This window comes from Giraffa tippelskirchi, chromosome 11, assembly GCF_054371585.1.
Source record: "Giraffa tippelskirchi isolate mGirTip1 chromosome 11, T2T-mGirTip1v1.2.pri, whole genome shotgun sequence".
NCBI classification, from domain to species: domain Eukaryota; kingdom Metazoa; phylum Chordata; class Mammalia; order Artiodactyla; family Giraffidae; genus Giraffa; species Giraffa tippelskirchi.
In genome coordinates, this window is record NC_137285.1 from 150,044,560 (window position 1) to 150,332,917 (window position 288,358).

At 44.8% G+C, this 288,358-nt stretch overlaps 8 protein-coding genes and 1 long non-coding RNA gene across 59 annotated transcripts in view; 7 read left to right on the forward strand and 2 right to left on the reverse strand.

The window, feature by feature from the left end:
* The first annotated feature begins 2,167 nt into the window (after positions 1-2,167).
* On the forward strand, positions 2,168-23,590 carry MS4A14 (membrane spanning 4-domains A14). Of its 4 annotated transcripts, XM_081544603.1 has the most exons (6): positions 2,168-2,401; positions 4,823-4,951; positions 7,613-7,663; positions 10,646-10,795; positions 13,429-13,527; positions 21,394-23,590. In XM_081544603.1, exons 1-6 carry the CDS (start codon positions 2,264-2,266, stop codon positions 23,410-23,412), a joined length of 2,586 nt encoding a protein of 861 aa, XP_081400729.1. In that variant the 5' UTR covers positions 2,168-2,263; the 3' UTR covers positions 23,413-23,590. The 4 variants fall into 4 exon arrangements, with proteins under 4 accessions (XP_081400729.1, XP_081400731.1, XP_081400730.1 ...); XM_081544605.1 differs by lacking the exon at positions 13,429-13,527; XM_081544604.1 differs by lacking the exon at positions 7,613-7,663.
* A 796-nt stretch (positions 23,591-24,386) lies between these two features.
* LOC145527138 (uncharacterized) lies at positions 24,387-111,301 on the reverse strand. Of its 18 annotated transcripts, none has more exons than XR_014069529.1 (8): positions 110,888-111,301; positions 80,054-80,152; positions 71,592-71,729; positions 67,547-67,673; positions 64,404-64,538; positions 45,669-45,868; positions 25,456-25,590; positions 24,387-24,658 (listed from the first exon to the last, which is right to left on the reverse strand). XR_014069529.1 is itself a non-coding variant. In XM_081544620.1 (5 exons), exons 1-5 carry the CDS (start codon positions 110,987-110,989, stop codon positions 64,162-64,164), a joined length of 483 nt encoding a protein of 160 aa, XP_081400746.1. In that variant the 5' UTR covers positions 110,990-111,301; the 3' UTR covers positions 59,918-64,161. The 18 variants fall into 18 exon arrangements, 4 of the variants coding, with proteins under 4 accessions (XP_081400746.1, XP_081400745.1, XP_081400744.1 ...); XR_014069523.1 differs by having other exon boundaries at positions 64,404-64,541; XR_014069520.1 differs by lacking the exon at positions 67,547-67,673 and adding an exon at positions 33,817-33,891 and having other exon boundaries at positions 24,409-24,658; positions 64,404-64,541.
* On the forward strand, positions 35,558-61,211 carry LOC145527137 (membrane-spanning 4-domains subfamily A member 5-like). Its single transcript, XM_081544615.1, has 5 exons — positions 35,558-35,799; positions 43,187-43,315; positions 46,143-46,199; positions 47,090-47,242; positions 61,063-61,211. The coding sequence occupies exons 1-5, from the start codon at positions 35,647-35,649 to the stop codon at positions 61,183-61,185; spliced, it is 615 nt and encodes a 204-aa protein (XP_081400741.1). The 5' UTR covers positions 35,558-35,646; the 3' UTR covers positions 61,186-61,211.
* Positions 65,180-80,709, forward strand: MS4A1 (membrane spanning 4-domains A1). Of its 2 annotated transcripts, XM_081544608.1 has the most exons (7): positions 65,180-65,277; positions 73,638-73,811; positions 74,253-74,372; positions 75,530-75,586; positions 77,097-77,333; positions 78,326-78,427; positions 79,529-80,709. In XM_081544608.1, exons 2-7 carry the CDS (start codon positions 73,653-73,655, stop codon positions 79,763-79,765), a joined length of 912 nt encoding a protein of 303 aa, XP_081400734.1. In that variant the 5' UTR covers positions 65,180-65,277; positions 73,638-73,652; the 3' UTR covers positions 79,766-80,709. The 2 variants fall into 2 exon arrangements, with proteins under 2 accessions (XP_081400734.1, XP_081400733.1); XM_081544607.1 differs by lacking the exon at positions 65,180-65,277 and having other exon boundaries at positions 73,634-73,811.
* Positions 111,302-111,329: 28 nt separating the features above from the next.
* MS4A13 (membrane spanning 4-domains A13) lies at positions 111,330-131,710 on the forward strand. Of its 8 annotated transcripts, none has more exons than XR_014069513.1 (9): positions 111,330-111,611; positions 114,856-114,977; positions 116,114-116,254; positions 118,727-118,847; positions 119,558-119,601; positions 122,210-122,329; positions 127,199-127,294; positions 129,120-129,275; positions 131,119-131,710. XR_014069513.1 is itself a non-coding variant. In XM_081544610.1 (9 exons), the coding sequence occupies exons 2-8, from the start codon at positions 114,921-114,923 to the stop codon at positions 131,176-131,178; spliced, it is 639 nt and encodes a 212-aa protein (XP_081400736.1). In that variant the 5' UTR covers positions 111,330-111,611; positions 114,856-114,920; the 3' UTR covers positions 131,179-131,191; positions 131,419-131,710. The 8 variants fall into 8 exon arrangements, 5 of the variants coding, with proteins under 5 accessions (XP_081400736.1, XP_081400738.1, XP_081400737.1 ...); XR_014069515.1 differs by lacking the exon at positions 118,727-118,847 and having other exon boundaries at positions 119,545-119,601; positions 131,119-131,191; positions 131,419-131,710; XM_081544610.1 differs by lacking the exon at positions 129,120-129,275 and having other exon boundaries at positions 131,119-131,191; positions 131,419-131,710.
* A 14,721-nt stretch (positions 131,711-146,431) lies between these two features.
* LOC145527139 (uncharacterized) lies at positions 146,432-182,346 on the forward strand. The gene is made up of 7 exons (XR_014069530.1): positions 146,432-146,723; positions 147,755-147,808; positions 153,664-153,807; positions 161,701-161,757; positions 171,774-171,890; positions 178,679-178,796; positions 182,164-182,346. It is a non-coding gene; the product is annotated as an uncharacterized LOC145527139 (long non-coding RNA).
* Positions 182,347-186,565: 4,219 nt separating this feature from the next.
* On the forward strand, positions 186,566-227,117 carry LOC145527144 (uncharacterized). 3 transcript variants are annotated; one of them, XM_081544652.1, is made up of 8 exons: positions 186,566-186,827; positions 187,660-187,727; positions 196,448-196,504; positions 217,433-217,741; positions 218,386-218,453; positions 218,626-218,789; positions 220,484-220,648; positions 226,419-227,117. In XM_081544652.1, exons 1-4 carry the CDS (start codon positions 186,745-186,747, stop codon positions 217,591-217,593), a joined length of 369 nt encoding a protein of 122 aa, XP_081400778.1. In that variant the 5' UTR covers positions 186,566-186,744; the 3' UTR covers positions 217,594-217,741; positions 218,386-218,453; positions 218,626-218,789; positions 220,484-220,648; positions 226,419-227,117. The 3 variants fall into 3 exon arrangements, 1 of the variants encoding a protein (XP_081400778.1); XR_014069533.1 differs by lacking the exons at positions 217,433-217,741; positions 218,386-218,453; positions 218,626-218,789; positions 220,484-220,648; positions 226,419-227,117 and adding exons at positions 191,302-191,399; positions 197,317-198,965; XR_014069532.1 differs by lacking the exons at positions 196,448-196,504; positions 217,433-217,741; positions 218,386-218,453; ... (1 more) ...; positions 220,484-220,648; positions 226,419-227,117 and adding exons at positions 191,302-191,399; positions 195,274-195,538.
* NCAPD3 (non-SMC condensin II complex subunit D3) lies at positions 221,008-275,862 on the reverse strand. 20 transcript variants are annotated; one of them, XM_081544625.1, is made up of 34 exons: positions 274,871-274,967; positions 273,784-273,938; positions 271,035-271,197; positions 269,496-269,680; positions 268,759-268,926; positions 268,591-268,652; positions 268,312-268,399; positions 266,119-266,252; positions 264,755-264,827; positions 263,903-264,028; positions 263,522-263,774; positions 263,094-263,150; positions 262,749-262,799; positions 252,645-252,718; positions 251,984-252,118; positions 251,022-251,242; positions 246,274-246,465; positions 245,874-245,971; positions 245,671-245,786; positions 239,087-239,194; positions 236,976-237,090; positions 236,776-236,886; positions 235,846-236,084; positions 235,662-235,741; positions 229,462-229,599; positions 229,172-229,305; positions 228,577-228,776; positions 226,993-227,103; positions 225,456-225,578; positions 224,868-225,004; positions 224,610-224,731; positions 223,741-223,839; positions 221,381-221,549; positions 221,008-221,304 (listed from the first exon to the last, which is right to left on the reverse strand). In XM_081544625.1, the coding sequence occupies exons 1-34, from the start codon at positions 274,932-274,934 to the stop codon at positions 221,190-221,192; spliced, it is 4,416 nt and encodes a 1,471-aa protein (XP_081400751.1). In that variant the 5' UTR covers positions 274,935-274,967; the 3' UTR covers positions 221,008-221,189. The 20 variants fall into 20 exon arrangements, with proteins under 20 accessions (XP_081400751.1, XP_081400750.1, XP_081400749.1 ...); XM_081544624.1 differs by having other exon boundaries at positions 224,610-224,734; XM_081544623.1 differs by having other exon boundaries at positions 262,749-262,838.
* VPS26B (VPS26 retromer complex component B) overlaps positions 275,609-288,358 on the forward strand; it is a 15,637-nt gene continuing 2,887 nt past the window's right edge. Inside the window, exons 1-4 of one of the 2 annotated variants that reach the window (XM_081544648.1) lie at positions 275,609-276,044; positions 283,654-283,810; positions 286,281-286,445; positions 287,913-288,088. In XM_081544648.1, coding sequence (XP_081400774.1) covers positions 275,822-276,044; positions 283,654-283,810; positions 286,281-286,445; positions 287,913-288,088 — 721 coding nt within the window. In that variant the 5' untranslated portion in view covers positions 275,609-275,821. The remainder of the gene's footprint in view (positions 276,045-283,653; positions 283,811-286,280; positions 286,446-287,912; positions 288,089-288,358) is intronic. The other variant, XM_081544647.1, reaches the window with a different exon arrangement.

Below are 288,358 nucleotides of genomic sequence, written 5' to 3' on the forward strand. Positions count from 1 at the left end.
ACATTCAGTTTGGGAAATCAATTAGCAAGAATCACTAACAGGAAAGTCTAATAAACTCATGGCAAGAAAAGGTGTGAAAGGTTTCAACCAAAACCAAGAAGACACTGCAGACATTTATCATACATATTAGAAGTCCAAGTTCTCAGTCATGATTTTTAAAAAATGCAGCTTCCTCAGAAACTTAATCCTGAATTACTGGTTGAGTCACACATACTCAGATCCTTATCACAAACTCTCTGATCCTTCTTCTGATCTTAGCCAACTCCAGTGAGAGTCTCCTTGCTGGTCTGACGAAGTAAGTGAGCAGCCACACTGAGTAGGAAAGGAGCTGAAGGCATCCTCTAATCTCCAGCCCTGGGAGATGCTAGAACGCACAGAACATCTTTTTATAGCAAAGAATCTTCAGGCCCCAAATGCCAGCAATGCCAAGGTTGAGAAACCCTCCTATACCTGGTTGCCAAAAACTAGGAAATACTCAAGATGATCTTTGAACATTATGGGAGGTTTTGTGAAACTATTTGCTCTATGGTTTAATTGTTAAAATCATGACAAATATAAGAATAGCAAGGATTAACGTGGAAAACAGGACTTTCCTGGTGGCTCAGTGGTAAAGAACCCACCTGCTAATGCAGAAGACAAGGGTTCAATCCCTAATCCAGGAAGATCCCACAGGCCACGTGGAACAACTAAGCCCGCGCACCACAGCTACTGAGTCTGTGCTCTAGAGCCCACAGCCGCAACTGCTGAAGCCTGTTCGCCCGGCAGCTGGTGCTCCCTAAGAAGAGAAGCACTGCAGTGAGAAGCCCATTCACCGCAGCTAGAGAGAACTCCCGTTCACCGCAACAGAGAAAAGACGGCGCAGCAGTGAAGACCCAGCACAGCCAAAAGTAAAGTAAATGAATAAACATTCTTAAAAGATTAAAATTAGAAAAAGGCTTCCCTGGTGGCTCAGATGGTAAAGAATCCGCCTGCAATGCGGGAGACCTGGGTTTGATCCCTGGGTTGGGAAGATCTCCTGGAGGAGGGCATCGTAACCCACTCCAGTATTCTTGCTGGGAGAATCCCCATGGACAGAGGAGCCTGGCGGGCTACGGTCCATGGGGTCACAGAGAGTCGGACACGACTGAGCAACTAAGCTCAGCACGAGATTCAGACACCCTTTCTCTCTCACAATCCATCTGCTCTTCACTACAATGGTGGTAATACCAACACTTACAAAAATGCACTATGCAAATTATCTCATTTAATTCTCACAACAGCCCTATGTTGGGCTTCCCTGGTGGCTCAGATGGTAAAGAATCTGCCTGCAATGTGGGAGACCTGGCTTCAATCCCTGGGTTGGGAAGATCTCCTGGAGAAAGGAATGGCTACCCACTCCAGTGTTTTGGCCTGGAGAATTCCATGGACAGAGGCACCTGGAAGGCTACAGTCCATGGGGTTGCAGAGTCAGACACGACTGAACGACTTTCACACACGCGCACACACACACAAACATGGAAAGCAAAATTCCATACAGAATTTTATATTGTTTTAGTTGCATTTGCATAGCTTAAGCCAGGAAGACTCTGACTTGACTTCATCTTACCTGTCTTTTTGAAAGCTAAAATTACACTCTATGAAAGTGGCAACTACATCTGGTCCAATACCTTTATGTACTGATTTTTACGCTGGAAAGAAATATGGTTAAACAGTAGTGAGACAGTTAGTCAACCACAAGTGGGAAACTCTTTTCGAAAGAGGGCAGCAACATGGTTGACACAGATTTTGGAGACAGACAGGCAGAGTCTGACTCCTTCCCCGTCCCTTGGTCTGTGACCCTGAGCAATTTAACCTTTCTGTACCTCATTTTCAGTATGGTAGAAATGTTAAAAAATCAATGTGAATACACGTTAAAGCAAAACACCTTCCACAGTGTCAGGAACACTGAGGATATTTCATCGTTTAGCTCCTTTCTAGCTCATGAACATAAGCACTAGGGTTTGTTGGTACACCATCTATTTATTTTGTGTTGACCATCTGTTTACAAACAAGTGGACAAGAAAGCAAGTCTTTCAGATAACTGGATCCTTCACCAGGAAGACAGAAGAAGATGCTCCAGAATTCTATGACTCTGTGACTCAATGACTGTGATTCTGTGGTTCTAGGGCTGAGGAATCGCTAAGGGCTCATTGCTGAGGGCTCCATGTGAGACTGATGGCAGCCCATGATCTTGGCTGCAATGGTTACTCACCCATTTTTTTTCATAGAGTTTTGCCAGTGAATCATGGAATCATCATCTGAGGTCAAAAGATCAACCCACGTCATCAATGTACAACCAAAGGAAACTGTATTGACTGCACTTCCCTATGGACCTCATAGTTCTCTGCTGGAATTCCTGAAGGGAGAGCCAAAAGTCTTGGGGGTAAGTCCTCTCCCAGTCATGGGTCTTCCTGGAAAGGAGACTTTAAGTTATTTCTCCAAGTATGTGTGCAGAGATGTGTTTCAGAAAAGACATTGATACCCCTCATTTTCCCTCATCTGTCATCTAAAATGCAGCCTTATTTTTTATACTCTTTAAAAAGAGGTATCCTGCCTATTTATTCATTTATTTGTTACTATTTGGCTGCCTTGGGTCTTAGTTTCGGCAGGCAGGATCTTTATTGGGGCACACAGACTCTTTAATTGTGGCTCGTGGGCTCAGTATTTGTGGGCTTAGTTGCTCCTCAGCATGTGGGATCTTAATTCCCTGATCAGGGATTGAACCTGCGTCCCCTGCATTGCGAGGCAGATTCTTAACCACTGAACTACCAGGGAAGTCCCTGCATCCTAAGTCATGAGCGTGTACATATAAGTGTATATTAAGTAGAAGAGCCATTTCCCTACATTTTACAAATTATTTATTTATTTTAAATGAAAGTATAATTGCTTTAAAATACTGTGCCAGCCTCTGCCATATATCCTGCAATGCAGAAGACCTGGGTTTGGTCCCTGGGTTGGGAAGATCCCCTGGAGAAGGAAAAGGCTTCCCCACTCCAGTATTCTGGCCTGGAGAATCCCATGGACTCGTTGGAGTCAGGCACGACTGCTCGACCGCCACTTTCACTGCCATACATCACCGTGAATCAGCATATGTTCACATACGTCCCCGCCCGCCTGAAACTCCCCACACTCCTCTAGGTTGTCACAAAACGTCCGTACATTTTGATCAACAAGGGAAATAAAGTTCTGTTTAGAAACACGCAGGGTTTGCCTATGTCTCAGAAATGCTTCTGAGGGCTTATTTAACTCTGAGAAATAGAATGCTCAACTGTCACGAGTAAGACCAGTAACCCCGAGGAAATTCCTGGCCTGTTTCAGGAGGCGCTAGTGATCATCTTTGAATCCTCCTAAGGGGGATGGAGGAAACCGCTGCAACTTTTCTAAATATCTTATTAAAGAAACGACCTCAGGCTGTGGGAGCACCTCTCTTGGAGCTAAAAGCCATTAGAGGTGAAGTTAAACATCGCCTTTGTTGTTACAGGTGCTGGGAGCTCTCTGAAAACCACCCTCAGAGCTGATAGTGAGCTGCAGTGTTCACACACACACACACACACACACACACACACACACACACACACTCCGTCATAAATACACCAGAGCAAAGCTGTGTGCCCAGCCCCCGTCCTTAGTACAAGAATCAGAGCACTATTGGGGACAGTTGTGACCCAGGGCCATAGAGGTGTGGCCTGGGGGGACCCCAGAAGCCAGAGGGGAAACGGAGATGCTCTGCACTGAGGAAAGCCATGGACCCCGAGGGACCACCATGCTCCCCTCTCCCTGTGACCCCTAACAGGCTGAGGGGCCCACGGGGTCACTCTTGGCTCCAGACTAGCCTTTGTATCAAGAGGTGAGACATAACCTCTCTGCTCCAGCTCAGGGAACTTCATAAACTTTCAGAGTGCTGGACTGAAGCTATCATTTTCAAAAAAGAAAGAAAAGAAAGTGCAAGTGAAAATGAAGTGGCTCAGTCGTGTCCAACTCTTTGCGACCCCATGGACTGTAGCCTAGCAGGCTCCTCCATCCATGGGATTTTCCAGGCAAGAATACTGGAGTGGTTGCCATAATTCTCAAAGGCTATATTTAATGTGGAAAATGTGTGTGTGTGTTGGGGTGAGGATGGTAACAGGAGGCTGGTTCTACAGAAGGGGAAAAAATGTCAAGGTGAGTAGTTTGGAGTCACCGCCGGGAGAAGCTTGCGGTCTAGGGCAGGGGTCGGTAGCAGCCCATGGTCTGCGACGAACGGGCCGCAGAGCAGGCGGTGAGCCCCCGGCGGGCGGGCGAAGCTTCATCTGTATTTCCAGCAGCCCCCGCGGCTCAGGGCATCACCTCCCGCCAGATGGGCAGCAGCACTCGATTCTCATCAGAGCGTGAAGGCGACTGCGAACCGCGCGTGTGACGGATCGCGGTTTCGCGCCTCTTTGGAGAAGCATCCCCAAACGGTACTCCCAGCCCCCCAGTCTGTGGAAGAACGGTCTTCCACGAAACCCTGGTCCCGAAAAGGGCGGGGGGCCGCAGGGCCAGAGGGAGAGTCAGACACGTGCTCAAACCTGTGAGTTGCAAGGTGGACGGATAACCCGCGGAGACACGGTCAGCAGGGAAGGGTGAGCATGAAGGATTCGGACACGGACACAGGTAAGTGAGGAGAGGAAGGCCGCTGGGCCTCCTGGAAACCTGAGTGATGGGTGAACAGAAGGGGAAGGCGCTCAGGCGGGGGAGCGCGACATTCTAGTAGCGATGCCTAAGGGGCTGGGAGGCTCCAGAGAGACAGCTGCATGGCCTCACCGGCCCGCTCTTCTCTTCACAGGCTGTCCAGGTCCTGCTTGCCCTGATCACTGCGGGCATCGGAGCTATATTTGTGTACAATTACTTCAACTTCGCCCAAACATTTCCCCTGGTTTTCTTGACAGGATATCCATTCTGGGGAGCATTTATTGTGAGTACTGTTAGGAGCTTTAGAGGAATTACCATAAAGACTGATTGGTTTGAATTGACTCCAGTCCTGAGATACTGAATCCCATGCAGGTGATCCCCAAGGTGACCAGACAGCCGATCCCCTCCACGGCAAAAGAAGTGATTCCATTTGGGTCACTGTAGTACCACCATCCTCATGGTGATAACCACTCTTAGGGGTACAGTGTTGAAAAGTTTTCCAGCCCTCGTGTGTATAGTAAGTCATTTGCTCCTCACTACCAATCTGGGAGATTAGATGGGCATATATCCTACTTTTCCCTTTGCAAATAAGAAAATGGAATTTGGGAGTAGGTAGTAATTTAAACCTACCTGGCCAGCACTCACAATCACAGCCTCTCAAAGCTTAAGGAGAATTTTAATACATTATTATGGTTCAGCTGCTTCATTATGCCCAGAGACAGTTCTATGAATGTCATTCATCCAATTAATAAAGGAATTGTAAATATAATTCCTAGTACAGTGCTGTATCTGTCCAATCCCCACAGCCTTGGTTCCTAATCCTTTGCCATCATACTTAAGGGTAGACTCATTAGAGCTTCTGCCATTAAAACCTGCGGTCCCAAGAGGGCAAGAATGTTGTCTGTCATAGCTGTTGTTACATTCTCAGACCTCAGAATCATGCTTGGTGCACAGCAGGCGTGAATGAATGAATTGCTCAGTGAACAAACGGATGAAATAAGAAGTGAGACAGCTGTCTCTATTCAAACCCTGTTCTCCTTTGATAAACGTAAACACTCCACACCCGTCCTGAGACACCCAGCAGTACTGCCGGCTTTCATTTCCCAAGCGCCAACAACACAGGACAGAACATGATTTTCAGAGTGCACGGACCACCTCCTCACTTCCCCCCGTCACGAGAGGACGTTCCCAGCACGATACTGTGTGATCGGCATGCACGAATGACAAGGAGGGTCTGGCACGTTACTTTTTAAACCTCCACTCTTCACTGAAAAGATATTTACCGAGTCCCCATACTACGTCTGCAGGAGGGCCCTGGGTGCTCAGAGCGCTGGCGGACAAGGCCCTCTTTGAGAGAAGTGATGGACTTCTCTGAGAAATGGACAAGGTTTGGCATCTAATAGGTGGGCTATAAATGAAAAAGTAAAAGTAACTCCACAGGTATGTTATTACACCTGTGCTACGCACACTGAGGAATTCCAGGAATCAGGTGAAGATTTAATGGCAAACGCACCTGTGCTGGGAGGTCAGGGAAGTGCTTTGCACACAGGCGTTCACTGCGTAAAGTAGAAAGCTCGCTCTTGGCAGCAGTGAAGCATGAGCTGAGGGTTTGATGTGGGGAAGAGCAGCAGAAAGAAGACCAATGAGTCTATTGCAGTGGCATAAAATGAGGCCAAAAAAGTAGAGTGGAACCAAGTTGTGCCAATCCTTGTAGTCGTAAAAAGAATGTGGAACTTTAATACTAGAGCAAGGTTAGTAAGATCTGAAGACTTGTTATCTCTAAAATATTATGTCCCCTGAGTGGGTACTGAGCCCAGGGATAAGAGCAGATTTGTCAGCTGGGGGGAGGCTGCAAGATTCCAGGAATGGAGAGGTGGTACCTTGAACTATCTGGGCAGCAGCAAAGATAAAGGTGGACAGCTTCAAGAATGACCTGGAAATAGAACTAGCCTGATGGTGACCCAAGGTGGGAAGTGAAGCTGAAGGAGGTATCAGAGGTAACGTTCTGATCCCTACATGTCTCCTCAAGGGCCTTGACTCCAAGGCCCAACATGCCTAAAGTGGAAAACCAATTCCCATTGCAGACGTTCTCATCATTGGAACATTAAAACAGATGTGGACTCCATCTTGGGGGACGTGGATCTCGTTTTTCCTCTGTGGTCCTAAGCTCTTCGGGCTTCCCAGGAGCTCAGTGGTAAAGAACCCACCTGAAATGCAGAAGTTGTTGTTGTTCAGCCTCCCAGTCATGTCAGCAACCCCGTGGATTGCAGCACACCAGGCCTCCCTGTCCCTTACTATCTCCTGGAGTTTGCCCAAGTTCACATCCACTGCATTGGTGATGCCATCCAGCCATCTCACCCTCTGATGCCCTCTTCTCCAAGAGACGTGGGTTCAATCCCTGGGTAGGGAAGATCCCCTGGAGAAGAAACGGCAACCCACTCAATATTCTTGCCTGGAGAATCCCATGGAGAGAGGAGCCTGGCTGGCTACAGTCCAAGGGGTTGCAAAGAGTTGGACATGACTGAGCGACTAAACAACAGCTAGGCTCTTTGTGTTTCATATAAATAAGCGGGTGAGATAACACCGGATTCCAGCCCCCGTGTGTACTCAGAGCAGACAGAGCTCTTCACTATTCCAGGCCCAGAGCCCAAGACTGTCTTTCTTTTGGAGCCCAGCTGGGTGATACCTTTTGGACCTTAAAGCAGGGCCTGCCTCGCCCACCTGACGCTGGCAAAGAGCCCTGTTGAGTGCCAGGCACGGCCAGCACAGGATTCCTTCTTACGTCAGTGCCCACTCTCCTCCCCTGGTGGAAGAGACCAGATACGGAAGGGTCTGGGAGGGTCACAGAGAGGTCGGGTACGATATACTCTCCAAAGGAAGTTACCCTGGAGGGCAAGCAAACCCATCATCACCTGTTAACTTTTCTCTCTTTTCTTCTTAACAGTTTACTATCACAGGGTACCTCACAGGAACCAACAGTAATGACAAGTGTATGGTAAGTCACTGTGTGACTTCTGTGCAATTTGAAACTGTCTGCTTCTTTTAGACCATCTTTGGGTAGAAAGCCTTAAGTAATAAAGGCCCTTCCAGGAAAATCTTTGCCCATCAAATGTGCAGTTCAGGACACTGCTATTTGGCAGTGTCAGTATGAGCCCTGCACCCCTCCGCTGGGTGCCATTGCCTTGGTCAAATCAACCAAAGGAGTTGCTTGCTAAAGACCATTTACATTCCCCTAACTCAGCAGTGCTTAACTGGGAGTAACTTTGTGCCTTCCCCAGCTCCGCCCCCAGGAGCATTAAACAAAGCCTGAAGATACTTTTTTTTCCCTCTGCCAAGCACAGCAAGCAGGGTCTGAGGTCCTGACCAGGGACGGAGCCCACGCCCCCTGCAGGGGGAGCACGGAGGCTTAGCCACCGGACCCCCGGGGAAGCCCCTCGCTGAAGACATTTGTGATTGTCCCGACCAGGGGGTGGCAGGGTGGGCAGCACTGCTGTCAGCCAGGGGGTAGAGCCCGGGGATGTTTCTCAACAAGTTAAAATACGAAGGATAGTCAAAGAAAACAACTGTATCTGGCTCCAAATATTTACTCTGTCAAGGTGCATAAACCCCACTGTAACCAAAATCAACCCCAGGATCCCAGTTCTTATGCCCCTACCCCAACAACGGGCTCCCCAGGTGGCGCAGTGGTAAAGATCCGCTGGCCAGCGCAGGGGATGTGGGTTAGAGCCCTGGGTCAGGAAGATCCCCTGGAGGAGGAAATGGCAACCCGCTCCACTATTCCTGCCTGGAGAATCCCATGGGCAGAGGAGCCTCGCAGGCAGTCCATAGGGTCACAAGAGGCAGACACAACTGAGTGACTGAGCACACACACGCGCACACACACACACACACACACACACGACGGCAGAGTCTTCTCTTTGGGGTCTGCCCAAAGTCTGCAGGAAGGAGTCTGGCACTGAGGCTGGATTAGTCTAGGGCTGAATCCAGGCCACTGCTCATCACTGCGTGTCAGATTTGAAGGATTATTCTGAAGATTTAATAAGATACCACATAGAAGACAAAATGATACTTAAATGTTTATAAGCCCTTCTAACCGGTCTGATTTTTTTAAGGCCCTGGAGAAGTAGACTTTCTCTCAAAGCCATTTTAACTCTTTTTTACGGTCCTCTGCCAATATCCTCTAGGGATAGCTGCAAACCACAGGGGGGGTCTAGCGGGGACGAAAGCCTCCGTCTCTCCCCACCTGTGGAAATAGATACAGACGATGCAGATGAAGCCTCAACTGTCACTCTCCTCTCTGCATTGACTTCCTTTTTGAGCTGAGGAATGTATCAAGGATAAGGTAGACCTACCCACGACTCACTGAGAGGGAGGCAGACCGTTAATCACGGAGACAGCAGTGCTAACCTGGGCAGCGTGGGGTCGGCTCCATCAGAGCCGTTCCTCCGAATTCACAATCACGTGATCCCTGAATCCTACTCATCTGTGACCTGGGGATAAAAGGGGGGTTGCCTACATCATAAAACTCTCACGAGGATGAGAGGAGACTAAGGCTGTGCACCCTCTTTGCAAACTGTAAAGCAGAATACACCCGAGGGATTGCTGAGTCAGAGATGTTAGTCCATGAAATGTCCTCTGGGAGCCAAAACAGAGCCTTGAAGGGACCAAAAGGCTGAGGACTGAACGAGGTGGTATATGCCCGTGCCCTTGGATATTTTCTGCCAAAATCCCAGTTGGCAGAAAAAAATCTGTGTTTGGGGCAAACATTAAAATCATAGGTGTACTTCCAAGTTATGCCACAGAGAGTCACAAGGCCTCCCGGATCGGACGGGGCGTGTGAATGTATAAATGTCTCATTGCACCTCCCACCCCAACAGACGTGACACAGTCAAGTATAGTAACCATCCACGGAACCAAGATAGGAGACTTCTCTTCGTTTTTCTTTTGAAAGAGGAATATCCATGCTGGGATTGGTGATGAATGACACCTCCCTTCCTTCAAAGGAACTCAAGAGTTATATAACAAAACAAAATTAAAAAAAATAGGAAGTAAAGGGAATAGGAAATTGGTGGTACCATCTGAACTTTTAATAGCTTGCAGCCTTGAAAAATGAGAGCAAAAAGAAGGAAACCATTCAATCTCAGTCCAAATTCATTGCCATCTGTAAATATGTTATTGATTTGGTTGCTTATAGTTTGAATCCTCTAGGGGGTGATGTAAGCCACATGAAGGCAGGACCTCATCTTTTGTGTTTATTTTTGTGTCTCACGGGCTTAACGCAGCACCTGACACATAGCTGACCTACATGAAATATTTATTAAAATAAACAAGCAGATATGCCCTAAAGTTAGGTGACACCACTCTCACTTGTAAAAGTAGAAATGGAAATTACAAGAGATTTGTTGATGTGTATACAGTCATAGTTTGCTAGGACTGAAAAATCAGTTCTAATTACAAGGCCAAGATACTCTCTAACACGCAATGTTGCTTGTAGATTATGAAACACATTAGGATAAAAAGAACATTTTCTTTAGCATTAACCACAGAGCACTCAGGGGCTTCCCAGATGGCACAGTGGTGAAGCATCCGCCTGCCACGGCAGGAAACACGAGACGCGGGTTCGATCCCTGGGTCGGGAAGATGCCCTGGAGTAGGAAATGGCAACCCACTCCGGTACCCTTGCCTGGAAAAATCCCATGGACAGAGGAGTCTGGTGGGCTACAGTCCATGGGGTTGCAGGGTTGGACCCAGCTGAATATGAGCACAGCTGCAGAGCAAACTACGGAGCTCCCCTGCCGCACCGGCCACTTCCCTAGCTCCCGGGCTCATTCTGAAACCGGGTCTGGCTCATGACTGACGAATTCAGGATACTGATGGAGCAGTTCCTCCCTGAGGGGAATCTGGAAAGATAAAAGCACGAAGAAATTCTTTCAAAGAGTTTATTTATTTTGTTGTTATTCTTTAAACTCTTTTCCAGGGACAAAGTGTCACGGGCCTGAATCTTATCAGTTCCATGGTTGCAGTGGCTGGAATCATTTTCACCATCATCAGCTACAGATACCAACACAAGTACTGCCAGGGGCCTTCCCTTGAAGGAATATGTGTGATCGGCAGAGTCCTTTACAACGTAAGTGGTCTCATTCTGGGCAACGAATCTGTATCATCTTGCATGAGCAATGTTCACGATGCATCGACCCATCAATTTTGACTCCTATAATCGAGGTTGCCTCAGCATTTGAGCTCACTGTTGAGACGAACCAGTGTGTCTCTAGAGCCACAGAGTCTGGATTTGACTCCTGTTTGTGTCACTTAGAGGCTCGCGACCTTAGCCTAGTACTCTGTCTTCTCCGAGCCTCCACTTTCCTCATTTGAAAAATGAAGACAATAAGATTGCCCACCTCATTGGTGTGTTGTGACAGTTACTCACTAGGTACGGTGCAAGGGGCCAATAGGTTTCAGCTCTTCCTATTAGTATTGACGGGGATTGGATTCAGTTTTACCTTATCAGTCTTATTAAGGAATAGAATGATCTAAATAGTTTGCTCAGTTAATGCTAAATATAGTTGGAGAAAGTGTCTGAGGCACTTAAAGTGTTTTATAATAATTTTAGAACATAAATCATTATATATAGAGTTTTACTCATTACAAGAGATGAACCGTATCTTTACCAGAAAATATAGGGGTTATTTTAAGTGTTACTCTAATAAGTACTCAATGACATTATTTTTACGTGTGTCAGCAATTCCAAAAGGCCTTTCTTTCTACTCTCTAAGCAAATCTTGGGCTTTCATTCAATTCCAATCAGTCAAATATTGAAGGCTTTTGTCCTTGAATGTTAATGAGATTTGACTTGGGTGGATGGAAGTGAAGTGGGATCAGGGGAAATTGTCTCCCGCAATAAAGAAGGAAAACAGCTGTCAGTTACTGAATATGAGGTCTTGTTTGATCCTCACGATTACCCATTAGAGTGAGCCTAGTACACTCTGATATGTTCTGAAATAAGTTACAGAATTAGACTCATAGGAAAGGAAAGTCAGAAAACAATGTAAGAGACAAAATCCTAATTGGACCAAGAACGTGATGCTCCATTATTAGTCTTATCCCTTTTCCTAGTAGACAGGAGGCCACCACTACATTACGTTAGTACATACCAGGAAGAAATGGTCTTCTGAGGTTAAACCCCCAGATGAACAAAACTCTGTTCCTGCCCGGCACAGATGTGCATCAGAGGATTAGTTAGCTCCTGCATACAGAATCCAGGCGACTCGGTTCCAAGACCTCCTATGTATATCACTCCACAATTCCTTGTTAAACACAACCCAAATGTCAAATACAAACTAAAAAGATCCAGGAGCGGTGGGCTTTACACATCTCCCGGACTGGCTTCTGCCCCAAACACCAATCCATTGTCTACACTGCGGCTAAAGTCGTCGCTTAAAAATGCACATCTGAACAGAATTACTCAATGGCTTCCTGTTAAACATAGAATTTAGACCCTAATCTTAAAGGTTTATGAGACTCTGACATGTGCCTGGCCTAACTTTCTCACATGATTCCAGGCCTGTGTCCTCACTGCATGCCCCCCACCCCTCACACCTTCTAGAATTCTTTAAGGTGTCTAGACCACTTATTCTTTCTTCAAATGTTCCCCAGCCCAGCACCTATATTTTCCCACCCACCCGCTGAACTCATCCCCATTGTGTAATCTCAAACATCATGTCTTTAAGGGAGTCCTTCCTGATCACACCTCTGCCCATCCCAGGGCAGGTCTCCCGTTATATTACTAGTAGTACCTAGCCCCCAGTGTTTTTTCATAGCATTTATCATAATTTAGTGAAGTAAATAATTGCCTAATTATTTGTCACTGTCTGCCTCCCTTACAAGGACGGAAGTTCCACAAAGACCAAGGTCAGACCATCTTGTTCACCAGGTGAAGCTGGTAAATTCACAGTGAAAGTGAAAGTCACTCAGTTGTATCCAACTCTTTGCGACCCCATGGACTATACAGTCCATGGAATTCTCCAGGCCAGAATACTGGAGTGGGTAGCCTTTCCGCTGCATATATTGTGATTTTCTCAAAAAAAAAAAAAAAAGAAAGAAAGGAAAATATTCAAACTTTTGGCCGTGTTGCAGGGAAATCAAAATTTAGGCAGACTCTTGTCCGAGGTTAAGTGTGACACTGGACCCAGCTGCAGTCAGCTCTTCTTGTTTCCAGAGGCTAAACTTTTTGGACACCGTGCTGTTCCCCGCTACTTCTCCCTGCTTTAAGGTGACTATACATCCCCTTAAAGCAGAGTGTGCAAAATGGCAATCTATAGGCTACGCCAAACCCAAAGTATGTTCCATTTGGTTCACAGAAGTGAACAAATAACTGGAAAGTTTCACATTAACAGTGTGTATATACAGCTGCCTCGGGAAAGAAAAGAACACGAGGCATCAAGCTTCTCATATTCCCACACGGCAACTATTGCCTGGAACTGAGTAACGGACACTAGGGAATGTATCTGTTCTCGCCTTTCTGCCCTCCTGTTTCACCCGTTTGAGATGGCTGTCCGGTGCCTCTACGGGCATTGGAGTTCACCATCCCTGCTTATCAGAAAGGCATACATAGGATGAAAACAGTTCAATCACCGATGGCTCCAGATGCATCTAAAGCATGGGCTTTCCCATGCTTGGTCATACAGTGTAACTGGTCCTCGGTTTATATCTTTAAAATGGCTTTCATTCCAAATGCCATATATTTATCTTCATTATTCACAGGGAATTTTGTCAATCTTACTGATCATCAGCATAGCAGAGCTCAGCATCGCTGTGACTATCGCCTCCTTTAGAAGCAACTGCTGGGCAAATTCAAACGAGGTGCGTTCAATGCTGTTTGTGAGTATGGATTCCTCCTGGGACATGTCAAGGTGACCTTTAGCCTATTAAGTGCGCAGAGCTGTATTCTCAGGTGCTGAATTACAATTTCTAAGTTTAGGAAGATCAAGGAGGGACAAACTTAAAACTGACAGTTCGCTCCACGCTTGGAGACAAACCATGTTGCTTTTTATTCCTGTCTGCTATCCATAGTCACCTCTGTTCAGACATAACTCCTTATCTCTTTGTCAAAACATATGAAAAGCAAGGCTAAATGGGGATCCATATTATTGTAACATGGGGAGCTTATACCTGGGCCATAAAGCTGTGTGAAGCAATCCCCTCAACAGAGAGGAAGAAAACTATTTAAGTGAGACCAATAGTATTTATAAGAATCACTAGAGCTTACATTTATTGAATGTTCACTATGTTAGTTATTGGTATAATCACCTAACACAACTTAATCTTAAATAAATTACTAAAGCATCTCTATTTTACATATGAAAGAAATTAATAATCAACTGAGGATTCCTCACGTGTGATGTGGCACTTTTTCTGTTTAAAAGAGTCTCTGTCTCTGTCTTTCAACAGTTTAATTATGAGTGTTGGTGTGTGTCCCTTTGAATTTATCCTGTTTGAAGCTCATTGAGCTTCTTAGATTTGTAGATGAATATTTTTCACCGGATTTGGTAAGTTTCCGGTCCTTATTTCTCTGAATATTATTTTTGCCTCTTTCTCCTTCTCTTCCGAGATCTCAGCCACGCGTGTGCTGGCTCAGTCTCAGCTCCCAGGTCCTGCAGGCTCTGCTCGCTTCTCTTAACTATTTCCTCTTTATGTTCCTCAGACCCAATAATTTCAACTGTCTTATCTTCAAGTTCATTGATGATTTCTCCTGCCTGCTCAGATCAACTTCTGAACCCCTCTGGTGTGCATTTTTATTAAATTTCTCAGCTCTAGAAATTATCTTGGTTCTGTTTTATAATTTATATCTTATTTATATCTTCATTTTGTTCATATATCATTTTGCTATGTTTGCACATGATTTTCTTTAGCTCTTCTAGGGTCTTTAATAGAGCTGTTTTAAAGGCTTTGTCTAGCGTATCTGAAGCCTGGGCTTCCTCAGGGACAATTTCTGCTCATTTGTTTTGTTGGCTCAGGCAGTAAGGAGTCCGTCCACCTGCAATGCAGGAGACCCAGGTTCGATCCCTGGGTCGGGAAGATCCCCTGCAGAAGGAACTGGCACCCCACTCCAGTATTCTTGCCTGGAGAATCCCGTGGGCAGAGGAGCGTGGCGGGCTACAGTCCACGGGGTTGAGAGAGTCGGACACGACTCAGTGATTAAACAACCACCACCCCCGAATAAACCGCATTTTTCTGTTTCTTTGTAGACCTTGAGATTTATTTTGTTGAAAACCGGACATCTGAATCTTATAACGTACGAACTCTTGAAATCAGACTCTCCCTTTCCCTTTGGGTTTTCTTAGGGAGAGGGCTTGTCTGTTTTTATTGCTGTAGGGCATCTCTGCCAGAGAACAGCTGAGATGAAAGCTTAAGAGCTTCTCAGGACTTTTCTCAGCATGAGTCTTTTCCTGGGCCCGTATGGTGGGCTTCTACATTCTCACATACACATAATTGTTTCTGAACATCAAATCAAAACAAAAATAGTTGAAGGTAGGGGTAGCTCCCCTCAAAGCTGCCTCAGCCAATACGGATTGAAACAATGGCATCCAGCCTGTGCCCTTGCACCTCAGTGATGAGAAGCATCGATCTACAATTACAACACGGAAACCTGATTATTTGGGACACAAGGTCCTTCTTGCCCATCCCAACTCCAGCAGGTCACACCAGGAACATGGACGGTCATCCCCCCGCTTCCTACCAGGGGCTGGGAGTGAGAGACGAGTGGTCCCTGCTGTTCTGAAGGCCGACACTGACTGACATAAATTGTCAGTTTAGCAGCTGAGAGGTCCTTTGGAAGCTTTAAGTGTTCAGACAGACTCCAGAAGTTCAAAACAGTTACTTCAACCAGTTTCTGCCAGTATGATTACTGCACAGATGAGTGGACAGATTCCAGGGCTTTCCTATCCTGTCTTCTTCCCTGTGATTTCCCTAGAGTAATTCTTAAAATCAAGCAATGAACATCTTCTTTGTTCTTTTTCAAAATACTTTTTGGTTGTTCTAAGTGTTCAAGATTTCCATATATGTTTTAGAAACTGTCAGTTCCTACAAAAATCTTACTTGGATTTTGATTGGAGCTCTATTGAACCTATAAATGATCTGGAGAAAGTTGCTTACTAGTAATATTTAGTCTTCTTGTCAATGTCTATGATATGTTCACATTTTCTTATAACTCCTTTCATTTCTCTGAGCAATAGTTTGTACTTTTCAGTGTATAAATCTTCTGCATATTTTGTTAAATTCACCCTTAAGTTCACGTTTTTTCTTGCTATTGTACATGGCATTTAAAAATTTTACTTGCCAGATGTCCGTTCCTAGAAGGAGAAATGGAGTTATTTTTATATATCGGTGTGCTATGACCTTATCAAACTTGTTAACTCTAGTGGCTTGTTTATTGATTTCCTAGATTTTTTTAGATAGACGTCTATTTTCCCAATAAAGACACTTTTATTTACAAATTTTATTCCTTATTTTTCTTGAGTTACTAAACTGTGTAGAGCCTCCTGGACATTTTTCTGTTTTTTGAATGCGGAGCATACCCAACCATTCCCTGTCCCCAGTCCTAGGGTAAAAAAATGTTAGTTTACCCTTAAATATGATGTTACCCTATAGGGTTTTCATGGACTAAATTTATCCCAGTTTTCAGAGAATCTTCTGTTATAAGTGAGTATAAATGTACAGTTTAACTCGCATGTGACATTTTGATTATATTATCTGAGCCCACATACCTGGCGCATTGCTCCTTCCTTGATACAAATACAGAAGATTATAAACTTTGTGGGGCCCTCTAGGGACAATATTAAAACCAGTTGCTCACACTGAATAACTATCCAATTTAATTCTATGAACAGAGCTTTGTAACTGCATAGCAATATGCAAACTACAATAGAGGATTTAAAGATACCATGTGATACGCACCCTGATCCCGGGAAGAGGAAAAGGAATGGACACAATATTTACCATGCCCACCATCGTGCCCACCACGGCACCTAAAAGCGTTATTTCTGAGTCTTCAGTCGTAACCACTCTGAAGTAAGGTGTAACTGAAGTAACTCTTACAAGGAAGCATAGGTTAGAGTGATTAGACAGGAAAGCACAGGACCTGTAATTCTACTTCAGTGTATAAATCCCAGGTTCACAAGTGAACAGCTCTTGACACTGGTTGGATTACTTAAAATCTCTCTGAACCTAGCTCTTTAAGTCATAAAACAAGGATAATAACCTCATATAGATGTCATAACAATTAGCTGACATGGCTTTGGAGCCTTGCTTAGCACCTGGTAATCTCAGTTATCTTTAGGGATGAGTAAATTTATTAAAATCATAGCACTTAAATAAAGCTAGATAAACTATAATTCATGGCTCCAAACTGCTCTTTTAACAAATGAATTACAATTCAAACAAAATGGAAGTTTGGGATTAAGTAAAAATTCAGACATCTCCCTTAAAGTACCATTTATCTTCACATAAATGCCCTCCAAGAAGGATGACATCTAGGTGTGGGAGCAAACTAGGATAGTGGGGAATGGTGATGTGAGCATGTGGAGAGTCACGTTTTCAGCCTGTCATCCACCCATTGGGTAACCACAATTAGGTCATTTAATCACTTAGAAGTCCAATTGCTCCATCAGATAGAAACAGTAGTCTCTTCCAACTCTATAGATGACCTCAGAAAAGGGCACAGGCTGATAAAACCCAGAAGACTGGTCTGTAATGACAACTCTTCTCAAAAAAAAAAGATAAAGTTGTAAGGAATGGGAAGCACTGGCTAGAGTTTGTATCAGATGCTGTCACTTAGCTGTTTAAAGAACTTCAACAGATCTTACTTGTCTGTAATGAAAGTGAAAGCGTTAGTCGTTCAGTCCTGTCTGACTGCGATCACATGTACCGTAGCCCGCCAGGCTCCTCTGTCCATGGGATTCTCCAGGTAAGAATACAGGAATGGGTTGCCATTCCCTTCTCCAGGGGATCTTCCCAACCCAGGGATCAAACATGAGTCCCCTTCATTGCAGGCAGATTCTTTACCATCTGACCCACCAGGGAAGCCTATATGGAAAGTCCAAATTTCCTAGCCTAGTATCTTAATCCATTTAGGCCTCTATTAAAAAAAAAACAGACTGGGTGACTTAAACAGCAGAATTTTATTTCTTGGCGCTCTGCAGGTAAGTCCAAAATCAAGGTTCCAGCAGATCCAGAGTCCAGTAAGAGCCCGCTTCCTGGTTTATGTCTTCTTGCTGTGCCTTTATATGGTGGAAGGAGCCAGGGAGGCCTCTGGAGTCTCTTTTATAAGATCATTAACCCCATTCATGACGGCATGGTTCTCATGATATAATTTATCAACCAAAGGCCACACTTCCAAATACAATCACATTGGAGATTAATTTCCAACATATGAAAATTAATTTCCATCCTTGCCCCCTCCCGAATTCATGTCCTTCTCACATGAAAAATACATCCTTTCTATCCTAGCAGCCCCAAAAGTTCTCTCTTGTTCCAGCATCAACTGTAAAGTCTAAGTCCAAAGTCTCAGCTAAAGCATCATCTAAATTAAAGGGTGACAGTTAAGATATGACTCAGCCTGAGGCAAATTCCTTCCAGCTGTGAACCCGTGAAACCAAGCATGTTATGAAACCAAACTTCCAAACTACAGCGAGGGAGTGGGCATGGGATATACATTCCCATTCCTAAAGGGAGAAATGGGAAAGAAGGATAGGTCTCAAGTACATCTCAAACCTGACAGTTCAATCAAAACAACTTAAAACTTAAGGCGAAAGAATGGTCCTCTTGGGCTTGACGCTCTGTCTTCCAAGCACTCTGGGAGGACCTCAGCCCCACAGCTTAGCAGGAAGACCCCGTGGCAACTCCCCGCCTGGGCGCTGTGGCTCACCTGGGCTGGAGCCCCATGCCTGCGGCTGCCGGCTTGGGGTCCTGCGCCCGTGGCCCTGTGCTTTGAAATCGAGGGGGAGGTCGCCATGTCCCTGTGGATCTGCTGGGCACAGTGCCTGCAGCAGCTCTGTCTTGGCCCCACCTCAAGGCAGGGGGTGAGGGCAACTTGACTCTGCCTGAACCTGCAAGTTGGTCCCATGCTTTGAAACCACTCTTCAGGGGCCCTTGTGCTCAGGGTCTGTAGTGGGAGTAGCAGCCCTGGTGATCTTGGATGACTTTGGGGGTCATTCTTCCATTGTCTTGGAGAATAGCTTCTGGCTACTGGTGAGACGGCTGACCCATACAACCTTCCTCATCAAATCAGTCACTTGGTCTGCTCTCTTTTTTGTGGCTGGGTCTTTGTTGCATCTCACGGGATTCCTTAGCTGCTGCATGCGGCCTTCAGAGCACACCGGCTCAGCTGCTCTTAGTTCCCGACCAGGGCTCAAACCTGTGTCCCCGGCACTGCAGGCTGGATCCCTAACCACTGGGCCACAAGGGAAGTCACTGCTTGATCTACTCTCACATGGTCCCATTTTTTTCAATACAGATGGACTGCGAATTTTCCAAACCATAGAGTCCCACTTCCTTTTGGCTTAATAAGTCCATCTTTAAATCATTTTTCTCTTCTCACATTTTACTATAAGCTGTCAGTAGAAGCCAAGCCTCACCTTCAACACTTCACTTAGAAATAGCTTCAGTTAAACTTCATTGCTTGCAAGTTCTATCTTCCACAAAATACTGGAACATAAACACAGTCCAGCCAAGTTCTTGGCCACTTTATACCAAGATCACCTTCTTGTGGTTTCCAATGACATTTTCCTCATTTCTGTCTGAGACCTCATCAGAATGACCTTTATCATCCATGTTTCTACCAACACCTCATTCAGGATTACTAAGGTGTTCTCTAAGAGTGAAGTTTTCTCCACAGCTCTCCTTTTTTCTTCCTGGGCTCTCACTGGAATTGCCCCAATGGTTCATTCACAATAATATAAGCCCTTTTGAGCATGCACTTCAAAACTTTTCCCACTTCCACGCATTACCCGGTTCCAAATCTGCTTCTGCTTCCGTGGGTATTGGTTGCAGCAGCAATCCCGCTTCTCGGTGACAGAGTTTGCCCTAGTGCAGCTGGGGTGCCGTGTAAAGACGTGCGTGCATCCACGTGTGCTCTGCACCCGTTCCAACTCTGACCCTGGGACTCTCTGCACTGCAGCCCACCAGGCTCCTCTGTCCATGGAACTTTCCAGGCAAGAATTCTGGACCAGGGGATCTTCCTCCTCCAGGGGCTCTTCCCAACCCAGGAATCAAACCTTCATTTTGTGTGGCTCCTGCTTTGGCAGGTGGATTCTTTACCACTGAGCCACTTGGGAAGCCTGTGCTAAATACTGGGTAGCTTAAAAGACAAAAATGTATTTCTCACAGGTCTGGGAGCCGGGAAGACCAAGATCAGGGTGCTAGCAGATTCTGGGTCTAGTGGGGACCCGCTTCTTGGTTCACAGATGGCAGTCTTCTCATGGAAGAAAGGACAAATCACGGGGCTCTTTGGGGTCCCTCTTATAAGGGCACAAATCTCATTTATGAGGGCTTCACAGTCATGATCTAACCACCTGCCACAGATTCTAACTCTCAACACCACACACTGGAAACGAGGTTTCACTGTATGGCTCTGAAAGGACACCTTCTGCTTACAGGACCTACACACCATCTGACAATATCTCACTGCTCACCACCTGCCATCACACTTGCTATACCACCGCCTTATGTTTTTGTATCCACTGTCCCCTCTCCCTGGACTTTGGTTCCTTTCTTCCTTCATCTTACCTTTATACCCAAGGAATTTCTGTTCATCCATCAGGACACAGACCAAATATCTCTTCTTCGGTGAATTGTTTGCCGACTCTCAGAATTAGGTCATCTTCTACGTTCTCATGAAGCACATGGTACCTAGTTCTACAGTAGCATTTGATAAACTGCATTGTTATCCATTTATATCTTGACCTATCTATAATTCTGAGCACAATTATAGAGAAAACCCCACATTTGACTGTGTTTGATCTTGAGTGTCCAGTTCATCTAGTAGGTCATAAGTAAATGTTTATAAACGTGAATATATGAATACTGAGTAGATAATTTAAAATATCTTAGAAAGTGAAAGTGTTAGTCGCTCAGTCGTGTCCCTCTTCTTTGCGACCCCATGGACTGTAACCCACCAGGCTCCTCTGTCCGTGGGATTCTCCAGGCAAGAAAAATGGGAGTGGGTTGCCATTCCCTTCTCCAGGGGATCTTCCCGACCCAGGGATTGAACCCTGGTCTCCTGCACCACAGGCAGATTCTTTACCATCTGAGCCAAATCCTAAGTATGGGAAGACTAATCCAGACAATCTCAATAAACTCCCCTCTTCAATAGATGAGACAACAGAGGCTGAAGACTTGTCCATAAAAACAAACAGCGAGCTGGGACTTCCCTGGTGGTCCAGTGGTTAAGCTTCACTTTAGCAAGCATGAGTTCTCTCCCTGGTCAGGGAACTAAGACCCCATACAAGCCATGTGGCCGAAAAACAAATGCAAAAAAAGTAAATATAAATAAACAAGACTAATGAGTTGATGGCAAAAGCAGTCCTGGGTTTGTTTTCTGATTCCTCCTGTAGATTTTACTTCCTATCTACTATCTTAAGGCAGAGAGGAAAAATAATTTGGGACTACAAGACGAAAATAATGTCAAAGATGATTCTGTTCTATTGTTTCCCTCACCCTTTGGTTTTATAGATTGTGTTTTTCTTGCCTTCGGATGTTACTCGAGAGAGTGAACTATCTGTTCCTGACGAAAATGGTGTCATACAATTTGAGCTACAAGAAGAGACTACAAGTGATGATTCAACGACAAACATAAAACCTGTTTTCTTTGGAGGCTATTCATTCTTCAAGTTAAAAGTCACAAAAAATCAGTTTACCTTCCAACATGCAGGCAGGAGAGGCAGCAATAGTTTCAACACATCTTCTCTGTTTGTGGCAGATGAACGACAGAAATACCTCCCTCAAACTTTAAACCTTTATGGGGAAGAAGTGGAGGTGAAACATTTGCCTCCTGTTCTAGAGAAAAAGCCCTCAGAAATCATGATGGCTACTGAACCACTAAATGACGAAGACCTGCAAGCTGCTATCACACAATCCCAAGAGAAAACCCCATCGTTGCAAGACAAAGCCTCAAAACTCCAACTTTTTCCATCTTATTCTGTAAAAAGTGTCCACAATTTACCACCCCAAGACTTGCCATCCCAAGCTCTGAGAGCCGAAACTTCACCAGAACAAGACTTGCTATCTGAAGCGTCAACATCTCATGTCACAGAGTCTCATGGAATTACATCCCAAGACAAGCAATCCCAGGGCATAGCGCCGCAAAATACACAATCCCATGACACACTATCTGACCACCTACCGTCCCTAGACATGCCTGCTCAAGACCTCTCTTCCCAAAGACAAGTTCTGCCCTTACAAGCCATACCGTTTGGAGCCACATCATTACTTTCTGCGCAGTCCTCTAATATGCAACACCTAGATCGACAGTCTCTGGATTTTCAGCTACAGAATGTCCAATCTCAAGAACAGAGAGCTGTGCATTTATCATATCAAGACATTAAATCGGAAGTCATGTTAATGACCGAGGAATGGAAACCTGAGGAGGAACTTCAGAGCAGGAGACCATCAAAGAAGCATTCCCAACTACAGCAAAGCAAAGGCTGTCCATGTGCAAAGCAGAAACCCCTAGATATGCACATTCAAGACCAACCATCCCCAAGGAGGAAATCCCTAGACAAGCACATCAAAAGCTGGCTGTTTCAAAACAAGCAATACATAGATAAGGAAATCCAAGTTAGTCAAACCATACTGCAACTCCCAGATCAGCAAGCTGAGAACCTGCGAATCCAAGAGGAGAAACCCCCAAGGCAGCTACACCCAGACATGCAAATCCAGGAATACCATGACTGGCAATCTCCAGACAGGAAAGTCCAAACCTGGCAATCTTTAGGCCAACAATCCCAAGAATGGAGAACTCAAGACTGGAAAAGCAAAGAATGGGGAACACGAGAATGGCAACTTGAAATGCAGCATTCCCGAAATTGGGACTCCCAGACCTGGCAAACCCAAGATCTACAAGTGAAAGAATCCCGAAAGCAAAGATCTCTATTCCAAGAAACCCAGACTCTGCATGCCGCTATTCCAGCTGACCTAGATGAACAATCCCAAGATGTTCTACAACAAGACAGTCAGCACCAAGATAAAGACCAACAAAACCTTCAATCTGCAGGAATCCAGAAAGAAGTTATGGAAACAGATGCTGTGCAAACAAGGGACATCAAGTCAGAGGATATGAGCTGCGGGAAAAGCCAGACTCCAAGTGACCTGCAGTCAGAAGACGCGAAGTCAGATTTTAACTGTTCCTCCTACCAAAGCTCAGTACAAGAACTTCAATCCACAGGAAGTCAAAAACAAGATATGGAAGCAGATGCTGTGCAAACAAGGGACATCAAATCAGAGGATATGAGTTGCGGAAAAAGTCAAAGCCCAACTGATCTGCAATCAGAAGACATAAAACCAGATTCTAACTGTTCTTCCTACCAAAGCTCAGTACAAGACACATATCATGCCTACATGTCCAATAAAAATTCAGAACAAGATGTGAAACAAGACACATCAACTTGCTCAGCTGTATGCAAAGAAGATGCGCCTTTAGCTTCTGCCTCCTGTGACCCAAAAGAAAGACAGCAATCTGAAGACTCAGACTAACGTGCGGACTCTACCCACACACGGCCCTACTCCTAATTTTGGAACCAAATTAGGGAAAAACAATCTACTCTTCTTCAACCTATGTTCTCAGGTGTGGGTTACTCACTAGAAAACAAAGTGCATGCAAAACATTCAAAGGGTGTGTCCTTAATTATAATAAAATGACGACAAATATCAATACTATATCAGAACTTTCTGTGGGTGAAGAAATAAGTCACATTTAAAGTCTGTTGTCAAGGTTAGTGTCTCAGTTTATGATCACGAATTCATTTTACAGCTTAATATTTAATGGACTTGCTTTTCCATGGTGCTAACATTTTTTGCCTTCTCCTTTGTGTATTGTAGAAGCTCAGTAAGTCAACCAGGAAGAAGTCTACTCAGCTCTCTAAGGGGTCAGGGCCCCAAAGAGTTGGCAAGGAATAAAAATCAACCCCACCATGACCTGTTTTGCTGTTTCCAATCACCCAACTTACTCCTCCCTCCCCCCTATCTAAATATCTGTTGAAGATATGTGCTTTGTTCAATTAGTGAGGTGGGATGTGGCAGTGAGTACAGAATGAGGTGAAGAGAGAATAAAACCGACCTAGAGAGAGGGCAGTGGGAGGCAGGGAAGGGAAGAGGTGAGAGGTCCCAGTAGAAACTGTGACAGACTCGGGAATCGAGGGACGCTCTACTGCCCTCCACATGCCTCCGCTCACTGCTTCTAACTTCATGAACTCACAACATACAGTCTCACCCTCAGTGGTCAAAGCAAACTGTGTGATCACAAGCCATGAGTTACCCTCCATCCTCCAAGACTGATTACATTTTCAATCTTCTTTCTCCTTGAAGTGTGTTTGATACATTTGGGGTTATTCACCAGCCTTTTTCCCGCTAATATTTACCACCCTTGTTGACTTCTGCATTTTTTTTTTCCTTTTTCTATTTCAAGAAGTTTAAAATAGTATTTCAGGAATATCTCTTCAAGTTCCTTCTTTTTTGAAATCACAGACACTCTCATAGTTCTCATATTCTTATGAATACCCCAAGAGTGCATTATATCTATGTCTTCCCCAGGATTCTGCACAAAGGATCCTTCTAGTAGGGATTCAGTAAATTCTGTTTAAAAACATAAACATGAGCTTGGAGCCTTCACCTAGAGGTGAGTGAAATTACATGCAGTAGGGCAGTGCCACCCAGAGCTGGAGAGACTGGCTGTGTGCTTTTTTTTGGCTGGGAATACTAATCTTTTGGTCCATTAACAGATCTGAAAAAAAAAAAAAAAACCTTTTAAACACAGGATAATAAAAATTGAACATTAACATTCTTCAATTTTGTGTAAGCTCTGCAGTAGAGAAAAATATACGAACTTCAAACAGCTGCAAAAATTGTGTCTTAGGAAGAAAACAGAGTTTCTACATTGATACAAAAAAAAAACAGGCATTTTTCTAATTCAACCCAGTCCTCGGGCAGGTGGAGGCTGCAGAGTTGCCACTGGCCACCCAGAGAAATGCCAGCTCTTCCTCTCCCGCCCACCCACTGGGGGCTGGGCAGGCTGGGCTGCTTCTGAAGACAATCTCAGGGTAAAAGCAAGATGAAAATACCACTCGGGAAAATGCGTGCTTCCCCCTCTGCCAGCTGCTGGATTGGTCAAGGGTTCCCCTTGCTTCCCCTTTCTGAGCTACTGACACCATCCCATCAATGAATCTGGGTGTAGGGTTGACAGAACCAATGTGCACAGGAGCCAATAACAGGGTGTCACTGTGAAGAAGCGATTATAAAGACAAGCTGTGAAAGGAGGAAGGGAACCGGAGCATTCATGATTTACTTAAAGGCAATCCAAGGGTTTTCTTACTACCTTATTTTAAACATAATAGGTTTCTCCTAGAATTGTTATTTTTGGGAGGGGGCGGTAACATTGGGAAGACCCGATTTTTCGATGCTACTACCTTATACCTACAGTTGCCAAGAAACCTTGGGAAAAATGAGCTGGTTGTTCACAAGTGCACTTTAATTTGCTAGACTGAACAGCCCACCGCTAGGACGTGGGAAGGGGACTATCACCAGAGGAACGCTGATGATGTGATGCTCCCAGCTTCCATGCTCGACCCCAAATGGCCTGCGTTATTCTCACAGTCTCTTCTTTTTCTCTTGTCCTGGTCAACTGTAGAGAATCTGGGGCCCGGAAGATGCTGAGATCTGTAGAGAATTGAGCATTGTCCACAAGTAGCTGCACAGATTAAACCCATTGCTAAACATTCAGTTGGACTGTGACCTACGAGGGAAACCTTTTATGGTACTAGGCTGAGGAAAGACGGAATTATTTGTCACAGAAGTTATTCCGAATAAGAGCTGCTAAGGCAAGAAAAAAAATCATACTTCAGATCTTGCTCAAAATGGAAAAAACTCTTACTATCTCCTTGTATTACCTATCGCTAGCCCCTGGGGAAGGGATAGGCTACCCACTCCAGTATTCTTGGGCCTCCCTGGTAGCTCAGATAGTAAAGAATCCACCTGCAATGCAGGAGGCCTGGGTTCAACCCCAGGGTTGGGAAGACCCCCTGGAGGAGGGCATGGCAACCCGCTCCAGTATTCCTACCTGGAGAAACCCATGGACAGAGGAGCCTGGCGGGCTACGGTCCAGGGGGTCACAGAGAGTCGGGCGTGACTGAGACACTAAGCTCAGCACAGCACATGTAACAAATGACCGCAAACACAGTTGTTTGCAACAATACAAATTTATTCTCTCTTAGTTTCCATAGGTCAGAAGTCAGGTTATACTACTTACTCCAATACTTTGGCCATCTGGTGCAAAGAGCCGATTCATTGGAAAAGACGCTGATAATGGGAAAGACGGAAGGCAGGAGGAGAAGGCGGCAGCAGAGGATGAGCTTAGAGAGCATCATCGACTCCATCAACACGAATCTGAGCAAATTCTGGGAGACAGAGTAGGACAGAGGAGCCCGGCGTGCTGCTGTCCACGGGGTGGCAAAGAGTCGGACACGGCCTAGCGACTGGAGAACAGCTCAGGGTCTCCGGCAGCTAAAATCAGAGCACTGGCCAGATCTGTGGTTCTGAGGCTTGGGCTTTTCTTCCAAGCTCATTTATCGTTGGAAGAAACCAGTGACTCGCAGCTGTAGGCATGAGCCCCCGTTTCCTTGCTGTCTGTCCGCCAGGGGCCGCTCTGTTCCTGAAAGGCACTTGCATTTCTTCTCATGTGGCTCCTCCCACCTTCAAGCCAGCAGTGGTTTCTCACATCCTTCTCAAATTTCTACTACTGCTTTTAAGATGTCCTGTGATTACAGTGAACCCATTCAAATAATCCAGGACAATCTCCCTATTGTAAAGTAAGCTCATACTGTCTGCAAAGTTCTTTCTGTCACTTAAGATAATGTATTCATGGATGTGATATTTCATTGTATTCACAGTCCTGGAAATTAGGCCGTGAGATTTTCTTGGGGGCTATAATTCTTTCTATGACACCCTTGATGGGTGATAAGGGGAGAAGGAAAATGATTCAATATATTTTGATGTAAGATTTTTCCTTCTCATACATTAACTTGCCTTGTCACAGTAGAAGTAGTCTTTTTTTTTTTTAATGGTTTCAATAATCACAGTCATTTATTTACATGGTTTAAAAAATCAGCTGCTACTGCTAAGTCGCTTCAGTCATGTCCGACTCTGTGCGACCCCATAGACAGCAGCCCACCAGGCTCCGCCGTCCCTGGGATGCTCCAGGCAAGAACACTGGAGTGGATTGCCATTTCCTTCTCCAATGCATGAAAGGGAAAAGTGAAAGTGAAGTCGCTCAGTCGTGTCCGACTCTTAGCTACCCCATGGACTGCAGCCTACCAGGCTCCTCCGTCCATGGGATTCTCCAGGCAAGAGTACTGGAGTGGGGTGCCATTGCCTTCTCTAGCCACACAAAATTATCTTGAGTCACAAGTAGGCCCACTTGGAACTCGAAATACTTCGAATTGAGCCTGAACCAGACAAATATCATGTTCTATGAATACCTTGATGTGAAAAAGTGGAAAAACACTGGTCTTCTCAAAATGGGAGATCAAGATTCAACTTTCTTTCCAGCCCCAACCAACACATACGCGAACATCTCCCACCCCTAGTGCTCTCTGGGAAGCTCGTAATTTTGGTCAGAGAGACGTACTGTTTACATCTTTATGACAATATATGCCATCAGAGCTCAATTATTTAGTATTTTTTAAATTTCTCTTGAACAGTGATTTTCCCCCTTGAAATTATGGTTTTTCTTCTTCTTCTTCTTTTCAACACAAAACTCTCCACTAGTTTTCTAAGTCCTCTTAACACGGTGATTCATATTACAAACCGCATCAGTTTCATCCTTTTGAAGAAATTTCTACTGGAGACGCTCAGGCTGCTCGCCCTCCATCACTGGCACCCAGGGTTCATCTCAGGATTGCTTTGTCATCATCTGGGGATTTTTTTTCATGACCCTTTTTCACTTCATATCTCATTTATTTCTCTCTCTTGCTGTCCTCCTTTGTTAAGAAAACAAGAAATAAAATCACATATTCCAGTAACGTTTCCCCCTTTCTCCATATATAACACATTTATTGATTTTCCTGTCATGAAGAACTTTTTTCTGGATGACTTTGTAACATGGAAACAAAATGTATATACACATATACTTTATTACATTTCATACTTCAGTATGCATTTTTTACAATTCAAGCTCTATAAAGTTTTTCTTTTATTTGCATTTTAAAGTAATTATAGACTCATTCAAAATTCTTTGAAGCAGCAATGATAAGAGAGTGACATACCCTTCACTTGTGTCATCCAGTTGGTTACATCTTAGGTAGATGGGACACAAGATCAAACCCAGGAAACTGACGCTGGTTCATTGCAGTTACTTGACCTGTTGTTTTTGTCATCTTCTATCCTGCATTCATTTGTGTGTGCGTGAGTGTTTAGTTGTATTTCAGTTCAGTCAGTCATGTCTGACTCTTTGTGACCCCATGGACTGCAGCACGCCAGGCCTCTCTGTCCATCACCAACCCCCAGAGTTTACTCAAACTCATGTCCATCGAGTCGGTGATGCCATCCAACCATCTCATCCTCTGTCGTCCCCTTCTCCTCCTGCCTTCAATCTTTCCCAGGACCAGGGTCTTTTCAAATGAGTCAGCTCTTCGCATCAGGTGGCCAAAGTATTGGAGTTTCAGCTTCAACATCAGTCCTTCCAATGAACACCCAGGACTGTTCTCCTTTAGGATGGACTGGCTGGATCTCCTTGCAGTCCAAGGGACTCTCAAGAGTCTTCTCTAACACCACAGTTCAAAAGCATCAACTCTTCGGTGCTCAGCTTTCTTTATGGTCCAACTCTCAGATCCATACATGACTACTGGAAAAACCATAGCTTTGACTAGATGGACCTTTGTTGGCAAAGTAATGTCTCTGCTTTTTAATATGGTGTCTAGGTTGGTCATAACTTTTCTTCCAAGGAGCAAGCGTCTTTTAATTTCATGGCTGCAGTCACCACCTGCAGTGATTTTGGAGTCCAAGAAAATAAAGTCTCTCATTGTTTCCATTATTTCCCCATTTATTTGCCATGAAGTTATGCGACTGGATGCCATGATCTTAGTTTTTTGAATGCTGTCTTTTAAGCCAGCCTTTTCACTCTTTTCTTTCACTTTCATCAAGAGGCTCTTTAGTTTCTCTTTGCTTTCTGCCATTAGGATGGTGTCATCTACATATCTGAGGTTATTGTATTTCTCCCAGCAATCTTGATTCCAGCTTGTGCTTCATCCAGCCTGGCATTTCCTCTGATGTACTCTGCATATAAGTTAAATAAGCAGGGTGACAATACACAGCCTTGAAGTACTCCTTTCCCAATTTTCAGCCAGTCTGTTGTTCTATGTCTGGTTCTAACTCTTGCTTCTTGACCTGGATACAGTTTTCTCAGGAGGCAGGTAAGGTGGTCTGGTATTCCCATTTCTTGAAGAATTTTCCACAGTTTGTTGTGATCCACACAGTCAAAGGCTTTAGCATAGTCAATGAAGATGAGGTAGATGTTTTTCTGGAATTCTCTTGCTTTTTCTATGATCCAGCATATGTTGGCAATTTGATCTCTGGTTCCCTTGCCCATTCTAAATCCAGCTTGTGCATCTGGAAATTCTTGATTCATGTACTGGTGAAGACTTGCTTGCAGGATTTTGAGCATTACCTTGCTAGTGAGTACAACTGTGTGGGAGTTTGAATATTCTTTGGCATTGCCCTTCTTTGGGATTGGAATGAAAACTGACCTTTTCCAGTCCTGTGACCAATGCTGAGTTTTCCAAATTAGCTGGCATATTGAGTGCAGCAATTACACAGCATCATCTTTTAGGATTTGAAATAGCTCAGCTTGAATTTCTTCACCTCCTCTCAGTTCAGTTCAGTCGCTTAGTCGTGTCCGACTCTTTGCCACCTTGTGAACCGCAGCATGCCAGGCCTCCCTGTTCATCACCAACTCCCTGAGTCCACCCACACCCATGTCCATCGAGTTGATGATGCCATCCAGCCATCTCATCGTCTGTTGTCCCCTTCTCTTCTTGCCCTCAATCTTTCCCAGCATCAGGATCTTTTCCAATGAGTCAGCTCTTTGCATCAGGTGGCCAAAGTATTTGAGTTTCAGCTTCAACATCAATCCTTCCGATGAACACCCAGGACTGAGCTCCTTTAGGATGGACTGGTTGGCTCTCCTTGCAGTCGAAGGGACTCTCAAGAGTCTTCTCCAACACCACAGTTCAAAAGCATCAATTCTTTGGCACTCAGCTTTCTTTATAGTCCAACTTGACATCCATACATGACCATTGGAAAAACTGTAGCCTTGACTAGATGGACCTTTGTTGGCAAAGTAATGTCTCTGCTTTTTAATATGCTATCTAGGTTGGTCATAACTTTCCTTCCAAGGAGTAAGTGTCTTTTAATTTCATGGCTACAGTCACTATCTGTAGTGATTTTGGAGCCCAGAAAAATAAAGTCAGACATTGTTTCCACTGTTTCCCCATCTATTTGCCATGAAGTGATGGGACCAGATGCCATGATGTTAGTTTTCTGAATGTTGAGCTTTAAGCCAACTTTTTCACTCTCTACTTTTCACTTTCATCAAGAGACTCTTTAGTTCTTCTTCACTTTCTGCCATAAGGGTGGTATCATCTTCATATCTGAGGTTATTGATATTTCTCCCAGAAATCTTGATTCCAGCTTGTGCTTCATCCAGCCCAGAGTTTCTCATGATGTACTCTGCATAGAAGTTAAATAAGCAGGGTGACAATATACACCCTTGACATACTCCTTTCCCAATTTGGAACCAGTCTGTTGTTCCATGTTCAGTTCTAACTGTTGCTTCCTGACCTGCATACAGTTTTCTCAAGAGGCAGGTCAAGTGGTCTGGTATTCCCATCTCTTTCATGATTTTCCACAGCTTATTGTGATCCACACAGTCAAAGGCTTTGGCATAGTCAATAAAGCAGAAACAGATGTTTTTCTGGTACTATCTTGCTTTTTCGATCATCCTTCAGATGTTGGCAATTTGATCTCTGGTTCCTCTGCCCTTTCTAAAACCAGCTTGAACATCTGGAAGTTCACGGTTCACGTATTGCTGAAGCCTGGCTTGGAGAATTTTAAGCATTACTTCACCTCTTCTAGCTTTGTTCATAGTTCATTCTCTTTGATTGCTGAGTAGTATTCTATGTATGGTTGTATGGTTGTACCAGATTTTATTTAACCATTCATCTATTGAAGGATATTTGGGTTGTTTAATATAGTTTTCTATTCTGCATAAAGCTGTTAGAAACGTTCATGTATTGATTTCTGTGTGAAAACAAAGTTTCATTTCTCTGGAATAAATGTACAAGAGTACAATTTCTGGGTTGCATGGTAAGTACACGTAAAGTTTTGTAAGACCCTTCCAAACTCTTTTCCAGAGTGGCTTTACAAATTTTTACATTCCCACCAGCATTTTTACATTCCCACCAGCCGTGTATGAGAGATCCTATTTCTCTGCATCGTCACAAGCATTTGGTATTATCACTTTTCTATTTTAACCATTCCGCTAAATTTGTAGTTACATCTCATTGTAGGTTTAATTTACATGTTCCTTAACAACTAATAACTAATGAACATGCTTTCATGTTGCCAGCTGCCTTTTCAGAAACAGCACATGGGTGATAAAATTTGGAGATTGTGCCTGTCTGAAAATGCTGTAATTTATATCCTCTCAATAGTTGGATGGTTTGGTTGGGGTATAAAATTATAGTTTAGAACAATTACTCTTCTGAATTTTTAAAGGCTGATTGTCATTTCCAGTATTGCTACTGAAAAATCCAAATACTAATATTTCTAGTCTTTTGTATGTGACTTGATTTTTTTTTTTCCTCTTGGAATCTTCAAGGGTATTTCATTTGTAGCAGCTGTTCAGAAATTTAGTCATGTGGGTCTATTTTCATCAATTTTTCTGGGTGTTCAAATATAAGTTTTTAAATCATTTTATACCCCTGGTTTTGCTCTTTTCCCCTTTCTGTAACTGCTGTTGAAACTCCTGAATCAGACTTATTACTATATTCTTTCTTCTCTTTTCTGTTTTCTTGCTCTTCTTTTCTGCATTCTGGTTAATTTTCTCTACTTCTTATCAAAACTGTCTACTGAGGTTTTCTTTCTGACTTTCATGTCTATTTTCAAGAGATCTATCCATATTTGTTCTCTACTTCCTTTTTGAACAGCCAGTAACAGCAATTGTGGGAGGCAAATGCTAAGACTAGGTGCAGGGGCAAGAACAGGCCAGCTCAAGGGGAAGAAACTACCTGGTCAAGAAGAGGCCATCCACGCTGTTACCCAGTGCGACGGATTAGAGTGGTCAAGAAGAGGCCATCCACGCTGTTACCCAGTGCGATGGACTAGAGTGGTCAAGAAGAGGCTATCCACGCTGTTATCCAGTGCGATGGATCAGAGTGGTCAAGAAGAGGCTATCCACGCTGTTATCCAGTGCGACGGATTAGAGTGGTCAAGAGGAGGCTATCCACGCTGTTACCAAGTGCGATGGATTAGAGTGGTCAAGAAGAGGCTATCCATGCTGTTATCCAGTGCGACGGATTAGAGTGGTCAAGAAGAGGCTATCCACGCTGTTATCCAGTGCGATGGATTAGAGTGGTCAAGAAGACGCTATCCACGCTGTTATCCAGTGCGATGGACTAGAGTCTGGAACTCTGCAAATTCATCAATAATTTTTGTCTATATTAACTCCTGAATGGTCAGATAATGGTCAGATTAAGATAGCTGCTCCCTTGCTCTCTGTCCAACCTCTGCCTAACCTGGCCCTGCTTCACAGAAGCCAATCTACAAACCAATCTACGAATGACCCAGATATTGAAACCAACAGGAGAGTTATTTTAAAGCACTTTATAGTAGCAATACTGGAAGTGAGAAGAGACTCAAGCTTTAAACATTCAGAAAAGTAACTGTTCTTCTGGACTAATTCCGTGTGACATTTCCAATGTTTTTATAAAAACTTATAAAAACACATAGGACACGTAGTTGATGAATAAACCAAAATCAACTTTGGAAATAAAGCAAACGTAACACAAAGCTGAGCATCTGGCCACCATGATTAAATGGTAATAATAACAGGAATAACACTTACTGCTATTGTTTTTATTACAATTTATATAACACCCACTATGTGCCAGATACTTTACAGTTCATTCTCAATTATCCTGAAAGTGAAAGTCGCTCAGTTGTGTCTGACTTTTTGCAATCCCATGGACTATACAGTCGATGGAATTCTCTGGGCCAGAATACTGGGGTGGGTAGCCGTTCCCTTCTTTAGGGGATCTTCCCAACCCAGGGATCGAACCCAGGTCTCCCACATTGCAGGCAGATTCTTTACCAGCTGAGCCACCAGGGAAGTCTAAGAATACTAGAATGGGTAGCCTATTTCCTTCTCCAGAGGATCTTCCCAACTCAGGAATCGAACCAAGGTCTCCTGCATTGCAGGTGGATACTTTACCAACTGAGCTATCAAGGCAACAATTAATATTCTCATTTTTAACAAGGAATGAAATATTTTAATGAATATGTGAGTTAATATGAATATGTAAGTTAATATATCCCTTGGCCAAGACTCCATAACTAGTACATAAAAGGGCCTGGAATTACTTCTAAATTTCTATGCTCTAAGGATTGAGTTTTCCACTCAATATATCTCCAGAATTAACTTGCATGAATTAAAGCATAATAAAACAGCTCCTGCATTTGTCAGATAGCTGTCACTACAATGTTCCAATCTTCGTGCTTAGAGAAGTGGGTAGGAGGGAAAGAGAAACTGGAAAATCTTCAGAGGAAAGCTAGCCCTCGAGTGATGAGGATGAAATGGCACATTATACAGTATCTGGAATAGAGTTTGCTTACTTTCGAGAACACTAACCCGGCATCGGAGGATGTTCATAGGGATGATCACCGTTAGGATTCCATGTCCATGGAAAACTGAATGAGAGAAGGTAAATCCAGAGAAAGGAACTTGTAAAGTGTTCTAACCGGCAAATGGCTGGGTCCAGCCCTATCAGCTTTTTCAAGGTAGGCAGACCTGATTTTAACAAGAAAAAACAGAGGATGACGAAATAGAAAATAAAACACACAGTTCTTCCCTCCCCTTCACCCAGGCACCGAGAGCAGCCCCTCCTCTGAAGGTACTGGAGTCCATTTTTTTACCCCTTGGACCTGGGTTGTCCATGCCGTTTGATGCCAGTGGTCAATGGGACATTAGCACACATGATTCAGGAGACTTTCGACAAACATCTGAGATGCAGGAGTCCACCAACTGCCAGATGTGTGACTGTGTGCTTGTGTGCTTGTCGCGTTAGTCGTGTCTGACTCTGTGACCCCGTGGACTGTAGTCCGCCAGGCTTCTCTGTCCATGGGATTCTCCAGGCAAGAACACTGGAGTGGACTGTCACGCCCTCCTCCAGGGGACCTTCCCAACCTGGGGATTGAACCAGCGTCTCTTTTGTTTCCTGAATTGTCAGGCGGGTTGCTTACCACGAGAGCTGCCTGGGAAGCCCAGATATGTGACAGAAGTCATACTAAACCATCTGGCTGTGGTCACTCCACTAGCTAACCACAGATGCGTGAGAAGACCTGATAGAGAAGAGCTGGCTGGACCGGACCAGCAGAATCACCCAACAGAACCCAAAGAACTGTGAGCAGTATCAAATGGTGGCTTTTGAAGCCACTGAGTCTTGAAGTGGTTTGTTCACAGCTAAGCTAATAAAGGTCCGTCTAGTCAAAGCTATGGTTTTTCCAGTAGTCATGTACGGATGTGAGAGGACCATAAAGAGAGCTGAGCACCAAAGAATTAATGCTTTTGAACTGTGGTGTTGGAGAAGACTCTTGAGAGTGCCTTCAACTGCAAGGAGATCCAACCAGTCCATCCTAAAGGAAATCAGTCCTGGGTGTTCATTGGAAGGACTGATGCTGAAGCTGAAGCTCCAGTACTTTGGCCACCTGATGTGAAGAACTGACTCATTGGAAAAGACCCTGATGCTGGGAAAGATTGAAGGCAGGAGGAGAAGGGGACGACAGGATGAGATGGTTGGATGGCATTACCAACTTGATGGACGTGAGTTTGAGCAACCTCTGGGAGTTGGTGATGGACAGGGAAGCCTGGCGTGCTACAGTCCATGGGGTCACAAAGAGTCAGACATGACTGAGCGACTGAAATGAACTGAACTGAAGCTAATAAAGTCAGCTGGCACAAAACAAAAGTGACAGTCTAAATAGACATGACGTCTGCTTCAAGATGTAGCTAATTAATTCTGTGGCCTGAGAAGTTTTGTTTTCTGTCTGAAGATACAGAACTAGAATAAATGTCCATAAAACTCGTTTATTTGAGAATTGAAATGTCTTCATAGACCATCTAGTCCATCCTAATCAGTGCACAGATAAGGAGGCTGAAACCAAGAGGGGGATAAGACTTGCCCAAGATCACAGTGAGTTCCTGACTGAATCAGGTCTACTGGTCAGATCCTCTGAGCCCCAGATCTGGGCCTTTTACTCTCTAACCTTCTTGAGACCTTGACCAGTCCTGAGATTCCATGACTATGACTCAGCGGTTCTATAATTCCAAGACAAAGCACAACAATGGAAGTGCTTCAGACAGCCTTGGTACAGAAGAACATGAGCTAGGCTGCAGCATCAACTAAGTCATTTTTTTTTTCACTTCAAAATCTCGACTACACCATCATGGATTCAAGAGCTACGCACAGTCCCGTGTTTCTAGTATTTCCTCCAGACATCACTGTGCCCGAACTTCAGTCAGGGAATGTTACAGGCACAACCTATGACTCTAGCATGCCCTTTCCAAAATTACTTGCTACAAGAATGAAAATCCTAGGGGTGAGTAAGATTTTCCCCCATGTAAATTCTACAGAGGGTGTGTTATAGGCTTAATGTTTGTCAGCCCCCAAATTTGTATTTGAAATCCTAAACTTAATGTATGGTATTCGGAGACAGGGCTTTCGGGAGGTCATTAGTTTACGATGGAGGAGCCGGCGTGAATGGGGGATTAGGGCCCTTGTAAGGAGAGGCCAGGAAGCTAGCCAGCTTTCTTTCAATAGCAGCACTCTGCGACCTGGTAGAGGACCGCCTTCAGAACCCAGCCATGCTGGGAGTCTGACCTCAGACTTTGGGTCTTCAGGACTATGAGAAATAAATTCCTGCTGTTTGTAAGCCACTCAGTCTATGGCGCTTTGTTAAAGAAGCCTGAACTAAGACAGTGGGTAAGAAGAGAAGGGGGGAGGGATATATATATGATAGGATAATGTTTATTAAATTTATTTTATTGAAGTGTAGTTTATTTATAATGTTAATTTTTACTGTGCAGCAAAGTGATTCAGTTATACATACATTCTTTTCCATATTCTTTTCTATTATGATTTATCACAGGGTACTGAATACAGCTTCCTATGCTGCAGAGTAGGACCTGGTTGTTTACTTATACTGTCTATGCTACTTTGCACCTGCGAACCCTAAACTCCCAGTCCACGCTGTCCCCACCTCCCCTCTGGAAGCCTGCTCTCTAGGTCTCTGAGCCTCTTTCTGTTCCACAGATAAATTCGTTTATGTCATATTTTAGGTTCCACGTCTAAATGATTATCATATGGTATTTGTCTTTCTCTCTCTGACTTACTTCTCTTAGTGATAATCTCTAAGTCCATCAATGTTGCTGCAAATGAAATTATTTCACTCCATTTATAGCTAAGTAATATTCCATTGTGTATATAAATCATGGCGGTGGTGGTTTAGTCGTTCAGTCATGTCTGACTCTTGTGATCCCATGGACTGTAGCCTGCCAGGCTCCTCTGTCCATGGGATTTTCCAGGCAAGAGTACTGGAGTGGGTTGCCATTTCCTTCTCCAGGGGATCTTCCTGACCCAGGGATTGGACCCAGGTCTCCTGCATTACAGGCAGATTCTTTACCAACTGAGCTACTAGGGAAGACCTGTATCTTCTCTATTTATCTGTCGATAAGACATTTAGGTTGCTTCTATGTCTTGCCTATTGAAAACAGTGCTGCTACGAACATTGCAAGGGCTTCCCTCATATCTCGCTGGTAAAGAATCTGCCTGCAATGCAGGAGACACTAGTTCGATTCCTGGGTTGAGAAGATCCACTAGAAAAGGGATAGGCTACCCACTCCAGTATTCTTGGGCTTCCCTGGTGGCTCAGCTGGTAAAGAATCCATCTGCAATGTAGAAAACCTGGGTTCGATCCCTGGGTTGGGAAGATCCCCTGGAGAAGGGAAAGGCTCCCTACTCCAGTATTCTGGCCTGGAGCATCCCATGGGCTGTATAGTCCACGGGGTCACAAAAAGTTGGACACGACTGAGTGACTTTCACTTACTGAGTGACTTTGACTTTTCATGAATATTGCAGTGCATGTACCTTTTTGAATTATAGTTTTTATGGATATATGCTCAGGAATGGGATTTCTGGATCATATGACAATATCATTTTTAAAGTTTTTTAAGGAACCTCCAGTTTTCCACTCCCATCAACTGTGTAGGAAGGTTTCCTTTTATCCACAGCCTCGCCAGCATTTATTTTTGTATATATTTTTAATGATGATCATTGTGACCAGTGTGAGGTGGTACCTTCTTGTAGTTTTTCATTTCTTAATAATTAGTAATGTTGAGCATCTTCTCATGTGCCTGTTGACCATTTGTATGTCTTCTTTGGAGACATACCTATTTATATTCTATACATTTTTTGATTGGGCTGTTTGGTTTTTTGTTGTTGAGTTGTATGAGCATTTGTATGTTTTGAATATTAAGCCTTGGTTAGCTGCATCATTTGCAAATATTTTCTCCCATTTTGTAGGTTGTCTTTTTGTTTTCTGTATTGCTGGTGACACTATGTTTTAAGATAGGAGCCAGTTCCTGGAGAAGACAATGGCAACCCACTCCAGTACTCTTGCCTGGAAAATCCCACGGACGGAGGGGCCTGGTAGGCTGCAGTCCATGGGGTCACTAGGAGTCCGACACGACTGAACGACTTCACTTTCACTTTTCACTTTCATGCATTGGAGAAGGCAATGGCAACTCACTCCAGTGTTCTTGCCTGGAGAATCCCAGAGACAGGGGAGCCTAGTGGGCTGCTGTCTATGGGGTCGCACAGAGTCGGACACGACTGAAGCGACTTAGCAGCAGCAGGCAGCAGGAGCCAGTTCCAATGTTTATGTCATTAAATTCAGTAAATGTGTATCACATTTCTATATCAATCATGTGTAAGATTCTATGGAAAGGAAAACATTAAATGAATAAGCCAAGATCCCTAGACTCTTAAAAGTCACATAGTAAAAATCCCCAACTGATTACCTGTACGATTTTTTTCCAGTCAAGTTCAGAAAAAAGAAAGGAAGGAGAAAATTGAATAGAAGTCAACAGACTAAATTCTATATCCCAGGTTGTTGAGTTCCATAGTTTCATATTTTCCCAATGAAAAAATCAAGATTCAGTTTAACAACAATGATATGGTATTTGTGTATGTGGAAAGTTTTTGCAGAAAATCTCCTTAATACCGTAAGTCTTCACCTATCCATCCATCTATCCACTTCATCAACATTAATTATCAATTATTCAGCAATCTTCCTTTCAGACAATGTGGTGATTCAGGTATGTTTGAGGCTATGAAAGTGAAAGGGTCAATAGCTCAGCAGTGTCCGACTCTTTGCAACTCCATGGACTATAGTGCACCAGGCTCCTCTGTCCATGGAATTCTCTGGGAAAGAATACTGGCGTGGTCATTCCCTTCTTCAGGAGACCTTCCCTATCTAGGGATTTAACCCAGGTCTCCTGCATTGCAGGCAGATTCTTTACTGTCTGAACCACTAGGGAAGCCATTTGAGGCTATAATATTGCCCAAATCTTAGAAAATATTCTTTCAATACCCAGACCTCTAAGAATGGAAAATAGAAATCAATATTTTTTCGGGAAAAATAAACAGATTAGTATATAAATATGGTCCACTGACATGAGGAATGGGGCCATCAGTCTAAATTGCATTAGCACCTATTCAAATGTAATGACATCCAAACTTCTGCTGAAGAGTGAAAATTATTTTTAAAATACACGTTATTAAACTACATGCAAGAAACTATGTTTAACATTACAAGGCCTATAAAAATAAACACAATCTAGTTTCTCTCACTGAGGAGAGAAAATATATGATTTAAAAGTAATAGAATGAAATAGCAAGCAGAGAGGAGGGAGGTAGAATCTTCTAGATGAAGAGAGCACGATGGACAAAAGTTCACGGTGGCATAGCTGTCGCGAATGGCAAAGGAGAGCCAGGCTTAGAGGATGTGAGAGGATTAAAAAAGGACAAAGCAAGAAACAACCAGGGTGGGTAAAAGTGAAGCTCGGTACATCCACACAATGGGATATCACGCAGCAGTAAAAAGCAGTGAGCCATCAAGCCCCAAAGGGACAAGCAGGACCTCAAGCACGCCCTGCTGAGCCAAGGCAGCGGCTCCCGGAGGCCACCGACTGTCGCGGGATGCTGACTATACGACATTCTGGAAAAGCAAAACTACAGAGACGACACCATCAGTGGCTGCCAGGAAACGAGGTGGGGAGGGGAGCGTGAAGAGGTGGAGGATGCAGGGCTTTTAGGGCAGGAAACCTGTTTTGTATAAAAGTATAAGGGTGGATACATGACATGATACATTTCCCCAAAGCCCTGGAACACCACACAAGGGAGAAGCCAGGGTAAACTGTGGTCTCTGGTTGACAGTCATGCCTGAGGTTGGTTCATCAGTTTTAACAGAAGCACCGTCTGGTGGGAGATGTTGATACTTGGGCAGGAGGCGGGGGAGGAAGGGGCTGAGGCGATACATGGAAACTCTCTGCATTTTCCACTCAATTTTTCTGTGAGGCTAAAACTACTTTTAAAAATAAAGCTTACCGTTTTAAATAAAATGGTCAGTATGGTAAATTTGATATGTACATTTTACCATGGTGTGAAAAAAATACAAAAAACTAAATACTAAGTGGTGAGGAGAAGTAACCAGGGAGGTAATTGGAGACCTAATTTCCAGGAACCCTATAAATCATCCTTACTCAGACTTTATAACATAGATAAATATTAATATTTTCCAGTCTGTAAAATCAATAAAATAACCTAAGGAGCTTTATAAAATACATACCAAGTCTCTAGACTTTGTTCTAGAACTACTTAATTACAATATTGAGGGGTTGGGGGCTGGAGAACATTTTCATCACTTCTCTGAATGAATTTGATGACCACTGTATTTCAAACAATACTGAGGAAAGTAATGGGATTGGGCTTCTCTTTTACACTGTTAAACAAGGATGTTTAACAGTTTCTGATGCAGAGAGGCCAGTTAGAAAACAATTTAATAGTTTAGACAAATGGAAGCAGCCACTAAGCTGAACCTGCTCCCCAATATCAAGCTCTCCCACGGCAGGAAGCAGTAACTGCCCCAAGACAGCCCCCCATGTAGGCCTTGAGAAGCAGAGAGGATGTGTGCCTGATGGAAGACCTCATGGCAAGGAAGGAAGAGAGAAGGGGATCAACTGCCCAACCGCAGATGGAGAAAGGCTGAGAATATTCGCACATATGCACTGACGTATGGGAGGGACTTAGGGTGCAAGAAATAGGTGCCCCAACATTGGTGACGACAGGAAAAAAGGAAAGAGCAGAAGGCAAATATTTATGATTTTGAAAACAGAGGGAAGAGGAAAGCTTGGTTACTTTCTGATTGCAGGGGGTCAAGGGACATTGGAAGAGCAGAAGATGACCTTAAGACTAAGCCTCAGAAAAAGATGACGGTAAAAACAAAGAAAGAGACGGCAGAAAGAAGACAAGGTTTAAAGGGAGAAAAAGGAACTTGGTTCTGGCGTGTTGGACGCAGAGTGGTGTGGGACACTCGAGTGGTGGTTTCTGACGGAAGCTGACACGAGTCTGGAGGCGAGGAAGACGGCGCCTTTCACAATGTACCTTTGCAAACAGCAGTTGCTATGGAAGCAAGGGGGCTTAGGGTCTGAGACGGTGGACCGGGAATAAATGAAGACAGAGGACACAGACTCATATGCCGTACACCTTCTAATCCCTGTGTCAGTCTCACCGACCAAAACACTACCCGGTGTTGTAGGGCATCACAGACGTGATGCGGAGAGAAAAAAATAGAAAAATGTAGAGAAGATGGGGGTGCTCTGGGCCCAGGGAGATGACGGTACCTCCACAGGCTCAGAGGACTGGCCACCAGCAGCAGGGTTTTCTGACTGTCCACTACTTGAGGCCAGGCTGGTATGGTGATTTATTATTGTTTTATTGGAATATAATTAGCTTCCCAGGTGAGTCAGTGGTAAAGAATCTGCCTCCCAATGCAGGAGACATGGGGCGCGGGGTTGATATCCTGGAGCAGGAAATGGCATTTTACTCCAGTTTTCTTGCCTGGAAAATCCCATGGACCTGGCAGGCTACAGTCCATGGGGTCACAAATAGTCAGACACAACTCAGCGACTGAGCACGCATGCATAACTGCTTTACAATGTTGTGTGAATTTCTGCTGTACAACCTACCATCATGAATCAGCCATATGTATACATTTCTCCCCTCCCTCTTGAGTCTTCCTCCCTTCCATTCACCTAGGTCATCACAGAGCAGCTAAGCTCCCTGCGCTATGGTGATTTAGAATTGAGTGTTTTTCAAACTTTACCATTTAGATGACAAAGACTTTGAGGTTTCTTCCCCAGCTTTACTGAGACATAATTGACATATAACATTGTGTAAATTTAAGGTGTACAATGTGATGATTTGATACCTATTGCAATACATACATATTGCAAAATGTGTATACAGTAAGGTTAGTTGTCGCTCCTTCGCCTCATACAGTTGCTGTTTTTATTGTGGGAGTGGTGCTGAGAGCACTAAAGCTTGGCTCTCATAGCAACTTTTAGGTCCACAATGCTGTATTGTTAACTACAGTCACTGTGCTGGACCCTCGATCCCCAGAACTTAAAACCAAACATTTGTTCCCTTTGACAAACATCTCCCCATTTCTCCTGCCCCCCAGTCCCTGGCAACCACCATCCTACTCTCCGTTCTTGTGAGTTTGATGTTTTTTTTAAATAATTTTATTTATTTCTGGCTGCGCTGGGTCCTCATTGCTGTGCGGGCTTTTCTCTAGCTGCGGTGAGCAGGCGCCGCTCCGCGGCCGCGGCGGGCAGGATTCAGCAGCTGTGGCTCGGTAGTCGTGGTTCCCGGCTCTAGAGCACGGGATCAATAGCTGTGGCACACAGGCTTAGTTCGTCCCCGGCATGCGGGGTCTTCCTGGACCTGGGATCAAACCCGCGTCTCCTTCGTGGGCAGGCGGGTTCTTTACCACTGAGCCACCAGGGAAACCCCGAGTTTGAAGTTTTTAGATTCAGCATATAAAGGACATAATATGGTATTTGCCTTTTCTTTTGACTTATTTCACTTGTTGTAAACAGCAGGATTTCCTTTTTTATAATTGAATAATATTCCTGTGTGTGTGTGTGTGTGTGTGTTTCTTTATCCACACATCTGCCAATGAACCTTTAGGCTGTTTCTCTGTCTTGCCTATTGTGAATAATGTTGCAATTAACTTGAGAGTATAGATAGCTCTTTGAGACAGTGATTGCGTTTCCTCTGGATACATACCCAGAGGTGGAATTCACACAGCAGTACTATTTTTCACTTTTTGAGACATCTCCATACTGTCTGCCGTAGTGATACATTCCCACCAATAGTGCACAAGGGCTCCCTTTTCCCAACATCCTCCCTAGCATTTGTTCCCTTGTCTTTTTTATAACCGCCATCCTAATAGGTGTGAAGTGACAACTATTTGTGGTCTTTATTTGCATTTCCCTGATGCTTGGAGAGTTTAAGACGCAGACTTCTCGTCTCGCCTGGAGAGTCTTTTCAGTAAGTACAGGATATGACCTGAGAGCCTGCATTTCTAATTCCCAGGTGATCCTAATGTTACCAATCCATGGACTACATTTTCAGGAGCAGTGAATTAGATCATTTTACCTCTCATCGATCACTAGACAGAGGGATCAAGAAAATATCTTTAGAAGCTTCTACTGTCATCATAAAGAAGCGTCTACTATACTTCCCTTATTTATAAAAGGGGGTAATTGCCAAATCCTTTTAACCAGAAGGAGATCATCTAAATTTTCAGAAGGAAACCCACCATTCTGATTTTTTCTCACCATGACGTCTCCCTCTATTTACAGGCTCTCCAGATCCTGTTTGGAGTGATGAACTTTTCTTTTGGAATTGTTCTCCTTTTCACCTTGGAATATCCATACCCAAGGTTTCCCTTTATATTTATTTCAGGATATCCATTCTGGAGCTCCGTTTTGGTGAGTATAAGTCAGTCAAATTCAATTTGAAGTCATGCCAACAGGGATATTAAGGAATTCTTAGTAATGAAATGATCTACATTGAGTTGTATGATATGGTTTGAAAAATTAAAATAAAATTCAACTCTGTTGAAATGATTTCCCCGTTAATTCATCAGTTACTTATATTCCATCATTGGGTCTTGAGGTTCCTTCGGGAATATTTGTTTGGGTCTTGACACTATTTGTCCATTCATTCATTCAAAATGAATTACTATAATAAGTCAGATATGGAAGACCCCTGAAGTAGGAAATGGCAACCCATTTCAGTATTCTTGCCCAGGAAATCCCATGGACAGAAGAGCCTGGTGGGCTACAGTCCATGGGGTCGTAGAGCTTTGGACACGGCTGAGCACAGCACGCGTCAGATGCATAGAGGAAGGCCATCAGGGTCCAAAGATCACTAACATATGGGCCCTCACCATGGAACACAGCATTAATTCCCTGGTGGCTCAGATGGTAAAGAGTCTGCCTACAATGTGGGAGACCCAGGTTTGATCCCTGGGTCGGGAAGATCCCCTGGAGAAGGAAATGGCAACCCACTCCAGTATTCTTGCCTGGAAAATCCAATGAATGGAGGAGCCTGGTGGACTACAGTCCATAGGATCACAAAGAGTCGGACACGACTAAGCGACTTCACTTTCACTATGGGAAACAGCATAGAGGTTTCACAAAAAATTATTAAAAATAGATTTATGACCCTGAAATTCCACCTCTAGGAATATACCCAAAGGAAATAAAAGCACTTGGTCATAAAGGTATCTGCACTCCTATGTTCACAGCAGCAATGATTACAACAGGCAAGTCATGGATGCAACCTAAATGCCCATCAGTGGACAAATGAAGAAGGTGTGGTATACCACACACACAAGGAAACATCACTCAGTCTTGTTTACAAGAAAATGACGATATTTTGCCACCTGTGACCACACGCATGAACTCTGAGGGCATTATGTCAATTGAAATGTCAGACAGAGAAAGACAAGTACCAGATGATCTTACTTATACGTGGACTCCAGAAAAGAGATCAGGGGCATGGGCAGAGGTGAGCAGGGAACTGCTCAGAATGAATCTGGTCTAAAGGCACACACTTCCAGTATGAGATATATAAATGCTAGAAGTGCAATGTGCAACATTACGACTATAGTTAACACTGCCATATGATACACAGGAAAAATTTTAAGAGAGTAAATCCTAAGAGCTCTCATCACAAGGAAATTTTTTTTCTTTCTCTTTTCCTTTATTTGATACTTATATGAGACGATGAATCGATGTTAACTAAACTTATTGTGGTAATCTTTTCATGATACATGTAAGTCGCATCATCACGCTGCATACCCTAACTTATACAGTGCTATATTTCAATTATATCTCAATAAAACTGGGTGGGGGAAGGGGCAAAGAAAAAGAATAATGCATGAGCCCTTCCTTCAAAGGGCTCTCACAACTAGCAAGAAAGAAAACATGCAAACAGGTCATTTCAAAGTAGTTGATAAATGATATCACAGAGGCACAGAAAGTGCTTATATAAGCAGAGATGAAAGATCAATTTACTCTTTAGAGAAGTGGAGAAGCAGCTAGGTCTTCTCAGATGTACCTTTGAGCTGCACAGAAGCATTTAATCACATTCAATAAGCATTATTTTAGCACCTACTCTAGTATCAGAAAATTGGCAGCGTGTGGGGATTCTGAAAAACGGCAGTCCCCGGTCTCAAGGTCTCAGCTGAGTAGTGAGTGTTAGTCACTCAGTCGTGTCCCACTCTTTGCGACCCCATGGACTGTAGCCCTCCAGGCTCTTCTGTCCATGGAAGTCTCCAGGCAAGAACACTGGAGTGGGGCTGCCCTTTCCTTCTCCAGGGGATCTTCCCCAGCCAGGGATCGAACCTGGGTCTCCTGCATCTCCTGCCTGGGCAGGCAGCTGAGTAGAGTGTTGGACAATTATCATGTGGCGTGATGAGTGATGATAAAGGACACACAAGCTCACTCTGCAGAACAGAGACAGGTTCTCCAGAGACATCGGCAGCTTGACTGACTGTTCAAGGATGAGTGGTCAATCTGGTGGGAAGGAAAGGAGTGGGGGAGGCTGGGGGTTACGGGGCAGGGCTGTCTTGCTGCACACCCAGGGAGAATCACGGGCAAGGCTTCAGGTGCGGGAGGACAGCTCCTCTGAGCACCAGGTCCAGCACAGACAGCGAGCGTGGAGGGACGGAGCTGAAGAAGCTCCGTCCACGTGACTAGAAATTTTAAAACAGATATGTTGGAATCAGATTGGAAGTTTCCACCAGATGATAACAATACACAACATACGACTCACCTCCATGGAAATTGCCAGGATTTTTCCAGAATTTCCAGCGTATTAGCTGCAACTCCAGTTATGTTCTCATCCAAGAGAACACACTGGACTGCAAACGGTTATGAAGGAGGTTTCCTGTAAGGATGGTGGAATCCAGTCTTAGTGGCTGTAAACTGATTCGACACCAGTCTCTCGTGGCATCAGAGCTGAGTCCACAACAACTATGAAAGGAAGACAGGTGAGAAAACAAAAGCCCAATAAGGTTAAAATTCTCATGTTCACGTAGGTAGGACCAAAGCAAGTTTCTAGGCCAGGATCTCACCCACTGTACACTGGGAACAATCATAGGAGGCACCAGCCCTTCTCACTGCCTTGGGGACTGTGTGCGGTAGGAAGGAGGGATGTGGAAGAAAGAGACAGCGGTCTGTTAACCCCGAGAATTCATTCACATCAGTTAAATGTGTCCGTCACTAAGATACGTATTCTCTTTAACAGTTTGTTAATTCTGGAGCCTTTCTAGTTGCACTGGAAAGAAAAACCACAGAAACTCTGGTGAGTTATATATCCTGTTTTCTAAAGAATTTTAAGTTTGAAATAAATCATTTCAGCCTTGACAATGAATTTGGAAAATCATTAAGCCAGTACAATTCCACAAACTGCCAAGTACTGACACCAATCAATGATGTTTACTTCTTTTTTCACAGAATCATAAAACACTAGTGCATTTCTAGGGCATCTAGTCAAATTCTTAGACACTGAGGCTTAATAAATGACTTGCCCATGTTACTCAATCATATGGGGGGATGGGTCTCAGTGTTCCGGTAACTTCCTCATCCATTTTCTGTAATTCAACCTTGTAAGCAGAATCTCAAAATAAATAATACAGTGTTAATGAAAGCAAACTTTTAATTTACAAGTAAGTTATAGAGTAGAGTATTTTTACTTTTCCCAAAGAAGCAAAGACATGAGATATTAATTCATAGGCCAATAAATTATTTTCAGCAAAGGACATCACCTGTGGGCTTGTAGTTTTAGAAGGAAATAAAAACTGCAAAAAAATACAAGGTTTCATTAATCATAAAATGAAATATCAATAGGCCATGATTTTTACCAGAGCATCAAAAGGCAAAGTAATGTGGCTGCCCCCTAACTGTTAACCCCTCTTTTGTCTCTGCGCTGTTTCCCGCAATTAAATGGGGGGCAACTTAGGTACAGCTTTGGGGGTATGGAAGGGTTATCACAAGTTCAGTGGATCCCCTCATTTCAGTGGACGAGGACCTGAAGCCCACAGAGGTCAAGTGAAGGCGCCTGAGGTCACACGGCCGCTCTGCGGCATCTCGAGGCTGTGATAACACCCTGCTCTCCCAGCTGCGGCTCTGTCCGCGGCTCTGTCCGCGGGCTGCGCTGGGCTGTCACCGCGTCCTGGTCTCTCTCTCTTTCAGGTGACGCTGAGCCGAATAATGAACTCTCTGAGCGCCGTGGCAGCGGCAGCTGGAATCATCCTCCTCATCATCGGCTTCCTTATAGACCGAGACTTCCTGTGCGGCTACGCGCAGGAAGTTAGTGAGTGCCGCGCAGTTACCACCCTATTCATTGTAAGTATGCTGTACTTTCAGGGCGAGGAGAAATGGATTTACTCAGGAAGGTTTATTAGCACCCGATTAGCATCAGCTAAAAAACACTGCAGACACAGGTATTGTCTTTTATTCACAAACATCTTACAGAAATCACAGTATGTGATAGACTGTTATGTCAGGCACTGTGAAATAGAAAAATGAACACATTATAACACCCACCTTTAGGAATTCACAGATAAGGAGACAAAACATGCATACCAGTAAATATAATCCAAAAGATAAAGTGATATATTAAAAGAAAAGGGTACATATAGCAATATGGTAATAGTTCAGTCCTAGATGTACATACAGTCATGTATGGAGTATTTTTATGGTATCAATTTTAATACTTAGACTGGACTTCTGATAAAACATGGTAGATAGAAAACAGGCATTTATTTCTGCTCTTTCCAAAATACCACTAAAGTTAGTGTAAAGGAATGGAAAAAAAAATATATGAATCTACATGGAGAAAAAAATAGTCAGTGAGACACTAAAATTGCTGAGAAAGCTGGAAAAGGGAGGTCCTAATAAAAGTAAAATATTTCATATGGCACATTCTAAGAAATACTGAGTATTTGTATGAATGAGGACCACAGAAAGCAAGGCAAAAGAGAAGAAAATAGACTGGTTCTGGTTATTGTTAATTGAGCTATTTGAATCAAACCTCCTCTGAAAACAAAGAAAAATGCTACATTAAAAAAAAAAAACCCACTTCAAAAACACGGAAGAGCTGAAGAGTCAACCGGAGCTCCGAGACCAATCTTTACACAAGAGCCTAATGTAAACATCTATCAGTGGGATGCCACAGACCAACAGGGCTGCTCTCCTCAAGGCCGTTTGCCAGTGTTGTCCAGGTGGAGTCTGCTTCCCAGCCTAAGTGCAGGGCAGGAGAAAGAGGCCACAGCCCAGAGGCCACTCCAAGTAGGAAGGCTTAGAAAAGATCTCCACTTTGAGATTAAGGATCTGGGTCCTTGAAAGATTACTGTACTCTTCAGGTAAGGGCAAAAAGACATACAAAATCCTCCGCCCCATAACAGCAGAGAGAACTTACTGAACAGAGTGAAAACAGAGAGAAATCTCCTTGAGGAACTGTGGCCCTATACCAGATCCCCTGACAACCTCCTCCCACCCTCCACCCCAACCAGGACGTGAACCTTTGGTTAAAATAAACTGGGTGACTCCTACACTGTTGGTGGGAATGTAAATTGTTGAAACCGCTATGGAAAACCTGGTGGCTCCATGGTAAAGAATCCGCTTCCAACGCAGGAGACGCAAGAGATGCAGGTTTGATCCCTGGGTTGGGAAGATCCCCTGGAGTAGGAAATGGCAACCCACTCCAGTATTCTTGCCTGAGAAATCCCATGGACAGAGGAGCCCGAGGAGCTACAATCCATGGGGTCGCAAAAGAGACACAACTTAGCGACTAAACACCAACAACTATGGAAAACAGTGTGGAAGTTCCTCAAAAACTAAAAGTAGAGTTTCCATATGATGCAGCAATCCCACTGCAGGCATATATCTGGAAAGAACTATGGTTCAGGAAGACACCTGTACCGCAATGTTCACAGCAGCACTGTTTACAACGGTCAAGACACGCTGGTGTTGTTGCTCAGTCTCTCAGTTATGTTCGACTTTTTGCAACCCCATGGACTGCAGCGCGCCAGGCTTCCCTGTCCTTCACTATCTCCTGGAGTTTGCTCAGACTCATGTCCACTGAGTCGATGAAGCCATCAAGACATGGAAACAACTTAAATGTCTGTTGACAGATGAATGGATAAAGAAGTTGAATGGATAAAGAAGATTTTTTATATATATATATATATATATATATATGTATTCACACACACACACACATACACACATAATGGAATATTACTCAGCCATTAAAAAGAATGAAATAATGTCATTTGCAGCAACATGGATGGACCTAGAGATTATCATACTAAGTAAAGTAAGTCAGAAAAAGAAAGACAAACACCATACGGTATCACTTTATATGTGGAATCTAAAATATGACACAAATGAACCTATCTCTGAAACAAAAACAGACTCACAGATATAGAGAACAGACTTGTGGTTGCCAAGGGGAGGGGATGGGGAGAGACGAAGAGGAGGCTGGGTTAGGAGACACGAACTATTATACACGGACAGAGAAACAGCAAGGTCTTCCTGTGTAGCACAGGGAGCTATATTCAATACCCTGTGATGAGCTAACATGGAAAACAACATGAAGAATATACATATATATAAAACAAATCACCTCACACATCAGAAACTAACACAACATTGCAAATCAACCATATTTCAATAAAAAATAAATTTAAAAACTTATAATTAAAAAGAAAACCTTAGTGAACCAAGAAAGCTCAAGCCTGAATTTTGTCTTGATATTTGCACAACTAGCATTTGCCAACAGGACAACTAAAGGTTGTTTCTTTGGGGAAGAATGTCCAACAGTCTCACAAAACTCCCACCGAATTTGGTATATTTGATATCACCCACTAGATAAATCAGAATGAATCAAATTTCATGTCAAAAATGAATACAGACGTGAGGATAAGGCATATAAAACATATAGTGAAAAAAGTCTAACAAACTTGATTAGAATTATTACAGAGGGAAGAGAAAGAGAAAGAAAAGACAGATTTTCAGGCCAATGAAAAGCACCAGCCCACATATGCAACAAGTCCAGTGGATCCCAGACACCTCAGTGCATTACAACCAACATGTAGAAAACAGAAGATAAGGATTAAAGCGACCAGTGAAGAAAGACGGATTATCTTTAAAAAGCAACAGCCGATTAGAATAATGGCCATCTTGGGAGAGATAACTACTGGAATGAATTATGACAGGGGCCTCCAGGGTGTTGGTCTATTTTATGTTCAGTATAAATGATCTAAGATCAAACCATTTTGACATTTTCTAAGTCAGACCTGTATGATTCTTCAGAGACTCATGTTCTTCAAAGATAAGATTGCTGCTTTAGTTTGCAAAATTTCATCCATTCCTACCTGGATCACCCTTTGACTAATTTTACCCCCTTGATGCGCTATAGATGCCCTTCTCTGTATTCACCTTTTTGAGATACAACTGAGACTTAAGCCTTGGAAAAGTTGATCGACTCAGTTTGTATGATCAACGGTCTTTCCTGGGAGCCTTCCTATGAAAAATTCTGCAGAAAAAAAAAGTTCAACATAGTTTTTTAAACATTTAAACGTATGATTTGATGACCTTCCATATGCTGAGTTCACCTGCGTGTCAGTTACCGTTTCCCTCCTTTCTGTACTGCAGTCCTTGGAATGACGTCACTGTATGTAGCCAACAGCAGGGCGTTAGGCTCCAACTCCTTGAGGACAGAAGATCTGTATAAATTCTTCAGAATTCTTCTCAGTGGGAGATTTGCCCTTTCTGCTTGTACTTCATTACTCACCGATGTAGTCAATAACGTATTTATGTCAGTATAAATTTCTGGGTATGTTATACTTCGGGCTGTAATCTAAAACTATTTTGTGCAAACTGTTCAATATTCGCCATGGGAAGCTCTTTCAGCTGGCTCCATGACCTCTGACACACCCCTGTAGGAGGAGCGCGTCTGTGGGTTTCAGCATTTCCATTTTTTCAGGCACTCTGGGACTCGGCAGGCTTTTCTTGCATATCCCCTGCCCCAGGCCTAGAAGAGACCAGTTCTTCAAGGAGCCCTGGTTCTTGCTACTGGAGAATCATGTTAGGAAACAAGATACGGGTTTCGACAAAGCCTAGTTTACCTTTCTTTTCCTGCTTGTACTTTCGCTGATGTATCTAAGAAACCACAGCCTAACCCCAGGTCATGAAGATGTATTTCTATGCTTTCATCTAAGAGTTTTATTGTTTTAGCTATTTAGCTGTGTGATCTATTTTGAGACAATTTTTCTGTATGATATGAGGAACCGGTTCAATTTCAATATCCTACATATTGCCCAAGCACTGCATCTGTGGAAAAGATTTGGGTTTTTAATCTATTTCCATGGTACACTTGAAAATAAATTGAGCATAAATGTAAAGGTTTATCCTGGACTCTCAGTTTTATTCCACTGATCTATATGTCTATCCTTGTGACAGAACTATGCTGTCTTTTTTTATTACGGTATAGTGGATTTACAATTTTGTGTCAGTTTTAGGTGTAGAGCAAAGTGATTCAGTGCTTTTAGGTGCAGAGCAAAGTGATTCAGTGATTATAGGCTTCCCAGGTAGCACTAGTGATGAACAATCTGCCTGCCAATGCAGGAGAACCAAGAGACACAGGTTCAATCCCTGGGTCAGAAAGAGTCCCCTGGAGTAGGAAACAGCAACCTGCTTCAGCATTCTTGTCTGGAAAGTTCCATGGAGAAAGGATCCTGGTGGGCTGCAGTCCACAGGTTCCCCTGCCCTTCACTATCTCCTAGAGTTTGTTCAAACTCATGGCCATTGAGATGGTGATGCCATCCAACCATCTCATCCTCTGTCGTCCCCTTCTCCTCCTGCCTTTAATCCTTCCCAGGATCAGGGTCTTTTCCAAGCAGTTGGCTCTTCACATCAGGTGGTCAAGGTGTAGGAGCTCCAGCTTCAGCATCAGTCCTTCCAATGAACATTCAGGACTGGTTTTCTTTAGGATGGACTGGTTGAATCTCCTTGCAGTCCAAGGGACTCTCAAGAGTCCACCAGCACCACAGTTCAAAAGCATCAATTCTTCTGGCGCTCAGCCTTCTTTATGGTCCAACTCTCACATTCGTACATGACTACTGGGAAAACCAGAGCTTTGAGACTACATGGACCTTGTCTGCAAAGTGATGTCTCTGCTTTTTAAGATGCTGTCCAGGTTTATCATAGCTCTTCTTCCAAGAAGCAAGCATCTTCTAATTTCATGGCTATAGTCACTGTCCACAGTGATTTTGGACCCAAGAAAATAAAATCTGCCACTGTTTCCATTTTTTCCCGATTTATTTGCCATGAAGTGATGGGGCCGGATGCCATGATCTTCATTTTATGAATGTTGAGTTTTAAACCAGCTTTTTCACTTTCTTTTTTCACCTTCACCAAGAGGCTTGTTAGTTCCTCTTTGCTATCTGCCATTAAGGTGATATCATCTGCATATCTGAGGTTATTGATATTTCTCTTGGCAATCTTGATTCCAGCTTATGCTTCATCCAGCCCAGCATTTCGCATGATGTACTCTGCATATGAGTTAAATAAGCAGGGTGACCACATACAGCCTTGATGAACTCCTTTCCCGATTTTGAACCAGTCCATTGTTCTATGTCCGGTTCTAACCATTGTTTCTTGACCGGCATATAGGTTTCTCAGGAGGCAGGTAAGGTGGTCTGATAGTCCCATCTCTTTAAGAATTTTCCAGTTTGTTGTGATCCACACAGTCAAAGGCTATAGTAAAGTTGTATTGCTGATCCTGTTCATGGCACCAACAGCCTTGCTGGTCACGCTGTCTGCACTGTTTGCTGAACCCAGGGTGGGCAAAGCATGAGCTAAGAGGATGGAAGAAGACTCCAGGGGCTGTAGGAACTGCAGACACATTTATTCTCTCCTGGTTGGCATGACAGCCACAACTCAGCCTCTCTCCTGGCTGACACAGCAGCCATAACGACATACACGCTGTCATTCTCCTCTCGGGGCCGACCCGATGGACGCAGCCGTGAGGCAGCCGTGATGCTGCTGCCTTGCAGGTGGAACCCAGGTATCCCTACAGCACAAAGTAGCTCACGGCCAAGCGAGTCCCTCATGGCTCGTGTGGGCAGGACTGTCAGTGATCTCAGCTGTTACATAACTATTATTTACAAAACGTGGGGTGAGAGAGTCTTCTTGGCTAATTTGCTCTCTCCCCACACTCGTCAGAGAAGCAGAAGTAGATGTTTTGCTGTAATTCCCTTGCTTTTTCTATGATTCAACAGATGTTGGCACTTTGACCTCTGGTTCTCTGAATCCAGCTTGTATATATGGAAGTTTTTGGTTCACATACTGTTGTTGAAGCTGAGCATGAAGGATTTTGAACTCTACCTTGCTAGTATGTGAAATGAGCACAATTGTGTGGGAGTTTGAACATTTTTTGGCATTGCCCTTCTTTGGGATTGGAATGAAAACTGAACTTTTCCAGTCCTTTGACAACTGCTGAGTTTTCCAAATTTGCTGGCATATTGACTGCAACACTTTAAGAGCATCATCTTTTAGGATTTTGAAAAAAAAAAAAAATATATATATATATCTCATTGTTTGATCACCAAATCATGTTCAACTCTTTCGTGATCCCATGGGCTGCAGCCTGCAAGGCTCCTCTGTCCATGTGATTTCCCAGGCAAGAATACTGGAGTGGGTTGTTATTTCCTTCTCCTGGGATCTTCCTGACCCAGAGATCAAACCCTCATCTCCTTCATTGGCAGGTGGATGCTTTACCTGAGCCACCAGAGATGCTGGTGGCTCCATATATTATCCCACGTGGCTCGGTGTTAAATCATCCACCTGCCAATGCAAGAGACTTGGGTTTGACTCCTGGGTCAGGAAGATCCCCTGGAGGAGGAACTAGCAACCCACTCCAGTATTCTTGCCTGAAAAGTCCCATGAACAGAGGAGCCTGGAGGGTTACAGTCCATGGGATCCCAAAGAGTCAGGCACAACTGAGCATGCACGCGCCTACATATATATGAAACATCTTCTTTATCCGCTCATCTGTTGATGGACATTTAAAGTGCTTCTATGTCTTGCCTGTTGGAAACAGTGCTGCAGTGAACACTGGGGTGTGTGGATCTTTTTGAACTTCAGTTTTATCTGTTAATATGCACAGGAGTGGGATCCCTGGATCATATGGTAACTCTGGTTTTAGTTTTTTAAGGAACCTTCATACTGTTTTCCATAGTGGATGCACAGTTTACATTCTCACCAACAGAAAACCACTGCGTCTTGATTACGGCAGTTTTGCAATAAGTTCTGAAAAGGGGAAGTGCAAGTTCTCAAATGTGTTTTTCTTTTTCTGAATTGTTCTAGCTGCTATGGGCCTCTGCATTTCCAAATGAATTTAGGCTCACCCAGTCAACTTTGGGGAAAAGAAAAGCCAATTGGAATTTTTATAGGCACTACATTGAATCCATAGACCAGTATCGACATCTTAACATACAAAATTGTTTGATCCACGAACCTCTTCATTTGATTAGTTCTTTAATTTCTTTGTCAGTGTCTTACAGTTTTCAGTATACAAGCTTGCACTTCTTTTGTTAAATTTATTCCTATCTTATTTTTTTCATGCTATTACAAATGGAATTAGGGGTTCCCACGTGGCATAAGTGGAAAAGAACCTACCTGCCAATGCAGGAGACTTTAGAGACATGAGTTCAACTTCTGAGTCAGGAAGGTCCCCTGGAGGAGGGCATGGCAACCACTCTCATATTCTTGCCTGGCGAATTCCATGGACAGAGGAGCCTGGAAGGTTATAGCCCATGGGGTCACAAAAAGTCGGACACAACTGAAGTGATTTAGCACACATACATGCACAAATGGAATTGCTTTCTAAATTCTATTTTTGCAATATTCATTGCAACTGTGTGGAAATACAGTTGATCTTTACATTAATAGACTATATAATCTCACTATAACTTATTATTTGTAATAGTTTTTAGAAGATTCCTTAGGATATTTTATATATAAGAACATATCATATGCAAATTCAGATAGTTTTCCTTCTCTTCCAATATGGATGCTTTTATTTCTTTTTCTGTTCAACTGCCCTGGCTAGAACATCCAGCACAATGTTGAACTGAAGTTGCAAGAGCAGACAGACATCCTTATTTTTCTCCTGTACCTCAGGAGAAAACATCTAGTCTTTCACTCTTAAGTAGAACGTTGACTGAGAACTTTTTTCTGGTTGAGGACATTCTCTTCTCTTTTTACTATGTTGAATATTTTTATAATGGGTGATAAGTTAGTTACATGCTTTTTCTCAATTTACCTATTGAGATGATTATGTGGTTTTTGTCCTTTGTTCCATTGATATGGTATATTGCATTGATTTTTTTTTATCCTAAATAAACCTCAGATTCTTGAGATAAATTCCACTTGGTCATTGTGCATAATCCTTTTTAAATGTTGTTGGATTCAGTTTCCTAGTATCTCGTTAAAGATTTTTGCATCTGTATTTATAAGAGATATTGGTCTATAGTTGTCCTTTTTTGTGATGCCTTTGATTCCGTGTCTGGTTAAAACTGGCCTTACACAATGAGCTGGGAAATATTCTCTGCTCTTATATTTTTTGGGGGAATTTGTGAAGCAATGGTATTGTCAGTAAGCATCTGGAAGAATTCACCAGCAAAGTCTTCTGGCCTTGGGCTTTTCTTTGTGAGAAGTTACACAATTACTTGTTATAGATATATTCAGTTCAGTTCAGTTCAGTTGCTCAGTTGTGTCCGACTCTTTGCGACCCCATGAATTGCAGCACGCCAGGCCTCTCTGTCCATCACCAACTCCCGGAGTCTACCCAAACCCATGTCCATCAAGTCGGTGATGCCATCCAACCATCTCATCCTCTGTCGTCCCCTTCTCCTCCCGCCCCCAATCCTACCCAGCATTAGGGTCTTTTCCAATGAGTCAACCCTTCGCATGAGGTGGCTAAAGTATTGGAGTTTCAGCTTCAACATCAGACCTTCCAATGAACACCCAGGATTGATCTCTTTTAGGATGGATTGATTGGATCTCCTTGCAGTCCAAGGGACTCTCAAGAGTCTTCTCCAACAACACAGTTCAAAAGCATCAATTCTTCGGTGCTCAGCTTTCTTCACCGTCCAACTCTCACATCCATACATGACCACTGGAAAAACCATATCCTTGACTAGACGGACTTTTGTTGGCAAAGTAATGTCTCTGCTTTTAAATATGCTATCTAGATATATTCAGATGTTCTATTTCTTCTGGGGTTAATTTCAGTAGTTTGTGTCTTTTTAGGAGTCTGTCTTTCACGTTGGCATTAGTGAATGAAGAAATATGCCAATAATTTTCAAAGATTGCCTCGGTAGTCCTGTGTGTGTAGGACCATCTACTCTAGAGCTCTGAACCAGCACAGAGGGGAGGAAGGAGGCAAGAAGACAAGCACATCACTGCCAACAGCGTCGGTCACTCCGAGCTGGGCGGGGGTAGTTTTGTCTCAATCGTCTTGAGTGGAAGCAGTTTACTGGGTGTTTCTGAGGCACTTGCATCCCCGTCTCCGAGCTGTCCTGTCTTTTGGACCATTTCCTTCCGGAGAAATGCTGGCGGAGCAGAGCCGAAGGTCAGGAAAGGCGTGGGGGGGGGGGGGGCGGTGTTAGGAAGGTCCTACCGAACAAGGGTCAAGTGTATTCTTTCTCTGGTGAAGTTTCTGAAACAACCAAACTCCTGCCTAAGGTGGCAAAGAATGATAAATAGCTGCCAAGGGAAAGTAGTCTGTATCTATTAGAGGGGAAAACTGACAAATTTATTATATAATCCATGTTCTCAAAATGGGAGTCAAATCCATTGAAATATTGATTGAAATATAACACAGAATTAATTTCTAAGGACTCAGTCAATGATTAACTGGGAAGTAAGAAGGTTTAGGCAACGGCACCCCACTCCAGTACTCTTGCCTGGAAAATCCCATGGACGGCGGAGTCTAGTAGGCTGCAATCCATGGGGTTGCTGAGAGTCAGACATGACTGAGCGACTTCACTTTCACTTTTCACTCTCATGCATTGGAGAAGGAAATGGCAACCCACTCCAGTGTTCTTGCCTGGAGAATCCCAGGGACAGGGGAGCCTGGTGGGCTTCCATCTGTGGGGTCGCACAGAGTCGGCCACGACTGAAGTGACTTAGCAGCAGCAGCAAGAAGGTTGAGGAATAGTGACAGCCTTGGAAAATCCACTCCTCCCTGCTGACATAAGGAATCAGCCGCCTCTGACAGGTGGAATTTGTCAAAAGGAATCTCTCCCACAGCAAATTTCTTATACACATATACAACTTAAAAAAAATCTTCTAATATTTTAAGGAGGAATCCAAGATAGTTGTTTCTAGAAGGGATATTGCTCAAAGAGAGCTTTTACTCATTAGTCTCTGTGGCTGGATAAGAACTATAAACCCTGAAATGACTCCTGCCCTGTGACCTACTCTTAGACACGCAGAGAAACACAGATAGAAGGCAGATGGGCAGACAGGATGGCTAGTGGCAAAGCTTTGGCAGACCTTCACTGAGAAAAAAGAAAACAAGAACAAATCTGGAGAGAGAATGAAAAAGGACTCTGGGAGAGCAGCATCTGGACAAATGAATAAACCCTGCTCAGTGAAAAGCGCTGCACTCACCTCACCAACAAGGACGGTCAAAGCCCGGCCAGGGAAGCCCTCGGGGACCAGGGACCAGAGGAGTCTCAGGACCATAATGGCGCCGGGTCTGGCTAGACCTCTCTGGGGTCTCCATGACTGTCTGGCACCTTCAAAGGTTACTAGCAAAATCTGTGACAATTAAAAGCTTAGCTTGTTAAATTTGTTAAGCAGAGGAGAGCACAGAGTCTCAGACTCAACAGGTGAAAACAGAAAAGGGTGTCAATAGGGTTTCATCCGCTGGAGTCAGTCATGAGGTGGTTTTAGGGACAGGACAGGAAACAGTTAGACTTGCAAAGCAGAAGAGTTGCCGGGACAGACGATAATCTTATTTTTGGAAAACATGAATTAACATAAAATTACCACTAAAACAGTTCTCCATGGGTTTATCTTGAACAAAATAATGAGGCTCTGAAAAGCCTTATGTTACAATCTTGAATTTAGACAGCGGTCTTTCACAGCAGACTGTGCTTCACTTTAACTATTTTCTGAGTTATTTTTCCAAATCAAGTTTTCTTTTCACTTGTCAACTCTTGGCAATCTTAACTAAAACTAAAAAAATAAATAAATAAAGATTCTGAAAATTACAAAAGGAAAAAGTAGAAGCAACTGAATGGGCAGCTAACTTTCCAAAAGCATCAATAAAAGAAGACAACAGAACAGTATCTTCAATATGCTGAATAAAATAACTGCCAACCTATAATCCATCACTATCCATTAAGATATCTTACATGAATGTGAAATAAAGAATTTTTAGAGATACAAAAATTGAGTTTGCTTCCGGTACATCCCCATTAAAGGAATAATAAAGGATGAATTCCAAACAGAAGGAAAATGATAGCACAATAAGATGCAACAAAAATAAAGAACAAAGGATAGAATAAACATGTGAACACACACAGGTGGATACTGCTTGTGTAATGCAGTAATAATAATAGTGATATACACTAGGATTAAAATAAAGCATTTAAAATGCCAGACAACATTAACATACAAGCCAAAATGGGAGCAGTGGTACTTCTGCTGTTCGTGTCTGCTGCCGGCTCTCATTTTACAGGCTTCCCTGGTGACTCAGACTGCAAAGAATCTGCCTGCAATGCAAGAGACCTGGCTTCAGTCCCTGGGTGGGGAAGATCCCCTGGAAAAGGGAATGGCTACCCACTCCAGTATTCTTGCCTGGAGAATTCCATGGACAGAGGGGTCTGGTGGGCTACAGTCCATGGGGTCGCAAACAGTCAGACACGACTGAGCGACTAACACGTTAGCTTTACCAGAGAAGAGGGTAAAGGTTTGAACAACTTTAGACTTTGGTATGTTTTAACGCTTGAAAGTGAAAAGTGAAAGTGTTAGTCCCTCAGTTCAACTGTCCGACTCTTTATAACCCCATGGACTGTAGCCCACCAGGCTCCTCTGTCCATGGAATTCTCCAGGCAAGAATACTGGAGTGGGGGGCCACTCTCTTCTCCAAAGGGATCTTCCTCACCCAGGGATCAAACCAAGTCTCCTGCATTGCAGGTGGATTCTTTACCTTCTGAGCCACCAGGGAAGCCTTGTAGCTACACAGTTGAACCTTAATATTGCAGAGAGGCTCAACAGACTGTGACTATTCAAACAATGGAATACCGATGCATGCAGCAGCATGAGTGAAATGCAATCCAGTATACTGAACAAATTCAGATACAAAATTAACAGGTAAATTTAACCAACTGTGTTAGAAATCAGAAGAGTGGTTTCCTCTGGAGGGGGGAGGGGAATTGACTAGCAAAGGACACTAGAGAACTTACTGCGTGATGAAATGTATGATTCTGATCTAGAAATCAAAACAGGGCAAAGAAAACACATTTACATTAAAACTCTGCAACGGAAAAGAATTGGAAGGATATTTTTAAAGCAGATAACAGTGAAGTTTTAAGGTTTTTATACACAAAGAGAAAATAAAAGTGACCAAAAAGTCAAGAACACAATGGAAAAAATAGACAAAAAGTTTATGAAGAAGGAACAAAACTGCAAATGTAGCAGCCAAAGACACCCAGAGGGATGCTCAAATTCACCAGTAGGGAAATGCCAAGTAAATTAACAATGGACTAGGATTTATATACACTCGATTGGCAAAAATCAGATTATAAAAGTTATCACTGGCAAGGAAATGGTGAAAAGGATGCTTTTGTGTACTTAAGCAGCAGAAATATGAAATGTTCCTAAGATTCTGGAAAGCAAGGAGACATTCACTTATATGAAAGATGTACACACCTTAACCCAGAGAGCAGTCCGCACAGCACTGAGTCCCCTGTACATAAGGATATGTGCACAAGGATGTTTGTTTATTTTTTTTAATTAGTTTATTTATCTATTTTTTAACTTTACAATATTGTATTTGTTTTGCCATACATTGACATGAATCCACCATGGGTGTACATGTGTTCCCCTTCCAGAACCCCCCCCCCACCTCCCTCCCCATCCCATCCTTCCAGGTCATCCCGGTGCTCCAGCCCCGAGCACCCTGTATCAGGCATCGAACCTGGACTGGCACAAGAATGTTTATTGCAGCATATTTCAGAATGGTAAACACAAAGGAAAAGACAGAAAAACAAACAAAAAGCAGAAAAGAACAGAAGAGGAGAAATAAGAAATAAACTATTTCCAGTCACTAGAGAATAAAAGAATTATGGTAACTACACTGAGAGATACTGTGCGCAGTCGTGCCAGACTCTTGGCGACCCCGTGGGCTGTAGCCCGCCAGGCTCCTCTGTGCACGGGACTTTCCAGGCAAGAAGACTGGAGTGGCTTGCTATAGGTGACTTGAGAACAATTTTTCAACTTCTAGTCAAAGCATGCAGGCATACACAGTACTAATCTTTACAGACCTTCGCCGATAAAACAAGCTGTGAGCAGCCCCTGGGCTACTAACAGGCGTGTGCCCCTCTAGGTACTCTTAGTTGCCAGAATACAGAATATTTTAAAGGTCTTCAGTGGTAACGAAAGGACACAAGAAGTCACTATTAGCATTACATTAAAGAGTGTCTTTTTCTGCATGTTCCTCTTTTTCTTAGCCTGTAGGTTTTTTTCCCCTCTTTTTCTTTCCTTTTCTATTTTTGCTCCTTTTTCGTTTCTTAACCTTCTTTCTTTCTCTTTCAGCAGGCCGCTTTTAAAATATTTCTCTGTAGTGCATGTTTATGAAGTGGAGTCATATAATTTAGCATATAATTTAGAAGATAGATGCATAACTATCTCTTGCATAACTTCCTCTAGAAAAACAATGCTGTTCTACCCGGGGCTCTGCAGTGACTGCTGTGTTAAAATACCCACACGTCCTCATAACCCTCCAGCCGTTTGCTTCCACTTGAGACATGGAGGTCTCATTTCTTGCCTCACCGCTGCCCCCATCAGCATCGGAAATTACTATTGCATGAGTATTAGTGTGCTAATACTGTAACCTTTCGTATGTTTTTCTTCTGTTATAGGGAATTTTGGTTATGTTGATGGCCTTCAGCATCATTGAATTCCTCATTTCCCTGTCTTTCTCCATTATGAGGGGATCCACTGACTGTGGTGACTGTGAGGAATGGGACGGAGTAGAACTGTGAGAATAAAGGCGTGATATAAAATGTGACTGAGAGGTGAATTATGCTTGTGAGGAAAAGCCAGCAGGAACACAGATTCTTAAGGCCGGTAATTCCTTGAAGCAAAGGGGAGTGACTCAAAGGAGCTGCTTGGTGGGGTTGTGGGGGGGTGGGGAGGGGAGGGGGTCTGGGAACATCTTGGCTGATAAAACACATCCTGCCTCTTTGCAAGACCATCTCCTCCTCTCCCCAAATCACACAGACGCGGTGGTGTCACCTTCTTTGTTAGTCGTTGGTTCACTGAACAAAAGGATGGCAACGTAGGGCTGGTTGTCACCGGAACAGCAGAGAGATGAACCTGTGCCAGGGTGAACTGGGTCCACCTGGGGCTCCTGCTCCACTGCTGGGTGGAAAGATGAGTTGGCTGCAAGAATGGCTCAGCCCACAGAGTCTACACTGACCCATGTTAGCCACTTATAACAACCGGCAGGTAATGGTGGAGGCCACTACAATGTTCCAGGCACCGCGCCAAGTGTTGTAGGTGTATTGCTTATTTAACCTCACACATACAAAAAAATCTAAAAGGCAGGTTTTATATTATACTCATTTTGCAAACCCAATGAAGGTGAAGCGTACAGAGGGTAAGTCAAGTTCCCAAGGTCACAAAGTTTGCAATGGCAAAGTCATGTATCAACAGATAATCTGGCTCCAGAGCCCAAAGTCTTACTCTCTAGGCGAACACTGACATCTTTTTGATCCTTGGTCTCAGAACCCCTCGACACTCTGAAAAAATATTTGACTGATCATTACAGATTAATACAGGCAATATTTTTACTAAAATAACTCTATTTTAAAAAATAAGAATTAGTGTGGAGAGTAACACTGATATACAGTTTTGTAAACCTCTTTTTAGGGTTATGTGAGATTCTTTTATTTTTAGCTTTATTGAGTTATAGTTTATTCACCAAAAACCTGCACAGATTTAATGTGTGCATACACCCTGTACCATCACCAAGCCACTAAGCCTACCTATCACTTCCAAAGTGTTCCTTCTGTCCTTTTGTGGGTTTTGGTTTTAGCTTTAGGTTTTAGTGAAAATGCTTAATATGAGGTCCACCTTCTTAGCCTGTTTTCAAGTGCACAATACCATATTATTAACTATAAATACTCTCCTGGACAACAGATCTCTAAAACTTACTCATCTTGTATAACTTTATATCCATTGAAAAACAATCCCCATTTAATGTGACTGCACATTCAAGGGGAACTTTCAGAAACCCCAATGCACCGCATACCACCACGCACCAATTAAATCAGAATACGGTTAAGAGTCGGACGTCAATATTTTTGAAGGTTATCGGGTAATTGTAATGCAGTGCAAAACTTGGAAACTACTGCTTTGCTCTTAATGGAAGGCAGTTGGATTCTCTTAGCTGCTTTTGCATTCAAGCTGTTGTAGTATCTCATGTTCTGTAGCCTGTGGAGAATGCTGTTGTAAGTCCATGCAGAGGGGAAATAAGGTCTTAGTATTATGATGAAAATTGTTGAGGTCACAGACCTCTTACAAGGGTCTCAAGAAACTCCCAGAGACTCCCAGACCGCCCTTTGAGGACAGCCGCCCAGGAGGGTCAGGGTCTCCTCTCTGCCAGCACTCGGATGTCACTGCCACCCTGAAAGAGGCGTGACTGCCCACATTGCAGACTGAGGCTCAGAGCGCCTAACTTTCTCAGACCACAAAAGGGAGCATGATTTATTCAGGATTTCAATCAAAATCCCTAACATTAAATCCTGTTCCCTCTGCTTCTTTAGGCATGGGGAAAACAGCATGCCTGAGGAGCAAACTAGCAGGTTTTCATTTCTGCTCTAAGCTGGGAGGAGAAAGGCATAATTCGGGGGAGTGGGGTTCCGATGAAAAGTAGATGGTAGCCAATGGGGAGGGTTCTGATGGGTCGGGTTTAGGATATGTTTGAGGTGGAGAGGCCTGTCATCTAATAATAGGGCTTTTAAGTCAGGCGTTGGTTTTGACCTTTAAAGCAAAGTGACTTGAACAAATTATTTAACCTTTGTGAGCTTTAAACTCCTACATGAAAATGTAATGACACCACCTACCTAATGTGTTTACTGCGAGCCTTAAATGAAATGGGAACGGATGCTATGACTGCTTGGAACATAAGAATCACTGAGAAAATGGCGGGTTTTCTGTGAAATTTATAACTGCAGAGTCTTGCTTCCCAAGCATCACTGTCTCTTAGTCTGTGACTTGGAGTCCGTCTCCCCCGTTCCCTCTGAACTTCGGTCACCACAATTATAAAGCGGAATCAATACTATAGGTGTTACGGGGACAGTGCTTGGCATACAAGCAGATATGCAACTAATGTTATTTTTTTAATATAAAGTAGTCCCTCAAAACAGAAGGAAAGGGCTTTCATGGTAGCTCAGTGGTAAAGAATCCACCTGCCAATGCAAGAGTGAAAAAAGCCAAAGTGTTGGTCACTTAGCTGTGTCTCACTCTGTGCGACGCCGTGGACTGTAGCCCCCCAGGCTCCTCTGTCCATGGGATTTCCCAGGCAAGAGTACTGGAGTGGGCTGCCGTTTCCTCCGGCAGAGGCGGATGGATCTTGGTGGCCCAGAGATCGAATCCTGTCTCCCGCATCTCCCGCACTGAGCCACCAGGGAAACCCTCAGGCCTCATAGTCATCCACGACTCAGACCCTGGGTCGTCGCCCGCTGTTCAAGGACTTCAGCAGATACACGTAGACCCACAACCGGAACCTTAAATGGACAGGGATCTCAGGTTTCCACCCTCTTCACTCTGCAACGTCAATGAGAGGCAACCGCGTGGCTTCTACCTGTGCGAGCTTGACGGCAGCAAGTTCTCTGTTCAAACATGAGCCTGTCCCACTGAGGAGCTGCCCCCACGGTGGGGAGATGGCACTTTTTGTACATTGCCCCCAAATCAGCCTCTCCAGAATGACTTTAATTGGTTTTAATCATCTGATTTCAGATCACCTTAAAGAAAAGAGAGGGAGAAATAAAGAGAGAGAGCAAGAGGGAGGGTATGAACTGACCTGATTCAGCCGCAGGGCTGTCGTGTTTCGGCCCTTTAGACTCGGCAAACGACTACCCAACTACAGCCCTGGGTCCCTAACGAGATAAATCAATAGATGGGAAAATGGAAAAGTAAGGGAAAATCCAAACTATGAACAAAAAGGTTGCATATTGTAGGACAGAGGGTACAGTACCTTCCGACAAAGCTCTCTTTGCTTCGTCTTCCATACCGATCTGACTTGGTTTGATCCATCTTCCATCTTCCATCTCACTCTCCCGGCCTCATGTCCCTCCACCGCCTCACCTGATCTGGCTCTGGGCTCCAGCCCCTGCTGCAGAGAGAGAGGACACACGGGTACTAGACGGAGGGAAAAGGCGAGTATGTAGGTAAAGGTGCTATTTCAATGACATCCCAAAATGTGGAACTCTCACCTAAAGCTGCTGGGGACACCTTCTACAGCACCAAACAATATTTTTAGGCCATTTCTACTAAATTCAACGGGAGACACATAGGGTCCCACTAGAGCTCTGGGTCTGGGAGGCGAGGGTGAAGCGGGCACACACACCCCTTCCACTGTAAGGGCTGAGTGATCCTCGGATCGCTCTGCACGATGCCCCTTTCCCACCTACTCCCTCCTAAAAGCAAACGGAGAAAGGTAAGAGTCCTAACAGCCCATCTTGGGAGAATTTCTCGAGCCCTTCTTGCCCTTGGGGACCTACCATCCACACCTGCTTACAGGGTGGGGTACAAAGTTCTTCTAATTAAGGCAGCGTAAAGTACGCCTGGCAGTCCCCTGGGGTCTTTTTCAGGAAGTGAAACCTCCTGGTACAGCAGGAACTTTTTTGTATATCGTCCGGTTCTCATAATCGTGCATTAAACTAAAGCCATCAGGGCAGAGCCCAAGGCAGCAGAAGCCCCTGACTTCCTGTCACCTGGTGTCTCTCCGCAATCCCAGGCCTGGCCGCTCTCACTCTGCCCCTGTGTCCTGGAGAAACACGCTGGTGAGGTGAACTCGGCAGCCGGCACCCACACATCAGTCCTTGAGCCTTGCGACCTCGGAGACTCAGGTAAGGAATCCGTTTGCTCTGTTTAAGTGATTCTGAGGCAGTGATGGATAAGGCACAGGATGGTTCACGAGACAACAGTCTCAGCTTTGACTCTAGGCCTTCCTTGGTCGGGTTTTCTGGCAGGGTCATCATCTGAGAAGGGGCGATACCAAGACTTGCGGCCCACCTCTATCTTAACTGCTCTCTCTCCCAAGAATGGCCTGGGCCGGTCAACTCTGGGTCATTCTACAAAAGCAGCAGATTGCAATATGCAGATTAAAGCATGCTTGCTACCTGCTGGGTTCCAACCTGAGCTCCACCATCGACAAGTTACTAAACCTCAAAATTCCTCGGTTTCCTTATCTGTAAAATGGGGGCGATCGTAATACCCCCTGCATTATGAAGAAAAAATGAGCTAAAGTCCCATCGCTCTTAGAATGGCCTGTAGCAAGTGAGAAAACATTGTCACGGCTATTATGAAAATAACATGCCTCTCGCTTTAAATGCTTTTGTCTCCAGAGATATTGCACTCAATGTGAATAGCCTTAGGTGTTGGTAAGCCTCTCGGGCTAGAAGTTTCTGGAGGGGCTTGGTGGACAGCAAACTGAGCACAAAACCCTCCCTCAAATCCAGCAGCTGCTGGGGGGCGGGGGATGTGAGGAAGATCCAGTGAAGGCCGATGGGGAGGACTAAACCCTGCATGGTACTTCCTGGGGCAGGGGGGGATGTGAGGAGGATCCAGTGAAGGCTGATAGGGAGGACTTAACCCTGCCATGGTTCTTTCCTGTGGGGAGATAGGGGATGCAAGGAGGATCCAGTGAAGGCCGATGGGGAGGACTTAACCCTGCCATGGTACTTCCTGGGGCGGGGGGGGGATGTGAGGAGGATCCAGTGAAGGCTGATAGGGAGGACTTAACCCTGCCATGGTTCTTTCCTGAAACCACCAAGACTCCCCATAAAACGGTCTCAGCTCACTGATCAACAGGTGGGGGGATGCTTGCCTTTTAGTCTGACACCTGAGTGTGCGTAAAGCTGCTCAGGGAAAAAATTCAGTTTCCTATTTATTAGCTTATAGTGTGTAGAAGAGATCTTCCCTGTAGTTCAGATGGTAAAGAGTCGGCCTGCAATGCAGGAAACCATGCAGAAGATGTGGGTTCGATCCCTGGGTCGGGAAGATCCCCTGGAGAAGGGAATGGCAACCCACTCCAGAATTCTTGCCTGGAGAATTCCATGGACAGAGGAGCCTGGCGGGCCACAGTCCGTGGGGTTGCAAAGAGTCAGACATGACTGTAGCGACTAACACTTCTACTGCTAGTGTGTAGAAAACAGGTTCGTATGTAATCCTAGTAAAGCCCTTCTGAAAAGGAATTTACACTCCATTAGAGGGAGTAACACTATGACAAGAGAAAGATGACTTTTATTGACAAGTAAGGAATGCAGAACTCTGGGGGTTTAAAGAATCCCTGCCCAGGAGAGCCTTCTGTGTGTGTGTGCTCAGTCCTATCCGACTCTTTTGCAGCCCCCTGGGCTGTAGCCCACCAGGCTCCTCTGTCCATGGGATTCTCCAGGCCAAGAATACTGGAGTGGGTTGTCATGGCCTCCTCCAGGGGATCTCCCCAACCCAGAGATTGAACCCAGGTCTCTTGTGTCTCCTGCATTGGCAGGCGTGTTCTTTACGACTAGTGCCACCTGGGAGGCAGGAGATGTGTCCAGACCAGTGGCTTTGTGGGCAGTGGAGGGATGTGAGCTTAGGAAACCATGTTGAGATTACCAGTGTTTCTGAAAACCAAGAGATGAGCTATGCTTCTTAAGCCTAAACTCTTAGAATAAAGCAAAATCTGAAACTGTAAAAAAAAAAGTCAAGTAGAATCTGTGAGCAGCCAGGTGGAAGGTTTCTCCAGCAGGCGATGACGGATCAGAGATGAGTTCGAGTTGAGGAAAAAGCATAACTTCAGCAGGGATATAGGGAGCCTGATCTAGTAGCTTTGCAGAGGATGGATTAGGAAAGAGAGAGATGAAAGTCAGAAAAGTAAGATTTTTGTGCTAGACCAGGAGAGGAAATGAGAATCTCACTCATGGGGTGATACTTGCAGTAACCAAAAAAAAAAAGGTGGACCTGCAAACTAAGATCCCTTACAGAGGTAGAGACGGCAGGACTCGGCCACCGGTTCCACGTGGGAGATGAAAGAGCTGGAGAGGAATGTGGCTCCAGCTTTCCAAGCTGGGGTGACAGGGTTACGGACGTGAAGCTGTCTGAGGGCTGATGCCTGGCTCAACACACAGTCTTTACCTCTTGGAGCTGTCTCGCCCCCAGCTCATGGCATGCAGGACCACAGTGACACGCAGGATCATAGTAGGACCGCAGTGACACTCAGGATCTCAGTTCCCAGACCAGGGATGGAATGAACCTGTGGCCCCTGCAGTGGAAGCGCAGAGTCTTAAACCACTGGGCCACTAGGGAAATCCCTGCAGCACAGTCCTTGAAAAGAGCAGTTTCAACCGAGTGGCTCCGGCAGGACTAGCTGCCGTGTCGAGGAGTAAGTGGGCGGTGAGGAAGTGAAGGGAGACAGGAAGCGTTTAAGATGCTGGGGGCACAGGACCGGGGGCTGGGAAGTGGCTGGGGCAGTCCCGGGGTAGAGGAAGGGGCTTTGGGGTTGGGGGACACCGCAGTACCTGTTAATCGTAACAGAGGTTCTTCGTTCCGTTCTAAATGTGGACACAACAGGGGAAGGAGAGGGTGGGACGAAGGAGGTGGTAGCACTGACATATACACACGACCGCGTGTGAAACGGAGCAGACAGCTAGTGGGAAGCTGCCCTACAGCACAGGGGAGGGAGGCTGGGGGGGGGGGGAGATACGTATACGCGTGTGCACGCGGCTGACTCGTGCTGCTGTGTGGCAGAGACTAATACAACACTGTAAACAGTTATCCTCCAATTCAAAAAATAATTAAAAAAGCCCCACAGGTTCCAGTGACAATTATTCTTTGAGCGTCTTAAGCTGAAATTATCCCATGTTCTCAAAACAAAACTTTGACTGGAGAGATCAGATCACCAAGGTAGCAAGCACCAGAGCTGGGGACTCGAACCAGCAGAGCTCTTTCCACTTTATACTCCACAAACGGGAGAGGAGCCAGAGACGCAAGGACCGATCTCTGAAGAACTATCGCCTCAAGGAGAGAGAGGGGCTGAGGAGCACAGCAGAGGGAAGGGAAGTGAGACGGCGCTTCCGCAGCGGCGAGCGCAGGGCAGGCCGCGAGGGGCGAAAGGCAAAACTATTCTGAGAGGCCGGGGAGGAAGCTGAGGTAACAAGAGCCGTGCAGCTCTGAGCTTCTGAGTAAACGATGGAATCACTGGGCCCAAAAGTCGTTATTCAAACCAAAATCCACAAAGGCTGTGAGATCGTCTTCAGTAGATGGACACGGAGACAGTGTGGGTGCCGCTTACCAACCCACAAAGATCTGCAGAAGTTGCTCTAATAAAACCCAGGGCAGGGTTTGATCAGCGGAGTCCTGCTTTTGGTGTAGCTCAGTGAAAATAAAACCCTCTTATGACCACATTCTGACCAGTGTGATCAGTAACCAATACCGAGTGTACCCACTCGTCTCTGAGCCTGTGTGTCAGAAAACACACCGGTGGGGACAAAAAGTCACTGTGAACAGTTAAAGAAAAAAATACATATAGGGTAGGGCTGCAGGAATCTACAATATTCTGATGAGTGTGTGGTCTAGTTTCATATATTCCCATAGAATAAAATGAATAAAATCTTTCATTATTCAGTCAGTCTGCAATGACCTGCTATATATATATATATATATATACATATATATATATGGGCTTCTCTGGTATATAGTTATTTCCATGAAAAAATGAAGTAGCATAGAGAAACAAGTGTGTCTGTCTGTGTTTATAAATTACCATTTTACAGTAATATATGTGTTGAAGGTTTTGTAGAAATACACTTGCTGAAGTGAGACGTCATTTTAAGAGAAATAAAATCTTCCCTTCCAAAGGTCATTACTGCCATTAGTCACTGCTTACACAGCCCTAGCAGGACTTGTTTACATAAAAGGTTTATGTCACCAATAATATAGGCATAACCTTAAGCAGCTGAGAAATACAGAGAAATTAAAACAACAGTAGTCCAGTCATCTCCTTCTGTCCACATAATTGATGACCTTGGCTCTGGAGAGAAGCAAGGTAACCCTGGCTCATTCCACACTTGTTATTGTTGTTTAGGTGCTAAGTCGTGTCTGATTCTTTTGTGACCCCATGGACCCGCCAGGCTCCTCTGTCTATGGGATTTCCCAGGCAAGAATCCTGGAGTGGGCTGCCATTTCCTTCTCCAGGGGATCTTCCTGACCCAGGGATCGAACTCACACTTCCTGCTTTGGCAGGCAGGTTCTTTACCACTGAGCCACCAGGGAAGGCCCTTCCATGCTTTACCGTGGGAAAATTAACTAAGTTCTCAGAACCCCCATTTCCATGTCCGCAAAAAGACAAAATGCCCACTGAGTAGGAAAGGCGTGGGAGAGCTGGCAGCAGGCACACGATATCCCTGGCACAGGGCGGGTGCTCAGCGAGCAGCTCTTTGTGGTCCAGCCTGCGGTGCAGAGAAAAGGCACCAACCTCAGAGCCCTGGGTTTGGCTGTCACTAAGTGCGAGGTCTTTCTGGTTTTTTTAATATGTACATCATTTATTATTCATGGGAAGAAAGTCCTAGAAATATAATTATGGGAGTATGTCAATATTTTCTTTGGCTGCACCGCACACAGCCTGGGGGATGTTAGTTCCCCCAGGGATCGACCTGCACCGCCTGCAGGGGAAGCGCAGTCGGACCCGCTGGACCAGCAGGCAAATCCCAAGTGCAAGGTCTCCAACAAGGCACGTCCCCTCCCTGCGCCACAGTTTCCTCATTTGTCAAACGAACAGAATGGCTTCTGAGGTTCTGACTGGCGCTAAAAACTCTGCCTGGTGACCAGAAATTACTTTGTAAACTCCCATAGCGGTCTGTGTTGATGTATTGCCTTTTGTTGGCGGTCTTGTGGGGAGGTTTGTGGTGCAAAGCAGGTCCCTGAGACCACCTGACAGCTGGTAATCCAGAGCTGCGGCAAGCATCAGGGTGAAGTGCCCGGAGCCTCCCCTCTTCGCTTCAGCCGTGGCTCAGATATTCTGCTTGCAACTGATTTATAATCATCCAAATCCGACATTTATATGAATAGAAGGAAATGATTCATAAAGAAAAGGCTAAATTCCTGTTCCCCATGGCAGACAAAGCAGCCTGGTATCATAGATACCGTGCTGGCTAGGTCCCAGCCCTCATTTTTTTAAATTTTTATTGGAGGGTAGTTGCTTTAAAATGTTGTGTTAGTCTGTGCTGTACATCCAGGTCAGTCAGCTATCACACATACATATATCCCCCTCGTTTGGGGTTTCCTCCCCATTTACGTCACAGAGCGCTGTGCAGGGGCCCCTGTGCCGTCCAGCAGGCCGTCACAGTCAGCTGCCTCACGCGTGGCAGTGTAGAGGTGTCAGCCCCGATCTTCCAATTCAGCCCACCGCCAGTCCCCACCTTGGTGATTCACACGTTTGCTCTCTGTAACTGTGTCTCTGTTTCTGCCAAGCCCTCATTTTAAATCTCTGATGGTTATGTGACTTTGAACAAGTTACTAACTTCTCTGTGTCCTTGTACTGAAAGGCAATGTTCATCCGTCTACCCTGTGAGGCTCAGATGAGGTGCCAGACCCAGGATGTCCCTGTTAGTGGGACACACCCGACACCTGTCCTCAGCACACCCGCAGGTGCCCAGAGATAAGCACGCTGGATGGAGGGCCTCGGCCTCCAAGGCCGCTTACATGACTCAGTCAATGAGGACAAAACGAAATCTGTGTCCCTAAAGGAAGATTTCCAGGGCCCCGGAAAGGCTCCGTGGAATTCATGCCAGTAACTGACATACAGAAATGAATACTGAGGGGGATCACACGATGAAGAAGGTAGAACAGTCTTAAAATGTCAGAACTGGAAAGGGACATTCTGTTCAGCAATCAGACATCAAACCACATTTACTTTCTCCCTGTGTACGGGACATTTTCACTTATGTTAACTTACTTATTTATCACAATCTGTCTGTGAAAGGTGTATTGGTCTCATTTTTCAGATGGAAAAAAATGGAAATGAATGTTCCTAAAGGAAATCATGTTGAGAACAGGAGCAAGAACACAAGAGGCGAATGCTTCAGAACTGGGTGCTTTACATGCATTTACTTCTTCAGTTACATTCATGAAGAAACTTCTAAATCCAGGCACAATTTCATTACTTTCAAAAGGACTCACTTACTTGTCTGACTGTCCCCGGGTCTTGGGGGTGGCACGCAGGCCCCTCCATCTTCGCTGCGGCGGCGTGCGGGGTCTCTGGTGGCATCGTGCAAACTCTTAGCTGCGGTTTGTGGCTCATCCCGGAGGGGACCTGGGCCCCCTGCAGTGAGAGAGTGGAGTCTTAGCCGCTGGACTTCCGGGGAAGTCCCAGGCGAGCTTTTAAATAGTAAAGAAGAAATGCAAGGGATCGATGTTCTAGTAGGGAAAGACAATAAACAGGCAAGCAGATACAGTAACTGCTCACAGTAAGTGACCACAAAGCAGAGAAAGGGAGGTGCTGCGGGAAAGCCGTTAGGAGCACGCACTGTGGACTGAGGGCTCGGGGAAGGTTTCTTGGAGATGCTGAGGTCTGAGCTGCCCCCGGCGGAGGCACATGCTGTCGCGCCATTTAAGTCTCACTGCGACCGTATGAGGCAGGAATTATCACTGTCCCCGTTTTATGGCTGAAGAACTTGCCCAGAGTTTCACAGCAAACAGGAAAATCATGATCTGAAGCTAGGGAGTCTGATGTGTGATTCAGGAGGCCACCGTCTTACACAGAACCTTCGAGAGCCTCCCTGAGGTGACGGACTCAGGATCGCAGAGTTCGTGGGAGTGGGGGAGGCTGTACTGGCCCCTCCTGGCTGCGAGGACAGTCTTCACCGTCCTCCACCACGGTGACCCTGGCCCATCGCCACGGACAAAAGCAGATGAGCAAAGGGACAAGGACAGGCCCTTGCAAAATACATTTTCTAATATTAAAGCACAAGAAAAGCGCCCAAGGGTGACAGGCACACAGAACATATGGATTAGTGAGCATGACGTTCTCCACAAAGAAAAACCATGACCCTCGTGTGGTTGCCACGAATACTGGCAGGGATCCCTGAGCCAGATACCTGTGCATTTAAAAAACAGTCACAACCTAAAAGTTGAGAGTTTTCTTTTATTTGGCAGAAATTTGTAGGACTTAAGCCCAGGAGGCAGCATCTCAACTAATCCTGAGAGAACTGCCCTGAGGAGCTGAGGGAAGGCGCCAGGTCATTTAGAAGTCTTGAAACAAAGGGCAGGTAGCCTGAACATCAAGATGTTATTGTTAATTAAAGGAAATCAGACATTCTAAGTTAAGGAATTTAGTGCTTTTCTACGTATGGGAAGATGTGAGAGTCTGGGCTCATGGAAATGATTCCTTTCATATTGTCGTTCAGTCCCTCAGTCGTGTCTGAGCCCGTGGACTGCACACACCAGGCCTCCCTGTCCTTCACCACTTCCTGGAGTTTGCTCAAACTCATGTCCATCGAGTCAGTGATGCTATCTAACCATCTCATCCTCTGTCGCCCCCTTCTCCTCTCATCTTCAACCCTCCCAAGCATCAGGGTCTTTTCCAATGAGTCAGCTCTTCGCATCAGGTGGCCAAAGTATCGGAGTTTCAGCTTCAGCATCAGTCCTTCCAATGAACACCCAGGACTGAGCTCCTTTAGGATGGACTGGTTGGATCTCCTTGCAGTCCAAGGGACTCTCAAGAGTCTTCTCCAACACCACAGTTCAAAAGCATCAATTCTTTGGCGCTCAGCCTTCTTTATGGTCCAACTTTCACATCCATACATGACTACTGGAAAAACCATAGCTTTGACTAGATGGACCTTTGTCAGCAAAGTAATGTCTCTGCTTTTTAATATGCTGTCTAGGTTGGTTTTAACTTTTCTTCCAAGGAACAAGTGTCTTTTAATGGGTGCCGTTAGGGCTCAGACATTCACACTGCAGGGCCAGAATCACTGATGACTCTGACATCCTCGATTTACTGATAAGGCAGGAAATACTCCACTTCTCATACCTTGTCTGAGATGCTTCCCCAGATCCTGTCTCAGAACGTGGAGGGAGGCCTTGCCTCGGACCCAAGGCCAGTAGGAAGAGGCCGTGACTGCCCTCAGTGACACCCATGCAGGGAACACAGAGGAAAGGATTCAGATTCATGACAAGATGAAAGTCAGCTAACAATCCTGCTTCCTCTCATTTTATGATTCATCTTCAGGAGTCTGAGGGTGAAATGACGACACCCAGGAATTCAGTGGTTGGAGCTTTCCCAGCAGAGCCTCTGAAAGGTCCTACTGCCATGCATGCTGCTCAGAAAGTGATTCCCAGGAGGGCGCCTGCGGTGGTGGGCCCCACACAAAGCTTCTTCATGAGGGAAGCGAAGGCTCTGGGGGTAAGTCAGTCGCCCTGCATCCCACATCCTAGGGACTCTCTGGCCTCCAGAAGCAGCTGCTACGGGCCACGTACAAGATCCAAACTGACTCGAAGGCATTTGATCCAACATGAGGCGTTCTTTCCGTCTGACACAGGGGGTCAAACCAGGGAAGCACAGAGATTACTGTGGTTTACGCTCCCCCGCCCTGATCCTGGGACTTGCGCGGTTAGGGGCCTCCATCCCAGTTCATCACCTCTATCCCAGTACACCTGCCGTGGAAATGCCGGGGTGGTGGGGAAAATGAATCTGAAGAAGACAAAGGTCTTGGCCCTTTAACACTTGCTCTGGGCATCTCACACTGCCCAGCCGCTCAGGAGCCAGGGCTTCCAGGCCCCCCTCCTGCTTCCTGACTCCACGACGATTTCAGTTCCACCATCAGCGCCCCTCTCCTCCCCGCAGGCTGTCCAGATCATGAACGGGCTGTTCCACATTGCCCTGGGTGGCCTCATGCTGATCCACATGGACGTCTACATGCCCATCTGTGTAACCTTGTGGTACCCTCTCTGGGGAGGCATCATGGTGAGTAAAACCTAGTAACCTTTTTGGGGAGTGATGCAGACAAAAATGTTCAAAGAAGCTCAACGGGAATATACCAGATCACGTATGTGTTGAGGAAAGCATAGGAGTGGGGAACAGGTTGTCTGGTTAGGCTGAGTTGAGCCTGAGTCTCGTGGTTGAGTCAGTGGTCACGCTTCATGGGAATTCAGAGAAAGCGGCCCTATGTGGATGTCCAAAACGAGGGAAGACCGCTCAGAGCAGGACCTCTCCAAACTCAACGGCCGGGGTAGAGCTGGGTGGGTCCTAGACTGTACGGGCTGGTGTTTCAGAAAGCAAGAGTGGGCGGGGGCATCGCAGCTCCTCCCACCTGGCCCTTCTTCCTGACCATTCTCTTTAGTTCCTTTCTCATGTGGTGAAACAGTCCCATACGAAATAAATGCCCCTCGCCTATCAGTGGAGCAGTGACCCTCATGGCTGCTTCACGTGCAGCTTTCCAAGTCTGCAGCCCTGTGTGGGTGAGGTATGAGGCGGTGATCTGCTTATCCCCACTACCCTTTCATAGATGAGCTATGAAGACAGGCTCAGGACTGAAATTTTCAGAGCAAGGAGAGAGCGATTAGAGCCAGAGTTTCCTCCATTCTACAGCTTGAAGAGTAGACCAGGAAGACGAGAAACAACGCCCGCTTCCTGCAGCAGCCCACGGTTTACTGAGGCACCTGCTACCTGCAGGCCAAGTGCTGCTTCTGCGCCAGTTCGCTCATCATCGCCATCAGTCATTTAAAACACCGTGAACCCAAAGAACAATTCCCCAAATTAAAAAAAAAAAAAATGGAAAGCTAAAAATAAAACTTTTAAACTCACAGTGTGAGTACTAATTGACATGGAAATGTGAGTTCTGCCTCTGGTTTTACTAAATTCCTAGTCACAGATCCCCAGCTGGTTGAATGAAAGGCATGGATTGAATGTGGTTGAGCCTGAATAGTGAAGAAATATGTGCTGAAAAATGAATGAATCCATTAAAAAGGGCTGGATAGTGCAGGGAAAGCGGTTGAAAGGGTGGACAGCTTTTCCACAATCGCTTCTCCACATTAAAAGGTGACCTTCCTCTCTCCCCCTCTCCCCGCTGCTTCTCCCGTCCCTCCCCACCCTTCCCCGCCCACCACCTCTCTTGTTTACAGCACATCATTTCTGGATCACTGCTGGCAGCAGCAGAGAAAAACTCCACACAGAGTATGGCAAGTAATCGCATGTCCTCCCTTCCCACACGTCAGAGCAGCGTCTGCTTCCTCAGCTGGAAACAAGGGCCCTGGACGACCCTCGCAGTCACAGGGGCGCTGTTACCCCTCAACCCCCCAAAGTGAAAGATCCTCTATGATGCTACCGTGATTGGTTCATAAAAAACATGAAAACGGGATGTCCATGGGAACAGAATTAGAGGCAGATCGATGAAGAGCAGGCTGATGGTCTCAGGAACGAGAGACGCTGCAAGAGCTGAGATCCCTCTGAAAGTCGTGTCACTTCTCTCAGATCAGCATTGAGAAAAATGGTCTAATCAAGACCGTGATTGGCTCAAGTCTTAGTTAACCTTGAGCTGTAGCCTTGGGCAAGCCAGCTTCCCCCTACGTACCTCTAAATTTTCACCTATAAGATGGAGATAATAGTCCTTGCTACTATCTGAAATTGTCCTGAGGATAAAACACAGTAACATATATGCAGGATAAAATATATGAAGGTGCTTCAGAGTCTATAAGGAGCTAGAGGGGTCCTGTTCATATAACCCCTCAGGACACATTTAGACCCAGGTAGATCCCGATTCTCCACAGGGCACGAGTTTACCAGCAGGCTTCCTTCTTCAGCTTTTCCACACTTACTAAGCTCTTACTAATTTAAGTCACTTCCAAAGTCCATGAGGAGACTGAGATGGCTCCCCTCTAGAGGTGGCCTGACAAACTCACTTTGTGGGGAAAAAAGCAACTGTTTATGACGATGAAGTTGTATTTAAAATACAGCCATTGTACTGACTTGCCATGTAGGTCATACAATCAGGGATGAAATCTGTGTGTTGTAAGATAATCATCAGTAACCCCACATCATTATGGTATTTGTTGCATAAATCTTCCTGTTTTTGACCTTTCATCATCCCTGCAAGGTGGCAGGACACACTGACATCCCCTAACCTGGCGCTACCCAGAGACGTCAGCCCTAAGAGCATTTGCTTTGAGAGATGGCTGACCGGGGCTGACCGCAACCTGGGTCCACAGGGAAGGAGAACGTGTATCACTACTTGTGCGTTTCCCCCGATGGTACAGACCTAGAGGGGCCAAGCCGCTCTCTCCCTGCCTGCACCCACAAAGCACCCTGCTGCACTGTGACATACTCTGAACACTACTTACTTCGCTCACTCAACAGCTGTGCACTGTGCTGCTAGGGTTCCGGGGAAGGGAGGGCGCGGGCAGCTAAAGGAAGGACAGGGATCGCTTCTAGAACATCTTCTTGATGAACTGATCGGATGGTGGTGGCATAAACGAGGTGGGGAGGACAGAGGAAGGGACAAGGTGCAGACAGGAAGGTGTTTATTTTACAGTGAGAATGAGACTAAAAACAGCCAAGAGAAACAGGACTTAGCAGGACTTAGATGGAGCACCTTTATGAGTCAGGAAAATAGGATCTGGAACTCTGTCCTAGCTTATACTGTCCAACTGGGAATTAGACTCAATTAATAAATATCTGTGTCTCTTATTTCAGGTCATGGGGAGAGTAATAATGAACTCTTTGAGCCTCTTTGCTGCTATTTCTGGAATAATTTTTTTGATCATGGACATATTTAATATGACAATTTCCCACTTTTTTAAAATGGAGAATCTGAACCTTATTAAGACTCAGATGCCATATATTAACATAAACAACTGTGAACGAGCTAACCCTAATGAGAATAACTCTCAGTCCATGGAATATTGTGCCAGGATACGGTTTGTGTTCTTGGTAAGTATGAAATTGGATTTATTTTCGGAAAGGAAGTATGGCATTTTTCTTATGATCACCAACTCTGGATCCAGACTGTCTGTGCCTGCTACTGATTGCATATATGGTTTTGAGCCAGAATTCTAACCACACCACACTGTGTCTCATTTTTTTCCTCTGTAAAATGGGAGATGGTAACAGTATTTATAGAACTGTTTTGAGGGATGAGTTAACACATGAAAAGCACTTCGAACAGTGTCTGGAGTGCTCGCTTCGGCAGCACATATACTAAAATTGGAACGAACAGTGTCTGGTACCCAGAAAGTGCTATTTAAGCCTTTTAACATTTATTAGTATTATTAATGGAACTAATATTTATTTTTTTTAATTATTAAGATGAACATTGAAGAACCTAAGTTGTAATGAATGTCATTTGCCTCAAGGGCTTCCCAGGTGGCTCAATAGTAAAGAATCCACCTGCCAATGCAGGAAAGGTGGGTTCGATCCCTGGGTCTGGAAGATCCCCTGGAGAAGGAAATGGCAACCCACTCCAATACTCTTGCCTGGAAAATCCCATGGACAGAGGAGCCTGGTGGGTTATAGTCCATGAGGTCATAAAAGAGTTGGACACGACTTTAGCAACTAAAACTTCACTTCATTTGAAGGGAAAAAAAAATACATCTCCCAGGTGTGGAGAGACTTCCTTGGTGTGATACTATACTACCTAAAGCTGGATACAGTTTAACATGGAACTCATATTAAACCGTTCTTGCCTAAATGGAATTGATTCTTCAATTAATTATTACTGCGTTACTTTCGGCCAACAACATACACTCTCTGTTATGTGCCAGGAGTGGTACTAAGGGTTAGGGTTATGCAGACACTAGCATTTCTCACAGTTAGTCACTATTTCCCTAAAAAGCTGACCTTTTAGTCAATGATCATTTACTGTGCATTAACCATATTCTCGTATCTTCATTAGTCATTTTCACCCTCATTTTTCTGTTCTGCAGAGCAATTTTGCAGTGATGATGATCTTTGCCTTCCTCCAGAAACTTGTGACAGCTGGCACTGTTGAGAATGAATGGAAAAAAATATGCTCCAGACCCAAAGCTGTAAGTAGAAGCTGTGCTATTCACAACCTCCCTTAGGAAAGTCTCACCTGCAAAAAAATCATTTATGGAGAGCATAATCTGATGAGTCTGGAGCATCATGAAAAATGATTCTGGCATATTTCTGGGAAGCAGAAAATACCAGTAATATTCAGTGTATTTGTTTTGTGAAATGGCTGACCGGGGCTGACCGCAACCTGGGTCCACAGGGAAGGAGAATGTGTATCACTACTTGTGTGTTTCCCCCGATGGTACAGACCTAGAGGGGCCAAGCCGCTCTGTCCCTGCCCGCACCCACAAAGCACCCTGCTGCACTGTGACATACTCTGAACACTACTTACTCCATTTACTCAACGGCTGTGCACTGAACGTCTACTAGGACTCCCAGGGTGGGGATGGGGGGCGGGTCGTGGCAGTTAAAGGAAGTACAAGGATCCTATGCCACGTGCATCCTCTTCCTAACCTTGGACTCTGCTGGACTTCAGTCATGCCTCTTGACTTCAGGTTTCCGTACTTAATGTAGAAAAGCAGGATGGATGAAGGCTGATTAAAGCCCCCAGTTCTTCCAAACCCAACTTCTCAATACTCCCTTCTCCCCTCTTCTTTCTATCTAATCTCTCTTCCAAAACAACAGCTTCAAAGAGGCCCTATGGTTGAGAGAGATGAATATCCCAGGGACAGATCAACTATCAACCGCTTCAGAACCATAGGATGTCAGCTTTGCAATCGAGTTTAGAAATAATTGTTAATGCCTTCATTTTGCAAGTTAGGAAAACAGGATTAAAGACAGCAAGTTAATACTTTCCTGAGGTTATCTCCAATAACAGCCAATCAAAACTGAAATATAAATTCCTCTATTATTGCAGTGTTCTTTCCCAAACACTGTGAGTTCATTCCAGGTAAGGTGGCAAGTACTTGCTGGCCTTGAGGATAAGCCTTGATAAGTGGTTTGGTAAGGATCTGAACACCCGGGAAACCAATCCTGGTATGCAGAAGCATTTAGAAAACAGCATAAAAACCAGGAGATATTGATATCTGTGCAGATTGTTGAGAAATGTGCCAATGATAAAAGTCGAGAAAAGTTTGCTCAATTTTGTGTTCCAGAACATCATTCTCCTGTCAGCTGAAGAAAAAAAGGAACAGGCGATCGAAATAAAAGAAGAAGTGGCTGAGCAGACTGAAGTGGCTGAGCAGATTGAAATATCTTCCCTACCAAAGAATGAAGAAGACATTGAGATTATTCCAGTCCAAGAAGAAGAGGAAGAAGAAGCAGAAATGAACTTTCCAGAGCCCCCGCAAGATCAGGAAGACTCACCAATAGAAAACGATACTGTTCCTTAAACTATTTCTTTTCTTTTTCTGTTTTCTTTTTTTCTTTAAGCATAGTGTTCACAGCTTCCCAGAGACTTATTTACCCGCATTTCTGAAGGCACTCTGCACATGGCCTCCACGTCTTTCTCTGGTCTTTGCATGGAGTGACCACAGACAGCTCCCTTCTCCCCATCCTCATTCAGAGCATGAACACAGGCCACTGCAGCAGACTGGATCGTCATGTTTCTCGCTTAGGACAGCCTTCTTATATTGAAAAGAGAGAAGTCTGAATGAGGGCTGCAGAATGTGATTTCTTACCGGCTTGGCCCTTGGATAAGGTGTAGCAATAGTAGTAGTCACAGCAGCAGTAGCAGCAGCAGAAGTTTTTTCATTTCTTCTCTCCGCAATAGGCAGACTCTGTATCAGATGAAAAATGTAAGTGACTGCTCCATGCCATTCTTAAGCTATCTTTGATTTCTTCCACATCTACATTTTTTGTGTGTATGTGGAATCTCTTTTGTACCACTGTTTTCAGGAAAGTAAAAACTAATAATAATGAGGTAGTAAAGAACCTATTCCATCTGTCTTTCTATGGGCTGACACTGTCGCCTCTGCGTCTCACTGGAGGAGCTCTAAGTGGCCAGTCCTCAGCCCTGCCCTTCTACAAACAGCACCGCTTATACCTGGATCTGTCTCCTTCCGTCTTAACTTTTCCTAACTCCTCTTCTAGGCTCTTGGTTGCACTATCTACATACTTTTCGCCTTTAGGCAAGAGAAGAAAGAATGATTGAAAAAAGTGCCATAATGAACCCCCAAATCGCAAAGGATAATCAATGCTTTGTACAGTGTTTTCCAGTTCACAAAATATTTTATCAAATAATTGTAATTGATCTTCCATGATCAAGGGAAAAAATTCTCTGTTTTACAATGTTCACACAGTAAGTAAATAAATCAATGTAACTTGTCAATAGTCACAGCAAGTAATTTTGAGAGTCTTATTTCGTACCCAGATCTTCTTATTCAAATGCTATAATGCTTGGAACAATGAAATTGCCTATCCAGTGTCTATGTAAGAGTCAAGTCAACAGGTTTATCAAGCACCTGCTCTCTGACCAGCAAGAAAGAGGTGTTGAGAAAGACACAAAAGAGTCAGAAATCATGTTTTACCCCTCGGGGACAAAAAACTTAAGCATTCACAATCTTCAGAAACTCATTAACATACAATTAGCTGTCAGATTATAAAATGCAGACACTAAGTGCTAGAGACATTCTGAGGAAGAAGATCATGCTTGAAAATAACACAATTACTGACAATGCCAAGTCTCAGGGACTGTTCACCCTGCCGCTAGATTCTTATTCATATTCTGAGAGGCTACTACCCTACACAGAGAGAGGGTTAACCTAGGAAGATGCCACTAAAAATCTATGAACTGCGTTTGAGCGTTTGCTGCATGGTAAATGCTGCCAGACCCTGACGGGTGTATAGATGATGCAATTTCCACTCTCAGTGACATTTCCACTTTGTTAGGGACCATGAATAAAATATATATCTGGTGATTAGAGAAAAAGAGTAGGTGGGGCATTTCTCTATGTAAAGTTCTTGAAAACAGCTTTAAATGAATAAAAGTCTCTGCGTGTGCTCAGCTGCAGCAGGTGATTCCAACATGGTATCTCCCTAAGCTTCTTCACTCTTGAAACATTCTGGTCACAGCAGCCTCCAAGACTCTCAAGTTCATATTCATGTAACCCAGGATATGTCAAGACATTGACTATTGATGTCAATGTATTCTAACACACACACACACACACACACACACACACACACACACACACACACACATATATTCCCAAGGAAAATTCTCCTGGAGTGGGTCATTAATAACACATTCCTTTCTGTCTTCACTTCAGAATGTGACTGGACTATATAGTGGTGGGCTAGGACTAGTCCTGCCTTGGACTAGAGGAAAGGGAAGAGGGTGCGGCTACGACCAACTCAAGGCAAAAACTGGTGAGGAAACCTTCAAAAAAGTAAAGATCTTGGGACTTCCCTGGCTGTCCAATGGTTAAAACACTGCACTTCCAATGCAGGAGGCATGGGTTTGATCCCTCGTTGGGAAACTAAGATCCTACATGCCATGCTGCATGGCCAAAAAAAAAAAAAAAAAAATTAAAGACACAAGATCTTATTTCTATCTCATTTTCTCCACTTCTGAAATATATATACGAGGATCCTTCTCCAAACACATGGCTTCCTTAAGTATTTTAGTTTCTTTTATTCATTTTTAAAAATAGGGCTTCCCTCATAACTCAGTTGGTAAAGAATGTACCTGTAATGCAGGAGACCTGAGTTCAATTCCTGGGTCAGGAAAATGCCCTGGAGAAGGAAATGGCAACCCTCTCCAGTATTCTTGCCTGGAGAATCCCATGGACAGAAAAGCCTGGCAGGCTATGGTCGATGGGGTCGCAAGAGGTGGACTTGACTTAGTAACTAAATCATTTCATTTTTATATTTTCAAATAGTTTTTACTGAGCCTACATTAACTCCTTATCACAAGACACCACTGATGTCTACTCTTACAAAATGAAAATCCCTGCTATGACTTTCTCTCCTATCTCTTTGGCAATTTGTTCATAGCAGGGTGACTGACCACCCCACTCTGCTCAGGACTGAGAGATTTCTTGGGATACAGGAAGTTTAGTGCTAAAACCCAGATTGTCTGAGGCAAACCAGGATGAATGGTTGATCAGCCTAGTTCAAGACAATACATGATTTTGCCCAGATGCAATCACTTACAATATTGTTACACTTGAATTTATATCATAAATGTGTTTCTTTTGTTGTTGTTGTTTAGTCAGTCGGTCGTGTCTGATTCTCTGTGACCCCATGGACTGCAGCGCGCCAGGCTTCCCTGTCCATCACCAACTCCCAGAGCTTGCTCAAACTCATGTGCATCAAGTCGATGATGCCATCCAGCCATCTCATCCTCTGTCGTCCCCTTCTCCTCTTGTCCTCAATCTTTCCCAGCATCAGGGTCTTTTCCAATGAGTCAGCTCTTCGCATCAGGTGGCCAAAGTATTGGCATTTCAGCTTCAACATCAGTCCTTCCAATGAACACCCAGGACTGATTTCCTTTAGGATTGACTGGTTTGATCTCCTTGCTGTCCAAGGGATTCTCAAGAGTCTTCTCCAACACCATAGTTCAAAAGCAATTTCGGTGCTCAGCTTTCTTTATGGTCCAGCTCTTACATCCATATATGACTACTGGAAAAAAACATAGCTTTGACTATACGGACCTTTTCCAGCAAAGTGATGTCTCTACTTTTTAACATGCTGTCTAAGTTTATCATAGTCTTTCTTCCAAGGAGAAAGCATCTTTTAATTTCATGGCTGTAGTCACTGTCTGCAGTGATTTTGGAGCCCAAGAAAATAAAATCTGTCATTGTTTCCATTGTTTCCCCATCTATTTGCCATGAAGTGATGGGACTAGATGCCATGTCTTCAATTTTTGAATGTTGAATTTTAAGCCAGCTTTTTCACTCTCCTCTTTGACTTTCACCAAGAGGCTCTTTAGTTCCTCTTTTTCTGCCATTAGGGTGGTGTCATCTGCATATCTAAGGTTATTAATATCTCTCCTGGCAATCTTGATTCCAGCTTGGGATTCATCCAGTCCGGCATTTCTCATGATGTACTCTGCATATAAGTTAAATAAGCAGGGTGACAATATACAGCCTGACAGACTCCTTTCCCGATCTAGAACCAGTCCATTGCTCTATTCCATTTGTAACTGTTGCTTCTTCACCAGCACACAGGTTTCTCAGGAGGCAGGTCAGGTGGTCTGGTACTCCTATCTCTTTAAGAACTGCCCACAGTTTGCTGTGATCCACACAGTCAAAGGCTTTAGTTTAGTCAATGAAGCAAAAGTAGATATTTCTTTACTGTTACATACTTTTTTTACTAGTATATAATTTTCTTAAGTATTATTTTTAGTTGCAACTTAGTACTTCACTGAATCAATATAGGATAATTAACCATTCCTCTATAATTGTGTACTTAGGGTATTTCCTTGTTTTTTTTTTTTTTTTTTTTTTTGCAAATCACTTTTATAGCTGCAGAAACCATGAGCAAGAAAAAAACATATTTCCTGTTCTCATTATTCAAAATGTGGTTTCACATGTCAGGCCTTGTCAAAGTCCATCAGCAGGAAGCACTGGCACTTGTTAAAAGCCAGGGAATTAGTTTTAATCACACTTTGAGAAGAGAAAAATCCAATACACAGAAATGGTAGTTTGCATTTGATTTGTTTTTTAAACTCTTGGTATACAACCTAAAACACCAATCAGAAATCTTCATAAGTCTGAGAGGGTTTCCTTTAATTCAGTACCTGGTTATACGTTCTCAGCTAAAGAGAACCAAACAATATAAACTGAATATGGTAGAATCATTTGGTGGCAAAGTCACAGCTAAGCTAGGAGTTTCCCATGGAGGCATGTTTGCCCCCTGCTCACCTCTTCCACTGATGACTTCCTGCAAGAAAGTTACTCTTACCTAGTATGCATTCTGCTGCAAGGGAGAACAAAAATCCTAAAGTAAGACATGAACTAATCATTGGGGAGTCATTAATTTAATTATCCAAAAGTACATACTAATGCCAGCCTATCAGTAAGCAAAAATAAGCATAGTCCCCTCCCTGTAGAGCTTACTATCTGGTTAGACAGAGATTAATAATATACTTATGAGTATAAGGCACTTACTATGGGCATGGCATCCTGTTAAGAACAGAGTGGTATACTTTGAGATAAGAAAAGTCCTCTGCCTTCAAAAATAAGAAAAGCTCCCTGCCCTCAAAAATAAGAAACCCCCGCCTTTTAGTGCCTAACTGGAGATGATGAAAACCATATGCATTAAAAGGTAATCAGTACAGATACACGAAAACTCAGTGGGAGAAGAATAATCCTTCAACCAACTGGTGGATAAACTGGACAGTCACGTACAAAAAAGAATGAAACTGGACACTTAGCTCATATCACTTATAAAAATTAACTCAAAATGGATCGGAGGCCTAAATGTAAGAGCTAAAACTATAGAGCTCTTAGAAGAAAACAGATATAAAATTCATAACCTTGGATTAGGCAATGGTTTATTAGACACTAAAAGCACAAAGAAATAAAAAGAACAGGTCATCAAAATTAAAACATTTGTGCTTCAAAGGACGCTATACAGAAAATGAAAACAACCCACAGGAGGGGAAAAAATATCTGCAAATTATATATCTGATAAGGGTCTAGCCCAGAATGTGAAAAAATAGCTTACAATAAAAAATAAAAAAGACAAGTAGCTCAATTAAAAATCGGGCAAAGGATGTGAATATATATTTGTCCAAAGAAAATATGCAAATTGTCAATAAGCATATGAAAAGATGGTCCTCACCAGTCACTAGGGAAATGCAAATCAAAACCAGGATGAAGGAACATCCCTGGTGATGCAGCGGTTAGCACTTCGCCTTCCTAAGCAGGGGGTGTGGGTTCCATCCCTGGTCAGGGGAGCTGGGATCCCACATGACATGCTGCCAAAAAACCAAAACATAAAACAAACAATGTTGTGACAAACTCAATAAAGTCTTTAAAAACGGCCCACAGCAAAACATCTTTAAAAAACAAAAAACCACAATGAGATATGACTTCACACCCACACAGATGGCTATAATCAAAAAGAAAGTAATGAGTTTAGTGAGGATCTGGAGTAATTAGACCCTCATACACTGCTAGCGGTAATGTAAAAGGGTGTAGCTGCTTTGAAAAACTGGCAGTTCCTCAAAAAGCTAAACATATGAGTTACTATAAGGCCCAACTAAGATCATGGCATCTGGTCCCATCACTTCATGGCAAACAGATGGGGAAACAATGGAAACAGTGACAGACTTTATTTTCTTGGGCTCCAAAATCACTGCAGATTGTGACTACAGCCAAAAGACCCTTGCTCCTTGGAAGAAAAGCTATGACAAACATAGACAGCATATTAAAAAGCAGAGCTATTCCTTTGCTGACAAAGGTCCATAGAGTCAAACTATGGTTTTTCCAGCAGTCATGTATGGATGTGAGAGTTGGACTATAAAGAAAGCTGAGTGCCGAAGAATTGATGCTTTTGAACTGTGGTGTTGGAGAAGACTCTTGAGAGTCCCTTGGACTGCAAGGAGATCCAACCAGTCCATCCTAAAGGAAATCAGTCCTGAATATTCATTGGAAGGACTGATGCTGAAGCTGAAGCTTCAATACTTTGGCCACCTGATGAGAAGAGCTGACTCATTGGAAAAGACCCTGATGCTGGGAAAGATTGAAGGCAGGAGGAGAAGGGGTTGACAGAGGATGAGATGGTTGGATGGCATCACCAACTCGATGGACATGAGTTTGAGTAAACTCTGGGAGTTGGTGACGGACAGGGAAGCCTGGCATGTTGCAATCCATGGGGTTACAAAGTCGGACATGACTGAGCAACTGAACTGAACTGACACAGTCCAGTAGTCTCCTACTATGTATATACTTAAGAGAAATGACAACACAGGCTGAAAGAGAAACTTCCATACAAATGTGCATAGGAGCATAATTCATAATGAGCAAAAAGTGAAAAACAATCCAAACGTCTACCAACTGATAAACAGACAAAGAAAAAGTGGTATATGCATAAAATGAAACATTATTCAGCCATGAAAGGAATGAGCTACTGGTACATGTTATAACATAGATGAGCCTTAAAAATTTCATGTTGAGTAGAAGAAATTAGATACAAGAAACTATACACTATATGATTTCATTTTTATAAAATGTCCATAATAGGCAAATCCATAAACAAACAGTAGATAGAGGCTGGGGGTAGGGGGACAAGAGAAATGGAGTAGATGTTTACTCATCAGTTAGGTTTCCTGTGTGTGTGATCAGTTGGTCGTGTCTGACTCTTTGTGACTCCACGAACTGTATCCTGCCAGGCTCCTCTGTCCATGGGATTTTTCTCAGGGAAGAATACTGGAGTGGGTTGTCATTTCCTCCTCCAGGGGATCTTCCTGACCCAGGGACTGAACTCTCGCCCCCGGTATTGGCTGGCAAATTCTTTAACGTTTGAACTACAGGGAAGTCCTTATACGATGGGGCAAAGATGGTTGTAAAATTTTGTGGATATATTTTTAAAAATCTATAAAAGGTGTATGAATTATATTCCAATAAAAATAACTTAAAAAGAGAGTAAGTGATCTAAGACAGCCAGGAAGGACTAAATAACAGTAAAATGCTATAGTGCCTAGCACAAAATAACTGCTTCATAATATTACAGGAATGAGCCAATGAAGGCTAATATATTACAAGCAAACCTCATGAAATAGGAGAGATTTGAGTTGAGTCCTAGAGAATAAGTAGAAATTATATAATAAAAAAGGAAAAATCATTCCAGGTAGGAGGGAAAATACCTATGCAGGATAAAACAGAAACATTCTAGTTGTGTTCCGAGTCAATAACATAACCCAGATGGGTCACAGTAAATCAGGGTGTGATCAGACTTAAGGTAACAGATGGAGGCTGAAACCACACTTGTGTTCAGAGCCAATAATGGTAACCCAGATGGACCACAGTAAACCAGAGTGTGATAAGGTAACAGAGGCTGAAAGCACACTTGTGTTCAGAGCCAGTATCATAACCCAGATGGTTCACAGTAAATCAGGGTGTGATCAGACTTAAGGTAACAGACAAAGGCTGAAAGCACACTTGTGTTCAGAGCCAGTAACATAACCCAGATGGTTCACAGTAAATCAGGGTGTGATCAGACTTAAGGTAACAGACAAAGGCTGAAACCACACTATGCAGGGTCTCACATGCCCACAGCATCTGGACCTTAATGCGTAAGCATTAGAGAATCACTGGAGGTGAACTCAGTAGGGAAGAAAGAAATTACAATTAATAGTTTAGAAAATAAGTGAGACAGTAGGAGCAAACAGGGAACTAGACTGCATTAAAAACTAGAAATAAGAAGGGGGTATTATACTTTAGAGATATTTGAGGGTAAAAAAGATTTAATAAATGTGAAGGAATTTATTAAATATAAAGAGTGAGAAAGAGGAAGAAATGGAAGACACCACTCAGTTCTGAGTCTGAATGATGGGAAGCGGGAAGGGCCTTAGATGGTGGTGATGCTGAAAGAGAGAGACAGGAAGCTGAGAAAGGAGAGGCACAGGAGTTGGATCAGCAGCTCAAACTGGACCAGTTCTGTAAGCTGACACTATAGACTGAAGATGCATTGCAAGTCGCCGGAAATGCAAGGTGGCAAGTCAGACAAGAGAACAGGATTGAACACACACGGCATCGCGTGGCAGCGTCCCCGAAAGCCAACGCAAGGAACGGGCACATCCGGCTGAGGCTGTGAGATTGATGAAGACGAACTGGAGGATATCGAGGAGAGCAAGAGAGGGACTCAACAGTGTCCTGTTCTGGAAGCTAAGGAAGGAGCAGCATCTCACAGGGCCAGGAGGAAGCAGAGCTGCTGAGAACCCCTGAAGGGCGGGGACTGAATACAGCCCGCTGGATTTAGCCATCGGGTTGTTACTGGCGGTGCCAGGGGAAACAATTTTAGAAAAGTATTAAGGAGGAGGAAAGACTGCAATTCACTAAAAAAAAAAAATGAATGTGACACGAAAACATTTAAACTGTGAGAATAAAACTCTGCTTTGGGAATGTCTGGTTACAGAAGGAAGGAGAGAGATGATTGATGGTTTGACTGAGAAGCAGGGCAAGGAATTACTCAGAACACTTGTTGTTTAGTCGCTAAGTTGTGTCTGGCTCTTTTGCGAACCTATGGAATGTAGCCTGCCAGGCTCCTCTGTCCATGAGATTTTCCAGGCAGGAATACTGAAGTGGGTTGCCATTTCCTCCTCCAGGGGATCTTCCCGACGTAGAGATCCAACCTGAGTCTCCTGCATCTCCTGCTTGGGCAGGCACTTTTTTTTTTTTTAACCAAAGCCACCAGGAAAACCCATTCAGAAGAGTGGGTGATGTAAAACCTGCAGACACAGATAGGTAAGGGCGATCCCTGGGTCGGGAAGATCCTCTGGAGGAGGGCACGGCAACTCAGTCCAGGATTCTTGCCTGGGGAATCCCACAGACAGAGGAGCCTAGCGAGCTACAGTCCATGGGGTCACAACTAGCTGGAGAAGACTGGAGTGACTTAGCACGCACGCACTTTTAACAAATTCAAAGATTTACTGCCCTTGGGACTGTCTCTAAGTGATGACGATATAAGTCGTGAACAACACAGACAAAAATCCCTCCCTCTGTGGGCCTGACATCTTTCAGATGCGTTCATCAGCTGCCACGTTTCTTTTCACTGAAGAGTTAGGTTTTAGGTGCTTCACTTCCAACTTACTGACGTTCTCATAACTTACTGACGATCGGGTGTAGCTTTTACGATGTTTTTTGATTTTCGAAACAGTATTTCCTCAGCTTTGACAGGAACAACCACAACAGCCAATATAGTAAAAACAAATTTGTGGGCTGCAGCATCAGACAGACGCAGTATTACTCCAGGGACCGAGGAGCTCAAGGGTGGGAGAAGTCACTGTCCCCCTAAAACGTCAAGAAGTACGCACAGCGTAATTATTGGGCACCAGTTTCCATCAGCTTCTGCAGGGGAAGAGCCACCCAGAGATCTGTCAACAATGCCCTGTGCTTTTATCTGTATAGGAAAGGAAACTTGTTAAAGTCACACTTTTGCATTTTGCAGGAAACAGCTGCAGTGAATCTATGCTCATGACAGAACAATCCAAGTCATGAGATAGTAGAAAACTTTATTAAAACTGATTCAGAGGAGTCAGACCACACACATTTTTTAAAGAAAACTTGAATTTTGTTAAACTTTCATGTGATTCTAATGTGCAGTAATCTGAGGATCACTATTCTAAATTCTTTCTATGGAACTCAAACAAGATTTTTTTAAAAAAATTAGGTAACGAGTTATCACTTTAAATATTGGGTTGGCCCAAAAGTTTGTTCAGGCTTTTCCCTAAGTTGTTACAGAAAAACCCAAATGAACTTCTGGGCCAACCCAATAGCTTCTGAAATATACTTTATATGGAAAAAACACTTCAGAATTTTGCAGACATGACAGGGAAAAAATAAACAACACGAAACCACCCAATTGCACCTTATTCTCCCGACACTCCCTCCAAGTTCATCCTTATTCTCTGCCTGGCACTCACTTTTCACAATTGGATGCTTCCATCATTTATTTGAGTGCTTGCTTCTCCTGCCTAGAAGACAAGTTCCTGAGACCTAGGACTTGTCTGTTGTGCTTACCACTAAAACTGCAGCATCTGAAAGAGCGTGACACAGACTGGGTCCCCAAACAACACGTGTTCAAGGATGATGGTTAAAAATCAGTTCTGTTTATGGCTACTTGCAATCAAACTGATCAACAGACATATTCTTTTCCCTACATAACCTTTATAATGGGTTTTGTGTATGTAGCTTTAGCTTTCCATGTTCTCATTTTCACGGCTGCATACGAGTCCATCATGAGAAAGCCCCAAATTATCCATTGACCTTGTTTGTGAACGATCTCTACCTAGTCGATTCTAACTGTGTATATGTTCCTGTGAGTGCGCTCAGTTGCTCAGTTGTATCCAACTCTCTGCAACCCCATGGACTGTAGCCCGCCAGGCTCCTCTGTCCACGGGCTTCTCCAGGCAAGAAAACTGGAGTGGGTTGCCATTTCCTCCTCCAGGGGATCTTGCCCACCAAGGGTCGAACCCGGGTCTCCCGCAGTGGCAGGTGGATTCTTAACCACTGAGCCACCTGGGAAGCCCATGTGTATCCACCTACCTATCTCCTTACATTTATCAATTAAAATATGAGCGTTCAGTTTTATTCTTTCATCCCTTTATTAGGTTTACATTAGAAGTCAGTGAAATGTTGAATCAAAGGGATTTCAATAATTTGTTTCCATGTGTGGTGATTTTTTTCTATATGTTAATAGTTTTTAGTTAAGATATGCAGTCCCCTTAAAAGACAGGTGTGCCCTGTTCACTAAATTTAGAACAATTTTAATAAATTACCACTCTCTCTTGCACACTCTCCTCAATTCATTCAACAGAACATTGTACCGTCTTGATAACTTCTTATTGCTAGTGAATAGAACAGCATTGTCATACACTAACTGAATTTCTTTTTACTTTCTGTTCGCATTTTCTGCCCACTAAAATGTGACTCACCTTTGTTGACACTGTTGCTAACTGAATAGTATCAAATATTCAGAACACAGAAGAATGAAAGACACGCCAAGCCACGAAACCCGACCGCTTGGAGCAAAGCCGCCTTCCTCCCTCCTCCTTTCCTTGCTTCTTGTTTTCTGTTTTTCTTTGCTTCCGTTTTCTGGAGGGAGCACCTTTAGAGGGGCGGACGCTATAATTTCTGGAGAAATGAAAAAGTGAATCCCTCTGAAGAGATAATTTCATGAAGACACATAAAGTAGAGTTGGTGGAGACACAGTGAAGTTAGATGAAGTCAGAGAAGCTACAATGAGTGACAGAGAATCTGGCTGGAATATTACTGGGAAAAACTAGAGGGTGAAGAGGGAATATCAACAACAGTCTACGGCGTTATGCAGGAGGAAGACGCCAGACGTGGGGAGTAACCTTGCTGAGCCAAGCTACTTTCCATAATAGGGGAAATGAGAGTTGCTTTTTTGGTGATCACATACAGATATTCAATCGAGCATAAAATTAGAGGTCCACAAAAGATTTCACAGGCAATCTGAAATTAAGATAGAAGCAAAAGGGGGACTTCCGTGGCAGTCCAGTGGTTAAAACTTGATGCTTCCACTGCAAGGGGCAAGGTTCAGTCCCTGCTGGAGGAATCAAGATCCCCCATGCCACGTGGCAGGGCAAAAGCAGGCAAAATCACGCACTAGACGAGGTGTTCAGAGGCAAATGACCCCTATCCTGCATATGTCTGGATAATAAATCACTGAAGACCACACTTCCACCAGCAGGGTGGGAACAAGGACAGAGACCAAAGAGACAGAAATGGTAAGAAAGCAATGCTCTGCTCTAAGACTTCTCAGTACAAGGCATCTCCATGCAGAACCATGCCTACCCATCAGAGGACTGGAACAACAGGAAAGTGATTGAAATTAATACAAGAAATAGATTGGTTTAAGTAAGAGGAAGAGAAACTAATTTCTGTTAAATATACACCATCTGTCAGGCATTAGGGTAAAAGCATTACACCCAATAAGTTTCTTAAAGAGGAACCAAAGTGTTTGCTAGGTTCTCATTAGTTATGTGTTTTATACAGAGGATCAACAGTATACATGCATAAATCTCACTCTCCCAACTCATCCCACCCGTTTCCCCCCATGGAGTCCACACGTTTGTTCTCTAAGTCTGTGTGTCTATTTCTGTTTTGCAAATAAGACCATTTTTCTAGATTTCATATATATGCGTTATGTAAGAAGAAACAAATAACTGTTTCTGCTGACTTCATTCTGTACTACAGTCTCTAGTCCATTCACACCTCTACAAATGATTCAATGTCATTGCTTCTATGGCTGAGCAGTATTCCATTGTATATAGGTACCACATCTTTATCCAGCCCTCTGGTGATGGACATTTAGGTGGCTTCCATATCCTGGCTGTTGTAAACAGTGCTGCTATGAACACTAAGGTGCAGGCGTCGTTTTGCACTATGTCCTTCTCTGGGGATATGGCCAATAGTGGGATTGCTGGGTCATACGGTACTTCTATTTTCAGTTTTTTAAGGAACCTATACTGTTCTCCGTGGGCTTCCCTGGTGCCTCAGATGGTAAAGAATCTGCCTACAATGCAGGAGACTCAGGTTCAATCCCTGGGTTAGGAAGATCCCGGGGTTGGGAAGATCCCCGAGAGAAGGAAATGGCCACCACACCAGTATTTTTGCCTGAAGAATTCCATGGCCAGAGGAACACAGTTCACGGGGTTGCAAAGAGTGGGACACAAATGACCAAGTAACACACACACATCCTGTTCTCCATAGCGGCTGTCTCCATTTGCATTCCCACCACCAGTGCAAGAGGGTACCCTTTTCTCCACAACGTCTCCAACATTTATTGTTTGTAGATTTTTTAATGATGGTAAATTGTTTGTGAGGTACAGGGAAGCAACCTAAATGTCCAGAGGGACAGGCAACCTGCATCAGCGGAAGGACAGGGAAGCGTGGCGTGCTGCAGTTCATGGTGTCGGGAAGAGTCCGGCGCGACTTGGCAACTCAATAACAACAAACTGTTTTCACCTCAAGCCAGTTGAGGTGAGTGTGATTAGATTTTACAGATTAAAAAAAAAATGGAGTTTAAAGGATTGTCCCCTCCAGAATTACACCACTGAGTGAGAGGGTGTGAGGTTAAACCTCAGCCTAACCACAGACCCCTCACCCTTTCTCCTACGGTCTCTCTTAAGACTAAAAAGGAACATCTCTGTCTTCCATCTAAAGATACACCATCTTATATCAATTCTATGATTCACTATTTTTTTACATTATAACATCTCTGAACTCTCTGGGCTTCATAGGTTAAGAGTGCTTGTTTTCTTCTAGGAGTTTCATGGTTGCAAGTCTTACATTTAAGTCTTTAATCTATTCTGAGTTTAGTTTTATATATGATGTGAAAAAATAATCTGATCCTTTTAGTTGCAGTTGTACAGTCTCCCTAATGCTATTTATTGACGAGCCCATCTTTTCCCCCACTGCACAGCCTTACCTCCTTCACTGTACATTAACTGACCGTGTATGTGTGGGTTCTCTATTCTGTCCCACTGATATATGTGTCTGGTTATGGACCATACCAAACTGTTTTGATTACTGTAGCTTTTTAGCATAGTTTGAAGTCAGGGTGCATGATACCTCCTGCTTTGGTCTTCTTTCTCAAGATTCAGGGTATTTTTGTCTTCTGACACAAATTTTAGAATTATTTGTTCTAGTTCTGTGAAAAATGCCATTGGTATTTTTACAGGAACTCAGACTGCTACTTTTAAACTGAACTTGCTCCTTAGCCCCAGAGATCCCACAGGTCCTCTCATCTCAGAGGACGTCCTGCGCAAAGAGAGCTTCGACGACGGCATCTCCTGTGAAGCCTTTCCCCATTCAGCGTTGTAAGTTCGTCTCTCATGAACTATCATAACTTGTATTTCTTTGACTTTTATTCACTGATTCTTTCATCAGTATACGAGCTTTTTGAAGGTTAAAAACCATTGTTTTACTCATCTCAACATCCCCATTTCCTGCTAAATTAATACTTATTTTAATTGGTAAATCCATTATGGAAAACAGTCTGGATGTTTCTGAAACTAAACATACAGCCACTGTATAACCCAACAATTCCATTCCTGGGCATATATACGGACAGAACTGTTGTTCATAAAGATACACGCAGCCCAGTGTTCAAACCAACACTGTTTACCGTAGCCTGGCTATGGAAGCAACACAGACGTCCACTGACAGAGGAACGGATAAAGAAGGTGTGGTACATATACACAACAGAATGTTACTCAGCCGTGAAAAAAAGTGAAACAATGCCATCTGCAGCAACATGGATGGACCTAGAGATTGTCATTTTGAGTGAAGTAAGTCAGAGAGAAAAAGAAAAAATATTATATGATATTGCTTCTGTGTGGACTCTGAAAAAAATGGTACAAATTTACTATTTAGAAAACCGAATGGGGTCCACAGATTAAAAAAAATTTTTTACCAGTGACGGAAAGGGGAGAAAGAGGGATAAATTGGGAGATTGGAATTGACATATACACACTACTACATATAAAACAAGTAACTAATAAGGACCTGGGGCTTCCCAGGTGGCTCAGTGGTAATCTGCCTGCCAGTTCAGGAGAGGCGGGTTTGATCCCTGGGTCGGGAAGATCGCCGGAGAATGAAATGCACCTCACTTCAGTGTTCTTGCCTGGGAAACCCCATGGACAGAGGAGCCTTGCGGGGGTCACAGAAGAGTTGGTCATGACTTAACGACCGAATAACAACAAAATAAGAACCTACTGTATAGCGCAGGGAACTCTACCCAATACTCCGTAATGACCTGTACGGGAAAAGGACCTTAAAAAGAGTGAAAAGATGTATAACTTACTCACTGAGCTGTACAGCAGAAACACAACGTCGTAAATTAACTATATTCCAATAAAAATTTAAGGATGAAAATACAGTTTAAATAATTAAGTCAGACTTTATTCTTTATGAGCTCAGTGCAATCATCTCTGACAGAGTTTCTGTCAGCAGCACTGACTGCTCAAGGCACATGAATTAGAACAAAAGTAAGTATTTCTTTATAGTCTACACTACTTTCTTCCAAATATTCCAGAGATCAGTACCAAGCACTTTGGCTTTGATTCTCTTGGCTCCAAACTTTGTTCCAATCACCACTTTCAGGAAACCGTCTTCTCTGTATCTTCTGGAGTCCTGTCCCCAGGCCAATCTGGAAGGCCCACTGTATCTTCCACGGGTCCCACAACCTCGGCAAGGACAGCGCCCCCGCCCGAGCCTCTCCGTAATGATTCTGCCACCGCGCTGTGTCTGCCCTGTCCCTTCTCCCACGGCCTCGGAAGCCAAGCCTTGATCATTCTTTCCCCACATCTAAGCAAATGAGGGAAGTTTTTTCAGTCTTTCCCATACATCAAACACCATACTAAGTGTTTCACATACATATTTGCATGTGCCCTTCACAATAACCCTTTCTTTCGCCTAGATGCTGCTGTTTCCCTATTTCAAACACCAGCTGACAACACGCTGTTAACCTCATGGGCTTCGCCTCCCCTTCTCTTCTTCAAACACCATCTTCGATTCTTACATTTACAACCTCACATCTGCCCAGGTTTGTTCTGTGGTTGGTTGGTTTTTTTTTTGTTTGTTTGTTTGTTTTTTATTTTGAAATGATTTTACATTCACATAGAAGTTGCTAACATAGTACAAAAGCTCGTGGGCACCCTTCTTCCAGCTTCCCTGATGTCTGTATCTCACATAATCATAATACAGTTACCAAAACCACAATTCTGCTATCCCCAAAATACTCCCTCGATAATACAGAAGGCTTCTATAACTGCAACGAAACCCCCTCGGATTATCCCTTCATAGGTGCAGCCCTGTATCTGCCCTCTGGCAACCACCGTCATGTGTCTCGTCACTTTAAGAATAGCCGAGGGACTTCCCTAGTGGTCCAGTGTTCAAGACTCTGTGACCCTAGTGCAGGGGGTCCCTCATCAGTGAACTAGGTCTCACACGCCACGACCAAAGATCCTGCGTGCCACACCAAGACCCTGCGTGCAGGAAGGAAGGATGGAAGGACGGAAGAAAGGAATGGAAGAGGCAGGGAAGGAGGAAGGAAAAGAAGAGAAAGAAAGAATAACCAACAGATAGAATTGTACAGTGTAACCTTCTGAGGTTGGCTTTTTTCACTCAACCTAATACCTTTGCGACCCATCACTGTATGTATCGATCGTTCGTTACTTTCTATTGCTGTGTAGTATTCCACTGAGTGAGTATATGGTTTGTCTATTTACCACTGTAATTTTTTTCCAGCCTCCTCTGCTTCTACTCAAACAATCTAGTGATTCTCAAGATATGGTGGGAGGCCTTTCTTAAACTGGATATGATTGCTAAAAATGCAGAATCATGGGCCCCATTTAAGACCCATTCTATCTGCATGGCTGTGAGTAAGGCCCAGGGTTACAGTATCTGCAGTTCAAATACTTCAACATAGCATAATTCTGGTTACTTTTTAGTTGCATTAAGTTCAAACCAATGTAGTGACCATTTAAATTAGGAATAGTGATGGTTAACTGGTCTTCTAATTATAAATCATTCTCCAGAGGCAATTAGTATCAGACCCTTGGTTAATTAGGATAATAAAAGTCAGAATTTGTCTTGAAAATGAGTGGCTTATCACATAGCATGGTCATATTAGAAATGGAACCCACTGGTGATACTGAATGTATTAACATTTTAGGAACATCCTCTACCCTTGCATGTATAGAATGTAAGTATCTGACAATGTCTGTAGCCTTTGTCCTTATGTGCTGAACTAACGCCAGGTCTTCCGCCCGTCCATGAACTTGGAAGACCGATGACAAGACTTTATCTTGGAAGACCTGGCTTGCCTGCTCAGTTGAGGCTTCCACACACAACAGCAGGAAGAGGAGCATCCAAAGAACACAGAACCTCGGGCTGCAATGCGCACCTTCTGTCACGACAGCCTAGGGCAGCACTCAACACCAAGCTGGGCCTCCGGAAACACTCAGTGGATTTTAAAATGTGCTCTGTTCTTTTGTACTTTCCTTGTGCTGACTGGGGTCACAAAACCAGTTAGTCCTTAATTCAAGGTCTTCAGTAAACAAACCTTTTTTTTTCTCCTTTTACGAATCGTGCTTTTGGTATCTAATCTGAGAATTCTCTACTAACCCTAGATTCTTAAGGTCTGAGCCTATGTTTTGAAACATAAATTTGCAGTAAATTTATTTTTATAGTAATATGTTGTACACATTTACAGTTTTACATTACAGTCTGTGACTAATTTTCAGTTAAATTTTTATATAAGGTGTGAGACTTAGGTTTGAGTCCTTCCTTTTTTTTTAATTTATGGTGCCACCAGACTTCCCTGGTGGCTCAGACGGTAAAGAATCTGCCTGCAATGTGAGAGGCCTGGGTTCGACCCCTTGGTCGGTAAGATCCCCTGGAGGAGGAAATGGCAACCTACTCTGGTACCCTTGCCTGGAAAATCTCATGGATGGAGGAGCCTGGTAGGCTACAGTCCATGGGGTCGCAAAGAGTCAGACACGACTGAGCGACTTCACTTTCACTTTCCAATACCGCATTGTCTCAATCACAAGGCTATGGTTTTTCCAGTGGTCGTGTGTGGATGTGAGAGCTGGACGGTGAAGAAAGCTGAGTGCCGCAGAATTGATGCTTTTGAACTGTGGTGCTGGAGAAGACTCTTGAGAGTCCCTTGGACTGCAAGGAGATCCAATCAATCCATCCTAAAGGAGATCAGTCCTGGGTGTTCATTGGAAGGACTGATGCTGAAGCTGAAGCTCCAATACTTTGGCCACCTCATGCGAAGGGTTGACTCATTGGAAAAGACCCTAATGCTGGGTAGGATTGGGGGCAGGAGGAGAAGGGGATGACAGAGGATGAGATGGTTGGATGGCATCACTGACTCGATGGACATGGGTTTGAGTAGACTCCAAGAGTTGGTGATGGACAGGGAGGCCTGGCGTGCTACAATTCATGGAGTCGCAAAGAGTCGGACACGACTGAGCAACTGAACTGAACTGAACATGAAAAAACTGAAGTCGCTCTGTCATGTCCAACTCTTTGCCACCCCATGTACTGTGTAGCCTGTCAGGCTCCTCTGTTCATGGAATTCTCCAGGAAAGAACACTGGAGCGGGTGGCCATTCCCTTCTCCAAGGGGATCTTCCCGATCCAGGGATCAAACTGGATCTCCTGCATCCCAGGCAGATTCTTTACCACCTGAGCCACCAGGGAAGTCCCGTAGCTACATCAGTTTAGTTCAGTCGCTCAGTTGTGTCCAACTGTTTGTGACCTCATGAACTGCAGCATACCAGGCCTCCCTGTCCATCACCAACTCCCAGGGCTTGCTCAAACTCATGTCCATTGAGTCAGTGATGCCATCCAACCATCTCGTCCTCTGTCGTCTCCTTCTCCTCCTGTCTTCAATCTTTCCCAGCACCAGGGTCTTTTCTAACGAGTCAGTTCTTTGCATCAGGTGCCCAAATTATTGGAGGTTCAGCATCAGTCCTTCCAATGAACATTAGGGACTGATTTCCTGAAGCTACATAGTGAACATTAATCCTGCAGAGAGAGAGTCCTTCTGCTTTATTCTTTTCTAGGATTGTGTTAGGTGTTCCTTATCCTGTGCCATTCCACAGAAATTTTAGAGTAAGTTTATGCCTGTTTAACAAAAACCTCATTGGGATTTTGGTAGGAATTTTTTATTTTTCTTTTCTTTCTTTTTTTTCTGAATTTTATTAAACCTTTCTGTCAATTTGGGTAGAAGTAACATGCTTACCATATCATGTTTCTTTTTAAAACACTTTCTTCTCAACTTCTGTAACAGTACACCCTTCTTGTCTCTCTTTTGCCGCTAACTTTATCCTGTCTCTCAGCTTCATCTTCCTCTGCCTAGATATTAAATATTCGACATACACTTTCTTTAGATTCAAGTCACTTGACCCAAAGACACATACTGTACAAGCAATATTATAAGATCCCCAACTATCTGTCACTTTCTAGAGCTGCGCAGTGCCAGGGAGGAGAAAAGGCACACACTTTCTCTTGCATCTCCAAGATTCCAAGGTAACTTCTTGGTACCTCATAAAAAGAATTACAAGTGTCATTGCTCAAAACAGGCAACATATTTAACGGCGGGGGTGGGGGGGGGGGAGAGGCAAAGATTAACCATGAGGGACATCTGCTGGTGAAATCTGTCAGCGTCCTGTCAAGGTTGCGTCTCTGGACCACAGGCCACTAGAGGGCACGACTCAGGCGTAGCTGCCACGCAGACTCCCCAGCCTTGGGGAAAGCTCCACCAGGGAAGCCCTGCGCCTTCATTCATTCCGGAGTGCCCTCTGCCTCCATCTGACTCCACTTTTCCCCTTGGCTCATGGGAGCCTGCAGACCCAGTGAGACCCAGCCCCCTGCACGTGCCTTGCTTCAAGACAGAGCATGCAGCTGGGGAGACAGAGCCCGGAGCCCTGACACACAGCTCCTAACTGGGGCCCCGATGAGACAGACCCCGGAGCCCTGACACAGAGCTCCTGACTGGGACCCCGATGAGACAGACCCCGGAGCCCTGACACAGAGCCCCTGACTGGGACCCCGATCGGAAACCCCGGAGCCCTGACACAGAGCCCCTGACTGGGACCCCAATCAGAAACCCCGGAGCCCTGACACACAGCTCCTAACTGGGACCCCGATCGGAAACCCCAAAGCCCTGACACAGAGCTCCTGACTGGGACCCCGATGAGATAGAGCCCGGAGCCCTGACACAGAGCTCCTGACTGGGGCCCCGATGAGACAGAGCCCGGAGCCCTGACACAGAGCTCCTGACTGGGACCCCGATCAGAAACCCCGGAGCCCCGACACACAGCTCCTAACTGGGACCCCGATCGGAAACCCCAGAGCCCTGACACAGAGCTCCTGACTGGGACTCCGATCGGAAACCCCGGAGCCCTGACACAGAGCCCCTGACTGGGACCCCGATCGGAAACCCCGGAGCCCTGACACACAGCTCCTGACTGGGGCCCCGATGAGACAGAGCCCGGAGCCCTGACACACAGCTCCTGACTGGGGCCCCGATGAGACAGAGCCCAGAGCCCTGACACACAGCTCCTGACTGGGGCCCTGATGAGACAGAGCCCGGAGCCCTGACACACAGCTCCTGACTGGGGCCCCGATGAGACAGAGCCTGGAGCCCTGACACAGAGCTCCTGACTGGGACCCCGATCAGAAACCCCGGAGCCCTGACACACAGCTCCTAACTGGGACCCCGATCGGAAACCCCAGAGCCCTGACACATAGCTCCTGACTGGGACCCCGATCGGAAACCCCGGAGCCCTGACACACAGCTCGTAACTGGGACCTCGATCGGACTGCTTACCACGCTACGACACAGTTTCCCCATGCTCAAAGCAGCAGTTACATTTATTACAGGATTTTCATGAGAATAAATAACAGAGGTGAATGTAAGACCAAATAGTATCCAATAAACAGCAAGTGACATTATTTCTAAACTAACTCGTGTGTGTGTGTGTGTGTGTGTGTGTGTGTGTGTGTGTGTGTGTTCAGGGATGTCTGGCTTTTTGTGACCCCATGGACTGTAGGGCTCCTCTGTCCATGGAATTCTCCAGGCAAGAATCCTGGAGATGGTTGTCATTCCCTTCTCTGGTATCAAATATACTACCATCCTTTGACCACTAGAGACTGAGGTTTAGAATCTGCCTTCATTCCACACACTTTCCAGGAGCCCTAGGCATCTCTTGCCTCCTCTTCTCCTTATTCTTAGCCAGTTTATATCACTAGGCCTTGGTTTCTTTACTGAGACCTCCAGCCCCAAGAGACCAATCCCTCACCATATCCCTTCCCAGGAAACTGGATCTGGCTCCCTATACCTCTGGCTACAAGATGGAGTCTGTCTGGCAAATGTGGAGCCATCATGCCTGAATAGGCTGGGGCCCCTCAAACCACAGAACGCAGACCAGAGCTGGAACCCTCTTTAAAAAAACAAACAAACAAAAATCAGTGAGAAGATAAATACAGAAAAGAAAACGGTCAAGCATTTAGTGATTCTTACCTCACTGGATAAGGTACAGACCATTTTAGTTATTTTCACACCTGAGTATGTAGCTGCATGTGGTGTGGTCACGTGGACCGTGCCCTGCAGATTCAACATTACAACACGTGATGTGTAAAGGTTGGTTTATCAGCTGAAACCCCTCCTCCCCCCAAAATATGAAAAACTGAGAAAACGTAAGCATTAAAATGTAAGGTTTCCCTGGTGGCTCAGATGGTAAAGAATATGCCTGCAAAGTAGGAAATCTGGGTTCAATCCCTGGGTCAGGAAGATCCCATGCAGAAGAGAATAGCTACCCACTTTAGTATTCATGCCCAGAAAATTCCATGGGCAGAGGAACCTGGTGGGCTAGGGTCCATGGGTCATAAAGAGCTGGACACGGCTGAGCAAGAAACACTTTCACTTCTTTATCACTTTCAAGCATTATTTATAACTTACTATTCAATGAGAAAATTCTGTGGAGAATATCTGAAACAAGGAGTGAACTGTTCGTGTTTCCCCAAGAACACAAATGTGCACACAGCACTGCCATTGATCCAATTTAAATGAAACAAATTAAGCAAAAGGGGAAAAAAAGGTCACTAAAATGTGAAATTTTATAGAGTGGCATACACGATGTTCATTCCAAGTGTGAGTGTAGACTTTTAACATGGAATCTTCTTCCTTTGTAACTTTACATTATAATAAATATAATCTGAACAAATATAACTTGGGAAAATAGAAAACAATCACAAATTTTAAAATGATGACTAATAGGAAATTAATATAAATATATTACACACAACTTTATGTCCTTTCAAAACTGTACCTAAACAAAAGAATTACAAAGGAAGAACAAACCAAATTTCATGCCTACTGACTCTAACAAAAGAACTGGATTTGAATTGTTGTCTTTTTAATTTAATTGTTGTCTTTTTAACTGTACAAAAAAGATCTTCACGACCCAGATAATCACAATGGTGTGATCACTCACCTAGAGCCAGACATCCTGGAATGTGAAGTCAAGTGGGCCTTAGAAAGCATCACTACGAACAAAGCTAGTGGAAGTGATGGAATTCCAGTTGAGCTATTTCAAATCCTCAAAGGTGATGCTGTGAAAGTGCTGCACTCGATATGCCAGCAAATTTGGAAAACTCAGCAGTGGCCACAGGACTGGAAAAGGTCAGTTTTCGTTCCAATCCCAAAGAAAGACAATGCCAAAGAATGCTCAAACTACCGCACAATTGCACTCATCTCACACGCTAGTAAAGTAATGCTCAAAATTCTCCAAGCCAGGCTTCAGCAATACGTGAACCGTGAACTTCCAGATGTTCAAGCTGGTTTTAGAAAAGGCAGAGGAACCAGAGATCAAATTGCCACCATCCGATGGATCATCGAAAAAGCAAGAGAGTTCCAGAAAAACATCTATTTCTGCTTTATTGACTATGCCAAAGCCTTTGACTGTGTGGATCACAATAAACTGTGGAAAATTCTGAAAGAGATGGGAATACCAGACCATCTGACCTGTCTCTTGAGAAACCTGTATGCAGGTCAGGAAGCAACAGTTAGAACTGGACATGGAACAACAGACTGGTTCCAAATAGGAAAAGGAGTACGTCAAGGCTGTATATTGTCACCCTGCTTATTTAACTTATATGCAGAGTACATCATGAGAAACGCTGGGCTGGAAGAAACACAAGCTGGAATCAAGATTGCCGGGAGAAATATCAATAACCTCAGATATGCTGATGACACCACCCTTATGGCAGAAAGTGAAGAAGAACTGAAGAGCCTCTTGATGAAGGTGAAGGAGGAGAGTAAAAAAGTTGGCTTAAAGCTCAACGTTCAGAAAACTAAGATCATGGCATCTGGTCCCATCACTCCATGGGAAATAGATGGGGAAACAGTGGAAACAGTGTCAGACTTTACTTTTTTGGGCTCCAGAATCACTGCTGATGGTGACTGCAGCCATGAAATTAAAAGACGCTTACTCCTTGGAAGGAAGGTTATGGCCAACCTAGATAGCATGTTTAAAAGCAGAGACATTACTTTGCCAACAAAAGTCCGTCTAGTCAAGGCTATGGTTTTTCCAGTGGTCATGTATGGATGTGAGAGTTGGACAGTGAAGAAAGCTGAACGCTGCAGAATTGATGCTTTTGAACTGTGGTGTTGGAGAAGACTCTTGAGAGTCCCTTGGACTGCAAGGAGATCCAATCAACCCATCCTAAAGGAGATCAGTGCTGGGTGTTCACTGGAAGGACTGATGTTGAAGCTGAAACTCCAATACTTTGGCCACCTGATGTGAAGAACTGACTCATTAGAAAAGACCCTGATGCTGGGAAAGATTGAAAGCTGGAGGAGAAGTGGATGACAGAATGTGAGATGATTGGATTGCATCACCGACTCGATGGACATGAGTTTGTGCAACTCTGGGAGTTGGTGATGGACAGAGGAGCTTGGAATGCTGCAGTCATGGGGTCACAGAGTCGGACAGGACTGAGAGACTGAACTGAATGTGCATGTTTGCTGCTTAGCTGTGTCCAACTTTTTGGAAAACCATGGACTGTAGCCCTTTAGACTCCTCTGTCCACAGGATTCTCCAGGTAAGAATGCTGGAGAGGGTAGCCTTTCCCTTCTCTAGGGGATCTTCCCAACCCAAGGTTCAAACCCGGGTCTCCCACATTGCATGCAGATTCTTTAGTATCTGAGTCACTGGGGAAGCCCTTGCCTGGGCAGGCAGGGGTGCAAGCCAGGTTAGTGTGGCCACATTGCCAGTGTGTTCTAGTTCCCACAGGCTGGAGAGGACTCAGACATCAGTGTTTACCTAAAGCTGCCTGTTAATGCCTTTCTCCCATCATGTTGTAAAGAAAAGAAAGCCTTCCTCTGTGCAGAGTGTTCTCTACGACACAAGTTATCATGTAGAAATAAATTTCCTACATGATGTTCTTCTCCACAAACTCACCTTTTCTCAATGCCTCAGGACCCTGTTGTTTATCGCCATTTAGTTGCTCAAACATGTCTGACTGTTCTGCAACCCCATGGACTGCAGCCTGCCAGACTCCTCTGTCCATGGAATTCTCCAGGCAAGAATACTGGAGTGAGTTGCCACTTTCTTCTCCAGGGGACCTTCTGGACCCAGGGATGGAACCCATGTCTCTGGCTTGGAAGGCAAATTTTCTACCACCGAGCCACCTAGGGAAGTCTCAGGACCCTGACTTAACTCTAAAGATGGACAGCTCTTCACTCAATTCCATCATCGTAGCGGCACTCAGCCAGCTTAACTCAATCTCTCTCTCCACATGTGGCCTCCACCCAGTTTAAGCCTCACTCACAATTTTATTTTTCACATCTCCTTTCACTCCGCCGAATATTTAGCAACACTTGAAAGTATGGCATGCAGATCGCTCAAGATGGTGGAACAGGAGGACATGGAGCTCACCTCTCACCACAAACACATGGAAAATACTTCTACACGTGAAAAGATGACCACAAATCATCAGGGAAATACAAATCAAAACCACAATGAGATATCACCTCACATTTGTCAGAATGGTTATCATCAAAAAGTCTACAAATTATAAGTGTTGGTGAGCATTTGGAGAAAAGGGAACCTTCGACACTGTTGGTAGGAATGTAAATTGGTGCAACCACGGTGGAAAACCATATGGAAGGTTCTCAAAAAAGTAAAATAGAACTACTGCATGCTTCAGCAAGTCCATTCCTGGGTATATAAACAGAAAAAAACAAACACATCAATTCGAAAAGATACATGCATCCAGATGTTCACAGCAAGATTATTTACAACTGCCAACATATGGAAATAACCAAAGTATCCATCAACAGATGAATGAATAAAGATGTTCTATATATACATACAATGGAATACTACTCAGCCATAAAAACAATGAAATTTTGCAAACTTCAGCAACTTGGATAGACTTGGAGGGCATTATGCTATGTGAAATGTCAGAGAAAGATAAATAATGTATAATATCACTTATATGTACAAAAATACATCAAAAAGTGAATATAATAAAAAAGAAGCAGACTCTCAGATATACAGAACAAACTAGTGGTTACCAGGAGCTATGGGAAAGTGAAAGTGTTAGTTGCTCAGTTGTGTCTGACTCTTTGCAACCCCATGGACTATAGCCTGCCAGGCCCCTCTGTCCATGGAATTCTCCAGCAAGAATACTAGAGTGGGTAGCCATTCCCTTCTCCAGGGGATCTTCCTGACCCAGGGATCAAACCCAGGTCTCCCACATTGCAGGGAGATTCTTAACCATTTGAACCACCAGGGAGGTAGGGAGGGGAGTGGGATTATATAGATGTGGGAAAGCAGGAAGTACAAACTACTGGATGTAAGATAGATTCAAGAATGTATTGTACAACATGGGACTATAGTCAATATTTTGTAATAACTCTAAATGGAAAGCAATCTTCAAAAACTGTATAGAATTTTTTAAGAGATTAAAAAAAAAATCTACATGTGGAATGAGCCTCACTGAAAACTAACTGGAAACTGGTACAAGGACCCCTTTACAACCAAAGCTATAAGAAAGATACACATGTAATTGGATAAAAAAGGAAGAGATCAGGTCAGGATCTGTGATGCAGGTGACTCAGAGGCAAAGGGAGATTGCACAGGCAGACTCCCACCCTGAGAAGTGAGGGTGCAGGCCACTTTCTGGACACCCCTCACCAGAGGTCAGGCCCAGGGAAGCTGAGCCTCCTTGGCTGGTTGGAGGGCTGCTGGGACTAACAGGAGGGCTGTGGGAAGTCTGGTCTCTGCCTCTGAGGAGCACCAGAGCACTAGCTTGGCCCTGAGGCAAAGAGGAGAGGCGGGACTGAGGACCGCTCCAGTGGAGGCCCAGTGTCCCGCAACTGCCCAAGCACCAAGTACGCCAGCCTGAGCCAAGGGGACACTCCAGCCCTGTTTACTCCACATCACAGCTCTATGCTAGACCTACGAGGGCTGCCATGACCACGGAGCGTGCTCACCCAGGGACTCAGGCTGGATGGCATCTGAGCAGGGCAAGGCCAACAGCTGCTGGGCAGCAACTGCCTGCACCACCCCTGCTGCTTCAGCACTGCTCGACTGTGGGGCAAGGGCCGCAGCGCTGGGAGAGAGGACACGTGTACTTACAGGGGCCAGAGCCGACCCTGGGCTCAGGGCTTCCGCCCAGCGACTTGGGACCTGAACCCCTCGTCCCCGACGGGGCAGTGTCGGCCACCGAGTAGCAGGGAACCCCACCTCACACTCAGCAGCGGCTCTAGCCCCTCGATCCCAGGCTGCCAAGAATGAATCAGGAAGACAAAGACAGTGTGAACCGTGCAATCACTAGTCAGGAAGCTGCATCCCTAATTTAAAACTCCCAGCAAACAGAAGTCCAGGATGAGATGACTTCAAAGGGAAATTCCACCAACCACATAAAGAAGTGATAGTTATCACTTCTTAAACTGTTTGGAAAACTTGAAGCAGAAACAACACTCTCAAATTTATTTTCCGTGGCCACCATTACCCTGATACCAAAACTAGACAAAGATATCTATTCATACCTATGTTCATACTGAATACCTGTGAATGAATATGTAGTCATACTCACTGAGTTAAGATAAATATATATCTGAAACCCTATCCAAGAAAATCATCAAATCTACAATAATTTCCAGAGACTTCCAGCTAAACTTCACTTCCCTCACAATCACACATGACAGCAAGTTACAACAAGCCACCATCTCATCTGAACTCTTATTCCTACTAAATCCATAATCTTGAGGTTGAAGACACATAGAACGGAGATTCCTCTTTTTTTTAGCACATGCATGCTAAATCGCTTCAGTCATATCTGACTCTTTGCAGCCCTACAGACTGTAGCCCACCAGGCTTCTCTGTCCATGGGATTCTCCAGGCAAGGATACTGGAGTGGAGTGGGTTGCCATGCCCTTCTCCAGGGGATCTTCCAGACCCAGGGATCAAACCCACGTCTCCTGAGGCTTCAATAATCCGGAAAACCCCTTCTTTAGCACGTATTACGCTTAGTATTGTCAGAACCCTCTCTTCTCACAGACACGTTAAGTGCAAAAGAAAATACAAACGTTAGAAACCAAAGTGCTTTATTACATAAGAATAAAATACCATCATCTTCGCATAAAATGTTCCCTCAGTATCTCTAATTTTCTTGAAGAGATCACTAGTCTTTCCCATTCTATTGTTTTCCTCTATTTCTTTGCATTGATCGCTGAGGAAGGCTTTCTTATCTCTCCTTGCTATTCTTTGGAACTCTACTTTCACATGGGCATATCTTTCCTTTTCTCCTTTGCTTTTCACTTGTCTTCTTTTCACAGCTATTTGTAAGGCCTCCTCGGACAGCCATTTGCTTTTTTGCATTTCTTTTTCTTGGAGATGGTCTTGATTCCTGTCTCCTGCACAGTGTCACGAACCTCTGTCCATAGTTCATCAGGCACTCTATCAGATCTAGTCCCTTAAATCTATTTCTCACTTCCACTGTATAGTCATAAAGGATTTGATTTAGGTCATACCTGAATGTTCTAGTGGTTTTCTCCACTTTCTTCAATTTCAGTCTGAATTTGGCAATAAGCAGTTCATGATCTGAGCCACAGTCAGCTCCCAGTGTTGTTTTTGCTGACTGTATAGAGCTTCTCCATCTTTGGCTGCACAGAATATAATCAATCTGATTTCGGTGCTGACCATCTGGTGATGTCCATGTGTAGAGTCTTCTCTTGTGTTGTTGGAAGAGGGTGTTTGCTATGACCAGTGCGTTCTCTTGGCAGTACTCTATTAGCCTTTGCCCTGCTTCATTCTGTACTCCAAGGCCAAATTTGCCTGTTACTCCAGGTGTTTCTTGACTTCCTACTTTTGCATCCCAGTTCCCTATAATGAAACGGACATCTTTTTTGGGTGTTAGTTCTAGAAGGTCTTGTAGGTCTTCATAGAACTGTTCAACTTCAGCTTCTTCAGCGTTACTGGTCGGGGCATAGACTTGGATTACCATGATATTGAATGGTTTGCCTTGGAAACGAAAAAGATCATTCTGTCATTTTTGAGATTGCATCCAAGTACTGCATTTTGGACTCTTTTGTTGACTATGATGGCTATTCCATTTCTTCTACGGGATTCCTGCCCACAGTAGTAGATAGAATGGTCATCTGAGTTAAATTCACCCATTCCAGTCCATTTTAGTTCGCTGATTCCTACAATGTTGATGTTCACTCTTGTCATCTCTTGTTTGACCACCTCCAATTTGCCTTGATTCATGGACCTAACATTCCAGGTTCCTATGCAATATTGCTCTTTACAGCATCGAACCTTGCTTCTATCACCAGTCAGATAATCACGATGGTGTGATTACACACGTAGAGCCAGACATCCTGGAATGTGAAGTCAAGTGGGCCTTAGGAAGTATCACTACGAACAAAGCTAGTGGATGTGATGGAATTCCAAATGAGCTATTTCAAATCCTGAAAGATGATGCTGTGAAAGTGCTGCACTCAATATGTCAGCAAATCTGGAAACCTCAGCAGTGGCCACAGGACTGGAAAAGGTCAGTTTCATTCCAATCCCAAAGAAAGGCAATGCCAAAGAATGCTCAAACTACTGCACAATTGCACTCATCTCACACGCTAGTAAAGTGATGCTTAAAATTCTCCAAGCCAGGCTTCAGCAATACGTGAACAGTGAACTTCCAGATGTTCAAGCTGGTTTTAGAAAAGGCAGAGGAACCAGAGATCAAGTTGCCAACATCTGCTGGATCATTGAAAAAGCAAGAGAGTTCCAGAAAAACATCTATTTCTGCTTTACTGACTATGCCAAAGCCTTTGACTATGTGGATCACAACAAACTGTGGAAAATTCTGAAAGAGATGGGAATATCAGACCACCTGACCTGCCTCCTGAGAAATCTGTATTCAGGTCAGGAAGTTAGAACTGGACATGGAACAACAGGCTGGTTCCAAATAGAAAAAGAAGTACGTCAAGGCTGTATATTGTCACCCTGCTTATTTAACTTATATGCAGAGTACATCATGAGAAACGCTGGGCTGGAGGAAACTCAAGTTGGAATTAAGATTGTCGGGAGAAATATCAATAACCTCAGATAGGCAGATGACACCACCCTTATGGCAGAAAGTAAAGAACTAAAGAGCCTCTTGATGAAAGTGAAAGAAGAGAGTGAAAAAGTTGGCTTAAAGCTCAACATTCCGAAAACTAAGATCATGGCATCTGGTCCCATCACTTCATGGCAAATAGATGGGGAAACAGTGGAAACAGTGGCTGACTTTATTTTTCTCGGCTCCAAAATCACTATAGATGGTGATTGCAGCAATGAAATTAAAAGATGCTTACTCCTTGGAAGGAAAGTTATGACCAACCTAGATAGCATATTAAAAAGCAGAAACATTACTTTGTCAACAAAGGTCCATCTAGTCAAGGCTATGGTTTTTTCAGTGGTCATGTACGGATGTGAGACTTGGACTATAAAGAAAGCTCAGTGCATAAGAATTGATGCTTTTGAACTGTGGTGTTGGAGAAGACTCTTGAGAGTCCCTTGGACTGCAAGGAGATCCAACCAGTCCATCCTAAAGGAGTTCAGTCCTGGGTTCATTGGAAGGACTGATGCTGAAGCTGAAACTCCAATACTTTGGCCACCTGATGTGAAGAGCTGACCCATTGGAAAAGACCCTGATGCTGGGAAGGTTGAGGGCAGGAGGAGAAGGGGATGACAGAGGATGAGATTGTTGGATGGCATCACCAACTCAATGGATGTGGGTTTGGGTGGACTCCAGGAGTTGCTGAAGGACAGCGAGGCCTGGTGTGCTGGGGTTCATGGGGTCGCAAAGAGTTGGACATGACTGAGCTACTGAACTGAACTGAAAATACCCTCAATGACATACCGACCAATACAAAATGTAAAGGTTTTAGGAAAGCGTGCAACATGTTTTTCTTTTAAATGAGGAGACTTTAGAGTCACAATGTAAGAAAGCTGGCCATGGGGCTAAAGGCAAAGTTATTGAGTTTATAATCGATTTTCAGGCTATACAATAATCATAACAGATCTTAGCAGCTTTACGACATACCTTTTGAGGTTTGGCAAAGAGTACTAGTGGCACTTAGGCAATTTCTGTGTAAAAGAAAATCAGTTTCTCTTCCTGAATGTTTTGCTCACTGGCTGTATCTTTCACTAAATATTTACACCCCAAATCTGAATTTTAACTTCCAAAATGCCAAGATAAACTTTCCTGGATTATATCACAGTTCATAACATTCAGGAGTTGCAGGCCATCTGCTCTCCAGGTATTTTAATGCCTCAGTAAGTCCTAATGGTTGCATAACAGGGTTATTTGTACTTGTCAATTAATTCAAGATGACTGCTCTTTTTCTTTCCACTACCTCATCCACCTTTCCATAACTTCTCTATTTTTGAGCTACTACCCCCTACTTCTTTACGTGGTGGTGGTTAGTCGCTCAGTCGTGTCCGACTCTTGCGACCCGATGGACTGTAGTCCGCCAGGCTCCTCTATCCATGCGATTCTCCACACAAGAACACTGGAGTGGGTCGCCATTTCCTTCTCCAACTTCTTTACATGTCTCTTCATAAACACTGTTTTAACTACTGCCCACACGCAATAGAAAGCTGATGCCAGGAATAACCTGAAAGCTAAACTCACCTCAGCCGGTCAATCAAAAAGTCATTCCATTAGTGTCTCGCTAAATATTCTCTCAATTTAATTTCCTTCTTTGGCTACTTACGTTTCATGAGTCAATGACTCAGCTACTCACCTTTTTCAATATGTTTGTGGCCAAAATTATTCTTTGAGAAGAGAGCAAGTGAAAGACGGACTTTTCGTCAGAGATTCTGGTTGCTTTGCAGCAGATGTACATATGAGAAACACCCTAGAAGGGAGAAGATCACAAACGGACGTGTGCAGAAGCCCCTCCCTGGAGGAGACGTCCTCACTAGAGGAGATGCCCTCCCTGGAGGAGACGCCCCTCCCTGGAGGAGACGCGCTCCCTGGAGGAGACGCCCTCCCTGGAGGAGACGCCCTCCCTGGAGGAGACGCCCCTCCCTGGAGGAGACGCGCTCCCTGGAGGAGACGCCCTCACTAGAGGTACCGAGAGGAAGGTCACAGGACAGCACAGGGCTGGCCAGGCGCCAGGGGGTCTGCGCATGCGCTGTCCCCCTCGCCCGCTCTCGCGCAGGCGCAGGAGGGCCCGGGAGCGCGGGATCGGGAGTCTGCCGTTGGAGCCCTGCGCTGCCTGGGGGCAGGCTGGCTCCCGGGCCCCTTGATCTTTCCAGGATGCCAGCTCGGCGGGGTCTGGGGACCTGGCCCTGAGGGCACGGCTAGCAGAGACCCGCCCCCAGAGCCGGGCCTGGGCACTGGCGGGAGGACCCAGCCTGGACCAGCCGCTCCGGAGCAGGGTGACCTGCCGGCGCCGGGACCCCCGCCTTAGCCAGGGCCTGGGCCAGCGAGGGCGAAAGGACCCGGAGCAAGTAAAATGAGGGGTAATGATGTCGCTTTGCTTTTGAGCATTGTTCAGTGTTAAAAGCCCCAAGGAGGCGCGGAGACAGGGTTCAGTGCCTCCCCACGCCCACCCCCTTTTCTTGTCTCCTTCCCGCTGTCTGCAGAGGCTGGGACTCACCCCCCACCCACCCGCAGAACCAGTCTTTTTTTTGCGTTTAACTGTAGTTGGTTTATAATACTGTGTTGAGTTTCACGTGAACAAGATCCTGCACTTCGTTCCCTTTGCTGTAATGTGAATCCTTGTTGATCTGTTGTGTACGGTGGCATCCGCCTGTTAGTCCTGCACCCCCCACTTAACCGGCTTGCCCCCTTTCCCCCTTTGGTAACCATGGGTTTCCCCCCGCCCCCACCCCCATGTCTGTGAGTTTGTTTTGTAAATAAGTTGATTTGTACTATTTTTTTAAGATTCCCTTGCGAAGTGATATATATGTCTTTCAATATCTGACTTGCTTAACTTAGACCGATAACCTCTAGGGCTTCCATGTTGTGAAAGATGCATTTTATTATTATTTTTTATGGCTGAGTAATATTCTCCAGATCTATGCCAAGGAATGGGATTTCGGGATCACATGATATCTCTGCTCTTAGTTTTTTAAGAGAAGTTCAGACTGTTCTCCATAGTGGTGCACCAGTTCACCTTCCCACCAGCAGTGTAACAGGGCTCCCTCTGGAACGGGGTTTCTCCACACCCGCTCCAACATTTATCATTTGTAGATTTTTTGATGATGGTCATTCTGACTGGAAGAAGGTGATTAATATCTCATTGTAGCTTATTTAATAAAGTCTGAGTCTCTTGGTCACAGTGCAGGACTGGCCCTGGACAGACAGAAACGAATTCCTGGACTTCTGGGAGCTCACACTGACCTTGGGAACCAGTCCTGAAAATCAAAAGTTAACACTACACAGTGATAGGAAGTATGCAGAGAATGTTAGGGAATCGAGGAGAGGAATACCTTGACAGACTCATGAAGCAGAGGAGGCTTTCCAGAGAATATTGCTGCCACCACTGTTCGGGCTCAAACTAAGGGAGTGGCCAGGATGCAGCTGAGAAGGTGGGCAGAGAGCAGTTCATGAAGGGCTTTATGAGCCCTGCCAAACAATGTGAACTTTATTCTGAAGACCATTAGGAGTTGCAGCCCTGCTAAAGGCACTGAAGATGGAGAAATGCTTTCTCCACATGAGCTCTCTGTAATTGTTCCAGAATTTCTGTGTAGCACTAATTTAAGGGGTGAGGATAGGGTTGAGAATAATGGTTAGGTGCTTTCCTGTAGCTGCTTTTTGACTTAGTGATGGATCACCAGAAGATAAAAATAAATAAATCATTAATTTTCTTTTTATATTCTACTTTTAGTTTTTAACTGGGTTGTAGAGTAACCACATGTAGAAATTTTAATTTCTAACCATCTCGTATTGCAGGAATACATTACAGCATTTCTTACTCTCTTCCTTCGGTCAGTTAAGCTGAGGATTTTTAACACACAATTTTTTTTCTTGGTATTTTAATGAATACTTCATTTGGAGTGGTTTTGGTGGGGGCCTGATGGCAGTTATAATGATGCTAAATGTTCTACTTCCCAGGTCACTCATGGTGCTTCCACTATAAACTGTGAAAAGACTTTTTTCTATACAAACAAAAAGACTTACTAGTTTTATTATCTTTCTTTTATCTAAAATGTGGCAAATAATTGCAATCTAGATATGACTTTTCTTCATTACTCTATACATAAATTCTATAATTCTTTGTTTTTAATTTAAGCATGATAGAGTGATTGATCTTCATTGCCTATAGGCCTATACTCTTTCTTTAACATTTCTCAAAAGTGACGTTTTAATATAAAGCTTAGTAGCTATAATTCAGTTATTAAAATATTATTTTCTCTATTTGCTCTCACAGTTTTTGTATTCTTACCTAGCTTTTTCTGTTTCTGTACTTTATAGAATTAAGAGACATTCAGGAAATCAAATTTAGAAACCAGAGTTTCATTAAAATAATCAATTCATGAGATTTTAAGGGTACAGGGAATGACAGATCATTTAGTCAAACTCTTCTCTCATTTCTGGAAGGTCCAAGGAAAGTTTTGAGATCATCTGTTAAGTGATCACCTGAGTGGCTAAGTGACATAACTCATGTTTTTGACCTAAGTATGCCATGTTAGAAGATATTAAGCAGTGTTATTCCAGATCCTCAAGTGGGTGAAATCTCAGAAGGAGATGCATTTATCCAGGTTTTTAATGTTCATATAAGTAAGAAAGTGATTGAAGCACAAGGAGAAGCTGCAGGAATAATGGTAAGAGCGTTTAGGATTGTGGAAGCAACTTTAATAAGTTGTCTGATGGAAGAAAAATCCGTATTATAGAAATAAGAACTAGGTAGCACCCCACTCCAGTATTCTTGCCTGGAGAATCCTGTGGACGGAGGAGCCTGGTGGGCTGCTGTCTACAGGGTCACACAGAGTCGGACACGACTGAAGCGGCTTAGCAGCAGCAGCAGCAGCAAATATACGTCGGGGAAAAAAGTCACAAGCCCATGATGAATTTAAGTCCAAGAATTTGGTTTTAAAAATGCAAACATGGCATTATGAGTTACATTGAATTGATTATGAATTGCAAATGAACTATTAAAAGCTTTGCTAAGATCCTCTAGTACTAGGCCTATTCCCTGCTGCTGCTGCTAAGTCACTTCAGTCATGTCAGACTGTGCGACCCCATAGACGGCAGCCCACCAGGCTCCCCCATCCCTGGGATTCTCCAGGCAAGAACACTGGACTGGGTTGCCATTTCCTTCTACAATGCATGAAAGTAAGAAGTGAAAATGAAGTCGCTCAGTCATGTCTGACTCTCAGCGACCCCATGGACTGCAGCCTACCAGACTCCTCCGTCCATGGGACTGTCCAGGCAAGAGTACTGGAGTGGGGTGCCATTGCCTTCTCCAGTCCTATTCCCTAGGTTTTCTTTATAATTCATAATCCAGAGACACTGTTCACTACTCAGAGAAAATATGTATAATATTGTATATATCAAGATTTTTTAGTCAAAGGGAGGCCTTTCAGTTCTGGAGACCTAACTCAAAACAGGTGAATGTAAATTCCTTCTAAAAAAGCAAGGAGAGAAGAAAGTGATTGCTTCAGAGTTTGGGAAAGTAATTGCAAAACAGTAAGAAAAGAAGTGACTTTAAGTATTTTCTTTTGAGCAAAACTTGTATTTGTGTTTTGTACTGTTTTGTAGAAGTTTGCTAATAGCGGTATCACCAGAGATCAGAGACATAATCATCTAGAGGAAATGCTGGTAGTATGGCTGTGTGTGCATGTTGTTCAAAAGTCTCTGCAGCAAATTCTCTTGTTTTAGCGGTAAGACTTACTTAAACTAAATTCAAGGTAATGCACTATTTCTACTTAGTAATGGTGAAGAATCTGCCTGCAATGCAGAAGACCAAAATCTCAAGGATTTTGAGATCTAGTAGAGGATTTTCTCCCAGTCAAATCCAAAGAACCTTTGAAAATGATGTTGTTCTTCCAAATCTGATGCAGAGGAAACCTTGAAGCCTGAATCTAAATGCATAAGATTGTTAGCCCCCAAAAGTGGGTTTTCTATGCCAAAATTTTTCTCTAAAACACATCTTTAATATTAATCAGTTGCATTTATGTACTTTGTGGATCACTTGCTTTACAAAGAAACAACTGAAACTACTAAACTTAAAACATTAAATAGCTTCTTATTAATATTAGCAATATTAGCTTCCTTTAATATTAATCAGTTGCATTATGTGTTTCATAGATCACGTGCTTTGCAAAGAACTGAAACTACCAAACTTAAAATATTAAATAGCTTCCTATTAAAGTTTATATGGAAGTGAAAGTTTATATGAAAATGAAAGTGAAAATAATGTATCCTCTGAAATTTTTAAAAAGTGATTAAAGATGTGATTTAGTATTTGAAATATTAAGTTTACATATAAATTCAGAAATGTACTGGTACATATTTACTGGGATTATAATTGCCTTTTTACAAACAGGTTGAGTAATAATTCTCCCCGACCCTAACCCATCCCCTATCCAACAGAAAGACCCTGGGCAAGTAAGTCTACTTTGGGTATTCTTTTATCTGTGTTGACTCGACCTCATCGCAGCATGCTTGTGAGAAAGATCCATGTCAAGTGTGCCTTGAATGAAAAGAAGCACCCTCAGTGTTCTCCTGACATGTCATCACTTGATAGGATAGCCAGCAGTAGAGTCAGATTCTCAATGTTCTTACGGGAGAATTCACCAGAATTCCTGCTGAACAGTCTGATGCTCCAAGTATGGCTCATTCCTATTGGGTAAACCTTAGTACTTCCTGGTTAGGGCCCTCTTTTTAGACTAACCAATCCAGGAATTTCGTGGTTACGTGCCTTTTGTTAAAAGTTTGAATTATTTTTATAGTTAACACTTACTGGAATTGTTATAAATTACATGGTTTCCATACTAATAGCATTGTTTTCCCACAGGCTATCCAGATTATGATTGGCATCTTTTGTGTTTTCATGTGGTATCTCCTATTGATTTTGTATATGGGACAAATTAAAGGAGTCTTTGGGACATATGAACCTATAACTTACAAAACCGGATGTTCTTTATGGGGAATTGTTGTGAGTAGAATACGTTTTTTAATTTAATCATTCAATAGATAATATTCATGCCACTAGTAGAACATAGGAAGAGCTTCGATAGTTTTCAGGAGAGTTAAGTAACTAAATCCCGTATTGATAACTCAAAGTCAGATCCCTTTTTATAAACAAATATTTATTGAGCACCTTTAACTTACCAGTGCTGTTATAAGAGACATTGATATGGACAGACTACACAATGACAACCATAGGCTGGATTGTCCTTAGATATGTTAACATATCTATACAATTAGAATTGTAAGCATAATCTCCATATGGTTAATTTTCATGTTAGGGTCTTTGCCTTAGGGTTCTCACACAATGAGTCTCTATTCACACATTTTTTAAATTTGTCATCACCTGTGCTCTCCTGTGGTTTCTTATAGCCGTAAAGTAATAGGAAAGTCTGGAGAGCGTGACATCCTGGAAGTCAAGTAAACAAAGAATAGGGAAAGACCAAATATATTCATCCTGTTAGGTTGTCAAATCAGAGAAGGGCTGAGAATTGACCATTGGATTTAGCGATATGAAGGCCAATGGTAAGCTTGACAAATAGTTTCAGTGGAAGGTGAGGCAAAAACCTAACTGGAATTTGTGTAAGAAATAATGAAAGGAGAGGAATTAGAGACAGCAAATACAGACAACTTGTTTAAGGGTTTTGGTGTGATGTGGTGTAAAGTAATGAGGTTGTTGAGGGAAACTTGAATCAGGAGAGGGTTAGCTTATTTGTTTCAGTAAGTTGTTCCCATGTCTTTTGTTGAGGGGACTGAACCAGAAGAAAGTTGATGATATATGAGATAAGTTATGGGGGAGATTATTAGAATCATGGACTTATACACAAGAGATGAATGCCTTTTAATACACAAATAGGAGCATGGATAGTTCTCCTCTAGCAGTGGTTCTCAGCTAGAGGTAAGGTTTCCCCTCAGAGGACATTTGGTGGTAACATTTTTGGTTTTCATAGCTAAGGGGTATACATAGTGGGCAAGTCAAGGATGCTGCCGAACATCATATAATGCAAAGGGCAGCCCCCAACAAGGGATTATCCACCTCTAATGCAAATAGTGTCAAGGCAGGTAACAGGAAGGAAGATAGAGGAACAGAGAAAAAGGATAACTTTCAGGCCATTGGGTATTGGGAGCTTGTGGAACTTCCTTTCTGATGGCCTCCACTGTTTCAGTAATTTAGAAAGGAGGATCATGCTCTGAGAGTGTGAATGGAGAATGGATTGGTTGGTTGAGATGAGAGAAGAGAATGAAGAAATGGTCACCTAGGAAAAATGAGAGTGTGCATGGATTGTGGAAAAGTAGTGTGACTTTCATGCAGCATTAAAGACTCAAGCTTTTGGAACATGATTATATAGTGAGATGCATCAAGATAGTTATGTACATCTGTCTCAGTCATGTTCAGCCACATGGGTGCAGACATGTAATAAGAAGGAGGACTGTGTTTAATCAAGATTTTGGCCTATCCATACAACTGTGATCAAGAAAGGTGCAGAGGAGTTGAGAATGTAAAAAAGTGAGTGTTTTTAATAGCTGGTCATAGAATTTAAACTGGTAACGGAGAGAATATAACAAGTAAGGGGCTCAGATTATAGATCCACATGGGGTCAGTGGATTATTAGAATTGTAAAACTGCAGGGCATGAGTTGGTGGACAAAGTGGGATAATTAACATGGAGATTTGAAAGGTGTTACTATTCCCAGGTGGCGCTAGTGGTAAAGAATCCACCTGCCAATGTACGAGATGCAGGTTGGATCACTGGGTTGGGAAGATCCCCTGGAGGAGGGCATGGCAACTCACTCCAGTATTCTTGGATTCTCCTAGAGAATCCCTATGGACAAAGGAGCCTAGTGGGCTGCAGTCCACGGGGTCGCAAAGAGCTGGACACGACTGAGTGACTGATCACGCAGAAAGAAAAGACTGACCAAGGGGGGCGTCAGTAGATGACTTCAATCAGAAGGGACAGTGGGTGACAGCATCTGATGACATCTGATTCAAAGCTGGAGGAGAGAGCATGGTTGGAAGGAACAAGGGGACCCCTTACCCGTGCTTAGAGCTGATGATAGAAGGGCAATAGGCGATCAGGTGCCACCGTTTGATAGGGCTGTAAAGGAGCAAGACGCCTTTAGGAGGGCCCCTGCCTTTGTATGTTGGCTTACAGATGTCAAAGCATTGCCTTGGAAAACAATAGGAGAAAAATAGTGGATTTGCGAGTAAAATCCAGTTAAATGATTGCTGTCCTTCAGTGTTTCTAGTCATCATGTTATAAAAATATCACAGTTATCACCTATATTAAATTATCTAAAATTTCAAGTAAGTATAGTTTAATTCAAAATTTCTCATTTAGGTCATAAACTTTGAATGGCCTTCTGTGAAGCACATGGTTTGGTAATCTAGTTGGCGCTGGTTTAAAACTCACAGGGTGTTTTCGCTTTGTGTTCTGAACTAGTCGTTACCTGCTCTTTGTCTTGGAAATCTCAATTTGGCTACAGAACGAAGTGCTGAGTGTGTACACTTAAGTGATCCTCCAGTAGTTAGTGAATCTCAAGTGTGGCCTTCCTGTATATGGGGTATAGTATGAATACTGTTTTTCTACAAATTAGCCTTTAACTTAGATGTTTGTCAAAGCCATTAAAACAGATAAGACAAAAGGACTATTTCAAAGGGATTGTGCAGCCCACTGTCAAACAATAAGGCACAGCTCTACACTTCTGGGAAATAGACAAAGGAGCCTGGTATGAAATAATGGAACTTCTTTTTATAAAATAAAGGCAAAAATAGGAATAACATCTGTTACCTTAATAATGGCTACAATCTCAATTAAGAGATATATTTTGTACAAACACAAGTTGGAATATAGATTCATGGACTACTTTTTCACATCTGGATATATACACACTAATCATAATCAGTAATAGCATCTCAGTCAGAAGTATAGCATTAGAAGTAAGAATTGAATGAGTTTAGAAAGCATGTGCAGATATAAGCAAACTTGGTCCCTGATTCAGGACTGCTTAAGTCATTTTCGGCATATTCTACATCCCACCATCTGAATTATGCAATATGCTTCTATTACTAGTGATCCTACGGTTATCTTCATTACTATAGATGTAAACTTGTCCTAACCCCTTCTACTGAAACTTCTTTATATTATTCTACTCTGACTATTCTAAAAATAATGACTTAGAAGACGGAATTGTTTAAAATATATTTTAAGTTGATGAGCATTATCAATGAGTATTTATAAATATATGTTTTTATATTCAGTATATCATTTCAGGAATCTCCATAATAAGAGTAACAAGGCATCCATCTCAACGCCAAGTAAGTTAAAATGTTTAGTGTACCCTAGAAATCACTTGTCACAAAGCTAAGTAGATTTTAATGAAAATATAGTGGGCATCTAAACAATAAAGGAATCTACCTATCTGTAAAATAAATGAAGGAGTTAAATGAAAATCTAGGAGCATGTAATTTAATGTAGACAGATATGCTATATTAAAGTCATATTATATAAAGGTTTCTAAGTTTAAGTATAAAGGTCTTTTGTTTTTTTGGTTTTGTGTTATACCTTTTTTTAACCTTATATGAATTTTACTGTTAGAAAAAAATTTAATAGAACTCAATGAGTTTATAAATAGACATAATACTGTTGTAAAACTTCATTTTCCTAACTCTAATTTGGGAACACAACTGTACCTTGTAACAAAATAGAAAATCTGTTCAAAATAAAGATCCATCTATATTATAGGTAGAAAGATATTGGGAAGGAAAATAATCTTAGAATCTCAGAGCTAAAAGATACTTTAGAAATCAATTAGTCTACTTTTGTGCTAACAGAAGCAGAAGATATTAAGCAGAGGTGGCAAGAATACACAGAAGAATTGTACAAAAAAGATCTTCACAACCCAGATAATCACAATGGTGTGATCACCATCCTAGAGCCAGACATCCTGGAATGTGAAGTCAAATGGGCCTTAGGAAGCATTAACTACGAACAAAGTTAGTGGAGGTGATGAAATTCCAGTTGAGCTATTTCAAATCCTGAAAGATGATGCTGTGAAAGTGCTGTACTCACTATGCCAGCAAATATGGAAAACTCAGCAGTGGCCACAGGACTGGAAAAGGTCAGTTTTCATTCCAATTCCAAAGAAAGTATGCCAAAGAATGCTCAAACTACCACACAAATGCACTCATCTCACACGCTAGTAAAGTAATGCTCTAGAGAAATGCTCCAAGCCAGGCTTCAGCAACACATGAACCGTGAACTTCCAGATGTTCAAGCTGGTTTTAGAAAAGGCAGAGGAACCAGAGATCAAATTGCCAATATCCGCTGGATCATCGAAAAAGCAAGAGAGTTCCAGAAAAACATCTATTTCTGCTTTATTGACTATGCCAAAGCCTTTGACTGTGTGGATCACAATAAACTGTGGAAAATTCTGAAAGAGATGGGAATACCAGATCACCTGACCTGCCTCTTGAGAAACCTGTATGCAGGTCAGGAAGCAACAGTTAGAACTGGACATGGAACAACAGACTGGTTCCAAATAGGAAAAGGAGTACGTCAAGGCTGTATATTGTCACCCTGCTTATTTAACTTCTATGCAGAGTACATCATGAGAAACGCTGGGCTGGAAGAAACACAAGCTGGAATCAAGATTGCCGGGAAAAATATCAATAACCTCAGATATGCAGATGACACCACCCTTATGGCAGAAAGTGAAGAAGAACTAAAGAGCCTCTTGATGAAAGTGAAAGAGGAGAGTGAAAAAGTTGGCTTAAACCTCAACATTCAGAAAACTAAGATCATGGCATCCGGTCCCATCACTTCATGGTACATAGATGGGGAAACAGTGGAAACAGTGGCTGACTTTATTTTTCTCGGCTCCAAAATCACTGCAGATGGTGACTGCAGCCATGAAATTAAAAAACGCTTACCCCTTGGAAGGAAGGTTATGACCAACCTAGATAGCATATTAAAAAGCGGAAACATTTTGCCAACAAAGGTCCATCTAGTCAAGGCTATGGTTTTTTCAGTGGTCATGTATGGATGTGAGAGTTGGACTATAAAGAAAGCTGAGCGCATAAGAATTGATGCTTTTGAACTGTGGTGTTGGAGAAGACTCTTGAGAGTCCCTTGGTCTGCAAGGAGATCCAACCAGTCCATCCTAAAGGAGATCAGTCCTGGGTGTTCATTGGAAGGACTGATGTTGAAGCTGAAACGCCAGTACTTTGGCCACCTCATGGGAAGAGCTGACTCATTGGAAAAGACCCTGATGCTGGGAAAGATTGAGGGCAGGAGGAGAAGGGGACAACAGAGGGTGAGATGGCTGGATGGCATTACTGACTCAATGGACATGGGTTTGGGTGGACTCAGGGAGTTGGTGATGGACAGGGAGGCCTGGTGTGCTGCAGTTCATGGGGTCACAAAGAGTCGGACATGACTGAATGACTGAACTGAACTGTGATTGTAGAGATAAAAAACTAATTTCCAAAGATGTTGATGGATTTCTCTAGAGACTTAAGACCCTGGATTAAAATTCATTGAATTCTATTTGGCCTGTTTCTACAAGCAGTCATTTTTCATCTTTTTTCTCTTTTTTTCTTTTTGATGTGGAACTCCTTTTGTTCAAATCATATATTATAAAGCTTTCTTCCAAATGATTCAGAAGATTGTAAAACATAATATTTTTGCACCCAAATGGAAGATTTCTGCTTATTGGTATGAAGATGTTTTGATATTTACTTCAAATTAATTAGGTTTCATATAAACCAGAGAAGGGTTGCACTCTAATAGCAAGCATACCAACACTTCTGAAGCTTCAGAAGCTAGATCAAAATTTTAACTAGATTTCTTTTTTCAGTAATACAAACTATTTAACAAAATCGTTTATTATGAGTATAATAAATTTACTCTCTATCTTCTTTTTAGCTTACCTCTGCTATGCTTATGAACATCTTATGCATAATTGTCACAGTTATTGCAATGATTCTAACAGTAGTTGAGTTGTCTACTTTTGAGTCTGTGTCATACAGGAATTATGGACAAGCGGTAAGTGACCAATTCTGTGGGAACATCTTAATTTAAAAATTATTCTTTTCAGTGGTTTTAAAACCTTAGGAGGTAAAATAAAGCTTTAATTCATCCCCATGAAATTCTCTGATTTAGTAGTAAGCTCTCGACTGAAAGTTTTAATTAAAAAATTACTCTTAACATAATTTTTTGTAAATACTAATAGGATGTTTGAATTCCTGACATGACCAATGAAAATTAAGTAAAAATTTTAAGACTTAAGTGATACACACACACACACACACACACACACACACACACACACACACGTTAAGATGATTCTCTTAAAGAAATAAAAGTATAATCCAAGACTTAAAACCTTTCCCAAAATCAGCAAAAGAATTCTGCTATTGAAGCATATGGTTGGAATTGTATAAAGCTACTCGTTTCTGGTTTAATGTAGATATTTTCATTTATAGCCTGTTTTTTGTATCTCACATGAATTTTACTTTAGGCCCTCAAATGCCAAATGTGCATGAATCTGCATTGCTTTCAATTAACTGTCTAATCACATACTTTGTACTAGAGAAATAACCGTATTTCTAAGATAGTAACATTTTCCAATAAATGTGAATATCTTTACTGATGCTATAATAGATTTATTTCAGTTGTGTTGACTTTAGATTCAGAATCACAGAATATTAGTGCTGCAAAAGACTTTAGGAATAATTATAGAAATATTCCATTTAAAATGAGAACAGATTGGAGTGGAGCTCCTCTTTGTTACTTAACAATGGAACAAAGCAGATAACAATTTGGAAATTTTAATTTAAGATAATCTGAGTAGAAGAGTCATTATGGGTGAGAGATAAACTTCCTCCTCCCCTCCAAATAGATTGTCAGTCATGAATGATGTATTGATTTAAATAAGCATGCATTAGATTTCCCCTGTAAACTATAAGAAAATTTCCATTGGCCCTGGAAATCCAAATCTAGAAATCTTCAATTCTAACTTCAGGGGCAGAGATGGGGGAGGGATAGAATTAGTAAGTATAGAATTGTTTCAAGTTATTTCAACTTACCCCTCCCTCTTACTCATAAGCTTATAATCTTAGTTTAAGATACAGCATAATTGCCAAGACTTAAAGTATCCGCCTTCAATACTGGAGACCTGGGTTCGATCCCTGGGTTGGGAAGATCCCCTGGAGAAGGGAATGGCTACCTACTCCAGTGTTCTGGCCTGGAGAATTCCATGGACTGTATAGTCCATTGGGTCACAGAGTCAGACACGACTGAGCGACTTTCACTCACTAACTCACTCACTACCTTTTGCAAACAGTACTACAAACTGTTGTATACCGAATTTATCTGACATGAGCGCAATACTAATGATCAGTTTCACAATCTCCCAAACATAAAAATTTCAGCTTTATTTGCTGTGATTAATTACACAAAATGAACTTACATACAGTATCTTTTCCTAAAGGCATTATAGAATTGTATACCTACATTTTCTATCTTTTGCCTTTTCATACTGTTCATGGGGTTCTCAAGGCAAGAATACTGAAGTGGTTTGCCATTCCCTTCTCCAGTGGACCACATTCTGACAGACCTCTCCGTCATGACCCGTCCGTCTTGGGTGGCCCCACATGGCATGGCTTAGTTTCATTGAGTTAGATAAGGTCCGTGTGATCAGATTGGCTAGTTGTCTGTGATTGTGGTTTCAGTCTGTCTGCCCTCTGATGCCCTCTCTCAGGGCCTACCATCTTACTTGGGTTTCTCTTACCTTGGACGTGGGGTATCTCTTCACGGCTGTTCCAGCAAAGCACACCACTCTCCTTAACTTGGACGTGGGGTAGCTCCTCGGCTGCTGCCTCTGACCCTGGATGTGGGGTATCTCCTCTCAGCCGCCACCCCTGATCTTACACATGGGGTAGCTCCTCTCGGCCGCTCCTGCACCATCGCAGCCACTGCTCCACAGCACCCAGTTGTGGATGTGACTGGTGATAGAAGCAAGTTCTGATGCTGTAAAGAGCAATATTGCATAGGAACCTGGAATGTTAGGTCCATGAATCAAGGCAAATTGGAAGTGGTCAAACAGGAGATGGCAAGAGTGAATGTTGACATTCTAGGAATCAGCAAACTAAAATGGACTGGAATGGGTGAATTTAACTCAGATGGCCATTATATCTACTACTGTGGGCAGGAATCCCTTAGAAGAAATGGAGTAGCCATCATAGTCAACAAAAGAGTCAGAAATGCAGTACTTGGGTGCAATCTCAAAAATGACAGAATGATCTCTGTTCATTTCCAAGGCAAACCATTCAGTATCATGGTAATCCAAGTATATGCCCTGACCAGTAACTCTGAAGAAGCTGAAGTTGAACGGTTTTATGAGGACCTACAAGATCTTCTAGAACTAACACCCAAAAAAGATGTCCTTCTCATTATAGGGGACTGGAATGCAAAAGTAGGAAGTCAAGAAACACCTGGAGTAACAGGCAAATTTGGCCTTGGAGTACAGAATGAAGCAGGGCAAAGGCTAATAGAGTTCTGCCAAGAGAACGCACTGGTCATAGCAAACACCCTCTTCCAACAACACAAGAGAAGACTCTACACATGGACATCACTAGATGGTCTGCACCGAAATCAGATTGATTATATTCTGTGCAGCCAAAGATGGAGAAGCTCTATACAGTCAGCAAAAACAAGACTGGAAGCTGACTGTGGCTCAGATCATGAACTCCTTATTGCCAAACTCAGACTGAAATTGAAGAAAGTGGAGAAAACCATTAGACCACAGATATGACCTAAATCAAATCCCTTATACAGTGGAAGTGAGAATTAGATTTAAGGGACTAGATCTGATAGAGTGCCTGATGAACTATGGACAGAGGTTCGTGACATTGTACAGGAGATAGGAATCAAGACCATTAACAAGAAAAAGAAGTGCAAAAAAGCAAAATGGCTCTCTGAGGAGGCCTTACAAATAGCTGTGAAAAGAAGACAAGTGAAAAGCAAAGGAGAAAAGGAAAGACATGCCCATTTGAAAGCAGTGTTCCAAAGAATAGCAAGGAGAGATAAGAAAGCCTTCCTCAGCGATCAATGCAAAGAAATAGAGGAAAACAATAGAATGGAAAGACTAGAGATCTCTTGAAGAAAATTAGAGATACCAAAGGAACATTTCATGCAAAGATGGGCTCAATAAAGGACAGAAATGAAAAAAAATAATAAAAGACAGAAATGGTATGGACCTAACAGAAGCAGAAGATATTAAGAAGAGGTGCCAAGAATACACAGAAAAATTGTACAAAAAAGATCTTCATGACCCAGATAATCGCGATGGTGTGATCACTCACCTAGAGCCAGACATCCTGGAATGTGAAGTCAAGTGGGCCTTAGAAAGCATCACTACAAACAAAGCAAGTGGAGGTGATGGAATTCCAGTTGAGCTATTTCAGATCCTGAAAGATGATGCTGTGAAAGTGCTGCACTCAATATGCCAAAAAATTTGGAAAACTCAGTAGTGGCCACAGGACTGGAAAAGATCAGTGTTCATTCCAGTCCCAAAGAAAGGCAGTGTCAGAGAAAGCTCAAACTACTGCACAATTGCACTCTTCTCACACGCTAGTAAAGTAATGCTCAAAATTCTCCAAGCCAGGCTTCAGCAATACGTGAACCGTGAACTTCCAGATGTTCAAGCTGGTTTTAGAAAAGGCAGAGGAACCAGAGATCAAATTGCCAACATCCGTTGGATCATCGAAAAAGCAAGAGAGTTCCAGAAAAATATCTATTTCTGCTTTATTGACTATGCCAAAGCCTTTGATTGTGTGGATCACAACAAACTGGAAAATTCTGAAAGAGATGGGCATACCAGACCATCTGACCTGCCTCTTGAGAAACCTGTATGCAGGTCAGGAAGCAACAGTTAGAACTGGACATGGAACAACAGACTGGTTCCAAATAGGAAAAGGAGTACGTCAAGGCTGTATATTGTCACCCTGCTTATTTAACTTCTATGCAGAGTACATCATGAGAAACGCTGGGCTGGATGAAGCACAAGCTGGAATCAAGGTTGCTGGGAGAAATGTCAATAACCTCAGATATGCAGATGACACCACCCTTATGGCAGAAAGTGAAGAAGAACTAAAGAGCCTCTTGATGAAAGTGAAAGAGGAGAGTGAAAAAGTTGGCTTAAAGCTCAACATTCAGAAAACTAAGTCATGGCATCTGGTCCCATCACTTCATGGCAAATAGACGGGGAAACTGTAGCTGACTTTATTTTTGGGTGCTCCAAAATCACTGCAGATGGTGATTGCAGCCATGAAATTAAAAGATGCTTACTCCTTGGAAGGAAAGTTATAGCCAACCTAGACAACATATTAAAAAGTAGAGACATTACTTTGCCAACAAAGGCCCATCTAGTCAAGGCTATGGTTTTTCCAGTGGTCATGTATGGATGTGAGAGTTAGACTATAAAGAAAGCTGAGCACCGAAGAGTTGATGCTTTTGAACTGTGGTGTTGGAGAAGACTCTTGAGAGTCCCTGGGACTACAAGGATATCCAGCCAGTCCATCCTAAAGGAGATCAGTCCTGAGTGTTCGTTGGAAGGACTGATGTTGAAGCTGAAACTCCAATACTTTGGCCACCTAATATGAAGAGTTGACTCATTTGAAAAGACCCTAATGCTGGGTAGGGTTGGGGGCAGGAGGAGAAGGGGACTACAGAGGATGAGATGGTTGGATGGCATCATCGACTTGATGGACATGGATTTGGGTGGATCTGGGAGTTGGTGATGGACAGGGAGGCCTGGCATGCTGCGGTTCATGGGGTTGCAAAGAGTTGGACACAACTGAGCGACTGAACTAAGCTGAATAATGCAAAATGTCATCTATTTTCTGATTTCAGAGACTTGGGAGAGACATTTCACGTGTTTTACTGAGCTTCTACCCATTGGAATTGTCTGTCGCATTCACATACACAATCTTCGGCTGTGTTGGTTTGGTAAGTGTTTTATCTCACTCGCTGGCAAAACTAGAGATGCAATTTCTAGTAAGCACACTTTATGAGGAGATAAAGTGTTCTGATATAATGTTTGGTACTAATAAAAATATAATATTTATTTCACTTTCTATTTTTTTCTGTTTATAAAATTAGAAAAATAATACATGAAACAATATTAAAAATAAAATGAGGTCAAACCAGTCAATCCTAAAGGAAATCAGTTCTGAATACTCACTGGAAAGACTGATGCTGTATTTGAAGCTCCAATACTCTGGCCACCTGATGCAAAGAGGTGACTCATTGGAAAAGACCCTGTTGCTGGGATAGATCAGGGGCAGGAAGAGAAGGGGATAACAAAAGAGGAGTTGGTTGGAGGGCATCACTAACTCAGTGGACATGAGTTTGAGCAATGGTGGCAAAGGACAGGGAAGTCTGGCATGCTACAGTCCATGGGGTCACAAAGAGTCAGACATGACTTCGCGACTAAACAACAAAACAAATTGAGAAGTGTTTATTTTAAAAAACTTACTAAACCTTGGGTGAGAGCAGTGGATGTCTGTGACAGTTTAACTTGGGGCTGCTCCAATTCCTTCCAACCTGCCCCCTCAACTCCAGGTTCCATTTTGCAGAAATCTGCCTGAGTGAGTCAGACTGTGAGGACCAGCAGTCTCACTGCTGCAGAGGACTGATTTTATTTGAAGTAGAGCAAAGAAATTTTTAGGACTAAGGGTATTATTAAAACAATGGTGATCTCAGTTGCAAACAATCTGGAAAAGCCAATCTAACACCTGGCCTAACTAAGATTACAATACTATTGGGGCAAGAAATTGACAACCAGCCAGACCTGAAGATGCATAATTCAGTTCAGTTGCTCAGTCGTGTCCGACTCTTTGTGACCCCATGGACTGCAGCACGCCAGGCCTCCCTATCCATCACCAACTCCTGGAGTTTACTCAAACTCATGTCCATTGAGTCAGTGATGCCATCCAACCATCTCATCCTCTGTCATCCCCTTCTCCTCCCACCTTCAATCTTTCCCAGCATCAGGAACTTTTCAAATGAGTCGCCTTTGCATCAAGTGGCCAGAGTATTGAAGTTTCAGCTTCAGCATCAGTCCTTCCAATGAATATTGAGGACTGACAACCTTTCTGAAATGAAAAACCCAAGGACAAATTTGAATCAACAGAAGACAAGATCTGCAAACATAACAGAACAGTATAGATCACCCAGTCTGAAGAACTGAAAAAAAAGAAAAATAAACAGCCTCAGAGATTTGTCGGGGACCCCATCTACTGCACTCACATATGCATAATGAGAATACCAGAAAGGAGGAAATGAGGGAAAAAAATTGAAAAATAATGGCCCAAAATTTCCCACATTTGAGGAAAAATATTATTTTGTCCATCTAAGACACAGGTTCAGTCCCTGGGTTGGGAAGATCCCCTGCAGAAGGAAATGGCAATCCATTCCAATATTCTTGCCTGGAGAACCCCATGGACAGAGAAGCCTGGCGGGCTATAGTTCATAGGATTACAGAGTCAGACACAACTGAAGCAACTTAGCATGCATCCATCTAAGAGGTTCAGTGATCTCCGAATAAACACAAAGAGATGCACTCCTAGATGCTTCAGAAATAAACTAATAAAGTCTTGAAAGCAGCAAGAAAAAATGACTTCATGTGCAGTGTAAGTGTAATCCAGAATAAGGTTAACCGCTAACTCATCAAAAACAATGCAGGCCTTAAAGTAGTAGGAAAGCATGTTACAGTGCTGGAAGAAAAAAACAGTCAAGTGTGAATTCTATATCCTTTAAAACTATCCTTCAGAAATGACTGAGAAATAAAGACGTACAGATGAACAATGATCATGAATGTGTGCTAGCAGAACTTCCTTACAAAAAACATCAAAGGAAGCTCTTTAGACCGAAAGGAAGTGATACCAGGTGGAACTCAAATACACATGAAGAAATAGCATCAGTAAAGGTAATTATGCAGATAACTATGAAAAAAATAGTCTAAATATGTCATTTGTTCTTTCTTAACTAACTTAAAAGACAATTTACAATATTGTAAAGTAATTAGCCCCCAACTAAAGTAAATAAATTTATAAAAAAAAAAAAACAATTGCATAAATCACATTGGGCTCACCCAATTAATCCAAGATAATCTCCTTATTTTAAGTTCATGTTTATTATCAACATTAATTCCATTTGTCCCAGCTACTCAGTTTTACTCAATAACATGAAAGCAGCCATGGACAGTATTTAAATGAATAGATATGGCTTTGTTTCAATCAAACTTTATAAAACAGGTAATGGATCAGATTTGGTTCATGTGCTGTAGTTTGCCAGCTGGTGGTCTACAGATATATTTTTTTTTCCTTTTTTATATGAAATTTTAAAAGAGATAAGATTATAAAAGCAAGAATTATAACACTATATCATTGGTTACACAACATGTGCTCAGTTGCTAAGTCATGTCTGACACTTGGAGACCCCATGGACTGTAGCCCTCCAGGCTTGTCTATCCATGGAATTTTCCAGGCAAGAATATTTAAGTGGGTTGTCATTTCCTTCTCCATGTCACATACGTAGATGTAATACATGTTGCAATGATAGCACAAAGGAAGGGGAAGGAATATAGCCACATTAGAACAAAGTTTCTGTATTTTACTGGAATTAAATTAGCATTCATCTGAAGCAGATTGTGATAAGGTAAAATGCATACTGTAACCCCTGACCAATGACTAAGAAAATTCCCAAAATTGTAGTAAAATAAAATTAACAAAGAGATTAATACATAGAAAGTATTTTATTTCGAAAAACAAGTAAAGGAGGAATATAAAAGACATGAAACATATAGAAAACACAGCAAGCAGTCAGACATAAATCCAACCATTTCAATAATAACATTAAAATAAAACTACAATGAGATATTAAGTACCTAACAGAATGACTAAATTTCAGAGTACAGTTTTAAGTGATGGTAATGACTGTGTATAAATGAAATTTCTCACCCCTAGTTGGAGTATAAATTGCTGCAACAACTTTGAAAATCTTTGGGGCATTATTTACTGAAGGTTAAGATATGCATACCCTATCAGTAATTTATTATGTACCCAACAGAAATGTGTGTACACATGTAGCAAGATAAACTTCTAGGGAAAAAAATAAACATATATATCAGTATTATTCATAATGGTCCTGAAGTGGGAGTGCATTCAGTGAGTGGTGAATATATTGAGAATAAAATTCAACATGGTGATTAAAATGAGGAATAACTACATTTAACAACATAGATCAATCTCATATAATAATCTTGACTATTAAAAGGTAAATTCAAAAGAATGCTTTTTTTTAATAAAAATAGAACATTTTAATTCTACTCACAGAATATTTGAAATCAGGCAAAACTAAAGCTAAACTATAATGTTTAGAGGGAGGGCTGGAAGCTATTGGTAGAATTAGAAAGAAAAGAAAGGATGGATTACCTGTAAGTGAAAAGGGCATTACTTTCAGAGGAAAGGAATGGGCAATAATTGGGAATGTGACAGGGTGACTTCTGGAGTGCTGGCATTTGTTGATGTTATAGAAGACCATGAATATTTTATTTTAAAAGTTGGGGAGTGTACCAAAAGTTAAATGTGATTCAGTAGCAATTGAGACAGTGGGTTGAGAAAGAGATGAAACCAAAAGAGGACAAACGGCGCTTTAACACTTTTTTCCATAAGCATCACTGTTGCTTGTATTTTTTAAAACTAAGTATTTACTACATGTGTGATTTTAGGAACCATAATGTGATTTTTAAGATGTTAATTTTTTTTCAGTGTCGCAAAAATGAAGATGCTCGTACAACTGTCACAGAGGAAGTTGAGGATGCTTTTTAGAAACCTTAGAAATGTGAGAATTTCCCTGGTGCCCTTACCTGATGTGGCCTTAATGATATGTCTGTGTAACAAAGCTGCTACAAAGTCCACAGATTTTGTGCAAAAGAAAATATGAAACAAGTTGAATTTTCCTTTTCAGTATTCAAGAAAATTCTTTGCACATACTTTTCTAGGCTCCAATTGGAAAGCTTTTCCCTCAATTAAGTATAATATTATCACAAGGAAGAATTTATTTTCTAGGTACACTGACTAGCTATCAACTCTTCCTAATGGAGCGTTTGTCAGAGACCGTGAAAAAGATGTGCGATTGTCTCCAGAGTGCAAGCTACACAGACTTGGAGCATGATATTGTATAACTCTCAGGAAAAGTTTAAATAACTTAAGATTCTGATTCTGTGAGTAAAGGGTACATTTCAGTCTGAATTCTTCTACCTGAGCTAGCTACCTGAACAAAGTACAAATCAAAAGGCATCCAATTCAGTCCCTTCATTGACCGCTCCTCTCCTCATTAAAACTCCTTTCTAACCTAAAAGTCTCTTGCTGTCTTTCTTCCCTTTTGTTCCCCCTTGCTGCTTATTCTTTTCATTGCTTGGATCACCTGTTCAATTGCTTTTCAAAGCAACAGGCTGCTCTTCCATACTAAGGAAAATTTCCCAAGGATCTGTTGTGACTTCAGAGTCATCCTTCCTTCAAAGATGGAAAAGAACTTCAGAAAGCCTTGCTCAGAAATACTAATCATGCCAGTGAGTGTATGTAGCTCTTTTAAATGTGCTGCTGTTTTTTATTGGTTTGTTTTCTACCTTGTCTCTCAAGAAGTTTAATCAATTGTTATCTAATAATACAAATGAAGATTTTGTTGTTCTAAGAATTTTATCTTACACACATTGAGTGATTACAATGTACCAATGAATATATTAAACTTTGTGGTATCAAAAATTAATGAGGCACCTCATCACAAAGAGTTTTTAAGGAAGAAAACAAACAGTTAACAAATCAATACTCTAGTGTGACACATTATTAACATAAGTATGAGAAAAACATAAGAAAAAAGATAATGATTCTTTTATTGGGAAATAGGAAGGAATAAAGTTGAAGAATGTGACCTCTGCTGCTGCTGCTAAGTCACTTCAGTCGTGTCCGACTCTGTGCGACCCCATAGACGGCAGCCCACCAGGCTCTGCCGTCCCTGGGATTCTCCAGGCAAGAATACTGGAGTGGGCTGCCATTGCCTTCTCCAGTGCATGAAAGGGAAAAGTGAAAGTGAAGTCGCTCAGTCGTGTCCGACTCTTAGCAATCCCATGGACTATAGCCTACGAGGCTCCTCCGTCCATGGGATTTTCCAGGCAAGAGGACTGGAGTGGGGTGCCATTGCCTTCTCCGTGTGACCTCTGAGCAGGGGATTAATCATAGTTTACCAAGCAGATTGAAAGATGACAGACATTTGAAATGAAAAGATTAGCTCATGCAAAAAAAAAAAAGGTGTGAAACAGATCACAGCATATTCTAATAGCTAAAGTCAATATGTATCATTAAAACATAATGACAGGGAGAAATAGGTCAAGAGTAAAAGTTGGAAAAGTAGGAAGAGACCAGATGATAGAGTCAAATTATCAAGGACTTATGACTAAAGTATTGAAATATGTCTTGCAGATAGTGCGAAACTACTGAGGAGCTTTAAGGAGGAAATAATAAGCTTGAAATTATACCTGAGAAAAAAGTAATAAATAGAGGGAAATGCATTAAAAAGGAAAATTTTGATAAGAACAGGTAGACCGTGGGTGAGAGTAATGGATAATTACTGCAATGACTCAGATAAGCAGAGAAAAAAGGACAAGTTTTAGTTTTGTTGACTGATTAAAAGTATTAGGGGGAAAAATAATCTAAAATGACCTGCAGTTTTTGCATACAAAATGCAGCAGGATTGGATAAAGTGATAAGTTCCATTTTGGATAGTTGAGTTTGAGATTGATACGAGATACTAAAGCAGTGATGTCTCTTGGCCAGTTGAAAATACACAATTGGAGGCTGGGGAAAAGGTTAGCTATATAGAAGGAGAATGATTGTGATGACAGTTTCAAATATGGAAATAGGAGGGTTTCCATTTCCAGCAGTTAAAAACTAAGTTCTTGAAGTCCAAGCCTCCTACAAAGAATAAACAGAAGCAAGTCAAAATTTTAAAACATCATCTGTTTGAAGGTACTGGAAATTTAGAACTTAAGGGAGCTGGGATTTAAGGAACCAAGATTCCAGAATTGAAACCAAGAGCTGATACAGACTCTTAGCATAGCTTTTCCCCCAGATGCATTTTCTGAATTGCAAACAACAGATAAGTGTTAAGAAACTTAAGAGCTTCTCATATTCTTAAAGAACTGTGAAGGCAGTAATTGGAATCCATGCCCACCAGAAGCTCATAGACACCCAGGACTTCCTATTATGATCCTTATAAAAAAAAAAAAAGCTGTATCCTATTTATGGCTGAGTAATATTCCACTGTATATTAGCTCATATATATGGAATCTAGAAGAATAGTACTGATAAACCTATTTACAGAGAAGAAATGGAGACTCAGAACTGTCTGATGGACACAGCAGAGGAAGGAGTGGGTAGGACAAGTTGAGGAAGCAGCGTTGACATATACACACTATCGTGTAAAGTAGAGGACTAGCAGGAAGCTGCTGTGTAGAACGGAGCCCAGTCTGGTGCTCTGTGATTACTTAGAGGGGTGGTGTGGTGGGGGAAGGGGGAGACTCAAGAGGGAGGGGATATCTATATAATTAGACTGATTCTCACTGATGTACAGCAGAGATCACCAGAACATTGTAAAGCAATTCTCCAATTAAAAAGTTAAACTTGCAAACAAAAAAAAACTATATCCTAACAGTAAAGGTGAACAAAAATGAGCCATCCCTCTCATAGACTGATGCTCAGTTCAATTGCAGATTGTATGAAAATGAGCTCCCCCAAATCTAACATTTTACCAAAGCAAATATAAATCATTTCAGGAAGAAGATAGCATTATCCAAAGCATCGAGTTATCACTACAGTTTTTCATACCCAATGTCTGGAATTCAATCAAAGTAAAATAAGAATTAGTTGAAGTCCAATAAAAAAATACAGACCCACAATAGACAAATAACAGAACTATAAAACCTTAAATGACAAGATTTCAGCAAAGAAATGAAAATTGTAAAAAAAAAAAAAATGGAAATGAGAAATAGCACTACAACTGAAATTAATATATAAATATATGAATGTAACAGCAAGTAGACATAACTGACAAGAAATTAGTAAGCTGGAAGAAAAAGAAAAAGGGAAAATAAAACTGAAGCATTGATAAAATGTTGGAAAATGCAATAATGGACAAGGTAAGAGACATGATACTGGTGAAAAGTCCAATACCATGTATTTGGAAGTTCAGAAGGAGAGTAGAGATAAGAGAAAACAAGTAATATTTAAAGAAATTATATCTTGGAATTTTCCCATTTATTTCTTAAAATGACTAGCTATAGATTCAAGAAGAGTTACAATCCTAAGCTAAGTAAATATAAAGAAACCCACACTGGTAACTGGTACTGGTAAGTCGCTTCAGTCGTGTCCGACTCTGTGCGACCCCATAGACAGCAGCCCACCAGGCTCCGCCGTCCCTGGGATACTCCAGGCAAGAATACTGGAGTGAGTTGCCATTTCCTTCTCCAGTGCATGAAAGGGAAAAGTGAAAGTGAAGTCGCTCAGTCGTGTCCGACTCTTAGCGACCCCATGGACTGCAGCCTACCAGGCTCCTCCATCCATGGGATTTTCCAGGCAAGAGTACTGGAGTGGGGTGCCATTGCCTTCTCCCAAGAAACCCACAACTAAGTACAAAATAGCAAAACTGCATAAAACCAGCCACAAAGAGAAAAATCATAAAAGTAGACAAAGTAAAAAGACATTTTACCTTCAAAGAACAATGGTAAAAAGAATGACGGCTGACTTGTTAACCAAAACCAATAAAAGCCAAAAGCCTTCAATGTTGAATTAAAATTTCAGTAAGTGTTCTTTAGACAAATGGGTAATGATCTCAGATGGGAACTTGAAGAAGCAGAAAAGGAAAAGATGTACAAATTTAAATGGATAAGTGTCTGAGTAAATATAGTGACCATATAAATGGTCACTTCTAGGCATACTAAAATATCTTTAAAGAGAGTGAAATAGCACAAGGCAGGTGATAAGTGTAGTTAAAGTGTTCTAAGGTTTTGCCTTGTCTGTAAAGCAGTAAAGAACTAATTTACAACAGCCCTTAATAAATGAGGTTGCATGTTATAACCTCTAAGACAAACACTGAAAGAATAATAAAAGACTATAATAACTAAATAAAATGAAATTTTATTTCATTAAAAATGAAATAAAAATATGTGAAAAATTCAAAAGGCAAGAAAAGAAACAGGTAAACAAAGTAGTTTTAGAGAAAATATTAAAGCTAGAAAGATGAAGATGTAAAGGAAATTCAATCAAAAGTGTCAGTCTATTAGGAAGATATAATTCTACATTTGTATGTGAATAATAGTAAAATACATGAAACAAGTTGAAAGAACTAAAATAATCATCCCTGATTATACTGGAAAAATTTTAGCAACTTTTCTCAATAATTGATGGAATAAGCAGACAAAAATCATTAAAATGTTGAAGATTTTAGTAAAACATAACACTACTCACACACCTGAATGGCAAAAAAATTTAGCAGTGATCATACCAAGTCTTTGGAATCATGTGTAGAATCTGTAATTTACATCCCTGCTGGTAGAATTATATAAATTGCTTAAACCACTTTGGATACCAGTTTGAGAATATCCAATATGGAAACTTAATTCCTAGATTCAAAGTGTAGAAGTTAGTATATATGCTTTTAACAAAAGACAAGAATATTCATAGAATAGTCCTAGAATCTGTATTCCAAACCCCAACTGGAAAAGAATCTAAAATTCCAAATCCAAATGCTCATCAGTGGTAGAATAATTTCACTAAATAAATTTAGTGTTGAGCAAAAGTATCAAGCATGAAGTATTACATACTTTATGATTCAACATATTTAATGATTAAAAACCAACAAAATACCTATTGGAAGTCAAGATTGTGGTAACTTTTCAGAAGAAAAGATAGAAATTAAACAACATAATTCTAAATAATACCCAGGTTAAAGAGGATGTCTCAAGGGAATTTTTTAAAATGTTGCACAGCAACCCACTCCAGTATTCTTGCCTGGAGAACCCCATGGACAGAGGAGCACGGCCGGCTGCAGTCCAGTGGGTCACAGAGTCAGACACGACTGAAGTGACTTAGCATGCATGCAAACAACATGATAATGAAAATGCAACATACCAAATTTATTGTGATACAGCTAAAACTGAAATTTATAGCATTTATTGTTTACATTAGAAAATAGGAAACGCCTTAAATCAATCTAACCTTTGAACTCAAGAAACTTAAAAGGAACCAAAAGCAAGCAGAAGGAAACAGAAAAATAAATCAATGAAACGGAAAACTAGAAGAATCAAAACCAGAAAAAAAAAAAAACACGTAATTCTTGAAAAGATTGATGATGAAACTGACAAAACTTTAGGAAGACTAAGGAAGAGAAGAAACATATTACTAACATAAGGTATGAAATGAGAGATATCACTAAGAAGCCTACAGACCTCAAAAGGATGGTAAGGGGTCCCAAAGGAAGCAAACTCAACCTATGAAGGCTGCGTCAGCCAGGTACATGTTTACCCACACTTTGAAGGTTTGGACAAAAATTCCCTGATCCTAGTGGCCCGTGACTGCTTCATGGCCGTCTGGCAGCCCCTGTGCCCTGTCACCGTGAACTCCAGCTCTGTAGACTGTTGGTTCTGGTGTTTGGATTCATGAAAGCCCTACATTCCTTGACACAGAGATGAGTGGTATTGCAGCCGTCTTCCTATACAGACTTGAAAATCCCCCATTTTTTCTGTAAAATCAAACAGATGACATGTTTCTTTATCACATGGTGATATATTTTGAAGCTGTAGTACTCCTGGGTGCTGATCTCTCCTTTGAGATCCTTTACTCATACTCTAAGCGAGTTTCCACCATGTGTAGAATATCATCAGTTCAAGGGAAATATAAAGCATTTTCCACCTGTGGTGACGGGAAAGGATGGTAAGGGAACACTACAAACAACTCCATGCATAAATTTGACAATTTACTTGAAATAGATCAATTCCTTGACAAGTGCAAGCTGCCACAACTTGCTAAAATGAAATAGAACTTTTGAATATTCCTATAGATATTTTTCAAATCTGATTATACTTTAAAACTACCTGCAAATAATTTTCCAAGCTTACGTGGTTCCACTGGAGAATTCTATGGAATATTTTAAGAAAAAGTAATACCAATTCTACATAATCTCTTCCTGAAAATAGAATAGGCAAAACACTATCACCATGATGGTAAAACAGTAAAAAAAAGCAATACCGAAAGAAGAAAATTACAGACCATATCCTTCATAAGAATGCAAAAAAAATTCTTAACAAAATGCCATTAGCAAATATAGTGACTTGAATGGATCCCAAGAGCATTACTCTGAGTGAAAGCCAATTTCAAAAAGGGCACATACTGTATCATTCCACATTTTTTTGTTTGTTTGTTTTTGGACTTCCCTGGTGGCTCAGACGGTAAAGAATTGGCTTGTAATTCGGAAGACCTGGGTTTGATCCCTGGGTTGGGATGATCCCCTGGAGGAGGGCATGGCAACCCACTCCAGTATTCTTGCCTGGAGAACCCCCATGGACAGAGGAGCCTGGTGGGCTACAGTTTATGGGGTTGCAAAGAATCAGACTAGCACAGCACATACAGTTGACCCTTGAATAATACAATTTGAACTGCATAGGTCCACTTACCCACAGGCTTTTTTCAGTGCCCCAGCACTGCATGAGCCGTGGTTGGTTGGATTCATGGATGCAGAGCCACAAATAGAGTCAACTGTGGGGTTTGAACATCTATGGATTTTGGTGTCCCTGGTGGATCCTGAAACCAATCCCTGATGTTGCTCAAGGGTCTACTGCATAAATATTCTTGAATGACAAACACGGAGATAGCGGGAAGTAGATTCCCGCTTTAAGGACGGTGGCGCTGGGTGTGACTGCAAAGGAGCAGCGTGAGGTAATGGAATAGTTCTGTATCTCGATTGCTTTAGATGTCACGTGACTCTGCAGGCATCCCCCGCTTTTTAAAAGTTCACTTATGTTCACTTTTATGAAGGACCTACATTAGAACCTGTTTTCACCTAATTGAGAGAAATCTAAAGAGTGTTTTCAATTTTATGAAAGAAAAAATAAACGCAGCAAAAATAGCATCCAGTGTTTATTTTGCAGCAAGCTCTTATAGAGGCAGCAAGCGCTTCAAGCAGCAAGAGAGGTGCTGCCAAGCTCCCTCTCCAGAACTGCACTCCGCATTTCAGCAGCAAGTCACCATAGCTTTGGACTGTGTCTCTGAGCATTTGTGCTTTTCTAGATTTCTTTTGTGCATCTGTTAGTAAGATGTATCCTAAGGTAACTGAGTCTTCATTTGATGCCATTTCAGCTTACAAAAGGTTTCACAGGAACATGACTCTCAGGTGGCAGAGGAAATCTGTGCATACACGATAAAATGGCACAGGACTAGACACACACATAGTACCAACGTGAAATGCCCGGTTGGAATATTGTCCTGTAACCGCTGGGGATACTGGGTGAAGACCACAGGGGACCTCTCTGCACTATGTAAGCCTTGAGGAGGCTAAAAGCAGAAAAGATATGGTTTGGGATACCACAGAGCCAGTGAGTGATTCTCAAGAGATAGTATGTCTTCTTTATTAAACAGGGTGAAGGCTACATGGATTTTCAATTTGATTAATTCATCTAACTGTATACATGATATGGATAGCCTCTGGTATATTTAATTCAGCCCAATTATTTTTAAGGGCTTCCCTGGTGACTCAGTAAAGAATCGGCCTGCAATGCAGGAGACCCAAGTTTGATCCTTCGGTTGGGAAGATCCCCTGAAGAAGGAAGTGGCAACCCACTCCAGTATTGTTGCCTGGAGAATTCTATGGACAAAGAAGCCCAGCGGGCTACAGTCTATGGGGTCGCTAAGAGTTGGACGTGACTGAGCGACTAACAATTTCAACTGTTTTTAAAAGTATGAGAATGGACGAAACCAAACAGGATGAAAGTATTGAGTGAATAGTTAAGAGTACTAAGGGAAGAACTCTGAAAAAAACTAACTTTACGATCAAGACCAGAAAGAAGATGCAGCAGAATTTGGGAAGTGGTCATAGGGGAAAAAAAGAAAATTAAGGAATTACAGTATCATGAAACAAAATGAGTTCCAAGATAAGGATTCAACTTAGTCAAATAAGTCAGTAATGGAAATGGCAAATAATAAAGACTCAGTACTTATATCTTGAGCCAAATTGCAGGAAGTTAAAAATACTTAACAGGATATGAAAATCTAGACACTAGAGCATATGCTAATTTATACGATTCACGCACTTAGGGAAAGTTCAGTTTGCATACAGGCCGAGAGAAAGAAGGGAGAACTGATAAGTGGCATATGGCACAATGATCACAGATTCTTCACGTCCCCATTTGCATGCTCCTCTGTTAACAGATCTCAAGGCAAAAGTAGACAGCAATGAAATTAATAGCAATAATGGATAGATTATCCAGACAGTCAGTAAGGAAATAATGCACTTGAACTATACTTTAGAACAGTTGAACCTAACATGTATACAGGAGATCATATCCAACAGCAGAATACATATTCATCTCAAGGGGGCATAGAGCATTTTCCAGGCTACATCATATACTGGGTCAAAAAAACTAGTCTTCACAAACTTAAGAAGATTGAAACATACCAAATATCTTTTCTAATCACAATGGTATAAGACTACAAAGAAATTGAGGAAAGCTGGAAATTTTACACAAAATGAAAAAATGCTTCTGAACAAACAAAGTGTCAAGAAATCAAAAGGGAAATCAAAAAATACTTTGAGAGAAATAGAAGTGTAAATGCAACATGTTAAAATGGATGCAGTGAAAGCCATTGTAAGAGGGAAGTTTATAGAAATGAATGCCTACATTAAAAAGATCTCAAATACACATCTAATCTTATAACTCAAGGACAGAAAAAGAACAAACTAAACCCAAAATTAATAAAAAGAATATAGTAAAGATTAGAGCAGAAATAAATAAGAGGCTAGAAAGACAGTAGAAAAGATGAACAAGACTAAGAGTTAGATTTTTGAAAAAACTGACAATTTGTCTTAGTCTTAGCTAAACTAAGAAAAAAATAGATGCTTCAAATTAGTAAAATTATAAAGAGACATTACAGCTAATACCAATTATAAAAGATTATAAGAATACTATGAAAAAAAAAAAAGAATACTATGAACAATCACATGCCAACAAATTAGATAGCTTAGAAGAAATGGATAAAGTCCCAGAAACCTACAAATTGCTAAGACTGAATCATGAAGTAATAGAAAATCAGCAGACCAGTAACAGGCAAGGATGTTGAATCAGTAATTGAAAATCTCCCAACAAATAAAATCTCAGGACCAGATAGCTTCATTGATAATTCTACCCTGTAGCTCAGATGGTAAAGAATCTGCCTGCAATGCAGGAGACCTGGGTTCGATCCCTGGGTTGGAAAGATCCTCTGGAGAAGGGAATGCCAATCCACTCCAGTATTCTTTCCTGGAGAATCTCATGGACAGAGGAGCCTGGTGGGCCACAGTCCGTGGGGTCGCAAAGAGTCGGACACGACTGAATGAGTAACAATTACTACTACTCCCCAACAATTTCCATGTCAACTGTCTTTAAGGCTCATGCCACAGACTCACACTTAACGAACAATCCAAAGGCAATACTAGAGTCCAGCAGAGAAAGCATATCTTTTCTCCAAAGGAGTATGGGGGTTAGGAATTTATGAGAAGAATTCTGGCACCTGGGAACATTGGAACTGAAGGAAGAGCTGAGGGTTGGGACTTTTGGCAGCAGGAGGGGATTAGGAACCAGACGATAAAAGAGGCCTACTTTTAGGTAGCGCATGTATGTCTGGGTCAAACCGCAGTTCTCCCACATAATCATTATTTCTAACCCTAGGTTCTCATGGGAATAGACTAATAGTAGTCCCCATTCTGAAATTCATTCATATAAAAGCACATATAAAGAATACTAGGCTATCCATTTCAGTATTCTTGGGCTTCCCTTGTGGCTGAGCTGGTAAAGAATCTGCCTGCAATGTGGGAGACCTGGGTTTGATCCCTGGGTTGGGAAGATCCCCTGGAGAAGGGAAGAGCTACCCACTCCAGTATTCTGGCCTGGAGAATTCCATGGACTGTATAGTTCATGGGGTCGCAAAGAGTTGGACACGACTGAGCGACTTTCACTTTTACTTCAAAGCACAAGTGATTGATAGAAGATCGGATGTAAAAACAGAGTTCACATTTTGTGAAGAAAGGAAATGAGTTTTAGTCTAGAAGAAGAGGATATCACACTCACCAAGTTAGGCCTAAGACTTTTCAGTTTTACTCACAACAAATGTGTCAGATAACAGGAATAATCATCAATAAAGATTATAGTATTGGGAATATGAAAAAACTTCCCAGAGACAATTCTATAGACGAAACCAATAAGGGAAAAGAACACACAGATAATTTGACCGTAATGCCTCAGTTTTATTAACCAAATTTTTAAGAACTCAAACTATCTGAACTGACATTAAGCCCACACATTTTAAGAAAACAAAATGTTTTCAGTCATTAAAAATTATGAGCCAGCCCCTGAAATTGAGTGAAAAAGGAAAATAATGCTACACACACACATGAGTTCTAATGTCTGATAATGGTATCTCCCTACTTACTAGACTTAATCAGATTCATTCAAAAATAGAGATTTATTCAAAATGAGTTCATATTCAATGGCTACTTGATCTCCTCTGACCAAAGGAAGAAGGCATGGCATATTTGTAGAATGGAAAGTAGTTTGATAAATGAACCACGATGTCTATGGAGAGAAGGTGGGAAGTGAGGGCTGTACAGTCGACAAGGGGAAAATAAAATATGATTTGAATGACATGCTAAGGCACTGGAATTCCAGCCGGTCCATGATGGAGTACTGTGGAAACACAGACTTTTGGTTCTTGCAGTGAGAATGTGAAGAATGTAACTGAGGTGGCTGTTGTACTAAAAATGCGATATCTAGGTTAGACAATTACTGCAATTTTCTAGAGGAGAGATGATGCATATTACAGCTAAAATATGGGAGAGGAAGACAAGGAGCAAAGAGTTTGTGATGTATATGAGAGACAAAAAATCGAAAGAATTTGGAGATTGGTTATATTTGCAAGTGATACCAGTGCTGGGGCTTGGGAGTTAGCTGGAATAGAGGGGAAAGAAAAGGCTTATCATAGGCAGATGATGCACTTAGATTGCATTGTTTCTTATCCAAGGTGCTTTTGGAAAATCTGTGTAGAAGCATTTATTAGGAAGTTGGAAATATGAGACTAGGAATTCAGTAGAGAATTCTAGAATGGTAATTTAGCTTTGCAAGTTATTTATAGGATTATGGTGCACTCCATATATGCAAATGGCATTTCTGATCAAAAAAGCCCAGATTCAGCAATCAAATGTCCACAAGGAACCAGGTATGAACTGTTACAAAGTAATGACCAGATGGTCTCTTAGAGAACCCAGACCTCATCGAATGGCCTTAAAATCAGAGACAAAGGGTCTTTCCTAATTATGATTTTTGACAAGAGTAAAAATGCAAGAGATCCTAAGAAAGAATTTCATTTAAGGCCCAAATATAAGACCATGGAAGGGGGTCCACAGAGAGCCAGGAGAGAGTCAAGTGCTGGAAACTGAAGGAAAAGACAGACGGCAGTGAAAAAGCAAGTGGTTTCAGCCATAATTGCTTAAATTAGCTTTCATCACTTATTTTTAATTTCTATAATTTCCAGTAACATACTACCCAACCAGACATGTACCAAATTTGACTAAAACATTTAAGTATTCCTATGTTATCATACATATAATCAATTTTTATTGCTTGTGCTCATGTAACATCTATTTAGATATCCACCCTTGTTTTAGATCCTGGGTGTAAACAAGACAGACAAGATCCCTACTCTAATGGAGTCAAGGAGAAGATAAATGATACATATGTTTGTTTGTTTTAATGACTTTGCAAGAGAATTTTAGGAAGCATGGCATTAGAAAATGCTTTTTAGGAAATGACTAGGATAATAGGAAGAGAGATGGTGTGGATAGCCAGCACTATTTTAGGTAGAAAATAAGTGCTTATCTAAGAAGGTGGGTTTTCAAGCCATTTCCCAAGTCAGAAGACAAGTACTCCAAGCAGAGGAAATAGAATAAAATGCAGAGAAAGGAAAGAGATTGGCTGGTCTGAGAGGATAGTATGTCTAGAACTCATTGATTAGAAAAGAAGGTGATTAAGGGCAAAGTTGGAAAGATAGGCAGAGCCGGCTCGCGTGGAGCCTTTTGGGCCTCGTTAAGATTTCATGTAAATGCAGACAGAAGACATCAAGAAGAGGTGAACTGAAAGAAGGAAGAGGTTTATAGGAGAGTGAAAAGATCTAGAGTACCTCTATCCAGTAGAAAAATAATATGAGCTACATGTGTAATTTAAAATTTTCTAGTAGCCACACTAAGAAAGTTAACAGAAACAGGTGAAATTAAGTTTAATAATGTATTTCATTAACCATATATTGCAAAAATATTTAGATATTTTACTCTTTTTTATCATATCCAGTCTTCAAAAATTTTGTGTGCATTTTACACGTCAGCTCAGACAAACTACATTTCAAAGGCTTAACTGCCATATGTGGCTACTGAATTGGGCAGTATGGGTCTTGAAGTTTCAGTAGAATTCACAGAAAATGTATTCATCATTCACCCTACCTAAGGACTCTTGGTTCCAGAAAGTGAGCAAATGCTTAGAAAAGTCTTGCCCTCAAAAGAAAGGTAGGTTTTTCAGTCAAAGGAGATACAGAATGTTTCCTGTGAAGAGGTTAAAGATATACCGATTTCTGTGCCCAATAAAATGCAGATTCCAGGAGACACAGTCAAAAAGACTTCCCACTCCATCCTCACTTCATTTGATGACTTCAGGTCTTCCTTCTCTTCTGGATCACTCTCACAAATATATAAAGGATGTTATTGTTTCTCCTGTTTAAAACAAAAACCTCCCGACCACTTTCCTTTCTTTAAAAACATTTCTTTCCTTTGTTTAAAAACAAAACTCAAAAAAACTTTCCATTTTGACTATTCCCAAACTATCTCCTCTCACTCCTTCTCTCTTGAATCCACTCCAGTTAGGGTTTGGCCTCTACTTGGCCCCTAAACTACTCTTAGCAAGGACAGCAGTGACCTCCATATTGCAGTCTAATGAGCGATGCTCAGTCCTCATCAGTTGACCATCCAGGAGGCTCTTAGCATAATTTTCTTCTCTTAGATTCCAGGGCTCTTCAGGTACCTTTCTGGTCACTCTTCACCTCCTACACTGGATCTGGTTCACCTCCGTGACTTCCTAACACTAACACTCATCACTTCCCTTCACCCTGAACGGTCCCACAAGGTAAGCTCCATAGGTGCAGGAATATTTTTTTTCACTGCTTTTAGCCCTAATATGTAGGATAGTACCTAACATTTATTGATGCTTAGCAAGTATTCATAATTTTTTCAATAAATTATATAATATGTAAAATATCAAGCACCTAAAGCCTCAACAAATGTTAATTACATTCCCTACATAATGTTATCTTTAGTTAGCCATCAAAGCAAATCATTTATATTCTTAAGCTGGAGCTCAGCATAAACTGAGGGAGTTGAATAGAAAACGTTTTGGTTCATTTATTCATTTCTACTATGGCCTTTACAGAGTGCTGAGTTGTTGGTTTTTTTTTAAGTTCTCCATGGTACCATCTTGTTGGTAGAAACGTTATGACCAACCTAGACAGCATATTAAAAAGCAGAGACATTACTTTGCCAAAAAAGGTCCATCCAGTCAAAGCTATGGTTTTTCCAGAAGTCATGTATGGATGTGAGAGTTGGACTATAAAGAAAGCTGAACGCCAAAAAAATTGATGCTTTTGAAGTGTGGTGTTGGAGAAGACTCTTGAGAGTTCCTTGGACTCCAAGGAGATCAAACCAGTCAATCCTAAAGGAAACCAGTCCTGAATATTCATTGAAAGGACTGATGGTGAAGCTGAATCTCCAATACTTTGGCCACCTGATGTGAAGAGGTTACTCATTGGGAAATACTCTGATGCTGGGAAAGATTGAAGGTGAGAGGAGAAGGGGATGACAGAGGATGAGATGGTTGGATGGCATCACTGACTCAATGGACATGAGTTTGAGCAAGCTCCAGGAACTGGTGATACATAGGGAGGCCCGAAGTCCATGGGGTCACAGAGTCGGACACAACTGAGTGACTGAACTGCACTGATGGTGGCCAGTATCATGGCGTCATGGAGCTGGCTCTCAAGCTAGGATTGTAATATATTAGTTGTTGGGACCTGTTCACAGCATATTTTAAAGTTGTATAACCCGATTTCAGTTCGCAGAGTAACTTAGTGTGAACACGGGAGGTACACAGAAAATATATTATCTCATTGTACAGAAAAACAACCGAAAGAACAGGAAAAATAAATATTTCGCTGAAGCACCCATGCATCTAATAAAACCTAGAACCCAGCTTTGCTGAGCAGTTCTCTTCCCGGTACAACTTGTGAAGATTAAAAGCAGAAAAGACTGTTGCTAATACAAACCCAGCAGAAGAGGGAGAGGAGAGCGTGTGTTTGATGGGGATGTCTCTGCTGAAGCAGCCAGGGGATAATCAGGCGTGGTCCAGACTGCGATGCTCACAAACGCAGTGTGATGCCGACACAGGCAGCAAAGGGCTTGTCTCTGTTAACCCCCTACGTGCGTGCTTAGTCACTTCAGTCGTGTCCAACTCTCTGCGACCCCATGGACCATGGCCCGCCAGGCTCCTCCGTCCAAGGGATTTTCCAGGCAGGAGCACTGGAGTGGGGTGCCATTCCCTTCTCCTCTGCCTCCATCTCACCCTTATCCGTGTCCCGGGGACCTGCAGACTCCGCATCCCGGCGAGGCCGCAGCGCGCACGCGTCCCCGGGGGCCCCTCGCGCAGCCGCCGGAAGCCGCCCCCTCGGCCGCAACTGCTGCGTTGGAACCGCGCGAGGGGGATGCAGGGCCCGGCCGAGGAGGCGGGACCCGCTCGGCCAGTGCTGCCGCCCGGGCTCCTGCGTCCGGAACGAAGGGCACCGCCTGAGAGATCGCACCCCCCTGGCTCGCCCTGTGATGCAGTGAGCAGGGACCCACGGTTGGTGTAGACCATGCCGAGGGCGGGCATTCCCGACGCAAGGTCTTCTTGAGTTTCCATTTTGTACCAGTTAGTCTTATCTGCCCCCCTGCACAATCCTAGAGGGGTTTTGCTGCTGAGGAATCACCCTGTGAAAGAATAAAGGTAAGGACAAGATTTGAACTCAAATTTGGCTCTTTCTGCCATGCTTTTCTACCTCTCCTCGGTTTCAGGCTTCAGCAGGCCCGCTAAGAGAACTGAAACGTTAAGAGTTCGTGTAAATGGAAGGAAAAGTGAAGAATTTAAAGACAAAGTCTTATATTTCTGATACGGCTATAAAATAAAGAGGTTGAAGGGGAAGAAAGGGTGCCAGACACTGGAGACTCGGGAGATTAGATTGTGAGAGTAGACTGCCACGTGAGAAAAATAGAGGACAAGGTTATTAAAAAAAAAAAAAAAAAGACAATTTGGTTGCCAGAAAAAAAAACCCATCTCTTACTAGCGTTTGCAAAACGAAGGTACATGTGTACATTAATTGTATTGTATGAACAGATATGATTACCTAATCAAAAGGCAAGAAGTTAGCCAGGTGCCATGAGAAACTCAGCAAGACAGAAAATCCAACTTTTTTGACCCTGTACATGTGGGGATGTGGGTGATATCTAGAGGGACTGATGGACTGGAGCAGCTTCCATAAACTGTGGTTTGCAGTCCTGCTTGGGCTCCCCTGGTGGCTCATGCTGTAAAGAATCTGCCAGCGATGCAGGAGACGCAGGTTCAATCCCTGGGTTGGCAAGATCCCCTGGAGAAGGGAATGGCAGCTCACTCCAGCATTCTTGCCTGGAGAATTCCATGAACAGAGGAGCCTGATCGGCTATAGTCCATTGGATTGCAAAGAGTTGGAGACAGCTAAGCAACTAACACACACACACACACACACACAGTCCTATTTAAGGTTTTTAAATGAACAAAAGTATTTGAGAACTAATTATTGGATTTTTCAAGATAGTGATATTGGTGGTTTGATGAAAAACATCTCTCAAGGAATTATGAAACAGTAAAAAATGAGGAGCTGTAGGATTAAATTTCCCTCAATTTTAAGTATCTTACTCAAGGACATAATTAGTATTTATTTGTCTCCGTATTTTCCCATAGAAAAGAAGCATTTATCTTCTCATTTCTCTCTTGTATCCTAGTGAAAAATGCCGCAAAATCCTGTGTGGATAAGACAGGAAGCAAGAATGTTGGGGGTAAGAACTAAAGGCTACTTAAGCAAATAAATGACTAAAATGTTGCAATTTCTTTTTTTAAATATACTTATTTTTTAATTGAAAGATAATTGCTTTATAGAACTTTGTTGTTTTCTGTCAAACATCAATATGAATCTAAATATAAAACAGGTATCTAAATATAAAAAGGACAGGACTTTAACCACCTCCATTATGAACTCCCCAAATGAAAGAGAGGTAATGAAAGTGTCCTGAAATGATTATGTAATAATATCTGCATTCTCCACGTGCCACCTGAAAGAATCAACTATATTAAAGTTAAATTAAGCAAAAAGTATGAATCTATCAACTATATTTAAATAACCCCAAACCACTGCAACCTAGTCATACTCCCAAGAAATATACTCTGAGTCTGGAACTAGGTATAAAAATCCCTTTTTGGCATCTATAAATTATTTTAAGCTGAGCTGATGATGACAATGGTCCCAAATGAAATGGTCAGATTGTGGGAACAATATTCAGGAAAATCTGCAGACCGTACAGCATTGTGGACAGTGATCATAATGGCACTATGTTCTTGAAATCATCCTACAGACATGGCACTGTTATTGCAATCAACTCATCAAATCTAGCAGGTTACATCCTTTTTCATTAGCCACCCACATTTTTGGATGATGGAACCAGATTAGGAATTAAACCAACAGGATTAAAGCTTGGTCCAGGAATGTTTCTGACACCTCAGTTCTATCATTGCCTTCCCTTATTCAAGATCTACCTGACTGCTACCAGAATTGTACTAAGAGCCTTGCGTAAAGCAGACAGTGAACCCAAGTTTCCACTCCTCATTCCCAGTTTTATGATGTTAAGATCTAGATTCCTAACCCCCTTTTCCGATAATCTGGTATGGTTATTGAGAAGGAATAAAGTGTTTCTGAGAACATATCTGTTACTGAGCACGTTACTGTCCTTCTAATGAGATCTGCCATTATCTGAGAGTTTAGATCTCATTTAATTCTACTTTCCAGTTTTGGACAAGGTGAAGCAGACAGACTTCTCTCTATTCCTGCCACTAGTTACAGCTGAAACTTTGGGCAAATATTAGAAGACCGAGAGATCCGCAGGAGGCAGAAGAGCTAGGGACCCTGAAATCCAAAGAATGACATGGTGGTGAGTTTCCTGGGGCGTTTTATTTGTTTGTTTTTCTTCAAATCTCCAGAACTGGGTGCTCAAGAAGCCTGCAACCCAAAAACACCATTAAGCACAGACAAAAAAAACAAGGAAAGCCTATTTTCTCAGCCATGTTGTTGTTCAGTTGCTGAGTTGTGTCTGACTGTTTGCAACCCCATGGACTGCAGCACGCCAGGCTCCACTGTCCGCCATTATCTCCCGGAGTTTGCTCAGATTCATCCCCATTGAGTCAGTGATGCCATCTAATCATCTCATCCTCTGCGACTCCCTTCTCCTTTTGCCTTCAGTCTTTCTCAGCATCAGGGTCTTTTCCAGTGAGTCATCTCTTCACATCAGGTGGCCAAAGTATTGGACCTTCAACTTCAGCATCAGTCTTTCCAATGAATATTCAGGGGTGATTTCCTTTAAGATTGAGTGGTTTGATCTCCGTGCAGTCCAAGGGACTCTCACGAGTCTTCTCCAATACCACAGTTCAAAAGCATCAGTTCTTCAATGCTCAGCTTTCTTTATGGTCCAACTCCCATCTGTACATGACTACTGGAAAAACCATAACTTTGACTGTATGGACCTTTACTTGCAAAGTGGTGTCCACAGTACAACTGAAAATCACTCATCCAAAAAATAACCAGGAAAATCTCAACCTGCATGAGAAAAGACAATGAATAGATGCCAATACCAGAATTACACTGTTGTTAGAATTATCTGATAAGAATTTTTAAGTAGCTGTTAGAAAAATGTAACAACAAACAATTATGAACATACTTAAAACAAGTTTATAGATAAAAATTCAAAGAAAAGAAATGGAAGAAATAGAGAAAACCAAATGGAAATTTCATAACTGAAAAATAACTCACTGGATGAGTTCAATGAGGGTATGGACAGGACAGAGAAAAGAATCAGTAAACCTTAAGTATAAAAATAAAAATTATTCTGTATGAGAGGAGATCAAGATGGCAGAGCAGAAGCACATACAGCTGTTGGTCCCCAACAACCACATCAAAAATACATCTACACGCGGAGTACTTCCCACTGAATGCAAACTGAAACTGGCAGAAAAACTCTTATATAGCCAAGGCTATAGGAAGAACCACACAAAGTCAGGTCAGGATCCATGTCTCTAGGAGGCCGACACAGAGAGAGGGGATCACACAGGCTCAGAGATCCTCTCTGGGAAATGAACAACTGAAACCACATACTGGGCACTCCAAACCCGGAGTCCAACACAGGGAGGACAAGTTCCCGTAACACGTTTGAAAACCAGCTCCAGACTGACAGCAGAGCTGTGAAAAACCTCTGCGCTGCTTGTAAAGTTGTTCACACACTTCCGTAATCACAAAACAAGGCAGACCAAGCAGATTGAAGCTGCCTGGGACCCTGACTGGCATCCCACAACTGCCCCAGTGTACATACTGATCTAAGCCAAGCACTTCACTCTGACCCCTCCTGCACTGCTCCGTGCTGGGGCAGAGGCTGGTGCTGCCAAGGAGAGAGTGCGGCTGTGGGAGGATCATACCCTGGGATGAAGTAGGATGTACTCCAGGGAGGCAAGGATGGTTCAATATCTGCAAATCAACCAATATGATAGACCACAATTTTAAAAAAGATAAAAATCACATGATCATTTCAATATACACAGAAGAAGCATTTAACAACATTTAACGCCCATTCATGATAAAAAAATTTATCAAAATGGGTTTAGAGGGAAGATAACTGAACATAATAAGGGTCATTTTTGACAAACCCACGGCTAACGTCATACGCGATGGTGAAAAGCTAAACGCTTATCCTCGAAAATCAGGAATAGGACAAGGATGCCCATTTTTACCACTTCTATTTAACATGGTATTGGAGGTCCTAGCCACAGAAATCAGTCAAGAAAAAGAAAGAAAATGCACCCAAGTTGGAAAAGAAGAAGTAAAACTGTCACTATTTGCAGGTGACGTGATGCTATATAGAGAAAACCCTAAATCTGCACCCAAAAACTATTAAATATACTAAATGATTTCAGTAAAGTTGCAGGATACAAGGTTAATATTCAGAAATCTAATTCTTTTCTGTGCGTTAATAATGAACTATCAAAAAAAGAAAGGAAGAAAATTACATCAAAAAGAATATCTAAGAATAAACTTAACCAAGAAGGTGAAAGACCTATACTCTGAAAACTATGAAATGTTGATCAAAGAAATTGAAAATGATACAGAGAAATGGAAAGATATAAAATGCTCTTGAATTTGTAATTTAAAAACTCCTAAAAAAGAAATTGCCAGGCCTGGATATTTCACCAAAGAATTCTACCAAATATTTTAAGAATGCTTAACACCAGTTCTTCATAATCTTTTTCAGAAAACAGAAGAGGAGGGAACACTTCTCGAATTACTTGAATAGGCCACTATTACTCTGATGCTACAACCAAAGACAGTACCAAAGAATAAGACAATAGTTTAATTTGTAATAGCCCCCAATGTGAAAATTATCGAAGTGGAAATCACTTCAATAGGTGAATAACTGAATAAACTATAGTCATCCATATCATGGAATACTAGTCAGAAATAAAAAGAAAGAAAATGCACTGAGACCCGCAACAACTTAGATGGATTTCAAGGGCATTGAGCTGAATGAAAAAAGTCAGTCTCAAAAGTTACATACTGAATTATTCAATTTCTATAACATTCTCAGAAGGACACAAGTGTAGAGATGGAAAACATACTAGTGACTTCCAGACATTAAGGAAGTTGGAAGGATAGTGATTATAGAGGTGTGGGATGAATGATACCTTTGTAGTAACTTAAAAGTTCTGTTTCTTAATTATGGTGGTGGGAGACACAAAAATATACCTGACAAAATGGCACAGAACTATAAGCACATATCGTACGTCCGCATCCTGGCGCTGTAATACAGTTATGCAACCACTGGGAGCATCCAGGTTCAGGATATGGAGAAGGCAATGGCACCCCATTCCAGTACTCTTGCCTGGAAAATCCCATGGACGGAGGAGCCTGGTAGGCTGCAGTCCATGGGGTCGAGAAGAGTCGGACACGACTGGGCAACTTCACTTTCACTTTTCCCTTTCATGCACTGGAGAAGGAAATGGCAACCCACTCCAGTGTTCTTGCCTGGAGAATCTCAGGGACGGGGGAGCCTGGTGGGCTGCCGTCTATGGGGTCGCACAGAGTCGGACACGACTGAAGCGACTTAGCAGCAGCAGGTTCAGGATATACAGGACCTCTCTGTACTATTTTTGCAATCTATAATTATTTGGAAATGAAAGTTTTGGGTTTTTTTAAATCCTTCTATCTTCTAAACTCAGACTTTAGAAAACGTCAGTGCATTCCAGCTTCAGCAAGGAGCTAAAACTCTGTGCCAGTGCAGCAGTGGGAAAAGTCTTGTCGAATGCAGTGTCCCCTTGCCTCTTCCTTCCACTGCGGCCTGTCGGAAGTGCCGCTAAATGCATAGTTTGGTGTCACGTAGCCCTCAGAACACTCTCCAGGTGAGGGAAGTATCGCACCAACTAGCCGCTTCTTAGCTCTGCTCATAATCACATAACCAGAACAGAAGCCTACTGCAGACTTCAAGCTGAAGTTATCCTGCTTAAGAGGATATGTTTTTTGAGGAAAAGGATATCAGTTCACCCAGACATTCCAGAAAGATGAGTTGCACAGACTTTCCTGGCGATTTAGTGTTTAAGCCTCTGTGTACCTCCCTGTAGATGGCGTAGGTTCGGTCCTTGGTTGGAGAACTAAGATCCTTCATGCCACACAGGTGTGGCCAAAAAAAAAAAAAAAGGAAAGAAAGAAATTAAATTATTTTTAAAAATATGAGATACAGTAAGGCAAGAGATTTTAGGTTCTGAACGCCAGTATAGCTCATTTAGTTTTTTTTCAAGCTGAATTCCCATGTTTGGTGGATGAACAGGAGCCGGGAGGGGTGGCTTATTCAGCTGTGGCAGAAGCAGGCACAGCTGAGAAACATCTGTCCGAAAACCAACTGAAAGGCCCTCCAGCGAGATGTTAGGAGGCTCTACTTAGCAACCTTAGAATTATCCTTCTCCGGTGGCTCTGAAGCTGTCGTACTTAGCCTGACTTCAGTTGGAAGAAGTTATCCACCGTCCCCACACCCGGTAATAGGCCCCGGAAGAGCTATAGGAAACCAGGTAACTCAAGGGTTCACTATCTTTCTTTAGCTCTGATTTATACAGGACCCAGGACTCTGATATAAACCACTGTCACAAGCGGGCATGAGGGGTGGGCCAAACAGAAGGAATCAAAGTCCAAGTCCCAATTTTGGGACCATGAGCGAAAGGCAGGTAAGGTCAGCAATGCCAGGTCTAGTGGCCTGGAAAGCCGACGAGCCGTCTCTGCAGGTGAGGATCGCTGACCGTGTGCAGGGACTGAGGAGTATTGAGGAGATCAGCGCGTTCAGGGCTCCGAGGCTGGTGCCATACAGCCTCTCGAATGCAGCAGATAAACGGGCTCTTAGTACAATTTCATTGGACATGTATATAGTCACTGTATCTGCAAACTGCTCTGAAATATTAACAAACCCTCCTCATCTGAGTTAAATGTTGAAAATCCTAAAATTATGTTAGGTTGTCACTTTCCTTCTCCACCTTGACATTTTCTTGATGTGTGTTCCTTGCAAAGGTTGGACTGGAATAGAAGTAAGTAATCAATGGTGTTCTCTTCTCTCAGGCCTTGCAGATAATGACTGGCCTGTTTGTTCACTCCCTGGGACTGCTCTGGACACATTTGTTCATCACACAAATTATAGCATTTCAAAAAGCATATATTCCTGTTGCAGTACTGTCAGGATTCCCGTTTTGGGGAGCTTCTTTTGTGAGTAAATAATCTACTCCTTTATTGTTCTTTATTAATTTATTCATTTGATGATTGTTTCTGAGCTGTGTAGCATACCAGAAACAGTGTGCTACACTAAAAATGCACAATCACTGTTTTCAAGGAATTCATTCTTATATCTAGTTGAAAGGCATATATCAATATGGAAAACAAAATCTTAGATCATACCAGTAAAATGCTTCTATAATAAGAGTCTGTTTTGTTAAAGATCCACTTTTACATGCTCTTGGATGGGGGGAAATAATGGTAAGATGCACAAGAAACATTTTGGGAAAACAGGAAATGGCAGTGACTGTTCCACCACTCACAGGGCATTTGTTTTTTCCAGTGGGGCAAACAAGATGAGAGAACATAATTGCCATGGAAATAATGGAATATATAGAATTTGTACAGGGAAATAAAAATGAAATCTTTTGTTTTACTGTCCAAGAAGCATTTGGTAGAATTGAACAGAAGTTTCTAAAGTAAATTTTATTATGTCTGATAGTATGGTGAGTGATAGGCTATTATCCCTACAAAATGCTGAGTAATAATAATAATACATTTGAAATTTGGTCATTCATCCAGTACATACTGATACTGTGCACCAGGTATCTGTTCTGGGTGTATGAAATACATCAGTAAACAAAGCAGAGATCCCAGCCCTTTTGGAGCTTTATTCTAGCCAGGAGTCGAATGTTAGATGATAATGAAGCTATAGAAAGAAAGAAAGAAAATGTTGGGTAGGGTGAGACAAAATGTTCATCAGGTCTTATGGAAAAACCCAAGTGAACTTTTTGGCCAACCCACTATAATAATCGATTATCCACAATAACTTTTTCAATGAGGCCTACCTGAACCATTCAGTTTAAAACAATAAACCATTTCCCTTTGGTACCAGAAATTCCATTTTGTCTCACCCTACCCAGCTTCTTTCTTTCTTTTTACTTCTTAGCTTTACTCACTTCACTTTTCGCTCTCACACCCAGGTCAGATAAACAGATTCCAGCACTTGGGAAACTCCTCGCATGTCCCTTCCGATCAATAACCTCTCCCTCCTATCTTAACTATTAACCTGACTTCTAATACCATACATTAGTCTTAATGTGCTTTTAAACTTTATGTAAGTAGAATCAAACGGGATGTATTATTTTGTATTTGGCTGCTTTGCTCAACTTACGATTGTGAGATCCATCCTTATTATTGATATAGCTGTGGTACAGCTGTGGTTCTTTCATTATTATTGCTGATTAGTATTTCATTGTATTCATCTACTGTAGTTCATATAATCTAATGAATGGACATTTAGGTCGCTTCCAGTTTGAAGTATTACAGAACTTCCAGTGTGGGCTATTAGTGACTTTCTTGTACATGCCTTTAGCTGCACATGTGCAGGCATCACTTTTAGGTATATATACAAAAGCAAAATTGCAACGTCTTAGGTTTACACACATACTCAACTTTAGTATTTAATGCTAAACTTTTCCTAGGTAGTTTTACCAGTTTACGTCCTTTTAGCAGGCAGCAAATTACTGTCATTCTGTATCCTCTGCGGGCTTCCTCAGAGAGTCTCAGGGCTTCCCTCCATGACTCCGTGGTAAAGAATCCACCTGCAATGCAGGGGACGCAGGAGATGTGGGTTTGACCCCTGGGTCAGGAAGATCCCCTGGAGCCACTCCAGTATCCTTGCCTGGAAATTTCCGTGGACAGAGGCACCCGGCGGGCTACAGTCCGTGGGGTCGCGCCGCGCGGCCGCCCCTGGGCTGCTGAGCGCCGCGCGCGCCCCCAGCAGAGCCTTGCGCCCTCGTTTCCCCAGTTTACACACCCTGGTCAGCGCTCTGAACCTGGTGGTGTCAGCTTGCCTTGCTAACCAATGAGGCAGAGGAGGTTTTTGTTTATCTATTTTGACATCCTCTTTTAAAAGTACCTATACAAGTTTCTTCACATTTTTTAATTGGGTTTTCTTTCTGTCTTGTACTTATTTGCTGTAATTCTTTATATATTCTGGACACAAACTCTTTATCAGTTTATGTATTCTAATTGTCATTTCCACTCTGTGGCTTAAGGATGTCTTTCAATTAAATAATTTATTAATTTCAGTGTTAGCCACTATGATAATTTTCCCTCTATAGGTAGTACTTTTTATACGTAATTTAATAATTTTTTTCTGCTTTTAGATTCGGAAGTTATTTTTATATTATGTACTAGAATATAAACTTTTACCTTTTTACATTTGGATTTCCAGTGTACCTTGAATTTATTTTTGTTTATGATATACATTTAGGGATCAAATTTTATTTTTATAGAATATGAATTTTCAACCGTGTCATTTATTGGGAAGAAGATTCTTTTGCTTCTATAAATCAAATGTCCACATAGGGTTAATCCATTTCTGAACCTATTTTTCTATAATTATGATGATACCACAGTGTCTTCACTACAGTGTCTTTAAATAAGTTTTAATGTCAGTATAGGTCATCTTGTTCTTCTTCAAGATTATCTCGGCTATCCTTGTATCACCCTACCATATAAATTTTGGAATAGTTTGTAATTTACACACACACCAAATAAACCTGAAGGGATCTTGATTGGTATTTCACAGGATGCTGTGTTTCATGGTCTCTATCACCTGGGAACTAGTTGAAGATAAACTCTGAAGAGTGAATCAGAAGACGTGGAATCTATTGAAAGTGCTTTTCACTTGTTTGTTTGACTTCATTTTTAAAATGAATTACATTGTTTAAATTATATTTTCATTCATTCAGTAAAGAAACATACTGGACAGCCACGATTTGTAAGAACTGTTCTAGGGACTTGAATAAAACAATGAACAAGATACACACCTAAGTTGAAGTAAGATAAAAAGTACCTACCTCTACTTTCATAGATGAAAAGTGAAAGTGAAAGTTGCTCAGTCGTGTCCGACTCCTTGAGACCCCATGGACTATATACAGCCCATGGAATTCTCCAGGCCAGAGTACTGGAGTGGGTAGCCTTTCCCTTCTCCAGGAGATCTTTCCAACCCAGGAATTGAACCCAGATCTCCCGCATTGCAGGAGGATTCTTTACCAGATGAGCCACAAGGGAAGCCCAAGAATACTGGAGTGGGTAGCCTATCCCTTCTCCAGGGGATCTTCCTGACCCAGGAATCAAACCAGGGTCTCCTGCATTGCAGGCAGATTCTTTACCAACTGAGCTATCAAGGACACCACCCTACTGGCAGAAAGTGAAGAGGAACTAAAAAGCCTCTTGAGGATGATGAAAGAGGAGAGTGAAAAAGCTGGCTTGAAACTCAACACTCAAAATACTAAGATCATGGCATCTAGCCCCATCACTTCATGGCAAATAGATGGGGAAGAAGTGGAAACAGTGACAGACTTTATTTTCTTGGGCTCCAAAATCACTGTGGACGATGACTGCAGCCCTGAAGTTAAAAGCTGCCTGCTCCTTGGAAAGAAAGCTGTGACAGACCTAGACAGCATACGGAAAAGCAGAGATACCACTTTGCTGACAAAGGTCCATATACTCAAAGCTGTGGTTTTTCCAGTGGTCATGTATGGATGTGAGAGTTGGACCATAAAGAAGGCAGAGTGCCAAAGAATTGATGCTTTCGAACTGTGGTGCTGGAGAAGACTCTTGAGAGTTCCTTGGATGCAAGGAGATTAAACCACTCAATCCTAAAGGAAATTAACCCTGAATATTCGCTGGAAGGACTGATGCTGAAGCTAAAGCTCCAATACTTTGGCCACCTGATGTGAAGAGGTGACTCATTGGAAAAGACCCTGATGCTGGGAAAGATTGAAGGCGGGAGGAGAAGGGATTGACAGAGGATGAGATGGTGGGATGGCATCACCGACTCAATGGACACGAATTTGAGCAAACTCTGGGAGAGAGTGAAAGAGGAGCCTGGGGTGCTGTATTTCATGGGGTCGCAAAGAGTTGGTCACGACTTGGCAACAAACCAACAACAACAACACTTTCATAGATCTCACTCTCTCAGTTGAGGAGACAAAAGTTAACAAGAAAGCAATTATTTTAAAATCTCTAAATGTTAGTGTTAGAAAGAAAATAAACAACATACTTTCTGCAACATAGCAGGTGATCCTAGAGCAATCTTACAGGAGTGATGATCCTCTTTATGTTCCAGGCATACTGGTCTTTGTTCTATTCCTTAAACCAGTAAAGATTTCTCCTCCGTAAGGGTTTTTATTTCCTCTCCCTAGAAAACTCCTCTAGTCTTCAAGACTTCAGGTTGCTCTTATCTCAGCTTTGATGTCTCTCTTTCAAGACCCCTTCTTAGGCCCATCTATTTAAGGTGTCCTCCAACTACTCTCCTTACCTGACAAATGTACTAACAGAGGAAACAGAAATGCCATAAATCAATTACGTCCCATAAAATCAAGGTTTTCCTGTTGCCATACAGCATCCCATTAACGGGTCTGCGTGCCATAAGCCCCCCTTCAGAGCCCCACTAAACTGGAAATCAACACCTTTGAAGCAGTTGATTATCTACCTGTAAATCAGTTGGTGTTCACTATTGCTCATATACCCTTTTGATGTCTTAATTTCTCATTGATCAGAAATAGAGCTACAAGAGAGAATGAACATACATACTTCAGTCCTTTAGAAGAAGCCTCAGCAACATGTGATAAATAGCTACAATAATTTCCTTTATGAGTTTGATTTTGCCAGAGATTAAAAAAGAAAACACTGCTCTAGTGGTTGTTTTCTTTTTTGATGACTTTGTTGTACATTTTGATTTTCTGAGAGACACTTTGGAATGAGCACCTCAAGTGGAGGAAGCCCAGGATGCTGAGAACAGAGTGTTCTCTTGCTGTTTGTAGAATGGCTAGGATGAGCAGCCGGAAGACAAAGGTAGCGCCCATTTCAAAATACTAGAAAGAATCCTGAGGAAGGTATGTGAACATAGAAATGTAACAGAAAGAAATAAAAATTAATTCTACCTACCATTTCTCCAAATGTGTTTATGTGTCCAAGTGTTTATTATAAGGTACTTATTTGAGTGCAGGGTTTTGTTAAGAAAAAAGGGCTACCATAATATTTACGGGAATATGCCGGGAGAAATATCAATAACCTCAGATATGCAGATGACACCACCCTTATGGCAGAAAGTGAAGAAGAACTAAAGAGCCTCTTGATGAAAGTGAAAGAGGAGAGTGAAAAAGTTGGCTTAAACCTCAACATTCAGAAAACTAAGATCATGGCATCCGGTCCCATCACTTCATGGCAGATAGATGGGGAAACAGTGGAAACAGTGGGTGACTTTATTTTTCTCAGCTCCAAAATCACTGCAGATGGTGACTGCAGCCATGAAATTAAAAGACGCTTACTCCTTGGAAGGAAAGTTATGGCCAACCTAGACAGCATATTAAAAAGCAGAAACATTACTTTGCCAACAAAGGTCCGTCTAGTCAAGGCTATGGTTTTTCCAGTGGTCATGTATGGATATGAGAGTTGGACTATAAAGAAAGCTGAACACCAAAGAATTGATGCTTTTGAACTGTGGTGTTGGAGAAGACTCTTGAGAGTCCCTTCGACTGCAAGGAGATCCAGCCAGTCCATCCTAAAGGAGATCAGTCCTGGGTGTTCATTGGAAGGACTGATGTTGAAGCTGAAACTCCGATACTTTGGCCACCTCATGCGAAGAGCTGACTCATTTGAAAAGACCCTGATGCTGGGAAAGATTGAGGGCAGGAGGAGAAGGGGACGACAGAGGATGAGATGGTTGGATGGCATCATCGACTTGATGGACATGGGTTTGGATGGACTCCGGGAGTTGGTGATGAACAGGGAGGCCTGGTGTGCTGCTGTTCATGGGGTCACAAAGAGTTGGACATGACTGAGCGACTGAACTGAACTGAACTGAGCTGAGAAACTGGAATAAGAATTGGAGGCTTTGTAAATGTGGGAGTTCCTGCTGACAAGATGTGGAAAGAAAGGTTAGAGGATCATAAAAAAAGATCACTAATTGCTCCTGCCTAAGGCACCAAGCTCCTCTAGTGGCTCAGACAGTAAAGAATCTTCTTGCAATGAAGAAGACCTGGGTTTGATCCCTGGTCGAGAAGATCCCCTGGAGAAGGAAATGGCAACCCACTCCGGTATTCTTGCCTGGAGAATTCCATGCACAGAGGAGCCTGGCGGGCTACAGTCCATGGGATCACTGAGTCAGACACAACTGAGTGACTAACACTCACTTTCGCAAGGCACCAGCATAAATGGACAAGTTGAAAGTGAAAGTTGCTCAGTCGTGTCCGACTCTTTGCAACCCCATGGACTATATAGTCCATGGAATTCTCCAGGCCAGAATACTGGAGTCGGTAGCCATTCCCTTCTCCACGGGAGCTCCCCAACTCAGGGATTGAACCCAGATCTCGCGTATTGCAGGTGGATTCTCTACCATCTGAGCCACCAGGGAAGCCTAAGAATACTGGAGTGGGTAGCTTATCCCTTCTCCAGCGGATCTTCCCCACCCAGGAATCGAGCCAGGGTCTCCTGCATTGCAGGCAGATTGTATGTAGTTAAATCTTAAAGCTCTGGATTCTAGGCCACCAGAATGGGGTTGCAAAGGGAAGATCATGAATCGATCTGGAAATTGCTTTCTCTGGAAGATAATGTGAAAATATAACAGAGGAAAGGGAGAAAAAAGAGGCCATATCTGATCACTATGATCTTCTGAGAGTTACAGTTTCGGCTTCCCTTCTACCTTCCAAATATTGCTTGAGATTTTCTCTTACACTATTGTAATTGAAAACAACAGAAATTAATTCTGAAAAATGTAGTTCTGAGTCATAGGTGAAAACTGTAGGACCAAGTTGACTACAAATAATTCAGCAAATTACTTCATATATAACTGTTACAATAACCACTTAGTAACACAAGTTAGAAAATATTATTCTCACTTTACCAGTGAAAAAGGAAAATCTTAATGACAAGCCACATAATTTCTCTTGAGTGTCATAGAAAGCACAGTTCAAAGAATTCAAACTCATACCCTTCTGACCCCATAATGCTCTTTAGGACTGACGTGTTGGGTTTCCCAGGTGACTCACTGGTAAAGAATCCAGATGCCAATTCAGGAGACACGAGAGATGTGGATTTGATCCCTGGGGCAGGAAGATCCCATGGAGTGGGAGCTGGAAACCCCCGCCAGTATTCTTGCTGGAGAATTCCATGGACAGCGGAGCCAGGCAGACCAGAGTCCATGGTCGGACCCGACCGAGTCAGACCCGGCCGAGTAACTGAGAACACACACATGCGCTGACATGTTAGTGGCGCCATTTGGGGGAAAGAATATTCCTTTTCCTTCGCTACTAACTGGATAGTTATGCTTTAAATGCTGTCGAAAGTTTCCATGCATACATTAAAGTTGCACCAGTGGAAAAAATAAATTTCTGATGCACCATAACTGCCATCTTTCTAACAAGTTTTAGGATTGATGGAAGGTCGCAGAACCAGCTACTCATTGAAGACATTATGTAATTCTTACATTTAAATATATATAATGAATCAAATACTTTCTAAATGTGATGTTTTCTATTAATAAAATATTTTAGCATTATATTTAAAGTACTTGCATGTGATATCACTAAGGTATAGCATTGTTTGGTAGTAAATTCATCAACTAGATGCATTTTCTTGTAATTCACCTCATGGGCTCAATACACTCTGATTGAAAAAAAAATCTAAGTAAAATTTGACAGTCTTTTTGCCACATAAAGTCACCTCAAGGGGTCCATGATTTTCTCAATGGTCCCACAAAAGAGTGAATATGATACTCTTCATGTTATGGCATTCCAGAATTCTCTTGCTTTTTAAGTTTATTACATGGAGATGTAATGACAGGGTATTAATAAATGTGATTTTTGTTTCCAGTTTTTGCTGTCAGGAATCTTTACAGTATTGTTTGAGAAGAAGCGTTCAAGGTCTTTGGTAAGTCAGAATGTTTGTAGTGACTCTAAAGATGATTTTACTTGACAGAATGAGAGTCCATAAGGAAGTAGCATCGTCTCTAAATCACTAGAAACCTACCCAAATTTTTGGAGGCTAGATTGTTAAGATATAAGAACTTTAATTTTCTACTGAATCTTTATCAAAAGGAAAAGGATATACTCCAATTACTGAAATCTTTGTTACATTTCATTAGCCATAAAAATAATTCAAGATGTATGAAGTTAATCATGGAATTAAATTTCTATTATGATAAATCATTGAATGTAAATTAAAATGTTGCTTATCACACTTGTGTCTGTTATTACTTGTTCCATTCTTCTTTTTCATATTTCTAGGAACGTTTGATTGTATGATGGAAAATATGTTTGAGATATTGTAAAGAGTCTGGAATATGTTGATTTCCTTTAGTGTTTAGTTTTATGTCAATGGGTAGTAAAATGGAAAGATAAGAAATTGGAGTAACTATAAGTATTAGTGCTGGCAGGTTGACTTCTGGGGCGGTAGCACAAGCAACTCTATGATGTCATTCTTCCATTCTGCCCACCCCCCACCTCCACCCACTGTCAGTCATGGGCTGTGGTCTGAGCCATGGCTCAGCTTTCACCCTCCCACCTGGAACCACATGCCTCCAAGTTAAGGTCCCCGACTCTCCCCCAAAACAAGGAAAACGTCAGCAAAAAAAAAGAAAAAAGACCCTAAAATTAATAGTTCCAAAATGCATGCATGTGCCTGCAAAGTCACTTCAGTTGTGTCCAACTCTTTGTGACGCTATGGACTGAGCCTACCTAGCTCCTCTGTCCATGGGCTCCTCCAGGCAAGAATCCTGGAGTGGGTTGCCATGCCCTCCTCCAGGGACTCTTCCTAATCCAGGGATCAAACCCACGTCTCTTGTATCTCCTGCATTGGCAGGCGGGTTCTTTACTGCTAGCGCCACCTGGGGTGGACGTTAACCAAACTCAAAGCAAAAACTGAAAGTTGTCTACCCAGGTGACACTGAGTGTCAAGAAACAGAAATCTCTGATGTTTTAACCCGGAGATACTCCCACTTCCACCTCAGTCCCCAGCTCATGGCACAGTAGCCAGGAAAAGCCTAGTCTGGCAGCCAGCCGAGAGCTCTGACATCCTCTGATGCTCTCTTAAAATCATCGTTCTCTGGGCACAGTTCATATTTTCTTAACTTACAGCAATCTGAAAAGTCTCTGTCCCCAGGCTGTTGTGGCTATTTGTGTAGATACAAAGTGACAACAAAGTCCTATCACAAGGAAAGTACGGAAATAACATCAATGTACTGACTACAGTGCCGCTGCATAAAGCTGTGAGTTCAGTTGCAATGAACCAAAGTTTGGTCAGAAATTTAAAAGAAAATCTTTGATAACTAAACCACAGGGAGCTTTGAGAAGCCCCAGCATCTTCTTAGAGGATCAAAAATACTGTATACATGTGGGAGCCTATGCATGTCTAAGAGGGAAGACTTGGGAAGGGAGAAGTGCCCGTTCCGGCTGGCTCTGAAACCCTGGGCAAGCAAAACTGGATGCTAAGACTGTGTTCTAAACTTACTGAAATTTTACAGTGTGTATTTTCACACAGGTTCCCTTGGTAAAGGCATCACATTACACTGACCCGGGGTGACCCCTAGGAAGCCAGTTTGTTTCGTTTTGTTTTGCAGTATAGTTGATTTACAATGTCTGTTAATTTCAGGTATACAGTAAAGTGAATCAATTATACATGTACATATAAGGATTTTTTAAATGAACTTCTTCAAAAAATAGAGAATTCAGAGACCCCAAATCAAAACTTTAGGAAATGAATTTAGGAAAGTCACTAAACAAATAAGCAAGAACAAGAAAACAACAACCAAAAATACAGCAAAAATAATGAATTCTGGATGGGAAAGGAGGAATCTAATGCCAAATTTGTTACAATATATTATGTTAAATGTCCATTTAAAATAGAAAGCATGCAAAGACTCTGAAATATATTTCACATATTCGAGGGGAGAAAAAGCAACCAGCAGACAATGTCCCTAATGAGGCACAGACTTTGGACCTTATAGTCAATGATATTAAATCATCTGTTAAAAACATGTTCAAAGAACTAAAGAAAATGACGTTTACAGAAGTAAAAGAAAGGATATAAGTGATGTCTTACCAAATAGATACCAATAGTGAGACAGAAACTGTTAAAAAAAAAGAGACTCTAATTAAAAAGGGCAAAGCACTAAATAAATGGAGCATTCACTAAAGGAAGCACTAAATAAATGGGGCATTCACTAAAGGAAGCAAAGAACTGGCAGGAAAAAGAAGCAGAAAACTTGAAGATAGGTCAGTAGAGATTATTTAATAAGAGGGGCATAAAGATAGAAAATGAAGAAAGATGAACATGGACTCAGAAAACCATCAGACACCGTCAGCCATGTGTGTGCTCACTGCTCTGTCATGACCAGCTCTTTGTGACCTCATGGACTGTACCCACCAGCTCCTCTGTCCATAGAATTCTGCTGGCAAGAATATTGAGGTGGGTTGCCATGTCCTACTCCAGGGGATTTTCCCGACCCAGGAGTCAAACCCGCATCTCCTACATTGGCAAGTGAATTCTTTACCACTGAGACGCCTGGGAAGCTCACTGTCGAGCATACGAATGTGTGTGTATAATAGAGGTTCCCCCAAAGAGAAGAGAAATGAAAAGGGTCAGAAAGCACATTTGAAGAAATACTGGCAGAACATTTTCCAACTTGATGAAAAAATAATAATGTAAATGTTAAAGATGATCAATAGACTCCAAGTGGAATAAGCTTGAAAAAAATCCACATATAGACTTACCAAAATTGAACTGATGAAACTCAAGAATAAAGAGAAAAATCTCAAAAGCAGAAAATGAAAAAATGATTTATAGTGCACAAGAGATCTTCAGTAATATTATAGCTGGCTTTATCAGAAATCACAGAAAGTTGAGGTGGCAGGATGACATTCGCGATGTTTGGGGGAGTGGGGGAAGTGTCAAAAAATCTTTATCCAGGCAAACTGTCCTTCAGAAATAAAGGAGAGAGTAGCTTCCTTACCACCTCTTCTCCCTTCATCTCCCTTTTTCAATCTTTTCACTGACATTCTGGGGGGTGCTCACCATAATGGGGGGGGGCGTTTAACATGAGTCTGTGTCAAAGAAAGGAGACCTTGAAGATTCCTGAGCACTTGCAGGATGATGGCATTTCTGAGTTGCGTGCCTTTAGGTGAGAGCTTCTGACCTTTCATAAAGATCCCCAGGCCTTTCCACCGCCTTCCTTCTGGATGCTGTCACTGCAGGATGAAGCCAGGACCACTTTGGAGGACTGACTTTTGGAACCTCTGACACTCCCTCCTCCTCTTTGTTTCCTGAAGTCCCCAATGTATTAACGTGAAATTGAGAGAGGTCATCTTCCTGGAGACAATCTACACATGAAAAAAAGATTGTGGATCAATAATATTAGACAAGATAAGAGTTTGTTGCGACTTTTTGCCAGTCTCTGGCACCACAGGCACTTCACACACACACCTTAGTTGTGGCCACTGTACCCAAACCTGTCTTGAGCGAGTATCCATTCATCGTGCCAAGACCTGGGCTCCACCCAACTGCCTTCAGGCTCCAGTGCTGGACACCTCACACCAAACAGCAAAACAGGAACATAGCCCTGCCTATCAGCAGACAGGCTGCCTAAAGCCATATGAAGCTCACAGACACCTCGAAACACACACCTGTTTTGGCCCTGCCTATCAGAGGGAAAAGACTCAGCACCACCCCCCAGACTGCAGGCACCAGTCCCTCCCACTCAGAAGAGTGCCCAAGCTCCCGGAGCAGTCTTACCCAAGAGGGAACAGACAACAGAAGTGAGAGAAACTGTGACCACAGGCAGTAATTTAGACAAAATGAGAGGACAGGGAGATATGTTGCAGATGGAGTTGCAAGGTAAAAACCCACAAGAGCAAATAAATGAAGAGGAAATAGGCAATCTACCTGAAAAAGAATTCAGGGTAATATTAGTAAAGATGATCCAAGATCTCAGAAATACAATGGAGGCCCAGACTGAGATGATACAAGAAATGTTTAACAAGAACCTAGAAGAACTAAAGAACAAACAAACAGTGATGTATAGCACAATAAGTGAAATGAAAAATACACTAGAAGGAATCAATAGCAGAATAACTTAGGCAAAAATAATGGATAAGTGAGCTGCAAGACATAATGGTGGAGCAGAATAAAATGAAACGAGGACAGTCTCGGAGACCTCTGGGGCAACGTTAACAGCACCAACGTTAGAATTATAGGGGTCCCAGAAGGAGAAGAGAAAGAGAAATGGTCTGAGAAAACACTCAAAGTGGTTATAGTCAAAAACTTCCCTAACGTGGGAAAGGAAATAGTCAACCCAACCCCTGGTAGTGCAGAGAGTTCCATACAGGATAAACCCAAGGAGAGACACATCGATGCAAATATTAATCAAACAAAAATACAAAGAAAAATATTAAAAGCAGCCAAGGAAAAGCAACAAATACCATACAAGGGACTCCCCATAGGTTATCAGCTGATTTTTCAGCGGAAACTCTGCAGACCAGAGGGGATGGCATGATATATTTAAAGTGATGAAAGGGGAAAATCTACAACCAAGACTACTCTACCCAGCAAGGATCTCATTCATATTTAATGGAGAAATCAAAAGCTTTACAGATAAGCAAAAGCTAAGAGAATTCAGCACCACCAATCCAGCTTTCCAGCAAGTGCTAAAGGAACTTCTCTAGGTGGGAAACATGAGAGAAGGAAAAGGCCTACAAGAACAAACCCAAAACAATTAAGAAAATTCTAATAGGAACATACATAGTGATAATTACCTTAAATGGATTAAATGTTCCAACCAAAAGACAAATTGGCTCAGTGGATACAAGAATAAGACCCATTTATATGCTGTCTACAAGAGACCCACTTCAGGCCTAGGGACACATACAGAGTGAAAATGAGGGAATGGAAAAAGATATTGCATTGCATTTCAATGCAAATGGAAATCATAAACATCAGAGCAAAAATAAATGAAATAGAGACTAAGAAAACAATGGAAAAGATCAATGAAATGAAAAGCTGGTTCTTTGAAAAGATAAACAACATTCATAAACATTTAGCCAGATGCAAGAAAAAAGTGGAGAGGGCCCAAATCAATAAAATTGGGAAGGAAAAAGGAGAAGTTTAACAACTGACACCACAGAAATATGGTGTAGTAGTCTACTACAAGCAACCGTATGCCCCCAAAATGGACAGACAACTTGGGAGAAATGGACAAATTCCTAGAAAAGCACAACCTTCTTAAGACTGAATCAGGAAGAAAGAGAAAATATGAGCAGACCGATCACCAGTAATGGAATTGAAACTGTGATTAAAAATCTTCCAACACACAGAAGTCCGGGACCACGTGGGTTCACAGGCAAATTCTATCAGACATTTACAGAAGGGCTTACACCTATCCTTCTCGAACTCTTCAAAAAGATTACAGAGGGAAGGACACTCCCAAATTCATTCTACGAAGCCACCATCAGCCTGCTACCAAAACCAAAGATATCACACAAAAAAGAAAATTACAGGGTAATATCAGTGATGAACACAAATGCAAAAACACTCAATTTAAAACACTTGCACATTGAATCCAACAGCACGTTAAAAGGATCACACACCATCAAGTGGGGTTTATCCTAAGGAGTGCCAGGGTTTTCAAGGAACATAGATCAATCAGTGTGATACACCATATTAACAAATTGAGAAATAAAAACCATATGATCATCTCAATAGATGCAGAAAAAGCTTTTGACACAATTCAATACCCATTTATGATAAAAACTCTCCAGAAAAGTGGGCAAAGAGGGAACCTGCTGCTGCTGCTGTTGCTGCTAAGTCGCTTCAGCCATGTCCGACTCTGTGCGACCCATAGGCGGCAGCCCACCAGGCTCCCCTGCCCCTGGGATTCTCCAGGCAGTAATAATAAAGTGGGCTGCCGTTTCCTTCTCCAATGCATGGAAGTGAAAAGTCAAAGTGAAGTCGCTCAGTTGTGTCCAACTCTTAGCGACCCCACGGACTGCAGCCTACCAGGCTCCTCCGTCCATGGGATTTTCCAGGCGAGAACACTGGAGTGGGTTGCCAAAAGACCAAATATGACAAAGCCATGGCAAGCATCATTCTCTATGGTGAAAAACTGAAAGCGTTTCCTGTAAGATCAGAAACAAGACAAGGGTGTCTGTCCACTCTTGCCACTGTTATTCAACATAGTTTTGGAAGTCCTAGCTACGGCAGTCAGAGAAGAAAAAGAAATAAAAGTAATCCAATCGGAAAAGAAGTAAAACTGTCCCTCTCTGCAGATGACATGATACTATACATAGAAAATCCTAAAGAGGCCACCAGAAAACTACTAGAGCTAATCAATGAATTTAGTAAAGTTAAAATTTAGTAATTCTGTGGGATATAAAATTAATACACAGAAACCTCTTGCATTCCTATACAGTGTAAACAAAATATCAGAAAGAGAAATTAGGAAGACAATCCCATTTACCACTGCAACAAGAAGAATAAAATGACTATGAATAGACCTGCCTAAGAAGGCAAAAGACTCATAATCAGAAAACTATAAGATAATGATGAAATCAAATATGATTTGGATTGGAAAAATCAATATTATGAAAATGACTATACTACCCAAAGCAATCTACAAATTAAGTGCAGTCCCTATCAAATAACCAATGGCCATACAGCAAATTACCATTGGCTATCTATTTTACATATGGTAATGTAAGTTTCCATGTTACTCTCTCCATACATCTCACCCTCTCCTCCCCTCTCCCGATGTCCATAAGTCTATTTTCTGTGGCTCAAGAAACTCAGACAGGGGCTCTGTATCAACCTAGAGGGGTGGGATAGGGAGGGAGATGGGAGGGAGGTTCAAAAGGGAGGGAATATATGTGTACCTACGGCTGATTCATGTTGAGGTTTGACAGAAAACAACAAAATTCTGTAAAGCAGTCATCCTTCAATTACAAAATAAATAAATTATAAAAAAAATAACCAATGGCACTTTTCATAGAATTAGATCAAAAAAGTTTAGTTTGTGTGGAAACAAAAAAGACCCCGAGTAGCCAAAGTAACCTTGATAAAGATAAAAAGAGCTGGAGGATTTAGGCTCCCTGACTTCAGGCTATACTACAAAGCTATGGTAATCAAGACAGTATGGCACTGGCACAAAAACAGAAACACAGATCAGTGTAACAGGACAGAAAGCCCAGCGATAAACCCACACACACAGCCACCTAATCTATGACAAAGGAGTCAAGAATATACAATGGAGAAAAGACAGCCTCTTCAATACAAAGTGCTGGGAAAACCGCACAGCTACATGTAAACAATGAAATTAGAACACTACCTAACACCATATGCAAAAATAACTCAAAATGGATTAAAGACTTAAATGTAAGACCAGACACTCTAAAACTCTTAGAGAACAGCATAGGCAGAAAGCTCTTTGACATAAACCCCAGAAAGATCCTTTTTGACCCACCTCCTGGAGTAATGAAAATAAAAACAAAAATAAACAAAGGGGGCCTAATTAAACTTAACAGCCTTTATACAGCCAAGAAAACCATAAACATTACCTAAAAGACAATGCTCAGAAAGGAAGAAAATATTTGCAAACAAAGGATTGATCTCCAAAATATACAAGCAGTTCATGCAGTTCAATAGCAAAGAATAACAAACATCCTAGTCAAAAAAAATGGGTGGAAGACCCAAACAGACATTTCTTCAAAGAAGACATACAGATAGCCAACAAACACATGAAAAGATGACCAACATTGCTTATTATGAGAGAAATGGAAATCAAAACTACAATGAGATATCACCTCACACCAGTCAGAATGGCCGTCATCAAAAAGTCTACAGACAATAAATGGTGGAGAAGATATGAAGAAAAGGGAACCCTCTTGTAAATTCCTCTTGGGAAGGTAAATTGATACAACCACTATGGAGAACAGTATGGAGGTTCTTTTAAAAAAAAACCTGAAAATAAAACTGTTATATGACCCAGCAATCCCACCACTGAGCGTATACCTGGAGAAAACCGTAATTCAGAAAGACCACATGTACCTCAATGTTATTGCGGCATTATTTACAAAGGCCAAGATATGGAAGCAACCTAAATGTCCACTGACAGATGACTGGATAAAGAAGATGTGGAACATATATACAGTGGAATATTACTCAGCCATAACAAGAGCAAAATTGAGTCATTTGTAGTGATGTGGATGAACCTAGAGTCTGTCACCCAGAGTGAAGTCAGAGAAAAACAAATATTGGATATTAATGCATATACATGGAATCTAAAAAACAATGGTGCTGATGGACCCATTTGCAGGACAGGAATAGATACACACACTTAGAGGACAGACGTCCAAACGGTGGAGGAAGGAGGACAGGACGGATTCAGAGAGTGGCACTGACATATCTGCACGACCATATGCGTAAAGTCGCTGCAGGGGACCTACTGTGCAGCCCAGGGGGCTCAGCTCAGTGCTCTGCGGGGACGTAAAGGGGTGGGATGGGAGGCGGACAGAGGCTCCAGAGGAAGGGGATATATATATACAATAACTGATTCACACTGTTGTACAGCAGAAACTAACACAACATCATAAAGCAAATGTAGTCCAATTTTTAAAAATCAAGATTGAATTATATTTCTATACTATAATTTACTAAGCAATGATTTTGAATTTCTAGATTATAAAAATGCAATAATGAATATAGTATTTCAGTGTGATTGTCTTTTTAAAAGCAGATTTTTTTTTCCCAAAAGAATAAAGTGAGATCACTGTATAAACACGGACAGCAACATAGATAAACATGTGATCTATCTGGTGAAATAAGTTTCAGAATCCATTAGTTTATCCTGCTCATTATCTAACTTATGTAAGATAAAAATAAATCCTACCGATGCAAATTACAACAATAAAATAAGGATAAGATAATGTCTCCTATAGCAATATTACATCTTAGCACCTCTCTGACATCATATACGAACAAAATGTAATTATGCAGCAACATTTTCCATAGATACTGTCTTGAGTACATAGTCTGAGAAGAAGATGGCCTGAAACCAGAGTAGGCAGGCCCAGCAATGTAATTTCCCACTATTTTTCAAGATAAAACCCTAAATCTCTATCTAGATAGCATCTGTCTCTCTAACGATTTCCATCAGCTCCCCTTTTTTGCACTATAAAATGAACCATGGCACACTCCTGGAATATTAACTCTCTGGTAATCTGACCCCGGGAGGCGCTCTGGATGTGCTTATAGAGTTAACCTCTTTCTAACATGCTGTTCACATTTAACATGCACTCATTTGTCCTCCTCATTAGCCTGAAAGCTCCTTGAGTTCAGAGACCATGTCTTTTCTACCTCTTTATTCATGAACAGCACAGTTTGCATGGTACAGATAAGACATTCAATAGTTATTTGTCCTTGAAGGAATAAATATATAAATACTACAAAATCTGCCTGCAATGCAGGAGCCCCTGGTTCGATTCCTGGCTTGGGAAGATCCCCTGGAAAAGGGATAGGCAACCCACTCCAGTTTTCTTGGGCTTCCCTGGTGGCTCAGACAGTAACGAATCTGCCTGCAATGCGGGAGGCCTGGATTTGATCCCTGGGTTGGGAAGATGGTCTGGAGAAGGGAAAGGCTACCCTCTCCAGTTTTCTTGCCTGGAGAATTCCATGGACAGAGGATCCTGGCAGGCTCTAGTCCACGGGGCCGCAAAGAGTCAGACAGGACTGAGCAACTTTCACTTTCACGTCAAAAGTTCAGTCTTACTGATATTCTGAAAAATCTGCAGTTTGACTGTCCTTTTAACGACCTTACTATTCTGGAAATATCAGAATTTATATAAATCTCCTACTTGAATATACTTAACTTCCAATGACCTAGTGATTCTTTTCATCTATTTCAGATGATCTATTCTATAGTACTGAATATCTTGAGTGCCTTCATTGCAGTGATTGGTCTGCTTTTACTATGTCTTGAATTGTTACTCTTTGGTTTAGCTAAAAAATCTGTTTGGCCACAGGTAAGTACCAGGTTTCTATGAGAATTTCATCACAAATTTACAATTACAGTTTTTTTTCATTTTAAAAAATTTATTTATTTTTAATTGAAGGATAATTGCTTTACAGAATTGTGTTGGTTTCTCCCAAACATCAGCATGAATCAGCCACAGGCTCACCTGTGTCCCCTCCCACCTCCCTCCCCATCCCACCCTTTTTTTTAATATAAATTTATTTACTTTAATTGGAGGCTAATTACTTTACAATATTATATTGGTTTTGCCATACATTGACATGAATGTGCCATGGGTGTACATGTGTTCCCCATCCTGAACCTGCCTTCCACCTCCCTCCCCATCCCATCCCTGTGGGTCATCCCAGTGCACCAGCCCCGAGCACCCTATCTCATGGATCGAACCTGGACTGGCGATTCGTTTCACATATGATAATATACATGTTTCAATGCCATTCTCCTAAATCACCCCACCGTTGCCCTCTCCCACGGAGTCCAAAAGACTGTTCTATACATCTGTGTCTCTTTTGCTGTCTCGCATATAGGATTATCATTACCATCTTTCTAAAGTCCATATGTATGCGTCAGTGTACTGTATTGGTTTAGGAAGACAGGCTCTAGTTTGAGCTGCGTTCACAGTAGGTGCATATGCAGAAGAGGAAACCGATGAGGAAGGTCACCTCCACAGCTTCCACAGTGACTGACCGCGGTGAGCACCGTGCGGGGAGAGCTAGTAACTGACCGCGGTGAGCACCGTGAGGGGAGAGCTAGTGACGGACCACGGTGAGCACCGTGCGGGGAGAGCTAGTGACGGACCGCGGTGAGCACCGTGCGGGGAGAGCTAGTGAGTGACCGCGGTGAGCGCCGTGCGGGGTGTGGAGGTGACCTTGCTCATGGGTTTTCTCTTCCTCCTACGCACCGACTATAAACGCAGCTCGAACCATAGCCTGTCTTCCTAAACCTGCTGTTGCTGTTTAGTCACCAAGTCGTATCTGACTCTTTTGTGCCCTGTGAACTGTAGCCTCGCCAGGCTCCTCTGTCCAGGGGATTTCCCAGGCAAGAATACTTGAGTGGTTGCCATTTTCTTCTCCAGGGGATCTTCCTGACCCAGGGATTGAACCTGGGTCTCCTGAACTGACAAGTGGATAATTTACCACTGAGCCACCAGGAACACTCACATTCCTAAACCTCAGATCACCCAAAACCTCGAGTAACCACATGGAATGTACGCTAAACATTAATAGATACATTTCGAGTGACTTAGCATTACGTTGAATTCCAGCCCCACCTTGTAACCAAGATAGTTTTATGATAGGTAGTTCAGTTCCTCTCAGCTACCTGCATCTCTGAGGCCAACTTTCTCAGGCCTCAGAAGATCAAGGTAATTATAGCAAAATTTGATCTTCAGTGAAGGAAATAACATCCTATGTGCTTGTAATATCCAAGAATTTATGTTCAATATCAGGGCTGTATGTATTTTGTCAATATAGTCTATAGACAGAATAAAGCTAAATTCCGTAGATGCAAGTACTCTGGAATACAGGTGTTCTCAGTTCTGTATGCACATGACTGTGGACATTTTTGCATTGCCTGCTTTGTGTCTGTCAGCAGGTCTGTGCGAGTCTGTTGACGTGTGTTTGTGCTTGCAGTTCAGTATCCGTGTACATCTGTTTCGATGCATGTGGGACACTGGGCAGACATACATGCTCTGATCCGAGTAGGTTTGTTGCTGTGCAGAGGAGAAGCTAAGAGGGGAAAGAAGAGGGCAGTCAGTCCTAAGCAAGTTGTGTAGGAACCGAAGCCTGCTCTGCAGATTCCCTCTTCTGCTCTATCCTGTCTACCCAGGGCTTGACAGAGGTTGAAACAGCTGGGCCTTTAACCAAGACCTGGACGCCAACTTTTCTGAATAGAGCCCATTGGATATTGCCTGTTTTTTTCAGCACGCTCTCCTTACTTCAAAATCCCAAACTCTTGAGTTCCAGAGCTAGTTCCAAAGCTTATGTTAGTTTGTGTTTTGCTGAATTTTTCTTATTTTTACATAATGAAAATGGCTACAGTAATTGGGATAGCAGACTTCCTCAGGGAATGACTTATGTCTGATTCACTTTAAGAAACAACTTTAAGAAATGTTAAACTACTTGGTAAGGGCCACAGGGCTGGTCCCTTGCTGAACTTGTCAGGAAGGCCATCCTGATGAACTAATCAGCATGACCTAAATTCCAAATTATTTCACTACAGGAAATTGAGCCTTAAGAGAAATCAATTAAATGGCGCATCAAAGGACTGTCTTATTGGTGTACAGGGTGTGGATATTTCATGATGCTCACCCTGCAGGGAAACTTACAGTGGATTGTAAATGAATGTGAACCTCTAGGTGTTGCTTCAGATTATTTTTGCATAACAAGAATGTTCGTTTTACTGGATTGGAGTACAATCGCAATCTTAACTGTTTCATTTTTCCAATTCATCTCTTTAACCTCCATTGTTCATATTAGCAATAAATCTGAGATCTTGTTGAGGTCCAATCCCTGTTTATACTCTCAAGTTATTCAAGAACATTGGGAGCCTTAAGTTCAACACTGACTCTATACCTCTAGTTGATACAATCCTGGAATATCTTACGAGTCCCCTATCATACCTGTAATTTCCACTGTCATGGCTTCAGTTCAGTTCAGTTGCTCAGTTGTGTCCGGCTCTTTGCAACCCCATGGACTGCAGCATGCCAGGCTTCCCTGTCCATCACCAACTCCCGGAGCTTGCTCAAACTCATGTCCATCGAGTCAGTGATGCCATCCAGCCATCTCATCCTCTGTCGTCCCCTTCTCCTCCTGCCTTCAGTCTTTCCCACCATCAGCGGCTTTTCCAATGAGTCAGTTCTTCACATCAAGTAGCCAAAATATTACAGCTTCAGCTTCAACATCAGTGCTTCCAATGACCATTCAGGACTGATTTCCTTTAGGATTGACTGGTTGGATCTCCTTGCTGTCCAAGGAACTCTTAAGAGTCTTCTCCAACACCACAGTTCTTCAGCACTCAGCTTTCTTTATAGTCCAAATCTCACATCCATACATGACTACTGGAAAAACCATACCTTTGACTATATGCACCTTTGTCAATAAAGTAATGTCTCTGCTTTTCAATATGCTGTCTCGTTTGTCATAGCTTTCTTCCTAGGAGCAAGTGTCTTTAAATTTCACAGCTACAGTCACCAACTACAGTGATTTTAGAGCTCAAGAAAATGAAATCTGTCACTGTTTCCATTGTTTCCCCATCTATTTGCCATGAAGTGATGGGACCACTAGCCATGAATCTTAGTTTTTTGAATGTTGAGTTTTAAGCCAGCTTTTTCACTCTCCTATTTCACTTTCATCAAGACGCCCTTTAGTATCTCTTCACTTTCTGCTATAAGGGTGGTGTCATCTGCATATCTGAGATTATTAATATTTCTCCCGGCAATCTTGATTCCAGCTTGTGCTTCATCCAGCCCAGCATTTCGCATGATGTCCTCTGCATATAAGTTAAATAAGGAGGGTGACAATAATATTGTCCTTTCCCGATTTGGAACCAGTCTGTTGTTCCATGTCTGGTTCTAACTGTTGCATCTTGATCTGCCTACAGATTTCTCAGGAGGCAGGTAAGGTGGTCTGGTATTCCCATCTCTTCAAGGATTTTCCACAGTTTGTTGTGATCCACACAGTCAAAGGCTTTAGCATAGTTAATGAATAAGAAATAGATGTTCTTCTGGAATTCTCTTGCTTTTTCTATGATCCAACATATGTTGGCAATTTGATCTTTGGTTCCTCTGCCTTGTCTAAATCCAGGTTGAACATATGGAAGTTCTCAGTTCACGTACTGTAGAAACCTAGCTTTGAGAATTTTGAGCATTTCTTAGCTAGTGTGAGATGAGTGCAATTGTGCGGTAGTTTGAACAGTCTTTGGCATTGCTTTTCTTTGGGATTGGAATGAAAACTGACCTTTTCCAGTCCTGTGGCCACTGCTGAGTTTTCCAAAATTGTTGGCATATTGCATGCAGCACTTTCACAGCAGCATCTTTTAGGACTTGAAAGAGCTCAGCTGGAATTCCATCACCTCCACTCACTTTGTTTGTAGTGATGCTTCCTAAGGTCCACTTGACTTCACATTCCAGGATGTCTGGCTCTAGATGAGTGATCATACCATCGTGGTTATCTGTGTCATGAAGATCTTTTTTGTACAGTTCTTCTGTGTATTCTTGCCACCTCTTCTTAATCTCTTCTGCTTCAGTTAGGTCCATACCATTTCTGTCCTTTATTGGGCCCATCTTTGCATGAAATGTTCTCTTGGTATCTCTAATTTTCTTGAAGAGATCTCTAGTCTTTCCCACTCTATTGTTTTCCTCTATTTCTTTGCACTCATCACTGAGGAAGGCTTTCTTATCTCTCCTTGCTATTCTTTGGAACTCTGCATTCAAATAGGTATATCTTTCCTTTTCCCCTTTGCCTTTCACATCTCTTCTTTCCTCAGCTATTTGTAAGGCCTCCTCAGACAGCCATTTTACCTTTTATACTGTATTTCTTTTTCTTGGGGATGGTCTTGATCTCTGTCTCCTCTACAATGCCACAAACCTCCGTCCATAGTTCTTCAGGCACTCTGTCTATCAGATGTAATCCCTTGAATCTATTTGTCACTTCCACTGTATAATTGTAAGGGATATGATTTAGGTCATACCTGAATGGTCTAGTGGTTTTCCCTACCTTCTTCAATTTAAGTCTGAATTTTACAATAAGGAGTTCATGATTTGAGCCACAGTCAGCTCCTGGTCTTGTTTTTTTTCTGACTGTATAGAGCTTCTCCATCTTTGACTGCAAAGAATATAATCAATCTGATTTCGGTATTGACCATCTGGTGATGTCCATGTGTAGAGTCTTCTCTTGTGTTGTTGGACGATGGTATTTGCTGTGACCAGTGTGTTGTCTTGGCAAAACTCTCTTAGCCTTTGCCCTGCTTCATTTTGTACTCCAAGGTCAAACTTGCCTGTTACTCCAGGGATCTCTTGACTTCCTAGTTTTGCATTCCAGTCCCCTATGATGAAAATGACATCTTCTCTTGGTTATAGTTCTAGAAGATCTTGTAGGTCTTCATAGAACTGTTAAAGTTCAGCTTCTTCAGCTTTACTGGTTGGGGCATAGGCTTGGATTACTGTGATATTGAATGGTTTGCCTTGGAAACAAACAGAGATCATTCTGTCATTTTTGAGATTGCACCCGAGTATTGCATTTTGGACTCTTTTGTTGACTGTGATGGCTACTCCATTTCTTCTAAGGGATTCTGGCCCACAGTAGTAAATATAATTATCTGAGTTAAATTTGCCCATTCCGGTCCATTTTAGTCCACTGATTCCTAAAATGTCAGTGTTCACTCTTACCATCTTCTGTTTGACCACTTTCAATTTACCTTCATCTGAAGTCATGGGTTCAGATACTATTAAATGGTGCCAATATTGAAAACTGATCCCCATAACCCCTGGTGGCCTTGTCACAAGGGTGTGCTAGTGACTGACTGCAGTGTTGCACAAAACACTTCAGGTTTTGGTTTTCAGAATTACATATTCTATATTTTTGTTTCCAACCCAAATATCTTGCAAGGATATGGGTCTATTCCACCTACCCCTAACACATAAGTCCTTATGTTGAGCCTAAATCACCAATCCAAACCTCCTCTTCCTTCACTGTGATTTCCTCCTTATGACCCTTTTCTAACAATAGGCCTGATTTTAAACATCTCTCCATTAAATAAATTCTGTAACACTGAACCTCAAATGTCTCAATTCCATCTTCTTCAGAAGTCCATTAGCCTCAGTGAAAATGTACTGATAATAAACCCAACAACAGAGGAAAACACAATGATTCTTATTATTCATTTGGTGAAATTTGTCACCTTAAAATCATCCTCAATAATTATCAGTTATCATTAATATATATGTATATATGTTCAGTTCAGTCACTTAGTCGTGTCTGACGCTTTCCGACCCCATGAATTGCAGCATGCCAGGCCTCCCTGTCCGTCACCAACTCCCGGAGTTTACCCAAACCCATGTTCATCGAGTCGGTGATGCCATCCAACCATCTCATCCTCTGCTGTCCCCTTCTCCTCCTGCCCCCAATCTTTCCCAGCATCAGGGGCTTTTCCAATGAGTCAGCTCTTCGCATCAGTTGGCCAAAGTATTGGAGTTTCAGCTTCAACATCAGTCCTTCCAATGAACACCCAGGACTGATATCTTTTAGGATGGACTGGTTGGATCTCCTTGCAGTCCCAGGGACTCTCAAGAGTCTTCTCCAACACCACAGTTCAAAAGCATCAATTCTTCGGCGCTCAGCTTTCTTCACCTTCAAACTCTCACATCCATACATGACTACTGGAAAAACTATAGCCTTGACTAGACATGTATATATGTAACTATGTATTGATATGGATATGGTATACGTGGTATACCATATATCCCAATTACTGTAAAATCATTTTCATTATGTAGAAATAAGAAAAATTCAGCAAAATGGAAGCTAATATATGCTGTGGAACTAGTTAATTAACTTGTAACCATAGTATGGTATATATATGTAACCATATGTATGTGCAGCCATATATAATTATATGTAATTTTATATATATATATAAAACCATAGTGGTTGAGGGTGGCAGAATATAATGAGCAGTTTTTCTATTCTCTTTTTCATCTTCTTGAAATTTTATTATACTTTTATTTTTTTAAGTGTTAACATATAATGATGTACAAGAATGACATTTTCTTTTTGAAAACAGAGAGCTGGTAAAATCCTTTCAAACTATTTGTTCCTGTTCACCCTTTTGGAGTTGTGTGTGACATCGACATTGATCAATTGGTTGTACAAAGCAAGATATGGCGGATGATAAAGGTGTGGTAGGTATCTCATTTCTCCCCTAGTGAATCAGAAAATGTTGTCTTCTGTTATGAATCCTCTTTGAAGAACTAAGGTTTTGATCGGAATTAAGTATAAATGGTATCACCTCTAAGCTGCAGCTGTAGGTAACTGAATACACTCTGCTCTAACTGTTGTTTGCTACATGGGTTTCTATGCAAATGTAAATAACCTTCTGTAGCAAAGGTGTTTTATGTTACAGGATATTTTTATATTCACATCTCATAAGAGAATAAGATAAAAGATATATGATTTTCTGGCTCAGGTCTGTTTAATTCAATAGATAGTCCCCTGAAAAACAACAACAACAAAAAACTTTATAAAGATTGTTATCAGGCATGCTGCTGCTGCTGCTGCTAAGTCGCTTCAGTCGTGTCCGACTCTGTGCGACCCCATAGATGGCAGCCCACCAGGCTCTGCTGTCCCCGGGATTCTCCAGGCAAGAATACTGGAGTGGGTTGCCATTTCCTTCTCCAGTGCATGAAAGGAAAAAGGGAAAGTGAAGTCGCTCAGTCGTGCCCGACTCTTAGCGACCCCATGGTCTGCAGCCCACCAGGCTCCTCCGTCCATGGGATTTTCCAGGCAAGAGGACTGGAGTGGGGTGCCATTGCCTTCTCCGTTATCAGGCATAGGGATATTCAAATGCTAAAGCTCGTAACTTTACTTCTCAAAGTTTTACAGAAGTTGAATCTTAAAGCTCAGGACCTTTAATATTTTCAGTGGTTCAGAAACCAAGATTTGGGGGTGATAACTGGGAAGTTGGAAAAGATAATAAAACTTTTAAATAAAGCTATGTTCTCACTTCTTCCATACCTACTACTTCACGTCTAAAGGCAAACTTTATCTCCAGTTAGCCTTAGCAGCGCGGAATCCGAGGACCTTCATGGAAGGTACATCTGCCCCCCCGTCCCCTGTGGTCATAGCGCAGGTCCAGGCGTAAGGATCGGTGGAATCATAAGGACAACTCAGAAGAAGTGCAAAGTTAACATTAAGGAGACAGTGATTCGTCCATGCGTCCTAGAACAGACACAGAGATTTAGGAAATAACAAGAAAGAATGGAATGGCTAGGACCTGGGATCTTGGAGTGAAAGAAGGAAAAGGAGAGTTGAGAGAAAAAAAGAGGAAAGCAGATCCTAGTCTCAAATATTTCTGGTTCTAGGACGTCATGGATATTTGGATGAAAACACTGATACCTAGTTAATACTTTCCTCTACTTCAAGCATCTGTTGAGAATAGACATTGCGAACTAAATACTGAAGCACAAATATCTGAGATCAAGTCTCAGCCACTGTTCTGATAGGATAATGGAAATGAGAACAAAATGCCCAAATAATGTGAAGAAATGAAAGAAAGCCAAGGAAACCTTAGGTCTAAGCTATGAAGCAGTGGGAATAACAGAGGTAAATCTCCAAGCTAAAAGTTATACCCAACACTATTGATTTTTTTTTCCAAGCAAAAGTGTCACTGTATGATAAGTATAATGGTAGAAATTATAGAATATCAGAATATGGGGAAACTTCCCCAAATGACATTCTTTTGAGGATCTTAAAAACTAGCAATGGGAAGGAAAATTTTACAGAAAATTTACTGAAAGGCAACCAGTGATCAAGAGGTATTAGGCTTTCAAAACCCGAATTTCTCTGGAGTAACACCCAACTCATATATGCTTAAAAGGAAATGCCTTTTGCAGTACAAATGGAGATGCAGCCCTTGAGTATCAAGAGAAACTGTAAAATCCAAGGGAAAATTTTTTCTGATGATTCCCTCTCTACTTCTAATTAATTTTATCAGACTGATTCAAAATAAAGATTATTTAAACAAGGCAATCTGCAGATTAAGATGGTAAATGGTATGTAAATGGAATGGTAAGTACATTAGTGAGGCTAAAATACAATCTCTGTGGGGGTGAGTGGTGGGAAATGGGGGTCAAGAAATTAGATTGGGCTGAATTATTTCAGAAATAAATGCTGCACTATATGATCAGGCTCTCATGAAAAGAGAAAAAAAACATGCACATATGAGGGGTATAGTTTTCTACTCAAATAGATAAACTGATATACAACCAACACTGTACTAAATAATAATGTAATTTAGTCTGAGTAGAAAAATATATGTTCTTAATATTTGCAAATGATGTGAATGACAAAGGATTAGTCTCCAAAATTTACAGACAGCTCACATGGCTCAACACCATAAAAACAAACAACACAATCAAAAAATGGGAAGAAGACCTAAGTAGACATTTCTCCAAAGAAGACAAACAGATAGCCAAGAAGCACATGAAAAGATGTTCAAAATCACTACTTTTTAGAGAATGCAAATCAAAACTACAATGAGATACCACCTCACACCAGTCAGAATGGCCACCATCAAAAAATCTACAAACAGTAAGTGCTGGAGAGGGTGTGGAGAAATGAGAACCCTACTACGCTGTTGGCGGGAATGTAACTGGTACAGCCACTGTGAAGAACAATGTGGAGGCTCCTTGAAAACTAAAAATAGAGCTACCACATGGTTCAGCACTGCCACTCTTGGGCTTACAGCCACAGAAAACCTTGGTTTGAAAGTGTACGTGTGACCCAACGTTCACTGCAGCACTGTTCACAACAGCCAAGACATGGAAGCGACCTAAATGTCCATCAACAGAGAGATGGATAAAGAAAATGTGGTACACATACACAGTGAAATATTATTCAGCCATAAAAATGAAACGATGCCATCTGTAGTGACATGGATGGACCTAGAGATTATCACACTAAATGAAGTCAGACAGACAAAGAGAAATATATCCCTTACACATGGAATCTAAAAAATGGATACAAATAAACTTATCTACAAAACAGAGACAGACTCATAGACTTAGAGAATGGATTTATGGTTCCCAGGAGGGAAGTGTGGGTAGAAGGGATAGACTATGAGTTTGGGATTGACACGTACACACTGCTATATTTAAGCAACATGGACCTACTGCATAGCACAGGAAAACTTGCTCAACATTCTTTAATAACCTAAATGGGAAAAGAATTTGAAAAATAATGGAAAGTTTTTTAAAATTTAAGAACATTCATAATTTAAAAAAAGAAAAATATATGTTCTTATGTGATCAATCCGTGTTTTGGAATCTGTCTCTCTGCACTGCACCGTCTGGCTTTCAACCTAGAGATACCAAAGGGGGAGGAAGAAAGGGAGGGAGGAGGGGAGGGAACCCAAAAGCATGGTGCTCTTTTAGAATCTCACTGTTGAGAATGTTCCAGTTGGCGCTCTTCCCAAATGTCTACCCCCAATTCTGTAGTTCTTTATTTTGGAGTATATTAACTATCCACTTACTAACACTTAACTTACCGCAGGTACACGGCAAAAGGGGATCCTTCACCTACACATTAAAGAACCATCATGACCTCAGTCAAGGAGCAAAGTTTAGTGGCGAATGAAGAACTTCATTTTATTCAAGAGGCTTGTGGGAAAATACAGTTTAATTAAATTCATCTCAGTATTTCCTTTTCCCCATTAATAAAAGCTTAAATTGATAAGTATGGCTATTTTTTCTGTGTGCAGAGGTTCTGGGGTAGCACATTTTTTAATCCATTCATCTGTCATTGGACACTTAGACAACCTAAGTCTTGGCTGTTTTTCACATACTTATTTGGTAGTCTTTGTATATATACTCAGAAGCAGAATTGCTGGATCACATGGACCCTCCATACTGCTTTTCTTAGTTGCTGCACCAACTTACATTCCCACCAACAGTGCACAAAACATTTTTTGTCATTTTTGGTAACAGCCATTCTAATAGATGTAAAGTGATAGCTCATTATGGTTTTGATTATCATCAGGTTTTATTTCCCTGATGATTAGTGATGTTGAGCACCTTTTAATATGCCTTTACCAAGTTTTTAATTAGATTTTGGGGGCTTTTTATTGTTCCATTTAAGAATTCTTTACATATTCTCAATACAAGTCCCTTATTGGATATGAGTGTGTTAGTCTCCCAATCGTGTCCGGCTCTGTGTGACCGCGTGGACTGTAGTCCTCCAGGCTTCTCTGTCCATGGAATTCTCTAGGCAAGAACACTGGAGTGGGTAGCCATTCCCTTCTCCAGGGGATCTTCCCAACCCAGGGATTAAACCCCAGTCTTCTACATTGCAGGCAGGTTCTTTACCGTCTGAGCCACCGGGGAAACTTCCGTTAGTCGATGTATGATTTGCAAATATTTTCTTCTGTTATATGAGTTGTCTTTTCACTTTCCTGATGGTTTCCTTTGCTACACAAAAGTTTTTAATTTGATGAAGTCCAATTTATTTTTTTATTTTGTCACTTCTGAGTTTGGTATCATATCTAATCAGCTGTAGATCAATTCAAAGTCATGAATATTAACATTTTTTTGGCATTTTGGAATTTCAACTCTTCCATTTATGTCCTTAACCAATTCTGTGATAACTTTTCATATGTTGTGAGGTAGGGATCTAAATTCATTCTTTTGCATATAAATATTCAGCTACCCCAGCACCATTTTTTGAAAAGCCTGTCCTTTTCCCCATTGAATTGCCTAAGTAACCTTGTCAAAAATCAATAGAATGAGTTGTGATAGTCCCCCTCCACTTAAACTTCTTTTTAAATTTTACATTGGAATTTAGTTGATTTTCAGCGTTGTGTTAGTTTCAGGTGTACAGCAAAGTGATTCAGTTATACATATATCTATATCGTGTGATTTTTTACCACCTGTATGTCTTCTTTGGAGAAATCCCTATTTAGATCTTCTGCCTATTTTTGATTGGGTTTTTAAAATGTATATATAGATATATGAATTGCATGAGCTGTTTGTATTTTTGGAGGTTAATCCCTTGTTGGGTTCTTTATTTGCGAATATTCCCTCCCATTCTGTGGATTATCTTTCCATTTTGTTTATGGTTTCCTTTGCTGTGCAAAAGCTAAGTGTAGTCAAGTTTTATTTGTTTATTTTTATCTTTATTTTCATTACTCTAGGAATATTCTCCCTCCTCTTAATTATTGCTTTATAAAATTATCTTTAAAATCATATAAGAGAAGTTATGAACAAAAATATATTTATACTGACTTTTATATTTATCTAATAACCTTTATAAATGATTTTTATTTCCTTGAATGGAGTTAATTTCATGTCTACAATTTTTTTTCTGCACGAAGTACCCTCTCTAATATTTATTCTAAGGCAGATCTGCTAGCAATATGTTTTTATATGCGTAGGAATGTCTAATTTCTCCAGTTTCTAAGGGCTATTTTTACTTTTGCTGGATATAAAATTCATTTTTATATTCCCTTTCTTTCATCACCATGAAGATATCATTCCAGTATCTTCTGATCTCCATGGTTTATTATGAGAGCAGCTATTTAATCTCATTTTGGATCTCTTGCACATAATTTGCTTTTCTCTTCCTATTTTCAAGATTATTTCTTTGATGTAGATGACTTTCATTATTTTGAATCTGATGTGTCTAGATATGAATCTCCTTGAGTTACTCTACTTTGAATTTGTTGAGATTCTTGGCTTAATGTTTTTCATCGAAATTGGGAAATTTTGGCTATCATCTTTTCAGCTCTTATATATGCCCTTCTCTCTCTTTCCTTTCTCAGTTTCCCACTGAGCTTATATTGGTATTCCGGGTGATACCCCGAAGAACACTGAGATGCTGTTCATTTTTCTTCATTCTTTTTATTTCTCTTCATCAATCTATATCATCTCAATTAGCCTAGCTTCACGATTTCTAATTCTTTCTTCCAGCAGGTCAGATCTGCTATCGAGCCCCCTCTTGTGAATTTTTCATTGCAGTTATTGTACATTTCAACTCCAGAGTTTCTATTTGGTTCTATTTTTAGAATTTTAGTCTCCTTACTGACATTCTCTACTTCTTGTACATTTCCTTTTATTCTTCAGACATAGGTTTTTTTTTTTTTTGCTCTTTGAATATATTCCTAATAGCTAATTTAAAGTCTTTGTTAGGTTTGTTATCTGAACTTCCTCAGGGATACTTTTTGTTAATGCCTTTTTTTCCTATGTAATATGGGCTATATTTTCCTAATTTTTGTATGTCTCATAATTTTTTTGTTTAAAACTGAACATTCTGAATAATATAATAAGGCAACTTTGGAAATCAGATCCTGAGAGTTTTCACTAGATTTCTAATATTTCTTGTTGCTGTTTGTTTAGTGGCTTGCCTGGGCTAATTGTCATGTGACAACACTGAAGTTTCTGCCGGATTAATTTAGCGGTCGGCTAACGGCTGGAATGAGATGAACTTAAGTGGCTTGAACCTACCAGTTTTCCACCCATTGCTGAAGGGGTGTGGAAGTGTGCCAATTCATTCCTTCAAGGTTTTGAGAGTTTAAAACTCGGCCTTAGCCTGTACCTTCTGCTCACACAGAGCCTCAAGGTCAGCCAGAAATTAGGGCTTTCCCAGGTCTTTCCTTGGCACACGCACAGCTCTGAACGTGTGTGAGGCTGACTGATTTCAAGGGATACGTCAGAACCCTACGGAGCACTTGTGAACACATCACTCCCTAAATTTTCACTGTGGATTTTTTGTCCAGCATCATTTTTGTTAATCTTTTTGTTAATATTGCTACTGGAATTGCTTCCTCAGTAACCTGGCAGTAACCTGGTATTCTTGAAAAGCCTCCTACTGGATTCCACAGATACCTTGGATTAGGGCTTTGAATGAGCTCTGAGTCAAATCACATTAAGAGAAGCCCTGTGATTAGGGCTTTCCCAAGGAGCTGCCATACTGGTCAGAGAGGGACAGTTCTCAGGCAGAAAGGCTTCTGGGGGAGATAACTGTTCTCCCCACTGCAGTGACTGGCTAGGATGCTGCTTTTCACAGCCACCATTATTCTGAGGCGGCGGTTTTAAAGGCTACCAGGAAGGAGGTGGTCTTTAAGAAACTACTGTTTTATTAGGTTTAATAATGATATTGTTTAAAAGAAACAAAAGCTCTTTACAGTGTGTTTCAGAACACATACTGAACTATTTAAAGGTGAAATGATGTGTTGCCCAGTCCAGACAAATATGAAGGAGAAGGGGGATGATTGATGAAACACGGTCGCCAAGTGTCATTGTTGAGGCTGAGGGATGACTCCATGGGACCCACGGTATTTTTCCTGCGTGTGTGAAATGTTCCATGATAAAATGTCAAACATAAAACTTTCAAATGCACCTCATCCCATTCCCAGGTAAAGGTAAAGCCAGAGTCCTGGGCAGGCCCTGTGTGAGCTGGCTTCCTCTCCTCACTCCCCGCTTCGGCCTCGCGCCGCCCTCGGAGCGCCCGCAGACGCCGCCTGCTGCCCGCCTCGCGCCGGCCTCGTCTCTTCCCGCGCGCTGGCAAGCTTCTCTCCTCGCCTCTCTGGGCCTTTCTTGGGTCAAAAGTCCTCTGGAGGAATGACTTTCCTGACTGCCCTCATCTACATATATGTGTGCGTGTGCGTGTGCGCGTGTGTGTGCGCGTGTGTGCGCGCGCGCGTGTGTGTGTGTGTGTGTGTGTGCGCGTGTGTATACCTGACTGGACAATAGCGGTGGAATATGTAAAGCTTCCCTCTCCGAAGCTCTGTCGCATGGGCCTCTGCGGTTTCGGCACTGCTATCATCTCCGCTCCACAAAAGACCGGACTGAGGGCGGAAGGCCGTCCGCGGACCGTATTTGAATCGTGTCAAACGCGCCATCTACAAACAGGCCTTCCCGGGACGCCACCTCAGTTGCGGGCTCGCGGGCACCGGGCCGTTAGCGAAGGGGTGAGCACGCGACCCGTGCCCTCCGCGCGTGCCCAGGTCCGTGAGGCTGCCCGCCCGCCCCCCAGCCTCGGCCTGGAGCCCGGGGCCCGCTGGAGTCCGCGGGGGTCCCCTCGCGCAGCGCCCCCCGCAGCCGGGCGGGGCCGCAACCGCAGAGCTGGGCCGGGAGGGGGATGGGGACGCTGCGCCCCCCAGGTACCCGGCGGCGAGGCCCGGCGGGCACAGCCTGCAGCGTCGCGCCGCTGTGGGCCTGCGCGTGAGTTTCGGAAACCTTGGTTGGTGGGTGGCTGGTGCTGGAAATAAACTTAAACGGCTGGGGGTGGGGGTCGGGGGTGGGGGGAGCGGGGGGTCGGGGGTGGGGAGGGTGGGGGGAGCGGGGGGTCGGGGGTGGGGAGGGTGGGGGGAGCGGGGGGTCGGGGGTGGGGGGAACGGGGGGCCGGGGTGGGGGGAGCGGGGGGTCGAGGTGAGGGGGGAGCGGGGGTCGGGGGTGGGGGGAGCGGGGTGTCGGGGGTGGGGAGGGTGGGGGGAGCGGGGGGTCGGGGGTGGGGAGGGTGGGGGGAGCGGGGGGTCGGGGGTGGGGAGGGTGGGGGGAGCGGGGGGTCGGGGGTGGGGGGAACGGGGGGCCGGGGTGGGGGGAGCGGGGGGTCGAGGTGAGGGGGGAGCGGGGGTCGGGGGTGGGGGGAGCGGGGTGTCGGGGTGAGGGGAGCGGGCGGTCGGGGGTGGGGAGGGTGGGGGGAGCGGGGGGTCGGGGTGGGGGGAGCGGGGGGTCGGGGGTGGGGGGAGCGGGGGGTCGGGGGTGGGGAGGGGTGGGGGGAGCGGGGGGTCGGGGTGAGGGGAGCGGGGGTCGGGGGTGGGGAGGGTGGGGGGAGCGGGGGGTCGGGGTGAGGGGAGCGGGGGGGTCGGGGGTGGGGGGAGCGGGGGGTCGGGGTGGAGGGAGTGGGGGGGTCAGGGGTGAGGGGAGTGAGGGTCAGGGGTGGGGCGTGCCAGGATGTTCCCAATGACCCCGCAGCCAGAGTGCTTCCCAAACCATCTACAGTTGGGAAGAACCCAAGTATTCATTTGGCTGCTTTTTGTTTATTCCTTTCAAGATCCCCTCTTCAAAGCGTGTTTTCAGTAACTCAACCGTTTTACACACACAGCATCCTCAAAGATACAGGCAAGTTGGCTAATTTACAGAATAGAGAGTCTAGTGACTTGGGGATCCCAGGGTCATGGGGCAAGGAGTGGCAATAGTGACTCTTGTTTTGCACCTTTCCACCACACTCCCATGTTTTTTGTGGTTTTAGGAGATAGGTGTTCCATTTTGCAATCAAAAATACATGAACAGAAACTCATATTCATGATGATAAGAGTGGTTGGTTTCCAAACACAGCGAGTTAAGAGTTTCTCTGACTGTGTGCTCTCTTTCTTAGCTGAGTTCATAAGCATTGTTTGGGAGGATTTTTTTTGTTTTTTTTAATTGGAGGATAATTGCTTTACAATGTTGTGTTTGTTTCTGCTGAAAACAGAATCAGCTATAAATGTGTGTGTATATACACATATATATCCCCTCCCTGTGAGCCTCCCCCCACCCCACCCGCACCCACCCCTGTAGATGGTCACAGAGCACCAGGCTGGGCTTCCTATGTTATATAGCAGCTTCCCACTCTCCATATAAATGGGCCACAGAGAATTGAAAAGTGGTTCTTCTGGGAATTACTTATTGCAAATCAGCTGACCTGCCCATAGAAGTTCAGTTTGACACTAGATATAAAAACCAAAGTTTGTTTTCTCTGCCCGAGGCTCTCAGTACATGCCATATGTCCCAGTCAGCCTGTTCTTTTTTTCTTGAATTCACTTGCTCCAGAGAATGGCTGTATTTGTCTTTGTGGTAACCTCCCGGGACGCCCAAACTTAATTCAATAAATGCCAGAAAAACTACACTGTACGGTGACCTTCCCAAACATAGGTTACATGACTGTGTAAACAAATCTACCTACTTACATAGATACATAATGTGGTAACAGATTAACAGAATTTTATTTGTCAGACTGATTTACCAAGCAATTATCAAATTCCAGCAATTTACAAATACGTTACTAGAGCCAGACAGTGCAACTGTGTGAAGCTTCATGGCAGCGAAGATGTTTATAAGAAGCTGCTTAAACATGTGAGTGTAATAACACTCGGTAGTGAAAATGTCCATGGTCAGGAACGGACAGGGTGCCATGTAGGGAGAAGAGAGTGGAGGTCAAACCATACCCTGCTCTACCGAGCCACACAGCAGAAAGAGCCCCCGGGCCTGAGGGAACCAGGAGCCACTGATTTTAAGTGAGTGATTTCCACAGTTGAGCCCCAGTTTAGAAATGTCACTGTGGTCACAGGCCAGAGACTGGATTTAAGGCTTTAGGTTTCTCCCCTGTGGTCATTAGGTTATTGTTTTGTATTTTCCTGTTCTTCAGTGAGTTGTAATTGGGGGGTGTATCCAGTTTGGACCATCGGACAATTGGGGGTCATGGAGCGGCGCTGTTGCAATGAAGCACGTTGTTGGAGTCGTAGGGCAGACGCAGGCAGGGGGACCTCAGTCTCCCGGCCTCAAGGAGTCATAAACATGGCAGCAGCCACGTGGTATTGGAGGCATGGTCTACAGACAACTTTTTGTCAGTTGAATTACTGTGGGAGCACACTAGGATTGCTGCTGTGGTGACCTGGGAGTAAACTCATGATGGCAGATACTAAATTCAGGGGAATAATTTAAAATAGTCACATGAAATCAATACACTTGTTTCTAACAAAATAGAGAACAGATATCAAAAAAAGTGTCCAAAACTATAACAGGTGAGTGGGCTCGCATACTCCAGGAACCAGACAAAGGTTGAAGGGAAACAGGAAACAACAGCCAACTATGAATTCATTTGATTTTCAAGTTCGTGCCAGTTCCTATTATTTGCCTCTCAAACCGACTCTGTGGGATCAGAAAACTAATTCTCGGAAATATTTGAGTAGGATTTGGGTCAATTAGTAATGGACATAAGGGCTTCCCGAGTGGCTCAGTGGTAAAGAATCCGCCCGCCAATACAGGAGATGCGAGTTCAATCCCTGGGTTGAGACAATCTCTTTGAATAGGGGATCCCGCTACTACTCAAATGGCAACCCACTCCAGTGTTCTTACCTGGAAAACTTTATGGACAGAAGAGCCTGGCAGGCTACAGTCCATGGGATCGCAAAACTGAGCCACTGAGCACACACTAGTAATTGATATAAGCAAGATTTGAGCTCAAACGTGTACCAGTTGTTCCACAATAATATATTCCATTTTCTCTGTTTCATATGTCTTTGGTACATCCATTTGATAATTTATCCTTGAGAATTGATGGGTGATGTAAATTGGAAGAGAAATTAATGTAAGTAAAGATTTTGAAATCAAGAACTTAGATATCAGAGTTGGCTATTGACAAAAGATTGAGAAAAAAATCTAAACCAGGGAGAGAATGAAGATCCATCAGATTTTGGATAACCAAAAAGTGAATTCTCAAAGTCATAGGATAACAGTCATAGAAAAGACAAAGCACAGATAAAAAATTACTTTGATTGCAAGTGAGAGAAAACACTCGTTAGCTTAAGCAAAAAAGAGGAAACTGTATTTTAAGGATATGTATATGTCACCCAGCACCCAGCACCCAGGAGCAAAAAGGCCTCTCAAGTTTCAGGAAAGGGTTGGATTAGGAAGCTGAAAGTCATCAGTTTTCTTGTTCTTTGTCCTCATTGCTGATTCTCCTGGACACCCTTTCAGCCCATACAGTAGAACATGTCAGTGCTCTTTAAGAGTTTATATATTCTTATCAAGAGACAATCCCAGATTAAATTTTATGTTTAGAACCAACTATCTTTGTTCTAAGTATACAATTCCTGGGAAAGAGGCACTGATGGGTCCAACTGGAGGCAGATTCCGCCGCCCCCTCCAATCAGGTGGGGTCAGGGGATCGTTCCTCCAGATGTGGAGCATGAACCTGCGGTGAGTGGACCACATACCCCCAAAGGTGCCCATCAAAGGTCAGTCATTCGTAGCTGCCGCCTCTTTTGAATATCTTTTCTTTTTTATTGGTTGCTAAGTTGTGAAAGCTATCTTTCCGAAAGCTGAAAAAAAAAAAAAAGAATAAATTCTGCTGCCTCCCCTGTAGTCAGAGTGAAGGCATTTGATTTAGGTTCTTCCAATCACATTCTCATGCCCTGGAATCCAATTTGGAAGAGAAAAACAAAAGCTGCTCTACACTGGGCATCCGTTCTGCTTGCACAGATGATGGCCCAGGGAGCAGGGAAGATTTGACCTCTGCAGCAGAGTCCTGCAGAGGTATTTAACAAGGATATTAGTCTCCTCAGTCTAGGTTGGTGCTTTGGCTCTGGGCCCTGTTCTGCTAGTTTTATCCTCCCAATGATCCTTCGAGCTCACTGGTACCTAATACCCTATCTTGCTTAAGCCAGTCAGATTAAATTCGGTTTTCTGCATCTAAGAATCCTAAGGACTCTTAAAGTGTCTTTAAGGTTGGTGAAAAGTGGATAAAATCTAACAGGACAATCAAAACTTTTTACCATTGTCCAAGAGAGCATGTTAATAAGTTGATTTTTAGTTGTTATTTCAGGGAATTATTTAATTGTGAAAAATTAAAGAAAGCAAGAATAAATTTCTCAGTGACTTTAAAGTGGCTTCTACGAGAAAATCATTATTTTTTTGGTTTTACATTTTCTTCTAGAAATAGATTTCATTCATTCTCTCTAATGCCTATGTGATGTTTTGGATAAGATGCCACCACACCACCTTGTGTTGAAAAAAGAAACCAGAATGTTGGGGGTAAGGACTAAATGCTACTTGAGTGGATAAATGATGGTGATGTTGCAAGTTCCAACTATTTTAAAAAAGAGACAGTGACTACTCTGTCTCAACTACCCAAGGGAAGAGGATTGATGGAATGAGTTGCAGCAATCATACCTCTGTGAATTTCTCTTGTCTGTCTATCTATATATGTTTATAAAGAGTTTGAAGTAAATCTGAGACTGTAGGTCCTAGAGGAAATGATGAGGTCAGGGGTTATAGTCAAGAGGTAAGCTGGATCACAGGGCTTTGAGGACACTGATCGCCTCACAGCTCTGTGTTCTTGACATACTCCTTGTACATTTATTTTGGGGAAGATGAATTTCTAGGCCACTTTCTACTCCTTTGTCCCAACAGAACCTAGCATGCTGTGTCTTTCTTCATCACACCCCCTAATTACTGGAGCCTTGAGTCCTCAGATATGTGGAAGACACCACCCTTATGGCAGAAAGTGAAGAAGAACTAAAGAGCCTCTTGATGAAGGTGAAGGAGGAGAGTGAAAAAGTTGGCTTCAAGCTCAACGTTCAGAAAACTAAGATCATGGCATCTGGTCCCATCACTCCATAGGAAATAGATGGGGAAACAGTGGAAACAGTGTCAGACTTTACTTTTTTGGGCTCCAGAATCACTGCTGATGGTGACTGCAGCCATGAAATTAAAAGACACTTACTCCTTGGAAGGAAGGTTATGGCCAACCTAGATAGCATATTTAAAAGCAGAGACATTACTTTGCCAACAGAAGCCCGTCTAGTCAAGGCTATGGTTTTTCCAGTGGTCATGTATGGATGTGAGAGTTGGATGGTGAAGAAAGCTGAGCGCCGCAGAATTGATGCTTTTGAACTGTGGTGTTGGAGAAGACTCTTGAGAGTCCCTTGGACTGCAAGGAGATCCAATCAATCCATCCTAAAAGAGATCAATCCTGGGTGTTCATTGGAAGGTCTGATGTTGAAGCTGAAACTCCAATACTTGGCTACCTCATGCGAAGGGTTGACTCATTGGAAAAGACCCTAATGCTGGGTAGGATTGGGGGCGGGAGGAGAAGGGGACGACAGAGGATGAGATGGTTGGATGGCATCACCGACTGGATGAACATGGGTTTGGGTAGACTCCGGGAGTTGGTGATGGACAGAGAGGCCTGGCGTGCTGCAATTCATGGGGTCACAAAGAGTCGGACACGACTGAGCGACTGAACTGAACTGAACTGAGTCAGATCAGAAACCAGGGCTGTAAGATGATACATCACACCTCAGGAAAGTGTCTAAGATCACTGGGGCTGGAATCTTAAGATTCAGCAGGTCTGGTTTTGAGTGGGTCCCCCCACCTCATAGGGCTGAAAGTCAGAACTGCTGCTAGAAGGAAAGCATTGTCCCATTAACCGGCTGAAGGGCATGGAGATGGTAGAAATGTATCAGAGAAAAGAACTGGAACCGCGAATAGCGCTTGCAACATCCAACAGGCAAGAGGAGGAGGCAGAGGGCCTACAGAGGCTCAAGTCTTCTCTCAGAGCCTGAGGGCCCGCAGCCAGCATCCTTCTGACCTGGTCTGTGAATAAGTCCCTGACATCTTCATTTACCTGTACATACACTGACAACTCTCCTGCTTAATCCCGAGATGAGCTGCAGACAGATTCCAAGGGCTCTGACGGCTGCCGCCTTCCTCCAGCCCCTTGGATTCTGCATTACTGGCAGATTGTCTTACAGCAGAGTAAAATATTCTATCTTCTTGACCTTCCCCTAAATTTCTCAATAATATCTGCTTATCTCAAAACAAATACTGTCAGCTCATTGGCTTGGCGAGTATCTACCAAATACCTAATGTGGGCCAGCCTCTGGTCTAAGTGCCTCGGTTGTTGTACAACCTTGATCCCTGTCTTAGGTCAAAAGGATTGGGGGGGTGGGGATAAAATGTAGGGGAAGGTGAGGAGGATTGAGGTGAGTGTGGGTTGCAGTTTTTTACAGCACATTCAAGCTTCGTTGGAAAGAGACATTTGAGCAAACACCTGGAGGAGTGGACCCGGTGAGCCCCAGGGATATCCGGGGGCAGAGCGTGCAAGGGCAGCAGGGCCTGGAATGGCAGCCTCCCTGTAGGGCTCGCTGGACACCAGGGAGGCCACTGTGGCCAGGGCAGACCGAGCTGAGAGAGCGCCGGTAGAGAGGAGGCCAGCTCCGTATGAGAGGATGGGCTGAGAGCGGGCCGGTAGAGAGGCCAGCTCTGTAGGAGAGGAGGTACTGGGCTGGCCAAAAAGTTCCTTCATGTTTCTGCTGCTGCTAAGTCACTTCAGTCGTCTCCGACTCTGTGCAACCCCATAGATGGCAGCCCACCAGGCTCCCCTGTCCCTGGGATTCTCCAGGCAAGAACACTGGAGTGGGTTGCCATTTTCTTCTCCAGTGCATGAAAGGGAAAAGTGAAAGTGAAGTCGCTCAGTCGTGTCTGACTCTTCGCGACCCCGTGGACTGCAGCCTACCAGGCTCCTCCGTCCATGGGATTTCCCAGGCAAGAGTACCAGAGTGGGGTGCCATTTAAGTTAAAATAAAAGACACATTTTTCACTTTCACCAAGAACTTGGTTGAGCAACGTCTTCACTGTCTTCTTCCGCTACCTTCTGCCATTTTTAAAGCAACTTCATGATTCCATCTTCCCAAAACTTTTTTATCTTTTTGAGAAAAGAATTGTTCCAGGTGCCTTTTGCAGTCTTCCAGAGAACTGCGTTTTTTCCCATGAAGAGGATTTTGTAAAGACCAAAATAAATAGGCATTCGAAGGTGCAGCACCTGGTGAATACAGCAGGTGAAACAGAACTTCGCAGTCAAGTTGTAACAGTTTCTGCTCATCAAAGAAATGTGCTGTTGCAGTGTCCTGACGAGAGAGTAAGCATCTTCTGTTGACTAATTGTGGACACTCTTCATCCAGTGCTGCTTTCAGCCAGTCTAATTAGATCCTTTGCAGCGGCAATTTCCTCTCCCAGAGGGCTCACTCGCTAAGTCTTAATGCTTATCATGCAGATCTCAGCTTAAACGTCACCTTCTCTGAGAGACCTTTTTGAAAAACCTCTTAAAATTCACCTGCATGGTACCCTCTATCATATCACACCTTTCTGTTTTCTTCACACTTTAATATGACATGAAAACCTGAATATGTAGAGGCCCCGTGTATCTGAGGAAGGCTCCTGCGCTGTGGACACTCTTTTTTTTTTTAATATCATACGTGCAGTTTTTACCAATGAAAAAGACATCAGTTCTTTATTGAAGGATAATTGCTTTACAGAATTTTGCTGTTTTCTGTCAAACCTCAACATGAATCAGCCACAGGTATACATATATCCCCTCCCTTTTGAACCTCCCTCCCATTTCCCTCCCCATCCCACCCCTCTAGGTTGATACAGAGCCCCTGTTTGAGTTTCCTGAGCCAGACAGCAAATTCCCGGTGGCTATCTACTTTGATGCACCAAAAACAAGTCTCTTTAACTAATTTCAGAAAATAATAAAATATTCAGGATAGGTTCCTTTGCAAGTCAATGTGTGATTCTTACTTTTCAAAAACTGAACTGCAGATTAGATGTTTTTAAACACTATTTTCTGTTCATAAATTGTTTTCAGTAGCATATTGAATATTCATTGAAAAGACTCACTAAATTATAACTCTGTATTTTCTAGTGATAAAGCTGGTAGATTCAATACGAAGTTATTAAATGAAACTAATACAATTTTATTTACTCTCCATGCCACAGAGTCATGTTAAAAATATCCCATTATTCCATCCAAAACACCAGTGTAACATAAATCCAGTAATGGTTTTCTCCATCTCTATAAAAGAAAACCTTGGGATTTGTTATTAATACTAGATAATTTTTCCAGGGGCAGTTATAGAACTACAATAGGAATTTTGGTATTTCATGCAAATTCCTCTCAAACTTCTGTTACCCTTTGAAGAAACTTCAAAGAAGAAAAGAAATTAGTTCAAATTGCTCAAGAGAGAGAACTTCAAAAAAGTATTAAAAGTTGGATTACTCTTTCGGGGAACCCAGAAAGATAATTGTGATACAAAGAAGAAAGCCCTAACTTATTTCAGTGAGTAAGACATATGTAGCTTTCTGATGTATAATAAAGAACTTGACTCCCTGGTTTCTGGAGGTAGCCTCTAAATTCCTTGGAATTCCCCAAGTGATCAGAATATCTTTGTTATTCATGGTGGGCCTCTCATATGATACCTGAGTTTTGGGGGACTGGCCATGCCAGAAAGACAAACCTTGTGTATATAATGAAACCCCATCATGCAACTCTGAACAGGTGAGTTTCCTGGTTGGTGATACACATTGATGTGCCACAAGGGTGTTGCATACTGAGGACACGGAAGTGTTGCGCATAGGACCACCCCAGAGGTCATGGGATGCGCCTCTTCATTTGGCCGGTCTGGATTTGTATCCTCTGTGATAAAACTATCATCATAAGCATACTACTTTCCTGAGTTCTATGAATGAAATCATCAAATCTGAGATGGATAGTGGGAACTTACATATTTGTTGAGGGCTCCCCTGGTGGCTCAGTGGTAAAGAGCTTGCCAATGCAGGAGACTCAGGTTCGATCCCTGGTCTGGGAAGATCCCTTGAGAAGGAAATAGTAACTCACTCCAGTATTCTTGCCTGGAGAATCCCATGGACAGAGGAGCCTGGCAGACTATAGTCCATGGGATCACAAAGAGTTGGACATGACTTAGCAAGTGAACAAGATATTTGTAGCCACTTGGTTAGAAGTACAGTTTCTCTGGAATTCCCTGAGCTTATACCTGGTGTTTGAAATGAGGACAGCCTCACTAGGTGAAAATAAAAACCTAACTTATAAACTATTTTCATATGTAATAAATTTGTTACGGATTCTAAATTTAGCAATTAATGAAGTTGATATGTTATATTTTACGGACTTTTCATTAAACTTATTAATTTTTCAAAAAAAGGGTTGTTATTGAAGTTGTGAGAAGAATTCCTTGGGTGATAATGAAAACATACTTCTATGTGCCTCTTTTCATCCCCAGTTTATCATATCAGGAGCTTTAGCAATAGAAACAGAGAAGAAGCGGTCCCCAAATTTGGTGAGTCAAAATAATTGAAGAAATTTTTTTAAATTTAATTTGTCAAAAGTAAGAGTATCATAAAGAGGAGATACCATTGCATCTTAAATAGTAGATATCTATCAAAAATACTCAGAGAAGGAAATGGCAACCCACTCCAGTACTCTTGCCGGGAAACTCCCATGGACGGAGGAGCCTGGTAGGCTGCAGTCCATGGGGTCGCTAAGGGTCGGACATGACTGAGCGACTTCACTTTCACTTTTCACTTTCATGCATTGGAGAAGGAAATGGCAACCCACTCCAGTGTTCTTGCCTGGAGAATCTCAGGGACAGGGGAGCCTGGTGGGCTACCGTCTATGGGGTCGCACAGAGTCGGACATGACTGAAGTGACTTAGCAGCAGCAGCAGCATCCAAAATACTAAAATGCAAAATATTGTTTTATAATATTTACAATTATTTTTAATAGATTTTTAATAGATGTAATCCAACAGAATTATTTGCTAATTTCACAAAATATTAAAATATTGTAGAATGCATGAAACAAACCAGAAAATCAGATGTGAAATTTTAAATAAGGTATGTCATCCTTTCAAGTCAATGTGTCGGCTACAGTAGAAAACATGTTTGCATGGGTGTATTGAGGCAGTGGGGGGAAACATATTATGTGAATAGCATCATAATAGCAAATCAAGTTAAGATTTATTGAATAGTTTCTATGTGCTAGATGCCTCAGTACGAGTTTTTGCACATTATCTCACACACACACACACAATGCTATCAGAGTGAGTAATATTATGTACCCATTTTATTTGTTTTTTAAATTGAGATATAGTTGATTTCCTCTTCACGGATCACAGCCTTGTCACGGCAAAGGGGCTTGTGTACTCAATGAAGCTATGAACCATGCCATGTAGGGCCATCCAAGACAGACAGATCATAGTGGAGAGTTCTGACAAAACGTGGTCCACCAGAGGAGGGAATGGTGAACCACTCCAGTGTTCTTGCTGTGAGAGCCCCATGAACAGTATGAAAAGGCAAAAAGATGCGACACCAGAATATGAACCCCCATATCAGGCGGTGTTAATTATGCTATTGAGGAAGAGCAGAGGGCAGTTACTAATGCCACCAGAAAGGATGAAGCAGCTGCGACAAAGCAGAGATACACTCAGTTGTGGATATGTGTGGTGGTGAGAGGAAAGTCCAGTGCTGTAAACAATATTGCATAGCAACCTGGAATGTTAGGTCCACGAATCAAAATAAATTGGATGGGGTCAAGCAGATGGCAAGAGTGAACATCTACATCTTAGGAATCATTGGAACTAAAATGGACCGGAAAGAGCGAATTTAATTCAGATGACCATTATATCTACCACCGTGGGCAAGATTCCCCTGGAAGAAATGGAGTAGCCCTCATAGTCAACAAGAGTCTGAAATGTGCTACTTGGGTGCAGCCTCAGAAACAACAGAATGATCTCAGTTCCTTTCCAAGGCAAACCATTCAGTATCACAGTAATCCAAGTCTATGCCCAACTACTAATGCTGAAGAAGCTGAAGTTGACTGGTTCTATGAAGACCTACAAGACATTCTAAAGCTGGCACCAAAAAAGGGTGTCCTTTTCATTGTAGAGGACTGGAATGCGAAAGTAGGAAGTCAAGAGATAACTGGAAAAACAGGCAAGTGTGGCCTTGGAGTACAAAATGAAGGAGGGCAAAGGCTAACAGAGTTTCGCCAAGAGAACACAGTGGTCATAGCAAACACCCTCTTTCAACAAAACAGGAGATGACTCTACACATGGACATCACCAGATGCTCAGTAGTGAAACCAGATTGATATGTTCTTTGCTGCCAAAGATGGAGAAGCTCTATATTGTCAGCAAAAACAAGGCTTGGAGCTGACTGTGGCTCTCAGATCCTGAACTCCTTATTGCCAAATTCAGGCTTAAACTGAAGAAAGTAGGGGAAAACTCTAGGCCATTCAGATATGACCTTGTAGCTCAGACAGTAAAGAATCTGCCTGCAATGCAGGAGACCCTGGTTCAATCCCCGGGTTGGGAAGATCCCTGGAGAAGGGAATGGCAACCCACCCCAGTTTTCTTGCCTGGAGAAGTCCATGGATAGAGAGCCTGGTGGGCTAAGGTCCACGGAGTCGCAAAGAGTCAGACATGGCTGAGTGACCACCACTACTACTGTGAATATGCAGTGGTGGTGACAAGTAGGGTTAGGGTTGGGTCTGACAGACGGAGTGCCTGAGATCGATGGACCAAGGGTCATAACACTGCACAAGAGGCAACGTTGAAAACCATCCCAAAGAAAAAGAAATACAAGAAGGCAGAGTCATTGTCTGAGGAGGCTTTACAAATAGCTGAGGAAAGAAGAGTGAAAGGCAAGGGAGAAAAGTAAAGATATTCCCCAACTGAATGCAGAGTTCCAGAGATTCGCAGAGAGCCAAGAAGGCCTTCGTACATGAACAATGCAAAGAAATAGAGGAAAACAATAGAATGGGAAATATTAGAGATCTCTTCAAGAAAATTGGAGATATCAACATTTCATGCAAGGATGGGCATGATAAAGGACAGAAATGGTATAGACCAAACAGAAGCAGAAGAGATTAAGAAGAAGTGGCAAGAATACACAGAACTATACAAAAAAGATCTTAATGAACCAGATAATCATGATGGTGTGGTCACTAACCTAGAGCCAGACATCCTGAAATGTGAAGTCAAGTGGGCCTTAGTAAGCATCACTACAAACAAAGCTAGTGGAGGTGATGGAATTCCAGCTGAGCTAGTTCAAATCCTAAAACATGTTACTGTTAAAGTGCTGCACTCAATTTGTCAACAAGTTTAGAAAACTTAGCAGTGGCCCATGACTGGAGAAAGTCAGTTTTCATTCCAATCCCAAAGAAGGGGAATGCCAAAGAATGGTCAAACTACCATACAGTTGAACTCATTTCATATGCTAGCAAGATTATGCTCAAAATCCTTCAAGCTAGCCTTCAGCAGTCTGTGAATCCAGAACTTCCAGATGCTCAAGCTGGTTTTAGAAAAGGCAGAGGAATCAGAGATCAAATTGCCCACATTCATTGGATCATAGAGAAAGCAAGGGAATTCCAGAAAGACATCTTCTGCTTCATTGACTACACTAAAGCCTCTGACTGTGTGGATCACAACAAACTGTGGAAAACCCTTAAAGAGGTGGGAGTACCAGACCACCTGACCTGCCTCCTGAGAAACCTGTATGCAGGTCAAGAAGCAACAGTTAGAACTGGACATGGAACAACAGACTGGTTCCAAATCGGGAAAGGAGTACGTCAAGGCTGTATATTGTCACCCTGGTTATTTAACTTATGTGCAGAGGACATCCTGAGAAACGCCGGAGTAGGTGAAGCACAAGCTGGAATCAAGATTGCCGGGAGAAATATCAAGAACTGGACACGACTGAGCCACTGAACTGAACTGTGGGCTTTTTAGTCTTTAGGCAACCCTTCTGTTGATGGGTACGACTGTGTCCTGACTCAGTTTGCTGTTTGGCTTTAGGCATCTCAGCACTGGAGCCTACAGGCTATTCTTGGCACTAATATGGCAACCACCACCAGCAGCAATGGCACAGTTGGATGTTCCCTGGTATGTATGACACCAGTATCTGTGTCATCAGCATGCAGCGCCCCCTGCCTCTCCAAGAGACTCTGCAAGACCAGAGATGGGTCTGGCCTAGGCTCCTAGCAAATTCCTGCTTTTGCCATGGATCCTGGTGCATGTGAGATTCTGTGTGCCCTTCAGAGTGAAGTCTTTATTTTCCCCAGTCCCCTGAAGCTGTCACAATTAAGCCCTGCCAGTCTTCAAATCTAATCAAACCAATCACTTGGATCACAGCCTTGTCTGACTCAATGAAATTATGAGCCAAGCCATGTAGGACCACCCAAGACAGAAGGGTGATCATGGAGAGTTCTGAAAAAATGTGGTCCACTGGAGAAGGGAATGGCAACCACTTCAGTATTTTTGCCTTGAGAACCCCATGAACAGTATGAAAAGGCAAAAAGATAGGACACTGAAAGACAAACTCCCCAGGTTGGTAGGCGCCCAATATGCTACTGGAGATCAGTGGAGAAACAGCTCCAGAAAGAATGGAGAGGCTGAGCCAAAGCAAAAACAAATTGGGAAAGGAGTACGTCAAGGCTGTATATTGTCACTGTGCTTATTTAACTTATATGCAGAGTACATCATGTGAACCACTGGGCTGGATGAAGCACAGGATGGACTCAAGATTGCCGTGAGAAATATCAATAACCTCAGATATGCAGATGACACCACCCTTATGCAGAAAGTGAAGAACTAAGGAGCCTCTTGATGAAAGTGCAAGAGGAGAGTGAAAAAGTTGACTTAAAGCTCAACATTCAGAAAACTAAGATCATGGCATCCGGTCCCATCACTTCATGGCAAATAGATGGGGAAACAGTGGAAACAGTGACAGACTTTATTTTCTTGGGCTCCAAAATCAATGCAGATGGTGACTGCAGCCATGAAATTAAAAGGCGCTTGCTCCTTGGAAGAAAAGCTATGACCAACCTAGACAGCATATTAAAAAGCAGAGACATTACTCTGCCAACAAAAGTCTGTCTAGTCAAAGCTATGGTTTTTCCAGTGGTCATGTATGGATGTAAGAGTTGGACCATAAAGAAGCTGAGCACCAAAGAATTGATGCTTTTGAATTGTGGTGTTGGAGAAGACTCTTGAGAGTCCCTTGGACTGCAAGGAGATCCAACCAGTCCATCCTAAAGGAAGTCAGTCCCGAATATTCATTGGAAGGACTGATGCTGAAGCTGCAGCTCCAATACTTTGGTCACCTGATGCAAAGAACTGACTCATTTGAAAAGACCCTGATGCTGGGAAAGATTGAAGGCGGGAGGAGAAGGGGATGACAGAGGATGAGATGGTGGGATGGCATCACCAACTCAAAGGAGATGAGTTTGAGTAAACTCTGGGAGTTGGTGATGGACAGGGAGGCCTGGCGTGCTGCAGTCCATGGGGTCACAAACAGTTGGACTCGACTGAGCGACTGAAGTGAACTGAACTACTCTCTGTGATCCAGCAGATGTCAGTTCCTCTGCCTTTTCTAAATCCAGCTTTTACATCTCAAAGTTCTCGGTTCATGTACTGTTGAAGACCAACTTGAAGGATTTTGAGCATTAGCTGGCTAGCATGTGAAATGAGTGCAATTGTACGGTAATTTGAACATTCTTTGGCATTGCCTTTCTTTGGGACTAGAATGAAAACTAACTTTTTCCAGTCCTGTGGCCAGTTTTGATGTTTTCAAATTTGCTGGCATATTGAGTGCTACACTTTAACAGCATCGTCTTATAGGATTTGAAATAGCTCAGCTGGAATTCCATCACCTCCACTAGCTTTGTTCATAGGAATGCTTCTTAAGGCCCACTTGACTTCACACTCCAGCATGTCTGCCTCTAGGTGAGTGACCACACCATCATCATTATTTGGCCATTAAGGCCTTTTTTTACAGTTCTTCTGTGATTCCTGCCACCTCTTCTTAACCTCCTCTGCTTCTGTTAGGTCCTTGCTGTTGTTGTCCTTTATTGTGCCCATCTTTGCAGGAAATGATCCCTTGGTATCTCCAGTTTTCTTAAAGAGATCTCTAGTCTTTTCCATTCTATACATATAATATATAATAAAATACCGAAATCTAGATTATCGAGATTCACATGAAGGATAGGCCTCAAATAAAGAGTATTACGTAAAATCCCCTTTATAGAAAATACCCTTACATAAAGGCCTCAAATAAAGGGCATTACATTAAATAACTAATATAATAGATATGATATATAATAAAATAATATCTAGGTCATTGAGGTTCAGATGAAGGATAGGGTGAAGACACAAAAACCTTAAAAAAGACACCTCTTCAAAATAGACATGGCCCTGAGGTTGGCAAGCTCATTGATTCACTAACGTAGTTATCTCTGCCTCCATAATACCTGTTACCATGCCTGGAAATTAACGTGCATCTAATGTGTTAATTGAATGAATGAATGTTCTTAATCAAAAATCCATCAGATAATATTCACATTAGCATATGAAATACTCCTGAGAGTTGGTAATCAGAAATTCTCCAGAAGCAATAAGTACTTAAGTTCTAAGTACCCTGAATATGCCATGAATTCACCTTATCTTAACATGTCACTAACCATTTGGTTTTAAACTAAATATATGGGAGCCAGAAGTTGAAATGGAAGGAAAATAAGTTTCTTGGTAATTGGTTAAATTTACATAAGACTCCCAATTTCTTAAAGTTATGAAAGTGTGCATATTAGTACACTGATGCTTCAGGATTTCAAAGACCTGATAGAATTAAGACAAAGAAATCATATTCTTTTCCAGCAAATTTTCAAGACAAATTAGTCAGGAGAAATATTCACAGTCCAGGATTTTTAATATCATAAACATTACTGGCATTTTTGTCATCTTGTTGCTGAGTCCCTTAGTCGTGTCCGACTCTTCGTGACTCCGTGGACTGCGGCCCGCCGGGCTCCCCGTGGACGGCGTTCTCCAGGCAGGAACGCCGGGGCGGGCTGCCGCTCCTTCTCCCATCATAGTGCTGCCCTTATGTTTTATGGAGAAGGCAATGGCAACCCACTCCAGTACTCTTGCCTGGAAAATCCCATGGACGGAGGAGCCTGGTGGGCTGCAGTCCATGGGGTCGCCAAGAGTCGGACACGACTGAGCGGCTTCAGTTTCACTATGTTTTATGACGCCATGTGCACTGCACGCCTTATGGAGCAGAGGCAAAGCCCTCAACACTCCACACGAGACCTGTCAGGTGTTCATATCTCTTTTTCAGTGTCCTGCTTATGCTTCATTGATGTGACAGTTTAGTATAATACACATGTGAAGCTTCTGCTTTTGTCTGTAATAGGAATAAATAAATAAGAACACTTTAAAATACTTCAATGAGCAACTAGCTTCTAGGTCTCAGAAAGTATCACTTACATATGCACAGACACAAAAAGGTATAAAACAAGTTCAGTTCAGTTCAGTTCAGTCGCTCAGTCGTGTCCGACTCTTTGCGACCCCATGAACCGCAGCACGCCAGGCCTCTCTGTCCATCACCAACTCCCGGAGTCCACCCAAACCCATGTCCATCGAGTCAGTGATTCCATCCAACCATCTCATCCTCTGTCGTCCCCTTCTCCTCCCGCCCCCAGTCCTACCCAGCATTAGGGTCTTTTCCAATGAGTCAACCCTTCACATGAGGTGGCCAAAGTATTGGAGTTTCAGCTTCAACATCAGACCTTCCAATGAACACCCAGGATTGATCTCTTTTAGGATGGATTGATTGGATCTCCTTGCAGTCCAAGGGACTCTCAAGAGTCTTCTCCAACACCACAGTTCAAAAGCATCAATTCTGCGGCGCTCAGCTTTCTTCACCGTCCAACTCTCACATCCATACATGACCACTGGAAAAACCATAGCCTTGACTAGATGGACTTTTGTTGGCAAAGTAATGTCTCTGCTTTTAAATATGCTATCTAGGTTGGCCATAACCTTCCTTCCAAGGAGTAAGCGTCTTTTAATTTCATGGCTGCAATCACCATCAGCAGTGATTTTGGAGCCCAAAAAAATAAAGTCTGACACTGTTTCTACTGTTTCCCCATCTATATAACAAAAATATAATATATAAAATATAAAAATATAAAAGGTATAAAACAAAGGCCTAAGGAATCCCAGTATATTCACAGGTCTGCCTGCCACACTTCTAGAAGCTCATTTTGTTATACAATGTGACAGAACTTTCTATCAGGAAAATTTAATGACAAGAATGTTTTGAAGAGTAATGGCTTCTCATGACGAAAGCTATTGATGTTAATGAGCTATAGTAAGAAGTGAAACATTGTTGGGTCAGGTCGAGCATGGAAAGACCTATAGGGTAAGCTTTCTCCCTTTAGTTCCCAAAAGCCATTTTTCACGACCGTTACTGGGACGAGCCATACCCTGTGTCCCCAGTCGCTAGCATCATCATGTGTGCATAACAGGTTCATCCCCAAATGCCAGAGGTCTGAAGTCCCATGAGTATGTTGTCCAGGGCTCGCGTATCAGACACAGCAAGTTCTAAGAGTAGGAATGTGTCCCCACAGCCTCTTCTGGATGGTATATCCGGAAATGACAGGGTCCCAGTTGCCTTCCTCCTGCGAGGCTTCTCTGTGAAAATCTGCCCACATTATCCCCAACAACCAGCTCTGTCAAAAACCAGTTCTGCAGACAAAATGAGCATCTTTGTTCAGGCTCTCAGTACCTATTCTTCTAAGTGAAAGTCGCTCAGTCATGTCTGACTGTTTGCGACCCCATGGGTATACAGTCCATGGAACTCTCCAGGCCAGAATACTGGAGTGGGCAGCCGTTCCCTTCTCCAGGGGATCTTCCCGACCCAGGAGTTGCACCCAGGTCTCCCCCATTGCAGGCGGATTCTTTACCAGCTGAGCCACAAGGAAAGCCCAGGAATACTGGAGTGGGTCAGCTATCCCTTCTCCAGGAGATCTTCCCGACCCAGGAATTGAACCACGGTCTCCTGCATTGCAGGCGGATTCTTTACCAGCTGAGCCACCAGGGAAGCCCAAAAGTGTTCAAGAAAGAGTCAGAAAAGATCTACCCAAGTAACTTTCTGAATCTTTCCAGACAAAGAAATGCAGCAACTTCTTGATAAAAACAGTTCTTTTTTCTCCATTGGCACTCAGCTACATATTTTTATACTAAATCTGTTTTCATGATAAATGTTGACTAAAGATACATGTATACATAATATATTATAAGATGTAATAAATTGTAAATGAATTATTTTTTAATATTGTATTTTATTCCACATAAGTTTGAAAGAGGTTAAATATCTATAAATTAATTATAACACAATTGAAATTAATTTAAAATGAGCAAGTATTAGGGAAATGTTTATTAGGTTCCATTGTAAAATATGCAGTATGGTTTTATATATTAGTTTGAAAGAAAATTGCTGATACAAGACCATTTATTATCTATAAAAAATATTAATTCAGGGTGGTTCAATCCTACATATTAAATTATTCCAACATATGCAGTTTGAAGTATGTTCCTTATGAAATCATTAGGAAAATAATAATGTAAATATGTAGGTTTAGGATCCTATGAATTTTCAAATTTGAGTCACAATTGCTATAAGCTCGCTGGTCGGCAAAGTGAAAATGAAACTCAGTCATTACTCCTAGCCCACCCTCTCTGTCCATGAAAATGGGCTTCCCAGGTGACTTAGCACTAAAGAATCCCCCTGCCAAGCAGGAGAAGCAGGTAATGAACCCTGGGTTGGGAAGACCCCCTGGGGAAAGGGAACCCACCCCAGGATTCTTGCCTGGGAAATCCATGGACAGAGGAGCCAGCGGACTATAGTCCACGGGGTCGCAAGGTGTTATATATCTGTGAGCAAGCTGCTCATCAGATCAAAGAAACGCCTCAAGACTGAGTCGCACCAGGGCCCTCTCCCCCGCGTGCACCTTGAGGTGGAATGGCACAGGGGGCTTCTCCCACCACGAAACAGTCGCCTTGGACCTTGAAGAAAGGCAGGTTGTCAAGCAAACACCAAGTTTCACTAACACAGCTTAAGAAAAACGTTTCCGTGAGTAAGAATACTAGTTTGCTGAGCCATTATCAGCTCAAGGTTTCAGGAAAGGTTAGTTTTAGGCAGAACTGATTTGAGGAGAGGTAGATTCCAAAGCAAATAGATAGTTTCATTAACATAGTTAAAGAAAAACATTTCCATGGGAAAAACGCATTAGTTTAGGGAGCCCTTAGCTTCTCACAGTCAAGCTCTATCCAAGTGCTGTCATGCAACATAGGGTTAGAGGAGCCTCCTCGAATCTAGTGCAAAGGAAAGAAGCATCTGCCACTCGTAGTTTATTCCTCCTGGTCTTCCTACCTGAGTGTTAACCCTTTTAAAACTTTTGCATAAACTGCCAAGAAATTGTGACCCAACAATGCTGCTGTACATCAAAAGGTAAAGCCTGGAGAGCTGGAGAATTGATGAGATTACATACTCCAAGTACTTCATAAATAAATCTTGGATCATTGATAAGAACTGGATGCGAGGCCATTCTCAGGTGTATGTTGTTCTGGAATAACTCAAACATGAAGATACTTGTAATGGCCTGAAAGTGGTAAAAATTAGAAACGATGGTAGTAAGTTTTATGTTTTTTAATGGAATGGGAAGAGCGATGTTTTCACATAGAGGAATGGCAAGCCTTGATTAACTCTGAAATATTTATAGTTATAACTGAGACTTTTTTAAGCCCACATTCCAGCATATAAAGGGGAGGATTACATCACTCAAGTCAGGCTTAAGGAAAGAATAACACTATTTAAAAAAATAGATTCAAGGATCGTAACTTCCTAGTCATCTCACTGGGAAAATTAGTGGTAAAATTAATCAAAAATAACTAAAGAGTGTTCATGCAGCAACACATAACGCTAGAAAAAAATAAAGTGGACACAGGAAATGTATGAAATTATTAGATAAGACAGTGAAATTGAGGGACATTTACCCAAATTAATCATTTTTTAAAAACAATTGATATCAAATATTCTTCGTGGTAATCATTAACATGACCAGATACCTGTGTAGACCACTCCTACTTTGTGACAATTAAATAATGTCTTTAGCATTTCGGAGAACACCTATCCTCTGCTCCATGTAAAGTAGCCTACATATCTTCCAAAAGCTATTCCAATTATTAGAATATCATTTCAAACCTAAGAGAGACCATACATAGACCATTTTATGCCACTGCTTATCGGATCTTCATTACCTGTCAGAAAATCGACTTCTGCTCATCCCAGTCCTGTCATATCCATAAGGGTCATCAGTTGTGACAGATACGTGCAGATAATCCAGTGTGTCCCAGTCGGCAGAGTGAGAAGAGGCCTAAGTAGTCTTCTTGGCTGCTGCTCCTGACAGGGCAGGGTGCAGAAACGCACATGGAAATAATCTGATAGTATTTACCATGGACCAGTTTTCCTGAAATCCACTTTAATCATTCAAAAGATGCAAAGGGTTCTATGAGCCAAAAATGTGTAGCAAACTTGAATAAATTATATTTCTATATACTAGGTTGGTACAAAAGTAATTGCGGTTTAACATTGTTTGAACTTTGCTGATTGATATTGGAATATATTCTTAAATATTATAAACATTATACAGATACTAAGTATCTAAATCATAAAGGTTTTATATAAATGAAAATAATGTTTAGAGCATGATGTTAAATGGAACGAATGGGATAATACACCGATGTTATGGAAACACAGAAATGAGACACAGAAATCTTGAACCTGGGATTCTGGGAGCCATCAGAACTAGGGTGGGAGACACCCCACAGCAAGGGTGGGCTGAGGAGAGAGAGGGGGCCTGGAAGCAAGCTCTGAGTCCCTCCACCCTTCAGGACTACTGACCTTGTCATTTTAACCCTTCAAGTCACATTTTTCTCTAACATGAGACTAATGCTTCCAATCACAAAAGGTGGCTGAGTGAACTCAGTGATAATGCATATAAAATGCATAGCATAAATGTCTAGCCATATAGTAAGTACTCAAAAAAAAAAAGTCTGTTGTTACAATTATTATCATGTAAACAGGTGAAAAGCATCATTATTTTATTAAGATGGTGGAATATTACAGGTAAACTTTTCTATTTTGTAAACATTTTACAATTTTGTATTACCTTGATGATGTGAAAAATTTTAGAAATGTAAAGGTCTGTGAAGAATATAGAATTATGTTTTGTATTTAGAAAATTGCAATGATTCTTTCTGTGTATTTGTGGATATTCTCCATCATGGAATTGATCACGGCAAGGAAAGTGGTCGAATGGGGGAAGGAAGCATTTTATCGTCACAGATCTGTAATACGTAAGCGTTTCATTGATCTGGTGAATTAGGAAGTACTGGCTTCTGTTATGAAACCCATCAAGGGGATTAAGGTTTCAGCAGGAACTGTTTGACTCATGTTGTCTCTGAATAGTGAATATGAGCTGCAGCTTTCCGGATTCCATATGTCTATAGAGCAATGAAGATAAACAGTTCTCTTCAGATAAAATTTTAGGATTGGGGTGTATGTGTCTGTATCTTCATGAGAAAATAGAGTAGGAGATGCATCCTTCTCTGCCTGGAGTCTGTTTTATTTGAAGTATAATCCTAAGGAGAGTGATCCACTGGGTGTGTGGCCTCTAATTACCAAGTACCGTTTAGATCCCTGAGAGGCGGGCGCCTCGGAGCCGAAGGAAGATGAGTGGGAAGAAGAAATAGGTAGTGACAGGTCCCTTTATCAAATGCGGCAGGTCCTGGGAAAACAGTGATACCAGATTATTCACTTGTCGGCTCCAAGTATCTCCTGGCGATCGGCCAACAGCAGCCTTGGCATTCAGACTCATTCACAACTCACTGAACGTGTGTCAGCCTTCAACAGGAGAGAAGGAACGGAAATAATGAACTCAAATTAGCTGAGGGTAGAGCAAGACCGCCTCAGGTCAGAGCTGTGGACTGGCGGCTGGAAAAGCTGTGAGCCCTGGCTAGTCAACATTCACAAAACTCGGCTCTACCGGTACAGTTGGGATTTGCATGATGCATTTTAAAATAACCCTAAATAAAGGAAGACCTCTCAGAAGGATATTTAGCATATGGCTGGACACCTATCAATAGTGAGGCTAAAGATTTAGGTAACATTTTAAAGGCATCAGCTACCAAGAGACCTGGACATGGAGCAACAGACTGGTTCCAAATCAGAAAAGGAGTCTGTCAAGGCTGTATATTTTCACGCTGCTTATTTAACTTCTATGCATTCAAAATGCCAGGCTGGATGAAGCACAAGCTGGAATCAAGATTGCCAGGAGAAATATCAATAACCTCAGATATGCAGATGACACCACCCTTATAGCAGAAAGCGAAGAACTAAAGAGATTCTTGATGAAAGTGAAAGAGGAGAGTGAAAAATTTGGCTTAAAACTCAACATTCAGAAAACTAAGATCAAGGCATCCGGTCCCATCACTTCATGGCAAATAGATGGGGAAACAGTGGAACAATGGGAACAGTGAGAGGCTTTATTTTTGGGGGCTCCAAAATCACTGCAGATGGTGACTGCACCCATGAAATTAAAAGACGCTTGCTCCTTGCAAGAAAAGCTAGAGAAAGCTAGAGAAACCTAGACAGCATATTAAAAAGCAGAGACATTACTCTTCCAACAAAGGTCCATCTAGTCAAGGCTATGGTTTTTCCAGTGGTCATGTATGGAGGTGAGAGTTGGACTATAGAGAAAGCTGAGCACCAAAGAATTGATGCTTTTGAACTCTGGTGCTGGAGAAGACTCTTAAAGAGTCCCTTGGACTGCAAGGGGATCCAACCAGTCCATCCTAAAGGAAATCAGTCCTGAATATATATTGGAAGGACTGATGCTGAAGCTGAAACGCCAATACTTTGGCCACCTGATGCGAAGAGCTGAGTCATTGGAAAAGACCCTGGTGCTGGGAAAGATTGAAGGCAGGAGGAGAAGGAGACAACAGAGGATAAGATGGTTGGGTGGCATCACTGATGCCATGAGTTTGATGGACATGAGTTTGAGCAAGCTCTGGGAGTTGGTGATGGACAGGGAAGCCTGGCGTGCTGCAGTCCATGGGGTCACAAAGAGTCAGACACGACTGAGTGATTGAACTGAACTGAACTGACCAAGAGACCAGGATCTCTAAGCTCTGTATTTTTCAGAATGAAATTCAGTCCACATGCTGAGATAAAGTATATCTGGGGCTGTATCAATAGATATAGCCTCAGAACAGGAAGGAAAAGAAGGAAATAGCTGAGTCCCTACCCAAGAAAACAAATGTTAACATCCGATCATTTCAGTTCCCTACATACACTTACCCAATGTATCAGGTTAATTTAGAACGGACCAATAATTTAACTTTGAAAACCTTCACAAGGAGGAGAAAAATCTAACCAGGGCGGGGAGCTTGGTGAGGCTGAGACGCAGGATTGGAGAGAAGGGCTGAGAGGCATGAACCCAGCAGCGGCCACTGGGCTGGGTCCCATGTCCCCAGACTGTGAGTGACGCTGGCTGAAGCTGGAATCGCGGGGCGTAGAGAAGAGGAAGACGGAAGTGAGCGATGTCTGAAGCTGGAATCGCGGGGCGTAGAGAAGAGGAAGACGGAAGTGAGCGATGTCTGAAGCTGGAATCGCGGGGCGTAGAGAAGAGGAAGACGGAAGTGAGCGATGTCTGAAGCTGGAATCGCGGGGCGTAGAGAAGAGGAAGACGGAAGTGAGCGATGTTTAGGAGACAGTAACACAAGAATCCTCTGACTGTTCGGACTTGAGAGTGGCTCTCAAGCTCCCTCACCCACGCAATCCAGCGGGGGATGGGAGGCGCCCCACTTTCTTTAAGTGAAAGTATTTTACCATCCAGCCCTGTGTAAGGTCACACTGCACCACATGTGGGCTTGAAGCATTTGCGTATTGTCTTATGATCGCCATTATGGTGACTGTTAGCACCTCTATCATGCCACGTAATTGTCATTTCTCTTTGTGATGGGCATAATTAAGATCTAGTCTCTTCGTAAGTTTGATGATTAGGATACAATACTGTTGTCTGTATTCAGTGCGCTGAGCCAAAGTTTGCAAGGTAATTTCAGTCCCTGGGTCCCTAAGTCTTGACCCTCTTGTGGAGAGCTGGTTTGTGGGAAGGAGAGAACCAATAGACCGTGGAATGTGAGGAGCAAGGGAGTCGCCAGGAAAATTCTGAATGCAAAGTGCGTTTTGTGTATCATTTACGCTTATAACAAAGGCCGCCGGACAAAGTACAATTTTGTGCTGACTACAATGAAGTGATCAATTACTTTCCATTTATTCTAAATTATTTTATTGCATAGTAACCATGAAGCGTAGCATTAAATCCTTAATAGTTTAAATTTGATCTGTTTGACCAGAAAAAATAAACATCCATGTATGTCTGGTATAGAGGTTTAGTGTTTATAAAGCATGGTCACTGGTTTCTAACCTAAAAGAAAAGGAAAACATCAAAAGCAAAATGTGTTGATTCCTGAGGGAAGAAACCTTCAACGATGGAGCAATTCCCATTCCCATCCACATTTCTTCCAGAATGACCACCAAAAATCCTGTAGTCCTACATAGACGGTCCTCTCTAATCAGTTTTTCAGGTGTGACCCTATCTGTTCAGAGACGAGATGACTCAGGAAGAGGCTTCAGAGTCTCTCAGAGTCCAAGCGAGGACTGCCGTTCTTATTGAAGAACAGAGATGGGTTAGCTTTACTCGACATGACTGAGACCTTCCTGTGGGCCCCTGTGTGCTGTGTCTCTGGGTCACCCACAGTACAAGGGATTTACCTGGGAAGAACTTGAGAAGTTACTTAGTAGGAAAATTCAACGACTTAGAATAAGACCATTTTTAAAAATGTATCAACGATCAATCCGCTAACACTTTGCTTATCAGGTCCTTGATACAAGAAGTTCCTTTTATTACAATATTAAAGAACAGAAGCATCAGGGCCTCGGTCCAGAGTGAGAAAGTTTCATGAGGAACGCAGACCGTCAGCAGAAGCACAAACGGCTTTCGAGAGACCCATTTTAATAAAGTTTGTCCCGTTATTTCTTTTTCCCCATCCTGTAAATAAAAATTAAAATAGGTGCCTCGGTTTATAGTCTCTGTGGGGGATGTTCAGTGTAACGTTTTCTCAGTCTGGATCTGGTCATCTTGAGTTAAAGAGTTCTTTCATCCAAGAAAACCCAGTAACCCACAGCCTGGACCTTCTTTCCCCAGCAGAGACCCCAGAGCAAAAAGAAGCAAACCTCTTTGAAAGTAACACACTTAGAAGACACCACCAGATTCCAAGGGAAGAAAGAGAAAGTGAACAGACATCTTTCAGCAGCAAACCCCAGCAAGACCAGAAAGAGGGGAACTCAACTGGTGAAGATTTCCGAGACCCTTGGGGCTAGTCAGGGACATCAGAGCTTCCCCATTTCCAGATCTGAGGTCCAGTGGATCAGAACACAGGGGAAAAACTACCGAGACTCCCTCAGTGGGTCCTTCACCCACCAAACGAGGCTGCAGAAACCCAGCCTGCTCTCGCAAGCGACCGTGACCAAGGAGCCTGTGTGAAAGCGCAGTCACAGCGGTGCTGTCGGGTGGTAAGATGAGGATTTTATACAAATATATATATCCCTGAGGAAAGTAATAAATACTTCCATAGGAAACTAAATCCACATTAGTCTATGACTGAGAGCTAGCTTTTTGAACCCCAGTGTTGGGAAAAGGGAGACACTTAGGAGTAGGTGATTAACACAGCACGATGGCACGAGAAAGATAAGGTCTGAGACAGTCTCGTAGTCTGCAATCAGGAACAAAGCTGGGCCCCGGGTGGGCTCTGCGCCTCGGACCAGTGGAGGCTGCAGGCGCCCCGCCCTTCGCACCAGGTGACCTGCTCCGTCTTCCTTCTCATCGCTCCCGGACCAGTAGGACCAACTCCCCCGAGGCCGACGAAGCACTGGGAGGGTCTCACTTACCCTACGCTGTCCCCGGGATGGAGAAATCGTTAGGCAGTCCGTGTAGAAGTCAGAGCCTTGGTTCTTTTTCCTAGTTTCAGTTTTAATTCTCTCACATAAACGTTTTTGGCTCCACTAGCCTAAAGCTGTATTTGTTCCAGTTCCCAGGCATTCAGAAGGCCTCCCTGGTCTGGAGGGTCATAAAATATTCAGACCCAATACAATCATTAACTGCTGTCCAGTTTATCACAGAGTAAAACTCCAGGTAGACAATTAGCTCCTAGGCTCCAATAGTACATGAACTGAGAAATCCCAGATGTTCAATCTATATTTAGAAAACTCAGAAGAACCAGAGAGCAAATTGCCAACATCCATTGGATCATCGGAAAAGCAAGCGAGTTCTGTAAAAACATCTGCTTATGCTTCACTGACTACACTAAAGCCTTTGACTGTGTGGATCACAAGAAACTGTAGAAAATTCTTAAAGAGACGGGAATACCAGACCATCTGACCTTCTTCCTGAGAAATCTGCATGCAGGTTAAGAAAAAACAATTAGAACTGGACTTGGAACAACAGATGGGTTCCAAATTGGGAAAGGAGTCCGTCAAGGCTGTATATTGTCACCCTGCTTATTTAACTTCTATGCAAAGTACATCATGAGAAACGCTAGGCTGGGTGAACCATAAGCTGGAATCAAGATTGCTGGGAGAAATATCAATAACCTCAGATATGCAGATGACACCACCCTTATGGCAGAGAGCAAAGAAGAACTAAAGAGCCTCTTGATGAAAGTGACAGAGGAGAGTGAAAAAATTCACTTAAAATTCAACATTCAGAAAACTAAGATCATGGCATACAGTCCCACCACTTCATGGCAAATAGAGACAGAAACAATGGAAACAGTGAGAGGCTTTATTTTTTTGGGCTCCAAAATCAGTGCAGATGGTGACTGCAGCCATGAAAGTAAAAGACGCTTGCTCCTTGGAAGAAAAGTTGTGACCAACCTATACAGCATATTAAAAAGCAGAGACGTTACTTTGCCAACAAAGGTCCATCTAGTCAAGGCTATGGTTTTTCCAGTAGTCATGTATGGATGTGAGAGTTGGACTGTGAGGAAAGCTGAGCGCCGAAGAATTGATGCTTTTGAACTGTGGTGTTGGAGAAGACTCTTGAGAGTCCCTTAAACTTCAAAGAGATCCAACCCGTCCAGCCTAAAGGAAATCAGTCCTGAATATTCATTGGAAGGACTGATGCTGAAGCTGAAACTCCAATACTTTGGCTACCTGATGTGAAGAACTGACTCATTTGAAAAGACCCTGATGCTGGGAAAGATTGAGGGCAGGAGAAGGGGACGACAGAGGATGAGATGGGTGGATGGCATCACCGACTCAATGGACATGAGTCTCAGTAAACCCTGGGAGTTGGTGATGGACAGAGAGGCCTGGCGTGCTGTGGTCCATGGGGTTGGAAAGAGTCGGACACGACTGAGCGACTGAACAACGACAGAAGACTCCTCATGGAGGTGGGCACAGTCCTTGAGGCCTGAGCGTATTGTGTTCCCCTCTCAACCGGCTGAGAATTAAAGCCACCTTTCTATTTCCTCCAAACTCTGTCTCCGTATATTTTATCCGGCTTCAGTGGGCAGAGAAGGCCAAGAGTTTGGCCAGCAACAATTCAGGTAAACACATACACATTACTATGTATACAGTAATCCACAGGGACCCCCACATAGCACAAGGAACCCTCAACACTCTGTAATAATCTACAGGGGAAAGAAGCCGAGAAAGAACATATAGACATTATGTGTAAGTGAATCAAGCTGCTGCACATCTAATAGAAACCCCACACACACAATATTCTAAATCACCTATATACTCAGTTGACATTAAAATTTAAAAAACAAAAAAGAAATGCTGACTCTGTGTCCCTCAGGCCTTGGTGACCTCGGTTGGTGTCACATCCCTGGAGCCTGAGGAGGCTCCAGTCCCAGGGCTGGAGTGTCTGGCGCTGTGGGAGCTGGAGGACATGTGCCAACCACAGAGCCCCCATGGGTCTGTGGTGCCCACTGAACTCCGCCCAGGCCCGCCAACGCGGATATCAAGCCTCCGGCACACGAAGGATGGTGGAGCCTCTGGGCCAGAAGAGCTCTGAAGGTCCCCGGGCTCCGTGTTTCCTGGAGGTGGGCTTCCCGGCTCCAGCCTCCCTCCTTAGGGCCACCCCACCTACAGATGACAGCACCCTCCACAGGGTGGCGTTGTGGGCACTGGGGTGTGTACCGGGATGCGGGGTAACAGGGAAGAAGTCAGGAGACACAAGCCTCGGGTAGCTCTTCTGGCTCATTCCTCTGGAGTTGACAATCCCGGCTGGGGTTGCTGCCTAAGGAGCCAGAGTCAGGCAGGAAGAAATGCTGCTGGCTCACGGCCCTTTCCCATCACAAGTGGAAAACCAGTGCTGATGGGCTCGTAACACTCACAAGGCCCTGAGGGCTTTAAAGGACACCTGCCCTCAAGGAACTTCCTGGGGTAAATCAAAAAAGAATTCAAATCAGGGCCAGCGTTCAAGCAGTCAATTTCAAGAAGGAAATTGTGCTCACACAGTACAAGTTCAAAAAGCACCTGGAAAGACACTACACTTCTCGAATGATTCAATCAAGGAAACTCAAAACCCCACTGATGAAGCACCACACACCAGTCAGAATGGCCGTCATCAGAAAGAGCTACAAAGAATAAACGCTGCGGAGGGAAAAGGGGCTCCTCCTACACTCGGGGTGGAGATGTCAACGCGTAAATGCACGCAGGCTCCGTGGGGAACAGCATGGAGCTTCTTTAAGAAACTAAACAGACATTGACCCTGGGATCCCGCAACCCCACTTCTGGCTCAGATTCTGAGAAAATTATCATTATCACATGAAGTGAAGCGAGAGAAAGACGAAACTCGGAAGATATCACTTACAGGCGGAGTCTCTAAATTCCTAACAACCATTGTACAAAAGACAAACAGAAGAAGTAACTTCGAAAACCAACTAATGATTATGTTAAAAACGTAGGGATAAATTAACTTTTTAGAATTCGCGTATTTTGCGAATATATATCTTAGAGGTAATTAAAACCGTCCTCCTGAGGTGTTAGGGAGTACCCTAGTTTCACTCCCCTTTTCACTGTTTCAGGAACCTGCACACGGGCCTCCACAGTGGCGGTTCCAGTTTCACCGTCAGCACCAGCAGAGGAGGCTCCCCTCCCCCACCCCCTCCCCAGCAGTGACTCTGCACATTCAGTACCGAGGACTCGACTCAAGAAACTGCAATAACCTATATGGCAACAAAGGTCCGTCTAGTCAGGGCTATGGTTTTTCCAGTAGTCATATATGGATGTGAGAGTTGGACGGTGAAGAAAGCTGAGCGCCGAAGAACTGATGCTTTTGAACTGTGGTGTTGGAGAAGACTCATGAGAGTCCCTTGGACTGCAAGGAGATCCAACCAGTCCATCCTAAAGGAGATCAGTCCTGGGTGTTCATTGGAAAGACTGATGGTGAAGCTGAAACTCCAATACTTTGGCCACGTGATGCGAAGAACTGACTCACTGGAAAAGACCCTGATGCTGGGAAGGATTGGGGGCAGGAGGAGAAGGGGACGACAGAGGATGAGATGGCTGGATGGCATCACCGACTCGATGGACGTGAGTTTGAGTAACTCTAGGAGTTGGTGATGGACAGGGAGGCCTAGCATGCTGCAGTCCATGGGGTCACCAGGAGTCGGACATGAATGTGCGACTGAACTGGATTCAACTATGGATGAAATCAGAATATGGTATTTGCATGGTGATCCCTTTCAAAACTAGCTCCTGACCCTCTGTGAGTTTAAACAACTTCGGAATCGGTTATCATGGTCTCAAAGTGTCTCAAATGATTTTCTGGAAACTGTTCTCTTGATCTGCATGTCTAGTATCCTTTGGTTTGTTCATTTATCTTCTCATTTCCATTCCTGATTTTTCCTATCCCACATGATGTTAGTTTCTTTAATATTACGTTTTGTCCCAGCCTTTTCACCCTCGTGGGAAACCGAGGCGGGCACTCTGGTGAAAGCCCCGGGAAGAGGGCGGGTGTGGGCGGCCGTGCCGCAGGCAGAGCACCCGTGGGCAGACAGCGACCTTCGTGAGACAGGAGCCTCAGACCTCACGTCAGGGCCCCTCCTGTTACGGAGGGGAAAGCCTGTGGGGGCGCCCAGGGCGGGGGTGCAGGGACGCTGAGGGCTGCAGGTGCCCTCGGGCACCTGTGGGTCGTGGGCAGGGCTGAACCACACGTGCTCGGGGACAGCCCCTGGGGGAGGCGGGAAGGCACAGGATCCGTCACTGGGTCCCCGTCCACGCCCACGCCCCAACAGGGTTTCAGCGCCGTCCACAAGGAGGACTCGGGCCGGAGCTGCTGCACCGCATCCAACGCCACGGGCTCGGCCCACTGCAAGGACAGGACACGGGTGTGAGTCCGTCGAGCCTCGCCCACGGGCCCGCGGGCCGACCATGCTTCCTGGCGCCCTGGAGCTAAGCGCCCTTGCGGCGGGCTGCCCGCTGGAGTCCACCAGGTCTGGCGGGAGGACCGTCTGAAGGATGGACCGCGGGCTCTCTCCTCATCCTGAAACTTAACGAAGAATCACAAGCTCCATTTCTTTGGTAACTGACAGAGTCATGGAAACGTAAGGTTGGGTAAGGTCTCCGGGAATTTACCCAGTCTGACCATCTTGCAGTAAGCGGAAACTAGGGCTCACCCCAGTAATTTACGCTGTTGGGGTGCTTCCTCCTCTGGGTATCAGGGCTCAGGGGAGGCTGAGGCAGGATGGGGGCGGGTGCAGGGCCCGCCCCACCTGTGGAGTCGCCCCCGGGGACTCCCCAGCTGCTGTCAGATCCAGGAGCTGCTCTAGGGCAGGAGGACGATTCCTGGGCTGTGCCCCCGAGTTCCTGACCCGAGAGACGGAGCTTGGGAACTGAAGTTATGAGATCAGAATTCAAATGCACCTTTAAGTAACAGCGCGCTCAGTCAAGAACCCCGCACTGGATGAGGGAGGACGGCAGCAGCTCCCAGGCTGGCCAGCGCGGGTCGCTACACCCCTGCGTGGCTTCCTGCACTTTCTTCTGCACATGCGGGCAGCCCCGGGCCCACCTGGAGGCGTGAGAGCGCAGCTGAGGGTCTCCTGAGGGGCGGCTGGGGCTGCAAGGCCACCTTCTCACCTCCCATTTGCCCTTTTGATCCGCTTAAAACTAAATGATCTGCGGCAAAGGGAAGCCCTAGAAATTCAGGGGTTTTCTTCCCTACAACTCTGGCTCCTGGTTCTGTCTGTAGGGCAATCATTTCCCAGTAAGAAAGCTGCCGGATGTGCTCCGTGGCTCTGGCGGCGATGGTGCCCACAGGTGGGTGTTGCAGCGGGTGGGCGTCACGGCCAGGGGGCAGAGCCGCTCCAGGCCTGGGGAGGGGTGGGGGACAGCATCTTCTCACCCCTCCCCCTCTCCAGGTGACCCCAACACTGGCGGCAACGTCGGGGGGTCCTGGCCCTCATCACAGCGGTGTCCGCTGTGCCTACAGACAGGACTACTTCGTCAGCCATGATCGGAGTGGGGAACGCTGAGCCTGTCCTGCGTGAGCAGCGTGCCCCGGGCACTGCTGGGGCCTGTCGGGCCTCACTCGGCTCCGCTACTCGGCTTCAGCTATAAGAACCCAGGGAAGCTGGACAGTTCACGTCAGGACAGGTGAGGAGGCGGGGAAGCCTGGAGACCTCGGTGTCACCAGCAGGGAAGATGATGTCCCCCGAAAACCCAGCAGGTCCCAGGAGAGATGTGTGCGCTCCTGGGGCATCTGGTCCACAGGCCTCGCGGCCATTCCCGTCCAAGAGCACGCCGCGCGGAGCGGGTGGTGTCAGGCTCCTGTCCTGCCCACTGGGCCCTGCAGTCACTGGCCGCCTTCTCATGCCCACTCGGAGTGGCGGGCTCCGGAGTGCCCAGGCCAGCTCTCCCGCCCCGATCCACCTGACGCCCGACGCAGGCAAGGGCGGACCAGCCCTGCTGGAGCCGTTCACACGCCACGTGGGTCCACCCGGATGGCGCCAAGGGGGCTGGGCGGGGAAGGGTCCTCCGTGTGGCCCCTCGGCCTGGCTTCCCCAGGACCGTGCTCTGTGGCTCTGACTCAGAAAACACAGCAGCCTGCTCTCCGGCCTCTAAATGCCTTCCACTTCCTCGTACGGTTCATGAGACGGTCCTCGGCCAAAGGCAGTTCTGAAATCGAATCCGTCAACCGCATTACGTCTGCTTAGACAGTGACCCCAGTGCCCTATCTGCCGTGAGACAGTGCGGGCTCCGCCTCACCTCCTGGGAGGCTGTTCCGCGGGGCCACGAGGCCGCCCCCGACGGCAGCAGGAGGGTGGTCGGGTGGTGGCCCAGCTGACAGCGGGCGAAGTGTGAGCCCGAGTCCAAGGCAGTTTCCTGATGCTGATGAAGTTCTCGTCCACCCGTCATGCTGCCTGCTTCGAGGGGCGTCAGGAACACCTTGCAAAGGCCTCTGTTCCTTGCAAGCAGGCGTCCCCGGCCTCAGACATGCCGCTGCGTTCACTCCCGACGTGAAGCCCGTGCTCCCGTTCCTCTGTCATCGGCTCTCACAGGGAAAAGCACACTCACCCTTACGTTCAGTGTCGTCATCTTTATGCGTTGGCTTTTAATTCAACACTCAAGACGACGTTGACCTCTCTTTCCTGAGCGTGTGGGCACTCTCCCGTGAGAACCGGCAGCAGCGGAGGGCAGCCCCTCATGGAGCTGGGGGAGCGTCTTCTCCGAGTTTGTGACTCGAAAGCGCAGACCTGAGACAATCCTTCCTCCTCGGCTTCGCTCGGTGGAGACGGAGGTGCTCTCTGTCTTGGGGGCAGCTCCGTGATGAGGTGGCCTTCGCGGACCCTAAAGCCTCTGCCCCGTGCCCCAGCTCTGACAGAGGAAAGGGGAGTGACGTGGATCGGGGAGGTCGCTGCAGACAGGAAAGAAGCCTTGTGACACTTGAAGATGTAGACGTGGCTGGAGCGTGGAGGCCGGCACACCTGCTGCTGTGGCCTTGGCCGCAGCGAAGCCGGGCGCCGCAGACTCGCGCTAACGCCCCTGCGCTCGGTGTTTGTTGCACCTCGCTTATGAAAGCTTCACAAAAAGCAAGCGGCAGCGGGGCATCTTCACGTCCCTCCTTGCGTCGTGTCGGGCGTGCCCTGGGTCTGAAGCGCTGGACGGAGGCGAGGGTGTCCCTTGGGGGCTGCCCTGTGCCGTGTACACGTGCGCAGTGTGCTGTGCAGACGTGTGCACACACATCTGCTCACACACGGGAAGCCGGGGTCAGGACAGCCTCCACGCTGTCATCCTACCAGCACTCCACGTGCAGCACAGACAGAAACCCTGTGGTTTTGCTTCTGCAGGTCTGGGATGAAACCTGAGCCAGCTCCGTTTCTTTCTGCTCATTCTCGGACAGAGCGCACGCCCACCAGTGTTTTAAGGTGACTGGTGGCACAGAACCTAAGGCCCCTCCACCGCAGGGACAGCCCTCAGGGACTAGATGTAAAGCAGTGCTCCTGTTGCTCTGGGTAAGAAACACAGAGATTTTCTCTAAGCAGGGACTGCAGTCTATGGACATGTGCTGTGAGGAGGCAGATGACCTGAAACTTAAAGAAAGCTTGGGTCCCTTTTCCCTAAGAGGAGAGATTTGGTTTTTTCTCCGACACTTTGTCAATTGCATGGCTGCCGATGAACACCTTCTGCTAAGAACGCTCGGAGGCTGCGCTCACGCCTCACCTTTGTGCGTCGGAAGAAGCTTTAAAAAGTTTGCAATTTAATAACGATAGAAAAAATATTACAGTCAGGATAACAGATATGGGAAGCAATGTCCTTACTATAAGGAACTGGAAAACAGCTAAGAGAAGCAGGACTTCTAAGAGACAACATCTGGGTTGGGACCAGAACAGAGTTTATTAGAATGAGCTGGATATTTTCAGATACTTAAGTCTGTACTAAACACCTAAGGCATTTCCCTGGTGTGTTACGGTTCTTAACCAGGTATTGACCAGCCACAGAGGTGAACAGGCAGGTGGCCCCAGGGCTGCAGGTGAGGACTCCCGGGAAAGGTGGTCACTTGGCCTTCTTCTTGGAGGTCTGGCGGCGTGGCCTCCTGGAGGCGGTGCGGTCCTCGCTTCTAGAGGGAGATGTCACGTTCCACTGGGAAGTCTGTGGGGAACGCGGGGGCCTGCGGGGGAGTGGACATGTCACGCGGGGCCACAGCCCTCAGACGGGACAGCTCTGGGCAGGGACTGGGGACTTACGGCATGTCAGGCAGCGACAGACACAGAACGTTGTCCCCCTGGCCTGGGGCTCTCGCGCTCCGCCGGCTTCCTGGGGTGCCCCTCCTATTCCTGCTCTGGAGGGGAAGCGACTGGCTTGGTGACACGATGTAGCTGATTTCCGAGCCAAAAGTGACATTTGGGACAGTCTCTGGAGGGGGGAATGTTTAGTGGAAGGTCAGCAAAGGCCTTTAGGGGGAGAAGCTGAGCAAGGGCAGGCGCACATCCAGCTGCGGGTCTGCCAGGCGCACGGCGGGGCCAGGGCCGGCCTCCCTCCCTGGCTTCCCCGCCCTGACCGCCTATCAGTAATCTCAGATATACAGATGACACCACCCTTAGGGCAGAAAGCGAAGAAAAACTAAAGAGCCTCTTGATGAAAGTGAAAGAGGAGAGTGAAAAAGCTAGCCTAAATCTCAACATTCAAAATGAAGAAGATCGTGGCATCTGGTCCCATCACTTCATGGCAAATAGATGGGAAACAATGGAAACAGGGAGAGACTTATTCTTTTGGGCTCCAAAATCACTGCAGATGGTGACTGCAGCCATGAAATTAAAAGACGCTTGCTCCTTGGAAGAAAAACTATGATGAACTTAAACAGGATATTAAAAAGCAGAGGCATTACTGACAAAGGCCCATATAGTCAAAGCTGTGGTTTTTCCAGTAGTCATGTATGGATGTGAGATTTGGACCACAAAGAAAGCTGAGCACCGAAGAATCGATACTTTTGAACTGTGGGGTTGGAGAAGACTCTTGAGAGTCCTTTGGACTGCAAGGAGATCCAACCAATCCATCCTAAAGGAAATCAGTCCTGAATATTGATTGGAATGACTGAAGCTGAAGCTCCAATACTTTGGCCACCTGATGTGAAGCACTAACTCATTGGAAAAGACCCTAATACTGGGAAAGATTGAAGGTGGGAGGAGAAGGGGACGCCAGAGGATGAGATGGTTGGATGGCATCACCGACTCAATGGACATGAGTTTGACTAAATTCCAGGAGTTGGTGATGGGACAGGGAGGCCCGGTGTGCTGCGTCCATGGGGTTGCAAGGAATAACACACGAGTGAGCGATTGAACTGAACTGAACCTCACGCTTGATCAACACACAGGAACCATATCGCCCTGCTCTTCCTGCAAAAACTGCCGTGATTCAGGTGTCATCTGGGGAGGGATGGGGGAGGACTTCTGTTCATCCATCCATCTCCCTTCAAAAGAATACCAAATCACCTCTAACCACAAGTATTCTGAGAGCGCCCAGGTAAGAGACTTAGCAGGCAAGGAGCGAGAACACAACAGATGCCAGTAAGTGTGCACCAGTAAGTGTGCACTGACTGACAGGCAGCGTGCAGCACGACAGCGCGAGGGCCTCGGCGTCACAGGACCGGCTCAGGCCCCACCCCCCTAACGCTGCCCACGACCGGCACCGAGAGCAGGCCCGCAGCAGGAGAGCCGGCTCCTGCCCGGCTCACCGCCCACCCACGCTCTCATCACCCGGGCCCACGGCCCTCCCCACCCAGGCACACACAGCCCCTGGACACGGTGAGGAGCCACTGCTGAGAGACCAAGGCCGGCCAGACGAAAGGCCTTGAAGGCCCGGTGCTGGGGGCACCTCATGCCTTCGAGGCGCTCCTTGAGGAAGCGATGGGGAGACGGCCAGGGAAGGGGCCCCGGGGCGTGGACATGGGGGGCAGGCTAGGGCGTCCTGGGGAGGGTCACGGGTTCCCAGAGCAGACCGGGGGGTGAGAGACAGGAGGGGGCCCGCAGGCCCCATGGGCAGGGCCTCGCGACACTCTGTGGGCTCTGCGCAGTCTCTTCATACTGCGACCCTTTGTACAGATGATGGTTCTGTGGCTTTGGGGATAAGCCTCACACTGTGACCCTGTGGTGAAGATGAGGGTCTGTGGCTTTTGGGATAAGCCGTAAAACAAGTGACAGAAACACACTTCCAACTCACTTCCACGTTTAGAGAAAATGGAAGCGTGGGACATTAGGGAAACCTCCCAGTGGGAAAGAGAAGACACGGGCCCTCCTCGCAGCTGGCAGGGAGGCTCTGCCAGCCCACAGTGAGGGCTCAGTGCCCGTAGGGCTGACCTGGCCTCTGAAGCGGGCATCCGGAGGTGTCAGCCAGAAACAGTACCCGGGTTAAACTCAGTCACCAGGTATACAAGCACCTGGAAGAGGCCACGGTCAGCTGTGCCCAGTCAGCAGCACCGTCAGTCACTTGGGGGCGTTCAGCATGACCACCCGCCCCACGATGTGCATGAGGAGCTGTGCTGGGACCCTCGCACACACAGTGCCCGCTGCAGAGTCCGGAGACTCGCTTGTGCCCGCAGACGACTTACGCTCGGGGGTGCTGATCCCGCGTTTCGTTTCGGTGTCGACAGCTCCACTGGACTCCTGGTCAGCCCCACTGGACTCCAGCTCCAAGACCCGCACAGGTGCTGGGGTGGAAGGGGACAGCATTACCTCTCCAAAAACCCAAACAGCCCCCGAGACAAAAACGTGCCAATGAGACAGAACATTTGCAGGATACGCAGTACACTCAATGTCCCAAATAAAGTTTTTATAAAGAGGTAATTCAGAAAGATACACACAAATGATAAGCATGAGAAACCATGGCCTTTCTCACTAGGATTCAAACAAATGAAATTAAAATTTTTGGCCTGCAGCTCAGCAGAGAAAATGGGACATTATGAACCCGGTTCCTGGTAGACTGTGGGCGCTCGTGGGCCCAGGTGGGAATTCACGTGAAGGGAACAAGAAACAGTGGTCTGACACCATCAAAAGCTTAAAAAATACTCATGGGAATTAATCTTGAAGATCATACACATACAAGACTACATTCCAGGATGTTTACTGTGACGTGATTGGTTTCAAAGAGTTGAAAAACACCTACTTTTTCAGGGACGGGCAGGTGAGCCCTGCTCCACGGCCCGCAAGGCCCGGGCGAGGCCAACGGGAGGCCCATGGGCCCTCCCCCCCGAGCATGGAGACGGCGGGACGGCCGCGCTCACGCCTCCCTCCCGCAACCGCGCAGGGCCCACGGAAGCCCTTGCTGCTGTGGCGGTCGCATCACGCCGTCCACTATGAGCAGGGCTGCTGGACGCGCTCCAACCCCGGGCCCGTCCCGGTGGCTCGTTCAGACGACAGGGACAGAGGAGGGCCCAGGTCTCGGGAGCTTGGGGGCACCGGTGGCCGCACGCTGGCTCACCTGGGCTCTCAGGGTGCCTGTCCAAGGGCGGCAGCCCCGCTGTCTGGCTGCTCTGCCAGCGGCGCGACGCGACAACCTTCCTGACGGAACTCAGGATGTCCATGGTGCTCGCCGACATGGGCCTGCTGGCGCAAAGACACCGTGAAGCACGGAGGCAGATGCGCCCTCGTGCCCCCTGGGGCCCAGTCCACGCCCACGTGTGTGCGGGGCGGGGGTGGGGGGGCGCCCCTGCGAGTGAGCTGAGCCAGCGCCGCACACCTGTCCTTGGGCACCAGAGACGGCGGTGCAGCCGTGCGGGCAGCGTGGGGCCTGGGTGTGGACGGCTGGTCTGCGGGAGCAGCCACGGTGTCTTTGTCCCGGCCAGCAGGAGCTGGAATTGTTTCCAAGCTCAGAACCTGTCACAGAAGAGAAATAAAGACAGCACACCTCCCAGCACTTAGTGTAAAGGGTATCTCACATGATCTGCGCAGGCCCAGAGGAACCCACTTCAAAACGTCAGACCCGGGCTCCCGGCACCGCCTGGCACAGAGCCCGGGGGGCTGTCCAGGCTTCCGGGGGAGCAGCCACCCCAAGGAGGGGCTCGGGGGGACTGCGCTCTCTGCCACCAAAGGCACCAGAACCCCATCAGGGTCAGCGCTGGCTGGGAACAGGCACACCTCCCTCCCCCGCTGGGACGCAGCGACCTTCCAGCGGGGCAGGGGCGACAGGGAAGGCCCTCGCTGACGGTGCCCCCTGAGACAGCAGGCAACCAAGGGGGGTGTGGGGCGACACCAGGCAGACAGGGGCAGGGCTGCCCTCCCACCGGCCTGCTCTGTGCCCCGCAATGCCCCAGGCCGCCCGCCTCACCGGCTCCTGCTGCTCAGCCAGCTGCTCCTGGTAGCGCCTCATGTCGTATTCGAGTTCTGCGGCCAGCTGCTTGTCAACTGCGAAGAAGTCCTTGACTTCATCTCCGTAATCCTGCATCACCTCCTAGAATGGACCACGGCATCCCTGAGCGCCCCCTGAGCCGGTGCATGGGCTCTCCCCCACGACCTGATCACAATGGGAACACGGCAGGACGTGTGCTCAGAGCAGATGGTTTCCACTCCGTCGACCAACCAGTGAACCTGACGCCACTCTCCCAGGAAGTGCCAATTGCACCTGTGCTGACCGCAGGGGCCTGATCTCCTGGAAGCTTCCCGAACACTTGCTAGGCACCGTGGACCCCTAGAACCTTGGCCGGAAGCAGCCCCCAGTAGGGCTCAGGACCAGCCATGGCTGCAGGGCTGTGGGACCTGTCTCGGGAATCCCAGCGGGAAGCTGGTAGGCGGGCAGCACACGGCATCCTGGCTAGACCAGGCACGGGGAGCCATCCACACCAGCTTTCTCCAGACACAGCTGAGGCTTGGCGCCATCTGTGCGTCTCCTCACGACCTGACAGAGGCTGTGAGCACACCAGGGCTAAGGTTGGAGGCAAGGACCCAGCCTCTGTGCCATCAGGAAGAAGCCACTTTTCCTAACTGCTGGAGGCAGGGAAAATCCACCTGGCCCACCGCTGGGGAGGAGCTCCCCAGGCCTCGGGTAACCAGGGGGCTCCCAGGCGCAGGCGAGAACCACAGGGGGCTTCTGCGACAGGGTCCACACAGAGCCAGGCGCACAGCCCTGCTCGGAGCGGGCTCAGACGCGGGGTCTCCCTGTCTTCACATGTTTCAGGGGTATACCCAAGATTTCATTCCTTTCTGAGGTTCACCAGGGCAAGGACAGTGTGAGTGACCTGAAGTCCTCATTTTCTCCACAGTCAGCCTGTCTTTCCCACCTTCACTTCTGTAGGATGAAGATGTATTTGAAAACCATATTCGATGTAATTCTGCCACAGCCCTTCTTGGAAAATAAGGAATCTGAGCATTTTTTGAGGAAGAAAATAACAGCATAAATGGAAAGAGGAGAATGCTGTGTTTCTCTCTGACTGAAAGACTCTGTAGGAAGCTCTGAGACCTCATTTCTGTGCACACTTGGTCTGCATGTGCCCCTGGGGAGCCCAGGGCCAGGAGGCAGAAGGGCTGCTGCTCGACTGGAGACCAGACCAGAGCCGGGGGTGAGCTCCCGACGTCAGCGATGAGCATCCACTTCACCCCACGCGGTGTGAACCGAGATGGGGGCCTGTTTGTGGCCGCAGCTGAGAAACTTCAAACCCGAACCTAATGGTCAGCAAGGACACAGACCCAACTCCCCAGGAAAGGCAGAGACAGCTTCTGAGGCACCTGTGGTCCCTCTGTCTTCTCTCCCAGTCAAAGGCCAGGTTGGGGTCCTGCTCCAAGCCAGGCTGGACCCACAGTCAGGACTGTGGGGTCCTGAGTGACCTGTGGCGGCTGGGGGGGAACCACACAACCCGAGGCCTCCTTACCCTGAGGTACAGCATGAGTTCTCGCAGAGCTGGGATCTTGTTCTTTTCTAGGACAGACTTCAGGGAGGTGATAATTGGAATAATCATTTCTATTAAATTCCTCTTTTGAACCTGTGGTAACAAAAGAAGGCTGTTTCAGATGCATGAAGTTCTGGAAGACAGAGGCGTTCCCTTCACCTAGTTCCTGCATGGCCGATCTCACACATGATGTCACGTTCACTTTTTATTTTCGATGCCATTCTGAGGACTGGGGAGGACGTTACCTCTGCTGGGGAGACTGGGAAACACCACTGCGAGATGGTGTCAAGCAGGAGGCGGACACGCACTAGTCTTATTACTAAACAAGAAAAAGGAACTAGAAGCACAGTAGGGCCTTGCACGGCCCGGACTGTAAGCAGAGATCCTCACCCGTGTGCGAAGGAGGCTGGCACCCACCCCCACACTGCTCAAGGGTCAACTGAATGAAGGACTGCAAACAAGCTCCAACCATTCCCACGAGCCCATCACACAGCCCGGCCCCATCCCGGGCCCCACGGGCTGAGCAGGAGCGCGGCCCTGCCGCAGGGGCACACCCGCGGCCCTGCCGCAGGGGCACACCCGTGTCCCTGCGGGTGGGGGCAGCACAGGAGGGGCCGGGCCTGGAGAGAGTGTGGGTCTCTCTCTGAAACTGCACACAGGAGAAAATCTGCCAGGTAGTCACACAATGCCTTCACCAAGAATGAGCAGCAGCCACAAATGTCTGCAGTAAGTCTCTGAGACTTAGAAATAACTCACTATACTAGCCCATGCATGAGAGACTATCATTCAGAATTTGAAAATCATTTTTTTCTCATTTAAAGTCACTAGTATATGTTCTTTACTGGTAATCCACTCATTCCTAAAGACTTACCAGAGTTCTTGAAACAGGAGGACCAAGACTAAAGAAATAATTTAATAAAGATGAGTCTGAGCAGAGGCTAAGTTAGGAAGAGCCTTTAAAAAGTGGCTTAAACGCATTCACTCCACAAATATCACCCAACACCTTCTCTGCACTGGACACCAGGCTAACCTTCCAGGCTACAGAAATGGGGCCAAGAACTCACGCCTTCAAGCTACTTCCAGACCAGGCTGTGTATCACGACGTGAGGCTGGGGGCAAGGTGTGAGGGGCCGTGGAGGTGCCTGGGAGTGAAGGGGCAGGGCAGGGTTTGTGTCTGGGGGACTCTGGGTGTACAGGCGGCACAGAGCAGGCTTGGGGGTAGAGGCCCCGCAGGCGGAGGCAGGGCGTGCAGGCTGGAAGAGGGCACGGCCCCCCGAGACCAGAGCCAGCAAGCTGCAGGGTGCAGGGTGTGGGGGAGGGCGCAGGCACAGAGGGCATCGAGAGTTTACCCAGAAGGTGACAGGAAGCCTCCAACCCACTTACTAAAGACATCGTTAGTGGGTGTAACTTCCACACATACACCAGGACCAGGCGCATGGGAGCCGCTGGAGCCGCAGGCGCAGGCAGAAAAGAGCCCCGAGCAGGGTGGGTGTTCAGGTGAGGCTGGAGGGGCCTCGGGAGACCCTGGGACAGGGCGTGCGGCCCGTCTGGGGGCAGCACACTCACCTGCGACAGGAGCTTCCTCTGTGACTCCTGCAGGGCCGCCCTGGCCTGGGCCAGCTCCTCCTCCTCCCCCAGCTGCTCCCTGTCTGCTCTGGCCCTGAGCGCCTGTAGCCTGATCTCCTTCGAGCTGAGCACTTCAAACGTGTCCGAGAGCAGCTCGCTGGCTTCCATGTCCAGGGGCAGGTCGCCGTCAGCAAAACAGGCTGGAGGAAGCAGAGGAGGACCCTGAGAACTGCTGCCCACGGTCGAGGGTGGTGGTGCTGGGCATGTATGGAGGCAGTGGCCCGTCGGCGTGAGGGCGGGGCTGATGGCTAAGGACGTCGGGGTTAGGATGGCGGGGTTCGGGCGTCAGGCTGACGGTGGAGGGCATCGGGGTTAGGACATCAGGCCGACGGCCGAGGACGTCAGGGTCAGGATATCGGGGTCGGGGTGTCGGGCCGTTGGGGCTAGGACGTCAGGCTGACGGCCGGGGACACCAGAGTCGGGGCGTTGGGCCAACGGCCAAGGTCGTCGGGGCCCCTGGGCTGCAGGGTGGCTGGGCCACCAGCCACTCAGCAGTTCACTCCACACGCTTTATCCCCGCTCTGGCCAGTCCTACCCAGGACGTTTTCGAAGATCCTGGCAGTGATGCTGAGCCGCTGCTCGTCCGTGAAGTGCTCCAAGAGGAACCTGTATATCCTCATCCTTCTCGCCCTGTTCTTACCGCCCTTCAGGGAGAAGAGCCGTCTCTCTCTGTGGCAGAGCAGGACCGTCTCAGCGCAGCCCGTCGGGGAGGCTCGAGGACCTCTCTCCCCAGGGCCGCCCCAGCCGCCCGCCAGGGGGCCAGCGTGCCTGGCGGTGAGGCTGCCCCCACAGGGCCCTCCGCGCCAGCCCCACCTCGGCACTCACCTCTCCGACTGGGGGAACCTATTGAAACTTTCATGCCTCTCATAGCCGGTGAAATGGAAAATGCACTCGATGAAGTGCTGGTAGAATATGGTCGGGTTCCTCTTCAGGAGCAGATGCACCAGGCAGACCTCCCCCGTGCTGCAGAGAAGGGACGCGGCCGGGTGAGGCCGCGGACGCTGTGCAGGCCCCCAGGAGCCTTCCCGCAGAGGCTGGCACATACGGCTCCGGGGCGGGCCTGCCCTCTGAACCCAGGCTCCCCAGCTGTCCTTGCAAGCTCACAGCCCACCGTCTCTCAGCCACACCTCATGTGCAGGAGCCCCCAAACCGCCCCTCCAGGTGGACCCGCCGGCCATGACCACCTGAGGTCTGCTGCCTCAGCCTGAGACCCACGAGCAGGGCAGACAGGACCCTCCACAGGCAGGGGCCGCTCAGCCCGGCAGCAAAGGGACACAGGGCCCAGCACCCACAGCTCCCGGAGCAGACGCTCGAGGACAGCGAGGGCGCATCCAGGCCGGGCCGACCCAGGAGCAGGGCTGGCTCTGAGCCAGTGCCCCGGCCAGACCCACCCTGCCTCACATCTTGAGGTGAAGGCAATCTCAGGACAAGAACAGCCTGGAGGCGCTGCTCTTGGCCGTGGGACGCACAAGACCCCCGAGACCCCTCGGGGCGGCTCTCCTCCAGGCTCAGGATGCGGTCAGTCTGCTCAGAGCTCACCCGCAGCCAGTCGGAGGTGGCCACTCAGAGACCTCAACAGGGCAGTGACCTGCTGCCAACTGCAATCTCGGACTGCTCACCGGGTTGCACCCTTGACCACAGAGCCGCTAAAGCTCCATCTGCTCAGGGGAATCCCCAGGGAGGAGGCCTGCCGCCCTGATGCCCTGAGTCCTCTCCACACAGACCGGCCCGGCAAAGCAGGCTGGCAGCAAGGGCACAGCATCAGAGGGCTTTCCTGACAAGGCCACTCTGCTACACCAGCAGTGACACAGGAGAGAGAACCACTGAATAAACAAAGATACTCCCAAGGAACACCCTGATTCAGCCTTGAGGTAACTGATAACAGTTAACCCTTCATGGGCTAACTTCATACATTTCCACAGCTGCCCGAATTTTATCCCCAGACTTCAAGTCATTCCTGTGAAAATGTACCACCAGACAGAACCTAGCGACGCTTCTGCAAGAAGACGGGTGCTTTAGGGTACAACTCTACATCAAACAGTTTGGCAATTACTCAAAATGATAAAGAGTTGCCATCTGATCCAGCAATTCCACACCTAAGTGTAATACCATGAGAAAAGAAAATATACATCCACACAAAAACCTGCACACAGATGTTCACAGCAGCATTATTTACAATAGCCAACAAGTGGAAACAATCCAAATCTCCATCAACTGATGAATGAGTAAACAAAATTGGGCTTCCCTGGTGGCTCAGACAGTAAAGAATCTGCCTGCAATGCAGGAGACTCGAGTCGGATCGCTGGGTCAAGAAGATCCCCTGGAGAAGGGAATGGCAACCCACTCTAGTATTGTGGCCTGGAGAATCCCATGGATGGAGGAGCCTGGCGAGCTACAGTCCACGGGGTCACACAGAGCGGGACAAGACTGACTAAGACTTTCAGACTTTCAATGTCAGATGCTGGTCTGTTCACTTTAGGTCAAAAATAGGTACAGGTAGAGATGGACAGGCAAGCACCCTGGTGAATCACGGGCTTAACCAACTGAACAAGTCAACTCCACAGGAACATAAGTGACACGAGGGATCTGGACACAGGCTGAGGGCAGGTCCAGAGCAGGGAGGATGCCCGGCCATAAGGACAGGGCCCTGTCAGCGCTCAGGCCCGGGACCCACAGGGAGAGACTCAGCCTTGAATGCAGGAGGACACACAGATCCCACCAGCTTGACCAACTTGCCAAGAGGGACAGTTTGGTATCTGTCAGCTGAAAAGTTACAGGAAACCAGCCTCCTCCATGGTGCCTCCTGGGGCCGGCCCCTTTTCCTGCCCTCCTCACCCCCAGGACCCTAAACCGGGACCACACGCAACACACCCCCAAGTCAGGGACACTGCAGACTTCACACAGCAGAACCATCGCACGTGAAAAACAGAGGGAAGGGCAGCTAATCCCGAGGAACACTAAGAATCCAAATCTGGTTTCATCAGCCCGACAGGCTGCAGGGGCAAGCAGTGCGATCACCTCTTTAGATCGAGCAGGAGGCGTACACGGCCCCTTCTGTCGGATGTCTTCCTACACACGCTACTCTGAAGCTGGCATCCGCTCGGTGGAGGCCACCATGGATGGTTAGAGTCCCGACCCAGACACCCTCAGGCTGGGACGGGGATGGACCCCCGCCCCCGCGCTGACCGCGGCCGGGGCCGGGACCCACGCCCCTGCCTCTGCAGCCCTCACCGCTGTCACCTGCACTCACGTCCCAGGTCTGCTTTGCCGCCTGCATCTTCTCGGGTGTGCGCTGTGGTCCTGCTCCCACAACATGCTGACCGCTCCCCGTCCCATCCCTCCTCTCAGCAAGCGGGCTGTCCTCTAAGGACCCAAGGAACGAGGCCCGCCCTGCGCCTCGATAATTTTCACTCACTGACTCATCAAGTGTCCACTGAGTGTCTCCTCGGCTTCAGGCCATTTCAGACAGGAAGGATGCTGCAGTAAACGAGACCACCCCTGACTCCAGGATGCCTGTGTCCCACCAGGTGGACAGATGTTATCAAAACCACACAGAATGTGTTGACAAAAGTGATCTGAAGCAAAAGGTGGCTGGGAGGGCGTGGGGGAAGGGAGGGGCAGCTGCTGGGGAGAACCCACGTCCACCCCTAGGGTCACCAGCTTCAGCCTTTCCTCTGGACACTCCTGAACGCATGTGTTTCACCCTCACCTGCTTGCTAAGTGCTTCCTGGTTTTCTCCATTCCAAGCCCCAACATCACTGCAAGGGCATGCATGCCACTTTGTGTTCCCCAAATTCCTGCGCTGGAAACAGGGCCCCCAAGGGGGTGCTATTAGGAAGTGAACATTTGGGAGGAGACTGGCCCATGAAGGCCAGGCTCTCGCAAACGGGGTGAGCATCTTATAAACAAACTCCTGGAGTCCTTCCCTCCCTTCCCCCTACCTTGTGAGGACACGGGGCCCTGTAGACAGGGTGGGGGTCTGGCTCCCTGGAAATTGCTTTGCTGGTGCCCACCTCAGACTTCTCACTTCCAAACAGGGAAGGGGCAGTGTCTGCTGCTCATCAGCTGCCCAAGCTGTGGGGCTTGTTCCAGGAGCCTGGACAGCCTGCAACAGTCTCTGAGAGCACCTTCACTGTCCACACAGCCTCCTGTTCTCCCGGCTTCATCGACTCCAGGGACCCAGACTCTGTGTCACAACACCTGGAGCCCCTGCTGTTCTGACAGCTCTCTGACTCCCTCATCCCCTCACCTGTCCCGCACGGAGCCCTCTGGATCCTCAGTTACTCACTTTTCTCCCCAATCGAGCCATCTCTGCTCTTCTTCCTTTTCTATGTCAACAACCCCTCACTGCAGTCCCCCTCTGCCTTCCTGCAGAGCTGCAGCGTCTGCCCTGTCCCCTGAGACAGCCGACCTGTTTGCTGCCTGGCCATCATCCTGACTGCTGTCTGAAGGGCTCACCTAGTGGGCAGACGGTACATCTCATACAAGCTTGCGGCCCCCACACTGGGGGTTTGTAGTTTAGGACCGATCCAGAATGTCACGGAAGGAAGCCACAGCCTGACAAGGTACACCCACCCCGTGCTCACTGGGCACCAGGCGCAGCAGCCAGGACATGGCCGTGGCTTAGGCGTCCATCAGCGGAGGGACGGGTGAGGATAGTGGGGCGCACACATGCTGCGGAACAGCACTCGCCAGAAGGAAGGGGATAACGCCACACGCAACAACACGGTGGACCTGGAGGTATCACAAGTGAGGGAAGCCAGACAGAAAGACAAACATCACGATACCACTTACAGGTGCGGTCTAAAAAATGGTACAAATGAACTGATTTACAAAAAAGAAGAGCCACAGTTGGAGAAAACAAACTTATGGCTACCAAGGGGGAAAGGAGGGGAGGGATAAATTGGGAGGTTGGTGTTGACACTGGACAAGACCTTGATGCTGGGAAAGACTGAAGGCGGGAGGAGAAGGGGACAACAGAGGACGAGATGGTTGGATGGCATCACCGACTCAACGGACATGAGTTTGAGTAAACTCCAGGAGTTGGTGATGGACAGGGAGGCCCTGCGTGCTGCAGTCCATGGGGTCACAAAGAGTCAGACATGACTGAGCGACTGAACTCAACTGAACTGGGATTGACATATACACACTACTATGTATAAAATAAGGACTTGCTGTATAGCACAGGGAACACACTTCATACTCTTTAATGACCTATATGGGAAAAGAATCTAAAAAAGAGTGGATGCACGTATAATATAACTGATTCACTTTGCTGGACAGCAGAAACACAACATTGTCAATCAACTATACTCCAGTAAAAATTGATTTTAAAAAAAGTCATGCAATTTTGCTCATGCTGGAACCGTCAGGTTCCAAAAGTAAATTCACAGGGCTCTACCGCTACAGTCTCTTGTGAAGATCTGTCCTAGCAGACACATATGGAAAAATTAACACGTATAAAGGAAGCACATAGGCCTGACCTTTGCCCTAAAAATAGATGAAAAGGTTAATTTAAATGAGCTTTTCAAAGCTCTTCAACTCATGCTCCACATTTTGCCATGGTTCAAACCAACTCAGAGGGCAGGGCTAAAATGGGCACAGAGCGCGAGGCACTCTGTGGGGACACCTGCCTGTCCTCTAGTGTCCCTCTGACTCGTGACCTCATCACTGCGTGCTCCACGCAGCCGTCGGGGCTGTAACACATCCGGGAGGGGCTCGCACACTGAGCTCCTCTCTGCTCCCGGCCCCCCACGGCACACAGGGCCCGGGGCCGGCCTGGGCTCCTCTCCACTCCCGGCCCCAGACGGGGCCTGGGGCCGGTCTGGCTGGAGGAGGTGAGGGCCCCGTGCAGCGGCCGAACACCTTCCCCACCTACACAGAGAGAAAGCGAGCGCAGGAGCCTCGCCTCCGACTCTGGCTCTAGACATGCAATCAGCACGCCAGCCTTCTCCCAGCTTGTCAGGTAAATGCTCCTCCTTGGAGAAACAGACCCAAAGGAGACCAAACAGAAATTCTTCCACGGAACCCAGAGTAAACCACTGGTGACCATACTTAGAACAAGTACAAGTGAAAGTGTTGGTTGCTCAGTCCTGTCCGACTCTTTATGACCCCATGGACTGTAGCCCACCAGGCTGCTCTGCCCATGGGATCCTCCAGGCAAAAACACTGGAGTGAGTAGCCCTTTCGCTTCTCCAGGGGATCTTCCTGACCTAGGCATCAAACTGGGTCTCCTGCATTTCAGGCGGATACTTTACTGTCTGAGCAACCAGAGAAGCCCATTTAGAACCAGAGAGACCCATTATTACATGCTATTTAGAGTTAATTTGTAAAGACCTCTTTTCAACTGTGGGAGCTCCTGCCATGCATTCAACACTATTTTCCAACTATAGACTTGCTTTAAACAGCATTATTCACGGAACACAACTGAGGTTAGCAAATTCTGTGAGATCATTTCTCAACCCCTTGAAAAGAAATCTTTAAGAAAATTTCAGAAGGACAGGAATGAACAAGTGGCAAGGCAACTCTCTTGCCTTCTAATACTCAGGAAATACCCATTTCCAAGGAGCCCTGTAAACTGTACACTCTCATTCCACACTGAGCAATTGTCTTACCTCCTAGAACACGTTCTTTAGTTTCTGCACTTAGAGGAAAGTCTGAACTCTTACATTACTGGCCTAGAAGTCGACTGTAAGTCGTGCTGTAAGCTCAGCTTCTGCTTCGACAGCTAACATGGCAGAGGCTGGCCCTGCTCTAACTCCTCTCTTCGGGACAAACAGTGTCAGCAAATGTGCTGGTGCTGGGATTCTCCCATGGTCAGCTGGACCGTGGTGCTTTTGTTCTTAAACTTACATGAGAACTAAAGCTTTGTTGTACAGTTCAGTATTTTAAAACTTGACTGATTATCTGGCAACTGCCAAAACCTCACTAAATCCTACAAGACGCAAATCCAAAGCAATTTTAAGGAGAACTTTCCAGAAACTAGGCCAATCACTCGGCTGCCTGGTGCGAGGCAAGAGGCTCACCTAGCGACCTCTGGGTTCGGGTCCACAACTGTGATGACAAAACGGAAAAAGAGGCAGCCCTTCCACCTCACAAAGTCCTCCTGCAGAGAGAAAGAGGATGCACGCTTAATTCCGCTGCTCAGATGCCCCACCCCCCCCAGCCCCACCAGAGGGGCCGCGGCGAGCGGGCCAGCCCGATGCACACCTGCAGGAGGCCGGCGAGGAGGAGCAGCGCCTGCTTCCGGACGAACGGGTTAGGGTCCTTCAGACACGTGCAGATGGTGGGGACGTACTTGTCCACCAGGGCCGTGTAGCGGACGCAGAGGTCGCACAGGACGACAACAATGTTGTTGAGGACGTTCCCGTCGATGCCCACCTCCAGCTCCCGCACCAGGACGGGCACGCTCTCCTTTGCGAGATCCTCGTGCTGCAAGCACAGCTTCCCTGTCCCCAAGAGACAGACCCGACTCTACCTTCATTCTCTACCTTATAGGCTCTCCAGCTAGATCTTGCTAGGGATTTTATTTAGTTACAGTTACAACATCACATCAATAATCACAAACAAATAAGCAAAAGGCAGACAGACCCATACTAAATATTAAGAAGCTCAAAATACATATACTCCCCACCCCCGGTTACACGAGACAGACACACTGAGATACTCCTCTGTGGCAGGACAAAGGCCTTCTTCTAAAGTCAACATACGAATTGGGGAGTTTTCGACTTACCTGGAAATGACCAATAAAATGTAACTGATGATACTTCTTACTTTTGATTATACACATAATCAGTATAAGTAAAAAGCTTAATAATGAACTTGAAACCTGAGCTAGGTAAACACACAACTGTGCCCTTTATGTCACCTCTCGTTCATAGCTAGGAGAAGAAAGGATGTTGCTGAGTTTTGTGTCTGAACCTTTTTTTTCGGCCTGGCGAACACTTTGCTCTTATTTAGTTCTGAGATTTTTGAAAAATCTGACGAACAGACTGAGTGTAAAAGCACCACAGGAACCCCAGTGTACTGACAGCGACCCACAGGGAGGGCCCTGCCAGGCTACGCACCCCGCCAGGTACAGACCACTGGCTTACTGAAGACCCAGAGCACGTGCAGAGGCTGCCCGTGCTTCTGACTCACCCAAGGTGATGACGGCGTGCGCTCTGATCACGGAGGGCATGACCACGCCCTGGACCTGGGAGAGGGGCTGGGAGGCCAGGGCCGCACTGCTGCCTGGGGGTGCCCGGGGCCCTGGGGGAGGGAGGGGAGGCGAGCTTACTGCACTGCTCAGGGCGAAGCGGCCCTGGGCAGCAGGCATGGGGGCACATCAAGGGCCTTACGAGGCTCTCTGCTGGGAGATGCGGCCAGGATAGACAGGATCAGGAGCGTGGTCCTCTGGTCCACTCTGGCTGGACAGAGCTGGGCGACGTCTCCTAAGGTGAAAACATACTTCACCTGCAAAGAGAATTGGTTCTGCAATAAGAGTCAGGCAGAAGAAAACGAACTCCAGCGGGATGAAGGCTGCATCAGCGGAGTTCTCTTTTTGTCCCGCTAATTAAATGACTGTCTTCTTCCCCCGAAACAAGACACAGCCGTTGTAAAAACTCAGCCACTGCCTAAACTAGGGTGACCATATAGCTTTATCATCTACATCTAGATACTCCTGCAAGTCAAAGGGGCACTGGCTAGCAGTTACACTGTGATAACAGGGTTGACCTCGGTGCTTCCGAGTGAACGGGAACACAGAACACCCGACTCACAATCCCACCACCCACAAGACACCATCCTTGTTTTTCTGGATGACTTTCTTTTCAAAGTATTTTTATGGTCACAGGGCTTCATGCTTGCTTTTCTCCCACACTTACCAATCACACTAGGTTGAAGGTCGCAATTCTAAATTTCAACATCAGGCATCCTTTCATGTCAGTGTAGACAACAGATATGTTTGACGACGACACAGAAGTGTGCTAAAAATCATGGCCGCTGTCAGTTCACCACGCTATCACCATGCGTCTAGGTGACGGAATCCTTTCCCGTTTGCATCGTCTCCGACGCCCAGCCCTGCCCTCTGCCTCCTCAGAAGGGTCGTGTAGGACGAGGGGGCATAGAGGCTGCTACACCCTTTAAAGGCACTTTCAAATCGTCCTCCTGGTTAGCTTACTAGTAAGATTCCTACCGGAACTCATTAAAACCTCAAGGCACCATTACTGTGTCTTTATTGAGGATGTTCAGCTTAATAGTTAAGCAACACCATTTTAATTACTCAATCATAAAAATACAAGGGTGATACTAACTAAACAGTAAAATGTTAAATAAAGATTTTTTAGAGTAAGAAAGCTAATAATGATATGTGTGCTTAGTGAGACCTGAACATACTGTATCTCAGTGGACTGATGGAATATTTGAATTATATTTAAATAAGAGTGAAGTAAATAGTATATATACGGGAAACTTCTCCATATATTTTGACTGAAGGGTAGATTTTGGTGACATATTGAATAGAAAAAAAAAGTCTTACTAAGGAAAACTCACTGGTCATATTACATGTTTTTCTTACACTGAGTAGGGAATCTCAGACCCATCCACAGAGAAAGAGCCTCCAGAGAAGCCCTGGGTTAGGGCCACTCTACACACTGCGGCCTCTGACCCAAAACACTAGGGTTCCTATTGATAAGGATATTTCTAATTACTGAACTGGGAGCGTATTGGTGTCTCAGCACAAAGGGTCTTCTCCTCCAAAAACTCGAAACATAGCCATCGACCCCCAGCTTCAAGTGTGAGGGGGAACTGAACTGAACAAACAGATGAGGAAAACGGCCAGTCTCAGCTAAGTGATGGCCCGGCCTAAAAGGCCTCACTGGACGGTGTCAGATGCCAGAATCAGAATCACCAATGTTTTGCTGACAGCCAGCCACTCGGATGAGAAAATGGGCCCCGTGTGCCAAGACTCAAAGGCACCTCTTCAAGACACAATTTCTAAAGCGGGTGCATGTCACACAATCTCGCTGCTCCTGGGGCACAGATTCCTCCAGCTTTCAAACATCTCTTCTTGTTTCACATGTGACCTGGGAACTGTTCTATGGTCTGGTGGTCAAACCACTCAGCAGACACAGTAGACAATTTTACAAAACATCAAACTCAAGCCCCGAGAAGCAGGAGCCACTCACTTTACTCTCTTCTCACCTGTTACTTCTGAACTCACAACACACACTGTTCTCCCTGTTGGATCAGGAATCTCACAGGATCCAACTGGGAGAAACATTTGCCAGTTTCCCCCAGGTAGTAAGTGAGAAGAAAATGAATAGGTCACCAGTAAAAACTTCTAGAAAAGAAGAGTAAGCACCAGGCTGGGAACGTCCTTCTGTTCACAGTGTTGGAGACACACACCACAAAGGCATTCCCAGCCCTGCCGACGTGGCAGGGGGAGCGTGGCGAGACAGCAGCCACTCACCATCAGGTCTTCTCTCATCCGGCCCGGCCCGTCCTCCCTCAGGATGATGTCAGAAAGGTGGCGCACGCAGGTGGCAAGCACGTCCCCAGACACCTGCGCCAGTAACTCCTGTGGCAAGTCAAAGGTCACATGTGAGGGGCGCCACGCATCCAGCAGACTGCCCATGGCACACAGCTCGCTCGGAAGAAACGCTATGGCCTCCAAATGCATAAACTGGAAGCCAAGAAAAATCCTAGCCATCATGTTTTTGCATCTTTGCTCTTTCTTTTGGCAACCTGGCAATATGAACTGGTTAAGCGGAATTCACAAAGAACACTTTATGTATGCTCTTTCTAATACTCTACCTACTACGTTTTGTATATGTATACTTATTTTATATATAAATGTCTTTTGTATATGTAAAGTCTTTCTTTCTACATTTGCTCTATAAGAGGGAAATACATCTACTCAGGAAGGTCTAGAGCCCTAATTTCTAAGAGATCTGTAACAGCAGTGCTCCTCCAATAACAAACACATTGCAATTCTTCTGGCATATGTAGATGGTGAATTAACTGCTGTAATAAAGAGTGTATTTTAAATAAACAGACTAAAAAAAATAGTTGTTATCCTCCTGGAATGTATTCATTAGAGACAAGTTTTCAGAGTCTCTTGTTAGTGAAAGTGACTTCCAGGGGTCCCATCTCCAGCCCACGCACCTCACCACACACAACGGGCTGAAGAGGGTCTTAGCTGCTCCCTATGACCTGGATGTCACTAAACACCCAGGCTGAGCTGAGCGGCTCCACACCGTGACAGGCCACCACTCTGTCAGACAGTCGCTATCTTTTACATCTTTATTTTATTTTTAATTGGAGGACAATTACTTTACAATACTGTGATGGTTTGTGCCATATATCAACATGAATCAGCCATAGGTACACATATATCCCCTTCCCTCTTAACCCTCCCCCTCACCTCCCTTTTCATCCCACCCTTCTAGGCTGTCATAGAGCACCAGCTTTGGGTTCCCTGCATCATAGAGCAAATTCCCCCAGCTGTCTATTTCACACATGGTAATTTATATGCTTCAGTGCTGCGCTCTCAAGTCTTCCCACCCTCTCCCTTTCTCAGTGTCCACAAGTCTATTCTTTATGTCTGCGTCTCCTTTGCTGCCCTGTAAATAGGATCATCAGTACCATCTTCCTAGATTTTACTTTTTTTTCTCAAGTGCACACAGAACATTCTCCAAGACAGATCACACCCTGGGCCATAAATCAAACATTGGTAAATTTTTAAAAAGTGAAATCATTTCAAGCATCTTTCCCGACAATGCTATGAGATTAGATATCAATTATAGAGGGGAAAAAAACTATGAAAAATACAAACACATGGAGGTTAAACAGTATGCTTCTAAATAACCAACAGATCAGTAAAATAATCAAAAAGGAAATCAAAATATGCTTAGAAACAAATGACAGTGAAAACATGACAACTCAAAACCTATGGGATTCAGTAAAAGCAGTGCTAAAAAGGAAGTTTATAGCAATACAAGCCTACCTCAAGAAACAAAAGAGACATCAAATAAGTAACCTAACCTTACACCTACAGCAACTAGAAAGAGAACAAAAAACCCCAAAGTTAGTAGAAGAAAGACATCATAAAGATCAGAGCAGAAAGAAATGAGGAAGACATGAAGGAGACTATAGCAAAGATCAATCAAACTAAAAGCTGATGCTTTGAGAAGATAAACAAAACTGACAAACAGCAAGGCTCATCAAGAAAAAAAGGGAGAAGACTCAAATGAATAAAATTAGAAATGAAAAAGTTACAACAGACAACAGAGAAATATAACAGACAACAGAGAAATACAAAAGATCGTAAGAGACTACTATGAGCAACTACATGCCAATAAAATGGAAAATATGAAAGAAATGGACAAACTCTTAGAAAAGTATAACCTTCCAAAATGGAACCAGGAAGAAACAGAAAATATGAACAGACCAATCACAAACATGGAAATCAAAACTGTAATAAAAAAATCTTCCAAAAAATAAAAGACCAGGACCAGATGGCTTCACAGGTGAATTCTACCAAAAGTTTAGAGAAGAGCTAGCACCTATCCTGCGCAAACTCTTACAGAAAATTGCAAAGGAAGGACAACTCCCAAACTCACTCTATGATATCAAAACCAGACAGCGCCCAGCAGCTCAACCACAAGGCGGTACTCAAGGTTTGCCAAACTGGTGGCAAACCACCACCACAACCCAGACGTCTGCGGCTGACTCGGCCTAAAACGTGTGCATGCTACTGCTGCATTTTACAGAACAACAGCGCAGCCTGGAGCTTCTGGAACGGACGTGCTCTGTCCCAGCTGTCTGGGTCCCCAGGCCCCCGGCTGCTCATGAGAGGAAGACTTCAAAGTCTGGGGGAGCTGCCCATCAGCCCCGGGCTCTCTCCCCACGGGCGCGCCCGCCCTACCTCCAGCACTGCCCTGGCACTCCCAGGGACCAGAGACGTGACCAGAGGCAAGTCTGTCCAGTCCAGGCAGACCTCAGAACGGGTTTTCTTTAGTCTCCCGAAGCCTGTCTCCTTGCGATCTCCACCTACTGGTCCAAACCGGTCCTAACTGACACTGAATCGGTCTGATTGTCGTCTAGGTCTCCAGTCGCGTGTGCAGAGCCAGGCAGACTGCGGCCACAGGCCTCCTCCTCCAGCTGCACACGCCAGGCCCCTCAACCGCCCCTGCTAGCCTGCTCTGATCCCTCGCGGCTGCTCACCGGTCTCACCCACCCTGCTCTGAAGGCTGTCCTGAGACAGAGGACGGGGTACTGGTCTCAGACAGCACGACTGCACCTCTGCTCCAACCCCAGCGCCACTCACACGGCCCACGCGTGTGCCCAGTGCTGACCACAGCTCCACCACGCCGTCAGCTCACGGCCACCGACCCAGCAGCGAGGCCCACGGCCCCAGCCTACGGCTTGGTGGTCGTGTCTTTGGTACCTGTTTTTCTCCGTAAAACACAGGATGTTCATTTATAGACAAAAAAGAAACAGAGGTATGTCTCTGGTCCCCTGGATGGAAATCACCCCCGGCGTCTGGGCGGTATCGGGCCCCAGTCCCGTCTACCACGCTGTGTGGGCAGAGCTAAACCCCGCCTTCTCCTAACACAGCAGTGAGCTCCACACTCTTCCAGTCTCAGCTTGTACGTGAGAAGAGAACTCAGCCTTCCCCACAGACACACAATGACCCAGCTTACTGTTCTGAGCACTGGGGCCAGTGGCGGGCAGACAGTGCGTCCTCACGGCCCGGCTCCCCCCCATGCAGACCCTCCTCCAGCCAGTGCTGGGGACCCGGGGTCCCAGCGGCAGGCCTGGCTCCGCGCCTCAGACGCCAGCAAGATGGCACCCTCAGCACCGCCACAGCCCCCGCTGTCCCTGCAGCGCTCTCCCCTCAGGGTCAGCGCTTGTTTTCACCTGTGTCCTGCTATTCACACAGGCTCCCTACTTAGGGAATGTTCCGTATTTAAAAGGTTTTCACACACTTTCTTGGATCAGAGATAAATGGTTAGAAAATCAAATAAAAGAAGTATCCCTTTCACCAAGAAGCGCCAAAAAGTTTAGTAAGGAAAATCCCAGACACAGAAAGAGCTTGGCATTTTTAATTAAGTAAATTTCAACCTGCTCATACCCTAAGCAAAAAAGTTACATATGCTGTCTTACTATACCTGTTAACTTATGAGGGAAGGACTTTTTAAAAGGAACTTATACAAGAAAAGGAAGCATAGGAAGGTGGCAGGTAGCTCAGATGAAGCAATAATGTTTTTATTCTAGGAAATGTAAATTTATTGGGTTGGCCATAAAGTTCGTTTGGGTTTTTCCATAAAATGTTACAGAAAAACAACAGCAAACTTTCTGGCCAACTCAATATTTCAGCAATTTATCTAATTTTTGACTTTTAAAATCATTATTACTAACCCCCAGTCCTACACTGTTTCATTATGATTAGCACTGTTCAGAAGTCTATTTCAGGCATCCCTGGTGGCTCAGACGGTAAAGAATCTACCTAACATGTGGGAGACTCAGGTACGATCCCTGGGTTAGGAAGATCCCCTGGAGAGGGAATGGCTACCCACTGCAGTATTCTTCCTCGGAGGATTCCACAGACAGAGGAGCCTGGCAGGCTACAGCCCATGGGGTTGCAGCAAGTCGGACATGACTGAGCAACTAACACTCTCACTTTCTTCACTCTCAGGAGTATATTTCATGACAAAAACTGAATACGTGGTAACAAGATGCTTCATCATTAGAGATACGGAAATGGAGAGCATTCAGAAGTTGAACTAATCCCCCGTCTCCCACAGAACGCTGGTCTGTGAGGGAGTTTCCAGAATGCGCGTCAGCAGGAGGCTGTGGGACCAGAGACATTAGGGGGAAATAACACAAAGATCTACCAAGACCTCCCGGGCCGAAGGGGATCCCCCAGCAGGGGAGCACTCACCCCCTGGGAGGGGGGGACGGCAGCAGGAGCGGCTAGCAGGCTGCTGTGAGCGACCAGCCTGTGATGACGCAAACACAACTCTGCAGATTCCACCTTGGGACCAAGTGCCCAGCAGGCATGCTTCCTAGAAGAGCACATAGAAGAACTGTACAAAAAAGATCTTAATGACTCAGATAACAGTGATGGTATCATCATTCACCCAGAGTCAGACATCCTGGAATGCAAAGTCAAGTGGGCCTTAGGAAGCATTACTGCAAACAAAGCTAGTGGAGATGATGGAATTCAGGCTGAGCTATTTCAAATCCTAAAAGATGATGCTGTGAAAGTGCTACACACTCAATATGCCAGCAAATTTGGAAAACTCAGCAGCGGCCACAGAACTGGAAAAGGTCAACTTTCATTCCAATCCCAAAGAAAGGCAAGGCTAAAGAATGTTCAAACTCCTGCACAATTGCACTCATCACACACGCTGGCAAAGTAACGCTCAAAATTCTCCAAGCTAGGCTTCAACAGTATGTGAACCAAGACCTTCCAGATGTTCAAGCTGGATTTAGAAAAGGCAGAGGAACCGGAGATCAAATTGCCAACATGTCGTGAATCATAGAAAAAGGAAGAGAATTTTAGAAAAACATCTACTTATGCTTACTGGAGAAGGAAATGGCAACCCACTCCAGTATTCTTGCCTGGAGAATCCCATGGACAGAGCAGGCTGGTAGGCTACAGTCCACAGGGTTGCAAAGAGTTGGACACGACTGAGCGACTTCACTCATTCATGCTTTATTGATTATGCTAAAGCCTTTGACTGTGTGGATCACAGCAAACTGTGGAAAACTCTTAAAGAGATGGGGCTACCAGACCACCTAACCTGTCTCCTGAGAAACCTGTATACAGGTCAAGAGGCAACAGTTAGAACCGGACATGGAACAACAGAGTGGTTCCAAATTGGGAAAGGAGTATGCCAAGGCTGTCTATTGCCACCCAGCTTATTTAATTTACATGCAGAGTACATCATGTGAAATACTGGGCTGGATGAAGCACAAGCTGAAATCAAGATTGCCAGGAGAAATATCAATAACCTCAGATACGCAGATGGCAGAAACCTTATGGCAGAAAGCAAAGAGGAATCAAAGAGGCTCTTGATGAAAGTGAAAGAGGAGAGTGAAAAAGCTGGCTGAAAACTCAACATTCAAAAAACATTCAAAAAGATCACGGCATCCAATCCCATCACTTCATGGCAAACAGATGGGGAAACAATGACAACAGTAACCGACTTTATTTTCTTAGGCTCCAAAATCACTGCAGATGGTGACTGCAGTCATGAAATTAAAAGACACTTACTCCTTGGAAGAAAAGCTACGACGAACCTAGACAGCATATTAAAGAGCAGAGACATTACTTTGCCCACAAAGGTCCGTAGAGTCAAAGCTATGGTTCTTCCAGTAGTCATATAGGGATGTAAGAGCTGGACCATAAAGAAAGCTGAGTGCCAAAGAACTGATGCTTTTGAACTGTGGTGTTAGAGAAGACTCTTGAGAGTCCCTGGGACTGCAAGGAGATCCAACCAGTCCATCCTAAAGGAAATCACACCTGAATATTCATTGGAAGGACTGATGTTGAAGCTGAAACTCCAATACTTTGGCCACCTGATGTGAAGAGCTGACTCATTGGAAAAGACCCTGATGCTGGGAAAGATTGAGGGCAGGAGGAGAAGGGGACGACAGAGGATGAGATAGCTGGATGGCATCATCGACTCGATGGACACGGGTTTGGGTGGACTCCAGGAGTTGGTGATGGACAGGGAGGCCTGGCGTGCTGCAGTCCATGGGGTCGCAAAGAGTCAGACACAACCGAGTGACTGAAGTGCCCAGGATGCATGCTTCCTAGAAGACACTGGTGCCCAGAACCAAGGAGGTGACCTCCTAAGGGTGCTGTGTCTTTAGCAGCCAAGGTCTTCTTGGGGAAGGTCAACTGCTTGTCATATGGGCGCTTCCTTAAAGACTTAACTGCCCTTCCAGGTGCACCGTGGAGAACACACCCCCAGACTAAGGGCAGAGCATTCTGTCTCCATATAGACAAACGACAGACATGCCCATGAGTCTGTAGCGTACCTGCTCCTCCGCTGGTGTCTCTGCAGTTACCCGGCACAGGCTTTGCAAAGTGTCAACCGCTGGGGTGATCAACATTGTCGACCAGCAGAATCCATTCAGCTTTTTCTTGAGAACATCTAAAAAGAGTCAATTGCCTCCAGGTTTTTAACTCTCAAAATAAAGTGAGAGGCAAGCCTTTTCATGATCCTCCAGTAGACGCTCACCTGTCACCATGTCCCGGGTGCTCTGGGGAAGATGCTTGGCGATGTGTCTGATGACACACAGGATGTGCCCCAAGGTGGCTTCATCGGGGTCCTGCTGCCTGGGGAGAGGGCAGAGGAGGCATCAGTTCAGGACCACGGGACACGTTGCTGCCAACACAACGCTTCTCTCCAGGTTATTAGTGCTGGAGGAAGGAGGGTAGCCCAGCCCACAAGTCAAGTTGGGGAACGCGGCAGCACTTCATGTACTCGGACAATCAAAGCTTAACAGTGATTCCACTTTCCCTCTTGGTTTTTACACTAGAATTTAAACAAAAGATCCATGTACACGGACAGCTACGAGAGGGCCCACTTCCTCAAGACACAAGCCCTGTGTCCAGGACTCCGTGACAAGCACGCGCACCTGCTCATCCTCTCCCAGGCCTCGATGATGGTGGAGTAGTCCAGCATGGGCGCCGCGCCAGCCACCCTGGCGAGCAGCATCCAGGCGGGCGCAGAGTGCACCTTTTCCGTGTGGGAGAGCACGTTGTTTACAAAAGTGGGGGAGAATCTCTCTCTCCGGGACCAGATATGAAAAGCCTTGTTTAAATAGCAGCTGGAAAAGAAGCGGAAAGCAGGATTGTGACCGCGAGTGCACAAGCCTCGGCCCGCCCCTCGGTCCAGAGCGTGGGCTTCTGCGGCAGTCCTCCTCCGGCAAAGCAGCCACACAGAGGCTCCCACCCAGGGGCACATCTGATACCAGCCGAGGTGTCCTTCCAAATGTTACCACAGTATAAGGTATACTAAACTCTTTACTTTTAAAGCAAAGAGTAAAGTTTCAGAATACACTCGAGATCTTCTAAAACTTGCACGCACACATACGCAGTAGGATGCCAGTGAGAGGTGCGCCCAGAGCTTACGAGGTTTTAGTGACAAAACATGTAGACAATGTCCTGTTTTCAGAGGAAGGACTGGAGAGAAGTGACATGCCAGAGGTGAAATATGGTGGTATTAAAGGAGCTCAACTTTGCTATGACCTATCAAAACCACTCAGAATTACCTATTTCAAACTTTTCTAAAGAAAGCAAAAAATTCTTCTGATGTATTAAAATGTCTGTGTGATGTCACTGCTATTTTTAAACCATTTCTTATTTTATTTTTTCCCACAGCAGTGAATGACATCATATGACTCATGAGATAAATGTAACATTTTATATTTAAGTGGGAAAACAAATACATTCCTCCCCCAAGTAATTTCTTCTACTGCTAGAAACACACACACACACACACACTCAGATTAGCAAAACTTTTTCATTAAATGAAAAAAAGAATTCTCAAAGTGTGCAGAAGGTGACTACAAGAAAATAAACACACCCACACACAATAAGTATATGCATATAAGTGAATGGTTTGCATTAATAAATTAGCTTTTATCTAAAAAGTCTATCTAGAGTTTTACTGCAAATGACTAACATGATTCAAACCTGACTGCTGTCCAAAAGCAAGATACAGTGAATTCACAAATATTTTAAAATTTATCTACAAGAATCACACAGAATATTAAATGACATTTACTACAGGAAGACAACAGAATGGGAAGAAGTGTCCTCTGAACTTAGGAGTTTCGAGAGCTCGAATCTGGCTCCTCTGGAGGGTGGTCACAACCTCCACCAGGGCTGAGCTGTCCCCATAGCCCCCCGATGGACCCAGTCTGGTATCAACCCACTCCGGTCACAAGAACGCGGCTCAGCAATCACCACCTGGGCTTCCTGAAAAGCACGGCTGACCGCCAGCCTTAGACCCACCCTCAAGGCCTGCCACAGGGACCCCTGCGGAACAGAGCCGGCCCCTCTCCCTCACACTGCAGCCCACTGTCTGACCGTTACACTAATTCCCGTGCTTCTCATCACGCCAGACGCAGACTCTGAGGTCTATACCACGTCCTCGGCGCCAGTCTACAGCCTAGCCTGGCGACTCCCTCCACCACCAGAAGTGCCGAAAGTAGGTGTTTAAAGCGGGGCTCCACGTGTGGCACTCCCCTGCCTTGGCTGGCCCCAACTCTGCTTTCTGGGCCAGAAACCCCCAGCAGCCCTGCCATTTAGGATCCGAGAGGGTCAGGCCTCTTGGTCTCCACGCTGCCATTTCCTGCCTGTAGACCCTCACCATTAGGCCGGTCTAGCTCATCTCAACTCTCTTCACCTCCAGAGATGACTGCAGTCACACCACCATCAATAGGAAGCCACTCTCAGCCAGAGAAAGAAAAGGAGATAAAAACCATGAAGGGGAAAGAAAAAAAAAAAATCAAACTTCTAGGAAATTATCCAGGAAAACATCTACATAACCTACAGGACATCTATAGGAAAAGATCTATAGGAAAAACCTATATAACATCTATAGGAGAAGATTTCTTTAAAAATCCATTAACCATAAAGAAAACCACTTAACAAACGGAACTCATCAAAAGACACCATTAAGAGACTAAAGAGGCAAACACTGGGCTGGGGGAGAGGAATCTATAATGCTTACAATAGTGTTTCTGCACGTTTGAACACTTTTGGGTGAACAAGCAAAAGAGTGACAGACAGCCTGATTAAAAAAGTAGGGAGAGGGGCATGTTATCTGGGCAGGTAATACACAATGTGTATATCTAGATGCTAATCCACCTGTGAAAGGGGCTCAATTGCATCAGTCACCATGTCAGTGCAAATTAAGACCACCAAGAAATACAAGTGAAGTGAAGTCAAAGTGAAGTCACTCAGTCGTGTCCGACTCTTTGCGACCCCGTGGACTGTAGCCCACCAGGCTCCTCTGTCCATGGGATTTTCCAGGCAAGAATACTGGAGTGGGCTGCCATTTCCTTCTCCAGGGGATCTTCCCAACCCAGGGATCGAACCTAGGTCTCCCGCATTGCAGGCAGATGCTTTAACCTCTGAGCTACCAGGGAAGCCAGAAATACAAGTACTGGCCACCAAAATGACTAAACAGAAAGAGCGACGGCACAAAGACAGGGAGGAATTGCAGCTCTCAGAAACGCTTCAGGGAGTCAGCCTGGCACCACCATGCTGGAGCGCTGTCTGCAGTGACTTAAGGAAGGGTAAGAGCACGTCCGACAGCACTGCTCCTGGGGACACGCGCAACAGAAATGTGCACCAAAGACATGCCCAGAAATATCCACAGCATTTTACCTCACAGTGAAAACCTGGAAATATCCATCATCAGCCAGCAGTCACTAGGATACATCAACTGTGGCTTCTTCATGAACGTGGGACACACACACACAGCAATGGAAGTGAATGAGCTACAGCCGCACACAGCCAGCTGAGTGGACCTGGTACTACTTTGATTGGAAGGAGTCAGACCCACAAAGAACAGAGAGCACATAGTGCTGTTCATGTGAAGAGGAGGAGCAGAGTAACCACACCTGGTGCTGGAATCAGCGTGCACCGCCTTTGAGGAGAGGAGAACCACTGGAAGGGAGATGGAGGGTGCTCCTCGGGCCGAGCAAGGCTCTGTTTCTGGACTCAGGGATCAAACCCACATATGCCGTGTCTTCTGCGCTGCAAGCGATTCTTTACCCACTGAGCCAAAAGGAACAGAAGTGAAAGGCAAGGGAGTGAAGGGTTGCTGCTGAACCACGAAACACGCTGGGATTCTTGGTCTCCGGAGGAGAAGAATTCAATCCAGGGCCAGAGACGAGGCTTGATCACTCAGAGCTTTTGTGTAATAAAGTTTTATTAAAGTATAAAGGAGACAGAGAAAGCTTCTGACATAGACATCAGAGGGGGCAGAAAGAATATCCGCCTGCTAGTTTTTAGCCAGATGTTATATAGTTACTAACAGTCTGTTAATGAAAGAAAGGAATGTTTTAAAACTCAGAGAATGGCACCAGACAAGTCATCCCTGGCCATAAAAGGATTGACTTGAATCTTGTATAGAGGCAGATTATCATACAAACAAGAAACAGTGACAGATTTTATTTTCTTGGGCTCCAAAATCACTGCAAATGGTGACTGCAGCCATGAGATTAAAAGACCCTTGCTCCTTGGAAGGAAAGCTATGGTAAACCTAGACAGTGTATTAAAAACCAAAGAAATCATTTTGCTGACAAAGGTCCATATAGTCAAAGCTATGGTTTCTCCATAGTCATGTATGATTGTGAGAGTTGGACCATAAAGAAGGCTAAGCACCAAAGAATTAATGCTTTTGAACTGTGGTGTTGGAGAAGACTCCTGAGAGTCCCTGGGACTGCAAGGAGATCAAACCAGTCAATCCTAAAGGAAATCAACCCTGAATATTCATTGGAAGGACTGATGCTGAAGCTGAAGCTCCAATACTTTGGCCACCTGATGCAAAGAGCAGACTCATTAGAAAAGACCCTGATTCTGGGAAAGGTTGAAGGTGGGAGGAGAAGGGGACAACAGAGGATGAGATGGTTGGATGGCATCACAACTCGATGGACATGGGTTTGAGCAGGCTCCAGGAGAGGGTAAAGGACGGGGAAGCCTTGTGTGCTGCCATCCATGTGTTTGCTAAGAGTCAGACATGACTTAGTGACTGAACAACAGCATTATGATACTAACCCTATTACTCTTTCCATTGGATGCTAATTCCTCTATAACCACATGTAAACAAGTAGGGAGGTACTTCTTGTACAGTAAAGAAAAAAAAGAAAGGAGAACAGTAACAGGAGCGCAAACACAGGTCAGCTGCTAGACTCCTGAAGTAAAGATGAACGCTGGTCAGTGCAGGCGCCAAGTCATGGCTCCCTGCACAGCGAACACCCAACAAATATCAAATGGAAAGGATGCTGCGGTGTGACTAAGTCATCAACCCAACAAAATGTCAGAAAAAGTCTAATGTGTCATAATCAGGAAGTCATCTATCACAACCAGTACTGTGGAAAGTTAATGTCAATACAGTAAATCCATTAATGCTTTCTACTACATATTAAGACATCAATTTGAAGCTGGGGAACACTCAGAAAGGCAAAAGAAGGCTTCACAAAAACTGTCACCACAAAAGCTAAGAGATTTGAACTAGGTCAAGAGAAAGAGATCAAGATTGAGTCTTTGTATATCAAGCAATTTGGAGAGCTGATTTTCCAGTATCAACACAGGAACTGATAACCAAGGCCTGTCCACGAGGACACACATCCGCCCAGGAAACGCGTACCCCAGCTTCCGGCTGTCCGTGTCCAGGAGCGTCAGCAGCGCCCAGGTGAGCACCTGGCCGTCGTCCGTGTCGCAGCCCTCGCTGTGGTGCTGGATGCTCTGCAGCAGGAGCCGGTCCAGGCACTCCAGGGCCTTGTCCTGCACGCTGATCTCGTCGTCCGTCACGGCTGGGACCACGCCCCCCAGCCAGGCCTTCTGTATCTGCACACACTGTGGCTGGGCCTGAGAAGTCCAAGTCAGGAAGTCGTAAAGATGCGAGCACAGATCAGGGAAGCCGTGAGCCATGTTTTAGGATATATTATTAGTAGTTCCAACACAATTACAAATAAAACCTAACAGTGGAAAAATGTCAACCTTCCAAATATAAGTGAAAACCAAGTTCAAGCTCCAGCTACTATAAAGCAACGCACACTGAGATCTTAGACGTAAAGTGTTTATCTTATCATTGGTAGTAAAGCAGCACTTTTTTGGAATAATTCAAGATTGAGACAAAAAATATCTGTCTCTAGGAGAAATCAGAAAAGATGCTAATGAAGAAAATCGAAACAGGCATTGCTTAAAGTCTTCTATTGTAAAATAAGAAAAAACACTTTAAAAATTCTTCAAAAACTAACTAGCTGGCAGAAGTAAATTGTATATAGGATTAGTGGATCTGCTCCTTTGGCAATATCACCTATACAGGTTTCAATGGACAAAAAATAATGTAGGCCTCTGGCCTAACCAAACTGATTTTAAACTTCACGTTTCTGTGTGAGATGTATGCTGATAGCGTTTTCCAGCACTAGTCCGTACGACACATGCATATTGAATAGGAAACGCCACCCAGCACCCGGCAGTGGCGAGATCCCTCTGTTCACTGCTGGGCCCACGGCGGCTCAGGAGGGTTTCTAACAGGCGCCCCATCGTTAGGCCGGGTTATCCGAGATGAGAAGGGCACCTCAGACACACAGCGGCCAGTCTCACCAGGAGCAGCTCGGTGAGAGACTGCAGGGCCTGCTTGCGGACAGACACTGCGACGTCCCGGCAACGGTCCTGCAGGATGCTCAGCTCGTCCTGCAGACCCATGATGTCACAGTGTTTCAGGAGGTTCACCAAGACCTAGAAGGGGCAAGTGTCACACCGAGGGCGACACAGGCATCGGGTCAGCACAGACGCAGACACACAATTCCTTCAAGTTCGTGACTCTCATGTCTGAGATCACAGATCCGTCCCTCTTCCTAGAAACATCCCACCTCTTAGAATCTGAGGAAATTTAAGACCTCTCTGGAGAAAATCTGACATATATTTTACATGAACATGTACTCAGAAACCATTTCAGGGGTTTCCTGAACCCTATCAAAATCCATCTGTGGTCCCAGGTTAAGAATCCCTACTCTAAAAAAAACAACAAATTACGGATCTAAAATTGTGGTTCCTAGGAAGCCAGCAATCCAGCAGGCCACTTAAGAACAGAGGATCCTTCAGTTCATCTGTGTAATTTACATTTAACAGGGACAAGGTGAACTAACCTCAAGTGAAACGTGAGTATTGAATATGACAGAACAGTTTTTACAATGGTCTCTTGCACCTTCAAGCTGTTAGTGCTTAAAAAGAGGGTGTGAAAAGAATGTCCAGAAAAACACACCTGGACCGCAGACTTTCTGACGCTGGTCTTCTCGTCCCCAACCCTATTCCTCAGCGACACCAGGAAACCCATTTCTGCCGAGGAAACACCAAGAAGTCATTATAGCCTGAGGACACCAGAGAGACCCAACCTCTCACCGCACAATCCTGAGAGCATGCGCCAATCCAAAACTGGCCGGTTAGCTGATTTTAAATCATAAGAAACCACAGCATGAAATCATGTAGAAAAAGAAGAAAATTCAAATAATCACCTATTCACAATAATGCAGAAGTAGTAGCAGGCAGAGTAGTAACATTTCAAAAGGGCATAAATTCTGTAAAATTAAGCTTTAAACTGGGCTCCTAAGACCAAAATTCTGAATGAATCTATTTAGATTTTTCATTCTGTTTACTACAAATGGGAAGATGTAAACCATTGGCTATTTTAAAGACTAAGTAAGACAATGCATAACAGGAGCTTTAAAGCCTTCCCATCAAAGGCCCTTTCACACTATGAGATATCACTGAAGACTCATAAGTTGTTTTTTTTTTTTAATAAATGTGGATTATAGCTTTTAACATGAATTAGAAACTTAAAATGAGAATTACAGAAAGATTTAATAATTCATCTTAAAATACCAAATAAACAGCATACTTTTTAACTGAAAAATAACTATTTTCCAAAACAAACAAAGTAGTGAAAAGAATGGCACTGATTAACATTTTGCAAACTCTTTAATGTCAGACTTAAAAGACAGCTGGGTTGTCATCTATGCGTCTATCTGCTTTTGCCTCTCTGGGACCCCTGTCTGCAAAACTCCAAAGTACACTTGTGAGAAAACCAGAAAGTAGAAGGTAACTGATGTCTTAGTATTACTATGAAAACTGTACTACCTTCAAAGGCCCACGGAAGGAGGCTTAGGGACCCCAAAGCACACTTGAGAAATGCTGATGCACAAGAAAGAACAGTAGAAAATAAAACAATATGGAAAACAATAGAGAAAATCAATGAAATCAAAGTAGGTTATTAAGATCAACAAAACTAACATTTTCCTAGACAGAAAATAATAGATGGGTCTAATTGCTAAAATCAGGAATGAAGGAGGGACAAGGTTATGAATACTATGAACAGTTTTATGCTAACACATTTAAGTAACCTGGATTAAATATCTACATATTATTAAAGATATACATTAGGAAAACTAACTCAAGAAGAAATAAAGACTGAATACACCGCAACAAGTCAAGGGATTGAACTAGTGAGCAAACACCTCCCACACACGCACAAAGGGCCCGGACCCACAGCCGTCTGCCAGCTGGTTACAGAGACTCCAGTAACAAAAGTTATAACAACGCTTCCTCAACTCTGTCAAAAACAGAGTCCCTATACCACTTTCCACCTCCCTCTGTGAAACCAGTATTATCTTGAGAGCAAAACAAGACAAAATAGCTCAAGAAAACAACAGACCAAAATCTCTTGTCAATACAGACATAAAATCCTCAGCAAGGGCCTTCCCTTGGGTCCAGTGGTGCAGACGCCAAGCTTGCAAGGCAGGGGACACAGGTTTGATCCCTGATCGAGGAGCCAAGATCCCATACCCATACGTGGTGTGGCCAAAAAATAAAAAATTAAAATTAAAAAAAATCCTCAGCAAAATATTAGCAAATTAACCCAGCAAGATACAAAAGGCATTATACTCCATGCTTGGGATTTATCCGAGGACATGGGAAAATCATTCACTGTGATATACCATCATAGAACAGAGGACCAAGGCCACGTGATCATCTCCATAGCTGCAGAAGCAAAATCCTACACCCGTTCATGATAAAAACAGTCAACAAAGTCAGAAAACAGGAAACTTCCTCACAGCGATAAAGGTCATCCCAAAGCAACGCAGAGCTACCACCATACTCAATGCAAAAGACAAAGAACAGAAGACATGGACAAGTCCCAGTCAGGGAAAACAGGCAAGAAAAAGAAACAAAGGCATTCAGAATGGAAAAAAGAAATAACTATTCTCACAGATGGCATGATCTGATAGGTAGAAAATCTTAAGTAATCTCACACGCACACACATACAAAACCTTTTAAGGCTAGTAACTAATTTAGCAACATTTCAGGATACAAGATCAATCATCAAAATCAGTTGCATAAACTATCAACATCAACAATCAAAAATGAAATTAAGAAAGTAATTTCACTTATAATAAACAGTGTCAAAGAGAATAAAATACTTAGGAATAAGTGTGAAGAGCAAGAGTTATACACTGAAAACTATGAAACATCACTGAAGTGAATTAGAGGAGACCTAAATAGAGAAAGGCATTCCTTGTTCATGGGCTGGAAAGCTTAGTATTTGTACAGTGGCAATATATCCCACATTTGGCATTCCCTGATAGCTCAGTTGGTAATGAATGAATCTGCCTGCAATGCAGGAGACCCCGGTTTGATTCCTGGGTCGGGAAAATCTCCTAGAGAAGGGATAGCTGACCCACTCCAGTATTCTTGGTCTTCCCTTGTAGCTCAGCTGGTAAAGAATCTGCCTGCAATGCGGGAGACCTGGGTTTAATCCCTGGGTTGAGAAGATCCCTTGGAGAAGGGAAAGGCTACCCACTACAGTATTCTGGCCTAGACAATTCCATGGACTGTATAGCCCAATGGGTCAGAAAGAGTGGGACAATTTGATATTCACATTGAAAGCTGGATCCCTAACTCACATCATAAGCAAAAATTAACTCAAAATTGAACCAAGGCCAAAATGTTAAGAGCTAAAACTATAAAATTCTTAGAACACCATCAAGAAAGTGAAAAGATAACCCAAAGATGAGAAAAAAAGGTATGCAAATCATATCCAAAAAGGATTTAGATGTAGAAAATATGAACTTTTACCTCAAAAATAAAAAGATAAGTGGGACATTGGGTTGCTTCCCTGTTTTGGCTACTGTGAAGGATGCGTCTACAAACATTCTCAAACCGGGTTGTGTCTGAGTGTGTTTTCTTCCCTTGTGGTTGCACACCCGGGAGGGAACTGCTGGGTCACGTGGTAACTCTATGCCTAACATTTTGAGGAGCTGCCAGGATGAATGAACACACAAAACGTGGTCCATCCATACAGTGGACTCTATTCAGCCATAAAAAGGAGCAGAGCACTGACACAGTAGTGCATGCCTCAACGTGGAGGAACCTTGAAAGCAGATGGCAGAGAAGCCGTCTGCACGAGGCTACATATTCTAGGGTTCCACTCGTGCGAAATGTCCAGAGCAGGTGAGTCCACAGACGGGGGAGCACAGGGACGGACTGCTCGTGGGTATGAGGTTTCTTTCTCAGTTAATGAGAAGCTTCTGGAAGTTGATTATATGAACCACTAACAACCACTGGATTCAACATACTTTAAACGGTGACTTTTATGAATTATCTCAAAAGAAAAAACACCAACAACGGTACTTATTAGCACAGTATCTGGCATGTAGTAACTACACAAATTTTTTAATGTATAGTTAATGCCAACAACACAAGTCATTTTAGTTTATCAAAAATAAGGTGGGAACAAGGGCTGTTTACAACTTGCAAGCTCTTATAATTTAGAAGCATCATTAAAGCAACACAATAGTGTTTGGAAGCGTCTGTACAACAGTGAGAATCCACTGTTGGATTCTGAGGCGGAGGAGGAAGGCTTGCGCTCATCTGCTCTGAGAACACCAAAACTACCAACTAGCTGCTGAACAACCGTCGACAGGAGAATGTTTGATCTCACCAAAAAAAGATACCACCACGTCCCAGGGCAAAGGAGAAGCCCTAACAGGACGGCAGGAGGGGTGAAACTGTGTTTAGAATCAAACCTCATACCCGCCTGAGTCGCTCAGAGGGCACAAACAAAACCCTGTGTGCACCAGGACCCAGGAAAAGCAGCACTGACCCCCAAAAGAGACTGAGTCAGATCTGCCTGAGGGTGTCTGAGTGTCTCCTGCAGAGGGACGGGTCAGCAGGGGCCTGCCCTGGGGACGGGGCTCTGGCTGCAGCAGACCTGGGGGGCGTGGCATCTGGCCAAAGTCCTCCTGGAGGAGGTCACTATTAGCCCCACCACAGAGCCGCCAAGCAGAGGACCCACAAACTGGAGAACAATTACACCAAAGAAGTTCTCACACTGTTGCAAAAGTTCTAGGGCCCACAACAGATTTCCCAACCTGGGATCTGGCAAAGGGACTGAGAACGCCCAGGGAATTAGATTTTGGAGGCCAGTGGGATTTGATTACAGAAATTCCACAGGACTGGGAAACAGACTCTCAGAGGGCACAAACAAAACCTTGTGCCCACCAGGACCCAGGAGAAAGGAGCAGTGACCCCACAGGAGACTAAGCCAGACTTGCCTGTCAGTGTCCAAGAGTCTCCAGTGGAAGTGTGGCTCAACAATGGCCTGCCACGGGGTCGGGGCACTGAATACAACAGTCCTGGGAGCCGAGGCGTGCTGGCATAAGTCCTTTTGAAGGAAGTCGTCATCACCGCCATTAACCCCACCACAGTTTGGCCTCAGCCAAAGCCAAACTACAGGGGGCTTCCCTGAAAGCTCACTTGGTAAAGAATCCGACTGCAGGGCAGAGACCCTGGTTCGATTCCTGGGTTGGGAAGATGCCCTGGAGAAGGGACAGGCTACCCACTCCAGTATTCTGGCCTGAAGAACTCCATGGACTGCCCATGGGGTCACAAAGAATCAGACAGGACTGAGTAACTTTCACAAACTACAGGGCAGGAACACAGCCCCACCCATCAGCAGAAAACTGGACTGAAGATTTACTGAGCATGGCCCCCCCACCAGAGCCAGACTCAATTTACCCCACAGTCAGTCATCCCATCAGGAAGGTGCCATAAGCCTCTTATTCTCATCTATCACAGGGCAGAGAGAATGAAAACCACAATCACAGAAAACTAAACTAGCCAAACTGATCACACGGACCACAGCCTGGTCTAAGTCAATGAAACTAAGTCATGCCGTGTGGGGCCACCCAAGACGGATGGGTCATGGTGGAGAGGTCTGACAGACGTGGTCCACTGGAGAAGGGCATGGCAAACCACTTCAGTATTCTTGCCTTGAGAACCCCATGAACAGTATGAAAAGGCAAAAAGATAGGACACTGAAAGAGGAACTCCCCAGGTGGGTAGGTGCCCATCATACTACTGGAGATCAGTGGAGAAATAGCTCCAGGAGGAATGAAGAGGCTGAGGCAAAGCAGAAACAACACCCAGTTGTGGATGTGTCTGGTGATGGAAGTAAAGTCTGATGCTGTTAAGAAAAATATTGCATAGGAACCTGGAATGTTAGGTCCATGAATCAGGGCAAATTAGAAGTGGTCAAACAGGAGATGGCAAGAGTGAACGTCGACATTCTAGGAATCAGCGAACTAAAATGGACTGGAATGGGTGAATTTAACTCAGATGACCATTCTATCTACTACTGTGGGCAGGAATCCCTTAGAAGAAACGGAGTAGCCATCACAGTCAACAAGAGAGTCCAAAATGCAGTACTTGGATGCAATTTCAAAAACGACAGAATGATCTCTGTTCATTTCCAAGTCAAACCATTCAATATCACAGTAATCCAAGTCTATGCCCCGAGCAGTAACGCTGAAGAAACTGAAGCTGAATGGCTATGAAGACCTCCAAGACCTTCTGGAACAAAGAGCAAAAAGAGATATCCTTTTCATCATAGGGGACTGGAATGCAAAGTAGGAAGTCAAGAATACCTGGATAACAGGCAAATTTGGCCTTGGCGTACAGAATGAAGCAGGGCAAAGGCTAACAGACTTTTGCCAAGAGAACACACTGGTCATAGCAAACATCTTCTTCCAATAACACAAGAGACAACTCTACACATGAACATCACCAGATGGTCAATATCAAAATCAAATTGATTAAATTCTTTGCAGCCGAAGATGGAGAAGCTCTATATGGTCAGCAAAAAACAAGACCAGGACCTCACTGGCTCAGATCACAAATTGCTTATTGCCAAATTCAGACTTAAGTTGAAGAAAGTAGGGACAGCCACAAGGCCATTCAGGTATGACCTAAATCATATCCCTGACGACTACATAATGGAAGTGAGAAATAGTTTCAAGGAATAAGATCTGATAAGACAGAATGTCTGAGAAACTATGGACAGAGGTTAATACATTGTACAGGAGTCCAGTTCAGTTCAGATCAGTCGTTCAGTTGTGTCTGACCCTTTGTGACCCCTTGGACCGCAGCATGCCAGGCTTTCCTGTCCATCATCAACTCCCAGAGCTTGCTCAAACTCATGTCCATCAAGTTGGTGATGCCATCCAACCATCTCATCCTCTGTCATCCCCTTCTCCTCCTGCCTTCAATCTTTACCAGCATCAGGGTCTTTTCCACTGAGTTGGCTCTTTGCATCAGGTGGCCAAAGTATTGGAGCTTCAGCTTGAGCATTAGTCCTTCCAATGAATATTCAGGACTGATTTCCTTTAGGACTGACTTGCTGGATCTCCTTGCTGTCCAAGGGACTCTCAAGAGTCTTCTCTAACACCACAGTTCAAAAGCATCAATTCTTCAGCACTCAGCTTTCTTTACAGTCCAACTCTCACATTCATATGACTGCTGGAAAAACCATAGCCTTGACTAGACAGACCTTTGTTGACAAAGTAATGTCTCTGCTTTTTAATATACTGTCTAGGTTGGTCATAGCTTTTCTTCCAAGGAGTAAGTGTCTTTTACTTTCACGGCTGCAGTCACTATCTGCAGTGATTTTGGAGCCCCAAAAATAAAGTCTCTGTTTCCATTGTTTCCCCATCTATTTGTCATGAAGTGATGGGACCGGATGCCACGATATTAGTTTTTTGAATGTTGAGCTTTAAGCCAGTTTTTTCACTCTCCTCTTTCGCTTTCATAAAGAGGCACTTTAGTTCCTCTTCACTTTCTGCCATAAGGGTGGTGTCATCTGTGTATCTGAGGTTATTGACATTTCTCCCGTCAGTCTTGATTCCAGCCTGTATTTCATCCAGCCTGGCATTTCACATGATGTACTCTGCATATAAGTTAAATTAGCAGGGAGACAATATACACCCTTGACATACTCCTTTCCGGATTTGGAACCAGTCTGTTGTTCCATGCCCAGTTCTAACTGTTGCTTCTTGACCTGCATACAGGTTTCTCAAGAGGCAGGTAAGTGGTCTGGTATTCTCATCTCTTGAAGAATTTTCCACAATTTGTTGGGATCCACACAATCAAAAGCTTTGGCATAGTCAATAAAGCAATAGTAGTTGTTTTTCTGGAACTCTCCTGCTTTTTATGATCCAACAGATGTTGGCAATCTGATCTCTGGTTCCTCTGCCTTTTCTAAATCCAGCTTGAACATCTGGAAGTTCACAGTTCACTTACTACTGAAGATTGGCTTGGAAAATTTTGAGTATTACTTTTGCTAGCATGTAAAATGAGTGCAATCATGTGGTAGCCTGAACATTCCTTGGCATTGCCCTTCTTTAGGATTGGAATGAAAACTGACCTTTTCCAGGCCTGTGGCCACTGCTGAGTTTTCCAAATTTGCTGGCATATTGAGTGCAGCACTTTCAGAGCATCATCTTTTAGGATTTGAAGTAGCTCAATTGGAATTCCATCATCTGCACTAGCTTTTTTCATAGTGATGCTCCTTAAGGCCCACTTGACTTTGCATTCCAGGATGTCTGGCTCTAAGTGAGTGATCACACCATCATGGATATCTGGGTCGTGAAGATCTTTTTTGTATAATTCTTCTGTGTATCCTTGCCACCTCTTCTTAATCTCCTCTGGTTCTGTTAGGTCCATACCATTTCTGTCCTTTATTGTGCTCATCTACACATGAAATGTTCCCTTGGTATCTCTGATTTTCTTGAAGAGATCTCTAGCCTTTCCCATTCTATTGTTTTCCTATATTTCTTTGCACTGATCACTGAAGAAGGCTTTCTTATCTCTCATTGCTATTCTTTGGAACTCTACACTCAAATGGGTGTATCTTGCCTTTTCTCCTTTGTCTTTCGCTTCTCATCTTTTCTCACCTATTTGTAAGGCCTCCTCAGACAATCATTTTGCCTTTTTGCATTTCATTTTCTTGGGGGTGGTTTTGATCACTGCCTCCTGTTCAGTGTCTGAGAAGGCCTTACAAATAGCTGAGAAAAGAAGAGAAGTGTAAGGCAAAGGAGAAAAAGAAAGATATATACCTATCTGAATGCAGAGTTCCATAGAATAGCAAGAAGAAATAAGAAGCCTTTCCTAAGTGAACAATGCAAAGATATAGAGAAAAACAACAGAATGGGAAAGACTAGAGATCTCTTCAAGAAAATTATGATATACCAAGGGAACATTTCATGCAAAGATGGGCACAATAAAGGACAGAAATGGTATGGACCTAACAGAAACAGAAGGTATTAAGATATTAAGAAAAGGTGGCAAGAATACACAGAAGAACTATACAAAAAAGACAAGATGGTTGGATGACATCACTGACTCAACAGACATGAATTTAAGCAAGCTCTGGGAGACGGTGAAGGACAGGGAAGCCTGGTGTGCTGCAGTCCATGGGGTCTCAATGAGTTGGACATGACTGAGCACTGAATGACAATGTACAACAGTGAATCTGTAACTTGCTCAGGCTGGAGTTAATGCAAACATTCAACATTTTTCCATATTAAATGTCTTTACTCATTTTAGGGAATCTGTTACTACATCCTGAGTTACTACTCTGAATTTGAGTAACAGAGGCTAATATCTAGTCATTTAAATGTAGTCTTTCAGACTGCAATGGTAAGTACTGATTCTCGTGGCACGTTACTGCACCTCAGCACCCATCTCACAGCATTAGGATTTTAGACACACATACCTGCCTCTCCCCCTGTTCCTTAAGACGTGGAACTATGTTTTGTTAGGGTTCATACCTACAGTGCCTTGCACAGATTGGGAGGAATGATATCCACGTTTATCAAATAAACTGATAGATCTCATTATATCATTTATTCTCTGCACATGTTCTCTCTTTTTCCTATCTATCTTTTAAAGTCACTTCTCTAAATATAATTTCTGCAGACCTGACAAAAGCCCTCTGTGAAGGACAGACAAGGTTTCTGGATCAGAAGTGACAAGCAGGCAGGGAGGTCTGCTGACTCCCATGTCTTGGGTCATCCAGCTCTTTAGTAACAGAACTGGCCTAGGTATTCAGACTGCCTCTCACTTCTAATTTGGTTTTTCCCTATTACAGTATGCCATGTCATAATATAGGCGAAGGAAAAGCCCATAAAAGTGACTTTCACAGACCATACAGCTAGACAGAAACAGAACCTGAGAGCAGCTCCAGGTCTCCCTGCTGCCAGCCAGGCGCGTTTCTGCCCTCCTGAGTCACACTGACACTCTACCATCCCGGATTATTTTGGTTCAGTAAGTCACTGAAAGACAACGAACATCACTTGTGTTCAGAATTAAGTACAGGGTTCATGGGAGAAAGGATCCCAGAATCTCTCCACATGGTATGTGTGACCCATTAAAAGACAGTTCACGTTACTGGCATAAAGAAACTATAACCCCGATTCTGCACTTTCCCATGGAAGCCAGGACTCACAGTTCCCTACCCTGTATTAGAAGTGGATTCTGGGATGGCATGATCACAGTCAAGACGCCACGTGGAAAAAGTAATAAGGAATAAAAAATAAACAAGGGTGAGGACCATAGTATTGTGCAGTTTTTCCTCTCTTCTGTGATGACTTTTCTCTAAACTAAATTTAATTTCTACTGCACCTTCCCTAGTAACTGGTCTTTTATGGTCAGCAAGCCCAAGTGTTCATAACAACTGACTTCAGTGAGCAAATAAAATATTTGTAACATTCTCTGAAGTGTGACAAGAAATACGTGAAATACAGAAATACATGACAAGTGAAATGTATCTTATTCTTTACCTTGAAATGAAATACAGAATAGTGCAAGGACGTCAATTAAGGAAATAAAATAGAAGTTACTTTTAAGGGAAAACAAAAGATCTTCCAATAGTAAGGGTGAATTTGAAAAAAAATCCCCACGTTTTGAGGCTCTACCTAGAGTTGTCTGAAATCTACTGGTTACTGGTCATCTAATGAGGGAAATGATCTGACATACCCATAGATGCAGCTGCTTCACCACCGCTGTCTGTGTGGATCACCTCTGAACCTGCAGAAGGGTTAAGTATCTGCCTCTGATAGGAAAAAGCTTAAAAATAAATTTTAAAAAGGCTCTGTCAGTACACTAAAAAATTGTTATACTTTTCATTAACATAATCATGGCATATTACACATTTAAGTTACTATGAATCATTACTGAAATAAATTTTAACTTCTTTGAAGAAAAAAGTGCAGTACTAAATCAGATAATATACAGACAGAAAACATTACAAACATTCAGCAAGTCCTTTAATTAAAAGGACAATTATTCAATATCTGACAGTATATTGACCCATTTTCTTACCTGATGAATTTGTCGATGGACTCTGTTGGTGGCTCTGTACTCCTGGAACTGCAGGAGCTACAAGTAAGCAGACAGGTCAGAAGCGAAAAGCCACAGTACCAAAAACCATACGTAAATATTTACAGAAGAACCCAAATCGAGATAATCAGGCCTGAAGATGAGACAGATTCTAAACACTGACCATTCACGGTGTGCACTGAGCAGGCCCGGAGCAGCCACTGCCCAGTGACACAGAGTAACAGTGACTGCAGCCAACAGCCTAAGCCCGAGGACAAGACTGGGAAAACGCCCCTGTAAGAGTCACTCAACAGCAACGCCAGCTGAAAGGGGACTGAGGACCGCAGCCTCTCACAGCACTCTGATTATTTCTGGCACCCAGTCTGGACTAGCAGGAGTGAGGCCAGGCTCGGGGTGCTCAGCACACTCACTGTTCTGCAGAAGCTCCTGGATGCTGTCTGACGGGGCTGTGGCAGAGGACTCCAGGCACTGTGCAAAACTGGACAGCGCCTTGCTGCGCACCGTTGGGGCCTTGTCTTTACAGCGGGCGACCAGGATTTCCTGAACCAAGAACTTATGCTTCAGGAACTTCTCGTGCTCTGGGGTCAGCGGGCCATCCACCTCTCGTTCAGGCAGCTCCAGGAGGGCCAAGGCCACATCAAGAGTGAACACCCGGTAGGAGACCTAGTAAAGTAAAACTGCATGCATCTTCATCGCAGAGGAAGAACACAATGCATCACCGCATCTTCAGACCTGCAGTCTCCAGAGCTGCAGAGCCAGGAGCCAAGAGCTCACGCAGGTGTAGCACGTACCTTGGCATTTCGTGTTAATCCATAAAGCCAGGCCATGAAAGAAGCATATTCTGCACAGGGAAGCTTGTTGAGCAGCTGGACCAGGGACTGAGCCGCATAAGTCCGGTACTCAGATTTATCGACCACCTGAAATACAGACCCTGAGAAGCTGTCCCGACAGTCCCCATGCAGAGCGATAGAAACACACGCATCGGTGCAAACAGACAACCGCTGAGTCGCCGAGCTCAGCAACAGGGCCAAGTGTCTACATGTTACAGAAATGACCACCCAGTTCTACATCTCAGCCCTACTGGGAAACTACCTGGAAGAAACCGCCCAGCCCGATTCCAGAGAGTCTACAGATCTCTAGGGTCTACAGAGGTCAAGTGAAGCGTCATCTGTCCAAATTGTTAAAAATTTTAAGAGATATTCACAGAAGTTTGAATACTGACTGGACACTGGATGATATTAAGGCGTTATTGCGAATTTTTTAGGTGTGTTAATATTTTGTGGATATGTTTTTAAAGAGTTCTTATGCTGTAGAGATACGTATGCAATATTTATGTCTAAAGGGATATGATGAAATCAGCTTCCTAAGAAAATCCAGTGCACCTATGTGCTGGCAGAGCTTCTCCTTATACAAAATCACTGAACATTCTGTTTATTACTCTGTTCTATATCTTTATATATTTGAAGTTTTCTAAAAAAGGAAAAAAAGTTTTTTTATCCCCCCAAAAATACTCAAAGAGAACAGCAAATATACTAAATAAAAAATACAATGCTTGGTAATGATATAGACTCATTTCTAAGAACGCTCACACATGCATTTACTTTCACATGTTTTTATACTCTCAATAATAAAGCAAACAGTACCTTGACACAGATGTGCTGCAGTAGAGTACGAAGGACTGGATACATGCTTTCTTTAAGTTCATCCACCAGCAAACTTTAAAAAAGAAAAGAGACCCTTGGACTGCTTACGATGGTTGTTATTAAGGCTGAAATAGGGCTTCCCTGACTGCTCAGTGGTAAAGAATCCACCTCCCAATGCACTAGACGTGGATGAGCCCTTGAGTCCACGCTCTGCGGCAAGACAGCTGCACACAGCGATCAGAGTAGCCCCCAGTCACCACCGCTAGAGAGAGGCCCGGGCAGCAATTAAGATGCAGAACAGCCATAAATAAGCAAATAATTTTTAAAAAATTTGGCAAGCTTTCTCTGTGAACAGCTTGATAATACTTTTTTTTAAAAAAGGCTCCAATATATCCTTCTGAAGTAAATGACAGATTTGAGACATAGTACTACCTCGTGGTAGCTCAGCGAAATGAATTTCTAACAGTACTTCTCCAAAGTTAACCCTCAAAGAAGCTATTAAAATGCCCAGATTCAACCCATTTTCAAGTGTCAAGTTTATTTACTCCATTATAGAAATATTACTACAATTGCTGACATCATGAATACATGGAAAATTTAAAACAAGTGCTTCTACTTAAAACATCATATTTACTGTTTAAAAAAAATCCTTAAGGAGAGAGGTTCGGTCAGGGGTCAGACAATGCCTGTACCTGGATGCCCCCACCCCGTCCCTGCACCCCCACCCCACACCTGTACCCGCACCCGGTCCCTGCGCCCGCGCCCCATCCCTGCACCCACACCCCACACCCGCGCCCCGTCCCTGCACCCGCACCCGCCCGGACACCGCACCCGCTCACAGGCACGCTCTCCACCTGTCCCCAACACCTCCGTGCTGCTGCCAGACAGACAAAACTGACAACAGAAAAGCTGGTGACACAGTAAGCACCTTCCCAGTAAAGCGCAGACATGGGACTTTGTAGGCAAAGCCTACTGACTCATGAGGGGAGGATTAGTCTATCAATTATTGACAAAGAAGTTAAAACAAAAAGTGGCAAAGAACCTAAAGAAAGACACTCAGAGGAGAGCCAAAAAAGGCAGAGACAGACTTGGAGCAGTAGACACTGAAACCGCTGTCAGAACTCAGAGCTGACCTCGCAGGCAGCCCACGAACCGTGAACTCCTCACTGCCCCCAACACCACCCCCAACACCACACCCTACCACACAAGCCAGATGACCTGCTACGCGCTTTATTCTGAACCACAAACCACAAACAGCCCAGACATGTGTCAGTTCCACAGGTGTCAGAAGTCCTGGTCAGCACAGGGCCCAGGAGACGGAGGGAGAGTGACAGCGAGAGAGGCCCGAGCTGTGTACACTTTACCTTACAAACTGGATGGCCAGCTTCCTACTGCTGACAACCGGAGGCGTGATGGAAAGGGGGGCATGCTGGGAGCCTTTACCCACTTCCATCATTAGTATTATGTACAGCATTTGATGCAAAACATATCTGAGAACCTGGAAGAGGAAAGGAAATGCAATTTAAGGCATGACAGAGGATCCCAGGGCCTTGGAAACTGTGACACAGACCACAGTGAGCTATTTCAAGTGCCAGCAGATAAAGGAGGCTGACACAGGTCTTGGCTGACCACGAAGGAAGCGCCTGCTGGACAATGACCAGGTGTCAATGCCTGCACAACATGAACAGTGTGGAGGTGCTGCCCACAGACAGGTGAGCCACATCCCACCTGGTTTCTCGGCTTGCCTTACACTCCAGCCCAGAAATCAGGGCCCAGAGAAGCAGCCGCAACTGAGCAAGGGCAAAGAATGCAACGGATCACCCGTCACAGGGAAGAGGAAGGTGACGGCTCTCTACCTATATTACATCTGAAGCTTACGGAGCACATTCCCATCTACCATCTCACATAATCTACTCAAGCAGTTAACTCACGCATCCAGTGAATAAGATAATTTACTGGAAACCAAGGATGTGGCAGGTACTGCATCAAGCATGTCTCTGGCAGCTCAGACAATAAAGCGTCTGCTTGCAGTGCGGGAGACCCGGGTTCGATCCCTGGGTTGGGAAGATCCCCTGGAGAAGGAAATGGCAACCCACTCCAGTACTCGTGCCTGGAAAATTCCATGGACGGAGGAGCCTGGTAAGCTACAGTCCACAGGGTTGCAAAGAGTTGGACATGACTGAGCGACTTCATTTCACGTCACTTCTGTATTACAAGATTTGACCATACTTACTCTGAAACCTCTCAACTCAATAAAGTCAGCAAGACATTTCCATTTTATATTTGATACTATTATTGTCCCCACTTTATACATAATAAAAGACTTTGAAGATGAGTAGTCCCAAGTCAAGTAATCAAAGGTCAGGCTACAACCAGTGTCACCCAACATCAGGCCAACACTTTTGCAATGAAAAACACACTGTCCTTAGAGATGCTGTTGCCTGAAAAGGTAATTTCCCATCCTCTGCACTTTCTACAATGTTAAAAAGGGCACATAAATTAAAAGTCTTACTGTGAATGCTCTCACATATTTCAAACAAAGGGAAGAGATAATGACATCAAAAATTAAAGAAATATGGGGTGTTTAGAACAGCAGGCATTACGCCAAGGCATTCTTCCCTTAGCCCTCCTGAGAAATCCACAGGAAGGGAAGCCCTTCATCCTCCTTGTCCAGGTGAGGAAACCAAGGACTCAAGGAGGACACACAGGGCTTCTCCCGCGGCTCAGTGGTAAGGAACCCCTCTGCCAAAGCAGGGGGCACCGGTTCAACCCCTGGTCCGGGATGATCCCACATGCCTCGGAGCAACTAAGCCGGCGCTCCACAAGGAGCCCCTGTGCCACCACGAGCGAGTACCCCACTCGTAGCCACCGAGACCCAGCACAGCCGAAAGTAAATAATGATTCTCTTCTTTTTAAAGGCAGACACCCAGCAGTGAGGGGGAGGACCCAAGTGCAGAGCCCAAGTGCTCAGGGCCTCCTCATCCCACTGCCCCTGGAAACCAGGTATACTACAGGCACCAAAGGCAAAGGACCTTGGTCTGTCACGTTTTCTGCAAACTCCTGTTGCATTAACGACATTCAGCTTGAGTAACACCCCAGGGCTTAAAAAGCCTTAACCCCAGTGTCTAGGGCTGTGGGGCTTTGAAGGTCACTGTGGGTCAATCTCGATATGAATGCTGACCAGGAGTGTCAGGAGAATTACCCACTAAGGCACAAACCCTAACAGAAACACGGGAACAGGGACCTGAGAGGGGGCTACAAGGTCCTGATGACACTTCTGAAAAAGCGCTGCTCAGCAGCTCTCCTGTTCCTCTACCCACGCCACACTGGAGCCTTCTTCACGCCTTAACTCAACAAGAGCTTCCCGTGGCACCAGGGACCTGGACATGAGCCTGGAATGAGCAGCGGCCGCCACGTGGTGTCAGGGCACTTTTCACTGCACAAACATCAATGATCTGGTGAGTTCACATGGCATCACACCAAATCCCCCAGCATTTTCAGTCACACGACCCGCATGCCTTCAATTCAACCAGTAACTCAGGTCCTGTGTCCTTTACCTTGTCTCCTTCTCTGTGAAGAGGGGAACAAAGCAAATACAATCCATGATAGGCCAGTTCTGGTATATATTTCATTTCTCTCAGAATTCTAAAGAAAAAAGGCAAAAGATTAGTTAATGGATGTGATTTCACTAGGATAAACTCTTAACCCTATCAGCCATATTTAAATGAATAAATTCTACCTGTGTGCCAATTAGGATAAAATGGCATTTACACCTCTGCTGTAGCAAAACATTGCACCATAATTAAATGTTAGCACTGGAAGATTTAATTGCTCACCTGGCTTGCGTAACCTGGAATTCATAACGAACTGGTTCAAAACTAGTTAATGCCACAAAGACCTGGAAAACAGATACCACGAAAAGGTCTGGTTTTTCCCACTCTTTAAATCTTAGCCATTGTCCTTACACTTTGAACTTGCCCAAGGTCCCTGGCATTCTCACTTACCTCTACACAATTCTGTATACACTCTGGCTTTTCTTTTAAGGAGAATTTGGAAAGAAGCCTTATAAAGTTCTTCAAAACGTGAAAGATGACATTTCGAATTTGATGACGATCTTCAGAAGAAAAAACAATGTTCTCCTCATGCTCTTGTTCTTGAGTGATCTCGTCTATCTAGATCATGAAGAGACACACAGCTGACTGTGCGGTGCCGCCTCGCGGCTTGTCCTGAGGTTTGCAATGTCCTGCGTCAAGGTCAGGGGAACTCGAGGTGGCTACCCTGGGCCCTATGGCCGCAAGCTCAGTCCTGACCAGATGAAGGCTACCACACCGTCTGGGTCCTGATTTTCACAACAGTGAGACTGCCTGGGTTTCTTGCCAGTTCTGGTGTCAATGAACCTCTACCATCCCACCCAGTCACACAAGCATTTGGAATTAATGTTGTTTTATGATGTTCTTGTGGACATGAGTCCTCTGGACACTTCGACCACAGTCTCTAATGAAAATAAGGTAACACCTGCTGGCCTGCAGCGAGGCACACCTGGGAACAGACTGGAGGTAGGTGACAGGGAGGTTGGGAAGGCGGTACGGGAACGGAGGCTCAGCAGGCCACGAGGCCACTCCTGAGGGAGGGAAGGCGGATGGCATGCTAGGGCTTTGGTACAGTCGGGCCCCCTGACACCCTAACTTAACATAAATTCTTACACGAATCAGGTGTGCTTCATGACCCCACCCCCTCTCACCTCCACGTCCTCTCTCCTGTGGGGTCTCGCTCTCTTACTGCTCTCCTGTGAGCTGGCCTGAGTGTTCTTTGGTTGCTCTTTCTTTCTTTTCTGATTCAAGCTGGATTCCTGAGGCCAGCACTTCTTTAGAATCTGAATGCATTTGTCAAATATCACTGGATGGAAAACTTGATTGACTACACTGCCTATTCGTAAAGAATGAAGAGTAAGCAAGGTAGGTTTAATTGCTTTGAAATATGTCTGCTACAACAGTGAAATATTAAAAAACAAACAGGCTTTTCCTTAACTTTGAATAACAAGGAACCTTTAGCAAAAAAGCTCCATTCAACTTCTGCCCTAGGCAATGAGCAGTCAGTTCAGTTCAGTTACTCAGTCATGTCCAACTCTTTGAGACCCCACGGACTGCAGCACGCCAGGTCTCCCTGTCCATCACCAACTCCTGGAGCTTGCTCAAACTCATGTCTATCAAGTTGGTGATGCCATCCAACCATCTCATCCTCTGTCATCCCCTTCTCCTCCTGCCCTCAATCTTTCCCAGCAAATATGTCTTTTCAAATGAGTCAGATCTTCACATCAGGTGGCCAAAGTATTGGAGTTTCAGCTTCAGCATCAGTCCTTCCAATGAATATTCGGGACTGATTTCCTTTAGGATGGACTGGTTGGATCTCCTTGCAGTCCAAGGGACTCTCAAGAGTCTTCTCCAACACCACAGTTCAAAAGCATCAATTCTTCAGTGCTCAGCTTTCTTTATAGTCCAACTCTCACATCCATACATGATCTCTGAAAAAACCATAGCTTTGACTAGACGGATCTTTGTCAGCAAAGTAATGTCTCTGCTTTTTAATATGCTATCTAGGTTGGTCATAGCTTTTCTTCCAATTCTCAAATCATATGGAGTAGGTCCTTAACATTTACTACAAAGGCACTGACATAAGCAACGACAAGCAGCAGGTTGACTGATCCTGATTTTCTCTTCCTAGTGAACTCGCAGTCCCAAAGCTGCAGCTGACTCCTCAACCCAACCCTCTCCTGCCCTGGGCTCGGAGTGGGTCGGGGGGAAGCCCCCTTCACGGCTCCCGCCTGAAGGAAGTGGGGCAGTGTCACAGACACACCCTTCCCCATGCTTCCTCAATGTGACTAGCTGTGCTCAGCCCTGCAGGTGAGAACAGTCTCACCGACCATCTACACCACAGAGGGGAAACAACAGTACCCCTCCAACCAGCACTTTTCTCAGGCTGGACAGGAGTCAGAAGGTAGGGACGTCACGATGGCACGTGGACTGGGGGTGGAGCTCTCAGAGCTCAGCACATCCCCTCCAGCCTTACCCCTCTGGGACTGTTTGTGCTGGGTTATAGACTTAGCATAGTAACATGCAAAACCACATTTACAGGAAAACAGGAGAGCTTTCTGCGACCATGTGCTTCACGGATTCACTCTCACCTAACTTCCCAGTGAGGACAAAGCATTGATAGAACAGTTCAAAACCAAGAAGACAAATCACAAACAAAAGGCCGGCCCCATCACACCAAACATGCATACCTGGTACTTCCAACAGCAGGAAATACAGCCCGGCAGCGTGAAGGCCGAATTCCTGCTGCTGAGCACTGACGCTGTTCTTAAGGGCCTTATAAACGAAGTGGTGAAACAAGGCCATCAGTGCATTGTGGGAAATCCTGTTCTCCATGAAGAAGGTCCAAATGCTCTAGGGGAGGGTAAACCATTAGCACCAGCCGTTAGTCCAAACGCTCTAGGGGAGGGTAAACCATCAGCACCAGCCGTTAGAGAATCGCGAGTCTCCTCTTGCTGCATCTGACTCTTCTGAGGGCTCAGGGGCCTATAAAGAAACAGCCAGACCATTCTGGCTCCTAATTATAAATGTCTGCCATTTTCAAAGGGACTAAAACAGAAACTGTAAAAGTGTATTTACTCAAAATTTACAAAGTGGAGGCATTTCCTGGTGGTCCAGTGGTTAGGACTCCATGCTTTCACTGGGAAGAGTCTGGGCTCAATTACTGGTTGGGAACTAAGATCCCACAAGCTGAGTGGCTCAGCCAATAAAAGAAAAAATAAAACAAAAGTCACAAAGATAAGAAACTACACAAGAACCTTAATTAAATTTCAAAATAACTGGGTAAGTTTGAAGTATATGTATTTCTGAAATTACTACACCTGAAAGCTACACTAAGACTCTGGGGACAACTATATCAGTGATTACTCAGACAAGTCACCCCTCCATCTATGTTAAATGTACCTCAATCCATTTATTACTCTAATTACTAACTGAAAAAATCAGAGCAACTTATTTAAATTGAAATGTTCTGTGGGCAATGGGAGCAGAAGAGGAAAACCTGAAAGTGTCTCGCTCAACAGACTGCAGAAATAGCCTTTGCAGGAGAGGAAATAAACCCTAGAGCATAAACCATAATTTCATTAATTTGATCACTGTCCTATGCTTTCTCCTCTTATAGACATGATGATAAAATAGGTTATTTGTATAAAGCAAACAGCAGGAACAAAATACGGTTTACTACGGACCACCTTAAAAAAACATAAGCCCACAAAAGTTCAAGAAATCAAACCTCTACATCCTCTTTCCTTCACCACGAAGCTTGTGGAAGAAAGCAGTTACATCTTCATTTCTAAGGCCATCTCAGTTCCCCTCCCGCTGCCTGGAACTGTGACCCTGGGGGACCCAATTACCTTGGCAGCATTTCATACTTGACAAAGACCAAGTTCACAAAACTCTATTAACACTATTTGAAAAAAAATTTCCCTGTTTTTAGCCCTCCTCCCCAATTTCCACAATCGTAACCCAGACCACACCACAACACACATTTTTAAAAAAATCAATGAGCAAAATACAACTGACTGTTGAACAACACGGGGCTAATTCACAGCCGGCCCTCCATAGACACAATTCCTTCACATCTATGGTTCTGCATCCAGGGCCTGAAACACCCGGGACCATTCAGTCCTGATGGAAATTCTGCACGGAAGCAGGCCTGTGCATCAAAACCCATGTGATTCAGGTGTCAGTCATAATGTCCCCAGGGAGCTCCCTGGGTACAGCATTTCCCCTGTAAGTCTGTGTTTGGTTAAGAACCCACCTGAAACAGAGCTCTTCACGTTCCTGGGTCTACTGCGCACTAGAACCCCTTCCTCCGAGAGGCAGATGTGAGGACAAGCGGTTTAGTCTATGGAAGACGCTTAGACCTGAACCTTGTGGACAGCAAACCCCTCACTCTGGAAGCCCACCATGGACCCGCTCACAGCTGTCCTGTGTCCCCCACCCTGCCCCATCCCCTCAGACTCGCTGTATGGCCCAACTGTGAGGATCCCTCTCAAGGCTGCCCTGGAAACCTCATTACTGGTCAGCATTCCAGCCACTTGTGAAGATGTGCCTCCAGCCAGTTACCTTCTTTCTGGGACCTCCCCAACCTCAAACTCAGCAAGCCACCTTTTCCACACCCCTGCAAGATGGCATCTAACGTGTCCTACAGCAGTTTCTAACACACAGAGCTGGTGGCCCGTGATTCTTCACGTCCACGGATGTGGTCACCGCACAGGCTCTGGCCAGAGCAATGACAGTGCACACTCCCAGAGCCAGAGCTTAATTCTCCCCTCTCCTGCATCCCCCTGTAGGGAGAGGCTCTGTATCCTCACCACGTTACCCTCTGAAGTACTGCATGTGGTACTCAGCATTATGCTTAATGAGTACTTAACAGGTAGATTTAATTTTTGAACAGCTACCTGAAACTAGTAACAGAAATATTTTTTGTTAATTTAAATCTTTCAGAGATACTAATATCTAGGTATTCTTTGTTCTGCTTTCTAGTTCTTCAGTTTTTTGAAAAGAAGTTTATGACCTAAAAAGAGTAACAGTCACACTAGGTAGAACTCCATTCAAAGCAACTTTTTTTCCTTTGTTAGTTCCACTAATCACTTCTCAGATTAACATTCAATTTTCTTAAAGCGAAGGCATCCTGAGTTGTTACTGCATTGTCCTCGGCCATCTTTTCTTATTTCGCTTATTGCTTTTCATCCTTGCCTTGGCCTTTACTTTTTTCCTTTAATTTGCTCTTGTTAACAATGCTCATAACACAGAAGAATCACAGATCAGTAACTTGGGAGGATGGTTATGAGGCCATCCTAGTAAGTGAACTGCATTCTTTACACCACTCTTCCTTCAACCACACACCAAAGAGACTAAGCTCTAGATGATACCGGGTTTTTACCCTACACTTCTAACAATAAAATGGCTAGCTTGTTTTTTTTTTTTTTCTTTTACCTCAGCAGCTTCACGTTTTTCAGTAGCAAAAGGTAACATTGCGCTGTAAAGCTCTGTGAATGCACCCAGTCCACTCTGCACGATCTCTGCTTCTATGCTGGCATCCAGAGGCTCGGTCTCCGTGAATTCCAGTTCCCATACTCCATCCACCCATTCTAGTAGGAAAATGCAACTACAGTCAACTAATGTTCTGTAGCGATTAGCTTTAGACTCTAAGTACATTCAAGAAGAGAACAGTTTTCTGGGCAGAAGTCACGCCACTCAGGTGAGGCGGAATGAAAAGAGAAGCAGAAAGGGTTAGAAAAACCTGTTTATTCATTAAACCGACGGCTGGCTATTAGGTTGGCCATCCTCTAATAACATGAAGTAGGAAAACACCTTACAGATGTTAACAGTTTGGGGGAAGACCCAGCCTCCCCATATGTTCAAGCTAGAGAAGAGATAATAAAAAGCTGTCTCAGCTGTCCCTTTGTGAAAGTCTTATAACCAAGCTGAAGTCGCTCAGTCGCGTCCGACTCTCTGTGACCCCACGGAGTGTAGCCCGCCAGGCTCCTCTGTCTGTGGGATTCTCCAGACAAGAATACCGGAGTGGGTTGCCGTTCCCTTCTCCAGAGGATCTTGACGACTCAGGGATCGAACCCGTGTCTCCTACATTGCAGGCAGATTCTTTACCGTCTGAGTCACTAGCTAATAAATCCAAATAAATTGTACAGTGCAAAGGGACAGGTGAGGCAAACAAAATGAAATGACTCAAAAAAATACGAGTCAAAAAAATGACTGCCGGCTACAGAGATGCCGCGGGATGGAACGCAGCCTCGAGACAGTGGCCAGCAGCGACGGCGGCGGGTGGGGACACCCACTGCCCTTCAGTGACGACGGGCGCCCGGGGGCTCCAGCCTCACCCCTGGGCCCCAAGTTCAGAAGGTCAGCTCGGGGCAACAAATAGCCGCGCGGCCGAAACCTCGGCACCTGCGAGGCTGTCCGCGAAGACAGGGGGCAAGGCCGAGAAGCAGGAGTACAGAGCGGAAGGAGGACGTGGCCCTTGCCCAGCAACCCCGGAGCACCCGGGCCCCGGGCGCATCCTCACCTGGGCTGAGGTCCAGTGGGCACCAGGTCTGCAGGGCGCACGCCAGGTTCCCGCAAGCCTCCATGACGGCCGCTCACCTCACTTTCAAAGTTGCTCCGGCGCGCGCGCCCAGAAGGCCCCGCTGACGTCAAGGGTCAGCACCGACCAATCACCGCGCCCCGCCGGCAAGCAGGCAGCCAATCAGCAGGGCTTTCCGCCGGATGCGCAAAGGGAGAGGACGCCCGCCCACGCAACTGAAGTTGGGGGTGGTTTTCAGCTGTCTCTTGAAAGTGGGGCTAAAGAAACGAGCCAAGTATACTGCCTTCCGGCTCCTTTTCCCTACGTGGCGGACGCCCTGAGGAGAAGCTGAAGCAGGGCACTTCCTGTTGTAACTGTCACTTCTGGCCCCTGTCAGGCGGCCTGTTGCCGGCCTGTCGAAGGGCCGCGTTTACCCGTCAGTCAGCAAGCGAAGGTGTACAAGTCCGAGTGAGGGAGCTGCCTACCGGTCAACGGACTAAACACGGGAAAAGCAGAAAAGACAGTCAGAAAGGGCGCGTTTTTTTAGAAAGGATACCGTTAGGTCTGAATTTTACTGGGTTGGTGTTTGACAGGTCTGGCCAGAGACCGGAAGGAACCGCCAACGCCCAGCCGTCTGCCGAGCGTGGGGCGGTGCTCGCAGCGCGCAGGCGCAGTGCGAGCTCCCCGGGTGGGGGAGGTGAGGCGGCCGCGCTGGGGGCGGGCCGTGCGCATGCGCACAGCCACTCCGGCGCGTCCGGCTGAGCGGCGGACGCGGCGCGCGTTGCTTCGGGGCCGGACCGCTGCCTCTGAGGTGGGCGCAGCAGGCCGCGGCCGGCTGGTGCCTCGCGCGCCAGCTCTGCCTTGCCCCCGGAACCGCGCCGGCCCGGCGAGCGCGGGTGTCGGCGTCGTGCCCAGCCCGCCGGCCTCCCCAGGCCTGGCCGGCCCGGCGGGGCCATGAGCTTCTTTGGCTTCGGGCAGAGCGTGGATGTGGACATCCTCCTGAACGACGCGGACAGCAGGCGGCGGGCCGAGCACAAGACCGAGGATGGGAAGAAGGACAAGTACTTCCTCTTCTACGACGGCGAGACGGTGTCCGGGAAGGTGAGCCTGGCGCTCAAGAACCCCAACAAGCGGCTGGAGCACCAGGGCATCAAGGTCGAGTTCATCGGGCAGATCGGTGAGTGCGGAGTCCGCCCCGCCCGGGCCCACCCTCCTCCCGCCCTCGACCCTGACTCCTGACCCTTGACCCCTGACCCAGCCTCTGACCTCTCTCTCCAGACCCCTGGCGCGACCCGAACCCCTGTCCCCTAACCCCCGCACCCACGGCTGCAATTCCAGACCCCCTGTCCCCTACTCCGCCCCAGGCCCTGTGACCTGTTGCCCGCTGCCCTGGATCCGAGCTCCGCGGGCCTGCCTCGGCTTCCATGCCAGCTGGGCCCGCCTGCAGGTCGTGACAACCACTCCGAGCCCCGCGTGGCCCGCCCACCTCTCTTTAGTGTCTGGTCCACCAGCCTCTTACCGCAGCTTCGCTGGGGAGCTGTTTGAAAAAGCATCCCAGCGGGCTCCAGCATCAGCCCTCTGTCCACATCCGCTGCGTCTCTAAGACTTCTTGATTAGAGCAGAGTCTGCGCCACTCTTCTTAAAGAAAGGATGCTCCTAAGCCCCAGATTTAAGTGGTCAGAATTTCCCAAGGCTCTAACAGTGTTCAAACACGATTGTTAGCAGTTGCAGCTAGATGATAAAAGACAGTAGCAATACAGAAGATTTCGGAGCTGCCAGTCAGCACAGGGTTGTCCCCGGGTCTGTCTGGACTCTCATGTTTGTTAAAACTCACAGGTACCCCTGAGACAGTTTGTGTCAGTAGTTCAGGAGTAGGGTCGCAGTAAATACTACAGTTGGCTGAAAAGACGTCGAGCAGAGAAATCATGCCCCATGCCACCACCCGCTCTGGCCCTGTTTGGGGGATTTCCTGGGAACGCTCCTCAGAGGCTCTCTCATTCCCTGAGATCCCAGCACAGAATCTGTTCTCCATTTTGCAGAGGCAGGAAACACAGGAGCCCTGGGGAAAGACTGTGTGCTCAGTACTTCAGTGCCCAGCTTGAAGTATTGGCTTCTGGTATTTAAGTTAACGGAAATTAGGTCGAAGTCTAGCTAATCCTATAGGAACCCAGCCGTTGTTAATTTAAACCCAGAATAAGAATGGCCTGAAGCTGAAGAGTGAGTTTCAGACCCTTTGCTTGCTTGCTTCCAGCTTAGATAGTGTCCCTCAACAGCAGTGCTGTTGACACGGTGGGGCTGCTCATTCTTGGTTGTCGGGGGGTGCATTTCACAGCCTCCCCAGCCTCTGCCAGCCAGATGCCAGAACCACAGAAATGTCTTTCACCCGTGGAAGCTAAAATCACTCCTAGCAAAGAGCTGGGGACACAGGATGAACCCACAGCATTCCGTGCTGGGCGTGAGTAAGGCGATGACGTTCAGGCCTACTTAGTTTTAGTGTTTTCACATCGTAGCTTTAAGGTTGTCACTGGATTCTGCGGTTCTGCATTAGGAGTGCAGACAGGCACGTCTAGCCAGCGACTGTGCCATCATTCCCGGGGGTGACACCTGCCCCATACGTGAAAGGTAACCAGAGCATCCCCTGCCCCAGCAGTTGTGGAATGGGCTGTTCAGGGACGCTGGCGAGGTCTCCCTCCAGCCCGAATGAAAGGGAGTTGGCTGCCCTGCCTGGTTTCCTGTCTGCTCACATCCCAGGACAGCATCCCTTCTTAGACTTCTCAGAGCCTCTTCCTGCTTCCATCAACAGCTCTTCTGGGCTCCTGAGTCCACCCTGTGGCCTTGGGGAAGCTGTCCCCTCCCTGGGCCTCGGCTCTCTTACCTGTAAAGCAGGGACAGCAACCGAATCCCCTTGGGAGAATGGTGAAGTGTCTAGGGCCCAGGTTTTGTGCAGAGTGTGGGGTGTGTGTGCTGGACCCAGGAGACTTTTGTGACCCAGCCTCAGGGCACTGGAGCGAGGCTGGTGAGTGAGGTCCCCACATTGCGGTCGTGTGGTTTCTGCTTCCTTGCTTTCCTGATGCTGCATGCAGCGGGCGGGGCTTCGCTCAGGCTCTGAGGTCTGGCTGTACCGGTGACACTCGGGGTGGTCCTGCCACTGGCCGCCTGTGAGAAGGCTGATGTCATCGTGTTCCAGCCACCTTCCTCGTTCGTTTCACTCAGAATTTTTCTTCTTATAAACCATTGTCTCTCCGGTTTGGACGTGTGTACGTCCTGCCTGTGCGTTCGGTAGGACAGCCTGGTGTGTGACCAAGGCTGAAGCAGAGGGTTCCTTCGGTTACATAAGGCTCTCTAACGTGCAGACGTCGCTAAGGTCTCCTGAGGACTAGAGATCGTCGATGTGTGTGAAGTGCAGGCTCTGGCACTTGTCAGCCAAACACTCATAATCCCTGTTAAGCTGGATCCAGGGGCTGGACCTTTGAAACATCAGTTCTGGCTGCCTTGCCGACTGCCACCAGGATCTCTGTGCCAGGCCAGCCTCGCCTGCTGCCTGCCCTGTGTCTCCTCCCAGCAGGAGGGCTCGCCCACGGGAGCCCCGAGGAAGGGTTGCCCGAGTCCTCGCAGCGACGGCTTTCTAGTCCTGTTCAGACCCCAGTCCTCATGGCAGGCAGGCCCCGGTGCAGAGAAGCGCCTGTCAGTCTCGGTCTGGGGCAGGACACAGGTCCCGCATCTGCTGGCCTGTTCGCACCGCGGCCCGCTCCGGCAGCCTGTCTGCACCCACCACTGCCCTGTCTGCTTGGACTCACGTCTCCCAAGTCTTTCTCCTCGCCTGAACTTACCCTGAGTTCCGTGCCTGGGTTTCTGCCTGCTGAACACCCCCGGAGACACTGCGGGTTGAACCAGAACTCCCCTTCTCTCCCTGCCCCAATCCCCACCCTGCCACTCCTCCCGTCTCCCCCACTCCGGCACGTCTACTGGGTCCCTTCAGCCTCTAGAACCGGGGAGGCCCCGAAGCGCTCCTGCCGCCTCCTGCATCCCTAGCAGCCCCGGGGCGTCTCATGTCGGTGCCCCCTCACCCCTTGGTGCAGCTGCCCCGATGCCTCTGTGTGGAGTGGTCTCCTGACCGGCCTTCCTGCCTCTGTTTGCCTTTTCTTTCAGTTCAGTTTCTGTAAGGGCGAACTTTCTAAAAGGCAGTTCTGACGCTCTTAGTCCCTTCCGTAGACTTCTCCTTGACTCCCAGTGGGTTGAAGGGGACAGTCATCCAGCTCTTTCCTGAGCTGCCCCTGGTTTTCTCCAGATGTGTCTCTCTAACCCTTCACCCAGGCGTGTGTTGGTAACTGTCCCCATCAGATGGCTGCAAGATACTCTGCACCTTGTGGAAGAAGAAAGGGCAGAGAGACGCATGAATAAGTGTCACCTGTGGTCCGTGGGGCTGAGATGCACTTTGTTGGGAAGTCCATGACTTTCCATCCGAGAGGCTGGGCTCACACTGTCACCACACAGAAGTCCCGTGACATCTTGTCCCCCGACACCTGCCAAGACTGGTCCAGTGTGGACCCCACTCTGATCTGCACAGAGAGAACCTTATTGAAGGGGACCATCAAATATTCTTGCTCTTATTTTTATGACTCAGTCACTCAGTCATGTCCGACTCTTTATGACTCCATAAACTGCAGCGTGCCGGGCTTCCCTGTCCTTCACCACCTCCTGAAGGTTGCCCAAGTTCATTTCCATTGAGTCGGTGGTGCTATACAACTGTCTTATTCTCTGTCGTCCCCTTCTCCTCTTGCCTTCTACCTTTCCCAGCATCAGGGTCTTTTCCAGTGAGTCAGCTGTTCACATCAGGTGGCCAAAGTTTTGGAGTTTCAGCTTCAGCATCAATCCTTACAATGATTATTCAGGACTGATTTCCTTAAGGATGGACTGGTTTGATCTCCTTGCAGTCCAGGAACTCTCAAGGGTCTTCTCTAGCACCACAATTCAAAAGCATCAGTTCTTCAGCACTCGGCTTTCTTTATGGTCAAACTGTCAAATCTCTACATGACTACTGCGAAGACCATAGCTTTGACTAGACAAATCTTTGTCAGCAAAATGATGTCTTTGCTTTTTCACATGCTGTCTAGGATTGTCATAACTTTTCTTCCAAGGAGCAAATGTTTTCTATTTTCATGGCTGCAGTCACCATCTGCAGTGATTTTGGAGCACATGAAGAGAAAATCTGTCACTTTCCACTGTTTCCCCATCTATTTGCCATGAAGTGATGGGACCAGATGCCATGATCTTAGTTTTTTGAAAGTTGAGCTTTAAGCCAGCTTTTTCACTCTCCTCTTTTACTTTCATCAACAGGCTCTTTAGTTCCTATTCACTTTCTGCCATAAGGGTAGTGTCATCTGCATATCTGAGGGTATTGATATTTCTCCTGGCAGTCTTGATTCCAGCTTGTGATTCATCCAGCCTGGCATTTTGCATGATGTACTCTGCATAGAAGTTAAATAAGCAGAGTGACAATATACAGCCTTGACGTACTTCTTTCCCAATTTGGAACCAGTCTGTTGTTCCATGTCTGGTTCTAACGATTGCTTCTTGACCTGCATACAGATTTCTTAGGAGGCAGGTAAGGTGGTCTGGTATTCCTAGCTCTTGAAGATTTTTCCAGTTTACGTGATCCACACAGTCCAAAGGCTTTAGCATAGTCAGTGAAGCAGAAGTAGATGTTTTTCTGGAACTCTTGCTTTCTTTATGATCCAACGAATGTTGACAGTTTGATCTTTGGTTCCTCTTTTCTAAACCTTGTATATCTTGTGTATCTGGAAGACTTCGATTCAAGTACTGCTAAAGCCTAGCTTGAAGGATTTTAAGCATAACTTTACTAGTATGGGAAATGAGCACAGTTGTCCAGTAGTTTGAACACTCTTTGGCACTGCCATTGTTTGGGATTGGAATGAACACGGACCTTTTTCAGTCCTGAGGCCACTGCTGAGTGTTCCAAATTTACTGATGTATTGAGTGCAGCTCTTTAACAGCAGCATCTTTTAGGATCTGAAGTAGTTCAGCCTGAACTTCATCACCTGCACTAGCTTCTTTGGTACCAGTGCTTCCAAAGGACTACTTGACTTCACACTCCAGGATGTCTAGCCAGACGTCCAAGTGAGTGACCACACCATCGTGGTTATCTGGGTCATTAAGACCTTCTTTGTTTAATCTCTTCTCCCTCTGTTGGGTCCATACCGTTTCTGTCCTTTATTGAGCCCATCTTTACGCGAAATGTTCCCTTGGTATCTCTAATGTTCTTTAAGAATATTGCACTCCAAAGCAGAGCGCTAGCCTCAGGATCTAAGTTTTTAAAAGTAAAGCCCCCGGGTGAGCCGAAGCCCATCAGCCCGGCGGGCCTGTGGTGAGCACCGGGGGGCAGCTGCACTTAATGCATGAAGCCAGGAACGCGCAGTGAGGGGCGCGCTGACTCACCAGTTAAGGAGCTGCTGCAGAGCCGCCTGCAGGCACCAGAGCTGTCAGCGCGCCCTGCAGGTTTACCAGGCACGGGGGTCTGGGGGACGTGTGAGCCGGAGTCCTGAGCAGAGGGCAGGACAGAGCGCAGGCCCCTGAAGAGAAACTGGGTGGGTCCAGGGGTCTCCCAGCCGTGTGAAGCCTGGCCCCGCAGGGTCTCTGGGCGGCTCTCAGGGGCCCCGCGACGCAGATGCAGCCAGTGATGTGTCTTTCCATCCACAGTGGCAGCTCCCCCTCAGCCTCTGGTGGCAGATTTCAGGGTGAGCATCCTGGCTGCAGCAGTCATTTCCTCCCGATGGGCTGAGACAGGGAGGTTACCTTGGGAAAGGACCAGGCGGTTCCTCCTCCTGGCGTGAAATGACTGGTCCCTGCGGGCTTCGGAAGCTGGGGAGCACCCAGGGTGACTCAGGGAGAAAGAGGCCGTTGACAGTCGCTTTAGGGCCCAATCCGAGAATAGCCGTGGGTTTTCTGTTTTAGTTTATGCGAGAAGAAGCCAAAGTTTCCGGCAGACAGCAAAGTACGGCTGCTTTTTCTGACCCTTTGGCCCATATTAAAGTACACATTGAAAAGCGCAGTCAAGCCCCACTCAGACTACACACTGGCCGCTCTTCCATGACACTTGGGGGTGGGGGATTCTGACCCCCAGGCAGGAAGCCACGCCCACCGGGGGGTCCCGGCCCAGCCACGCCCCCTCCTGGGAACCGCACACTCGGTGAGGCTGTGGGTCCTGCTCTGGCGTCCTCCTCGGGTTGCCTGTGGGCTATGTGGTCACAGTCGTGTGTCTTGGCATCCTGCTCTTCGCTCCGGCATTTCCCACTTACGGCCCTCAGACACTGGGCTTTGCTCCACCTGCTGCTGTCCCCTGAAACCACGGCAGAGCTCGGTGCTTGGGAACCTAGACGCCCAGCTCCCCAGTTAAGGGCTCCATCTGTTCCCGTCAGCAGAGGCTCCTGTAGCGAAGGACCAGCCTGAGGCAGAGGACAGGCCCCTGTCGTGGGCTGGCCGGTGGCCCTGTTCCCCCCTCGTCCCTGTGTGTCCCCCCACGTGGCGGGCTCACTGCCCGCTGCTGACGACGCCTGGCCTGGGGGAGCAGGTGGGTTGTTGGTGACCTAAGGTGGATCCAGGTATAATGGGGGATCAGCAGCAAACTGTGATCACAGGACGCTTCGTGCGGAAGTAGTGGTGCTGGCTGGGCCTGACCTCACTGCAGCTCCCCGTCACGTGGATGACGCCCCGCCGCCTGGGAGAACAGGCTCCACGGGGCGAGTCTGTCAGGGCCAGGGCCCGGGCAGCTGGTCTGAGAGCTCCCTAGAAGCTGCGCTTCCCCCCAAGCACCCCCATGGCAGGCCTGGTTGCCGTGTTGGCTCTGGGAAGCAGGAGATCTGGCTTCTTGAGTCCAAGGAGGCTTTGATCGTCGGGGCTTCAGGCCTTTGCTGTCTGGGGTCTGGGGTCCGGGGCCTTGCCTCCAGCAGCCATCCTGGAGCACAGTTCACCACCTCAGCAGCAGAGTGACGCGGGCAGAGATAACCCAGGACACATGGGTGGCGTGACTCAGAACAGACAGACTGCAGGACTGTCCGAGAGGAGGGTGGGTGTGCAGTAGGGCTTCTCGGAGGGCAGTCCCTGGACAAGCAGGAGTCTGTTGGGATGTCCATCTTGAGTCCCACCCAGGCCCCAGAATCGGAGATATTGGGGTGGGGGGGCAGCTGTCTCTGCCTCAGCACAGCCTCGGGGGTCCTGGTGCTCACAGGAGTCTGGGGACCGCGACCTGACAGCCCCTCCGTCAGCAGGGCCGCGTGGCCCCATCTCCTGGGCTGGGGGCACCTCGCGTCTTCCAAGTCCTCACCTGGCTTCTGCCTCGTGCTCACCCCTGATCTCCCAGTGCCCAGGAGCAGACGCGGCCCTGCAGGAGACCTGGGGCGCTGGGCCCATCCCGGCCCGCCGCGCCTGTTTCCTTGTCTGTTAAATGCATAGCGGGCCCACCCAGCCTCTCAGGTTGCCGTGGGGATGGTGTGATTGAATGACAGATTCCCACAGTTAGGAATCGCTTTAAGGTGTGAAGAGATGTGGTGTTTCGATGGCGGTCCCCCCGCTGTGTCCCTTGGGTGCTGCCCCAGGACAGGGTCTCCACAGAGCGCAGGGTGTTTGGGTACAGGGCTGCCGTGCGGGGCGAGAAGAGGGGGTCGTGAACCGATATGGCTCCGCGGCTGGGAGGGGCGCTTCCGCAGCGGGCCCCTGCCGCCCTCCGTGGGGCCGGGCTCCGGTAGCAGAGGTCCCCGCTCTCCCCACAGAGCTCTACTACGACCGCGGCAACCACCATGAGTTCGTGTCCCTGGTGAAGGACCTGGCGCGGCCTGGAGAGGTCACCCAGTCGCAGGCCTTTGACTTCGAGTTCACCCACGTGGAGAAGCCCTACGAGTCGTACACCGGGCAGAACGTGAAGCTGCGGTAAGTGCGGTGACGCCGCCTCAACCAGCTCCGCACGCGCCGGGACCGGCGGCCTGCACTCTGTGAGAAGTGGGTCACAGATTCGGGTTCTTGTTTAAGTTTATGCTTGACTGCGCCGGGGCTCCATTGTTGCAAGTGGGCCTTCTCTAGTTGCGGGGAGGGGGGCTTCTCATTGCAGTGACTTCTCTTGCTGTGGCGCACGGGATTAGTTGCCCTGAGGCATGCAGACTCTTCCTGGACCAGGAATTGAACCCATGTCTCCTGCAGTGGCAGGCAGATTTTCTTAACCACTGGACCACTAGGAAAGTCCCAGATTTGGATTCTGATCCCTGACCCGTTCTCTGCATCTTTTGGGACCCGGAGAGAATAAAACGTAGCACAGTGTGACAAGCTTTAGAACAGGGATACACACCTTTCAAGTACAGGGGATTGTTTTCCTTCTTCCAATCTTGAAAACTCTGAAGGTGGGCACTGATTCCAGGGCCTCTGGGGTTTGTGGTGTCACCTGGACTTCTGGCTCCCAAGTCGTGGTCATCACCTGGGGCCTGCGTGGGGGACAGCATGGGCTCTGGGGAGGTCTCCCTTCTCCCGTCAGAAGACTGGACTGCAGGCTCTTCTTTTCCAGCCTTTGCAGGGAGGTCCAAGCGCTGACGGTGCCCCATTTAACAGCGCTCCATGACTGCTCTCGGAGGAGGCAGCAACAGCAAGGACTGTCTAGTTGTCAGTTAAACCGGGCCGGGGGCTTATTGTGATTTAATTTGACATTCTGCAGTAGATTCCTCATAGATGTTCCTATGTCAGAAAGCTGTTAAAAACAGTATGGCAGTTCCTCAAAATATTAAAAATAAAACTACCAAATGATTCATCAATTCCACTTTTATGTATAAATCCAAAAGAAGTGAAAGCAAGGACTCAAACAGATGAAAGTGCTCTCATCTGGCAGCAGCATTCCCAGTAGCCACAAAGTGGACATGACCCAAGCACCCATCAGTAGATGAGTGGATGAGCGCATGTGTGTCCACATGGTAGAAGAGTACTCGGCGTTGAACAGGAAGCAGACCCTGACTCCTGCTACCGCCCGGGGGAGCCTTGACAACCTCGTGCTCAGTGAAAGGCGCCTGTGTTCCCTTGGCGGGCAGCTCCTGCAGGGTGGTGAAGACGGGCAGACGAGGCATGGGGCCGGGGAGGAAGCTGCAGAGTTCGAGCAGGACCCTGGACAGTGGTCTCTGGGACGTGCTCTGGGGACTGCCTAGAAGCTCAGGAGAAAGGTGTAGCTGGAGAGAGACTGGATGTGTGGAGAGAGGCGGGAAGTTGAAGGATCGAGATGTCAGACAGTGGTTCTCTACCAAGGGTCCTGTGTTAGATTCACTGGTGGGAGTGGGAATTTTTAAAGAAAAGCGCAGGTTCCCGTGTCCTCCTCCAGGGCAGTTTCGTGTCAGTTTCGTGCCCAGGGTGAGTCCCGGTGCCTCCAGACGCCGAAGCAGGAGCCGTGAGCCTCGGGAGGCCCCAGAGGAGGCCTAGGGCTGCTGGCTTCTGCCTCCCACGCCTGCTCTGAGGCCTCGTCCACAGGGGCAGGGCTGGCGGGCCTGAGCTTAGTGGGGGCTGTGCGGGAAGTGGGAGGGCGGCCAGGACAGCCTGTCTCAGCAAGGCTGCCGCCAGCGTCCCGAGACGCCGTGCAGACCGACTACCTCCTGCCTTCACGTCGCGGGGCTGCGGTGCTGGGGAGGCCTCTGTGCAGGGCTGGCTGGCGGCCCGGCGCAGCTCAGCCCTTCAGGGCCGTGTCTCCTCTCTCTCACGCATGCCGGGCCCCGGTTGTCCGGGTTCAGACCTCTCCTCTGCTGCTCCACTTCTGAGGCTGGCTCTCCCTGAAGGCCCCTCTCCCCGCAGCACCGGGTTGCGGCCTCTGGCTGACACTCTGCACACGCTCTAGTTTCCTGTTGATTGGCCGTCTCCCCGGGCGGGAGGGTGGGGGGGACCGCGAGTCCCCTGTGACTCCATCTCTGCGTCCTAGGTCTGGTAATGAACACTGTGAGGACTCGTTGACCTGGTTTCTCCATCACCTCTTCTTGTCACTTAACTGTGGGGGACCTGAAACATGCTCACTCATGGAGTACTGTCAGATAGACAGAGTGCAGACCTAAGAGGACACGATCCCTGTGTCCGAAGAGCCAGGAGGAGCTGCAGAAATAAAAGCTGCACACAGTGCCTGGCAGGTGGCGGTGAGGCTGCTGTTGGGGTACAGCCCCTCTGGTCCCCAGGCCGGGCTCGGGGAGCAGCTGGGGAAGAGCCTCTGAGCTCCTGCAGCTGCAGTGGCAGGATCACGTGTCGGTGCGTCTCTGCCGGAAGGGGGTGCCCAGAGGCGACTGCTCAGAGGAATCAAAGCCCCAGAGGCTGACTGGGCCAGGGGTTCTCGGGGCAGCGGGGGGTGGAATAAACCGAGGTCCCTTGGCTGCTTGCCCGCCTCCCACAGGTACTTTCTCCGGGCCACCATCAGCCGCCGCCTCAACGACGTCGTCAAGGAGATGGACATCGTGGTGCACACGCTGAGCACGTACCCCGAGCTGAACTCGTCCATCAGGATGGAGGTCGGCATCGAAGACTGCCTGCACATCGAGTTTGAGTACAACAAGTCCAAGTGAGGGGCGGGCCCGGGGCGGAGCCTGGGGGGGCGCAGAGGACCCAGTTTTAACTGGCCGGAATGCTCTAGATCGCGCCTGCTGTTACAGCATCAAAATGCCTCAGAGCTGGTGAATTGCAGAACTTACTGACCGTTCAAAAAATACCACGAGCATCTTTCTAATATAGTACATTCCTGAAAATGCTCGAAAATCAAATATGCAAAGTAAACGTATATTCAACTCACAGAACTAAAAAAGCTGTCGCGTCTCTAAGGAGGGTCTCCGGGTGGGGCAGCCTCGCCTCAGACCTGCTGGCCTCCAGAGGTTTGGAGCGGGGGCTGCCTGGACACGGGCCCCCTAGGACTGGTGACGGACAGCTGCGCTTCCCTGCCCCGGCCTGGAGCGGCTCCATGGGCCCCGCCCCTAGGAGGGGCCCTTTGCCTTCTTCTCACAGTCTCGGGGCTCGCAGGCCTTCCCAGGACAGAGACCCCAGAGTGCTGCCCACCAGCACCCCAGCCAGCTGGTGTAGGGGGTGCCACCTCGTAGAAATGCAAGCAGCCTCCAGCCAGCAGTGTGGTGAAGACCAAGCTGAGCAGAAGACAGGCATAGCTGAGGCTGGACGGGCACAGTGGGCCCTGCCCACAGAGCAGGCTGCGCCCAGCATGCGTGCCCGCCGTCCCGCCCACAGGAGGAGCCCAGAGCCCAGGGCGGCATCCCGTTCTGCCCCCAAGGACTCGGGCTGGGCTTACCGGCACTTCAGCTCCTGTACCTGGGCTTCCCGTCTGAAAATGAGGGGCTTGGGTTGGGTGAGTGGAAAGGCGCCGGAAGGAGGAGCCCAGGCCCCCGAGCGGCTCCTCTGTGTCTCTTGTGGGAAGGAGTCCACTCAGCGTGGAGGGGCGTCCGGCTGCAGACCCGTGACAGCTGGGAGAGCGTATGCTTCAGCATCCCTGCCTGAGGCTGCTCCTCAGTGCCTGCTGTACCCCCGGCCCGCACTCTGCGTCTGCCACGTGGTCTGTCCCCCACTGTGGTCGGGCCCGCGTCCTCAGCCCCTGCCCCCAGCCCCCATCCCCTTCCTGAGCTTCACTCGGAAGGTTTGCTCTTGGCGGCCACACCGGGGGCAGACCAGCCCCGCTGCTGACTAACTGGGGAGGGCCCAGCTCCCAGATGCCAGAGGAAGACTGGGACCTGGTTTCCACTCCTGGCGGGTCAGCCTCTCACCCCAGAGCCTCTTAAAGTATATGCTGGTTACAGCACTGGGCAGAGGGTGACCGGACCCGCTCTCTGAGTTGTGTGCGGGACGGCAGTGGGAGCGATGCTGGTTCCAGTGCAGGGTGTCGGAATTTGCTCCGTGGGGCAGCCTGGGGGAATGTGGGCCCGCGTGGCCTCAGCTCTCCTGGCCCACCACCCCAACGCGGGCAGCGCCCTGTCTGGATCCTGGAGGCCTGTCCTGTCCGGAGCCGCACCTCTTGGCTTCCTCTCTGCAGGTACCACCTGAAGGACGTCATCGTGGGGAAGATCTACTTCCTGCTGGTGCGGATCAAGATCAAGCACATGGAGATCGACATCATCAAGCGGGAGACGACGGGCACGGGCCCCAACGTGTACCACGAGAACGACACCATCGCCAAGTACGAGATCATGGACGGCGCGCCCGTGAGAGGTGAGCCCCGCCAGGCGGGGGGCGTCGGGGCCGCCGGCGCGCTCAGGTGGCCGTGAGCCTGTGCTGTCTTCACTTGCACCGTCCTTGCCGGTGGGGGAGCGAAACGGTCCTTCCCGCTAGTTCCTGCACCAGGCTGACAAGGCAGGCTCTGGGCTGCCTGGCCAAGTGGATGCCCTGCCCGACACGCCCTGCTGCCGCGCACGGTGCTGGCCTGATGTCTAGGATGAGTGGAGCGGGAGCTGGCGGGACCCTGCTGGTTACTGGGAGGAG

Coding starts and splice junctions, on each gene's coding strand:
- MS4A14 (XM_081544603.1), top strand. CDS start 2,264: ATGGAATCATCATCTGAGGTCAAAAGATCAACCCACGTCATCAATGTA. Junction 2,402..4,822: donor GAGAGCCAAAAGTCTTGGGG/GTAAGTCCTCTC, acceptor TTCTCTTCACAG/GCTGTCCAGGTCCTGCTTGC. Junction 4,952..7,612: donor CATTCTGGGGAGCATTTATT/GTGAGTACTGTT, acceptor TCTTCTTAACAG/TTTACTATCACAGGGTACCT.
- LOC145527137 (XM_081544615.1), top strand. CDS start 35,647: ATGGATTCAAGAGCTACGCACAGTCCCGTGTTTCTAGTATTTCCTCCA. Junction 46,200..47,089: donor GAAAAACCACAGAAACTCTG/GTGAGTTATATA, acceptor TCTCTCTTTCAG/GTGACGCTGAGCCGAATAAT. Junction 47,243..61,062: donor CAGTTACCACCCTATTCATT/GTAAGTATGCTG, acceptor CTTCTGTTATAG/GGAATTTTGGTTATGTTGAT.
- MS4A1 (XM_081544608.1), top strand. CDS start 73,653: ATGACGACACCCAGGAATTCAGTGGTTGGAGCTTTCCCAGCAGAGCCT. Junction 74,373..75,529: donor CTCTCTGGGGAGGCATCATG/GTGAGTAAAACC, acceptor TCTTGTTTACAG/CACATCATTTCTGGATCACT. Junction 75,587..77,096: donor AAAACTCCACACAGAGTATG/GCAAGTAATCGC, acceptor CTCTTATTTCAG/GTCATGGGGAGAGTAATAAT.
- LOC145527138 (XM_081544616.1), bottom strand. CDS start 110,989: ATGTACATCTGCTGCAAAGCAACCAGAATCTCTGACGAAAAGTCCGTC. Junction 80,153..110,887: donor CCACAAACATATTGAAAAAG/GTGAGTAGCTGA, acceptor CATCTGATACAG/AGTCTGCCTATTGCGGAGAG. Junction 64,542..71,591: donor ACCCGGGGACAGTCAGACAA/GTAAGTGAGTCC, acceptor CTCTCTCTGCAG/CAGGGGCTGGAGCCCAGAGC.
- MS4A13 (XM_081544610.1), top strand. CDS start 114,921: ATGGCTGTGTGTGCATGTTGTTCAAAAGTCTCTGCAGCAAATTCTCTT. Junction 118,848..119,557: donor GTGGCCTTCCTGTATATGGG/GTATAGTATGAA, acceptor ATATCATTTCAG/GAATCTCCATAATAAGAGTA. Junction 119,602..122,209: donor GGCATCCATCTCAACGCCAA/GTAAGTTAAAAT, acceptor TCTTCTTTTTAG/CTTACCTCTGCTATGCTTAT.
- LOC145527144 (XM_081544652.1), top strand. CDS start 186,745: ATGGGGACGCTGCGCCCCCCAGGTACCCGGCGGCGAGGCCCGGCGGGC. Junction 187,728..196,447: donor CAGCATCCTCAAAGATACAG/GCAAGTTGGCTA, acceptor TTTCATCCCCAG/TTTATCATATCAGGAGCTTT. Junction 196,505..217,432: donor AGAAGCGGTCCCCAAATTTG/GTGAGTCAAAAT, acceptor ACGCCCCAACAG/GGTTTCAGCGCCGTCCACAA.
- NCAPD3 (XM_081544622.1), bottom strand. CDS start 274,934: ATGGAGGCTTGCGGGAACCTGGCGTGCGCCCTGCAGACCTGGTGCCCA. Junction 239,195..245,670: donor AGACACCAGCGGAGGAGCAG/GTACGCTACAGA, acceptor GACTTGCCACAG/GAGTTACTGGCGCAGGTGTC. Junction 225,579..226,992: donor AACTCATGCTGTACCTCAGG/GTAAGGAGGCCT, acceptor GGTCCATTCTAG/GAGGTGATGCAGGATTACGG.